At 40.6% G+C, this 288,294-nt stretch overlaps 2 protein-coding genes across 2 annotated transcripts in view; one reads left to right on the forward strand and one right to left on the reverse strand.

The window, feature by feature from the left end:
* LOC126481418 (uncharacterized protein C1orf112-like) overlaps positions 1 to 30,191 on the forward strand; it is a 130,068-nt gene extending 99,877 nt beyond the window's left edge. Inside the window, exons 11-13 of the mRNA XM_050105159.1 lie at positions 4,736 to 5,057; positions 13,635 to 13,862; positions 28,160 to 30,191. Of these exons, the coding sequence (XP_049961116.1) occupies positions 4,736 to 5,057; positions 13,635 to 13,862; positions 28,160 to 28,768 (1,159 nt within the window). The 3' untranslated portion in view covers positions 28,769 to 30,191. The remainder of the gene's footprint in view (positions 1 to 4,735; positions 5,058 to 13,634; positions 13,863 to 28,159) is intronic.
* Positions 30,192 to 69,711: 39,520 nt separating this feature from the next.
* On the reverse strand, positions 69,712 to 242,932 carry LOC126481005 (structural maintenance of chromosomes protein 5). Its single transcript, XM_050104459.1, has 20 exons — positions 242,788 to 242,932; positions 226,856 to 226,997; positions 217,307 to 217,459; positions 217,022 to 217,151; positions 213,667 to 213,793; positions 178,678 to 178,795; positions 172,064 to 172,192; positions 147,717 to 147,918; positions 147,496 to 147,627; positions 144,521 to 144,675; positions 142,203 to 142,417; positions 114,869 to 115,032; positions 105,202 to 105,331; positions 95,804 to 96,050; positions 88,275 to 88,451; positions 86,168 to 86,371; positions 85,742 to 85,969; positions 85,481 to 85,660; positions 85,253 to 85,348; positions 69,712 to 70,006 (listed from the first exon to the last, which is right to left on the reverse strand). Exons 1-20 carry the CDS (start codon positions 242,829 to 242,831, stop codon positions 69,878 to 69,880), a joined length of 3,102 nt encoding a protein of 1,033 aa, XP_049960416.1. The 5' UTR covers positions 242,832 to 242,932; the 3' UTR covers positions 69,712 to 69,877.
* Positions 242,933 to 288,294: the final 45,362 nt, after the last annotated feature.

Raw genomic sequence — 288,294 nt, forward strand, 5'->3', positions numbered from 1 at the left:
CCAGTAGCAAAAATCTGCAACAAGTAATTAATACACAAACGAAAGTTCACTCAAACAGCAATACAATTAAAGACAAACAAAAGTTAACAGTGTTTCATCAGAACATAAGAGGCCTATACTGCAAGCTGAATCAGTTCACAGCAAATATAGAAGAGACAGAAGGTATAAACAGTGCCCACATTCTGTGTCTAACAGAACACCACATCACTGCTGGTATTGAAGTGGTCCCTATTCCCAACTATGTTTTGGCAACGTCTTATTGGAGGAACTATATGGACAAAGGAGGAGTAGCTGTATACGTAAAAAACAATGTCTTGTTCACGGCAATAGATGTACAAAGATTCTGCTTTGAGATACATTTTGAAGTATGTGCTATAGAGGTGCCAGACACTGTCTCCAGATTAACAGTTGTGGCAGTTTACAGGGCACCATCTGGTAATTTTAAAGTGTTTGTTAAACAATTAGATACTCTTTTGTTGTACTTAAGTAGAAAAAATAGGGGCATGGTAGTTGTTGGGGATTTTAACATAGATTTATTGGTTAATTCTCCCTGCAAGGTGGAGTTTGAAAATCTCATGGGCACATACGACCTTGTTCCCGTGGTTAGCTCGCCCACCAGAACCACAACCTCTTCCAGTACTCTCATTGATAACGTTTTTGTTGATCAGAGTAAAGTCAACCATATTAATATTGAAATGGTTATAAATGGTCTGTCTGACCATGACGGACAATGAGTTACTTTCAACAGCTTGGGAATTCCTCTGAGTGACACCTCACTTAGATGGAAAACGGTAAGGAAAATAAGTGAGGAAGCTATTCAAACGTTCAGATCATGTCTTCAGCATACTGACTGGACACCTGTTTATCTAGCAGAAACTGCTAATTCAAAATACAATTTATTCACAAATGAGATAGCAGGTACCTTTGAAAGTGTATTTCCAAAAAAAGTCATACAGAGTCCAACCTGCTAGGTCTGCAAAAAAACCATGGCTCACTAAGGGCATCATAGCTTCCTGTCAGAGAAAAAGACAACTCTACATAGCATCAAAGACTTCTAACAACCCTGCTCAGCTAAAACATTATAAACTCTACTGTAAAATTCTTGCCAAAGTAATTAAAAACTCTAAAAGTGTGTGTATAGCATCTGAAATTACTAATTCTGAAAATAAAATTAAAACAATCTGGAATGTGATAAAGAGAGAAACAGGGACTGTAAACTACACCAAAGACAAAAATATTGTTTTAACTGTTGACAACTCAGAGATAACTGATAGTGAAGAAATTGCTGAAATCTTTAACCAACATTTTTTAACTGTCCCAACACAGGTAGGTTGCCATGGTTCTGTAGATAAAGCTGCCTGTATAATGAAAAATAATTTTCCAGAACCTTTCAGTCAAATAAGTGTGCTTCCCATTACTGCCAATGAAATCAAAAAAATCATACAGTCTTTGAAAAATAAACATTCTGATGGTATCGACGATATTTCAAGCAAGCTGTTGAAGGCTCGTTGTAGTGAAGTGGCCGAAGTTTTGTCTCACATCTGCAACACATCCATGCAACAAGGAGTGTTTCCAGACAGAATGAAATACTCTGTTGTCAGGCCCCTGTACAAAGCAGGGGATGCTACAAATGTGTCAAACTATCGCCCTATCTCTCTATTAACAACATTTTCAAAAGTCCTAGGAAAAGCTCTGTACAACAGGATTGTGGCACACCTTGGTGACCTGAACATCATTAACAGTCAGCAGTTTGGTTTTCAAAAGGGAGTTTCAATAGATAACGCAATTTTCTCATTCACAAATGATGTTCTAGAGTCTATAAACAGCAAGAGGCTGCCAATTGGTGTCTTATGCGACCTATCAAAGGCGTTCGACTGTGTAGATCACCAGATACTCTTCAAGAAGGCCTGTCATTATGGAATTACAGGACCTGTAGGGAACTGGTTAAAATCGTACCTCGAAAATAGGAAGCAGAAGATTATTCTAGATGTTTCAGATAGTGTATCACAATATATAGTGGACTCTGAGTGGGGAATTGTGCAGCATGGAGTGCCACAGGGATCAGTGCTTGGGCCCTTGCTGTTCCTCATATATGTTAATGACCTGCCTTTATCCATCAATAAGCAGTGTAAATTTACAATGTTCGCTGATGATACGAGCATTGTGGTGGATAATGTGTCAACTACTGACTTAGAATCCGAGGTCAATGATATCCTTAAGGAAGTTCTGGGTTGGTTTAGTATTAACTCCCTTTCAATAAACCTGAAAAAAACCAATTTTATCCAGTTCCAGACAACCCACAAAAACCCAAAAGAAATAGTTATCACACAGAATGATCAGATGATAAAGCAAGTGTACTTATCAAAATTCCTAGGCGTATACGTGGACAGTAGGCTGAACTGGGAACATCACGTTCTACAAACACTAAAACGGCTGACGTCGGCAACATTTGCTTTACGAATTTTGTCACGCTTCAATGACATTACCAGCTCAAAGTCAGCTTACTTTAGCTATTTTCATTCAGTCATGTGTTATGGCATCATCTTCTGGGGCAATACACCTGCCGCAGCTCAAAAAAGAGCAATAAGAATCATTTGTAGTGTACCCCCACGAACCTCATGTCGAAATCTTTTTAAACGACTTGAAATACTGACAGCAACATCTCAGTACATATATTCACTGATGTGCTTCATAATAAATAACCCCACTCTGTATGAAACGAATTGCCTACATCATGAACACCAGAAGAAAAGAGGATTTCCACTGTGAGTTAAAGAACTTGACACTTTTTCAGAAAGGGGTAAAGTACGCTGGAACGAAAATTTTCAATTCCCTACCCAACAGCATCAAAAGTATAAGGAGTAGTACATCAGTATTTAAATGTACCTTGAAAAATTATTTACTTGAGACCTCACTTTATTCACTAGAGAATTCTTTCAGAGAAATAAGTAAAACCCAGATTGGAAAGATGTTTTTAAATTTTTTGACACTGTTTACTGTTAAACTAATGTAATAATGCCCTAATGTAAAAATTCCTGTTTTTCTCATTTCCATTTTTGGGTCACTTTTAAACCCAAAGTGGGAAGTTTTGATTACTGTTCAAGGTTAAAATAAATGCAATAATGCCCTAAATATGAAACGGCTATCTTCACATTTATATTGACTGGTTTTTAAGCTAATAAGTATGACTTTTGTGCACTGTTATTAATACTATAACAATGTCTTTATTCTATGTATTTTATTATGTGTTTGTTGGTAATGAGGATCACCCTGTGGCTAAACATGCCTTGGTGCACGGCCAGCACATCCTGGCACAGTGTTACACCGTCCGGGTTATCTGGATACTTCCCACTAACACCAACCTATCCGAACTCCGGAGATGGGAACTTGCTCTTCAATATATCCTCTCTTCCCGTTATCCACCAGGCCTCAATCTCCGCTAATTTCAAGTTGCCGCCACTCATACCTCACCTGTCATTCAACAACATCTTTGCCTCTGCACTTCCGCCTCGACTGACATCTCTGCCCAAACTCTTTGTCTTTAAATATGTCTGCTTGCGTCTGTATATGTGTGGATGGATATGTGTGTGTGTGCGCGAGGGTATACCCGTCCTTTTTTCCCCCTAAGGTAAGTCTTTCCGCTCCCGGGATTGGAATGACTCCTTACCCTCTCCCTTAAAACCCACATCCTTTCGTCTTTCCCTCTCCTTCCCTCTTTCCTGATGAGGCAACAGTTTGTTGCGAAAGCTTGAATTTTGTGTGTTTGTTTGTGTGTCTATCAACGTGCCAGCTCTTTCGTTTGGTAAGTCACATCATCTTTGTTTGTAGATATATTTTTCCCACGTGGAATGTTTCCCTATTAATTTATTATGTATATTGACACGTTCCACATCTGAGTGACTTGCTCACATGTACAGATCTATGGAACAAGCATATAAATAAATAAATAAATAAATCACCTACAAACAAATCTGCAGTACAGCAGTGGGCACTCACATAGCACCATTCTTTAAAAACAACATTGTTACAAGCTCTCAAATGAAAGCAACAGCACCATAGTAAACTTGTGACAACATTCCGTGGCATGCAGCATTATATTCAAATGCTAGATGCTACAGAATGTTGTTAAAAATTTACTGTTGTGATGTGCCTTTTATTTCACAACTGATGATTATGTTCTTTTTAAAGAGTTGTTACTTTTCAAGACTTGTGAGTAACCAGATCTGAAGATGATTACCAAATTGTTAGAAACTAATGATGAAGTGTAGCTAATTGAAACAGAGACTGGTACAATAAATATTTTAGAACATATGTTAGAAAATAGTTCTCCTACTCTTTTGCAACTACTGTTTCCTTATTCATGGAGGAGAGAGGATTGTTCGCAAAAGGCTGAAATAGAGGCAAGTCACTCTGAGACTGGGTGAGAGGGACCATTCTCTACTTCAAGTGTATGTTTTGATAGTGCTAGGAATTGCACCTTGTGGAGGTAAATATTGAACAGCAGTACTGTCCTCATTTTAATTTTGATTTTAGATATGTGTCTCTTGATTTGCCCCATCAGTGTGTGCACATATTACATACTATCACTTATTTAGAGAGTAAATTGTGAATTCTCTCAAGTTGGAGTACTCCGTAGTCATTTTTGTATTGTTCTTAACACATTTGGGGATACAAGATTATTATAATTGTCCTTCCGAATGATATCACTAAATATCTGTGAATGTTAATATTTCAGGTATGGCAGTCCAGACTTGTGTCTACATCACTTAATGTTATTAGTGGACATGTTAAAATTACTGGATTGGAGTTCTGGATACAGGCCAGAGGTGGTGCAAATAATGTCACTAATCAAGCGATTGTACCCACTTTTACCAGAAAAACATAAAGCACAAATGATACAAAGTTATCCTCTTCCAGAGAACATTGTGTTGTGGTGTGTTCTGCAACCTTCATCAGCTGTTACTGATGCTTCTACTATGGATGTTGCTAAAGAGACAATGCAGCTGATTGAAGAGTTCAAGCAAGGATCATTGTCTTCTGATAAATACAAAAAAATGGTATGTATTTCTATATTAATATTTTAAGTAGATGTAGGCAGAATCAGACACTGGAAAATCTGGGCTGGAATAACAACAATATGAAAAGGATAGATTGCTACTCAGACAATGGAAACTCCCTGTTGGAATACCAACAATATTAGGAAAGGAATAGATTGCTTCTAACAGGAAAGATGACCCATTGTGTTTCAAACAGGCACAACAAAAAGGCTGTTACAGATGATGGCTTTTGGCCAAAGCCTTCTTCAGCAAAGAAAACAAAAAACACACACATTCACACAAGCAAGCACACCACATGAGCTCTACCATCGGTACTCCGACCGGATCGAAATGCGACCGTCATTTGAATAGTAGTCTGGAGTAGGGAGAGGAAACTGGGGGGGGGGGGGGGGGGGGGGGGGGTATGGGTGTGGAGAGAGAAGAGCACTGTGGGTTATGCAGGGTCCAGATGGTGGCCTGACAAGACTGCCAGGCACAGTGTCAGGAGGGGGAATGGGGAGTAGAAATGGAGAAGAGCAAAGGAAGGGAAAGTAGGGGGCATTCACAGAGGGCGACACATAATGAGGGTGAGGGGATGTGAAGAGGGAGAACGTGACAGGACAGAGGGGGCAGAAACTGTTGGGTGGAGGGTGTGAGGGCAGTAGGTTACCACAGGTTGAGGCTGGGATAATATGCTGTAAGTTAACTCCCATCTGTGCAGTTCAGAAAGGCTGGTGGTAGAGAGGAGGATCCAAAAAGCTGGTGGTAGAGAGGAGGATCCAGATGACCCAGGGTGTGTAGCAGCCATTGAAATCAAGCATGTTACATTCAGCTGCATGTCGTGCCACAGGGTGTCTACTTTGCTCTTGGTCACAGTTTGGCAGTGACCACTAATCCTAGTGGACAGATGGTTCATAGTCATACCAATATAAAAAGTTTTGCGCAATGATTGCAGCAGAGCTAGCATACAACATGACTGCTTTCACTGGTGGCCTTTGATGGAATAAGATAAGCCTGCAATGGATCTTAAATAGGAAGTGCTGGGTGGGAAGATTGGGCAAGTCTTGTACCTGGATCTTCCACAGGGATATGATCCCTGTGGTAAGAGGTTGGGATTGGGAGTGGGATAGGGATGGACTAGGATGTTGTGGAGGTTGGGTGAGCAACAGAACACCAGTTTAGGAGGGATGAGTAGGATATCACTCATTTCAGGGCATGATGATTGATGATCAAAGTCATAATGATGGATGTGGTTGAGTTGTTACAAGCCAGGGTGGTACTGGGTGACTAATGTGGTACTCCTTTGTAGTTGGCCTTGATGGAACTTTCAGCAGGTTTCCATGGCTGTGCTGTGAATTTATTTGTATACCTTCCCTTCAAAGAAAAACTAGTGCTGTGTTAGGATAAAGTTAGTTAGGTATATGAGCAATAAGGTAGCGGGTGTGGAGTCCATAGGACATTGAGGAATGCAGTGTGCAGTTGCGACAAGACCATGGGCATGAGGGATTCTGGTGTATAGGCAACTGGCAGCGATAGTGATTAGTAGGGAACCGGGAGGTAAAGGGGAGGGGGTGGTGGAGAGTCATTGAAGAAAGTGGCTGGTATCTTTGACATGGGGGGGCTAGATTACCAGCAATTGGGTGGAGGTGTTGTTCAGTGATTGCCAAAATCTTTTCAGTGGGGGCACAATAACAAGCTACAGTGGGGTGTCCAGGATTGTTGGGTTTGTGAATTTTGGGAAGCATGTAGAAGGTGGGCATATGAGATGTCACAGGGGTGAGGAAGGAAATGGATTCCGGGGAGAGGTTCTGGGAAGGGCCTAAGACTTTAAGTGGGGATTGGAGATTGTTGGAGTTCTGGGATGGAATCACTCTGGCAGAGTTTATAGGTGGATGAGTCAGACAATTGACAGACACCTTCTGCAAGATATTCACTATGACTCATCATGGCAGTGGTGGAGCCTATGTTAGCAGGGAGGTTGATTAGATCTTTCTTCTACTGAATACTTGGTGTTCTTAGGAAGGAACCTGGGAAAGGGTGGTGAGCCCAAGTTGGAGGTAAGGAATGCTTGGAAGGTGACTAGGGAGCAGTTGGGTGGAAGAATCATGGTTGGATGGTGGTATGAACTGGGAGAGGCAGGATTCAGTGTTGGAATTAGGTTGGCTTTGATTGGAGGGATTGGTGGCAGAGAAGTGTTTCAATTGCAGGGATCAGGGTAGGGAGAGTAAGTCTTTGACGACTCCAATATGGTTAAATTTGGATGTAGGGCTAACGGTGAGGCCTTTGGATAGGTCTGAAACTTCTTCGGGGCTGAGAATTTTGGTGGAAAGTTTAATAACAGTGTTCCAGGATTGTTTAGACCCTGGATTTGGAGTGTTGATAGGAAGTTTTGGGGAATGAGGCAAGTTGAAAAGATCTTCTAGGCAGGGTCTGAGTGCTATGAAGGTTGACGAGGAGCAACACATTGGGTAGGATAGGAATTGGATAGTGGTGCTCTTCACCACTTAGAAGAGATATTGAGTGACAGACAGGCACATTAGAAAAAGACTGCTACATATTATTAGCCAAACACACACACACACACACACACACACACACACACACACACACACACACAGACACACAGCCATGGTGGGCATGTTATTACTGAATTGGTGTTCTGGTCATCATCACGTGGTAAGGCCTGACTCTGACTGTGTATTAGGTGAGCAGTGATCTTTGCCGGAGTGGGTAGTGTGCTTGCAGAAGAGGTGTAGAGCATGGAAGGAAAATTTAGCAGGGGAATGCTCTGTTCAAGAATTACAAGAGGAGGAAGTGTACATGGAAAAGGCCGGGGGATAAGGGAAGATTTCTGTTAAATTACATCATGGTCAGTCAGAGATTCTGAAATCAGAAGTTCAGTTGTAAGGCATACTCAGTAGTAGATATAGACTCAGATCACAAGTCAGTAATGAACAGTAGGCTGAAATTCAAGGGACTAACCAGGGAGAATCAGTGCAATAAAAATTGGAATACAGAAATCCTAAGGAATGAAGATATGTGCTTGAAGTTCTCTGAAGCTTTATAGATACAGTGACAGTGAATAGCTCAGTTGGAAGGAATGGACATATCTAAAAAGGTCAGTCACAGAAGTTGGAGAGAAAAACGTAAGAACAAGGAAGGTAATTGTGAAGAACCGTGGGTAATACAAGAAATACTTCAGCTGATCGTTGAAAGAAGGAAGTACAAAAACGTTCAGGGAAATTGAGGAATAGACAAATACAATTCACTAAGGAATGAAATGAACAGGAATTGTAAGGAAGTTAAGGCAAAATGGCCGCATAAAAAATGTAAAAAGCTTGAAAAGAAGTGACTGTCGGAAGGACTGGCTACACCTTTACCCTCAGTGAAATTAAAAGCAAAGATAGTAAGATTAAGAGTGCAATGGGAATTCCGCTGTTAAATGCAGAGGAGAGAGCAGATAGGTGGAACGTGTACAGTGAAGGCCTCTGTGAAGTGGAAGTCTTGTCTGATGACATAGTAGAAGAAACAGGTGGTGATACAGAAGAGCTAGGGGAACCAGTATTAGAATCAGAATTTAAATGAACTTGGAAGACAAATAAGGCAGAAGGGATAGATAACATTGTGATTGGAATTTCTAAAATCATTGGGGAAAGTTCAAGAAAATTACTTTTCATGTTGGTGTGTAGAATGTATGAAATTGGCAATATACCATCAGAATTTAGGAAAAACATCATCCACACAATTCAAAAGATTGAAAGAGCAGACAACTGCAAGAATTATCGCACAATCAGCTAAGCAGTTCATGCTTCCTAATTGCTAACAAGAATAATATGAAGTAGTATGGGAAAGAAACTGGAAAATCTGTTAGGTGATGGTAGGTTTGACTTTAGGAAAGATAAAGGCAACAGGGGGGCAGTTCTGACATTGCGGCTGATAATGGAAGCAAGACTGAAGAAAAAATCAAAACACATTCATAGGATTTGTTGACCTAGAAAAAGCATTTGTCAGTGTAAAATGGTGCAAGATATTGGAAATACTGAGAAAAATAGGGTTAAGCTGTAGGTGAAGAAAGGTAGTATACAATATGTACAAGAACCAAGAGGAAACAGTAGGACAGGAAGGCCAAGAATGAAGTGCTCGAATTAAAAAGATAGTAAGACAGCCCTCTCCTACCCCATCGAACCCTGGGTCACCTGAGAGACAGGTGTGTGATCTACCAACTTTGCTGCAACCACTGAGCCTCACTCTATGTGGACATATCCACTAACAAGCTGTCTGTTCATATGAATGGCCACTGTCAGACTGTGGCCAAGAGACAGCAAGACGACCCGCCTGCTGAGCATGGCACCCAACACAATGTGCTTGAATGACTGCTGCACAGCCTATGCCATCTGGATTCTTCCCATAAATACCAGCTTTTCTGAATTGTGCAGGTGGGAACTTTTCCTGCAACATATCCTTCATTTCTGTAACTTCCCTGGCCTCAACTTTCACTAGTCTATGTCCTCCAACTTCCTAGACCCGTTCCTGCTTCCTACATACACCTTCTATACCACCAATGCACATGCATAGTCCCTTTAACCTTCGCTATTTCCTCACCTCTCCTCTCCCCTTTGTCGTCATCCCCCCACCCCCCCCCCTTCTACACAGCTTCCCAATGCTGCGTCAAACAGCCCATTATCGTGTCCCCACCACATTCCTTCACACACCCAGAAACAGCACTAGCTTCTTCCCCTACCCATTTCCTGCTATTCCACCCCTATCCCACAACTTTTCTGTACCCCCCACTATCAACCCCAACAAAGATTGTTAATCACATCAAGCACTGACGCAGTTGGAACTTTAGGGCCCAGAGACAATAATCAGCATCAGTTCATGAGCTACGCTTGTGTGAATGTGTGTGTGTGTGTGTGTGTGTGTGTGTGTTTGTGTGTGTGTCATGACTGACAGCTGATAGCTTGTGGTCTGTGTCTGCCTGTCACCCAACACCTTCTGTATGTACTGAGTAGCAATCTATCCTTTTCAAATTGCTGTTAAGTAGATTTAGTTAATTTTAAAGCTAATACAATATTGTCTCTTACAGAAAGGATACTGAACAGTACCAGCATAAGCTTTGGGAACAACCCAAGATTAAAGTAAAAACAAATTATACCTTGAAAACCAAAAAAATTAATTACTTTCTATGTTATTGGAAAGTCATCTTTCTATTTGCTTTCGGAAGCTGTGAGCAAAGAAAGCTTATGCAATACTAATCTCATATGTTTTTATATGAATATTGTGGATAGAACTCCATGTTGAACGTGTTAGGAAGCAATTTCTCTAGTAGTCTGAAGTAGATAACATTTCATAATTGTGCCCACAAGAAAGATGTACCTTTTCAATATAATTTCATATTAATGATTGTGATTCTGCATGGTTGAATGATTACCTGTAGAGCTGACTTTCACAGTTGTGGAGTCTTTTACTAAAAAGACAATAAATCTTCAGTTTTTTGAAGTTTGTATTTTTGTGGTTGCAAATCAAGCTTGTTGCCATGTATGACTTATTGAAACACTTTGGTCAAAATCTAGTACTTTCTGTTGTTATAAGGTTTTGAAAACTTTGAGTTTTTACAGAACTTGGTATTTGCTCTCAGCCAGTTAAAGCAAAAGTTGATAAATGCAAACTGTGCTTTGCTTGTGAGAAACCTGAAGGGGGGATAAAAATGTAGGGCATCATTGTTGATGATGATGTGAGAGAGTTTCGTGTAGAAACCTGTTGAAACAGATCGGCCACCAGGCATACCAGTGAACCTGAAAGCCTTAGGAAGAAAATAATGCAGAGCAGCTGATCTCAGTTATGATGATATGACAGTTTTTATTGTCATGTAAATAACTTAAACAAAACTGACCAGGATAAATTATTACTAAATTCTGTGGTAATCACATCACCAAAACAAAGGAACACCAAGAAAGAAGCAAAAAGCAAGAATACTGTTTCGATAAAGTATAGCAAAAGGGAAAAAAATATGACCAGGCAGTACCATGTGTGTCGCAACATTTCAGGCAACATCAGAGATGTCCAAAGACAGACTCTCAAATTTGACTTGTAAATTTCATGTAACGGGAAGCTACTGAGGGAGGGACTGCAGCACTATTAAAAATATGGAAGTTACATGAGCTGTAAAGAATGATATCAAAACATATAGCTGTAGAGATAACCACTATTCAAGGAAAAAGGCCAAAAGAGGAAGTTTACCATCCGAGTTGAATAGAGTCAAAATGTGGAAACATTTCTGTTCAAAAAGGGAAGCATCAGGTCTTTATCAAAGTACAGTTTAGTCATTTAAAACTCCCTTAAATATACATGCCCAACATGCAAGATTGGTATACTGAAATTTAAAAAAAAGAACAAGATCTGGGAACAAAGGATCAATTAATAATAAACCACAGGTTTCACAAACTCTGTGCAAAAACATTCTATGCATTAATGTGGTTAAAGTAGTTTTAATATACCACAGAACCAGCCAGTAACAGAGTTCTCTGTAGGGGAAGTATTCTGTTAAAGACAGGTTTGGCTATACGGTTTGTGCATTAAGATTCATTCCCCAGCACAGAGAAAGATTGCATTTTATACTTGGCTTGAAACAGAAGGATTGAAAGGATGCAGCCAAGCAGCCTCTGCTCTGTTGGATCTTCTTAGCAACCTTGAGGCATCCCAGCCAGATAAGGGCCCAAATGAAGTTCATTTATTTTCTGAACACTGTACCAGTCAAAATAAAAATGCACTAATGATGTGCACGCTAGTGGCCTTCACGGAAGAAAGCAGAAAAATTCATTAATTGGTACATTACTGCCCTATTTGTAGCCACAGTTATATGCTTCCTGACAATGTGTTTGGTAGAGTGGAAAATGACTACCAGATATTCTTGCACCAACTGAATACTATGAAGTGGTGGAACAACATGGCATCACTAAGATACTCAATAAAGATTGGGAAACAAAGGATCTCAAGTCAGTGTACTAAAAGGCCTCTGACCTAAGATGTTGTTCAGAATAACTGTTCAGTGAGTGATGGCTTATGAAAAGTCTAAGAAGAAGGTATTGTCAGTATTGGTCTCTTAACAATGGAAGTATTGTAGAGGTTGAGGTATGGAAATCCAGAAACCGCAACTAGAACTTGAGGAAAGCAGCAGTCTTGGAAAAGGAGGACATGGTCAGCATGGAAACCAAAAAGGATAACTTAAAACTTATGAGGCATTTTAATGTATCAGAAGAGTTTTATAATGCCATTGTTGAAAGTGATCAATAGATTTCCAGTTTAGTATTCTTGCAGCCAGTATTTTGTGTTGTCTTTCAGTAAAGTTTGTTTCTCTTTTGCACTTCTGCTTATAAACCATTTATGGAAAAGTGTGACACAAAAATTTTACATTGTAGTGCATTATTTCTATGCAAAATGAACCATTAAGTATCTTTCAGTATAACGAATGTCAAAGGTAAAAAAGATACAAGAACAAATCACTTCAAATGTTGATATTAACAAAACTTTTAACTTCCATCTTTGCATTAATTGCCTTTTGAAAAAAACCTGGAAACTTTGTCCCTCTACTCTCATATAAACAATGAAAATTTTAGAAAAATCAAACAAACAGTCGGAATCAGGCCTACAAATTCAGTATAAATGTTAAATGGTATTATTTGTATAATTAGTATTTCAGTATGTTTAGAAAATGCATTTCTTCAAAAATTTACATTTTTGCATTTATCTACTTTTGAACAAATGCTCTTCAGTTTCTAATGAATGACAGAGAGTTGCAGTCAAAGCAAATGCAGAGCTAATGGCACTTGGTGTGGATGAAATATCATTCCTTCTCAGGGGTTGGACTTGTCACTGAATCTGGCTGATATAAGTGATCAGTATCATTTGAAAATTAACAGAGTATAAGAGAGACACTGATTTGCTAAAGAGGGGGGGGGGGGAATGTGACTATTCTATGGCTTGCCTTAATCTGTCTTCAAGATGCACTTACCAAGTGAATTCACTGTGTATGATGTGCAGAGGTACAGTGCTGTGCCTGTTATGTATAACTGATAATAAATGACATTTTAGTTGAATGTACTTTATTTGCTGATAATGTGGATAATGCTGTGTGAATGAGTGCAGCACAGATGTTAAAATGCTTTGAGGCAACAAGACTGTTCTCTAAATTAGTAGATATAGATTTTAACTGATATCAGAGTGATATAGATATCTGGTGTCATTCAGCCACGTCCTGTGACAATTAATGTTGTTTTAGCATATAGATAAGAAAGAATTTATTAGTTTTAAGCTTGCTTCTTCTTCCCATGAACCATGAATCTTTCATAGATGGATGGCTTGTGTCTCACTGTTGCAGGTAACTGTATTATAGGTGCAGCCACATTGGCGGAGTATCAGTGGAGATGCCAGACATGATCATTAGATGCACCACTTATTGAATATGTACTGGTTTATGTTATGTACACCAAATTCCAGTTAGTAATAGGATGTTAAATGTTAGCCTTCGTACCTTCCTTTGAGCTAATGTAAAAAAATCAAATCCATTTTCTTTGAAACTGTATGCTTCTGCTTTTTCAGCTGTATTTGCTGTCAGCTGCTCCGCATCTTCTTGATGACCAGATAAGCAAAAGTTCTAATATTCCACTCATCATAAAAATGACTGAATTATGGAAGTGTACAACATCGTTAGATGATGATGATAAAATGAATAATACTAAATCATTCTCAATAATGAAACTGCTTAAAGCTTTGGTCATTGCAACAAGTAAATTAATAGTTAATGCGAACAATGCACACGTCTTACTGGTAAGTTATTTCCTCCTTGTGTATATGTAGCAGAGAAGTAGCCTTAGCAAAATGATAATGGACATAAATGAGCATCATGTCTTGCATACATAAAAAAATATTTTCATGTAATTAATGACAGCAAAGGTCTGTCGCTATAAGTGCTATTATCCAGGTGTACAGTTTTTTTATTTCCTCTTCTTTGGTTGTAACTACAAATAATTTAATACAGTAGAAGTAATAGTATTTCAGAGTCAACAGGTTCACTATTATTTTTAGTTATTTGTCTGTTGATGGCCAAAAGAAGTACCTGCTTGACACGATATTCTGAATCCATTTAAAAATATTTCATTTTGTTTTTAGGTTGTAGATAAAAGATTTCATTTGAGGGTAAAAGCAAAAAGTTTTGAGTACTATCCAAGTATATAACAAAGTATATTAAAATTGTTTATTTAAAAAAAGGAATGCAAGATTTATTGTCAGTTTGCACTTAATAAACCAGACTGATAGTGTTATATAGATAATGAGTTCCTGTACGATTGCTGCTCTTCTGAAGTGTAGTAAAATAAATAACTGTGCTGCAGAGTGCCTAAAATTTGTTATTAAATTGTGATGTGTGTTGTGTTATATTCAGTAAACTATAAAATTAATAATGAAACAAGTTAAATATTTATAAATCTTCATGTTGTTCAATTCACTATTATTACCTTAAAAGAATGCTGCTATGTTTTATAAGCTTTGCTCTTTCACACTTAATAGTGTCAGGGTATTTAAATGATTTTCCCTTAGTTAGAATGTTTTGCCTCAAATATATTCAAACCGCTTGCCGGAAATGTGATTTGACTGCAAGGAAATAGAACATCGTAATCATTTCTGTGAGGCTGCTACTGTCACTGATCTAGATTAGAAAACATTAATTCTTTACAAGAGAGGAAGGCTTTAGAGTTAAATGTCATGAAGTTCAGGCTAGCAGCAAATGTATAAAAGTCTTCAAAGACATACGACCTCCAACTTGGACAGCAGTATATGACCGCTGAAGCGAGTTCCCCTTCATGAGAAAGGTAAAAACATAAAATGAGTACCAAACTGGCTCCTGATGACAATTTCAACTAACACTGAGGAAATGTCTTTAGTTGAGGAAGTTTTACTACATTAGATGTCCAAAGAACACAAATATGGCCTCTTTCTTGTACAAGAGTTACACAAGGGCCACAACTTGGCAGGACTTACTATACATGTCATGAAACTGGTCGTGGAGGAGCCACATGGCTGATACAACAGTACTGCAGATGTAGAAATATTTGCTTTGGGTACTTCCCCTGAAATATTCTTGTTTTTCTGTTTGAATGCAAAGGTTAATAGGACATGATATTTGTTGGCAGGAAGTGTTGTTCAAGTAGATATTTGAAATTGGATGAATGACTAGTGAGTGGAAATATCTATTGAACAAGAAATTCAAAAAATGTGATTAGATGTTGCAAGTGTTCTTCTGAACTAGATACCATCAATATGTCATGTATGTAAATGAAAAAAATGGAAATGCCGTGTGGCTAGGGCCTCCCGTCGGGTAGACCGCTCGCCTGGTGCAAGTCTTTCGAGTTGACGCCACTTCGGTGACTTGCGTGTCGATGGGGATGAAATGATGATGAGAGACACAAAACACCCAGTCATCACGAGGCAGAGAAAATCCCTGGCCCTGCCGGGAATTGAACCCGGGACCCCGTGCGCAGGAAGCGAGAATGCTACCGCAAGACCACGAGCTGCGGACTATGTAAATGAAACAGGTAGCCTTGCAGCACTTCGATAATAAATCCTTAAAAAAGTAATAAGTACATTCCTGAATCCAAGTGGTATGAAATTCTTAGGGGCCAATGTAGTCAGTATTGCCATTTTATGCTTATCTTCTTCCACAAGCAGGATTTTATAGTATGCTTTTAACAGACATATTCTCAAAAATATAGAAAGTATAGAAAAATAAAATAATTTAAAAAAGAGCAGGTACAATATATTAAATGGAGTACAAAACCCATAGCTTCCATACTTACACTATAGCAATGCAAAATATCCTTTAACATGTGAGGCATAGATTTTAAATTCCCATGTTAACATTATCATGGAACTGGTTAGCAGTCTTAGAGGGTGCAGCATGTAGAAGGCAGTAATTTGATCAGACACAATTGACATCTGGTTTTATAATCATAAGTTGAGGATTAGCCCATTGCTATTTAGATGGCTGAATAATGTTGTGGTTTAACATGCACTGGAATTCTTGCTACGCAATTTGCAGTTTGTGTAGGTCTAGTCTATGAGGCACACAGTAGACTGGAGAGACGTTAGATGCTTTCCTTCTTTTAACATTTTATTGGAGTTTTATTAACTACGGAAATTTCAGAAAATTTGCGGTAGGTGCGATAGAAATTAACTGTTTCAGTTGCATCAGTACATGCTAAGTCCCCTTTAAATTTCAACCAAGAGTTGTTATAAATTGGTCTTTTGTTCTTGAGGTCAAACAGAAGTCAAGGATGACAAAGAAATTTGGTACCTAATGTGCCTTTTGTAATATATGTGGCATTTTAATCCTTCTTCAACATTCTATAAGAATGTTGTCATATTCCCATTTTCTCTGAGCTGGCTTTCTAGTTTGTCAGTTTGTGCACATAATTTATGTGACCAGAATTCACTATTTACATACAGTGTCAATTTCTGTGTTGGAGCTGACTAAAATTCATTATGTGGACATTTCCATCGTTTCATCTGTCATGAGACTTACTTCAGAAATAGTCAAACTATTTGCAGTATGGCGAGGAAGTTTATCTAACGTGACGTTGAGAAATAGTCAAACTTTTTAGAGTGAGGCCAGGGAGTTTATCTAACATGAAGTTTGAAGGAACACTTTACTCGTGGTTTTTCCCTGCATAACCTTTCATTTTGAACAAATGCCGGTTTAGGTCAACTGACTCCTGCTCATGAACTAATCTTTTTATTTGATGTTCTTAACTCTCTTTGAACAATGTTAACAGTCTTGCTTTAGCTAATGAATATTTATTATTCTTCAAACTGACAAACAAATCTGAGCTGTTTTTGACAAATAGTGCCGGCCGAAGTGGCCGTGCGGTTAAAGGCGCTGCAGTCTGGAACCGCAAGACCACTACGGTCGCAGGTTCGAATCCTGCCTCGGGCATGGATGTTTGTGATGTCCTTAGGTTAGTTAGGTTTAACTAGTTCTAAGTTCTAAGGGACTAATGACCTCAGCAGTTGAGTCCCATAGTGCTCAGAGCCATTTGAACCATTTTGACAAATAGTGTCTCCAGTTGCATTAATAAATGATTAAATTTTGTTGTTTCAAGTGCTGTGCCAGGGCTATGAAATTATTCCATTTTTATGCCCAAAATCACAATAATTTAACATTTCTGTATCTACTTCAGCTTTACGTGAATTGAAAGCTTTTTTGTTGACAGCATTTGTTGTCTTTTATTTTTCTGTTTCCCTTCATTACCACATCATCAGTCTCTCCATGGGGGGATTTTATTGTTCACCTTTCACTAGCTATGAGTTTAATAAATGAAACACAGTTTTCTTTGAAGCACTTTTTTATTTCTCACTAACATGATTTCTGTGAAAACAAAACATAGTTTACATGACATGCATTTTGCAAAGATATTTATGAAAACAGAAACACATTCTGTTGTGAGTTGCTTGAAAGAAATAATTTATCTTTTAGGCGCTGTTTTCAGTTTTGTATCCTGACACTTCAACATCACATCAATTCACTAACCACTATATGCTGATTTCATTTTCTTAGTACCTTCAAATTTTAAATACTAATTACTAGAATATTAAAAAATACAATAATACACATTTGTACTTCGGTTTATTGAATCATTTCAATACAGATGAAGCCAACTTACAAGCATACTTCCATTGCTGCAAAGATCTCTGTCAGGGCATTCAAACCTTCAGTGTCAACTAGACATTATCTGTTTCAAATTTAAGAAAAAAAGTGAGGATTCTATTTCTCTGTTTCGTCCAAATGTAAAACATGGATGTTAAGTCAGGGGAATATGAAAAAAATGAATTACTTCTTTTCGTGTGCCTTTGTCCTGCATCTGCACAGGGTTAGCAAGGATATTAATGCATTTCGTATGTTTAACTTAAGGGGTGGCTGGATGCCCTTCCTGTCGCTACTCCGATACCTCCTGGGACAGACTGTGTGTATCCCAAACTGTCTGCTTATTGGGTCACTCATGTGGAAGTGAGCAAAAGTTTTCTAAGTGCTTGTGAATTGTGTAATTGAGGGGGAACATTGGTACCAACCCATTATTCACCAAGTGCCAATGTGTGCAAGTTGGGGGCCACGTGGTTTTTATACAACACTCCAAGACAGTCATAATTTTTATGTAAAAATTTATACCTTTTCTGAAATGCAAAGTTAACTAACGCATGCAATCGTTTTAAAAGATGTGGTTCTTCGCTAACTTCTGCTTTCATAAAGTGGCCCTCGAGCCAAAACAATTGCCCATGCCTGGCCTAGTGGAATGTGGGAAACCACCTAAAAACCACAACCAGGCTCTCCAGCTTACCAACCTCAGACATTAAACCAGCGAGCAGATTTGACCCAGGTGGTACAGTAGTTAGCGCACTGGACTCACATTCAGGAGGATGTTTGTTCTAATCCACCTCTGGCCTTCTAGATTTAGGTTTTCCATGATTTCTCTAAATCGCTGCAGGCAAATGCCAGGATGGTTCCTTTGAAAGGGCCTGGCCAATTTCCTTTTTGATCCTTAACAAAACAATCTGAGCTTGTGCACCATCTCTAATGACCTCATTGTTGATGGGACGTTAAATCCTAATCTTCCTTCCCTTCATACAAGGCCAGCACTCCTCCCCATCCTGGAAGCAGCACTTTACTGCGCACAGCTGTCTGGGCACGTAATATGGAAAAATGAACATTCTCTGGAAATCTGTGCTCCATATGGCAATAGTGACTTCAGGAACTTGATGCGTGGTCATGACATCAGTATGCTGGAGGATAAATCGATATGTATGGAATACAGTACTGTGGAAATCCACTTTGTTGGTGGAATCATTTCAACAACAAAAATCACTAGTTTCTCAGGCTGGCATAGAAATGGAATAAGGTGAAAACAGAATTGAGAAAGAGGTTTATGGTAAAAGAAGTATGAACAATGCAAGTTATGAGGGTGGCAAAGAACACTTTGATCAGTAATTTGAGTGTTCAAGTTGACTTTGCAAAGTTTGTGTTTCTTGTATCAGAGTATCTTTCCCAAATCTGTTTTGATCACAAGAAATCACTAAGTACAACCACGTGCAGTGGAGGCAAAAGTAAACTTGTATTGTCAGGGTAGTTTAGTAGCATGCACTTTTTTCTAGTTGTGAACAGTACAGTGCAGCTTGTATACACCTTTCAGTCAGTCCAGATGCTTCAAATGATCATTTCAAGCTAATACCGTGCATGTTTTGTCACTTTCTGCTGAGAATGATTGTTGACATGGGAAGCTGTCTGCCGAATTGGTGTACGCCATATCTGTGTCACTGGGACATATATTTATTATCATAAGATACAAAACATTGAAGATCTGTTTCTCAGTGCTCACCCATGGTCGACAATCCCGGCAGATGAGTGCTACTTACAAATTACAGGTCAGACATACACTAAGGAGAATGCAACAGAATTGCATGCTGCCTTTGTGGAGGAAATGTGAGGGCATGGTCAATCCAGGTAGCATACAACTATGTTTTCATGATTAATTTTGCCTCTAGCTGATCGTTATGACCAGCAGCTACCCCCACCCCCCAGCAATGTGGCATACTAAAAGATGGGCAGGGGAACTACTGGCATGGAACCTGCATCACTGGCATTAGGTTCTCTTCACTGGTGAGTCAAGGATTTGTCTGATGACATGACGGGTGACTGTCAGAACAGTGTGGCGGCAACAAGACACATCTCAGGAGCTGTGTAGTGAGATGTTGCACACCTCTACATCACTATCAATGACTGGATTGTTAACCTATTATCCTGCCCTACTGTCAACATTTCAGCAACAGGTTAGTGTCTCAAGATGACAGTACAAAACTACAGCAGACCCATCTTGTAAACACCATCTTCCACAAATCAACAGAACAGAATAGCCTGCAGTATCTGCTGACATGAGCCCAACTGAGCATGCTTGAGACCATTTGAAACTTTCGGTGTATCATCATAGGAACACTTCTTACACACTGGATAAAGCCAGGAGGATTACTGTTGAAGCATGTGACAGACAACCCTGAGCAGGGATATCTCTACTGCCTTGTATACAGCATGCCAAGGAGTATCTAGTCAAACTGATTGGCTGTACTGATCTGGTGTTGTGGATGAGTCTAGAATTCATTATTTTATGCCAGAAAAGAATCAGGAGTCAGTGCAATTTGTTGAGGCCAGTGTTCCTGTATCAAAGATATATTAAACTTGATTTCCTCTGCCAAAAGGGACACAAAAGGGCAATGCAATAATTGCTGAATGTTTTGTCAGTTGTAAGATTACTGACCTGTTTTTACAGCACACAGCTGCTGCTCTTGTTGCTTTCATTCTTCCTGTAATTATTTGGTTTAGTAATCTGATAGTTAAATATTGAACATAATACTGTAGAGGTTAACTTTAAATCTTTTCACATTTATTGATACCCAAAACAAGATAATGCTGATCAACTTTATGTGTGGATGTAAATGAGATCATTCAAAAAATTCTGAAACATTCGAAGTGCACACGACTGTGTTTAATGTGTAACTGTCGGAAGTTTCATTGTTGTGTGTCTGTTAGTTATTGTTCAGTGCTGTTTTGAGTTGAACATTGTTTTGCACAGTTTGTGAATTTTGAGATGGCAGAGTTAGAGGAATAACACGTCTGCATTAAATTTTGCTTGAAACTCAAGAAAACCTTTACAGAGACACACCAAATGATGCAGGAAGCCTACAGTCGTGAGTGCTTAAGCTGCACTCGGTCTTACAAATGGTTCACACTGTTTAAAAATGGCTGGACAGAAGTCACAGACGACACTCGTTCAGGACACCCTTTCTACTGGCGATGCTCATGTCGGGAATGTCAATGAAACTGTATGCCAATCAAAGAATGACTGCCCAGAGGTTGCAGAAGAATGTAAGATTTCAATTAGATCATGTCATGAAATCCTAATACAGCATCTTGGAATTTATCTTGTTGCTGCCAAGTTAGTCCTGCGGTTCATGAGTAGAGACCAGAATCTGTGTAGAGCTTCTGGATCTCACAAATGAGAACAAGATGTTTCTTAAGAGAATCACAGCTGGTGATGAGATATGGGTCTATGTTTATGATGTTGGTCACAAAAGTTCAGTGGGTCGGGAAAAGTTCTACAAAACCAAAAAAAGCTCACCACATCAGGTCAAATGTCAAAGCCATGCTGATACTTTTCTTTGACTTTGGAGGATTAGTTTATCATGAATTTGTGCCACAGGGACAAACTGTTAATCGATGTTACAATTAGGATTTATTGCAACGCTTGAGAGAAAATGTGGGAAGGAAACTGCCTGAAGTGTGGCGATACAATTCATGGCTCCTGCATCACAATAACACACCCACACATTCATCCCTGTTGGAGCGTGACTGTTGCACAAACACCTCATCATCCATACCCTCCAGACCTGGCCCTTTTGGACTTTACTTTATTTCCAAAATGAAAAACCCTGTTGAAAGGACGAAGATTTGTAACAATAGATGAGATAAAAGTAAATTTTCAGATGGTGCTTTGCACAATGCAGCAAGAGGTGTATCAAGACTGCTTCTGGAAGTGGAAATGCTCTTGGGAGCAGTGTATCAGTTGTGGGGGAGATTATTTGGAAGGAGACCATGCACAATAAGTAAAAGGTAACCACAGAAAAATTTTATGGAGAAAGTTCCAGAATTTTTTGAACAGTTCCTTTATAATTCTCGTATCATAGGCCTGTATGATATGTGGAAGATCAGTTTGGATCCCTTAGAAATGTTGGAACATGTGAGGCAATACTGACCCTACAACTTATCTTAGAAGGTAGATTAAGGAAAGACTTAGAGAAAGCTTTTGACAATGTTGAGTGGAATACTCTTTCAAATTCTAAAGATGGCAGGGATCAAATACAGGGAGCGAAAGACTATTTACAATTTGTACAGAAACCAAATGGCAGTTACAAGGCGAGGGACACAAAAGGGAAACTTTGGTTGAGAAGGGAGTGAGACAACGTTGTAGCCTTTCTCTGATGTTATTCAATCTGTATATTGAGCAAGTAGTACAGTAAACAAAAGAAACATTTGTAGTAGGAATTAAAATCCATGGAGAAGAAATAAAATCTTTGATGTTTGCTGATGACATTGTAATTCTGTCAGAGACTGCAAAGGACCTGGAAGAGCAGTTGAATGGAATGGACAGTGTCTTGAAAGGAGGATATAAGATGAACATCAACAAAAGCAAAACGAAGATAATGGAATGTAGTCGAATTAAATCAGGTGATGCTGAGGGAATTAGTAGTAGATGGGGAGCAAAATAACTGATGATGGTCAAAGTAGAGAGGATATAAAATGTAATGGCAATGGCAAGGAAAGTGTTTCTGAAGAAGAGACTTTTTTAACATCGAGTATACATTTAAGTGTCAGGAAGTCTTTCTGAAAGTATTTGTATGGGGTGTAGCCATGTATGGAAGTGAAGCACATACGATAAATAGTTTAGACAAGAAGCAAACAAATGCTTTCAAAAAGTGGTGCTACAGAAGAATGCTGAAGATTAGAATGGTAGATCATGCAACTAATGACTAAGTACTGAAAGGAATTGGGGAGAAGAGGAATTTGTGGCACAACTAGCAAGAAGAAGGGATCAGTTGATAGGACACAATCTGAGGCATCAAAGGATCATCAGTTTAGTATTGGGGGGAAGTGTGGAGCGTAAAACTTGTAGAGGAGACCAAGGCATGAATGCACTAAACAGATTCAGAAGGATGTAGGTTGCAATAGTTACTCAGAGATGAAGCAGCTTGCACAGCATAGAGTAACATGGAGAGTTGCATCAAACCAGTCTCTGGACTGAAGACAACAACAACAACAACAACTACTACTGCCAGTATCTACACTTTATGCCTTAACAATGGCAATGTTTACTGAACAATTTTGTCTTTAAATCTGATAACATAGCCGCTCAATATAATGCACATTCACACAAATAATTTATATGATGATTGCTAATTTATAATTAACCACAGAGTGAATTGCAGCATAATTGCGCACTTTGGCTGTAATCGTATGACTGGCTGTAATAACATCACAGAGATGTTAGTGAAATGAATGACAAACCATGGACTGATTGACATAGTGGCTACATGCTGTTATTCTTGTGAAGATGAACTAAGGACTGAGTGCCACCAGCTAGCAACTGCTAGGTGCTCATAATTGAGCTATTAGGCACCGACTGACTGAGGTACTGTGCTCCGTGTGTGTGCAGGAACAAGAATTTAAATTTGTTATTGCATTTTGATTTATAGTAGGAAAGTAAGCAAAATTAGTGGGCATGAAATTATTATGAGTAAAGGGGTAAACCTTTTTATGTGTTGGTTGGATAGTTGGGAAATTGACAGTATTTTACAGACTATAAGATGCTATGGACTATAAGATGAACTTTAAATTTTAAGGAATTTTTTTTTTAAATATTATTTTTATTATTAGATTGCAAGGCCAGACAAAAAAAATTGTTAGTTTATAAAATTGTACTGACCTTTAAAACCCCTAAAAATCGTCATGTGGACTTCCTTCTCCTTCTTATTGTTGTATTCTTCATATATAAGATGGTCTTCAGTGCATGAGAGCATTGCTTAGGTCACACTTCTTAAAAGATTTAACAATTATGTCTTCTCTCGCTCTAGACCATGGCTGTTTTATCCACTGACACATTTGTTTGACTGTAGGTCATTTTGAATTGCACTTCAGCATGAATTCATGTTAGGTTTCATCTATCCATTTGTTCCATTCCTCTCTTATATGCACTTTAAATGGTTTATTTATCGAGACTTCGAGAGGCTGCAATTGTGAAGTAAGTCCTCCAATAACAGCAAGCTCTGTATTTCCCTGTCTCAATTTCACTTTCACAAAATTGTTCAAATGACTGCTAAACTGATCTAGCACAAGAACTCAACTATTCTTCACTAAAGTACCTTTCCTTTTCCCCAACACTCTGTTAATCCGTAATTTCATACCAATCTCATCCATCCACACCTGGTCACGTATGTGAACAGCACCACCTGGCAGTATTTCAGAAGATTTAGCCATTGTTTTGTGCTTGAAAGTGATCATTGGATTAAATTTAGTATCGTCAGATAAACATGAAAAGATAACAGTGTAGTGCATTTTTTTCACGTCCCCTTTTTTACAGTGACAGTTTTTTTAGCACCTTCATGGCAACAGTTCTGTTACTCTGCACATAAAATGTCAGAGGAGTTTTGTCCATATTCACTTTTCGGCTTAGTTTCATACTAGTTTTCTTTCTATGTTGAATAATAAAACGATGAAAAGATAATATTTTCTGAAATATTTTGGTTTTAGTTCTCATGCTAAGTCCATGATGCTCCATAAATCTATAGCATCAATCAAATCCACCCTTAAAGTCTGTTACGTTCAACTGTAGCGCTAGCTTACAAGCGTATAATGGAATCATTTTTGTATTAATTCTAATACCATTTTGACTGTGTCCTTGAATCCATTTCATTATGCCATCTTCTAGTTTTGGCCATTTTTCATTCAGTTCTCTATTTGCCCATTTACTTTTCCATATTTTTTCAGTTTTTTTTTTTTTTACCATCCCACCAATCGTGAATGTTTTTTTCTGTTGTTGGAGGGCCAAAATGCCATTCATCTGCTCTTGTTTACATGTTCTTCTGCATGTACTACTACTTTCAGTTTATAGCCCACATCTTATAAATACCTTTTATTTTTTTCCATTACAAAACTATCTACTAACAAAAATATTGTTCTGTTACTGCTAACACAAATCACTTTCATTTCCAGTTCACTGACACTGTAGATGCATGATGCATGAGTCGCATCGAATGCTTGTCGAGGCATATGGTGGTCATGCTCTATCAGAAGCAACATGCAACAGATGGTTTCAACGGTTCAGAAATAATGATTTTGATGTAAGAAATGAAGAACGTGCAAGACCACCAAAAAAGTTCGAAGACGCCGAATTGCAAGCAATATTGGATGTAGATAATACTTTGAGTCAGAAGCAAATGGCAGCAATGCTAGATGTTGCACAACAAACAATTTCTGGCCATTTGAAAGCTATGGGAAAGATCCAAAAGTGTGGAAAATGGGTGCCACATGAATTGAATGAAAGACAGATGGAAAACCGAAAAACCATTTGTCAAATTTTGCTTCAAAGACATGAAAGAAAATCAATTTTGCATCGAATTGTTTCTGGCAATGAAAAATGGATTTATTTTAAGAATCCTAAACGGGAAAAATCATGGGTTAATCTAGGACAACCATCAACATTGACTGCAAAACCAGATCGATTCAGCAAGAAGAATTTGAACTATGCATTGATAAAAAAAGACCAGAATGGACCAGAAGACATGGCAAAGTAATTTTTTTACACAACAGTGCACCTGCACACAAAGCAAAACTGATTCAGGATACAATCAAAACACTTGGCTGGGAGCTGCTACCCCACCCGCCGTATTCACCAGACTTGTCCCCTTCCGACTACCATTTGTTTTCATCAGTGGGTCTATAAAAGCATTGTATTACCATTTTTGACAGACCTTTGATGCTCGACTTCACCCAGATTAATTCACATTTGGAATGTGTGATAATCTCACTAGATATTATTGATATCTTTACTAAAATAAATACATGGGCACTACTGGCAATTATGATAAATATTTCAATATGAATTTAGAATTTGGTTGCTATCCACCTGCTCGCAGACCTAAAATTTTTGAAGATTGTTTTCCTCAGTATAGAGGTTCTGTCAGCTGCTGGTGGTTGTTTTGAATAATTTGTAGAACCACTTTGCAGGACTGAATCTACTCACTGGAGAAACATCAGAGACTTGCAGTTTTCCACGAAAATTCATTCTTCCTTCATATGTTTTGTTATTGAAAATGTCCCTAGTAAAGTTATTGTTGGATCCTAATACATATCTTTCGAATGTACTGAATTTACACACTTTTAATGCTGTGCCTTGACTACCAGAAAATTTAATGAGGTAGGCAAGTGACAACAATATGCTGAATGTATGGCTCTTTCAGTCAGATTGCTTTTATTTACCAAATAAGTATAAGCAATACAGACATAAACTGTCTATTGGTATTCTAATTATTATTATTATTTTGGTGTGGTTCACACACTGGTGCAGTCTTTCAAGTTAACCGTGGTGGCTTGCATAATTGGTGATGGCTTATGATGGAAAAGGGTAAGGGTGAAAAATAATGACTGTATGTAGGTTGCCCTCACCCCCCCCCTCTCTCTCTCTCTCTCTCTCTCTCTCTCTCTCTCTCTCTTTCTCTCTAGCACTGAGAGTGGAGCAGTGTACAGCTCCCCAACTGACAGGTCACAGGTCACAATTTACGGTGTCACATGTCATAGAATGAAACACTTGAAGGGTTTCCAATTTATCTTCAAAAATTAGTATATACCCAAGTGATGACGAATTGTACACCACTATCTTCCCTCTTGACATCGAAAGATTGGAGACATAAATTTTGGATTCAAGGGTAACTGTAAAAACATGTAGGTGACTTCAGCAGAAGAACTGTTTGAAGGTTTATGTAGACATTACTGACCCTTAGTAGTTGTTCCCCCTTTGTATGTGTTCTTTCCTTCGTACAGATTGAAAGCCAGTTCATCCACGCAGTTAAAAGTGGGATGCACAATTTAACATATAGTCTCAATCATAATGTACTTTTCATATTTCACATAAACAACTGATTTTTGGAGATTACACCTTTGGATGTATATTGTGGGATCTTTAGAGGCAAGAGGCATGGTTTGCAAACTGCCAAACGCAGATTAATCTCTCTATGGCAACAAGTTAGTTTTGATAAATTATTTCTTGCTGCAGCTGCTGTTGTGTTTAGTCTTTCCATGCGGTCTAACCTGTGGAAGTCTGTTTATCTCTGTATAACTGCTGCAACCTACATGCATTTGAACATGCATACTGTATTCGATTACTCCTCTCCCACTACATCTTGTACCTCTCACGCTTGCCTCTATTATGGTTGTGATGGTCTAACGGGTAGAGCAGACTGCAGCCCTAGAGATTCTAGGTAAAAATAAAGATTTGTCCTTGTTCCAGTCCGTCCAGGGCAGCCCTGGATCCACTCAGCCTTCTATAAAATTGAATACTGGGGATCTTTCCTGGTGTAAAAGTTGGCAAGGCAGTGAACTAGCACCCTCCTCCTCCTCCTCCTCCTCCTCCTCCTAGTGCCACAGTAAGTGAAGGGCTGCACTATCTGCGGTCAGGCAAGAAGGCTATTCACATGTTTGGTGCCACAGACTTGACTTGTTCACACTTACCTCTATTACTAAATTGAAAATTCTCTGGTGCTTCAAGAAGTGTCCAAACAATTGATTCTTTCTTTTAATCAAGTTGTGCCACAAATTTCTTTTTTCCCGATTTCAGTTCAGTATCTCTCCATTAGATATACAATCTACCCATCAAAATTTCAACATTCTTCTGTAGCACATTTCAAAAACTTCTATTCCCTTCTTGTCTGAACTGCCATTCACATTTCACTCCTTACAAGGCTACGCTCACAACAAATATCTTAAAAAGGACTTCCCAACACAAATTTATATTAACAGTTTTAGGAATGAAGGAGACCACCACCAAATAACAAAAGGACCGAGTCCTCGTCAGGAACAGCAAAAGAGGGAGGAAACTTGCTAGCTTTCTGAATCAGTCCATCCCGGAATTAGAGGATGACACACACTATTAAATTTCTTTAATATTTTTGTTATTCAATTAATATCTATTTGCTTTGTAAATAAATGGAATTTTCTTAGGACACTTTGGTTCCATTAGCAAGACAATTAGTTTTTATTTTGTAGCATAAGCCAGTTGAAGTACCACTGTTTTCATGTGGTTCCATCTGAGATTCTTGATCTTCATATGTTCTCCTTTTTTATGATGAATGATAAACCAAAAACTTTTTGTAAAAAAATATATCCTGTACTTTGTAAAATGAGACATTTTGTAAATAATGCCATGTAAAAACTTCAGCAGCACTAATTGTATTCATGATCTTCAATTATTTTTTTACAGATTCTCAATGGTTTGAAGGAAGTAGCTGAGAAAGGTTCATCAGCTATGAAATTGCAAATATTACCTGTACTCCGAGCATTGGCATCAAAAACTCTTGACTGTGATGTTAATCAACCGAAGGTCTGCTTCGATATTGGAGTTTTATTTGGCACTTTGATGCAAGATGAAAGCTCAATAGTTCGTCAGGCATCACTAGATGTTTTTGCTTACTTTGCATATGTTACAAAGCATGAACAAATAGTGATAAATTCTGTAAGCCGAAGTAATGTACTACAGAGTCATGTAGCAATGTTCCTTAAAAAACAATTTGCGAAAGTCAATAAATTAAATGCAAAAGATATAAATGAGTATCTAAATAGCCAGAAAAATGTGCAATTCTGCCACAAGTGCAAAAAAACTGAACTTTTTGAGGATGTAGCAGAGGAAAAAACTGAGCAAAAAGCCAAGAAACCAAAAATTGATCAGTGTTCCCAGAATGTCTCTGAAGTTCTTGACAGGATTGAGGCAGATACAGCTTTAATAGTTAATATGCTTGATGAAGATAGCTTGCCAGAAATTGCCAGGACAAAGGTAGTATCCATTATGGCACAATTGGAGGGACTCCTGTGACGCATTACATTATGAAAATTTTATTAGTAAAATAAGCCCATGTGTTATAAATTTCCCCAAACCAGTTCACATAAATCTCATTTATACTTTCTTACACCCACCTATAAGCCCAAGCCCAAACTCCGCCCTACCCACACTCTCTCTCTCTCTCTCTCTCTCTCTCTCTCTCTCTCTCTCTCTCACACACACTCACACACACACACACACACACACACACACACACACACATCACTGCTGCAAAGTCTCAACCTATTTCATATTTAATTAAATCTCTATTATTATTACTACTACTACTACTACTACTACTACTACTACTACTACTAGTATAACAACGTTTCAATATACTGGATTATCATTGTACTTCAGTTACTGTAAAATCAGTAAATGGAAATAAGACTGATGTAGATTAGTGTTGTAGGAATTCATTATGTTTCAAAATGTAAGTAATTCATTACATTTGTGAGTAATGAGTAATATAATGATCCAAATTATGTACAAGCTAACAATTTGTTTGAAGATACCGCAGTTTTGATTTTTGTTGTCCAGATGTTAAACCATGCTTCCTCCTTTTGACTTAACTATACAAAGGAAAAAGTACCGTAGAAAGAAAGAAAGGAAAGCAGTTATATAAGTCCCTTTGGATGGCATTATTTCTCGAGTGCTTACCTATAACACAAGCCAATTTAAGTACCAGGTTTGTGTGAATACTGCACAGAAAACTGTGTGGTTATATTGTAATGAAGGTTGTATGTAGTGAATAATTTAAATCTCAGGTACATACAAAAATTTTCTATTAATTTGTAAGCAAAAGAGGTAATTATTTTTTTAAAAAAAGTCATACAAAAACTTTAAATTTGTTAATGTGATGTATGTTATGTTTTATATTGTACTCTATGAACTGAGTAAATGTTGTAGATCTGGAGAAAACTGCAACTCTGCCCTGCCCTGTGGTGCAAGTACAGAATAAAGTTTTTAATGAAAAAGAAAACAATGTGTTAGTTGTAAACTAACAAAAGCCAGCCCTTTCAAAGAACTACATCTGATTACTTATTTAATTATGATAATCTACCTCATCTTTGTAAATTATAAATAATTCCAGACCTGCTTTAATAATTCCTGTAATCAGTGCAATGTATTTCTTTTGCAAACAGAATATCAAGAAGATTCATTGCAAGAGTAGAACTATAATGCGGAACTGGCTATTCCAAAAGAGTTTGTGTCAGAAAGTCAACAAGGGGAAAACAACAGCACCATGTAAAATGAAAGTAAACAAGGAGATTCCATTAACTGAGGGGATTCAAAAACTTAATAAAACAAAAGTGCAAAAGGCATATAAGTGTACAACAAATTATTAAAAGAAATATAGAGACACTCACAAGTTGTGACTCATACACAGATAGCTCGAGTTTGAGTCATCATCAAGGCGTCATAATCTGATATCTAGACTTCACAAAAAACATCATAGGCAACATGCTGTAAATTACATTATCTTTACTTATAGGTGAATGCCCTGCAAAAACATTGTGTCCAACATTGTCATATTCAACAAACAATCAGCTCCAGAAAAAACTTCGTATTAGATTTCCATTGTATGACGTGAATAAAACAGTGTTCGTGTTGGCAACATTTCGTTCCACCAAAATCTTTCCAACTTCATTCTGTGTGTATGTAAGTGATTACAAAGGACTATTTTTAAGGTAAGAGTTCACATAAGAGGTACACAGATTTTATGTGATGTACTGTAGAGGAAATGATGAAAATGAGTGAAGATTAGGAGTGATTTCATTCTCCAAAAATAGTTCTCTTAGTAAGAAAAGGGTAGCTACCGCACTTCCCTGACAGTTTTCAAATTACATAAAACTCAAACACAAGCTCAGTGTATTTTATAATTCCATGTGTTTCGATTTTAGGAATCGCTAACCTTCTCTGTAGTGCAACTGGAAACAGTTTAGTTTGTAAGTGGAAATATGATTTAGACTCCCACTTTCCCATAGAACATATGATCTAAATAGCCACATATTTGGCTTTGCTATGGGACTGTATTCGCAATAGTAAGTAAAATCTTTCCTATTTGTAATTATTAAGAGGTTCAAATAAATGAAGTGTCACACAAACAGTAACTTCTTTGAATAAACTTACTGTAATCATAATAGGACTAAAACCAAATTTAATTGACTTCTTATCTGTTGATATCATCTAGAATGTTGAAGGGAATAGTATAGAATCTTTGTCATATAACATGTCTTATACAGTCATTTGATTAAAATATTGATAACTTGTCAATGAATACAGATGTATGCCTACAAAGTTATTTATAAAAATCACACACACATACAGTATGCATCCACAAGCAAGCATGTTACAACATAAAAATCTAAATGGCTAAATGGGTGTTTAATTTCTTCCTTGTTCTTAAATTGTTCCACATTATTATAACAATTTCTTTTAAGTATTTATAGTGTTTGTTTCTACAGTTTATAAATTTGGGCATGTATAAAAAGAACGCATCTCCATTAAAAGAGAACACACACACACACACACACACACACACACACACACACACACACACACAGATTGTATGTGTGTTTTAGTTTGTGTTTGTATTCGTTCAATGCCCCAAAAAATTATTGTGTATCTTACAATTGATATAAAATATGGATGATAAACAATTTTCTTAACAGCTAAGTCAGTTACTTTATTTAAAATACTAGTTGCATAAACAAAACTGTTCAATCATTTCACTGAGCAGCCCACATTATCAGTACATGACAAGTTTGTTTATAGTAATAGTAACTCCAAGAAATTTAATAGTCTCTGCCCTCATAATTTAACTATAATATGTATTCAGCAGTATGTCTAGACCTGAAGTGTACAATTTGTGTTTGTGTAAGGTTCAGTTTCAAAGTCCGCCTGCTTAACTGCGTGGTAACATGCTTGCCTCCCATGCTCTGGGCCCGATATCGATTCCCGGCTGTGTCTGAGATTTTCTCTGCTCAGGGATTGGGTGTTGCGTTGTTGTCATCATCATCATTTCATCCTCATCATTGGCCACAGGTCGCCCAATCTGGCGTCGACTGAAATAAGACTTGCACTTGGCGGCTGAATCCGACTGGGACATCCCAGCCAACAATGCCATATGATCATTTCATTTTTTCAGTTTCAAAGCATCATTATTTATCCAATTTTCAAGTTGTTTGTACAGCAAACTACTACTTTTGAGTCATCTGCATACAGAACTGTTTCTGAAGTTACCTCAAATGACATGTCATTTATTTAATACAGGAACAGTAATGGACCTAGTATGGACTGCTGGAGTATGCCTGCATGTATTTTCTTCCAGCTAGAACAGGCTTTCTCACCCACTGTTTTCCATTTTTGAGACAGGGTGATTTAAGCTCAAAGATTTTTCCATGGGAGCCATAAGGAGCCATTTTGTGAAGTAGCAGCTTATGGTTTACTGTATCAGCTGGTTTAGTGAGGTCACAAAAGGTATCAGATATGAACTACTTTTTATCAAGGCATTTGCTTATTTTAGTGATTGGTTCATTAATAATGTGCATAATGCTTCTTGCTGTACTTTTCTTCTTGATTTCCCACTATTGACTCAGACTTTTTTTAATCTCACCCTGTCTGCCCTTTTTTGGATAGGTTGAGCTTCTGCATATTTCAGCCTGGAAGGAAAGCAGCCTTCATTAGATGACAGATTTATTATCTGGCAGAGTTGGGGGGATATTATGACATCCTACTTTTATTATTTTTATCAAAATTTCATGTCCGCCAACAGATTTAAGATTTTTGTAAAGGTTTTTATAATGCTAGCCACTTCATGGCAGGATACATGAAACTGATGTGTTATTGACTTTAATTATCAGCCTATTTCTGTTGGAAAAATATGGGGAAAGGAGGAGTTTAAAAATAAGATAAAGTTCAACTCTGTTCACCCCAGTAATTTCTGCATGTATCTACAACAGAAAGCCTGTGCTTATGAACTGCTGCTACCAGAAAAGTTATCTATAATTATTTCCTACTGGGAAACTTTCAAATATTCTTTCAAAAATTTCAGTCATTATTATATCACCTAGCAAACCAAACAAAACAAATAATAGTTATGGAGATTTTAATATTAAATTTTCTGAAAGATTTAGATAAAACATTAGAAAACATTACTTAACACTCATGAGTTCTGTTGTATATTTTTCCACCAGAGTTACACAGGAAAGCAGTGCACTAACAGACAAAATGTTTGTAGGTGAATGAATTATTAATCAGTGACAAAGGTGTGTCCAGTAATGAATTGCCTCCATGGCCATGACACGTAAAGATCCATACTAAATAACATAACTGACTGCAGTGAAATGTCTTCATGGGAAATGGAGAAATTAGTAACAGACAATAGAAAATTTCAAAGCAGCCTTACAGGAGGTTGACTTGAAGGATGGGGGCATATCAATTCCAACTGTATTTATGAGTGGATTGATATCAATCTGTAACAGGTGCTTACACAAGAAAACAGTAAAGTATGGCATTAAATAAAGGCATAAAAAAATCTTTGGCTTATAAAATGAAATTTTATTGATTTTTTTAGGCCAAACAAGGAAGTTGGTCTGATTTCATGTTACAAGAAATACTGTACTGTCTTAAGGACAGTGATTTATTATATCAAAAACCTCTGTATAATGTTTGAAATTAATCATTCAGATAATGAAATTAAATCTGTTTGGCAATTGTTAAAACCAAAACCCATTAAGGAATGTTGGGACTTTCTTATTAAAGAGACCAGACAAATAAGAGGTAAGTCAGGTAACCAGCATATTTAATAATAACTCCCTAGAAGTATAGTAGCTCAGAAGATTGACATGGACAGTTCAAGGGATAAAGTAATAGAATACATCAGCAAAGTAATGATACATATGTTCAGCCAAATCACAATAAATTTATTGCTGTATGAAAGAATTTAAGTATGTGAAGGGTCTCTGCATGAGGCTCTTCATGATTGTGCCATACCACACAGCTTCATTTGTTTGCCTTAGGTACCTCAATTGTTGGTGAAAATGGTCTATTACCCTAGATGTAAAGAAAAAAAGGGAAAAGACTGAGCAGCTGAGAGTGTTTGTGGTGGCCACAGTACATTATCCATATTTAATTTTAACACTTCATTAGGTTATTGGTACTTGTCGGAGCCCCACATGCATGTTTGATACCTTTAAGTGCCATATTTCAATGTATCTGTTCTTTCCTCTTCTTGTCTGAACAGTTGAATGTATGAATGAGAGTGTGCAAGGATTTCAGTGTGTAGATCCATGAGAGTGTAGTAGTCTGCCACTGTATCAGAATAGTCAACTGTAGGAAATACATACCAGGTAGCAAAGAGGTTTCTGTTTGCCTTGTATGAACCTTTTGTATAGGTTGGCACCACAATAGGGGTTCCTCTGGCCACTTCCATAGGTCCAGGGACAGTTTTACTTGGAGAGTGAATGCTTGTGGAGTGTTCCGTGGGGCGCGAGACAGGTGAGACCTTCTGGCGGTAAGTGTGTCTTTTCGAGGAGAAGTTAATGTATTTTATGTAAGTTTTTCAAAGCTAGTCAAAGTAAATGATTCCTTTCTTCATTCATAGTTTATTATCATGTGTGACAAATTTTAGTTGCTAATTCATGAGTGTTAAAAGCATTAAAATCCATGGACGGTGTAGGCTATTGTTCGACTGAACTGTTAATCAAACACATGGAGCTGTGCTGAGTTTACTGTGATTCAGTTCATTTTGTTTAGTATCCCTTTTGCGAGAGCAGGTATATTGTGCATGGTTTCTGTGATTTTATGACTGAATTTTGTGCAATTCATCTCACTTGATAACTTTCTTTGTGCACCCTTTTGTTTGTGATGACCACGTGGTCGTGATCTAATGAGAAAGTTTACAGTGCCAAGGCCACAATGATCTTCTGCTGTAGAGCATCTGAATTAATTGTGAATCTTTATTATGCGTCATTTTTATAGCAATTCACTTCAATACAAATTTTATTCATTTATCCTGCATGTTAAAATCAAGGGAACACCAATGTGTGCTGTGGTGGAGGTTTTGATTTCTTTTCCTTCTTCTTAGTCTCTCACGTGCATGTGAATGTAAGTGTTCATGATTAAACCATTCTTTGATCATTCCTCTTCCATAGATCATAGACCTTGCAGCGGACTCCGAAGTAAAGTTCTAGGGTTAATTAATACACGACGTAATAGTTTGCAGGCAACAGCAACCATCATCTTATTCACTATACACTTATAATTAAATTTATGGATCTAATAAAAGTTCTTTTGCCAGAATTTTTGTTTACGCTCTCACTGCTAAAACTCCATTCCATGCTTCATCCAGCTGTGATGTACAGTGCATCCTACATCATTGTATTTGTGCAACAGTTGTATTGAGGCCACAATTTACCCCCATATTGAGATTAATTGTAAAGATACCCCTTAATAGTAAAGATACCTTTCATATGGCGACCCTGATCTCTGAGTATGCTCTTCCTAGGAATTTTCTGCGAAAAAGTCAGGTTCCGTAGAATGTATCAATGCACTAACTATTCAAAATTTTATCCCTTTAGCACTTGTACAATTTCTGCATTGTTTCAAGTATCAGCGTGGAAACAGCGTTTGTGATCTATACGGCATTGTTCTTTCGTTTTATTTCTGATTTTGTGTGTGTATTTTTGGTGTGTTAATTCATAGCCCGATAGTAGGATCGTGTGACAATATCAATTTCCAGGGACGTATTTTAAGTACGTACAGGTAATTTGTCATTGTTTTGCATGCGAAAGATGTTACTTGTGTGAGGCTGTTGCAATCTCGTTCTCGTCTACGTACAGTAATTTTGGTGCTAGGATCTTATGAGAATTTTTGCGTGCCAAGCAGTATTCTTGTAGTAAGTGACTGGTGCAAAGTTAGTCAGCTATAAATAATAGACACGCGTAGCCACTCTAAGAGCAACTCGAGATGCGACGAAACAGAAAATACCGTGCCTTTCAGAGAAATTTCACATAGGGAACTGGAAAACATCGCAAATGAACTAAACAATATTCCCGCTTCCCAAAAGTGTTAGCGAATTAAACGACTCATTCTTTGCACCAGACTTCAGTAGTGCCACTGGAAATATATCCTCACAAAGTGCACAACAATGTGCCACACAGAGTTCCCAGAGTGCAGACAACATATTTGCTGGATCCGCCAACTGTATAGCAACGAACCATGTGCCATGTTTACATGAATGGGCACAGTTCATGGCACAATTTGATGTGCTAATGATCGCGACCAATGCGCACATGGTTGAAAATTTAGGGGCACAGATGACTGCGAATAATAGCCGATTAGAGGTTTGGATCTCCACTATCAAAGAAGACTTTGGAGCGCACATGACGGCGAATTCCAAGCAAGTGGCTAATGTACGAGGCAAATTACGAGATGTAACAACAAACATTAACACGTAGCGTGCGGCCGATGTAATATTATGTCTTCAGAAGGAAACAGAATTGTGTAGCCGACATAATATTACATCTCAGCAGTTACAATGTTTCTCTGTGGTGTCAAACATATATTTACGACTCCTATGAAGTCTGAGTGGTCTACAGGCTTCATAGTTTCAACTGCGAGTGCTAGATGGCAGCAGTGCACTCAGTGGAATACTTTGTGTTTATGAAAGACTTTGTCATTGTAGCTTACTTTGTAGACATTGTCTGGAGTTGGCATCTTCTCAGTTTCGTTCATTTTGAGTGTTTTCGTGTTGATTTTCATTTTGATATGTGCAGTGAACAGGATAAACGTTTGGAGCAAATGATTTATGAAGTCCTTGATGAGTTTTCAGGTGGTGAAATAGGGCTTTCTGATGACGATTCGGATTGTATGTCATCTGAAAATTGTGGTAAGTGTTTCAGATTTAGTCACTGCAAATGGTGTTTTTTTTTTTTTTTTTTAGCTTCCCAGAATTTTATATTATGAATTATGCTCCTGCAGGTACTTCAGGAAATGAATCAGGTCATGTTTTGCCTTCTACATCTATGAATCCTCAAAGTAGAAAAAGAAGTCGAAGTTACTTTGATGGTGACTGGACAGATGATCACGAAATTCCTGACGTAGCTGTATACACAGGACCTCATAGATTGGTACAGAATGTATCTATTGATGAATCAAGTGATACTTTAGATATATTCTACGTTAAAACAGTGGAAAACTGTAACAAATGCAGATATGAAAAAATTCCTTGCTGCATCTGGCAATAAGTGAGAGGCCAAACATGAAGAGCCACTGAAGTACTGATCCTGTCGTAAGCTGTAATTTTTGTCCCAGTGATTTGTCAAGAGATATACAGAGGGGTCCAAAAAAATGTATCCACTGTTTAAAAGTCCATAACTTGCAAACTAAGTGACGGAGTTGTCTCATTTTTGGTGAAAGTGTAGCTTAAAGTCCAACTTAAAGATATCACTGTAGGTGTTTGAAATGGTCACCATTAACATCCACACACAAACGCTGCCGCTGCACTGCAGCACGAACTACTGACTGCAACGTGTTCAGTTGGTTATTTGCACATGAATGTACGATGGATTCTCGAAGTTCATCCAATGTGCGTGGTTTTTGTCAATAAACGACATCCTTTAGTGTTCCCCACAGGTAAAAGTCCAGAGGAGTTAGGTCTGGGGAATGTGGTGGATACTCCACAGCACCTCTACGGCCTATCCATCTTCCTGGTAGATTTTCGTTGAGATACGTCCTAACATGATTTTGGTAGTGGGCTGGGACACCATCTTGTTGAAAGTAAACTCTTCCGTCTCCATACAAGCCTCCGATTGCAGGTAAAATGGATGTCTGAAGCTTCTGAAGGTATACCTCACCGGTAACTGTGTCGTCAAAGAAGAATGGCCCAATCAAGCCCCGGTAAGACAACCGACACCACACATTTACTACTGACAAAAATCACGGCTTTGTCTACATGGACGTTTGGATTTTCGGTGGCCCAGTAGATGCAATTGTGGTGATTTACTGTACCATTGAGTTTGAACTGTGCCTCATCAGACCACACAATCATCTCTGCAAACTCTTCATCATTGCGCACCATGTTAGTAAACCACTCGCAGTACTCCATTCTACAATCTGTGTCGTCCTTGTTCATTGCATGTAGCAATCATGAGATGTAGCACTTCCACTTTGCTGCCTGCAAAATTCGCCAAACACTTGAGCGACTCACTCCAGTTTCATGGGCACACTGTCTCGCAGACTTCTGTGGTGAGCGAGTGAAATTGTTGTAACACACAATGGGAGTTAGCTGGACTTGTTACTGTTACAGGTCGTCCAGATCGTTGTTTGTGTACTTCTGTAACTCAGCCTTCGGCTTCAAATTTGTCTCGAATGCGACGAATCGTTAAACGTGTCGGTGGCTCTGTTTGATACTCATTTCGCCATTGCCGTTGAACCTCATTAATGTTTACGTACTTAAAATACCACTTCCAAACTGACCTCTTTTCATCGAATGTAAGCCTTGTGCCAGCTAAGTTTACTCGAGCAACTAGGTGCAACTAAGAACAAAACACTGACTATCTGGTGACTGTCATCTGACAAAACAAAATGCAATACAACACTTGTGTGGCGATTGCCGGCACTACAAACTATTACACTACCAAAGATGAGACAACTCCGTCAACTAGTTTGCCAGTTATGGACTTTTAAACAGTGGATAAATTTTTTTGGGCCCCTCTGTATTTATGAACATTTTATCTATATTTCACCTCAATGATAAAAAAGTCAAAAAAGAAAGGTGAACCAGGTTTTGATGCACTTTATAAAATTAGACCTCTCCTCAATTCATTGAGAGAGAATTTCCAAAATACTTATTATCCAGAGAAAACAGCAACAGTCGATGACGGAATTTGTCCCTACAGAAGAAGAGTAGGCTTCAAGGTTTATATGACCAATAAGCCAAACAATTATGGTTTGAAGCTGCATGTTTTGGCTGAATCCAGAACAGGATACATCTGGAATTTTGAGGAATGCCATGGAAGAGATGAGATTGTAGACAACAGTGCTTCTAGTGTCGTGAAGCGTTTGGCCAATAAACTTCTGGGTAAAGGGTACACTGTATGTTGGTTGTTTCTACACAAGTGTTCAGTTAGCTGATGATAATGCTGGTCTTATTGGGAAGTGATGAAAAACAGGTCCGTCGCAAAGGGAATGTACTCGCCTTGCACTCATCTCGTCTGGATGGTCAGCACAAGGCACACAGCTACAATGCAGAGTATCAGAACAAGAAGAGCAACAGAGAAACTGAAACCTGCAGCAGTTGTTGACTATAATAAAAACAAAGCTGGGGCAGACCTATTTGACCAGTGACTATTGTATGGGGCTCTGGATCACAATACTGTGAAGTGAAGTGGTGGAGGAAACTAGCTGTACACTGCATAATAATGGTAGTATCAAATGCCTGCATACTACATAACATAATCAAAAAGAAAAAACTTGCCACCTCTCAGTTTATTCAAGAAGTATGTGCATGATTGATGTTGTCTGCTGGGGATTCAATAAGAGAGCTTTCCATGTGGATCATCAAAATTAGCATGAGTCTCAGAAAAACACTTACCTAATTGTGTCAACATTCCAGAAGGAAAGAAAAAAGGACAAGGGAGGTGTGTGTCCTGTAGCGAAAAGGAGAAATGTTCAACAGGGAAGGCTGGAAGAAAGGACACCTCATATGAGTGCACTGAATGTAATGTCAGGTTGTGTATCTCCCCCTGCTTCAAAGTTTATCACACTGTTGTCCACTATGAACACTAAACTGTGTACTGAACTTACGCTTATTGTTATTTTTCTGTATTTCAAATGTTTTGTAAATATTTTAGAGGATAATAACATGTTTCGTTGTATATAACAGTACTGTAATTCTTTTTCAATTTTTTTTTTTTTTCCGGTAATAAATATCACTGTCTTGAAATTTCATTGGTGCCTTCAAACTTTAAATTATTGACCCCAAAATTTGAGTACTTAATGTAAAAAGTCCAATAAACATAAAAATGTTTTAGAATTCCAATAACAGTGAGCTGTGCAGTAGTAAGAAATTACAGAAAAACACTGATTTTACCCAGTCCACAGGTGACAGCAACTACAAACTACATCAGCACTGTAAATGTTAAAGAACTTGGGCCAAGGTTTGAATGCATTGAACAGCATCTCCACACAATAGAGGCGACTCAGGAATGCCTGACAAAGGTGAGCGAACAATGCAGCAACCGAATAGAGCAGGATTTCCAGGCTCTTAAGGAACAGTGTCAACGTGAACGCAAAGAAGTGTTAGCATTGCTGGAAAGCTCGAGGGTGATAGGTCCGCTAATGCTAAGATAGATAACAACATTGCGGCTATCTCTACGCTCAAAAATCATTGCCTACAACTCAAACTAAATTGCGAGGAGGAAATCTCCAAGATGAAGCACAACCTAGGAAAACTTACAGAGAACACAAGTCACATAAGTGCATCTGCAGGTAGAGAACAAACCTTGCCAACACCAGAAAATGAGACAGAGGAAGTGCGGTCCCTGTTAAGATTAGAACTAGGGCAGTGTGAAGTCAACAGGAGACAAAGAGGGGCTACTGAGGATTAAATGAGCGCATATCTTTACTAGAGAATCAGCTCGAAGGTAATGAAGCAAGGGAAAATAACAATAAAAAAGACAAGCGATACAATGAGGACAGAGACTCGGGCCATGAGGACGACTTTTACCTCGGGAACGAAAGCGAAGTGGAGCGTGGACAAATGCAATATGGTAATTTTTGCTGAGAGAGGAAATGTACGTTTTCAACCATAAACATTTCCTCACTGTCAGGTGATTTGAAGTGTTCAGAGATGATAAGAACGGAATTCGTCTCAAAGCCTGGGCTGATCAATTCTGGTTTTTGTTGCCTACCACGGATCACTCCACGAGCATTCACTCTCCAGCTGAAACCAACCCCAAACCAACGGAAGTGGCCAGAGGAACCCATATTGTGGTAGCAACCTATACAAAAGGTTCATCCAAGGCAAACAGAAACCTCTTTGCTACCTGGTACGTGTTTCCTACAGTTGGCTATTCTGATACAGTGGCAGACTACTACACTCCCATGGATCTACACACTGAAATCCTTGCACACTCTCATTCATACATTCAACTGATCAGACATGAAGAGGAAAGAATAGATACACTGAAATGTGGCAATTAAATGTATCAAACATGCATGTGGGGCTCCGACAAGTACCAATAACCTAATGAATGTTAAAATTAAATATGGATAATGTACTGTGGCCATAACAAACACACTCAGCTGCTCAGTCTTTTCTCTTTTCTTCTTTACATCTACGGTAGTAGGCCATTTTCACCAACAATTGAGGTGCCAGAGGCAAACAAATGAAGCTGTGTGGTATGGCACAATCATGAAGAGCCTCATGCTGAGACCCTTCAAATGTAATTAATTTTCTCAAAACCAAAATGTCTCGCAGGGTTGATAATATCTCAAGTAAAGTTCTAAAATCTTGTTCTTCACTTCTATGCAGTGTACTCAGTCACATAAGTAGTACATCACTGTCAGAGAGAATATTTTCGTACAAACTGAAATATGCTATTCTCAGACCCATTTACAAATAATTGGCCAGGTGCGAGTAGGACTCGTGCACTGAGTGTTCCATATAAACTTAATCATGCATATAGAATCCATTCCGGGAATTGAGAATCTCAATGATTTTTACCTGTTATTGACATTGGTACTGGCAAGATATCAGTCCCAGGTATTCCAATATTTTTGAGAATGTTTTTATTTTCAATAATATAAATGTGACAAAGTCATGCAGGAGAGAGGCAACAACTATTAAAATAATTTGTAGTTCTTCATTCAGACTGACTGGTTCACAATGATAGAAGTCAAACATCCGGCAAGGAATGAGTTTATTACTAATATGATGCATTTCAGAATTTATCTGTCATCAGATATCCAGCAGCAATTACCACATGTAGATATGACATTTCATGTTATATATGAAACAAACATTCACAGACTAGTCATATAACAAATGACAAAAGCATTTTTTTCTCTGTGATATAGTTACAAATTCATAGTTTTCGGATTTTTCCCTTTGGTTGTTCTGTGTAACCTTCCTTTTTGCCAAACTTCATTATTCTAAGTGAATGGGAAGTACTCTATAGCTTTTGATGAGTGAGTTCGTGAATATTGAAATATGCGAAAGGAATGGCTGTATCTTTTAATTGCATTGAGTTAGAAGTTTCTACTTTTTACACCACCAAGAGGCCATAGACTTCAGTATGTGACAAATGTCAGTTTGATACTCCTACTCCTTTCTGAGAAAAAAGGTTTTTAACGGTTGGACAGACAAACAGACGGACAATAGGGTGATCCTATAAGGGTTCTGTTTTTACCAACTGAGGCACAGAACCCTAAAAGAAGGTATATTAATAACTACCAGAGAGCCTCATTAATTACTTCCTCCTTGAAGGAGACTGTGTGCAAGGGTCATAACGCACCTGACATTCTCAGGCATCAGAAGAGTTAGTTGATGCTCATAAGTAAGTGGAAATCACCCATACTACTGTCCTGCAATTGGAAGTTGTTGCAAATGGGTGTATTTGATAGGCCACTAAGAGTTTTGTACCATACAGACCAAAAGTACCTCAAGTACTACCATGACCTGCGGATACTGCCTCCTCTGCTGGAAGCACAGGATCTGTCACTACTCATCAATTTGATTATGAGTGGCTTGTTAATGCAGGTCTAGATGCCTGGTATAGGGGACACAGGTACAGGGAGCACTCAAGAAATTGTACCCAGCCCCCAAACCAACAAGTCTGAGGGGCTTTCTTCCACTGAATCTGAAACTAAGCCAGTGAAATACAATTCACCTGTTGGGAAACCTGCTGTGTCCAGTGTCAAGACAAGAGGCAAGCACAAAAGGATAGTTGTCAATTAATCATCTGCAGTTCCATCATACCCCTTAGGGAAATTACAGCAAGGGATGGAAAGAATACCAAGTGCACTCAGCATATGAGCCTGGGGGCCACATTTCAACATCCTGAAGAGGCTGTTCTGGCAGTCATTGAGGGAACAAATTGTAACCAGGTGCAGACTGTGATGCTTGTTAGAATATCCAATGCCTGTTGTCCGGGCTCTGACAACATATATTTGTATCATTCTAGCAACTGGCAGAGAGGGTTGAGAAGACCAGCCTTGCTCACAGAATTTCTACAAAACTCACTATGGCCCCTAGTTCTGAGTCAAGTGGAAGGTCTGAACCAGAGACTTCAAAGGTTCTGCGTCAAGCTGGGCAGTGACTTCTTAGAGTTGCAGCAGAAAACTGGTGATGAGAAGACTGTACATCATTGGCTGCTGCCCAGATGTGTGGGGTGCTCACAAGGCATTCTTCAGCACAGATGACTCTCCATCCAGTAGGATGTAGATGTAGGAGACCTACTAGTACCAGTGTAAGATTAAAAGAGATAACCCACCACCCACAGGCAAGAGTATTAATATCTCAATGATTAACTGCTGAAGCATTTGTAACAGAGCCACAGAGTTTGAAATGCTCCTAGACAGCAGTAGAGCTCACTTAATACTAGGTACAGGAAACTGGTTAAATTGACAACAGTGAGCATTTGGGGGAAATTAAAGTATATATCTAAAGCATGGATAATGGGAAATTGAGGTGGTGTCACAGTAGGCAAGAAATTAAAGTCCACTGAGATAGAAATTGAAGCTACATACAAGACTCTTTGGCCAAGGCTTAGTGACAAGTGTGGGCATAAACATATATAACTGAATCTATCGATCCCCAGACTCATCCAATCCCCAGTTGTAACCAAAAGTTGAAGAGAAAACTGAAGTTTACTAGTACATTAAGTTCCCCAATCATACTGTTACACTGGAGAAGACTTTAATCATCCAACAATCAATTGGGACAATTATAGTTCTGTTAGCAGAGTGTGTGACAACATTCCTGTGAAATATTACTGAATGCCTTCTCTGAAAACTATTTATAACAAATAGATTCAAGTCCACTCATGTTAGAAATGTATTGGATCAAATAGCAAAACATATACCTCACCTCTATGAGAATGTCCACGTTGAAACTCATATAAGTGATAGTAAGGCTGTTATAACAACAATGATTATCACAGTACAGAGCACAGATAAAGCAAGTAGAAAGATTTATATTTTCTGCAAACCACATAAAGAGGCAGTAGTGTTGTATCTCAATGAGGAGCATGAAACATTCAGTTCTGGACAGAAGCATGTAGAAGAACTACGGCTCAAGTTTAAAAGAATAGTTGACCAAGCATTTGCTAGATGTGTACCCAGTTCAACAGTTCATGATGGGAGGGACCCTCCATTGTATATAGTCACCATAAACAAACACCGACTACTGTGTAATGGATGTAAAATAAAGCACAAGGTGAAGATAAAGATCTGAATGAAATGCATTTGGCTATCAAGAGGGCAATTTGTAAAGCCTTCAGCCACCACTGTTGAAGAATATTACCAAAAGACGTATCAAAAAAACCGAAGAAATTCCGGTTATTTGTAAAGGCTGCTAGAGGCACATAAGTTGGTGCCAAATACTCCTGGACTAGATAGGATCTCAAACTGAAGGTAGCAAAACTACTGAACCCTGTTTTCAAATTTTCCAAAAATGCAGGAGTATTGCCACAATTTAATTCTTGCACCATTGCAAAGATGAGTGAATTATATATCAGTATCTACATTTATACACCACAAGCCACCCAACGGTGTGTGGCGGAGGGCACTTTACATGCCACTGTCATTACCTCCCTCTCCTGTTGCAGTCGCGTATGGTTCGCGGGAAGAACAACTGCCGGTAAGCCTCCGTGCGTGCTTGAATCTCTCTAATTTTACATTCGTGATCTCCTCGGAAGGTATAAGTAGGGGGAAGCAATGTATTCAATACCTCATCCAGAAACACACCCTCTCAAAACCTGGACAGCAAGCTACACCGCGATGCAGAGCGTCTCTCTTGCCGAGTCTGCCACTTGAGTTTGCTAAACATCTCCATAACGCTTACCAGATAACCCTGTGACGAAACGCGCCACTCTTCTTTGGATCTTCTCTATCTCCTCTGTCAACCCGACCTGGTACGGATCCCACACTGATGAGTAATACTCAAGTACAGGTCAAACGAGTGTTTTGTAAGCCACCTCCTTTGTTGATGGACTACATTTTCTAAGGACTCTCCCAATGACTCTCAACTTGGCACCTGCATTGCCAACAATTAATTTTATATGATCATTCCACTTCAAATCGTTCCGCACGCATACTCCCAGATATTTTACAGAAGCAACTGCTACCAGTGTTTGTTCCGCTATCATATAATCATACAATAAAGGATCCTTCTTTCTATGTATTCGCAATACATTACATGGGTAGCATGTGTGACTGCTGTGTACGGACGCAGGAGGAGCTGGCCACTGTTCGCGAACAGCTGAGCGTGTTGACGGCCACAGTCAGCCGTCTTCAGGCTGCTGCCTCGGAGTGTTGCGGCAGTGGGGAGTCTGGTGCGTCGCATGGTACACCCCAGGTGTTACATGCTTCACCCACTGTCCCTGCTGTCGAGACATATTCGCGGGTACCGGGCGCGGTTGGGCCACCCTCTCCCCAAGGGGAGTGGCGGGTTCAGAGGCGTACACGGCGCATGAGACGGAGGGTAAATGTGGAGGCTGGCCGTGTGGCATCGCCCGCTCTGCCTGTGAGTGGACATGTGGTTGCTCCTTCAGCAAGGTCTGAGCAGGCACACGGGGGGAGGGGTTTATTAGTTATTGGGCGCTCCAACGTTAGGCGGGTGATGGAGCCCCTTAGGGAAATAGCGGAAAGGTCGGGGAAGAAGGCCAGTGTTCACTCTGTCTGCTTGCCGGGGGGTCTCATCCGAGATATGGAGGAGGCCCTGCCGGCGGCGATAGAGAGCACTGGGTGCACCCGACTGCAAATTGTTGCTCATGTCGGCACCAGTGACTCCTGCTGTCTGGGTTCAGAGGTCATAATCAGTTCGTACAGGCGGTTGGCGGAATTGGTGAAGGCGGAAAGCCTCGCTCGCGGGGTGGAATCAGAGATAACTATTTGTAGTATCGTTCCCAGAACCGATTGCGGTCCTCTGGTTTGGAACCGAGCGGAAGGCTTAAACCAGAGGCTCAGACGATTCTGCGGAGATCTGGGGCGCAAATTTCTCGACCTCCGCTATCAGGTGGAGAAATGTAGGGTCCCCCTGAATAGGTCAGGCGAGCACTACACGCCGGAAGCGGCTACAAGGGTAGCGGAGTACGTGTGGAGTGCACATGGGGGTTTTTTAGGTTAGAGAATCCCCTCCCTAGGCCCGACAAGACACCTCCTGAGGCGCGGCAAGGTAGGAGTAGGCAAAATGCAACAGGGAATAACAATATTAATGTGCTAATAGAAAACTGCAGGAGCGTCTATAGAAAGGTCCCAGAACTGCTCTCATTAATAAACGGTCACAACGCCCATATTGTACTAGGGACAGAAAGTTGGCTGAAACCAGACGTAAACAGTAATGAAATCCTAAACTCAGATTGGAATGTTTACCGCAGAGACAGGCTGGACAGTGAAGGGGGAGGCGTGTTTATAGCGATAACAAGTGTAATAGTATCGTACGAAATTGACGGAGATCCGAAATGTGAAATGATTTGGGTGAAGGTCACGGTTAAAGCAGGCTCAGACATGGTAATTGGATGTCTCAATAGGCCCCCTGGCTCAGCAGCTGTTGTGGCTGAGCACCTGAAGGATAATTTGGAAAATATTTCGAGTAGATTTCCCCACCATGTTATAGTTCTGGGTGGAGATTTTAATTTTCCTGATATAGACTGGGAGACTCAAACGTTCATAACGGGTGGTAGGGACAAAGAATCCAGTGAATTTTTTTTAAGTGCTTTATCTGAAAACTACTTTGAGCAGTTAAACAGAGAACCGACTCGTGGCGATAACATATTAGACCTTCTGGTGACAAACAGACCCGAACTATTTGAAACAGTTAACGCAGAACATGGAATCAGCGATCATAAAGCGGTTACGGCATCGATGATTTCAGCTGTAAATAGAAATATTAAAAAAGGTAGGAAGATTTTTCTGTTTAACAAAAGTGACAAAAAGCAGATTACAAAGTACCTGACGGCTCAACACAAAAAAAGTCTCAAGTACAGATAGTGTTGAGGATCAGTGGACAAAGTTCAAAACCATCATACAATATGTGTTAGATGAGTATGTGCCAAGCAAGATCGTAAGAGATGGAAAAGAGCCACCGTGGTACAACAACCAAGTTAGAAAACTGCTGCGGAAGCAAAGGGAACTTCACAGCAAACATAAACATAGCCAAAGCCTTGCAGACAAACAAAAATTACGCGAAGCAAAATGTAGTGTGAGGAGGGCTATGCAAGAGGCATTCAATGAATTCGAAAGTAAAGTTCTATGTACTGACTTGGCAGAAAATCCTAAGAAATTTTGGTCTTATGTCAAAGCGGTAGGTGGATCAAAACAAAATGTCCAGACACTCTGTGACCAAAATGGTACTGAAACAGAGGATGACAGACTAAAGGCCGAAATACTAAATGTCTTTTTCTAAAGCTGTTTCACAGAGGATGACTGCATTGTAGTTCCTTCTCTAGATTGTCGTACAGATGACAAAATGGTAGGTATTGAAATAGATGACAGAGGGATAGAAAAACAATTAAAATCGCTCAAAAGAGGAAAGGCCGCTGGACCTGATGGGATACCAGTTCGATTTTACACAGAGTATGCGAAGGAACTTGCCCCCCCTTCTTGCAGCGATGTACCGTAGGTCTCTAGAAGAGCGTAGCATTCCAAAGGATTGGAAAAGGGCACAGGTCATCCCCGTTTTCAAGAAGGGATGTCGAACAGATGTGCAGAACTATAGACCTATATCTTTAATGTCGATCAGTTGTAGAATTTTGGAACACGTATTATGTTCGAGTATAATGACTTTTCTGGAGACTAGAAATCTACTCTGTAGGAATCAGCATGGGTTTCGAAAAAGACAGTCGTGTGAAACCCAGCTCGCGCTATTCGTCCACGAGACTGAGAGGGCCATAGACACGGGTTCACAGGTAGATGCCGTGTTTCTTGACTTCCGCAAGGCATTCAATACAGTTCCCCACAGTCGTTTAATGAACAAAGTAAGAGCATAAGGATTATCAGACCAATTGTGTGATTGGATTGAAGAGTTCCTAGATAACAGAACGCAGCATGTCATTCTCAATGGAGAGAAGTCTTCCGAAGTAAGAGTGATTTCAGGTGTGCCGCAGGGGAGTGTCATAGGACCGTTGCTATTCACAATATACATAAATGACCTTGTCAATGACATTGGAAGTTCACCGAGGCTTTTTGCAGATGATGGTGTGGTGTATCGAGAGGTTGTAACAATGGAAAATTGTACTGAATTGCAGGAGGATCTGCAGCTAATTGACGCATGGTGCAGGGAATGGCAATTGAATCTCAATGTAGACAAGTGTAATGTGCTGCGAATACATAGAAAGATAGATCCCGTATCATTTAGCTAAAAAATAGCAGGTCAGCAACTGGAAGCAGTTAACTCCATAAATTATCTGCGAGTACGCATTAGGAGTGATTTAAAATGGAATGATCATATAAAGTTGATCGTCGGTAAAGCAGATTCCAGACAGATTCATTGGAAGAATCCTAAGGAAATGCAATCCGAAAACAAAGGAAGTAGGTTACAGTACGCTTGTTCGCCCACTGCTTGAATACTGCTCAGCAGTGTGGGATCCGTACCAGATAGGGTTGATAGGAGAGATAGAGAAGATCCAACGGAGAGCAGCGCGCTTCGTTACAGGATCATTTAGTAATTGCGAAAGCGTTACGGAGATGATAGATTAACTCCATTGGAAGACTCTGCAGGAGAGACACTCAGTAGCTCGGTACGGGCTTTTGTTAAAGTTTCGAGAACATACTTTCACCGAAGAGTCAAGCAATATATTGCTCCCTCCTACGTATATCTCACGAAGAGACCATGAGGATAAAATCAGAGAGATTAGAGCCCACACAGAAGCATACTGACAATCCTTCTTTCCACTACGAGACTGGAATAGAAGGGAGAACCGATAGAGGTACTCAGTGTACCCTCCGCCACACACCGTCAGGTGGCTTGCGGAGTATGGATGTGGATGTAGATGTTAAGGGTCAGTTGCCACTCGGTGCACCAAGTGCCTATCTGCTGCAGGTCTTCCTGCATTTCGCTGCAATTTTCCAATGCTGCAACTTCTCTGTACACTACAGCATCATCCACAAAAAGCCGCATGGAACCTCCGACACTATCTACTAGGTCATTTATATATATTGTGAAAAGCAATGGTCCCATAACACTCCCCTGTGGCACGCCAGAGGTTACTTTAACGTCTGTAGATGTCTCTCCATTGAGAACAACATGCTGTGTTCTGTTTGCTAAAAACTCTTCAATCCAGCCACACAGCTGGTCTGATATTCCGTAGGCTCTTACTTTGTTTATCAGGCGACGGTGCGGAACTGTATGGAACGCCTCCCGGAAGTCAAAGAAAATGGCATCTACCTGGGAGCCTGTATCTAATATTTTCTGGGTCTCATGAACAAATAAAGCGAGTTTTTAGTATCAGTTCCATTGGGTAACCACTGAAACTCCTAAAACTGAACAAAGCCCATGGGCCAGGATCCCTATCAGATTCTATACTGAATTTGCAACTCAGTTAAAAAGAATGAGACACACCGTTTCACAAGGAGGATAGCATACGTGGTCCAGAAAACTACTGTCCCATATGCTGAGCTCAAATGCAATGAGGTATCCCAAACAGAATGACCTCCTGCATGCCACCCTACAAAGGTTCTGAAAACATCAGTCTTGTGAAACCGAACTCGCACTTTTCTTACACAACATCCTGAAAGCCATGGATCAAGGCAGCCAGGAAAGTACAGGATTTCTTGACTTCCAAATAGCATTTGACTCATTTCCTCCCCTGTGCTCAGTATCAAAAGTACTATTGTTGGGGTATCAAGTAATTTGTGACTGGATTAAGGATTTCTTAGTAGGTGAGACCAGTATGTCGTCTTGGATGGTGAGTCATCAATAGAAGTAGAATAAACTTCAGTTGTGCCTGGAGAAGTGCGAAAGGACACTTGATCTTGTTGTATATTAATTAACTTGCAGACCGTATTAACTTTAGATTTCTCGCAGATGATGCAGTTACCTCTAATGAAGTACTGTCTATAAAAAGGTGCAAAAATATTCAGTCAAATCTTGATAAAATTTCAAAGAGGTGCTAAGACTGAAAACTTGCTTTAGATGTTAAGAAATGTAAAATTTTGCAATACATGCAACAAAGAGAGGTACAATACTATTACTAAAATACCAGTGAGTCACAACTGGAAAGTATCAACTCATACAAACACCTGGATACAACAACTTGTAGCGACATGAAATGGAGTGATCATGTAGGTTCAGCTGTAGGATAATCAAGTTGCAAACTTCAATTCATTGGTAAAAAACTAGCGAAATGCAGTCAGTCAACAAAGGAGATTGATTACAAAACACTCGTGACCCATCCTAGAATAATGCTCAAGTGTGTGGGACCTATACTGGGATATTGAATGTATGCAAAGAGTGGCAACCTATGTGGGAATCGCATAGAAATGCTGAAAAAAGTGAACTGTCAGACATTTGAAGATAGGTGCAAACTACCTTGTGAAAAGCTAATTACAAAACTATAAATGAACAGCATAATAATGTGTATGCTCTTCAGAATATACAATATTGTGCTTTTATTTATAATTATGTAGTTGTTTTACCAAGAAGCAACGTAACAATCAGTTAGCCTACTTCCAAAGTTTCAAGAACCATCTTGAATTTGGGAATATACCACAACTCCCCACATATTGTTCTCATAGGGACTGCAAAGATAAGGTTAGATTAATTACAGTATATACAGAGGCATTCAAGCACACATTCCTCCAGTGCTCAGAATGTGAATGAAACAGGAAGCAGCCGTAACAACTGGTAAATGGGAAGTATCCTCTGCCATGCACTTCAGTGTTTTGCAGAGTACAGATATAGATGCAGGTACTGTCCATCACTCAGTCTAAGTGAGGCACAAAAAGTCATAAAAATCTTTTACCACCATTCCAGTGATACAAAGAATTTAATAGGTAATAAAATTAAATTTAAATTGTATCTGCTTTAACAACTCCTGGTTGATAGAATAATTTCTGAATGTATAATAGATTGTGTGTGTGTGTGTGTGTGTGTGTTTTTTTTGTTAATGAAACTAATAAAAAATTATCTGAATGGTCACCATTTTGCCATATTTTTCACCAAGAATTGTAAAAAATGCCGGTACAAAGGGCAAGATGAGTACTTACCACTTCAGTACATTTGTATTAAATTGGGAACTGCCCATTAATCCGGTTTAATTGCCGTAGCTATGTTTCCTTCACTTTTTGTTGAAGGGGTGGCAGCATCCAAAAACAAAGTTAAAAATAGCTACTGCAACAAGTATGAAAATTCAGATTCAGTATGAGTACCATACTTCACAGACTATAAGCCGCACCTTAATTTTTAAGCAGTTTTTTAAAGAACATTTTTATTATTAGATTGCAAAGCCAGACTGAAAAATTTTCTTAGTTTATAAAACTGAATTGGCGTTTAAAATCCCTGAGAATCGGCGTCATATAGTTTTGGCCATTTTGCATTCAGTCCTCTATTTGCACATTTACTCTTCCTAATTTTTTTCAGTTCTTCCTTGCAAGCCCACCAATTGTGAATGGTTTTTTTCTGTTAGCGAAAGGCCAGCTACTCTGTTTCATGTTATTCTGCATATGCTGTTACTTCCAATTTATAGCCCACACCTTTTGTTTTTTTCCATTATGAAACTAGCTACTAACAAAAATACCTTGCTGTTTCCAAAAACACAAACAACTTTAAGCTCAAGTTCACTGGCACTGTAGATTGTAATTATGCGTGATAGGCTAGACAGTGCTCGGGTTTGTGTTGGCGGGGCAGGAGTGAGACAGTGTTAGCAAGCTTGTGAATCCTCACAACTCATGTTCATCACATCAGTATACTGCTGTTGCCAATTGAAACCAATGTTGCTAGATAGAGAGAGGTTTCGCACAGCATCAAATATATGGCCATTTTTAAGATTGGCAGGAATTTCAAATCAGACATTGGACATTTTTATATTAATTTTTAGTATAAGATGCACCTGAATTTTGGAGGCAATTTTTCAAAGAAAAAAAGTGCATCTCTGAGTTAGTAAAATACAGTAGGAAGAATGTATTATGTACTTCTAAAGCTTTCATGTTTGTAATGGAACTAATTGTCTTGCCCGACTATTGAGCTATGATAAATACAGAAATAAAAGAACATAATTATACTTTTTTAGTTAGTTGTAGTAACTTACAAATTACTTTGCTAAATTTTGTTCAAGTAAAAGTCAGACTATAAAACTGTATACAATAAGGCTCAGTTTAATGGTAAACGATGTCAACTGTGTGTGAAGACTATTGATACCTTTGAAAATTTCCCCAGAATGAACACTTTAGAGTCTGGAGTATTCTGTGTTCAGTTTCACTAAAAACTTGCAAGTCTGTCGGAAGTTCACTTTTTTCCTATGGTCGTATATGACAAAGGCAGCTAACAAACGTGTGTTCGACAGACAGCGCTCCTCAGAGCAAGTCTGGATGCAGGTTGGTATACTTACAGGAAGGTAGTGTACTACTGTCAGATTATAGTAGACATCACCAGAGTGTCTGCTGCTGGAATGTACCAACCCCAAAGCAATCTTTTAGAAGGACTGCAGGTAAACTGAAGGTTACTGTGAGTCGATTTCTCTGGATGAGTGACTGTTGCATGGCTGTGTGTGGAATGAGGGAGCCTATACAGTGGAACTCAGAGGTCTAATAAAGCTACACAATAAGCAATATCACCATATGAAAGAAAAAACCAAGGCAAGGAAGCAAGCGCATTTAAAGACCTACTTTGTAAATTGGAATAGTTAGCCAGTTAGAAGATGTAGGTGTAGGTGTACCTGGTATATTTAAAAATAAATAGCTTCAAAACACTTTAAGTGAGAAAAAGGAACAAAATATCCACTGATAGTGCTTCAACAACACTATCAAAAGTCAGTATTAGATTTTATATGAAAGCGTGTAACTTAAATAATGAGTAGAAATGTTGATTCCAACAATTAAAATTGCATTCAAGTATAAAATAATATGCGAAACAATAACTGTAGTTGCCTTATAAATTAGAGCTGCTATCTCTGTGTGTATAGCTCTTCTTAGGTTTAAATAGTTTGACGGCGAACAGTGGTAATTTTAGCCACTGTATCGAGCGAGGTGCAAGTAACTTGTAAACTAAGTGAAAACTGAAAAAAAGTTGAAATCCTAGTTCTATTTTATGTACAGGGTGATTACAATTTAAGTTAAACTTTCAAAACTCTGTAGAAATAACACCACTGGTCAGAAGGACATCAAAGTGCAACGGAATATTATCCAGAAAGGGGGAAAATGTATGGCAGAAGAAAAAAAAATAGTGTGAAAATTGATTGATAGATGGCGCTGTATGTATTGAATATGTAAATGAACACACCTGTCATGCACACGACCCATTGAAGTTGGTACAAACAAGTCAGGTACATGGCTTTTCCTCCTTTCGCATCTGCGACGTTCGCCATGACTGTCTCAATGCAGGATTGTGCTCCACTTGTAAAGCCGTATTACAAGAATGACGACTGTGCACATGTTGCTCTGCAGAAGTTCCAGACATTGAAGGATTTGAAAAAAAGACATTGGTCCGATGACTGCCGTGGTCTCAAGAAAATGATTTGAAAATTTGATTTCTTTTGGTGTGCAACCTGGTGGGAGGAGGAAACAAACTGATTCCATGTCAGTGGAAGCAGTGGCCACAGCAATGCAGGAGGAGACGAGTTGTGGTGTGCAAATGTATAGTGCACGGAGAATTGCCCGAACACTGGACATACCCATGAGTATGGTGCGTAAAATCCTACGAAACATCCTTCTTTGCTATCTTCTCAAAATTACCTATATGTGCAAGTTGCTTCTATTGACCTGCCAACAAGAGAGACCTTTGCTTTAGAATTTCTTGCTCGCACGGAAGTGGGCAATGATTGACCGTGGAAGATTTTGTGGCCAGATGAAGCCTACTTCCATTTGACAGGATACGTCAATACACAGAATTGTCAAATATGGGCAACGGAAAATCCACACGCAAATCAACCAGTACCACTTCATTCTGAGAAGGTCACTGTGTGGTGTGGGTTTACAGCATTATTTATCATAGGGCCATATTTTTTCGAAGAGAGACGTGCTTCCGATCCTGTTACCTTTACCGGCACCAGTAAGAGCTATAAGTGCTTTTGCACAACCACGTCATTCCAGCTCTCCAACAACGTGGATGTGTGAATGGGATGATTCTTATGCAAGATGGCGCACCGCCGCACATTGCAAATCCAGTTAAGCAGCTGCTGAAGTGCCATTTCAGAAATGCTAGAATTATCAGCCGCCATTTTCCTACAGCATGGCCGTCCTGATCACCTGATCTTAATCCATGTGACTTCTGATCTATGGGTCTATCTGAAAGAGGTTGCAAACTTAGCTGCATTCTTGGCACACATTGTGCAACACATTCTGAACGTGATCCCAGAAACACTTCGATCAGTTGTGGAATATGCTGTTTCTCGATTTCAACTTGTTGCAAAAAAAGGGTGGACAGCATGTTGAACATATTTTGCGCCAGTCACACGGAAATTAATAATTTGATTTGATTCTGACTGATGCTTTTCATGTGGTTTTTGCCTCAGGACAATTAAAAACTAATGTGAATGATGCTTTTTATGCAGTTTTTGGCCTCAGGACAATTAAAAACCGATTTTTCCCATCCAGTGTGTTATGACCTCACCATGGTGGATGGGCTTACGTAACTAATGGTATCACACCTGTACACCCATGCACACTGAGTAGTACAGTGTGTTTAACATCAAATGTACACCATAGGCATTGATGTGTGATTCATTTGTCATTTGTAGTGACCACCATTAAATGATGATGCTTACAGTGCCATCTGTTGCTACATTTTGTAACTATTTATTTTCCTTCTGCCATATGTTTTCCCCCTTCTCCGATAATATTCCATTCCAATTTGACGTCATTCTAATCAGTGGTGTTATTTCTACACTGGCCACTGTGACCGAGCAGTTCTAGGTGCTTCAGTCTGGAACCGTGCAACCGCTAGGGATGTGTGTGATATCCTTAGGTTAGTTAGGTTTAAGTAGTTCTAAGTTCTAGGGGACTGATGACCTCAGATGTTAAGTCCCATAGTGCTCAGAATCATTTGAACCATTTGTTATTTCTACAGCAGTTTGAAAGTTTAACTTTAATTATAATCACCCTGTATAATACTTGTGATAGCGGTAAGGTTAAATTTTTTTATTCATTCAAAAGACAACATGTAAACAATGAGAAAACAGTACACTAGATTTACGTATGAAATACTGTCCAATGTGCATATTTCAACATTATCTGTAGTTTTAGCAGTCAAATGTGTAATAAATGATTTTTGTAAGTTTTGCAACAACAGATATAAGTCGAAGAGCACCATCCATACTGACCACTGTCAGTAGGTTAAACAAGCTTGTCAAGGCAAGACCTATCAGGTTGTCTGAAGTGCCAGTCACACATGAACTTGTAAAACTTCTGAATAGGTTTCTGGCCTTAGAACAGTTCTCCAAAGTACTTTTTTTTGGGCTTCAACTCTGAACAGAAGCGTGTTGCTGAGGAACCAGTGATTTCTTGAGCAAGCTCACAGATCAGAAATTAACCTGTGGATTTCATAGGGGGTAACATTTTGGGTACTGCACAAAATTTAAAATACACTAAACTCTCAGTAATCCGGCTCCCATCCAAAATGGCACTCAACAATGGATTATCATGCACAACAACATTATTAGTGAATTACAATGTTAAATAATGTTATACATATTTGAAATTGTGGCATTCTTTACGGTTCAGTGTCATGTCTTCTAAAGTGAAACACATTACAGTAGGCCTCAAGTATAAACCCAAAATTTTAGAGAAGTTGAAACAAGCTTCTTCGCAAAAAGCCTATGCTGCTGAGTACGATGTTGGACGAGCACCTATTTATGACATCAACAAGAAAGATGACGTTATTAGGCACAACACAACACAAATGAATTGTGTGTTGGGAAAACAGAAGTTTATGCAAAAGAGTGAGCGTGAAGAACTGGATGTAGCTGTTTATAGGTGGTTCAGACAAAAACACAATAAAGGAATACCATGGCCCAATGGTAAAGGAAAAGGCAGTTGCACTTGAAAAACTTGGTGGTAGTTAACTTGCAACAACTGTCAGTGAGGGAAGTCGTTCAGCTAAAAGAAAAGATGCAGATCACTTTATAAGCAAAATACAGAAGATAATAGAGAAAGCAGAAGTACCTCCTGATGCCTTGTATAATGCTGATGAAACAGGACTCTTTTTACATCAGGTTTTCTTCCAAAATTTTAGCAACTATGAACAAGAAGGAAGCTCATAGGCAAAAGTGGCAGACAGAGTGCGTAACATTAATGGTGTGTTGTAACGCAAATGGGTGTCATGAACTACCACTTATGGTGATTGGGAAATCCCAACATCCACAAATTTTTCTACACAGGGACACAATACCAGTGCAATATTGAACTTGGAAGGAAGCTTGGATGTACAGAGAAATATTCTCTCGGTGGTTCCACTTATTATCAACAATGCTCCAAGTCATCCTTCGAATGAGATTCTAATTCTGATTGTGTGCGACCGCTCTCTCTTCCACTCAATGCGACAGCCCTGCTTCAGCCCATGGAGCACAGAATTTTGAAATCAATTAAATGTCATCATCAATGTGCACTTCTCGCCTGCTTGTTGAATGAATGTGAAGACAACTGTGCTATAGGTATGGAAAGCAATCAACTTATGTGATGTTATTTTCCTAGCAGCCAGAGCACAGGATAAGATGTAGTGTGCTACCATAATGAAGAGTTGGAAAAAAGTGTGGCCATCCATTGATTCAGAGATGGATCCAGTACTGAGTGACAGTGATGAGCCAGTCAATTCGAAATCATCAGTTGTTGAAACTTTGTACACTGATGTGTTCTACAAGAAATTGATGAAGATGATGTTGCTAAGTGGCTGGATGCGGAAAACTGTGAGACAGACCAAACTTTAACTAACGAAGAAATAATCAAAAACTTGCAGGAAAGTATTGACGGAAGTGATGAAGAGGATATATGCAGAGGGAGCATGATGATTTCTCATATTGCTGATGCTGAATCTGCAGACCTCTTTGTGGAGCACATTATGCAACAACTGGATACATGCAGTACTAATGTAATGCTTGTAAAGCTGTTTCATGATGAATTAAACTGCCATCGCATATCATCGTTGCTACAGTCAAAAATTGGGACATGTTTCAAAGTGAGTGATACTATCTTCATCTTTTCCTCAGGTTGGTTGGTTGTTTGGGGAAGGAGACCAGACAGCGTGGTCATCGGTCTCATCGGATTAGGGAAGGATGGGGAAGGACGTCGACTGTGCCCTTTCAGAGGAACCATCCCGGCATTTGCCTGGAGTGATTTAGGGAAATCATGGAAAACCCAAATCAGGATGGCCGGACGCAGGATGGAACCGTCGTCCTCCCGAATGCGAGTCCAGTGTCTAACCACTGCGCCACCTCGCTCGGTTTCTCCTCAGGTATTATGCAGGAATTGCCTGTTACCTTACTCATCTCTGTCACGGTCTTTCTCTGTCTCTTCTCCCCTTGCACTTATAATTTCTTGGCCTTTAAGGGACGTCTCTCACTCTCCATTCTTTGTAAATGTTCATTCCATTTTCTTCTGTAATCTCAAGTTTTATTATTGAGGCTAAAGGTTTGCAGTTCTTCTCTAATATCTTGATTTCTTATCCTGTCTTCTCTTGTGCAACCTTTAACACTTCCAAGGAATTTCATTCCTTTGCCTGAATCCGGCCAGCTTTCTTGCTTCTTGGTAATCACCCATGTCTTACTTCCATAGAGCAGTGTGGGAACTGCAACAGTTTTGTAAAATTTAATTGGAGTGTCTTTCCTGGTTTTGTGTTTTAGGTTCCTGTTGATTGTTCCACATACCTGACTGAATTTACTAAGCTTAATTTCAATATCTCTGCTGTAGCCGTATGTCATTTCACATCCGAGGTAACTGAAATGGTTTACTTGCTCTAAAATCTTCTGATCTATCTCTATTTTGGTTCTTTCCCCATGAAGGCCATTGTCTTAGTTTTTTCTTTCGAAGTTTCCATGTTAAATTTTGCTCTTATTTGTTTTATCAAGTAGATTCCTTTTTGAAGGTCATCCTCTTTATCTGCTAGGATCACTCCTAGGTAGATGCCTTTCTGAAATTCTGATTTCCATATATCTATTATTTCATTAATGTAGATGTTAAACAAAGTTGGAGAGATGCAGCAGCCTTGTCATACCCCCTTTGTTAGTTGGTACCTGAGTGATACTACTGCATAATTATATACGCACTCAAGGACAAAGTATTCTTTGAAAATGAATGCATCATTGGATTTAATGAAGTATATCCACTACGTTTTTAAAATTGAATCTTTGGATTTAATAAAGAATATCCTTTGAGCTTTTAAAATAAATTTTAGATAATCTCAATTATCTGGCACTTCTGTCAGTCCAGCACCTGTATGTGCAAGGAATGACCAGATTGGCGGGAGTCTAGTGTAAATTAATAACTGTGGCAACTAGTGTTTATGGTGCAAGGTTCTCTTTTTAATACTGAACTGTAGTCCACAAGGTTATTGTTGAAGGTATAGCTGGTGAAATGCACATCTCCATCATTAACATAACAATTTGTGATGTTTGTTGTAATTCATAACAATGCATTCAGCAAATTAGCTAACTCATTCTTCACCTTGGCTCTCTATTGTTTACAGACACTCTACTGACACATTGTGTGATGCTGCTCAAACTCTATTATATCCCCAGTTTGAAACTGCACAGCAGGTTTAAAACTTGAATGATATAGTGCATGCACAGCTAATGCAATATGTCTTGACAAAATTCAAAAGCCTCCATTTCCAAACAAACTTAAATGCAAAAACTGAAACATTTGCTGGTAAATACAAAAAGAGAGAAAGTGAGAGAAAGAGATGACGAAGTTTGTAAATGGTGAAAGCAGGGTTTCATTTTGCAAAGCATCTAAAAGGTTCTTTGGACATTGTAATGCCAGTTTACATGCAGTGGTTGGATGAAAGTGTGTTAAGTTGCTAAAGTACTTATTGCATGAAGTTCACTTCATACAGTGCACTTTCTGTAGATTTAGGCTGAGGTGTCAAACCTTTTTGCAGTTTGAAAATTTTGTTGGCAGCACTGAAATAAATTGTTCTTTCTGCTGTCTTTTTATTGCACTTGAATTTATGACTGGAAGTTTGTGATTTTTACATCTGTGGGATTTGGTTTAAAATGTATTTACAACATGCAGTACTCTAATATCTTGTTAGTGGAAATGAAAAAAGGTCTTTGAAGTATGATGAGAAAGGTAATAAACGAAGGTGAGAAGGAAAGCTTTACTTAGATTTTATTATGGTCTTCACTCTGAAGACTGGTTCAAAGTGGCTCCCCACACTAGTCTCATGGGCAAGCCTCTTCATTTCTGCATAATTACTGCAATGTGAATCCATTTGTACTTGGGTACTGTATTTGAGTACAGGGTTCCTTCTACATTTTTATCCTCAACATTCCCTCCATTACCATATTGACGACTCCCTGGTGCCTCAGGAAATGTCCTATCAGTTTAACCCTTCTTTTGGTTGAACTTATGCTATAAATTTCTTTTCTCCCCAGATTGATTTGGTACCTCCTCATTAATTATTTAGTCTAGACCTTTCATCTGCAATACTCTTCTGCATACCAAGTTTCAAACTTGCTATTCTTTCCATGTCTGGCCCAATTATTGTCAGCATTTCATTTCCACACAAAGTTACGCTCTAGACAATTCTATTTAGCAAATATTTTACAACACACAATGTTGCCCATCACCAAACTTCTCTTTTTTAAAAAAATTCTTTTGTCATTGCCAGTCCTCTATTCTGATAATTGTCATTTATTTTGCTGTGTAAATAACAAATCTCATCTACTGCTTTTAGTGTCTCATTTCCTGATAAACTTCGTCAGCATCTAACTAGACTACATTGCATTACCCTTGTTTTAGTTTTGATAATGTTCATCATATAACCTCTTTTTAAGACACAATCTATTCAATTCAACTGCTCTTCCAAATCCTTTGCCATTTCTGGCAGAATTACAGTGTCATCAGCAAACACCAGAGCTTCTATTTCTTCTCCTTGGTTCCCTTCACAGCTTGCTCTATGTACAAGCTGAATAATATCAGGAATAGGCTTGAATCCTGTTTCACACCCTTCTGAATGACTGCTTCCCTTTCAAATTCTTCTACCCTTGTAACTGCAGTCTGGTTTCTGTGTACACTGTATGTGATCTCTTGCTCCCTGAATTTTATCCCTGCTACCTTCAGAATTTCACTGTGTAGTCCAGTCAACATTGTCAATAGCTTTCTCTAAACCTACAAATTTTATAATGTTGCCTTTCTTCAACCCACCTACTATTGCGTCTCACTGTTTAGAGGCACAAAACATGGGTGTTTTCAGCTCGTTACTAAATGTAAATAAGTAGGAGGCTGAGTTGATAGGAGCTGAAGGAGTCCAGGTTGCAATAATATGCGGTACGGCACACTGTTAGAGAGAAGGATTATTATTCAAGAAACACATAGTACAATGAAATTACTTATCTTCAGTAGTTTGTAGGACTACAGCTGTGGCTATGAACTGACAATCTCATAACATGGAAAACCATGAACTAATACTACATGTTCTCAGGGACTAAGCCTGATGGGCCCTCCTCAGAGAATCAATGCAAACATTACAGAACTGGCTGAGGGCCGATTATGAAAGTGCATCTGCCTAGATTGAAATCTAGCTAAGAAGTGAACGAGGCACACTCCAGTTGCGTTGAGCTGCACAGCCCACTAGAGTGCGCTGTGCTCGGCAGACGATGGGCTGCCAACCTTGTGTTGGCGTGGCGTTGTAGTAGTATCTGTGGCAATGATACTACACCTACTACTAAAAGTCGCAAGGTCAGCATGGCCTAGCATATTCCTAGATTTCTCCTTGGAACCCAAACTGACCTCCCCCAGGTCAGCTTCTAACAGTTTTTCCATTCTTCTGCAAATAATTAATAACAATATTTTGCAAGCATGACTTAGGAAAGTGATGGTTATGTAATATTCACATCTGTCTTCTGTGCTGTTGGAATTATTACACACCTCTTAACATTATAACACAGGACCACGCAGATATTAAAATTAACAATCAGCAAACTGAATTAGTTACAAACTTCGTCTTCTTTAGCTCTGATATGTCTAAAGAGAAATGCAGACTTTAAATCAAGCAACAATTCTCCCTTGGAAGGAATGTGACCATCATTTTGAAAAAAAGATGGTCCCTGCTGAATGCCAATATGAACTATATTGCTACATGCTGATGATGGATGCTGAAAACATTACAGACAGCTAGAAGCAGCAACAAGCTTGCATTAGAGCAGATCAGAGAAAAAGTATTCTTTGAAGATAAATTAATGAGACTTGGGTTAGCCCAATGGCAATTTAGTAAACATGTAATACAAGGAATGATGAGCAGTGAAAAAATAGGCAGTATGTGCATATCATGCTACGCTTGACACCAAAACAGAAATTGGTGAACTGAAGGAAGCTGTCTGAAACAATGACAGAGATGCATAATCTGTAAATAACATAGCTATTACCTATATCTATCCACATTTACACTCTGGATGTCACAGTAAGATGAGTGACTTGAGATACATGATGCACCAGAATCACTTTCCGCCACGTCTTGTTCCATTTGTGGATTGTGAGTGTGGAATAAATATTGTTACCATCTCTCAGTAATAATCTGGTACGAGAACGAGCACTGAGAAAATTAATGAGCATAGATAGAAGGATCAAGACCCTGGCCCAAGCGAATGATGTACTTTTAATGGCACAGAATGAGCAAGGTCTGCTTCGGTTAGAGTGTTAATGGAAGAGGCAATGAGGGCAGGCTGAATATGAATATACAGCATAGTAAGCAGCAAGAATGGTGACACCTTTAGAGTTAGTTACATATTCGATAGATCATATGGATGATTCTTTTATCAAAATGATGTGGAACAAGTCAGTTTACAAGGTATGTGTATATGCTTAGTGTTCACATTAATGAACACATTTTTTAGTCCTGTTCATGCAACTAAACTTAAAAGCATTTTTTTCAGTTACACTTAAAAACAACAGTTGTCCAGGAGAAATGATTTTAGATTAGATTTAAAACTGCTTTGCAACCCATTAGACATTTTGTCTTATTGGGAAAATGACCAAAGATTTTTGTTGCTGCATGTTGAACTCCTTTTTGAGCCACAGTTAGGTTTAATAATGGGTAATATAGGTCTTTCTCCATCTACTGTTGTAGGTGTAGACCACACTGTTCTACTCAAATTGAGATGGATTATTTAAAATGTATAGCTGCTTGAAGAGGTACCTACTTGATGTGTGTGGGTGTACACCACATATTATTATTATTATTATTATTACTGATTGCTTTTAGCATTGAGTATACAAGGTCGTCAATTACCCCAGCAAATTATTTCCTTAGACATTATTGAGTGGAAATATGCAAAATATGTTGGGAGGTTAATTCATTTGTGTGCTAGATTAGAAATTATGCGAAGAGCAAAAGTAGCTGAACTTAATTGTTTTGAGTAGCTCAGTAATATGCTTCATCCAGGTGCAGTTTTCATCAATATGTACACCCAAAAATTTAAGACCATTGTATCCTATTTACTGACTCATGTGCTACATCAGTTGTTGGTATGACTATCTGTTGTAAGGGACTGAATATACTTTTTTTAGGGTGGATCTATTTTCTGAGAACTACTTAAATACTAGTATTACTGCGTGAGAGACCCGTGTGACCAGAGCTCTCAACTTATTGAAAATCCTGAAGAGTGTGAGTGGTTCTGAAGGTATAATTGTGATACTGCTGCCACAGAACTCAGTAGGAAACTAGGGGTTAAATTGAACAGAGCTTGCACTGGGCATGGATGCTGCACTGACTCCCTTTACAAATGGGGAGCTATGGAGTCTCAGGTTTGTGACTGTGGGGCTCCAATCAGGCACATTAGAGAAGACTGTCTCTTGTGTTCCTACCAGATGAGTTGGAGCACCCTCATGGAAGCTGCTGATATGGCTTTTATGTGGATTAGAAACCTAAGTTCTGTTTGTTTAGTGTAAGGTGCAATTTCACTCACATATATAAGGAACAGAGTGGGCCAAAAATTAAATTCTGTGGTACTTTCTTTATGATTTTTTTCCCAGTCATTAAAATTATCTATCCTTCCAACATTGTTTGAATTGAAACTTCCTGGCAGATTAAAACTGTGTGCCGGACCGAGACTCGAACTTGGGACCTTTGCCTTTCGCGGGCAAGTGCAGGAGAGCTTCTGTGAAGTTCGGAAAGTAGGAGATGAGGTACTGGCGGAAGTAAAGCTGTGAGGATGGGGCGTGAGTTGTGCTTGGGTAGCTCAGCTGGTAGAGCACTTGCCCGCGAAAGGCAAAGGTCCCGAGTTCAAGTCTTGTTCCGGCACACAATTTTAATCTGCCTGGAAGTTTCATATCGGCGCACACTTCGATGCAGAGTGAAAATCTCATTCTGGAAACATCCCCAAGGCTGTGGAAAAGCCATGTCTTTGCAATATCCTTTCTTGCAGGAGTGCTAGTTGTGCAAGGTTAGTAGGAGATGTACTGGCAGAAGTAAAGCTGTGAGGACGGGGCGTGGGTTGTGCTTGGGTAGCTCAGTTGGTAGAGCACTTGCCCGCGAAAGGCAAAAGTCCTGAGTTGCATTCTATTTATTAAGTATGATTCAAACCAACTGTGTATAAGGCCATGAATTCAAAAAAAACTTGAGTTTTTCTAAAAGTGTAACAGGGTCAACACAATCAAATGCCTTGTAAAACCAAAAAAAAAAAAAAAAAAAAAAAAAAAAAAAAAAAAAAAAAAAAAAAAAAAAAAAAAAAACTGGCAATATTTTATTATTTAAGGCTTGTACCATTTGATGAGTGAATGTATAAATAGCATTCTCAGTCGACCAACCCTTCTGGAATTCAAACTGTGATGTGCTAAGTACATTGTTTCTACTTAAGTGCAAGTCTACTACTGAGTGCATTACTTTTTCGAATATTTTGGAAAAAGATGTCAGTGCTATGCTTGGCAATAGGTAACACAATGCTTGTGACCTGGTATTCTGCACTTCATGTTTCCTGCAGTATTTGCCCTACACCTCTCCCATGGCTGCTACCGAGCAGCAGGACTCCTCTCTACGTGACTTTTCTACAGACTTAGCCTTACGGTCACTCATATGAGTCTGCTGCAATGTGCTCAAAAACTGGTTGAGGCTCTTCTACTGTTTCAGGTAACAATTCAAACTGATTGCTAACTGGAATTTGAAATGTGTTTTCTCCTTTTGCCTATTACTTGTCACCGTTTCCCAGCTTCCATTGTCTTGTTGGTTCCTATAACAAGATTTTTTATACTTCCAACATTCATTCAAAGAACACAGCATACAGAAAAATGTGAGAGAGTGATGTCTTTGGAAACACATAGCAACAAGGAAAAGCGAAGAATAAACAACAGTAGCGGCCATGCAAACAACAAATATCATGCATTACTCATCTCTGACTTAGAACATTTCGCATTTTCACCACTGGCAATTGACACTACAGTACACTGTAGTGGACCAGTTCTGTCATGCCAGAGAAAGCTTCTCACTAAAGAACGTTAATGGCTCCCAGCCGATTCTTCTGCTGTTGTAGCATTCCACCCACTGCTGCCGTGGAAGTGTTGACTATGAGGGCAAGAGGTGCTTGCAGACCTGGATGTGCCAGAAATGTGGCGTCTGTTATAGTGCTTCTTCATTCCACTCAACGTCATTACTGGATTTATGCTTCTCTCATAGGAACTCATTTAGTGGTGCCACTAAGAGGCCATGGTTCCGAATGAAGCAACAATAATAATTAGTGACTCCCAAAAGCCAATGTAACTCGCATATTATTGTCAGCTTTGGCTAATTGACTATTGCATTGATCCATTCCTGTGGAGGCTGTATTCCATGGCCATTAATGGTGTGAGCCAGAAACTGCACTTCTGTTGTTCTGAAAACACACTTTGCCATATAAATGAGCAAACTGTGTGCACAAAGGTGATTTAAAAGCTGTTCTAGATGTTCTCCATCTGAAATGGGTGTTATTAACACATCATCAATGTAAATGAAGCAGAATTTAAAATTAAGAGCCACTTTGTCCATAAATCTTTAAAAAGTCTGTGCAGCATTACACACATCAAACCGCATATATCGCCGCAGGGGTGACATCCATTAGTTTTCTCTGGCACCACATGGAGCGGCAAAGCCCAGCTGCTACTAGATGATTGGTGGAGTCCCTGCGCCAGAAAGAAGGCAGCTCCTTGCTTCGCTGCTTTGAACTTTTTGGGTGTCAAATGTCATGGTAATGCATGAATCAGCAGGCCTGGCACTGTCAGTATGTGGTGCACTGTATTATGTTGCACTGGTTCAAGTGAGAGTGATTGTCGCATAATGTCTGGAAACTGCCTACGATGTGTAATATATGGTGAATCTCCTGTTATCATTCATGCTCCAGTGCAGTCACTTAAACAAAATTGACCCTGGCCGCTTAGGCTGATTGTCGTGTCCGGATGGTGGTGGTGTCGAAGATTTGGGAGCAGTCTGAAAAATGACAGTAAGTCTGCTCCTAGTGTCACATGCACCACTTCAGTGACTATGAACTGCTATTCAAATCTATGCTAGAGACCAGGTTGATGGCTGCATCACCTATCCACACATCTGAATGATGGAGCCATTGACAGCAGGCCAATGGTAATCATCATGACTATGGCAAACAGATGGGTGGCCAGGTAAACTGACAAGCCCATTACTGTGCCCACCAAGAACGGTTGTTTCATGTACTACCACTAACAGAAGGTCATTACTGACTTACCATTACTTTCCTATTTCCCACGGTGGGCTGCACTTCCTTGCATCGGTACTGAACCATCTATGATACCAGCACAATTTTGTAGCTGATAGCAAGCAACTGCGACTCCTTGCTGAGTGATAGCACCATTGTTGGCTGGTACTCAACTGCAAAGTTGCAACTTGTGCAGTAAGTTCCACCAGATATGCTTGAAGCAATGCAAATATCAGCACAATGGTATTATCTGGTTGCAGGCCGACAGCTGCCACATTCGCACATGGATACATTTCAACAATGTGGTCAGCCGTCTGTGCAAGTGTGTCCAATCTCCCTCACACACTTGGTATCTTTTGTGCATATGGTGGCAAGTGCAACAACCAAATATTTTGCATAATGTCAATGCTGACTGCTTTGTTTGCCAGTGTTCACGATCAGCGTAGCAATTGCAATGGTGTGCGATCACCTAGTCCTTCCATCCCTAATGACGTCTCTAATCTCTTAGTTTCTGTGAAATGCACTCGATCAGCACATTTTTAAGCACTATATACCACTCTGTAGCTGTAGGTAGGATGTCCTACACTTCAGTGGCCACCTCTCCATTTAGTGCTGTGATGACATAATTGTACTCTTGGTCTCGTCGACAGTACCTGGCTCCCCAGCTGAGCAAACCAAAGCACTGGACTGTGTTGCCAGAATGGAGGTGCCTTCACTGCAATGCAGCTGGCTACCGTGCTCGCTGGCACCTCATCTGAAGTTATTGGTGCTGCCACTAGTAAAGTCCAGTATTTTATGTACATCAAGCAGAAAATAAATGGCACAGCTGTTATATGTTTACAATGTGGCACAGTTGAGCCATAGGAACAAGTAAAAAAAGAATAAACAACACTAGCAGTCACACACACACACACACACACACACACACACACACACACACCAAATAACATGCATTACACATCTCTGACTTGGAACACTTTGCTTCACAATAATTATTTTCACTTTGTCCACTTACTACAATCTCTCTCCTCCTCAAATCTGTGTCATTCAAAGTAAGTCATTTCTAATTCTGCCACAACAGAACAAATCTTTCTTCCTGTTCTACAATTTTCTTGTCTTGACTATATAATCTAGAACTCCATGTTAGAGCCTCATCTGACACTATTTCCTTCCCTACTACAATCACCCAAGTGAAACACCAACCCACAGTCCTGAAATTACTTTTACAGTAAACTAAAAAGTTCTACAACACACTTAAACTGCAATAAAGTAATAATTAATAAAAACTTATCTTTTAGCGAGTTGTGCAGCTAACTTCTAAGCAATAAGAAGTTGTAGTAGGAGTAGACACGAAGTGAATGAAAATTAAAAATCACGATATTTTCTAGCAACAGTCTTAAACTTAGACTATCAGGAAGTTGTGAAAAGCACTAGGTGATGGACCACACCACTGATACTCACCGAACATAATATTTAAATCACAGATGACATGAAACAAATGAATACTCACCGACACTATCTGGAAATTAGGGAAAACACTGCAGTGTATCCAAAACAACATGGAAAGTTCCGCTACTGCTGGTGTTTATGCCAGAGCTCTTTGAGTGCGACCTTCCAATCACTGGCAACTAAATGGTTTTGGATGTGCATGGTAAAATCTTTGAAAGGGTAAAGAGAGTTCAAATATCTTGGGGCAGTGCTCAGTGAAAGAAATGACACAGACTAGGAAGTAATGCCAAGAACTAAAGCAGGGAAAAGGTCAAGGTTTCCACTTGGAAAACTGTTCAAGTCCTGGCTTCTATCTAGATCTAGAGGAGTGTAGTGCAATCCATGGTCCTATACAGAGCAGGGACATGTACTCTAACCCAAAAATAGGAAGAAAGCTCCTGAAATTGAAGATGCTTTTCTGATATGGATTTCTGGACCAGTGAAAGATAGAGATGACTGGAGAAAAAGGAGAACTACATGAACAGCAGGAGCTGTACAAATTGCTGGACACTGCAGCAGTAGCTAAAATGTATCATTAAGGCCAAATCACTAGACAGGTGGTGGAAGAAGACAATAGAGGTAACTGACCAAAGGGAAAATCACAGCTGAGATGGACTGACAGAATCAGAGGAGAAGTACAGTGGGACTAGCTGAAGCGTACATGGGTCGAAAAATGTGGAGCAGGCTGATTTGTGAGGCTAAAGACTGACTGCAGTTTGCCTGGCCAACCTAGTAAGTAATATTTTCATTGGCCCAATATTGGAATACTGAAAATATTGACTGCAAGGCTCTCCACAATGCACCGAGCCTCTCTTGTAACACAGACCATGTTACTTTGTTGAGTATATATCTGACACTATTGTGTTAACTTAGGAAACATGACAAAGAATGTAATGCTTCTTATGTTAATCCTAGTTGATAAAGATTGAGGACTGATGAATATTGTTCAAGAATGGGTCAAAGTAAGGTTTTGTAAACATTTCATCTACATGGATGGATTACACATCTTATGGTTCTACTTGTAAATCATAGTCTGGAATCTGTCTTCCACATGGCTAAATTTACGTGGTTGCTCCACCTTAAATCACACTGGGCAGATATTCTGCGATACTTGATATTTGTCACTGATTGCTGATCATGTAGTCAGCAGTGTCTTATCTCCTAATCTATTCATGCACATCATATTAGAGTTATTTATGCCGAGTATCAGCTGTATGTCTTTGTTCAAACACCAATGAACCTCTAGTCTTCCTTCATTTTGTAAAAGTATCCTTATGACATGACCTCCCTTTATGCAATTGCAATATCTGAATACATCATGAACACTACCTGTCCTGTCACATCGGTGACTTCTGTGGATGTATCCAACAAGAATGGCATGCTCAGTTCTGCTAGCTAATAAGTCTTAAATCTAATCACTTGACTGTTCCAGCAAATAATTCACTAGGCAACAGAGTGGAGCACTATTGAAAGCCTTTTTGGAAGTCAAGAAACAACACATGAACTTGTGGCTCTGTTGTCATCAGCCTTTTGGATCTTGTGACCAGACAAAGTCTGAGGTTCACATTACTGGTGCAGAATTCACATTGATTCCTATAGAATAATTTTTCAGTCTCCACAAAACACTTCGTTTGCTACAAAATTCTACAGCAAATTCATGACCGCAAGATAGATCTGTATTTCTGTGTACCTATCATCCTATGAGCTTTCTTAAAGACTGGAACAACTTGCACTTTTTATCCAACCATGTCAGGTGGTCCTATACCAATAGCATAGACTGTTGTAAGAAGAGGAGCCAGTTCCTCCACATAATCAATATATACTCTAATGCGTCAAGCAACCATTCAATTTTTTCTGTATTTGCCATTGTGTTTACACAGTCAAACATCTAATTTTTGTTGTGATGTCTTCAATAAAATAATTTTGAGAGATATAATTCAGAATTTGAGCGATAGTTTAAGCATTCTCTGCTTTGGTGGCATCATAATGAAACTTCAGTAGGCGAAGACCTCATCTTCATACTTACTGAATGCCTCTTGCGTATCTGTCCTACACACACACACACACACACACACACACACACACACACACACACACACACACACACACCTGAACAAATACTAGGGTCTGCTAAACACAAATGTTTTATCATAAATGCCTTTTATAACAAAGAGTGAAAGTGCTAGAGAGAAAAAAATTACTAGACACCAAGACACTACATAGCTTTATAATTAAAGCCAAATTTTATTCATAAGTTTTAAATACATAACACTGAAATGCCACGGCAGCAAACATACACAGTGGCAAGTTTTTCATATGAAGTATTACATAAAACATGATAAAAAATTATAAAAATAAATATAACTTATTTAAATACATTTAACAGTTACACTCTTCTTCTTTTGTCAGGATTGCGGAAGTCCTTACATCTCCACAGCTGGTAGTTATTTGCTATGTTTCCATTATTGACAATAATAATTTTTATATTGTCATGGTACTCCAAGTCTGGCAGCAACTAAATACAAAGAAACAAAAGCCATTAACTATCTCAATCACATTACAACATTAAAATGCTACTGTGGAGAGAGACAGAGAGAGAGAGAGAGAGAGAGAGAGAGAGAGAGAGAGAGAGAACAGATGAAGAATTTAGATTTCCTGGGACACCTTATGGGATAAAAACTGACAAGTACAAATCAGTTGGGGTCTTCAAAAGCCTCAGTCATGGAGGGTGAGTAGAACGTGATGACACCAGGTAGTGTCATATGCCTTAGGCAGGTACAAAAAGAATGCAACACGGTGTTGCTGTTTACAAAAAGCCTGTCAGACTGCTGTTTCCAACCTAAGCAAGTGGTCACTTCTGCACAAGGTTTACACTTCACACAAATACCTTCAAGGCTTCCTCACTCTCTACTTCAGCCATCATCCGTAATTTTACTGTGCAAACGGCAAACCTCATCTACTACTTCTGCGTCTCATTTTCTAATCTAATTTCCCCAGTATTGCCCGATTTAATTCGGCTACATTCAATTACCTTTTTCTTTCCATCTTACATCCTCATTTCAACACACTGTCCATTCTATTCTACAACTCTACCAAGTAATTTGCTGTATAACAGATTATAACTTCATCAGTAAACATCAAGTTTTTCATTTCTCCCCCTAAACTTTAATTCATTCACCAAACTCTCCTTTTGTTCTCTTTACAGCTTGCTCCATGTACAGATTGAGTAACATTGGGGATAGGCTACAACCATATCACTTCCTTCTCAATCACTACTTCCCTTTCATGCTCTATGGTTCCTGGACAAGGTGTACATAACGTTTTGCTCCCTGTATGTTACCCTGCTAACTTCAGAATTTTGAAGAGTGTATTCGAATCAACATTGTCAACAAATGTCTAGTTTCCAAATGCTGTAAACATAGGTTTGCCTTTCTTTAACCTATTTTCAAAGTCGTAGGACCAGTACTGCCTCACGTGTACTTTTATCACTCTGCAACCCAAACTGATCTTCCCTCATGTCAGCTTCTATCACGTTTTCCATTCTTCTGCATATAATTCATGTTGGTATTTTGCACCAAGAATTATTGAACTTATAGTTTGGTAATATTCACATCTGTCAGCATCTGGTTTATTTGAAGTTGGAACAGTTATTTTTTGAAGTCTGACGGTATTCCCATTTCATATCTTGTGCAGCATGTGGAATAGTTCTGTCGTGGTTGCCTCTTCCAAATATAGCAGTAGTTCTGAGGGAGTGTCATCTACTCAAAGAGGCTTGTTCTCACTTACATCTTTCAGTGCTCTGTCAGATTCTTGTTACTGTGTCATATCTCTCATGTCATTTTCATCTGCTTCCTCTTCCCTTTCTAAAATAGCACCTTCCAGTTCATTTCCCTTGTGTAGACTCTTTATATGCAGGGCGAGTCAAAAAGGACTTAACAACTTTGGAATGATGCAGAAATTTATTGAGATAACTAACAGAATTAGTAGATGTATCATTTTGTAGCAAATAACCTCACGTTTTAATCACATAGTGCATCAGTACCCCATTCCGCCACCACGAGTGCGAGGGTAACACAGTTAAAATGTCTACTTTCACTGAAGCATTTTGGTTTCATGAAAAACTCTGCCAGAACTGTTCGGCATAAATTTTCACCAAATATGCAAAAGAACCTCCAAGCAGGCCTAGAATTTAGCATAAGAACATAGTTGAGACAGGTCATTTTCTGCAATATGATACATCACCATGTTGCCTGTGTGTTGTTGATTATGCCCCCCTCACTTCTCAGACTTGACACCACTGGATTTCTTTCTCGAGGGTTTTGTTGAAGACCATGTGTATGTTCCTCCCCTATCAAACAATTTAGCCAACCTGAAAAATTAAATCTATGCTGCCACTGTACAAGTTATGCCTGATTTGCTTCAACAAGTGTGGGAAGAAATTGATTACCAGTGTGGTGTTTCCCACATCACAAACAGCAGTCACATCAAAAGAAAACGACACTTGACACTTTTATATGAAACTTGAGACTGTTTACTACAAAATGACTTATCTAACAATTCTGTAGTTATCCAAATCAATTTCTATATCATTCCAAAGTTGTAAAGTACTTTTTGATTCACCTTGTATTTCCTTCACCTTTCCTCTCTTTACTTGGTGCTAGTTTTCAACCTGAGCTCTTGGTGTTCATACAGCTGCAAATATTTTCCCCAAAAGTCTCTTTAGTTTTGCTACAGGTCCATGAGCCATGGAATTTGCCTTCAGTGGGGAGGCTTGGGTGCCTCAGCGATACAGATACCCGAACCGTAGGTGCAACCACAATGGAGGGTTATCTGTTGAGAGGCCGGACAAATGTGTGGTTCCTGAAGGGGGGGCAGCAGCCTTTTCAGTAGTTGCAGGGTCAACAGTCTGGACGATTGACTGATCTGGCCTTGTAACATCGACCAAAACGGCCTTGCTGTGCTGGTACTGTGAACAGCTCAAAGCAAGGGGAAATTACAGCCATAATTTTTCTCGAGGGCATGCAGCTTTATTGTATGGTTAAATGATGATGGCGTCCTCTTGGATAAAATATACCAGAGTTAAAGTAGTCCCCCATTCGGATCACTCGGTGCAGACTACTCAGGAGGATGTTATCAGGAGAAACAAAACTGGTGTTCTACGGATCAGAGTGTGGAATGACAGACCCCTTAATTGGGCAGGTAGGTTAGAAAATTTGAAAAGGGAAATGGAAAGGTTAAAGTTAGATATAGTGAGAATTAGTGAAGTTTGGTGGCAGGAGGAACAAGACTTCTGGTCAGGCGAGTACAGGGTTTTACAAATACAAAGTCAAATAACAGTAATGCACAAGTAGGTTTAGTAATGAAGAAAAAAAGCAGATAAGCTACTACGAACAGCATAGTGAACGCATTATTGTAGCCAAGATAAACACAAAGCCCACACCTACCACATTAGCGCAAGTTTATGTGCCAACTAGCCCCACAGATGATGAAAAAATTGAAGAAATGTATGATTTGATAAAAGAATTTATTCAGATAGTTAAGGGAGACGAAAATTTAATAGCCTTGGGGGACTGGAATTCGATAGTAGGAAAAGGAAGAGAAGGAAAAGTAGTAGGTGAATATGGACTGGGAGTAAGGAATGAATAAGGAAGCCAACGGGTAGAATTTTGCACAAACCATAACTTAATCATAGCTAACACTTGGTTTAAGATTCATAGAAAGTTGTATATGTGAAAGAGGCCTGGAGATACTGGAAGGTTTCAGGTAGATTATATAATAAGACAATGATTTAGGAACAAAGTTTTAAATTGAAAGACATTTCCAGGGGCAGATGTGGACTCTGACCACAATTTATTGGTTATGGACTGTAGATTAAAACTGGAGAAACTGTACAAAGGTAGGAATTTAACGAGATTGGACCTGGATACACTGAAAGAACCAGAGGTTGTAGCGAGTTTCAGAGAGAGCATTAGGGAATGACTGACAAGAACAGGGGGAAGAAATATAGTAGAAGAAGAATGTGTAGCTTTGAGAGATGCAATAACGACAAGGGCTAGTAGAAATCCTTGGGTAACAGAAGAGAGATTGGATTTAATTAACAAAGGGAGAAAATATTAAAAATGCAGTAAATGAAGAAGGCAAAAAGTAACACAAACGTCTCAAAAATGTGATCGACAGGAAGTGCAAAATGGCTAAGCAGGGATGGCTTGAGGTCAGATGTAAGGATGTAGAAGCAAGTAGGGGCAAGATAGATAACTGCCTACAGGGAAGTTAATGAGACCTTTGGAGGAAAGAGAACCACTTGTATGAATATCAAGAGCTCATATGGAAAAACAATCCTAAGCAAAGAATGGAAAGCAGAAAGGTGGAAGTAGTATACAGAGGGTTTATACAAGGGCGATGGACTTGAGGGCAATATTATGGAAATGGAAGAGGATGTAGATGAAGATGAAATGGGAGCTATGATATGGCATGAAGAATTTGACAGAGTACTGAAAGACCTAAGTCAAAACAAGGCCCCAGGACTAGACAACTGATAGCCTTGGGAGAACCAGCCACAACAAGGCTCTTCCATCTAGGGAGCAAGATGTGTGAGACAAGCAAAATACCTTCAGACTTCAAGAAGAATATGGTAATTCCAATCCCAAAGAACGCAGGTGTTGACAGGTGTGAAAATTACCAAACTATCAGTTTAAAAAGTCATGGTTGCAAATACTAACACGAATTCTTTACAAACGAATGGAGAAACTGGTAGAAGCAGACCTCGGGGAAGATCAGTTTGGATTTTTACCTATTTGATCCTCTGCTGCCTTCACTATATCATCTCTAAAGCTACCAATTTGTCTTCTACAGTATTCCTTTCTGCTATTTCACTCAATTCTTGCCCAATGCTCCTTTTGTAACTCTTAGCAACCTCTTGTTCTTTCAACTTACCCATGTCCCAACTACTTAATTTCCTATCCTTTTGCAATTTATTCAGTTTTAATCTACAGTTCATAACCAATAAATTACAGTTAAAGAACCATGTCTGCCCCAGAAATATTTTTCAGTTTAAAATGCGGTTTTGAAATCTCTGTCTTGTTAATGTGTAATGTATTTGAAACCTGGTGCCTCCATGCCTCATCTTTCTTTCACAGTTCTTAAACCAAGTACAGTATTAGCAATGATTAATTGTGCTCAGTGCAAAATTCTACCAGGCAGCATTCATTCCTCTTACAATACATATTTTCTTACTATTTTTCTGTCTCTTCCTACTATCAAATTCCAGTCTCCAATCACATTAAAATTTTACTCTCCCTTAGCTATCTGAATAACTTCTCTTATCTGATCATACATTCTTTCAATCTCTTCATCATCTGCAGAGCTAGTTAGCATATAAACTTGTGCTACTGTGGCGAGTGTTGATTTCAGACCTATGTTGGCTACAATAATGTGTTCACTGAGCTATTCACAGTAGGTTGCCTGCATTCCAATTTTGTTATTCATTATGAGACCTCCGCTCCTGCATTTCCCCTATTTGATTTTGTATTTATAAGCTTATACTCACCTGACCAAAAGTCCTGCTCATCCTGCCTACAAACTTCACAATTCCCACTATATCTGACATCAACCTGCCCATTTCCCTTTCTAAATACGTATCCAATTAAGAGCTCTAATATTCCAATGACAAAAATTCCCCTGAGTAGTTCCAGTCCAGAGATCTGGAGGGGGGACTATTTTACCTACAGAATATTTTACCCATGAGGGCCAGCCATCATTTAACCAAACAGCTCTCAGGGCACCCATGGAAAAAATGACTGTAGTTTCCCATTGCTTTCAGCCATTCTCAGTACCAGCACAACTATGCCATTTTGGCTGATGTAACAAGGCCATAACTCAAGCATCCATACAGTTACCCCTGCAACTACTGAAAAGGCTTTTGCCCCTCTTCAGGAGCAACATCCTTCTCTGCCCTATCCAAAGAAACTACTCCACTTTGGTTGCAACAACAGTACAGCTATCTGTATCGTTGAGTCTACCTCAGCAAGGTCTGTGGTTTGTGAGGGGTATTATTATTGGGGGTATATACACAAACCTTCCTTGTGTTTCAGCCTATCTATCAGTGAAGATCATATAAAATCCCAACACTAGTTCACATACAGACAGAAAAATGTGGCAGGAGACTTTATCACATTTACCCAAATTTACAAAGATTTTATCATAACAGAAAAAAGGTGAATACATTCTGGGCAGGCGGGGATGCAAAAGAAGGGAACTACCCCTTCAACTTATGTGATGGCTTCAAAGACATTTAAATCAAAACGTTCTGATATATTCACGCTTTTTTACTTGTTAGTATTAGTACCTATGTAACGTGATACTTGACGTCATGATTTTTAACATGACAGATTCCATCATGTCACCCAACTTGGCATTTGTCATGTCATCCAATGTGACACAAGGTGTCATTAAAGTTTGGGAGGTAAGCACCCTCACTCTGGGATACTTCCTATTCTACATGCTTCCCACTCTATAGAAGCACATACATGTGTCTATTTGTTCTTACACCCCTCAAGATATGTATAACATCTCTTGTGGTTGGGGGAGAAATTGTGCCCCCCCCCCCCCCTATTCCAGTCCTGTCACAGGTTCATCCTACCCCCTATCAGAGGGTAGTACACCTGCGAAAGCAGCCGTGTCCTATACCAGCTCTGCTCCAGCTGTCCACCAGGATGAATGGTCACTGCCAAACTGGGGCCAAGAGCAAAGTAGACCACCCTGTGGCACAACATGAAGCTAAACACAACATGCTTGATTTCAATAGCTTCTCTGCTACCTGAGACATCTGGATCCAGCTTTCTGAATTGCACATATTGAAGTTATCCTTACAACACATTCTCCGCTCCCATAACTGTCTGGCCTCAAACTACAGTAACATACTGTCCCCACACCTTCCAGCCAACAGTTTCCACCCCTTCTGTCATAACACGTCCTCCCCATTCTCATCTCCCATCCTCTGCCATTGCACCCGCCCACCTTTCCCCGCACCTCACCTTTTTCACTCTGTTTTCCCTACCTTCCTGCCCCATAATCTCCTGACACTGCACCTGTTGGCACTCAAGTCCTTGCACACTCCATCAGATAATGATCCCCTCTTCCCTTCCACCCATACACTGCTATCCCTTCCCTCTCCCTGATTGCTGCTTCCATTCCATGTGAAGTTGCTTTCTGGTCCGAGCTGCCGAAGTTTGCAGTCATGCGCGTGTGGCATGTGCTTGCTTTTGTAAATGAACTGTATGTGTTTCCCTTTATTTTTCTGATGAAGGCTGTGGCCAAAAGGCTATGTGTAAGTGTCTTTTAATTTATGCCTGTCAATAACTTATTGTGTCACCTTTACAGTAAGTAGGAATCTATCTTTTCCTACATAGTTAAGTTTGATTAAAGGTGAGAGGAGGATTTCCTCTGTCTCACTATTAAGCTGTCACAACATCTTATATAACATCTGGTCAGAACCAGAAGCAGAGTGCAGAGCTTTGGATAATGCATGCACCACCTCCCACTGTAGTGATTCGAGAATTTCTGTGTAAACTCTAGAACCACTCAGACTTCTACCGTCTCAAACACACGATATTCTAGATACGAGTGTGGGATGGTAAAATCCTACCTACTGCACGTCACGTTTGTGTGTGCAGGTTTAAAATCAGTCACGAGAAGAAAGAAGACGCAGTGGTCAAACGGCATCGACAAACCTGTCGGGCAATCCATGGAGTTTTTATACCGCTCTGTGCTTATTGTGTCATTGACTATTGTTATGTGAAACAAGAACAGTTGAAAAAGTACTCTTGTAGACTCTTGACTCAACTTTGGTAGAGGCAAGATGTATTTTCGGATTCATTTCAAGAAAGTCATGGCAGTCAAGCCAACTTTCTTTTAACTGTAACTCATTTTGTTTCTAATGTTCGGCGGTACAAGATACTTACAGAAAGTTGCGTATGTATGTTGAAAGTGTGAATTATGTTGCGCATGAAAGTCAAATATACTGTTAACTGATGAAAAGTAAAGTTTGTATGTCTGCTTTCACACTTTAAGACATCACAGAACATTATAACTTGGCAACCTGTGTGAAAGGACTGAGAAAACAGGAATTTTAAGTCAAAAATGAGGAAAGAAGCTGTTGTGTGTTGCCATAGCAACCAAACATAATAAGACAAGGAAATTACTCCGAGACATTGGGATATGTTTAAGTAATCAAATGGCGAAAAATTTGAAGCGAAAGACTGAAGAAATGAAAAACTCACAACAATAAAAATAGTAAAAAAGATTTCAACGTATTTGTCCAAGAAGAAGTATGCAAAGAACACTTCAACCAAGAAGATCCAGTGTGGGGAGTTATACAGCTCTCACAAACATCGTGGGGTCGCAGACACAGAAACCAACCTACATCCTCCACCACCGGCACCAGCTGCTGTTCACTGGTGCTGACCTGCCTCCACATCCGCTTACCTACGCTACGAGAATTCTACGCCAGGTGAGCGTGAAACAAAACTTCATTACTTTAGTACAAAGTGGTACAAGGTACTGTTGAGTGAGCTTTTATTGCATCATTACCATATTTAAAGTTAGTTTTAAATGCTTACTAGGGCTAAAGCATATAAAAGTATGGAGAATATACAACAAGTTGGGGACATTCAAGAACTGGCTATGGCCATGAAAGGTAGTGAAGAAGTGCCTGACTGGGCTGCGTTGATAAAATTAATCAGAGCTCAGAGTGCGACTCTAGGGTTGGTAAATTCTCAATTAAATACTCAAAGTCTTAAGTTAAACTCTTTGGATTCACAATTAAATTCTCAGAGGGAAACTAAATATTCAAACAACAAATTTAAGTTTGTTAAGTGCCAAGGTCAACTCTCAAAGCGAAGAATTTAGTAATCTGCGTGAAGGCATGGGTGCGTTGAAGACTGAGTTTGATGCTATAAGTATCAAAGTAGAGAATTTAAAAATAGATCTAAAATGAGTTGACAATTTAAAAATAGATCTAAAAAATGAGTTGACAAACTCTGACTGCTCATATAAATTATGTGTTTACTGACCTTAGTCAGAAACAGAACGATACCTTTCAGGATTTGTCAAAAAGGTTAGAATTTAACATTGAGTACAAATGAGATAATGTAGAATCCAAACTTACTGAAAAGTTAGGCTCTTTTGAAAATGTGTACAATATTAAGTATAATGATGTAAGATGTGCTGTACACTTTGCAAGAGAGTGTAGATAAGCATAATGAGTTAATGCTAATCATTCAATCACAAATTACAGGTGTCAGTACATGGGTAGACAATGTAGAAAGGAATTTCCAAGAGAAAATAGCCAACTCTGATATTATAAATGCAATTAGTTTGGAGGAACAATTTGGGGAAATTATAGATCAAAAGGTTATCGAGAGAATAACATCTGGGAATGTATCACCTATTCCTTCTTCCGAACTCTTTGATGCCAGGAAGGGTACAGAAGACCTGTGGAGAGAATTTAAGATTATTCAAGACAAAGTAGAAAAAAACGGTAACTTTAACTAATGTGGTATTAACTAGTGAAACGGTTAATGACTTACAATGGGGAGCTAATTCAGGGTTATCTAGACAATTCCCTAAATTTAAGCCGGACGGAGATGTACTTCCGACCCATTTCTTAAAAAGGTTTAACCAAGCATTACCAAAAAATTTAGAAGAGTTGTTGGCTTTTGTTGATGCACCTAATGCAATAAGTAAGGACTGCAACAAAACTTTACACCAAAGTGAAAGTTCGAACTATAAAAAGAATAGCAGAAATAATTTTAAAAGGCATGAGGCAAACTTAGCACAAGTACACCAGTGCAATAAGAAAGGTTGTAATGGTAATTATGAAAAGAAGCATCCACATTCAAATTTAGATCCAGTAAATTCTCAAGAATTTGTACCGAATAACCAAAAAACACAAAACAGGAATGTAGTACCTCGTTACAGTAACCAACCTGTAATTAGTAGTAACATTGTTCGACCTGGATCCAGGGCCAGGGCCCAGGTCGTGGAAACACATTAGAAGGCCGTTTTCCATATAAGTATCTTAACTTTACGCACAAAATACCCACAATGGAATGGTTGTTGCTTGAAGAGACAACCTCAGCTACTAATAACTCACAGGGACATTAACATTCTGAGTTAACGGGCGGAGTGATGACCATCGGATCCCGAGTTGTTTTTGGTTTTTCTTCCGAATAGTTTCCTGCACCGAATTCCTTTAGAATCTAGAACTATACTGCAATCTTATTGCTTAAAAAACTGGACATGACCATAAAATAGAGACAAACTGAAGAGAATCACAAAAAAAAAGAGAGATGTCTAGACGAAATAAATTGAATGGAGCATTATATTTGTGGAAAATGTAATATGATATGACTAACGGAACAACTGTTGTACCGAAGTGTATGGCCTTTCTATTTTGTATAGAGTATTTTATACCTTTTGTGAGATATGATATAGATGGGAGGGTTTGTATAAATTTTGAAATGGGTGGGTATTATAGCTAAAGGTTGATTTACAAGAACAGATAAATCATGACTAACACAAAACACACATCACATCTTTCAAACAACACTCACAAACAAGTGTGCCTGATTCTTCTTCATTTGCCGTTTCCATAGGGTTGCTTGGATTTCCTTCGGGGGACCTCAAATGGAAAAAGTTGGACAAGTCCGTTCTGTAGGAGACGATTTAACACCAAACCTGGCATCTCACTGAATTACCTGAGAGGTAGGGATCCTGGGGAAGTGGGGTGGGAAGTGTTTCCTGTCTTTGGGGATGTCTTCTTTCTCTTATTCGATCCTAGCAACCACACCTATATTTTTTCTTTCTTACTTCTCATCTTGAGGACCTATCTATCTTTTCCCTCTTTCCATATTCATAAACTTCTATCGCTGAAGTCCTTCCTTATTTCCGAGGTTACTAATAACCTACACCTTATCTTTAGATAAGGCGGCCGAAGAATTAGACTACACGAACACACATCCACATATACACAAATATACATTTCTATGCAAACATTAAATTATATAAGACAAAGCCTATCATGATGTGAGATCTGCCAGGTGTTGTAGGGGAAAAGGTGTATACACAGGGAATTATGTGAACATACATGGGGAGTTATCACGGTTCTACATCGCATGTACATAAGAAGAGGTGCACATACATAACGAACAACCATAAAGTAGTAATGAGTAATGGATAAATAAGAGAGAGCCATGAGCAAAGAAATAAAACGAAAGTAGGAGAAGAATACGTCAGGTTGATCACTAAGTAATGTCAGTGCAATAAAAACTCTGATGAATGAAGGATAATGGGATGTAAGTACTATATATAGACATAATATCTATTGAAAGTGTAGAAATTGATAAGTAGGGAAGGATTCTAGGGAGTGAATGATATATTAAAGAATGAATGCGAAGTTTAAAATAGATTTATATCTTTACCAGAAGATACTTAATTATGGTATACACAGAAATTTATATTAGGGTAATGAACCGTGAGGCCTACTCAGACAGGATAAGAGGGGCGTATCTGGCAATCACTAAGTATAAAGAGCAGGCGTACCTAGATAGGACAATCCGTGGCCTATAAAATAGTGATGTTTGTAAGGGGTGTACCTATGAGAATGGAAAGAGGAAGTGCTCTCATAAGGTCAACCCACAAGCAAGGAATAGGTGCTGATCCTAGGAGAAGGGGACTGTATCGTGACAAAAGTCACAAATTTTATAGGAATTATTCTGGAAAGTGTAAATTCTATAAACGACTAGCACAGGGCTTAACAACTGGCCGGTTTTGAGCGCGAGTACTCGCGTCTGCTCAGGCACGTGCTCGCGAGCAGGTGCAAGGTCGCGGAGTAGGGAGGGAGGGGAAATGCGCGCGCACGTTTGGATAGGGCCGCAGCGTGCCTATTGGATTCGCGCCGACTTTGTAACGTTTAAAGTACTATGATCAGCTCTAACAGTCACTTCGCCGGTTAAGAATCATGTCAAGTCGCCGTTGTGTAACCCCAACCATGCTTTCACAGTTCAACTCCCATTGGGAGGAATTGTATCTGTTTACAGAAAAAGATGGTGTTGCAAAATGTTTAGTATGTCACAAAACGCTGAATTCTTTTAGGAAATTTAATTTGCAGCGACATTATATGTCGTACCACGCGAAAGACTAGGGAAGTGGAAAATGTAATGGACCAGATCATGCACAGGAAGTTATTAAACTTAAAAGGAAGCTATCCGAAGAAGATCTGGACGACGAAGAAAAATCAACTGAGGCAGCTCTCGGAGTGAGTTACAAAATTGCTTTGCTTTTAGCAAAATCCCTGCTCCCCATCACTGATGGCGATTTAATAAAAGAATGTTTGGTAGTTGCCACGGAACATTTGTGTCCATCTCAAGTTGAACAGTTTCGGATTGTGCCATTATCTAACATGACCATTATGCGTCGCACACAGGACATGGCAGACGATGTCCAGAGCCAGCTTGCAAATATCCTTAAAGATTTTATGGCGTATTCTCTATCTCTGGACGAAAGTGTTGATATCACAGGAACAGCACAGAAGTGTTAATAGAGATCTTCAGGTGAGGGAGGAGCTCCTTGATGTAGTAGCCATGAAGAACACTACAACCAGAGGCGATATTTTAAGTAGTGTTGAAGAAAGTATTGAAAATATAGGATTGTCGTGGAATTCTTTAGTTTCAGTGTCTACAGGCGGTGCACCAGCGATGACAGGGAAAAAATCAGGTTTCGTCGCGCTGTTGAAGGAGAAAATGCAAAAACTGACCGTGCCGAATGAAACAAGGGACGTTCACTGGCTGATCCACCAGGAAAACTTATGTGCAAAGAGTATCACTCTAAAAAATGTGATGAGTGTTGTTTTTTGTACAACCAATTATATAAGGAAGCATGGGCTACAACACAGGCAATTTAAAAGCTTTCTTGAGTATGTAGAAAGCCAGTATGGTAGCCTGCCTTATTACAGCGAGGTCCGCTGGCTTAGTCGTGGCGAATTATTAAATCGATTTTTTTGCCTATTAGATGAGATAAATATGTTCATGGAAATAAATAAAATGCGTGTTCCTGAATTGAAAGAGCCTTCGTGGAAATGTGATCTCGCGTTCTTAGCAGATTTAATTAGCCATCTGAATGCTTTGAACATTTCACTACAAGGTAAAGATCTGCTAATTACCCATTTCATAGATCGAATACGAGCTTTTAAAATGAAATTGACACTTTGGCTGAGTCAGCTGGAAACAGGAAATCTAGCTCATTTTCCTACATTATCATCCATGCAAGATGTTCACAAAGACTGAACGTTATTCACATGCCCTTAAGGAAGAATTTGATCAACACTTTAAAGATCTGACAGCATTAGACAGTGATTTTGATCTGTTCTCCTCTCCATATTCAGCGAATATTGAAGAGATTCGTCCTGAGCTGCAACTAGAAATTATTGACCTGCAGTGTGACAGAATACAGAGACAAATTTCAGAACAAGAAAAACATTTTGGAATTCTACAGAGTCTTCCCTCAGGATAGATTTCCTCATTTGCACAAACTGGCGGCTACAATAATATCAATGATCGGTTCCACGTATGTTTGTGAACAACTGTTCTCTGCAATGAAATGTAACAAGACGCGCCTGAGAAACGCATTGTCTGATCGAAATTTAAACGGGACGCTGCGCCTACAATGCACAAGAACAATTACTCCGAACATAGACGCAATTGTAAAGGACAAAAAATACAAGATAACCGAGAACCCCACACTTCAGTGACACCTTTTATTGTGCAACAGTTCACAAATTAATACGAATGTAGAGGCATACACTAAGCTAATAAAATTATGTGGCATGTGTACATTCTCCTTTATTTGTTTCATTTGTCGCAGTAATAATTCGTGACTGATATCCCTGCAGGTGGCCGCGGATTTACATTGACTGGCGGCAGCTGTTGTGTGCCCCACGTGACTCTCCCCACTCTCCGCTCTGGTCCGGTAGTGGGGGTAGCGTGCTCGCGCTGCTCCGTGCTCGGGCCTTGCTGCTCACAGCTTGCTCCGCGAGCACATATGTTGTGAAGCCCTGGACTAGCATTATTATGTTTTGTGGAATTAAATGAGTCTCAAACGAACACTTTCATTTTGCCCAGAGTTCCTCCATGCTACAACTAATGATAATAGTACATACTAGGAAAAAGGTAATACAAAAAGATAAGAATAGAAAATAGATTACTCATGTGTCGAACACCTGATGTTTTCGATTGCAAAAGGAAATAAAGAAAAGAAAGAGTCCTCACAATTCCTAAATATTGGTAAAGCTGACTAAAACCACAAGTAAATGCTCATGTCTTACTAACAAAGTACAATAAGAAAAGAACAGAAAGACAATAAGCGAAAGATTGTTCCAGAGAGGACAGAACTGTTATGGAAAGGAGAGAGATGTATATTAACATATGAAAAAATTGTATACTGTTAAGGTATGAAATGTTATTATGAGTTATATTACTTGCATAATCATTACGTATAAATTATTGCGTGTTCGATCTGGAGGGGGATATGTAGTGATCCGAGAATTTCTGTGTAAATTCTAGAACCACTCAGCCTTCTACCGTCTCGAACACAAGGTATTCTAGGTATGAGTGTGGGATGGTCAATCCATATAGGTTTCAGTGCGTGTGTAACCAAGAACCATGGAGTTTTTATACCGCTCTGTGCTTATTGTGTCATTGACTATTGTTATGTGGAACAAGAACAGTTGAATAAGTACTCTTGTAGACTCTTGACTCAGCTTTGATAAAGGCAAAACGTATTTTCGGATTCATTTTATGAAAGTCATGGTAGTCAAACCAACTTTCTTTTAACTGTAACTCATTTTGTTTCTAATGTTCGATGGTACGAGGTACTTACAGAAAGTTGCATATGTATGTTGAACGTGTGAATTATGTTGTGCATGAAAGTCAAATACATCATTAACCGATGAAAAGGAAAGTTTGTATGTCTACTCACTTTATAAGTAGAAAAAGGCTTAAAAGTTTCTGAACCTAGCTCTATTCGACGAAGAAGAAGTAAAGAGATTTTCCAGCAGCCGACTATCCTGCAAAGAAGAGGGGCTGCAAAATTCCAAGTAAGTCTCCTTGTAAATGTGGTTTGGGGAAATAAATCAATATAACCCACACCCACATTCACACTAAGTCATCAGAACATTAGACCACATGGAGAAACGGTAGCTGTGCTCTTTTCCTAGTTGAAAATTAAAAAACTCCACTCCCCCCCCCATAATGCTAACTATGACTGTCATGCTAGCATAATGCAATGTGACTGCCTAGGGAATGTCTGCAACAATACTGCGCAGTCTCCATTGTGTCAAACAGCAAATATTGCTGACCTGTATTGTATGTTAGAATTTCCCCAAGAACTTCCCATACTTCAGTGGAACTTCTCATTAGCTCAAGTGACTACAAAAACATTGCAATGCCTCTTCTTTCTCTTCTTCGTCATTCACCTTGCTTTTGTCCTGCAACTGCAGTTGTGAGGAACTCTGTGGCAGGTCTAAAACTGAACTTTCACAGTGGTGCCCACTGGTTACTCATTTCTGATGGGCAATCACCATATTCCATGAAAGAATATGGTTGATTGAGTTCTAAAGATAGATTACATGACGGTTCAGAGTGTCAGGTGAAAACATTCTATTAACAAAAAATTCAATACACAAATTCATGAATATAGAAATACCTACCTTAGGTGTCAATAAAAAATACTGTGATGTATCTGGGCGCGTTGCAGCCTTAACCAGAAAGTTGAACACTGCACGTTCATTTCGAGGATCCATGCCCTGAAATCAGATAAAATCAAGTATAACATATTTCAGATCTTTAGCTCATCAACACTATTAAACCAGGTAACTGCAACGAAGTCCAGATATAACTGTGAAAAATACGGTGAAAAATAATTCAGACTAACTCACTTGGTTTATTTCATCTACACAACGAAATGGCACGAATGTCAATTCTTGCAGCGCTATCATGTAAATTGCTGTTGCAACTGATCGTTCACCTCCACTTTGCAAGTTTTGGCTTAACTCACGCAGCTGCTCTCCATCTCTGTATTTTACTCTTATATGAAGACCATACTGATCGTAATCATTCTGAAACAATAACACAAAAAATTGCAACTACTAAAATATTTCATACATCCAGGAATCAACATTACATGTCAATATGCTAACCTGGTCTTCTCCCATACTCAAAAGCACTTCACCAGCACATCCCATTTCTTCAAAGCACCTTCCAAAATTATTATTTATTTTTGCAACTAATTCTTGCAGTGGTGTCAGCCAGTCGTTTCTACACCGCTCGAGGCCAGCTTGAAGCCTTTGAAGATTATCACGCATAGTACTGACTTTTGATTTACCTTCTATAATCTTTTTTCCTCTTGCTTCAAATTCTGCAATAACCTGAAATAATTCATAAATTCTACATATACAACCTAAAACACAGAAGTATCTTGTAGGCAACTTTTCACATTTTTCTTTACATACTGTGTAAATGTTTAATTCAAGTTTGCTTTCATCTTATTCGGATACATTTAATATTGTAATTTCTCATTTGTGAAGTCACTATTTCTGTCAAGTTAAGTATGGAAAATTTCTCACCCCAGTGTCAACATCACCGATGAAATCTGCCTTTGCTTGTTCTGTTTGTATCTTCTTATCCAAATCTTGAACTGTTTGTTGCACATTTCTGAATGTATCTTTATTACCTTTCACATCTGCAATTGCCTTTTCTGCATCTCTGAGTAACTGTTTCTGCTGTGTTTGCAGTTCTGACAACTCTCCTTTCAACTTTCGAACTGTGTTCTAGAATGAGGAAAAAAAAAAGGATTTTTTTTCCATTCAAATTACACACAATTGCTAGCTTAGCAATATTTGGAAGGCAAACGCCACTTCTTAAGCACGTGATACGAGCTGAAACAGTGACGAAGAACAAGGAGGTGGAGAAGGAGAAGAAATACAACACTGCTAATAGTAATTAAGAATGAGTGTCGTGTTGTGTCATTTCATGCACAATGACAAGTTTCTTACAACACACACACACACACACACACACACACACACACACACACACACACACAACTGCAGTCTCTGGCAACTGAAACCTACTGCACTATGGTTTCAGTTGCTTGAGACTGTTGTCGTGTGTGGGAGTTGCGTTTGCATTTGTGTGTGTGTGTGTGTGTGTGTGTGTGTGTGTGTGTGTGTGTGTGTGTGTGTGTGTCTTGACGAAGGCCTTACTGGCCAAAAGCTTTGTTTGTGACAGTCTTTTTGTTGCGCCTATGTGTTACTCTCCATCTCTGTTGTATGGCGAGTAGCAACTCTACTATATGGTGAGTAGTAACTTTTCATAATATTGTTACATTCCATCTTGGATTTTCCGTTGTTTGATTTTTACAACAATTTCAAGTACGACAAAATGATTGCACAAGAGAAAAACTAATTGAGCTTGTGAATCTGGAAGTAAACAATGTTTACAAAAATTGCAATATCTGGAAGGAATCGATACACTGTTTTAATAAACTAAAAGAAAAGGAGATGAAAGTTGAGTTTTCCTTCAACACACACAAAAAAAAAATGTGTTTTACCTCTGATCAGTTCTATAAATGATAACCAAGTTGGGGAAACCATCAAAAACCTAAATATGTATGATCAATAGGAGATTTCAATCACTATCCTAACAGGAGCCCCGAGTCTTAACTGTGTCACCCTAGCTGTATTTTCTCCATATAATATTTATGAAAATAAGATTTTCTGGACAATATAATATTAGCCATACAAAACATTACAACCCTCCCTCTTCCGTATGAATGAGTGCACCAGTGTTATCACACACAGTATGTGATGCAGTGGAGGGCGGCTATTCAAACTTGAAAGAGAGACTTCCAGATAAGATACGGTTGATACTGTCAAAAGAAGCTCCTGATAAATTAATGGGGTGAGAGGGGTGGGGGGGGGGGGGGGGGGTCAAATTACAATAATGCCTTTTCTTTCCTAACCAGAAGTTTAACCATGGTTTTTAAAAACTGATAATTTATATAGAATAATATTCATGTAATTTACAGAATTTGAAATATTAAGCATTTTAAAACTTGTGATTTATAAAGCTCAACAAAAATGCAGAATTTTCAGAGATTTAATGAAATTGCCTGAGATTTCCTTCATTTTTCCAGGTAAAATGTAATTCCCTTAGATCTCCAGGTTTTCCAGCAAGGGTGTATGACCCCCTAACACACAGTATTGAGAAAGCTGTTAATTTCACCAACTTTGAGCATGGCTAAATTCTGATGGACCGGTAGATTTGAAAGTGAGTTCCACTATCATTAATCTCTATTTAAAACAGTCAATTCATAGTGAATCAGCACTGGATAACAAACCTTCAGATGTTCGTGGTACTTCAGCCTTCTCTTGAGCAGACCAACTCCTGATTACAGGCAAGGCAAGTGCCAGGTTAACAGTGTCTTGTAGTTTTTATATTAACCTCTACAAGTGAGGTAATAGGAACAGCATGTAGTTAATAATAAAAAGAATGACCACTCCTCACCAAACAATAAAGTACTGAATGCTGTTGCTGAGCAAACTGCAAGTCTCAGTACAATTCTTGTGCAAAATTTGCCACGCATTCACAAGAACAAAGAAGAAAAGTAAACAAAGTAACTTGTAAATATGTAATAGAAGTACAGCAAACTTAGTATAGCTTAACAAATACCTCAAGTTCTAAACATTTCTGCTTTATTTCCTGAGCATCATGCTGATACCTTTCCACTTCAGCTGCAGTGTCTTCTGTCTCATACTGAAGCAGCCTTAAGTTGTTCATCAATTCCACATATTCTTTTAGAGTTTCGTGGGATTTACTTTCACTGTCGAAAGCATCTAAAATTATTTTCTGAAAAAAGAATTCAACTTTTATTCCGGTGCCACAAATGAATACTAATAGAAATACAATTTTATTTGCTAGAAAAGTTAACCTCCTTGTGAAATAATGAGTATTACCAACCAAATGTTCCAAGAAGGTTGAGGAGATTAAGCTATAAAGAAAAACCAAAAGAAAAAATAGAGTTCATAAATTAGAAGCTTTAATTTTTGCTCCCATTAGTTTAAACATCCCTGATAATTGCCAAGAGTGGGTGACAATTGCAAGAAAGATTAATAATGCTAATAATAACATGACAGAATAGTTAGGAAGAATAATAATCTTAATAATTATTATTATTACATAATTTTTTATTTTCTGTTACCCACTGCAGTATTCCTGGGTGGAATAACATGGTACTGCTGTTACTGGTTCTCATCCGGATAAATGGGGAGGACTGGTATCAAGAAGTCATTAATACAGATGGCAAAATCAGAGTCCTTCACGAGTGATAATCCTGGTTTTATTAGGAAACAGTAATTACTCCAAAGCAAACTTACACTGTACAGTGTGGTGGCGCAAAGAAAACAAATAAGTAACACATGAGGTAACTCTTTAAAGGAATCCACCGTCACCAAAATACAATGCAAGCAGCCAATTGGATTCTAAGGGGGCAGGGAGTCTCATGCAAAAGGTGAGTTAGTGTGTCTTGGAAATCTTTAAGTGTACAACAATCTTACAGTTATATTTATAACTTTCTTGGCAACCATTTTTTATGAAGCAGCTGACTAAAGAGCTCTTAATAGAACTGCAACAAAACTGCTTTATGAATGAAGAAATTTCCTTAAAAGCAGAGCCCAAAGAAGAGTGATAATGAACATCCATAGGCCTGTCTCAAACTTTGAACCTAGAAGTGATGGATACTGTTTGCTAAGAATGTGCAGTGAAAACAAAACATACATTTATTAATTCCCATGCCCAAACAAATAATAAAAATTAGAAGCATTTCTAAGAATAAGACAAATGCTGGAAAATGGTTGAGAATGGAAAAAATTCCGGGACACCAAGTAAAGAACTTATAAGGTGATTTCAATGTACAAGTTGTTCAATGTACAAGTTGTTAGGTACATAAAAAAGACCAAAAATTATGACAACTATAATTTTAAACTAACACATTTTAAACAGCTGCTTAGAAACCAAACAATGGCAATGACTCATGACAGCAATAGGAGAGTTCCAAATAAACCTTGTAGTTGTATCTTTAAGGTATAGTTGAGAAATAATGAATGTCTAAACCAAATGGTGATAAATATAAACTCACATCATTATTTTCAATAATAAAGTTCAGATTCATTTTTCTTAACTAAAAGAGCAACACAACAGCTGTATCCTGATTCAACAGCAAGAAACTAAAAGAAAATGCACATGAATTTAAAAAGCCAGCTTGACTAGTACATAAAGACTGAAAATACGAAAGTTCAGTTGGCACAGACAACAAAAGATATGGAAGGCCTCAAGAAGAAAACACACAAAGTAATTTGATAACAGCACACAGGCACTGAAGGGTCATTTCTTTTCTTGGAGAAAATACCACACATGCAAAAAAATTGAGCCTAGGTCATTTTTCAAATCCAACAAAAAAGCAAATATGAAACGAGAAGATAAGGATGAAAGGGGGAATTACCCAACACAATAGAACAAAACTGTTAACAAAATGAGTCATGAATTTTATAAAAAATTTAAAAAGATAATACAATCCCCATCTCCTCTCTGTAATCAAAGGAAAGGTGAAACTTTAGTAAAATCAAATGACAAAAACTATTAAATACTTGCTAAATAGTTTAAGAAATTTCTAAGCTATAAAAACTAATTAAACCAAGAGATAAGAATGGACTCTCCCCTCTCCTCGACTGCAATGAGATAAAATACAATACCAAGAGGCTAAAAAACAACAAAGCTATTGATGGAAATTACATTACAGCAGAAGTACGGATGCTCGCACCTAAAAAAGGAATACATGTATCGTACAAAACAACAGTAAACATATGAAAGAAAGAAGAACTAAAGGATGGCTGGAAGTTAGACTTGATTCATCATCTTCGTAAGAGAAGAAACACTAAAGAGGTGAAAAATTATTGTGGCATTTCGTTACTCCCACTAACATACAAATCCTGTCACCATCCATTTAAAGCAACTGTAACAACAAACTAAGCATAAACTCAGATAATATCAAGATGGATTGCAAAAAAGGTTTATTGACAGCAGAAATAATACTGATCTGAAAACATTAATAAGATACTATATGCTGACAGGAAGACAATATGCTTCTGCCTTCATACATTTTAAAAAGCCGTATGACTATCTACCCCCTCCCCATGAACCATGGACCTTGCCGTTGGTGGGGAGGCTTGCGTGCTTCAGCAATACAGATAGCCGTACCGTAGGTGCAACCACAATGGAGGGGTATCTGTTGAGAGGCCAGACAAACGCGTGGTTCCTGAAGAGGGGCAGCAGCCTTTTCAGTAGTTGCAGGGTCAACAGTCTGGATGATTGGTTGATCTGGCCTTGTAACACTAACCAAAACACGGCCTTGCTGTGCTGGTACTGTGAAAGGCTGAAAGCAAGGGGAAACTACAGCCGTAATTTTTCCCGAGGACATGCAGCTTTACTGTATGATTAAATGATGATGGCGTCCTCTTGGGTAAAATATTCCGGAGGTAAAATAGTCGCCCATTCGGATCTCTGAGCGGGGACTACTCAGAAGGACGTTGTTATCAGGAGAAAAAAAATTTGCGTTCTACGGCTCAGAGCATGAATGTCAGATCCCTTAAGCCGCAGGTAGGTTAGAAAATTTGAAAAGAAAAATGAAAAGGTTAAAGTTAGATATAGTGGGAATTAGCGAAGATCGGTGGCAGGAGGAACAAGACTTCTGGTCACGTGAATACAGGGTTATAAATACAAAATCAAATAGGGGTAATGCAGGAGTAGGTTTAATAACGAATAGGAAAATAGGAATGCAGGTAAACTACTACAAACAGCATAGTGAATGCATTATAGTGGCCAAGATAGATACGAAGCCCACGCCTACCACAGTAGTACAAGTTTATATGCCAACTAGCTCTGCAGATGAAGAAATTGAAGAAATGTATGATGAGATAAAAGAAATTATTCAGGTGGTGAAGGGAGACGAAAATTTAATAGTCATGGGTGACTGGAATTCGAGAGTAGGAAAAGGGAGAGAAGGAAACATAGTAGGTGAATATGGATTGGGGCTAAGAAATGAAAGAGGAAGTCGCCTAGTAGAGTTTTGCACAGAGCATAACTTAATCATAGCTAACACTTGGTTCAAGAATCATGAAAGAAGGTTGTATACATGGAAGAATCCTGGAAATACTAGAAGGTATCTGATAGATTATATAATGGTAAGACAGAGATTTAGGAACCAGGTTTAAAATTGTAAGACATTTCCAGGGGCAGATGTGGACTCTGACCACAATCTATTGGTTATGACCTGTAGATTAAAACTGAAGAAACTGCGAAAAGGTGGGAATTTAAGGAGATGGAACCTGGATAAACTGAAAGAACCAGAGGTTGTACAGAGTTTCAGGGAGAGCATAAGAGAACAATTGACAGGAATGGGGGAAGGAAGTACAGTAGAAGAAGAATGGGTAGCTCTCAGGGATGAAGTAGTGAAGGCAGCAGAGGATCAAGTAGGTAAAAAGACGAGGGCTAGTAGAACTCCTTGGGTAACAGAAGAAATATTGAATTTAATTGATGAAAGGAGAAAATATAAAAATGCAGTAAATGAAGCAGGCAAAAACAAATTCAAACTTCTCAAAAACGAGATCAACAGGAAGTGCAAAATGGCTAAGCAGGCATGGCTAGAGGACAAATGAAAGGATGTAGAGGTGCATATCACTATGGGTAAGATAGATACCACCTACAGGAAAATTAAAGAGACCGTTGCAGAAAAGAGAACCACTTGCATGAATATCAAGAGCTCAGATGGAAACCCAGTTCAAAACAAAGAAAGGAAAGCAGAAAGGTGGAAGGAGTATATAGAGGGTCTATACAAGGGCGACGTTCTTGAGAACAATATTATAGAAATGGAAGAAAATGTACATCAAGATGAAATAGGAGATAATAATAGGAGATAAGATACTGAAACCCAAGTCGAAACAAGGCCCCGGGAGTAGACAACATTCCATTAGAAACACAGACATCCTGTGGAGAGCCAGGCCTAACAAAACTCTACCCTCTAGGGAGTAGGATGTATGAGATAGGCGAAATACCCTCAGACGTCAAGAAGAATACAGGGTGATTCAAAAGGAATACCACAACTTTAAAAATGTGTATTTAATGAAAGAAACATAATATAACCTTCTGTTATACATCATTACAAAGAGTATTTAAAAAGGTTTTTTTTTCACTCAAAAGCAAGTTCAGAGATGTTCAATATGCCCCCTCCAGACACACGAGCAATATCAACCCGATACTCCAACTCGTTCCACACTCTCTGTAGCATATCAGGCTTAACAGTTTGGATAGCTGCTGTTATTTCTCGTTTCAAATCATCAATGGTGGCTGGGAAAGGTGGCCGAAACACCATATCCTTAACATACCCCCATAAGAAAAAATCGCAGGGGGTAAGATCAGGGCTTCTTGGAGGCCAGTGATGAAGTGCTCTGTCACGGGCTGCCTGGCGGCCGATCCATCGCCTCGGGTAGTTGACGTTCAATTCAGACGATAAGGTTTCATAACTAACCTTTTTCGTAGGACTCTCCATACAGTTGATTGTGGAATTTGCAGCTCTCTGCTAGCTCTGCGAATCGATTTTCCTGGGCTGCAAACAAATGCTTGCTGGATGCGTGCTACATTTTCATCACTCGTTCTCGGCCGTCCAGAACTTTTCCCTTTGCACAAACACCCATTCTCTGTAAACTGTTTATACCAACGTTTAATACACCACCTATCAGGAGGTTTAACACCATACTTCGTTCGAAATGCACGCTGAACAACTGTCGTCGATTCACTTCTGCCGTACTCAATAACACAAAAAGCTCTCTGTTGAGCGGTCGCCATCTTAGCATCAACTGACGCTGACGCCTAGTCAACAGCGCCTCAAGCGAACAAATGTACAACTAAATGAAACTTTATAGCTCCCTTAATTCGCCGACAGATAGTGCTTAGCTCTGCCTTTTGTCGTTGCAGAGTTTTAAATTCCTGAAGTTGTGGTATTCTTTTTGAATCACCCTGTATAATAATTCCAATCCCAAAGAAAGCAAGAGTTGACAGATGTGAAAATTACTGAACTATCAGTTTAATACGCCACAGCTGCAAAATACTAACACGAATTCTTTACAGACGAATGGAAAAACTGGTAGAAGCTGACCTCGGGGAAGATCAGTTTGGATTCTGTAGAAATGTTGGAACACTTGAGGCAATACTGACCCTACTACTTATCTTAGAAAATAGATTAAGGAAAGACAAACCTTCATTTCTAGTATTTGTAGACCTACAGAAAGGTTTTGACAAGGTTGACTGAAATTCTGAAGGTGGCAGGGGTCAAATACAGGGAGCGAAAGGCTATTTACAATTTGTACAGAAACCAGATGGCAGTTATAAGAGTTGAGGGGGCATGAATGGGAAGCAGTGGTTGGGAAGGGAGTGACACAGGGTTGTAGCCTATCCCCAATGTTATTCAATCTGTATATTAGTCAAGCAGTAAAGGAAACAAAAGAAAAATTCGAAGTAGGAATTAAAATCCATGGAGAAGAAATAAAAACTTTGAGGTTCGCCGATGACATTGTAATTCTGTCACAGACAGCAAAGGACCTGGAAGAGCAGCTGAATGGCATGGACAGTGTCTTGAAAGTAGGAGATAAGATGAACATCAACAAAAGCAAAACAAGTATAATGGAATGCAGCCGAATTAAATCAGGTGATACTGCGGGAATTAGATTAGGAAATGAATTGCTTAAAGTAGTAAAGGAGTTTTGCTATTTGTGGAGCAAAATAACTGATGATGGTCGAAGTAGTGAGGATATAAAATGTAGACTGGCAATGGCAAGGAAAGTGTTTCTGAAGAAGAGAAATTTGTTAACATCGAGTATAGATTTAAGTGTCACAAAGTCATTTCTGAAAGTATTTGTATGCTGTGTAGACTTGTATGGAAGTGAAACGTGGACGATAAATAGTTTAGACAAGAAGAGAATAGAAGCTTTCAAAATTGGTGCTACAGAAGAATGCTGAAGATTAGATGGGTAGATCACATAACTAATGAGGAGGTATTGAATAGAATTGGAGAGAAGAGAAATTTGTGGCACAACATGACTAGAAGAAGGGATGGGTTGGTAGGACATTCTGAGGCATCAAAGGATCACCAATTTAGTATTGGATGGCAGTGTGGAGGGTAAAAATCTTAGAGGGAGACCAAGAGATGAATACACTGAACAGATTCAGCAGGATGTAGGTTGCAGTAGGTACTGGGAGATGAAGAAGCTGGAACAGGACAGAGTAGCATGGAGAGCTGCATCAAACCTGTCTCTGGACTGAAGACCTCAACAACGAATATCGACCATTATGCACTACTTAACATAATGGCTGAAATGGGACTTAATGAAAAACTACTATGAAGTAACATTAGCACAGAGACCAAAATAAAATTTCTACAAAGTTTCTCTAAACCCTTTGTAATCGGAACAAGGGTTCAACAGGAAGATGGATTACCACTACTCATCTTCATTACATGATAAAATAGTACAAGAATGGTGAGAGGAATCTGTTTAAACATTTAAGGATTGGGGCTAAGAAGAATGGCCTGGAAGAAGACTATACAAGTTTTGCAGACGATATACGTATAATGACAGAATATTTAGAAATGGCAGCAAAACAAATTAATATTCTGAAGTAAGTGGCAGAACAAATCGCCTGCAAGTATCTTTTGAAAGAACAGAAATAAAGTCACATATCAAAGTCAATGAAACTTAGTTTAACACCATATACGGAACAACAGAACTTATCGATGGCTTTAAATACTTGTGTAAATGGGTTACAGCAAATAGGGTACATAAAGAAGCCTTGGAAGTATGAGCGGGAGAAATGGAAACAACATTTCAAATCATGAAAAAACATTTACAGCAAAAAGTGCTTACCTGTAATTACCTAAATTTACCATTACAACTCTGTCATTGAACTAGTGTGTTTATATGAGAATTTCGGCTCAAAAATTAATGTATCATATCAAAATGTCAAAATTATTCTGAAAACTATACAAGGCTACATATGTCTCTCAATACATCTCAAAATCATCATAACCTGAAACAGAAAATCAAACCAGAAAGATCATAGAAATCCATTATCACAAAGGTCTGAATAACACTCACCTTAACAGTCTTTTTGAACTTTTCTTCTTCCTCTTTAATATTAATCTTATTCTTTTCAAGTGAATTTATGTGATTTTGCTTAATCTTAATGCGTGCACCGAGTGCCTGCCGATTCTGCACAATTTCTTGTATTTGTTTTCTCTTATTAACAAGCTCTTTCAATTTGCTCTCTTGATGCATTAATTGCTGTACCACTGTGTGATGATCATGTGAAATTTGCTGCTTCTCCTGTAATAATTTTTCTTTCCTATGAAGAAAGAAACAGCCAAATACTGAATTAGGTCTTCTTTCATGTAATGGGAACTTATTGGTAGTGAAAACTTTGGCATGATCCATATACAGGGTGTACATTAAGTCCAGGAACAATTTCAATTATTTATTGCACAAGAACCAAATATTGTACAGATATCATACGTATGTCATTTTAAAGAGAAACCCTGAAAGTTTTTTTTCATGTACACCACCACAGCGTAGTTTGGTGAGCTTTGTGTGTGTTGGAGTTGGACAAAAACAAGTGTGCTACAGCTGTTCAACATATGTTTCGAACCCAGTACGGTAAGAACCCACCAACAAGGAAGGTCACTTACCACTGGCACAACAAATTTGTTACGACAGGTTGCTTGTGCCCGGCAAAGAGAAGCGGACGTCCCAGTGTGAGTGAAGTGAATGTGGAGCATGTACGAGACACACTCATTAGGAGTCCAAAGAAATCAGTGCGTTGTGCATCCCATGAACTCTAAATGGCTCCAATAAAAGTGCGGAAAGTCCTGCGGCAGAAGCTCAATGACAATAAAAAAGGCAAGCGTTTTCAGTTTTGTTCGCAGTTACAAAAACTGAATGAGAATGGGACGGCATTGTTGATTGCTTAATTTTTAGTGATGAAGCCACTTTTCACACCAATAGGAAAGTGAACAGGCATAATTGTTGAATCTGGGGTACAAAGCATTCACACGAATGCATTGAACTTGAGCTAAATGTTTTTTGTGCCTTGTCAAGTTGAAAACTGAACGGGCCATTCTTCTTCACAGAGAGCCTACATGGACATGATGCAGCAATGGCTGATGCCTCAAATGCAATCAGAATCTCCATTCATCTTTCAGCAGGATGGGGCTCCACCTCATTTTCATCATGAAATTCGTGGGCACCTGAACACAGAGCTGCCGCATTGAAGGATCACCCGTGCCACAGAAGGGGACAGCTGTTTCATGAAAAGGCCTCCTGACTACCAGATCTCATTTCATTTGACTTTTTTCCATGGGGACACATTAAAGATATGGTGAATGTACCGCCTCTAACATGTGATGTAGCAGAGCTCCGGGAGGGAACACGGGAAGCGACTGCCATAGTTGATGATGTCATGCTGGGACGGGTATGGCAAGAATTCGATTACCGTATTGATATCTGCCAGGTCAATCATGGTTGGTTGGTTGGCTTAAAAGAGGGGGGAAGTGACCAAACAGCTAGGTCATCGGCCCCTTGTTCCGAATAAAACAATGCCACAAGGTTGAGAATAAAACAAGCAAGACTGACAACACAAAATGGAGAGAAAGGAAAAACCACAAGAACGACAAAAGGGCAACACACACTTAAATGGAAAAAAGGGGAGATGAAAAGCACAGAAATGCAAGAAATAGGTAAAAGAGATTAAAACGACAATGCTGACTGACAATGAGAATAAATAGGAGACGCCAGCCCACTCTGCACCACAGTAAAACTCCACCCTAAAAGCACAAGGGTGGAGGACACAGAGGGACAAAGGACATGCGCTAAAATTTAGATCAAATGATAAAACCCACTCTCACGAATCAAACGTAAAACTGTCAGTTAAATTAGCAGCACCAAATCTGGTAACCAAAGATTTCGTCGCAGGGCAGTCAAATTGGGACAGTGCACCAGAATACGGGCCACTGTCAACTGGGTACTGCATTGACACTCAGGCGATCTTCATGGCACAGGAGGTAACCATGGGTCACCCAAGTGTGAACAATGCGGACCTGCAGAGAACCACAGAGTCCCGAAGAGAGGCCTGCATGGAGACTGCCATACATTCATAATATCTGTAATGGCACACAGTTTGTTGTGCATACTGAGACTACGCCATTACGTCGCCCAAGGATGAAAAACCTGGTGACATAAAAACGAACACAGGTCAGTTTTGGAATGGCAATCTTCATAAGCGGTTTCCGTGTAGCCTGTCTGGCCAGTCTGTTAGCAAGTTCATTGCCTGGGATTCCGATATGTCCTGGGGTCCACACAAACACCACTGAACGACCGGATCGTTCCAGGGCATAGATGGACTCCTGGATGGTCGCTACCAAAGGATGACGAGGGTAGCACTGGTCGATAGCTTGTAGGCTGCTCATAGAGTCAGAACACAGAAGAAACGACTCCCTAGGGCATGAATGGATGTGCTCAAGAGCACGAAATAAAGCCAGCAGCTCTGCAGTGAAAACACTGTGCCGGCCGGGCAGGCCGAGCGGTTCTAGGCGCTACAGTCTGGAACCGTGCAACTGCTACGGTTGCAGGTTCGAATCCTGCCTCGGGCATGGATGTGTGTAATGTCCTTAGGTTAGTTAGGTTTAAGTAGTTCTAAGTTCTAGGGGACTGATGCCCTCAGAAGTTAAGTCCCATAGTGCTCGGAGCCATCTGAAAACACTGCAGCCATAGGGCAAGGAATGCTGTTCAATATGTCCTCCATGGACATACACGAAGCCTACATGACCATCAGCCATTGGTGTAAACCACTTCATGGCCTCGGTACGTGTCAAGAGTTGAGATGAAGTGACAGCGGAGAGCCGTGGGATGAATTGAGCCTTTAGGCCATGTGAAAGATACAGGCATAGCTGCGGCCTAGGTATAAAGACAAAGGGATCACGTTTTCTGCCATAGAAATGATCATTGTAGTTACCTGTTCAACCACAACATCGACGTTCCCATGTGGGGGAGATTCAACGGTGACAGCAGAGGTGAAGGCTTCCCAGTCTGTCTTGTTTAAAGCCCAACTGGATAGGTATCTGTGGGCCTGACGCTGTGGCAGTGACAAGAAGATGGGGAAGTGATCACTACCACACAGGTCGTCATGTGCTCTTCAGGGGATAGATAGGAGAAGGCCAGGACTGCAAACCGAGAGATCAATAGCCGAATATGTTCCATGTGCCACACTGAAATGTGTGGCAGCCCAATATTTAAGAAGTAGAGGTCAAGTTGTGAAAGTAAATTTTTGACATCTCTGCCTCGGCCAGTAAGAACTGTGCCACACCACAAGGGGTTATGAGCTTTGAAATCTCCCAAAAGAAGGAAAAGTTTAGGGAGTTGATCAATCAGTGCAGCTAATACATTCAGGGGTACTGCACCATCTGGAGGAAGATACACATTGCAGACAGTTATTTCCTGTGTCCTTATACTGACAGCCACAGCTTCAAGAGGGGTTTGAAGGGGCAAAGGCTCACTGCATACTTAGTTCAGGACAGACGAATACTCCACCTGACACACTATTATAGTCCCTACAGTTCCTGATATATCCCTTATTGCCACGGAGGACAGGGGTCTGCATTGCCGGGAACCTGGTTTCCTGGAGGGCAATGCAGAATGCAGAAGTAAAGTTTAACAGTTGCCGTAGCTCAGCCAGGTGGCAGACAAAAGGGCCGCAATTCCACAGGAGGATGACGTTATTGTGAGGCTGGGAAGGCATGAAGCGCACAAGGAGGCAGGTTATGCCTCAGGGCACTGGCTGCCTCCAACTGCATCAGTGAGATCCAGGTCCGCAGTGGACACCAAGATCTCCACTGCTTCCTCAGATACTGAATTGACAGGGAGTGGTGGTGTTGGGGTTACCAGAGGGTCCTGTTCCTTAGCAGACTACTTCTTAGTTTGCTTGCTCTCTCGCTTCTCTTTAGGGGCTTGCTGGGAAGATTTCTACGAAGCAGCTTCAGGCACGGAGGAAGACCGTGAAGCTCTTCATCCAGCAGCTTTTGGCTCCTTGAGCCATTGGCGAGTGTCCACCATGGCATAAGTGGAGACTTTGGGAAAGAGGGCCCCAAGGGACCCCTTTCGCATGAGAGGAGCTGGAGGAGGCTGTTGCTTCTCTGGCAGGGGAGGGGACTTTGGGGGGGGGGGGGGGGGACTTGCTCCTGAAGTAGGTGCTTTAGGAGCAACGGAGGAAGATTGGACCCCTACCACCAAGGGGGTGGATGTATTCTGGTGACCCAGAGGGCCCACTGTTCGTGGCACAGAGTGAGGAACCACTGGCACTTGGGACGATGATGGTGATGTAGCTGCAGCAATGTTGACGTCAACCGAAAAATGGTTCAAATGGCTCTGAGCACTATGGGACTTAACCTCTGAGGTCATCAGTCCCCTAGAACTTAGAATTACTTAAACCTCACAACCTAAGGAAATCACACACATACATGCCCGAGGCAGGATTCGAACCTGCGATCGTAGTGGTCGCGTGGTTCCAGACTGTAGCGCCTAGAACCACTTGGCCACTCTGGCCGGCGACGTCAACCGAATGGGGTGTAATCTTTTGAATTTACATTTAGCCTCTGTGTAAGTCAACCGGTCCAGGGTCTTGTACTCCATGATTTTCCACTACTTTTGGAGTACTGGGCAGTCTGGCGAGCACGGGGGACGGTGCTCTCCACAGCTGATGCAAGTGGGAGGTGGTGCACATGGAGGATCTGGGTGCAGTGGACATCCGCAGTCTCGACATGTGGCGCTGGAAGTGCAGCGGAAAGACATGTGCCCGAACCTCCAGCACTTAAAGCACCGCATAGGGGGAGGGACATATGGTTTAACTTCACAGCGGTAAACTATCACCTTGACCTTTTCAGGCAATGAATCACCCTTAAAGGCCAAGATGAAGGCACCAGTAGCAACCCTGTTGTCTTTGGGTCCCCCGTAAATGCGCTAGATGAAATGAACAACCCACCACTCTAAATTGGCGTGGAGCTCGTCGTCAGATTGCAAGAGAAGGTCATGATGGAAAATAAACCCCTGGACCATGTTGAGGCTTTTATGGAGAGTGACAGAAACAGGAATATCACCCAGGTTGTCACAGGCGAGTAACGCTCGGGATTGGGCTGGGGATGTTATCTGAATCAAGACTGCGCTATTTTGCATCTTGGACAGCACTGTCACTTCTCCAAACTTATTATCAAGGTGTTCAATGAAAAATTTAGGCGTAGTAGGTAGACAGAGAGTCCCTATCGGTTCTGCTACAGACTAAAAATCAAGGCGAATATGGCTCTCTCCATTCTGTAGCTCTACGTTCCCCCCATGGTGTAGTGAGGGAGGGAAACAATTTAGGGTCATACCTGTAGGCATTGTATTCTATATTGCCCTTCTTAGAGACTGCTGGTGCCATATGGCCACCAGCACGAGATGACTTAGTCCTTTTCGTTGTGTGTTATCCACTATGATGCCACCCCCTCCGATCAGGGGCTCTCCCCACAGGTGCAACCCAGCCACAGCAAAGGCCAACTGGCATGATGGTCATTGCCGGGAGTCCTGATGCCCCAGGAAGACAGGCATCTACTCCTCAGTATATGTGGGGAGTTTACAGCTCAGGCATCAGCAGTGCGATCCCTGTGTTGTCAGGGGGCTACCACCAAATGGGTACATGATGGCCCCACCACAATGGACTGGCTACCATGCTGGATACTGGGTGCAGAGAAATCCGATATTGTCACTGAGGTGAAAGAGGACAGGAGACAACAGAAGAAGATGACATACCCCGGAAAGTGTCCTCGCCCAAATAGATGAATCGCAGGTGGAGATGTAAAGCCATGACAAGATTCAGGAGAATGAATCTAAAGGCACTTGTGCACCACATTAGGAGTCCTTCCCCATATGGCCTGCACTTCTGCAGAATTTTGAAAGTGGCAGGTCAAACCATAGAATGGTACCTGAACTCATAGGGCCGAAAAGTGTGAGACTCCTTTTAGTCGCCTCTTACAACAGGCAGGAATACCTTGGGCCTATTCTAGCCCCCGGACCCGCAGGGTGAGTCGCTCATGGTGCACATATCAAATGTTTGTATAAGAAAAAACAACTTTCAGAGTTTCTCTTCAAAATGCTATGTGTATGGCATCTGTACAATGTATATTTCTTGTGCAATAAATAATTGAAAGTGTTCCCGGACTTTATGTACACACTGTATTACATGCAACAACTGATACTCAAATTTTGTCTGCCCACAGAAATCCACTATTTTAACCAGTATAAGAGACAGAGAAATTAGTTGACATTTACAAAGTTTTTTTCATGCCTGTTCAGGTGCCATGTTGTGTTCATATATGAGGTGTGTTGAGAAAGTACCAAATATTGTTCAACATGAAATATATTTTCATTTGCAAATGTGGACAACCATCAGCTGTATAATGGGATGACGTCAATAAAAATTTGGGCAGAACCAAGACTTGAACAGCCTACAAGTGAGGACATGCAATGAGTGCTCATCAGATTCCAACAAGTTGTGAAATTATGGAATGAATTGAGTAGTGATATTGTTACAGATTTTGCCAAAAGCTTGATGATATCCAAGTTGAAACCATTCACAGATTCAATAGGCTTTCAGGAGCAATCCACAGATAAATAAATGGTACAACTGCTTCAAAAATGCCAGCACATCAGTGGACAGCAATCCGAGTTCAGGCAGACCTTCAACAAGCTGAAAGACAATGTCATTAAGAACATGCAGACTTTGTTTGTGGACTACCGTCATATCACAATACAAAAACTTGCGAACATGGAAAGGGTGAACATTGAACGGGTACATTCAGTTTTGGCCAATGATTTGTACATAAGTAGAGTTTCTGCAAAATTCATACCAAAACAGCTGGCAATGGATGAGAAGTAATGCAGTCTGGAAATTGTGCAGCATGTGCTGGACAATGCAAAATGTAACTCCAATTTTCTGAACATCATTATTATAGTGGAAACATGCGGCATCATTGAGACGAAAGCAGCACAGCAGGACCACAGCAATGTCAAGGTCACATTGACCATCTTCTTCAACTTTCACGGGGTGTTGCGTCATCAACCACAAGACCAAACCACTGCAAAGGAGAATGACCAGGAGGACTTTTGGCCACCTCGTGATATGATGTGATGTTGCATAAATGATCAGATCTGTGGGCACCAAAACTTGGCAGCCCCATCATAATAGTGCACACTCTCAAATTCTGTTCATCTGATTTGGACTCTCCTCATCAAACACAACATTCCTACGGTAGTTAGGCTTCTGGCTCCCCCAACACGACTCTGTGTAACAACGTTTAACTGTTTCCAAAGCTGAAAATGACCCTGAAAGGAACCCAGTTTGATTCAAGACATCTCACAGAATGTAACAGCCCAGCTGATCACCATTTGTAAAAGCACAACAATCACAGAAGTGCTGGGAGAAGTGTGTGCATTACCAAGGAGACTACTTTGTAGAGGACTGATGATGATCTTTTTCTTGTGCCTCTGTGTCACATCAGCGCAGGATTACTGTAAATTTATTTTAATAATTAATTACCATTTATAGGATCCTTGTATTCTATTTTCTTATACTGTCACCACAGACTTGCTAAAATGTCAAAATTGTGCATATGTCAACATAATTATTAGATATTCTTGGAACAGATATCAAATATCAAAATAACTTTATAGCAGTCTTGGAAATAGTTTTATACGTGTACATACATACTGTCACTAAACTCCCCCCCCCCCTCCCCACACACACACAGATGCACACTCAGATGGTAGAGCACTTGCCCGCAAAAGGCAAAGGTCCCAATTTCGAGTCTCAGTCTGGCACACAGTTTTAATCTGCCAGGAAGTTTCATGTCTCCCTACATTGTGCTCAGTCAGCTGCCAGCTATTTCCTGGCCCATGGTGAGTGTACTGGGCTGAGATGGAGTGTGGGGTGGGGGTGAGGGATGAAGAGAGGTGGGAGGAAGTGTCTAGCAGCTTGTAGGAGGGTGGGGAGTCGTCTGTGGGCTAGCTAAAGGTGCAGGTAGGGGGTATGTGGCAGACAGCTGGGCATGCAATTTCACACCTACTAAAGACGGCTCCCCACTCTCCTACGAGCCACTAGATACTTCCCACAACCCCCTGCCTGCCTCCCACCTCTCTCCATCCCTCACCTCACCCCACCCCACCCCACCCCACCCCAGGTGGTTGGGCAAAGTGTATGAAGAGATTTCTAACATACCACTTGTAAGGTCTTGCAAATTCTTTTAGAACATGAAGGTGAACATTTTAACTTTGAATCCATGTCTGAAACTGAGGTCAGAGATGGAAACAATGATATTGTTTCATTGTTCAAAAATGTACCACACTATGAGGATGTCGATGCAGAGGACATCACAGAATGGACTGCAATTGATGAACTAAGTGACTACAATACCGTAAAAAGGGTGACACAGGGGGAAGTAACACAGGGGAAGGAATGCAAGAAGAGGAGGCAAACTTACATGACAGGAAAAATCTCGTGGCGCATTTGGAAGGGTTCAAGATGATTGAGGCAGCACTGCAGTACATTAGTGAGCAGGAGGAAGTGATGCCAGCTGATATTATCTGTTTGCGTAAGTGGAGGGATATTGCAGCATGGAAGAGCGTTAAAGGAGAGAAATAGTTATCTATCAAAGACTTTTTTAAAACCACAAACCCGTTAAGTTTCATCTTTTTTGTTAGGCCTGATTTTTTCACAAGTGTGTAAAGATACATTCATACTTCACAACACAGATCATTTTATGTTTCCTGTAATAATTTATGATGGGTGCAGTTAGTACATACCAGACACTTATAACCAGTGTACATTACATAAGGAATCAGAAAATGTTTTTAAAATTGTGTTTTGATATAAAAAAGGGCATTCTGAAATGTACAGCTGATGATGGAAAGGAGAATTTATTCAAAACATGTCTACAAATCGCCTTGCACAACTGGAAAAATAAATTCAGTAGAATGGGAATTCAGTTAGAAGACTACAGTGTGCATACACTTCCCTTCACAGGTGGCAGCTGTGACCAATGAAGAGGAAATTAATAGAACTCCTCAGTAATGGTGACTGAAGTTAACCATCAAAAAGACAGAATACTTCAACATGGGAATGGAATCAGTGCATCAGATAATGTAACCATCAAAAATTGTGAATGTTATAAATAATTTGGGGGGAGAAATATGTAACAGAGTTGGAACATGTGAAGATGACCTGAGAAAGAGATTGAGCCCAGGAAGAAGAGTGATATCGAAATTGGACTCCCTTTTGTGGCCCACTAAAATCAGTTTAAAAATGAAACTTCTGTTGTTATATTCGTAGATAATTTATGTGATAAATAAAAGCACAGTATTGTAACATTCCACAATACCAATCAAGCATAAGCACAAATGTTAACATCTACATGTCTTACCTCTCTTCTATTACTTGTATTTCTTTAATACTAATGGATCGTGTGAAATAATTTGCTTCTGTCACACGACTATTCTCCGTAAGCTTTTCTCCGGAATATATTGAGTGAGAGGCAGAATATCTGCTGCTTTCTGAGGAAAGTAAAATTAATATTTAAGGACAAGTTTTAATGTAGTTGTGACAACACCAAAAAATACTGTACAGAATGCTATATTTAGGTTTATTATTATTACATTATTTAAATGTATCAATGTGTGTGTGTGTGTGTGTGTGTGTGTGTGTGTGTGTGGGGGGGGGGGGGGGGGGGGGGGGGCAAAACACTATCACTGCTCAAAACTGTGTGACTTGGAATGTGTGTAGTTTAAAGCAACACAATGGTCATTTGTGATTACAATACAAACAAGAGGAAAGATAAATTTATGCATACATCCTGGAAAGAGAGCGAAAAAATTTCTTAAGAATTTACTCATGTAGTACTTCATAACAAACCATTGTTACAGGTATTAATGAGGACTAACAAAAAGCAACAGGAAAACGATTTTACACAGGACTGTGCATGCTAATATGGTAGCTGAAAAAATAAATTTGACAACAGAGGAGGTTGAAAACTAAAAATTTGCAAGATCAACTCTCATACAAAATAATGATAAACAGATTCTCAGAGTTGTCTGAAGGCTTCTCTAAACTTCAAATTGCCAGAAGCATATATTGAATACTACACTTCGAAAAATGAAAACTTCATTATGGGGATAAAGAGAGCTGAGAGACAGAACGAATTTCATACAGGGTGTTTCAGGATCATACCAATAAATTTTGGAGGAATGAATGCTCACAATGTTTTACCATCAAGCAACATATTCTTTTTAGTGTGTCATTCGTAAGATATGTGCAGTTGTAGTAATATGTGCATGAATAAACTACTACTACTACTACTACTACTACTATTACTACTAGCATCATTACTGTACAGATATCACAACTCCTCCCATCCCTGGGGATTAGTCAGTAATCAATTTATTTATTTGTTTTGATATTTATTTATGCAATCTCTTTAGCATGAGTGGGATGAAAGTTACTAAGTATCAATACTCAAGTGCAGCAGATTAAAATATTTAAATTTGTGATGTCAAGGGGACATGTAGTTGATTTAAATCTAAAAGTTGCATTTTGTCTTGGTGAACCTCTTTGGAGAGCTAACTACAGCGGAGACATTTTGAACCAGGGGAGCGTTGAAAAAGCAAGATCATTGGGTAGTCATACGGACAATGAAATAAATGATCAGACATTGGGGTTGTTTGTTTGAAAATTTGACAAGATATGGTTTGTCTGGGGCCCTATTCTGTATCTTTCCCCAATTTTGCCGATCAGTTCGGCACGCTAGTTCACCATACGGTCTTGTTTTCGAAGGAGAGCCCCAACATTATTCTGCAAGCATTTCAGAAATGATGCCAAAAGGTCCTAGAAAACCGAAATGCAGTTGTCAGTTCTCCTTGCACCAACCAATCAAAAGCAATCTGCCTAAGATCCGCAGATGCGCATGCAGCGCCACGAACCCGAAGCGGCTAGCAGCCAACACAGGCACGCTACTCTTTACAGTACCGAAAAGTGTGGTTAGAGTACGTAATACTGTTCAAATTTCGCTGACCATGTGCTTCCGTGAATGCATGACAACAATAGAATATTGACTGTGTTCTGGAAACTGTCATAAATGTGATGTTATGTCATTTTATTCTCATTCAAATCAATGCCTTGTTTTAGAATAGGATTTAGGAATGGAGTGTAGTACCACAGTGTACAAATACATGTATAGAAACACCAGAAAAATTTATCATTTTTTTATGTTTTCCATCATTCCTTATTTGATTTGCTTCAAAACTCATGGAGGTACGTTCAGTCTATAAAACTAATTTGAAGCAACTAATTTGTGAAGCATCTTCACAAATAAGAGATGTGAAACGCATATGGCAATAAATAAACTGCCTTCAGTTAGTTGCATAGACAGAACACATCTCCACGAACCCAAAAAATTGTTTAAGAGTGTGTCAAAGAATAAGAACACGCATAGAATATGGTTGTAACTCACTCTTAGAGAAACAAATGATGAAATAGCCTACTTCCCTATATGATGCATCAACAATTTGGTTCATAAAAACAAAATTAAAAAAAAAAAAAAAAAAGTCTTTTCGAGAGTGCATGGCGAGAGCAACTACAGAGGTTTGTTGTTGTCTATAACATGCATCCGATGAATCAACATGCTTCATATATGAAGGTATAGCCTAAAAACATTGTGGCGGGAATCTTTGATCTCTGTCTACTTTTGTTAAGGATTTCATCGCAGATACATACTTGTGACAAGCTGAAGTATAAATACAATTGCTGCTAGTTTCATTCGCAGTAATTTAAGTTGTGCTGTTAGATTCCTGTCTGACCACACACTCGGAAATCACTACGTATTCAGAAAAAAATGGTGAATTATTTGTGACAAGAAAAAGTATAAATTTCACCGTCAGTTGTTTCACGCAGAGCAATTTCATCTTTCATTTCTTAAACATATTGAAGTCACGAAATCGAAGATACTCAGTAATGAGAAAGTGCGCTCTTACATGTAAACAACCACGAATACTTCAAAAATATGCTTACCTATGACGATTAACAAAGTCTCAGAATGTGTTACAAACGGAAAGGGGAGAAAAATAATGTTGATACCCAGTGGTATGCAAACCTATGACCTTTGACACGGCACTTCGTTGCCTTATCCACTGTGCTATTACAACATGCTTGACTGCAGCACTTTATTCCACATAATTCCAGGCGAGAAAACGCAGGCTGAATTCGTTGCCGAATGATGTGGGCATAAGCCATAAATGCATGACATTTTGGAAGGTTTCCTCTATCAGGCTTCACAAAATTCCTTTGCATTGTTAATTAAAAGTTTTAAACACATTTTGACAATTAATAAGTAAACCATTTGCAGAAAAAAGTAAGCAAAGTCACTAGTAATTTAAGCTAGCACTCATGTAATATACATAAGCAGAGCTGACCTTTGGAAATTTAATGATTTTTTAAACTCTTAATTACGTAAAAATAACAGGTATTTTGTGAGAATATTGACCGAAACTGTTTTTTTTTTCTTTTTTTTTTATGGTATAATCATTCACAGTAACAACAATACAAACCATATTTCTAACAAAGGAAAGTAGTCTATGAACTCACTTTCCACCTGGATGGGTTCCGGTGATTCTTCAGTAACACAATCACTAAATCCGAAGCTAAAACCACTCAATACGTTTAAAATAACAAATTCTAGGTGCAAATAAACCACACCGAACCGAATGAGAGTGCCATACCAAAATCCAAAACTTCTCGGTACAGCTATAGAAAAATAGGCAGGAGGACCGATCGGTAACAGGTCCCAGCAGCTTACTAAATAGGAACTTCGGATAAAGAACCGAAAATGATGTCACTACTGAGGCTAACCCACTGTACCGATCTACATGAACAATACAGGATTTGACCCCTGGCAAGAGATTGCATAGAGCACTGCTGGCTATACACACAGGTGAGTGGAGGAAGAGTAACAGCCACATTGATGAAATGTAGGCACAAAAGACTGGTCACAATCACATGGTGTCATCACAGGAGAACACCTGCAATCAAAATCAGCACATATTTACAATAATGGTGTTTATGAGATCGCAAACAGCAGGTTAAAAATCTAAGTGACAGAGACATGTCATCAGTCAAAAAATATTCCATAGGTGAATGTAAAATTCAGTACTTATAAAGTTGTTAATCTTAATAAGCACATAAATGGACCTTAATTTTGGCGCAAGTACAGATCTGTGATAAAAATTGAATTATAACAACAAAATCTGGAGTTACTTCATACTGCAATTAACCAGTTAAGTGTAACACGAAGTGAAGGGGTGTGACATTACGAGAGGCCAGCTCACAGAGTGGGAAGCAGTGGTGAGTGTTTTGACAGATCACGGTGGCTAGCCGATCGACTGAGGTACACAGGTAAGCAGATGGCTGACCACTGATGCAGAGTTTTTTCCATAGGCCAGGGCATGTGTGCTTGGTTGAACCACCAAAGCAATATGATCAACACACACACACACACACACACACACACACACACACACACACACACAAGTGTCTCCCCACATTGTGCTCATTCGTCTGCCCTAGAATGAGCACAATGTAGGAAGACAGGTAGGTGTGTGTGTGTGTGTGTGTGTGTGTGTGTGTGTGTGTGTGTGTGTGGGTTTTTTTTTTTTTCTCCTACAGCTTCAGAAAGGAATTCCATTCCGAAGCAAAGTAAAGCTCTGTACCTTTTGTGTGTGCATCTGTCGACGACTCTTTAGGTGAGTCATCTCCTTTATAACAAGGTATGACACATTGTTACTTTAATGTTAAGGACTTTTCATATTAATAATTATTTAGGGTAAAATGACCAAGTGTTTTTTTTTTTTTTTTTGTTTTTTGTTTTACTTTTTGCAAGACCATCACCGTAAGCATGCAAGAAATAATGGCTGTTCTTCGAGCGGCACAAAAAATTCAAGTCACCACATTCAAATTTCACCTGTTCATCAGTTGGCCACTGCAAGAAGCAGCCCAAGGCTGCACAAAATCTCCTGCAGCAATTATTAATAAATGAATTATGTATAAATGTTTGTATGACGATGTTGTAATCAGTGTTTGTTCTGGCTATGATCAAGTCACTACTATGTATGTTATGGTTGAAAAGTCTTAATATGTGGTACTGGATGGCATTCTTCAGTGTTTAATAAACCAAGCTGAAGTGATTTTTGGAGGCGAAAATTAACAATTGAGTTTTGCATATTTCCTGAAATATTTATGAAAAAATTCATCCTCAGGTGTGTCTTGATGGAAGTTTAAATCAATTGTTCACATAAACTGAAAAAAGTATTAACACTAAAACTGCGGAGTTTCTGGTATTCCTGAAACTGTGGAAAGGGGTCATTTTGAGCCCGCATAAATTTTTTTCATATATGACTGAAAGAAGTATTTATTTTAGTGTAAGTTAATCACTAACATTTTGCAAGTAATAACCATAATGATTTAAAACAATCATTAATACAGTACTCACTTTTTTTTATTAAAGTCTTACCAATTTATAGTTGCTCATGGTAACAAGTTTCCTAAATTGTAAACTTACTGTTATCAATTATTTTTAGAACCTTCTAAACACATTTAACACATACTGTATGATTTATGTTATATTCATATGTGTTCTACGCATGGTTTTGTCGTAGTTTTTACTCAGATCAATGGAATCTGCACTTAGCGTGGGAGATTTCTGATTTACAAGTACATTTTCCACACATGACTTCGTGACACTTTACACTGTTGTTGCCGGTCTTGTTGCTTATGCTGGATTTGGTACTATTTCTGCTTACTACATTATTTTGGTCCCATGCCCTCTTATTTTGTCTGTCCCCACTCTTTCGTTCCCTTGACTTTGTTCACCAGCTGAAGTATGAACTACTTCCTCCCCATTTTCTTGCTCTTTACTACTTTGTAGGCGACTCATGGATTTATTCCCACCATGTTCAAGTTGTAGTTGAAGACATTCACCAAGCATCTCCCACACACAACCTTAGTGGTTTTTAGAGGTCATTTGATCCACTAAATTCACCTCAAAATTTGTTGCAATCTAGAATGTTATGGTTCCAGGTTTCTTTTTTCATTCTACCCTTCTTTACTTATTGCTACTTCAGCTTGTAGTGTACTCAAAGGAAAGTCATTTTTATTCTTTTTCCCTTTGTATACAGTGAGGGTTCAGTCTGTGTCGTCAGTCTGACGCTGAATGGTGATGGAGAGTATTTCAGCATCAGGCTCCTCTAATTAATTAGGAAGTTCACAACGGAACATGTTCACTGTACCAACTATTAAAGTTTTTTTGAGGGTCTTAGCAAGTTAAGGAGACATGAAGACGTTATCTGTCATCATATTTCTTCCTTGATTAGAAAATGCTCCGTGAAGTGAAAAACAATGTATTCTCTGTGTTGTTGCTTCTCTCTATGCATGCTTTTTTTCTGAGGTATGGGAAAGCATTATATATTTTGTCATTACATTGGCAACAATCTAGAATTTGAGACCACATTTGTCAGGTTTGTTGGGCATGAGCTGACTGAACATGCATATTGTTTTGCTTGGTAGTAGTTGCTCGTTTTTGGTTATATTTTCTCAAGGGTGTGTGAATGAACACTATTTTCCCAAATTTCACATATAAGAGTAAATTACAAAATTTGTTGGCTGGCAGGCATTCACTTAGCATTGATTTTTCAACAAAACTACTGAAATCCCTTGGAAAACATCGTTGACGAATGTAACATTTCTGTTGCATGTTTCTATGTGTCACATATCTGTTAATAACAGGTGAGTTCTTGTCTTCCCTTATTTCATGAAAATTAAGAAGTTTTTAGCACTGTTTTCGAAATAGTTCACTGTGATATATATGTGTAACAGGTGTTTAAACAGATCGAACCATTAACCAAATATGCATGAGAAAATGTAAGGGGCAATCAAAAAGTTTCCATCTGAAGGCTGTACAGTTGAGAATTATTACGCCAATCAGGCAGAACTGCCATGAGGACTGAGGCAATCATCTCACCAACACACCAAGTTGAAGATACCCTGTTTGGTAAAACACACTGCATGACGAAGTCCGTAACTATATGCCACACATCCTGCTCCGACTGGTATCATCGACCCTTCAAAGCCTTTTTTAAGAGATCGAAGGTGCAATTAATGGCATGAAGGGAGATCAGGACTGTAGGGTGGGTGCTGAAGTGCTTTCCACATGAGTTGGCATAACTTCTGTGTTATGACTTATGCGATGTGGGGACATGTTATCATAAAGCAGCACAAAACGGCGTGCCCACTCGAGAGTTAATAAGAATTCACCACTGTAATTTTATGTTTTCTAGTATCTTATACATACATACATACAATTAGCTTTAAATTTGAATGGTAGTCAGTAGTTAAGTTCCAAACTTGGATTCAGCGGTATGCGTCGGTACAGAAATTCTTTAGTGGCAAGTGGCAATGCATTCATTGTCTTCAGTTGGTTGGTTATCTTTGTTCTTTCCTTCGTGGGGGACCACAGTCGTATAGATGTTTTGGAAGCAATTTCCACCATGTGACTGTTAATTGTCCATTTATTGCACGCAATCGTGATTTCAGCTCTGTAGCCATTCTCAAGTGCATGTTGAAATGTTAAAAAGCATCTGACCTATCTGAGACAGGTCATCATCGAAAATACATATTTCTGGTCTTATAGACCAGTTGTCATATCACAAGATATGAGTACATATCCAAAATACAAAATATAGCTGACATTGTGCACCATGCGAAACCATTAACATGCAGTGTGGGGTACTTAACAGCTAACATATTTCTGTGACATGCATTCATCACTTCTTTTCATCAACTGTTGATGAACAGAAGTGATGAATTCAAAAATGGTTTGAGGATCAATTCTGTATTAAATGTATGGGCGTCAAAGTGATAGTGCAGGACTGATCCCTCTAACAATAATGAGTCAAGACAACAAATTAGGTAGTGCATTCTCTGCACCAATAGTAGCCAATAAAATTGCCAGTATGCTTGTACTACCTTGAGCAGTGCTCGCTCACTGAATCATTGATCTAATTCACTGGAGAAAATAACCTAAAACCCACATACAAGGCAGCCAGTATGGCAAATCTGCATTTGTTACCTACTTCCATGCTTTATGATTCACTAGTCAGTGCCAAGTTGAATGCCACAGACAACTCATTTATTGCTTTATACTAAGCCAGACTATTTACAATTTGTACAGAAACCAGATGGCAGTTATAAGAGTCGAGGGACATGAAAGGGAAGCAGTGGTTGGGAAGGGCGTAAGACAGGGTTGTAGCCTCTCCCCGATGTTGTTCAATCTGTATATTGAGCAAGCAGTAAAGGAAACAAAAGAAAAATTCGGAGTAGGTATTAAAATTCATGGAGAAGAAATAAAAACTTTGAGGTTCGCCGATGACATTGTAATTCTGTCAGAGACAGCAAAGGACTTGGAAGAGCAGTTGAATGGAATGGACAGTGTCTTGAAAGGAGGATATAAGATGAACATCAACAAAAGCAAAACAAGGATAATGGAATGTAGTCTAATTAAGTCGGGTGATGCTGAGGGAATTAGATTAGGAAATGAGGCACTTAAAGTAGTAAAGGAGTTTTGCTATTTGGGGAGCAAAATAACTGATGATGGTCGAAGTAGAGAGGATATAAAATGTAGGCTGGCAATGGCAAGGAAAGCGTTTCTGAAGAAGAGAAATTTGTTAACATCCAGTATTGATTTAAGTGTCAGGAAGTCATTTCTGAAAGTATTCGTATGGAGTGTAGCCATGTATGGAAGTGAAACATGGACGATAAATAGTTTGGACAAGAAGAGAATAGAAGCTTTCGAAATGTGGTGCTACAGAAGAATGCTGAAGATTAGATGGGTAGATCACATAACTAATGAGGAAGTATTGAATAGGATTGGGGAGAAGAGAAGTTTGTGGCACAACTTGACCAGAAGAAGGGATCGGTTGGTAGGACATGTTCTGAGGCATCAAGGGATCACCAATTTTGTATTGGAGGGCAGCGTGGAGGGTAAAAATCGTAGAGGGAGACCAAGAGATGAATACACTAAGCAGATTCAGAAGGATGTAGGTTGCAGTAGGTACTGGGAGATGAAAAAGCTTGCACAGGATAGAGTAGCATGGAGAGCTGCATCAAACCAGTCTCAGGACTGAAGACCACAACAACAACAACAACAAGCCAGACTTTAATTCCTATGATTAAGTTGTACGTTTTCCATATGTGATGTCTCCAATGGGTCACACACATTCTAACATGACATGTGTTACCTCCTAGTAGGTATATTCTTCTTTATATCCCACAATGCGAAGTTCATGATGGACTTAGTGCCCAGTGACAATAATGACGTGTGCGTGAGTTATTGTTGTGTGAATGTGTGCGAGTTTTCTATTTCTGAAGAAGTACTTCGTCGGAAAGCTCACTGTATTTCAATGTGCCTGTATGCAACTTTGTGTCACTCCTATGCCGTGAGTAGTTATTTTACATTCTTCTCTTTTATTTCTAAGGCAGGTAGCTTTAACTCTAAATGTCAACCACAGACACATTTCAGTTTTTTATTCTGTAACACAGGTCTTTACTTGAAACTGCAGTAATCTCAGTAAATAGAAAATAGTTTTCATTTGATGAAAATCATCTCATCACAAAAGGTATTACGTGTAAGACTTAACTTCAGTGGTATGCGACAGCCTACAAACTATGGCAGCTGAAGTATGGTAAAGATCTTACACTTAAGATGTCACTTGGTATCATATAGCTACATCACAACATAAGAAGAAAGGCAGTGAATGAGATATAATTCGAGGTCGACAAAATCTAACAGAACGAGAGATCCAGATGATGTGCATATTGATAATCTACTGTTACCTTGAAATACACTATTTATATGGCCACTGTCATATGAACATTGTATGGTATCTATCAAATTCTATAATTTGTAACCAAACAAGTGCATAAAACAAATGCTGGCAGAAGATACCAACAGTCAATTATGTGATCTTCCAATTGCAGTATGCCACACTCACCTGAGAAAAACAATCTTATACTTGCAGGCACCTTCTCAAATGTTGCATCAGTTTGTTTCGTTCCAACTGGGATATTATGTAGGCCATATGTTCTTAGAAGGTATTTAAGGATGGCTTCTGGTGCTTCAATTACATCAGAAATGTAAGTTTTGAAGCCAAACTCCCTAAAGCATATATAAGGAAATGGTTTTCACTGAATGTAGTTAGATAAACAAAAAATTAGTGAAAGTGTAAAATTAACACACATCAATAAATACAAGAAAATAAATTTCATGTTTTAAAACATGAAAACCAAAAGCAAAATAAACTTAACTGTCATACTGAAGACAAGCAATGATTACCTACCACAAACATGAATGTCTAAAAACAATGTCATAATAGAGGGAAACATTCCACGTAGGAAATATATATCTAAAAACAAAGATGATTTGACTTGCCAAATGAAAGTGCTGGCAGGTCGACAGACACACAAACAACCACAAACATACACACAAAATTCAAGCTTTCGCAACAAACTGTTGCCTCATCAGGAAAGAGGGAAGGAGAGGGAAAGACGAAAGGAAGTGGGTTTTAAGGGAGAGGGGAGTCTTTCCGCTCCCAGGATTGGAATGACTCCTTACCCTCTCCCTTAAAACCCACTTCCTTTCGTCTTTCCCTCTCCTTCCCTCTTTCCTGATGAGGCAACAGTTTGTTGCGAAAGCTTGAATTTTGTGTGTATGTTTGTGGTTGTTTGTGTGTCTGTCGACCTGCCAGCACTTTCATTTGGTAAGTCAAATCATCTTTGTTTTTAGATATAAAAACAATGTCATATTTGCATGCTCTTCGATTCCATAGTTTTGTTTTAAAATGCAAACTGGAATTAATAACACATGCATACAGTTTACATCTACGTACATACTCCACAAGCCACCATACTGCATAAGAAATCATGTATCACTAGTAGTCATTTCCTTTCCTACTCTACCTGCAAATGAAACAAGGAAAAAATAACAGTCTATATGCCCCCGTAAGAGCCCAAATTTTTCCTATCTTCTCTTTGTGATCCTTAAGCAAATGTATTTTGGTGGCAGCAGAATCATTCTGCAGTCTAATGCAAATGCCTATTCTCCAAACTTTCTCCACAGTGTTTTGCGGATAGATCATCATCATACTTCCAGGGATTCTCATCTGAGTTCACAAAGCAACTTTTAACACTCACTTGCTGATCACATTTACTGATAACGAATCTAGCAGCATATTTCTGATCTGCTTTGATGCTTTACTTTACTCTGACCTTGAACAGCACCCAGGGAAGGGACACACAGGTGTTCTATAAGCAGTCTCCTTTGCAGGTGAGTTGCAATTTCCTGAAACTTTTCCAGTAACCCAAAGTCAACCAAACAGCTTCCCTACTACAGTTCTTGCCTCCTAGTTCCATTTTATATCTATTTGCAACATAGGCCCAGACATTTAGTCAATGTGTCTTTGTCGAGTAGCCAAAATACTAATACTGTATTCATACATTTCCTACTTAATTCCGTTAACTTACATTTAGAGTGAGCTGCCATTCATCACACCAAACAGAAATTCTGTCTAAGTCAACCTGTATGCTTCTACAGTCACTCAACAATGATATTTTCCACCATATTGCAGTGTCATCAGCAAACAGTCAGAGATTGCTGCTCACACTATCCGTCAGATCATGTCTGTATACAGAGAACAAGATCAGTTCTCTGGGGAACTGATGATACCTGCTGTTTCTGATGAACAATCACCATCAACAACAATGTACTGGGTTCTATTACTTGAAAGTCTTTGAGCCACTTGCATGTTTGGGAACCTATGCTGAGACCTCTTAACAGTGTGCACCATGTCTAACACTTTCGAAAAATGTAGGTTGGTTTGTGGGATTAAAGGGACCAGACTGCTATGGTCATCGGTCCCTTTTTCCAAGTACTAAAAACACCCACAGAGAATAAAAACGATTAACAGAATAAAGCACAGACGACACAGAACAAGAAAAACTGAGACAAAGACCAGGCAAAACGAACTAAAATCACACAGAGTGTGACGGTGGTTGGCCGACCATAGAAATAAAAAAAGGAAAAGCCAACCACTTAAAACACATTACAAAAATCAGTTTAAAACCGGAGGCCAGAGGCGAGAATCAACACAAAACATTAAAAGAACACAGAAACACTCAGATTAAAGAATAAAAACCCCCTGCCCTAATAAAACGTAAAACTAAGGCAGCCATAACAGGGTCATCAGATAAAATGGCAGGGAGCGTATCAGGCAGCGCAAATGTCTGCCTGACCACAGCTAAAAGGGGGCAGGCCAACAAAATGTGGGCCACTGTCAAAGCCGCCCCGCAGTGAAATACAGGAGGGTCCTCCCGGCGCAGTAAGTAACCGTGTGTCAGCCGGGAGTGGCCAATGCGGAGCCGACAAAGGATGACTGAGTCCCTGCGGTTGGCTCGCATGGATGACCGCCACACAGTCGTTGTCTCCTTAATGGCACGAAGTTTATTGGGCGTGATCTGATCGCGCCATTCAGCGTCCCAAAGCGCCAAAACATTTCGGCGGAGGACTGCCCGCAATTCAGCCTCTGGGAGGCCAACATCCAGAGACAGTTGTCTCTTGGCCTCTTTCGCCAGGCGGTCAACATGTTCATTGCCCGGGATACCGACATGACCGGGGGTCCACACAAAGACCACAGAGCGGCCGCAACGCGCAAGAGTATGCAGGGACTCGTGGATAGCCATCACCAGATGAGAACGAGGAAAACACTGGTCGAGAGCTCGTAAACCGCTCAGGGAATCGCTACAGATAACGAAGGACTCACCTGAGCAGGAGCGGATATACTCTAGTGCTCGAAAGATGGCGACCAGCTCAGCAGTGTAAATGCTGCAGCCAGCCGCCAAGGACCGTTGTTCGAAATGGTCCCCTAGAGTTAGCGCATACCCGACACGACCAGCAACCATCGAACCGTCGGTGTAAACAATTCCAGAGCCCTGATACGTGGCCAGGATGGAATAAAAGCGGCGGCGGAAGGCCTCTGGAGGGACCGAGACCTTCGAGCCCTGTGCCAAGTCGAGCCGAAGGCAAGGGCGAGGAACACACCACGGGGGTGTACGCAGAGGCACCTCGAAAGGAGGTTGAACAGGGAAAAACCCAAGCCCGCAGAGAAGCTCATTGACGCATACGGCGATCGGACAACCCGACCGGGGCCGACGGTCCGGCAGATGGACGACCGACTGCAGGAACAGGACACGGTAATTTGGATGCCCGGGCAAGCTAAAAACATGGGCAGCATAAGCAGCCAGTAATTGTTGGCGTCGTAACCGCAGTGGAGGCACACCTGCCTCAACAAGGATGCTGTCCACAGGGCTGGTGCGGAAGGCAGCAGTGGCAAGTCGGATCCCGCTGTGTAGTATTGGGTCCAGCACCCGCAACGCAGAAGGGGATGCTGAGCCATAAGCCAGGCTCCCATAATCCAGACGGGATTGGATTAACGCCTGGTAGAGCTGCAACAGGGTAAATCGGTCGGCGCCCCAGCGGGTGTGGCTCAAGCATCTCAGAGCGTTTAGATGCCGCCAACACGCCTGTTTAAGCTGCCGGATATGAGGCAGCCAAGTCAACCGGGCATCGAAAACCACCCCCAAAAACCTGTGTGATTCCACCACTGAAAGAAGTTCGCCGGCAAGATAAAGCCGCGGCTCCGGGTGGACAGTGCGTCGCCGGCAGAAATGCATTACGCAGGTCTTGGCTGCCAAAAACTGGAACCCATGAGCTACAGCCCAAGACTGCGCCTTGCGGATAGCACCCTGTAGCTGACATTCAACAGCTGCAATGCCAGTAGAGCTGTAATAAAGGCAGAAGTCGTCAGCATACAGGGAAGCAGAGACAGAATTTCCCACGGCCGCAGCGAGCCCGTTAATGGCTATTAAAAACAGGCAGACACTTAAAACAGAACCCCGTGGCACACCGTTCTCCTGGACGTGGGTGGAACTATATGAGGCTGCGACTTGCACGCGGAAGGTACGATACGACAGAAAATTTCTGATAAAGAGCGGCAGAGGGCCCCGAAGACCCCATCCATGAAGCGTAGAAAGGATGTGATCACGCCATGTCGTATCGTACGCCTTCCGCATGTCGAAAAAGACAGCGACCAGGTGCTGACGGCGGGCAAAGGCAGTACAGATGGCCGACTCCAGGCTCACCAGATTGTCGGCGGCGGAGCGGCCTTTACGGAACCCACCCTGAGATGGAGCCAGAAGGCCCCGAGACTCCAGTACCCAAGTCAAGCGCCGGCTCACCATCCGTTCGAGAAGCTTGCAAAGAACGTTGGTGAGGCTAATGGGGCGGTAGCTGTCCACCTCCAAAGGGTTCTTGCCTGGTTTCAGAATGGGGATAACGATACTTGCCCGCCACTGCGACGGAAACTCACCCTCGACCCAAATACGGTTGTAAAGGTCGAGGAGCCGTCGCTGGCAGTCCACTGAGAGGTGTTTCAGCATCTGGCAGTGGATGCTATCTGGTCCAGGAGCGGTATCAGGACAAGCGGCAAGGGCACTGCGGAATTCCCACTCACTGAATGGAACATTGTACGATTCTGGATGGTGGGTGTGAAACGAAAGGCTCCGACGTTCCATCCGCTCCTTAATGGAGCGGAAGGCCTTAGGGTAATTCGCAGAAGCGGAACTCATAGCAAAATGCTCTGCTAAGTGGTTTGCAATGACGTCGGAGTCAGTACAAACTGCTCCATTCAGTGAGAGCGCAGGGACGCTGACAGGTGGCCGATAGCCGTAGACGCGTCGAATCTTGGCCCAGACCTGCGATGGAGTGACATGGAGGCCAATGGTGGACACATACCGCTCCCAGCACTCCTGCTTGCTTTGGCGGATAAGGCGGCGGGCCCGCGCACGCAGCCGTTTGAAGGTGATTAGGTGTTCAATGCAGGGATGTCGCTTGTGACGCTGTAGCACCCGCCGGCGATCTGTAATCGCTGCAGCGATCTCAGGCGACCACCAAGGCACAGTCCGCCGCCGAGGGGACCCAGAGGAGCGGGGAATGGCAGATTCGGCGGCAGTAACGATGCCGGTAGTGACCGATTGAACCACCGCATCAATGTCGTCATTAGAGAGAGGCTCAAGAGCGGCAGTGGAGGAGAACAAGTCCCAGTCAGCCTTATTCATAGCCCATCTGCTAGGGCGCCCAGAAGAGTGACGCTGTGGTAGTGACAGAAAGATCGGAAAGTGGTCACTACCACACAGGTCGTCATGCACACTCCATTGGACAGACGGTAAGAGGCTAGGGCTACAGATTGAAAGGTCAATAGCGGAGTATGTGCCATGCGCCACACTGAAGTGTGTGAAGGCACCATCATTTAAAATCAAGAGATCGAGCTGCGACAATAAATGCTCAACGATGGCGCCTCGACCTGTTGCCACTGACCCACCCCACAGAGGGTTATGGGCGTTGAAGTCGCCCAATAGCAAGAAAGGTGGCGGCAATTGGGCTATCAGCGCAGCCAGGACATGCTGCGAGACATCACCATCCGGTGGAAGGTAAAGACTGCAGACGGTAACAGCCTGTGGCGTCCACACCCGAACAGCGACAGCCTCTAAAGGTGTTTGGAGAGGGACAGACTCGCTGTGCAGAGTGTCAAGGACATAGAGGCAGACGCCACCAGACACCCTTTCATAAGCAGCCCGGTTCTTATAATAACCCCGATAGCCACGGAGGGTGGGGGTTCGCATTGCTGGAAACCAAGTTTCCTGAAGAGCAATGCAGAAGAAAGGGTGAAGGCTGATAAGTTGTTGGAGCTCAGCTAGATGGTGGAAAAAACAGCCGCAGTTCCACTGGAGGATGATATTGTCCATGGCTGAGAAAGGCGTGAAAGGACTGGGAAGGCAATTTACGCCGCTTGTTCACTCACTGCCACCGATTCAGTACCCGTACGAGAGGCATCCATGGCGTCTGAGGGACCAGCGAGATCAAGGTCCTCAGCGGACGCTAGAATCTCGACTTCATCCTCAGACGCAGAGCGCGAAAGGTGCGGTGGGGTTGGTGCCACCGCAAGTTCTTTGGCCCTAGATGTCTTTCTCTTGCACTTCTCTCGCTGAACCTTGGGTTTCACCGGCTGGGAAGGCTTCACCGGTTCAGTCTCCGGGACAGAGGAGGATCGTGAAGCCCTACGCCCGGCCGCTGGTGAGGACTTATGCCACTGGCGGCCGTCATCCTTCCCGCTGGTGGAACCCTGGGAAGGGAGGGTCCCAAGGGGACTCTTACGGGCGAGAGTAGCCAAAGAAGTTAGACGCTTCTCCGGCTGAGAAGCGGGGACGGACGTCCCCAACGGGTGGGAGGAGGTTGCTCCTGAGGTAGGTGGTGCAGGAGCAACAGGTTGGGTAGAGCCCCCCACGGGCAAGGGGGCAGGGGGAGTCTTACTGCTTATCGAGCTGGCTGGAAGTCTCGAGACTGATGGGGCTAGCACAGTTGTTGTAGCAGCTGCATAAGAAGATGTCATTCTCACAGGATGGAGTCTGTCATATTTCCTTTTGGCCTCAGTATAGGTCAGCCGGTCCAGGGTCTTATATTCCATGATTTTGCACTCTTTCTGAAAGACTTTGCAGTCAGGCGAGCAAGGTGAATGGTGCTCCCCGCAGTTGACGCAGATGGGAGGCGGGGCACATGGAGTATCGGGATGAGATGGGCGTCCGCAATCTCGACATGTGAGGCTGGAAGTGCAGCGGGAAGACATATGGCCGAACTTCCAGCACTTGAAGCACCGCATCGGGGGAGGGATATAGGGCTTGACGTCACATCGGTAGACCATCACCTTGACCTTTTCCAGTAACGTATCACCCTCGAAGGCCAAGATGAAGGCACCGGTAGCAACCTGATTGTCCCTCGGACCCCGATGAACACGCCAGACGAAATGAACACCTCTACATTCTAAGTTGGCGCGCAGCTCGTCATCAGACTACAAAAGGAGGTCCCTATGGAAAATAACACCCTGGACCATATTTAAACTCTTATGTGGTGTAATAGTAACGTTAACATCCCCCAACTTGTCACAAGCAAGTAACCTGCGTGACTGGGCAGAGGATGCCGTTTGTATCAGTACTGACCCAGAGCGCATTTTAGACAAGCCCTCCACCTCCCCAAACTTGTCCTCTAAATGCTCGACGAAGAACTGAGGCTTTGTGGAGAGAAAAGACTCCCCATCAGCTCTCGTGCAAACTAAGAATCGGGGCGAATAACTGTTACCTCCATCCTGAGACTTACGCTCTTCCCACGGCGTGGCCAGGGAGGGGAATGTTTTCGGATCGTACTTCTGAGCATTAAATTGAGCCCGAGAACGCTTAGAGACTGCTGGCGGCTGGCTGCCAGTGACCAAGAGGGTACATGGCGGCCCCACCACAACGGACTGGCTACCGTGCTGGATCTTAGGTGCAAAAATGTCCAAGGTCGTCATCGCAGTTAAAAGAAACACTGCAGAGTGCAGCGTGGTAATCGCACCCAGGGACGTATCCTCGCCCAAGAGATCGAAAACGAGCGGGACACCATTGCAACGACGAGAAATCCGGCTAAAGGTCTAATTGCACGACGGATACAGTGCACCATGTAAGGCGCCCTTCCCCAATTGGCTCGCTCTTCGGATAAATTTAGAAAGATGGAGGTCAAACCCAAGAGGGGACCATCACATAAGGCCGAAACATGTGAGACTCCTTTTAGTCGCCTCTTACGACAGGCAGGAATACCGCGGGCCTATTCTAACCCCCGAACCCGCAGGGGGGGCGAAAAATGTAGGGATATGGAATCTACTTGTTGCCCTTCATCCACAGTTGAACAGATATCATGTGAAAGAAGGGCAGCTGAGTTTCGGACAGGTAATGCTTTCTAATCCATGTTGATTTGTCAACAGAATCTCTTCTGTCACAAGGAAATTTATAATATTCAAACTTAAGACATGTTCAAGAATTCTGCTGCATGCCAAAGTCAAGGGTGTGGGTCTATAATTTTCAGGTCTGTTCTCTTACCCTTCTGCACTTTTTCCCAGTCACTTGGGATTTTGCACTGGGCTACAGATTTGTGGTAAATCCAAGCTAAGTAAGGGACCAATGCCCTATTAGAGTATACTCAAATCAGGATTCCTCTTGGACGTAGCAATTTATTTGATTTCAACTCTCAATTGTTTCACAATGCCTGGGATGCCTATTTCTATGTCCTCTATATGGGAGTCTGTGCAACGCTGAAACAATAGTATCTCTGTACAGTCCTCCCGCATGAACAATTTTTTAAATGTGAAATTTCTATTGCCACACCAGACTGGTTGATGAGTGACTGGGTAGAAGCATTTGACCCATTTAGTGATTTTACACTGGACCAGACTCTATACACGACCATCAATCTTTCTATGGATGTGCAAATTTCTACTAACTTTTGCTTCTTCACATTTTTACATGCTCTTTTGATCCAAGGGTGCAACAATCTCTGCTTCTTCAGCAATTTCTAAATTTTGTTATCAAACCACAGTAAGCTTTTTTCCACTCTTAGTCTAGTTGCTCGGAACATATTTATTCAAAACGCGATTTACAATCAGTTTAAAGTTTGTCCACAATTCCTCTATGTCCAGTCAGTGTCTACATAGGATGCTAACAACTGCTTGTCCATTCTTGTCTACTTAGGATTCTAACAACTGCTTATCTGTCCTTTCCAGCAAAAATACTCTTCTAAACTTCTTGATAGATTCATTAACTTTTGTAACCATCATCACAATGATAATTAATCCCTGTCCCTACAATGGCATTGTCAATAAAGTCACACTTGTTCATAGCAACAAAGTCTAAAATATTTTCACACTCTTTTGGTTGTCAATCTTGCTGCTCAAGACAAGTGTTCAGAAGTACTTCACAAGACTGTTTGTCTGTATCACTTGCAATAACTTCATAATCACAGTTTATACTTAGTAGGTTCAAGTTGTCTCCAATTAATACTGCATGATTAGGGTATTTCCACACTACTGAGCACAGACCTCCTCCGAACAATTCTGCAACTTTTATGGTGGAATAGGGTGACTGGTGAAAACATCTGATGACTGATTTGAGTTCATTCTAGCCGGTTACGAAGGTCCAGTTTACTTCACAGCTGGGCTCAATTTCAACCTCAACGGCGATAATGTTTTTGTCATCTGCAATGAACACTCCATCTCCTAGGGCACCCAACCTGTCTTTCTGATATATATTCCATGCCGCATTAAATATTTGAAAACTTCTGACTTCGAGTTACATCCAGTTCTCGGTTCCCAGAGAATAATTTGAGCTCAACAGTTTTCCTGCAGGGCAGTAAATTCATGATTTTATAACGAATGCTTCAGTAACTTACTGTTAAAATTTTTATAACTGGAGTGCCTCTACTTTGTTTCCAATTTGATTTTGTTCTCTGTGTACTGACACAAGCATTCATCAAAAGATCTAACCTATCACCTATCCTAAAAAAAAAAAACATGCACTCCACAAGTACTCTGCTACCCCAGTAGTTGCTTCCTGCATGTAGGCGTGTAGTGAACTTCTGATCTATAATGGAGAAGTCCGTGAGTTCCACGGTGCGCCCCATTCTGCTCTCTCACAATGTCTAATGACTACTGAGGTCACTGATATGGAGTACCTGGCAGTATATAGCAGCACAATGCACCTATGGAGTACCTGGCAGTAAGTGGCAGCACAATGCACTTAATATGAAAAACGTATGTTGTATCACATAGTGTAGTTTGATGGCAAAAGCTTCATTATTATATAAGCCACACTACCTGTACACATACTGGTTATTATGGGATAATAGTGTGAATTAAGTTGATATCAAGTGACTAACACATAGAAGGATCAACCAAAACATTATGACCACCTGACTAACAGCCGGTAAATCCACCTTTGCCAGTGGCAACAGCGTCGTCGTATGGAAGCAATGAGGGCTTGGTAGATTATTAGAGTAAGTTGGCACCACATCTGCAAATGTAAGTCACCTAGTGCCCATAAATTCTGGGGAGGAGGGACAACAAGCTCTGATATCATGTTCTATCACATCCCAGATGCATTCAATCACGTTCAGATCTGCTGAATGGAGGGCCAGCACATCAATTGGAACTTGACACTGTGTTTCTCGAACCACTCCACGACACTCCTGGCACTGGTCCTGGCCCTGGCCCTGAGACACGGCACATTATCTTGTCGAAAAATGCCACTGCCATCAGGAAACATGATCGTCTTGAAGAGGTCACGTGGTTTGCAACCAGTGTAAATTACTCCTTGGCCATCATGGTGCCTTATACGAGCAACACTGGACTGCATTGCCAGCTTGTCTCCGACCCACAGTACACATGTCAAGTTGGTGTTCCCCTGGAAGATATCAGATTCACACCTTCCCATCAGCATGATGAAGAAGGTATCTGAATTCATCAAAACATGCAACACTCTACCACTGCACCTACATCCAGTGTCGATGTTCACGTGCCAATTTCAGTCATAGGTGCCAACGTCATGGTGTCAACATTGGCACATGCATGTGTCGTCAGCTGTGGAGGTCCATCATTAGGTGTGTTCAGTGCACTGTGTGATCGCACGCACGCACGCACACACACACACACACACACACACACACACACACACACACACACACACACACACACACACTTGTAGTCTGCCCAGCATTAAAGTCTGATGTTAGCTCTGCCACAGTCCATCGCCTGTAATGTTTTAGCACTCTGCCCAACATACAACATCCAGTAATCTGTAATCCAACCCCATGACATACGAACATGGTTTCACCTTGGTTTTGCCATGTGTTGAAGACACTCGTCACAGCACTCCTCGAACACTCGACAAGTCATGCAGTTTTCGAAAATGTTGTGCCCAGGCTCCAGGCCATCACAATCTGCCCTCAGTAGACTCATATAGATTCTGCGCATCCGCCATTCTACAGACGGACAGCATGCTCACTAATACTACGTGCCCCATGCGCATGTCTGACTAGCAGTCATTCCTCGCCAACTGATGCCACTATCACCTGGACAGGTTTATGTCGACAGTAGGTCAGTGGTGATAATGTTCTGGCTTATCAGCATCTTAGACAGTGTATGAACTTGTCATTATGTACATACGAGTAACATGCTCCAACAACAACTGTCGACTTACTTCTTGCCCTGTCCTATTGAACTGCTATTTCCTCAGAAAGACTTTCCTGCTTCATTCCTCAGTAGCCAATTTCCTTCAGATCTTAATTCTTTTACTGAATAAAGGAATTCTTATTTATGAATGCTAGCATTAATAGCCTTTTTGCATGTGCTTCTATCTGTTGCTGCCAATGTTACTGGTGTTGACAATGCTGATGCTAATGCTTATTGATAAGTGGAAGTCTTTGTTTAACTGATTGTGAAAAAGCTTTTGGTTTTTCCCACAGCGAAGTGCCCAATGAGAACAGATGATCATAGTGTAACAGGAGTTGACAACTTCGTCTAAAACAATGCTGGGTTTCTTATAGGTGCTGTACTAATTTGGTTTAATAGACGTTAACATAAATAATATCATCAATTAATAACTGGTGTGGTTTTTAATGACTATCCTCAATTCTGAAAAAAAAGCTACACCATTTACTGTACTGCAGTAACAATCAATATGACCATCCTGTGTTCCGCACTGAAAATTCACCTGATGATATATTATACCAATTCTTAAATGTGTCTTAATGCTTTTAACAGAAAATACAAAGTGAAAATATTAATTTCCTATGACCTGTGTCTTTAGGTTCCTTGTAATTTACTAGACAGCCATTGTCATATCTCTACATGCCAGCTATGAATTAATGGCTGAAATAAAATTGAATTATTCCTAGGTTCAACAAGCCTATGGTCTCTTTTAGAAGGGTGATAGTATAGTATTGCATCATGGGTGCCATGTGAGTTGTTCAATAGTGTCATCAAGTGAATAGAAAAAATCAACAATAATCCATAAAAATCCCAAAGTACATAAAGTGTAATGATACTATTCCATGGTCTACAAGCAGTGTTATTTCCAACTGCTTTCTAGCACCTCCAAACTCTTCTCCTTTCCTATTTCCCTCAGCTTCTTTTCTCCACATACATGGTTATTACAAAAGATTGAAGCGATTTCACAGCTCTACAATAACTTTATTATTTGAGATATTTTCACAATGCTTTGCACACACATACAAAAACTCAAAAAGTTTTTTTTGGCATTCACAAATGTTCGATATGTGCCCCTTTAGTGATTCGGCAGACATCAAGCCGATAATCAAGTTCCTCCCACACTCGGCGCAGCATGTCCCCATCAATGAGTTCGAAAGCATCGTTGATGCGAGCTCGCAGTTCTGGTATGTTTCTTGGTAGAGGAGGTTTAAACACTGAATCTTTCACATAACCCCACAGAAATAAATCGCATGGGGTTAAGTCGGGAGAGCGTGGGGGCCATGACATGAATTGCTGATCATGATCTCCACCATGACCGATCCATCGGTTTTCCAATCTCCTGTTTAAGAAATGCCGAACATCATGATGGAAGTGCGGTGGAGCACCATCCTGTTGAAAGATGAAGTTGGCGCTGTCGGTCTCCAGCTGTGGCATGGGCCAATTTTCCAGCATGTCCAGATACACGTGTCCTGTAACGTTTCTTTCGCAGAAGAAAAAGGGGCCGTAAACTTTAAACCGTGAGATTGCACAAAACACGTTAACTTTTGGTGAATTGCGAATTTGCTACAGGAATGCATGAGGATTCTCTACCATCCAGATTCGCACATTGTGTCTGTTCACTTCATCATTAAGAAAAAATGTTGCTTCATCACTTAAAACAAGTTTCGCACTGAACGCATCCTCTTCCATGAGGTGTTGCAACTGCGCCGAAAATTCAAAGCGTTTGACTTTGTCATCGGGTGTCAGGGCTTGTAGCAATTGTAAATGGTGAGGCTTCTGCTTTAGCCTTTTCCGTAAGATTTTCCAAACTGTCGGCTGTGGTACGTTTAGCTCCCTGCTTGCTTTATTCGTCGACTTCCGCGGGCTACGCGTGAAACTTGCCCGCACGCGTTCAACCGTTTCTTCGCTCACTGCACGCCGACCCGTTGATTTCCCCTTACAGAGGCATCCAGAAGCTTTAAACTGCGCATACCATCGCCGAATGGAGTTAGCAGTTGGCGGATCTGAACTTCGTCCTGAAGTGTTGTTGCACTGTTATGACTGATGTGAGTGCATTTCAAGCACGACATACGCTTTCTCGGCTCCTGTCGCCATTTTGTCTCACTGCGCTCTCGAGCGTTCTGGCGGCAGAAACCTGAAGTGCGGCTTCAGCCGAACAAAACTTTATGAGTTTTTCTACGTATCTGTAGTGTGTCGTGACCATATGTCAATGAATGGATCTACAGTGAATTTATGAAATCGCTTCAATCATTTGTAATAGTCCTGTACTTAATTTTGTTGCCTCCTTTGTGCCCTACATTATGCTTGTGTATACTTAAGTTACATAACCCAAATTCATGTCATTCTCAGTCTACATGTGCCACTTCCATAATAATTAGGTCTCACATTATTCTATGTAAAGAGAGCACTTATACACTGAGGTGGCAATTCATGGGATAGTGAAATGCACATATACAGATGGCAGTACTAACGCATATATGAAGTATAAAAGGTCAGTGCATTGCTGGATCTGTCATTGGTACTCAAGTGATTCATGCGAAGAGATTTCCAATGAGTGGAATTAATAGACTTTGAATGCGAAGTGATAGTTGGAGTTAGTTATTGCATTTCAGGTGTCATTAAGGAATTCAATGTTCCGAGATCTGTAGTGTCAAGAGCGTGCTGAGAATACCATTGCATGCATTACCTCTAATCACAGAAAATGAAGGGTCAGCCTTCACTTAGTGACAGAGTAACAGTGTTTGCATAGAGTTTTCAGTGCTAACAGCCAAGCAACACTGCACGAAATAACCACAGAAATCAATGTGGGACATATGTCAATCATCTCTGTTAGGACAGAGCAGCAAAATTTGGCGTTAATGGACTATGGCAGCAGATGACCAATGTGAGTGGCTCTGCTAACAGCACATTCTCTGCAGTGCATCATCTGGCCTCATGACCATACCAGTTGGACCCCTGATGACTGAAAAACTGTGGGCTGGTCATGTGAATCTTCAATTTCAGTTGGTAAAAGCTGATGGTAGGATTCAAGTGTGGCACAGACCCCATGAAGCCACAGACCCAAATTGTCAACAAAGCACTGTGCAAGCTTTCGGTGGCTCCATAATGGTGTGGGCTGCGTTTACATGGAATGGACTGTGTCCTCTGATCCAACCGAATTGATCATTGGCTGGAAATGACTTTGTTCAGCTACTTGGAGACCATTTGTAGCCATTCATTCATGGACTTCACAATCCCTAACAAAAATGAAATTTTTATGGATGACAATGTGCCATGCCAGAACAATGTGGACAATATGAGCAAATTATTTGGTAACCCATGTTGCCAGACATGAAACCCATCCAACATTTATAGGACATAATCTAGAGATCAATGCATGCACAAAATGCTGCACCAGCAATACTTTCGCAATTACAGATGGCTATAGAAGCAGCATGGCACAATATTTCTGAAGGGGACTTCCAATGACTAGTTGAGTTGCTGTGCATTTGTCATTTCTAAATGTACTTTTATAACATTTGGTGACCTTAATCCACATTTTTGAAACACTTGCGATAAGTTCTGTACTTCATTTGTATTCAATGAGCAAATGTGTGATAGTAAAATGAACTAAGGAAACCTACACTTTTATTCTACCAATATTAGTAAAAATTTCGAACATCATGATTAATCTGTGGGAATGTGAACATACATTCCTTGTTGAAACTTTGGCCTTTAAAAATTTGAGTATTTCTGTATAAACAGATATTGCAGATCACTTGACATTCTACACTGTAAGGGGAAAAAATGCAAAACCCTCAACCCTGCGTTCAGTGGCAGCAGGTTATAATATGAGCGTACTGACAGGTTGTAGTGTAGTGATTCATTTCTAACAGTCATCAGTGATCATGTGGTGCTCAGGAGGCCTGTCTGTGCACCCTCTGTTCTGACTCTGCAGGCACTACCTTGCTGAGTTTAGAAGCCAACAGATTTTGCAACATTCATTTTAGGATACAACCGTGCCCCACTGACGAGTACATATTCTTGTTGAACAGCTTCAGTAACTAGAAGGGGGTCACAATGTGGGCCTGTGGGAATCAGGATGGATGTAATGACGAATTGCTGCACATGTTGGCTGCAAGGTATTATTGGTGTGTTGCTGTTTTCCAACAGTGGTATGTGGAACATTCCCAGAACTGTAGAATAGGTTGTGGACATCTACATAGTACAGACGCATGTCAAGATCAATGCATTGTGCAAGCAGGGATGAAATCCAGCCACATGCTGAACCTCCTGTGTCATCAGGGACCATTGGGAACAGTCTGCTTGGAGCAGGGTTAAAGATACGGATGCCTCTGGATAGGGTACCACTGACACCATGATACCGCCAAGTATGGCTAACCCGCTGTTGTGAAAGAGTTGCCTGGAGAGTGGAATGGCACTCTCTTGTTTTCAGTGATGAGAGTAGGTTCTGTGCGTATGCCAGTGATGGATGTACACGTGTATGGTGTAGACCTTGTGGGCTGCCTATTCCAGGGTACACTCAGCCACAATACACATACCACTCCACGATTAATGGTGTGGGGAGCCCTCAGTTACAACTATAAATCACATTTGGTGCTTCTGCAGGCTAAAGTAGCCAGTGCCCACTACACTGCACTGACTTTAAACCTGTGCTACTGCATTTCTTCAACAGAAACGGTGATGTGATTTTTCAGCAGACAATGCACATTCACATACGACTGCTGCAAAGCAACATGCTCTTCATGGTGTACAACTGTTCTGGCCAGGAAAATCACCAGACATCTCACCAATTTAACAAATGAATACATTTGGGACATGATAAAGCGTAAAATTATTTGTTTTCTAGAACCTGCATGAACCAATGCCAAACTGCAACAAACGGCACAAGATGGTTGGGACAATCTATTACAGGTAACCATTCAGCATCTTTATGATCATTTGCATTCGAGAAGAACATCTGTTTTGACACTATACGTATACTTAGGCGACTGTTTGGGCACCATTTACCGACATGTTTCATTTGGTCTGAATGTATTATCATATACTCCTATGACGATTGACTTTGTGTCACCTCACATGCCAATAAAATGACCTTGTCTTTGGAGGACTTTGCCAATCCCTTCCATTGACAGCAACAACAGACTTCTGCCAGTTGATGAAAAACATACATGCTTTGTGTTTATCTCTATCATCATCACAGAGTCCCCCTTGTTCCCTTTCTGTTAATAAATTCCAACAGATCTCCTACCATCATGTCATCTAGAAGTCCTATACCACATCTTCTAGATCTCATATAATCACATTTTCTATCTTATTTTTGTAACTTTCAGAAATTATATGTGCCATAATCTTTCTGGGATGTGAAATAATTCTGATGGTCCTGTAATCATCACACTTCTTCATCCGGGAAGTGTAGACAAAGCATTAAATCCACTGGCTATTAATTCTGTCAACAGTACCAGCAGCCACTTTTCAATTTTTTTAATGGCTTTTATCACTTCCTTCCATTACATTTCATGTCATTTACTGTCATCATTTATTGACTCTCTTACTTCTATTAACTTCCCATGTAGCTTATTCTTCTCGTTATGAAGATCAATGATGTATTTTACCCAGATTTTTAGAGCCATTTGCCTATCAGTAACTAACTGGCCTTGTAAATTTGTGACGCTATAACTACATGTTATTTTCTCTGGTACATCAGGTCATAAAAGCACTCCGTCTTCAGGCCACAAGTGGCCTACCGGGACCATCCGACCGCCGTGTCATCCTCGGTGGAGGATGCGGATAGGAGGGGCTTACTTTTCGTATTTCTGAAGTTTTATTATTTCTTCTGATACTTAATGTACGTACTGTCTCCTCACTCTGTCAGTTTTCCTTTTCAGTTCATTATTTGACCTCCTGTATTCCTTATATCCCTGTTCTTTAACTTCTTGCCACCTTCTGAAGCATTACTTGTATTACCTATGGTTGCTTGCTATCACATTTAACCTTTCCAGTATCATTGGCAAGTGTATCTAATAGAACTTTCTTCATTCTTCTACAAAAGATTTCTTCAGTACCCTCTAGTCTGCTTATTTCCTTAAACCTGGTTTCTAGCCTTTCCTACACTTCCTTGTATTTCTTGGTTTCCTTAAATGTTGTTGTGGCTTCTTTCCACCCAGTTTGTGGCTGCATTAATTCCTTATGCTGATATGATATTGTGGTTTGATATAATATCTATTCCTGCTTCACATACTGTATGCTATTCCTGATATTGTTGAATCACTATTTAATTAATCAGGTAGCTCCTACAAACACCAGGCATTTTTCCATGCATAGAGTTTTGTTTCTCTCTTTCTGAACCAAGTACTCATCATCACAGATCATTTTTTCTACATATACAGGGTGGTCCATTGATAGTGACCAGGCCAAATATCTCACAAAATAAGCATCAAACTAAAAAACTACAAAGAACGAAACTCGTCTAGCTTGATGCGGGAAACCAGATGGCGCTATGGTTGGCCCGCTAGATGGTGATGCCATAGGTCAATCGGATATCAACTGCGTTTTATTAAATAGGAACCCCCATTTTTTATTACATATTCATGTAGTACGTAAAGAAATGTAAATGTTTTAGTTGGACCACTTTTTTCGCTTTGTGATAGATGGCACTGTTATAGCCACAGACATGTAAGTACATGGTATCACGTAACATTCCGCCAGTGCGCACGGTATTTGCTTCATGATACATTACCTGTGATAAAATGGACCGTTTACCAATTGCAGAAAAGGTCGATATCATGTTGATGTATGGCTATTGTGATCAAAATGCCCAACGGGCGTGTGCTATGTATGCTGCTCGGTGTCCTGGACGACATCATCCAAGTGTCCAGACCATTCGCCGGATAGTTACATTATTTAAGGAAACAGGAAATGTTCAGTCATATGTGAAACGTCAACCACGACATGCAACAAATGATGATGCCCAAGTAGGTGTTTTAGCTGCTGTCGCGGCTAATCCGCACATTAGTAGCAGACAAATTGCGCAAGAATCAGGAATCTCAAAAACATCAGTGTTGAGAATGCTACATCAACATCGATTGCATCCGTACCGTATTTCTATGCACCAGAAATTGCATGGTGACAACTTTGAACGTCGTGTACAGTTCTGCCACTGGGCACGAGAAATTACGGGACAACGACAGATTTTTTGCACGCGTTCTATTTAGCGACGAAACGTCATTCACCAACAGCGGTAACATAAACCAGCATAATATGCACTATTGGGCAAAGGAAAACCCACGATGGCTGCGACAAGCGGTACATCAGTGACCTTCGGGATTAATGTATGGTGCAGGGTTAATGGGAGGAAGGAGAATTGGTCCCCTTTTTATCGATGGCAATCTAAATGGTGCAATGTATGCTGATTTCCTACGTAATGTTCTACCGATGTTATTACAAGACATTTCCTGCATGACAGAATGGTGATGTACTTCCAACATGATGGATGTCCGGCACATAGTTCGTGTGCGGTTGAAGCGGTACTGAATAGCATATTTACATGGCCCGCACGTTCACCGGATCTGACGTCCCTGGATTTCTTTCTGTGGGGAAAGTTGAAGCATATTTGCTATCATGATCCACCGACAATGCCTGAATACATGCGTCAGCGCATCGTCAACGCATGTGCGAACATTATGGAAGGCGAACTACTCGCTGTTGAGAGGAATGTCATTACACGTATTGCCAAATGCATTGAGGTTGGCGGACATCATTTTGAGCATTTATTGCATTAATTTGTTTTTACAGGTAATCACGCTGTAACATTCTCAGAAATGATAAGTTTACAAAGGTACATGTATGACATTGGAACAACCGAAATAAAATGTTCAAACATACCTATGTTCTGTATTTTAATTTAGAAAACGTACCTGTTACCAACTGTTCGTCTAAAACTGTGAGCCATATGTTTGTGACTATTACTGCGCCACCTAACACAAAGCAAAAAAAGTGGGTCAACTAAAATAATTCATAATTTTTTTACGCACTACGCAAATATGTAATAAAAAATGGGGGTTCCTATTTTAAAAAACGCAGTTGATATCCATTTAACCTATAGCAGCACCATCTAGCGGGCCAAGCATAGCGCCCTCTGGTTTCCCCCTTCAAGTTAGATAAGTTTCGTTCTTTGTAGTGTTTTCGTTTGACGCTTATTTCTTGGGATATTTGGCCCGGTCACAAACAATGGACTACCCTGTATCTATGAGAATTCTACCTTTTCAACTTCTTTTGCATAATCCAAGTGTACCATAATTTTCTTTACCATTCCTTCCCCTGCCCATAGTTGAAATGTCCCACCATCACTGTAGCGCTGACTGCACCTTCTGCTTGTTGGAAATGAATGTCACTTGTTTCTCCTTATATTGCCTCCATTACATGGTGTTTTTGATTTTCCTCACCATCATGACAACTACTCTTTCAGCTGTCGGATATCCTGAGTAGTAAAACACTGAGTACTTTCCTGCTGTCATTTCTCCCTGTTCTTATCTAATATATTTCACTCAGACTAATTACAATTGGATCATATTTTCACATAACCACTTTTAACATTTCTAATTATCCTGCTTGTTACAAATAGCCTTACATTCACGTCCATGTGTTAAAATTAAAATTACATTTTTATTCTTTCTGGTGAACCTGTCAGAACTTTGGAGATGGGAACTTGCCCTTCAGTATATCCTCTCTTCTCGTTACCCACCAGGCCTCAACCTCCGCTAATTTCAAGTTGCCGCCACTCATACCTCACCTGTCACTCAACAACATCTTTGCCTCTGTACTTCCGCCTCGACTGACATCTCTGCCCAAACTCTTTGCCTTCACAAATGTCTGCTTGTGTCTGTGTATGTGCGGATGGATATGTGTGTGTGTGTGTGTGTGTGTGTGTGTGTATACCTGTCCTTTTTTCCCCCTAAGGTAAGTCTTTCTGCTCCCAGGATTGGATTGACTCCTTACCCTCTCCCTTAAAACCCACATCATTTCGTCTTTCCCTCTTTCCTGATGAAGCAATCGGTTGCGAAAGCTTGATTTTTTGTGTGTATGTTTGTGTGTCTATCGACGTGCCAGCGCTTTCGTTTGGTAAGTCACATCTTTGTGTATAATAGAGGGAAACATTCCACGTGGGAAAAATTTATCAAAAAACAAAGATGATGTGACTTACCATACGAAAGTGCTGGCAGGTCGAAAGACACAAACAAACACAAACATACACACAAAATTCAAGCTGTCACAACAAACTGTTGCCTCATCAGGAAAGAGGGAAGGAGAGGGAAAGACGAAAGGATGTCGGTTTTAAGGGAGAGGGTAAGGAGTCATTCCAATCCCGGGAGCGGAAAGACTTACCTTAGGGGGAAAAAAGGACGGGTATACACTGGCGCGCGCGCGTGCCCCCCCCCCCCCCCCCCCCCCCACACACACACACACACACACACACACACACATCCATCCACACATATACAGACACAAGCAGACATATTTAAAGACAAAGAGTTTGGGCAGAGATGTCAGTCGAGGCGGAAGTGCAGAGGCAAAGATGATGATGGATGACAGGTGAGGTATGAGTGGCGGCAACTTGAAATTAGCGGAGATTGAGGCCTGGTGGGTAATGGGAAGAGAGGATATATTGAAGAGCAAGTTCCCATCTCCGGAGTTCGGATAGGTTGGTGTTGGTGGGAAGTATCCAGATAACCCGGACCGTGTAACACTGTGCCAAGATGTGTTGGCCGTGCACCAAGGCATGTTTAGCCACAGGGTGATCCTCATTACCAACAAACACCATCTGCCTGTGTCCATTCATGCGAATGGACAGTTTGTTGCTGGTCATTCCCACATAGAATGCATCACAGTGTAGGCACGTCAGTTGGTAAATCACGTGGGTGCTTTCACACGTGGCTCTGCCTTTGATCGTGTCCTTTTTTCCTTCCCACTCCACCAAGAGTGTCTTTCCGCCGTCCACCTAACCTTCGTAACCTGTTAGTTCATCCCTATGAAATCCCCAAACCACCTTCCCTACCCTCTGGCTCCTATCCTTGTAACCGCCCCCGGTGTAGAACCTGTCCCATGCACCCTCCCACCACCACCTACTCCAGTCCTGTAACCTGGAAGGTGTACACGATCAAAGGCAGAGCCATGTGTGAAAGCACCCATGTGATTTACCAACTGACGTGCCTACACTGTGATGCATTCTATGTGGGAATGACCAGCAACAAACTGTCCATTCGCATGAATGGACACAGGCAGACAGTGTTTGTTGGTAATGAGGATCACCCTGTGGCTAAACATGCCTCGGTGCACGGCCAGCACATCTTGGCACAGTGTTACACCGTCCGGGTTATCTGGATACTTCCCATCAACACCAACCTATACGAACTCCGGAGATGGGAACTTGCCCTTCAATATATCCTCTCTTCCCGTTACCCACCAGGCCTCAATCTCCGCTAATTTCAAGTTGCCGCCACTCATACCTCACCTGTCATTCAACAACATCTTTGCCTCTGCACTTCCGCCTTGACTGACATCTCTGCCCAAACTCTTTGTGTGTGTGTGTGTGTGTGTGTGTGTGTGTGTGTGTGTGTGTGTGTGTGTGGGCGCGCGCGCGAGTGTATACCCGTCCTTTTTTCCCCCCTAAGGTAAGTCTTTCCGCTCCCGGGATTGGAATGACTCCTTACCCTCTCCCTTAAAACCGACATCCTTTCGTCTTTCCCTCTCCTTCCCTCTTTCCTGATGAGGCAACAGTTTGTTGCGAAAGCTTGAATTTTGTGTGTATGTTTGTGTGTCTTTCGACCTGCCAGCGCTTTCGACATTCCACGCGGGAAAAATATATTTAAAAACAAAGATGATGTGACTTACCATACGAAAGCGCTGGCAGGTCGATAAAAACACAAATAGACACATACATACACACAAAATTCTAACTTTCGCAACCAATGGTTGCTTCGTCAGGAAAGAGGGAAGGAGATGGAAAGACGAAAGGATGTGGGTTTTAAGGGAGAGGGTAAGGAGTCATTCCAATCCCGGGAGCGGAAAGACTTACCTTAGGGGGGAAAAAAGGACAGGTATACACTCGCACACACACACATATCCATTCGCACATACACAGGCACAAGCAGACATTTGTAAAGGCCTTTACAAATGTCTGCTTGTGTCTGTGTATGTGCGGATGTGTGTGTGTGTGTGTGTGTGTGTGTGTGTGTGTGTGTGTGGGCGCGCGCGCGAGCGCGAGAGTGTATACCTGTCCTTTTTCCCCCTAAGGTAAGTCTTTCCGCTCCCGGGATTGGAATGATTATATACTTACTTATCGCGAATGGACCCAGAAGGATCACGCAAAGCTTTCTGACGTCGTTTCTTCCATACTTCTTTCATTCGTTCTCCATGTTTTCTTTTTCTTTCTTCTGTCCATTTTGTTCCTGGTCTCTTTAGTGCTTCCTTCTCCGACAATACAATCCACTTTTCCACCTTATTTCTAAAAGTTTTTCTATCTTTGACATCTTTAAGTTCAATATTTGCTTTTTGTAAATCTAATTTTGCTTGGCTAATCCATGGTGTTGTTGATTTGACTTTTTCTATGTAAGTGAGAATTCTGTTGGTGAGTCGTGTGGGGGGAAGTCTAGTGACATGTCCATAAAATTTTAATCTTCGCCTTCTTATGTCTGCTGCCAGGTTTGATATAGTTTCTGTGGTTCTTCTTGATTGTATCCGGTATCCTCCTCCTGTTAATTTTGGACCTAAAATCTTTCTCATAATTTTGCGTTCTTCTTTTAGTATTTTTTCTAAATCACATTTTGTGTGGAGTGTGAGCATTTCACTAGCATATAGTGCTGCTGGCTTAATTACTGCGCAGTAGTGTCTGATTTTTGTGTTCGAGGAGATGCATTTTTTATTGTATATTTCATGTGTCATACCATATGCTCTCTTCATTTTCTGTTGTCTGATCTTCTGTGCAACTTTCTCTCCTCCGGTTGGCTCCAAAATTTCACCTAGGTATTTAAAATGTTTTACTCTATTTATTTTTCCATATTTTGTGTTCAAACTGTGTATATGGAATTTCGTACAGAAAAATTCTGTCTTTTGAAACGAAATTTGTAAACCTACTTTATCCGCGCATTCCTTAAGGATCTCTATTTGTTTGGTGGCGATTTCTTCATCATCTGCAAGTATGGCCAAGTCGTCCACGAATGCTAAACAAGATATCTCCACGTTGTCTTTGGTTCTACCAAGATGGATTGGTTTCCAGTAGGATTGATTTTTTAATTCTTTTTCCCATTCCTTAATGACTTTATCCAGGACTATATTAAACAGAAGTGGAGATAGCCCGTCACCTTGACGTACTCCAGTTTTTATGAGAAAAGGCTCAGAGATTTCTCCCCTGAATTTAACTTTAGATACAGTGTCTGTCAGTGATTCTTTGATAAGCCTTAGTGTTTTGGAGTCAAGTCCAAGTTCCTCTAAAATGTTAAACAAAGATTGCCGGTCAAATGAGTCATAGGCTTTCTTAAAATCTACAAATGTACAAATTATGGGGGCATTTCTAATTGCTTTGTGTTTTAATATTGTCTTTAAATTAAATATTTGTTCTATGCATGAGCGACCGGGGCGGAAGCCTGCTTGATAATCACCAATTTGGCGTTCCAGCTGCTCTTGTGTTCTTTTCAGCAGGCATGTTGAGAGAATTTTGTAGGTGACTTGTAAAAGTGAGATTCCCCTGTAGTTATTGACATTTGTTCTGTCTCCTTTTTTATGTAACGGGTGAATAAGGGCACATTTCCAATCCTCTGGTAATTTTTCTGTTTCCCATATTTTTGTTATTATTTTTGTGAGCTCTTGCAACGTCTTTGGTCCTAGGTTTTTTAATAGCTCTGCAACAATGCCATCTTCGCCAGATGTTCTATTATTTTTTAAGTTTTTAATGTGACATTTGATTTCTTCCTGTGTTGGTGGTAATGAATCCGGTTGAGCGTTGGCACTGATTTCTTTGGGAAACCTTAAACTAGGTTCTGGGCAATTTAGTAGGTTAGAAAAATATTGAGCCAATACTTGACAGTTTTCCTGGTTTGTTAGGGCTAATTTACCATCTGGTTTTCTGAAACATAAATTTTGAGGGATATATCCTCGTATTTTATCTGCGAAAGTTCTGTAGAAGTCTCTTGTATTATAGTTTTGGAAATTTTCTTCTATGGCATCCAGTTGTGCCTTTGTGTACTTCCTTTTTGCTTGCCTAATAGATTTTGAAACCTGTTTTCTAACCTCGTTAAATAAATGTAGACTTTCTTGTGATTTTTTACTGTTATATTCTTGAAATGCCTTTTTTCTCCTTTCCAATGCATTTTCACAGTCTGAATCCCACCAAGGGTGTTTGAATATCTTTTTCAAGGGAATAGTTTCCTTAGCTATTTGCGTGATTTTAGAATGAAATTCTTCCCATGTGTTTGCCTTTTCCTTCTCCCATTCTTCTTTTACTTTAGATTCTTTAATCTTCTTGGTGTCATATTTCTGTATTTCTGTTTTCTTCTGATGACTTCTTCGTGCTGTAAACTTGATTTTAATTCTAGTTAGGTAATGGTCTGAATCAATGTTTGCTCCTCTGCGTACTTGGACGTCGTAAATTTCTTTTTGTACTGGGTATGAAATCGCCACATGATCTATTTGAAACTCGCCAATTTGTTGTATAGGAGATCTCCATGTCTTTTGTTTTCTTGGACATTTTCTTAGAGATGTTGACATTATCTTCAGGTTGTTCTGCTTACATAGTTCGACGAGCCTTGTACCATTTTTATTGGTAAATTTATGTGCAGGATATTTGCCGACGGTTTTTTGGTGGATTTTCTCTCTACCAATTTGGGCATTAAAATCGCCGAGTAGAACTTTTGTATCATTTTTTGGAATCTTGGCCATTATATTCTCCAAATTTTCCCAGAACTTTTCTGTTTCTATGGGGTTTTTCTTGTTGTCTCCGTTTGTGGGAGCATGAACATTAACCATTGTGTATGTTTTGTTGGCACATTGTAAGCGCATCATCATTATCCTATTATTTACGGGAGTAACTTCCTTGATGGAGCTGAGCACGCTCTTGTGTATGATAAACGCCATCCCGAGATGGGGGGCTCCTCTTCCGATTCGTTTATCCGTCTTGCTCTTAAAGATGCGATAGTTGCCATAATCTGATGTTTCTTCATCTGTAAAACGTGTTTCCTGTAAAGCTAGTATTACTATCTTTTGCTTTTCAAGTTCTGTTGTAAGGTTTAGAAGTTTTCCTGGTTGGATTAATGTATTTATGTTAAAGGTTCCAATGTATGTAGGTGTTTTAAGTGGAAGTTTGCCAGAGAGCTCCGACTTTCTCTGATGTAATCGTGTAAGTCCAGGTTCCCCAGAATCCGAATTCCTGGTTGCCATCTGTTGATGGGTGGATTGGTTACCACCTGGGGTAATGTTGTGATTACTTGCACGAGTCATACTTGCTTGTAATCAAGTTGGTCCAGTGTTTCCACTGGGCGTTTAGAACCAGGGATTGTTAGTTCCTGGCGCATTATGACCAGCCGCACATTGTGTGAACAGATGCTGACCAGGATGCCGATGGTTCCCACTTCAGACGCGTCCTGGATTTGGGTGTTGACAGTGCTTATTGTAATGGCGGCACTTACTCGCCATGACACAGCAACGTCTTCGGGTTCTGTGGTTTTTGAATGAGTGTGACCCTTGCCAAAAGTCACCCTCCCACACCCTCGTGATGCTGCCGCCTCGGTCCGGGACTGCTTATTTGGGTTTCCCCTTATTCGCAGCTGTCCACCATATCTGATGGATCGTTCGCTATCCGCCACCTGCGACCCGCCCTGTACCTGAGGCTCGGTATGTGTGTGTGTCTATATATATATATATATATATATATATATATATATATATATATATATATATATATATATGGTTATAATAGTGGGAAACATTCCACGTAGATATATATATATATATAATTTTTTTTTTTTTTAAAGCGAGAAAGTGCTGGTAGAGAGACACAATAAAAAAACACACACACACACACAGAAATTTCAAGCTTTCGCAACCCATGGTTGCTTCATCAGGAAAGAGAGGGAAAGACAAAAGGATGTGGGTTTTAAGGGAGAGGGTAAGGAGTCATTCCAATCCCAGGAGTGGAAAGACTTACCTTAGGGGGAAAAAGGGACAGGTTATATATACGAAAGTGCTGGCAGGTCGATAGACACACAAACATACACACAAAATTCAAGCTTACGCAACAAATGGTTGCTTCATCAGGAAAGAGGGAAGGAGAGGGAAAGACGAAAGGATGTGGGTTTTAAGGGAGAGGGTAAGGAGTCATTCCAATCCCGCGTGCGGAAAGACTTACCTTAGGGGGGAAAAAAGGACAGGTATACACTCGTGCACACACCCATATCCAACCGCACATACACAGACACAAGCAGACATTTGTAAAGGAAACATTCCACATGGGGAAAATATATCTAAAAACAAAGATGATGTAACTTACCAAATGAAAGCGTTGGTACGTTGATAGAGACAATAACAAACACAAACATAAACATACACACACAAATTTCAAGCTTTCGCAACCCATGGTTGCTTCTTCAGGAAAGAGGGAAGGAGAGGGAAAGATGAAAGGATGTGGGTTTTAAGGGAGAGGGTAAGGAGTCATTCCAAGGTAAGTCTTTCCGCTCCCAGGATTAACTGACTGATTCAATTTATGTGAATTTTATCTCATCGGGATACATATTATTTCTCCTGCATCTCATCTCAAAAGACACCTATCTTATCCTGGTAACACCACTGACATAACATGTTAGTCTCCATTATTTCTTGCACTTTCCAGTCACTTGAAATGTATGCCTTCTTGTCTCCTCATGCCTATTAACTTCTAGAGTTTGAAACAAACATTAATTTCACTTTATACATAACAAGTTCCTCTATTTCCCTGTTTCCTTATAATGTCTTCCAGTTGTGTGGGAAAATAAACAAGTTCCTCTATTTCCCTGTTTCCTTATAATGTCTTCCAGTTGTGTGGGAAAATAAACAATCTCAAATGCTCCGAAAATTCTGAAAGACAGAAGGGCACAAAAAAGGTATAAATTATTCAGGAACTTACCTCAAGTGCTTGATTGGTATGGTTGATTTATAGTGTGAAGATGGTTGATGCATTTCACCAGAATGTAAAAAATTTAGCCTCAAGTTCATTTCATCTCTTAGTATCCTCATTGCATTGTTCATATCATCTTTGTCCTCAAATGTAAAGGCTAGTAAGTCCCTGTTTGAAATGACAGCTTCCACATACTTCGCATAACTTGGATCTTTCAAATTGGTCTGGAAAAAAAAGGGATTATATGATTAACAAAGAGGTAAAATAGCATACAAGAACACCCTGAAAAATTCAAAAAATAAACCCTATAGTGTAACTTATCACTCCAGTTGAGTGACGCGTTACCCAACATCCACCTAGCCAATGAATGATGTTCACAATAGTTGGATCTGTTTATTAGTTAAGCAGTTTGGAATCAAAAGCTGTTTGGAGGTTTTTATCACTGATTTTCCATGTGAATGGATATGGATGTACACCTTATCTCTTCAATGTGAGACAGCAATTACAGTGTTACCACAAGCTGCAGTACCCGCTGGGCATGGCACTTGTTCTGTGCTTTGAAGTGCCAGGTAGAAGAAGCAGGGTACACCACACAGGAAAGAGCATGTGTGCTTTGCCCATGTTGATGGCTTCACAGCAAACAAAAGATGCATAAAGGAATGTGTGGAAAACTGATTATTCTGTTGTATTTCAATCTGTCACCTTTGCATTTACGTTAAGACTGAGATTAAAGTAATTATTGTAATGTTCCTAGAGTAAGTACTGTTCATCACAAAGAAAGCTGTATACATATTACAAGACTGTATGTCACAGTGACTGGACAAGTATCGTATTTATTTATGCAATGCATATTATGATAATTTCTATACTTCCAGGACCTATTGCATAATCTGAAGAATTAGTCCCAAGCATTTTAGTATCTACAGTCATGGAGAAATAAAAATATGAACTGAATAATATCAAATAATTAAAGCTCAACAACAAAATACTTATCAACATCAGTGAACGTTACATTCTTGTGCCCTAATGAAAGCATACCAAATAATTATTGCTGGAAGTTAATTAAATTGATTAATAAAAGTAATAATAAACAGAAAACAGAATTATTAAAGATGATTTGCATTTTTTAACTGAAGATTTACTGAAAATTATCACAGTTCTCATTGACAACTGAGTCCAAAGCTGAATATTATGATGAAGTGCACACTTACAAGCACAACAGCTAAAGAAATCTGAGAAGAAATAGTTTGTCAACGAACACTAATTAAATTAGTCAACAATATATACAATGCATGAGAATTTCATTAAGTCCACGAGTGGAATATCAATGGCTGAGGCTAAGGAGGGCTACTACGTCTGGTTAACAATTACAATCCAGCAACTAGTAAAATCAATGTCAGCTAATTACCTGCCAACGGCAGCGCAATTCACCAAGTACAGTGACATGGTTCATCATCATTGTCACAACACTGCAGGACACACACACACACACACACACACACACACACACACACACACACACACAAAGAAAACCACTGTCTCTGGGGTTTGCAAGTATAAGAGGGATAATTATTGGTGGTATATGATATCCTCCATCACACAACATACAGTGACTTGAGCAGTACATACGTAGATGTAGATATCTTCTCATACAGGCATACTCAGAATTTTCTACACAAATAATCGAGTAAGTGCTTCCATGATGTATGAAAACGTTATGAGTAATTATAGCATTAGAGCTGTGACAAAGAGAAAAATTTTATTTCAACTAAATTTAGCCCAAAATTTGTGGAAGTAAGAAGAAAATTAAACCACACTTAATGTCATTGTGAGATTTTCAGTTGCCCCAATGAGCTTCTTGAACTGATTATTTGAGATTTTATATATCAGGTTCCATAACTCACAAAACAAGCAAACTGCCAGCCATTTAAGGTGAAAGAAAGTAGTAATTCTGCATTGTCATTTAGAAGCTGCCAGATAATCAAAGACCTTCACCATCATGTACCAAAAAAATACTAGCAATCTTTTTCACACACACACACACACACACACACACACACACACACACACACACACACACACGTGAACAGCAGGAGCCTTTCAATAGTTACCATATGATAGCTTGTGCAATAAGAATATAGAAGAAGAAAGCAAAAGAACAGAACATAAAAACAGCAATGATGGTGATAACGTAGTAGTAGTAGTAGTAGTAGTGTAATAATATAAATGGTACTCAGTAGAAAAACTGCATAAATGTTCTGTCAAAACGAAGTAACACTATGATTATTGCATTTGGTATGGCTATATATATATATTGAAACCGGTACCTCTAAGACAATAGGGTCATAAACATTTCCAGAGAAACGATGTTTATTTTCACGTAGCCACATAGTTCCTCTGTAGACATCAGGATGCCTGTGCTGCAGCAGCGAGAGTCGTTGATTTGCTACATTTCTGAGTCTTTGCAACTCTGAGTCCTGTGCTGAAAAAGCAGTGTAACTTCAGTGGACACCTTAATGTTCCAAACGTAGCATACTCCTTAACCCTTTGACTACTCCAGGTGTGTTAATATGTGCCGATGTGCCGCTGCTACAGTCCCCTGGTGCTCTGAATGAGTTTATGCACACCTTTAATCCTTCAGTCAGGTGCTACAAACACACACAAGTGCACTCCCTTGCTGCCACCTTTGTGCTCCCAATGTGTTAACACAGCTAGCCACTCAGGTCTCTGTGTGCTTCAGACTCACTGACACGCAGAGCACTTAGTGGTCAGGTAGAACAGCCAAATAGCTGCATTTCTGCACTTAGCGCTCAGCAGCTTTCCATTTTCAGCCCATACGTGTTTGCTGCTGTGCTCCTATTGGTGTTGTTGTTTTCATCTCATTTTTGACCGAGAAAATGGTAGCCCATTATGGTTGTACAGAGGAAGATATCATGAAGGTGGTGACAATCAGCTACACCTAGTACTTGGTATCACAGGATAAAAGAAACTGGGAGTAGAGTATCAAACACCTCTCTATAAAGACCACTGCAATAGTGTTGCTGGAGGAACTAGATGGCAACTCAATATCATTACACGTAGCTAAAGTGCATTCTGTAAGTTGTAAATAAACAAAAGATTTCATGGAATACAAAATAACTGAACATTTAGTTACTAAGCAATTATATCTTATGGCATAACAACAAACAGGTTTCAATTAATGCTGAGTATCCCACACAGAATATCACGAATATCATTGTCTGCAATATTGCAATATTTATTTTTGATGAGATATTCAATGATATTGAAAGAAGTATATCTTTCCAGAATGTTACGTCTGTATCTCAACAGATAAAGTTCTTAGTATTAATCAAAAGGCAATATACACACCTCTTTGCATGCTATCATTTGCAATAAACCTCATTTCAATATCTTGAGCAGTTTATGAAATATGACGTGTTATGACCACATAGTTCACACTGCGCATCGCCAGAATATTGGGCACAAGACACCAACCCTCCCATAGATATAAAACCCCAATATCTTGAGAATACTGATACAAATGACTCTGCTCTCACTTTTAAATGCAATTTTGAAATATTAGCTTAATTTCTTACACAGCAATCACTGTCCTAAAATGAACCATACACAAAGTATATGCAATGTGTTTTTACCTCTGCAAAAATCTAAAAATTTTGATCGGTGTTTTATTTAACTGGATGCAGCACAGCAGCTATCACAAATAATACAAGAAATTCAGTTCTTTATTGAACATAGCTATCATACTGTAAGGTGTGAAACAATCAAATTTTTTTGCCAAACAGTGTTCTTAAAATCAGATACAAGTAGTAGCAGCCCACATGGCCACTCAACTATGTCACTGACAATTCGGTAACAGAATAAACAAATGTTGAGTGAAAAAGTTATTACTGTGGTTCTCAATGACGTCCATGTGTTAAAGCAACGATCCTGATAGATTCATATTTTACTTGAGTTATTACAGTTATGAATGTATGTAGGACAGCAGGTTTAAGAAAGAGCGACAACTCACTTAAAAGAATCAAAAGCAATACTCTGCTTCTGCCGCAGGCTTCTAACATGCAACTAAAAATGCCAGGAAAGATGTAAATCAACTCCAGGAAAGATGTAAATCTTAAGTGTGAAACTATACTGACTTTACTGTGTGTTTGTCTATGCAGTGATCATTTGTAGCAGAGTTTTACAGTGATAAAACTTAAGTTGTTACAGTAACTGTACTTATTTTCCATCGGGAGCGGCAACACCCAGAGTGGCAGATGAAATTGTCACCTCCAGCATTCCAAGAATATTCAGCACAGGGGATCTGGTCCATGCAGGAAAACCAGTATACAGGTAGCAGCCAGGAGGAGGTCTCCCAATGTGGGCAGCGATACAGGGCGACAACAAAGCTGCACTTTCCACTGAGTGCAGCGAGCACGTTTGTAGCAGTCAAAGGGTTAATATTTACATATTGAAATTCTACATCAGCAGCTGATTTATAATTTTTTCATTCATTTACCAGAATATATCTCAATTTAACTATTATTCTTTAATCTGTTTATTTTCCTCATTTGGTAAAACTACAAAAAATTTAAATTTCTGACTTATGGTGTATCAACAAGTTTAATTATAATGTATCATCTGGCTTGCAGAAAATGCACTAGGTGTGTAAATATATGAAAATTGAGAATCAGAATACAGTATGGGTTAGAATTTACTGTGCGTCTGTAAAATACAAGAATAGTAGAGAGTTATCTGGACTTTCTGCAATTTACGTTCTCAAAATTAAGCACAAGAAATGTAGTATGGTATTAAGTGCCAGCCGTAGTATATTTTTAAAATGTCATGAACAATCTCAAAAATGTAACTCAATTATCATTGTTTTGTTACATGATTTCATAAATATAATTCCTTTACAAATTATATGTACCAATGTTAGGCCATAATTGATTTTAAAATAGGATTACAGTTCATGAGTATATAATGTATTTAAACACAAAAACGAGTGGTGTCACATTTACATTGGTATCAAGAAGTTTTATCCACTGCTATTTGCTATAGTAGTGGAATGTTGCAAAGATCATCTTCAAACACAGTTTTTTATCAACAGCTGATGGTTCCAAAAAAATAGGTTGCAGTGATCTACCAGAATAATGCAATCATAACATAACGTGGAGAAAGAAGGCAATGCACTCAGATCTTGCAAAATGTTGATTCATAGCATTATTATTCTTTAGTTACTGTAATTTTAAAAATGAAAGGATTCCTCTGTTGTGATTTCCTGTTTGAATGCTCACATACATACCTCTTATTTCATGGTCTATATACGACACCTTGCTTTTATAGTCTTCACACTTGTGACGAAAGATGTTGCAGGAATCACTGACTTTTGAGACCTGTTCTTGAACTTCCTTCAGCTGAGTGTGTGTAGAGTCATCTGTGTAAAAGGTTTTATACCGTAAGCTATTTAGTGAACACAAATAAAGATAAAAACTTATTCATTATCAATTTCATTGCATATCTTACCAGACTGTTTACTGAGCTCACGCAAATCATTCTGCATTTTGTTCAACTGTAACTGCAATGCAGCCAATTCTGACTCTCGAGATTTCTCTGCTTCAATTTTCTTTTTATATTCCTGATTAACATATTCTATTCTCTCAGATACAGGTTCTCTAGAAACAGATTCATTTTTCAGGGTGTTTATTTTGTCCCTTGTTCTTATTTTCTGTAAAATAAAAAATCCAATTACTTACAATCATACAAAATATTTAAAAAATTCAACTACCACTGGACATGACCAATAATATATAAATACTGATAGCTCTTTTTGCAATTTTGCAGCAGTGACACACCATGTTGGCACTGTAATCAAAACAATTCAAATTTCAAACATATATTGTAGTGAACAAGCACAGTGCAAAACGTTTACTACCTATGCCAAATAGGATAGGAAAACGATGCTATGTCAAAGTAAGTATACCTCAGTATTATACTCAAACAGCATACTATCATAAGGACATATGTGAAAGTAATCTCATTACTGAAAAGGAGAGATCAAATGGCTGGTTTACTAGTTTATCATAACATGTTCTTGATAACAGAAATTCAAGAATGGAAATTACTCAGAAAAAAGAAAAAGAGAAGCCTACAGACAAAACCATATGTTTCTCTCTGTGGCTATAATAACAAAAACTGCTGATGAGTGGTTGTCAATTGACATGCATAGAGGAGAAAAATGAAATGCACACAAAGAAGGGAGAGTAAAGCCAAAATAATGGGGAGGGGAAGGGAGGGGGGAGGGGGAGAGGGAGGGGGGAAAGGGAGGGGAGGGGGGATCAGCTCTCTGCAGTAGTAGCAAAATTTTGGATTAATAGAGGTATTCATACCAAGGAGTGGTATCCTATTACCCACCCAATCTACGTAATAACCCAATATGTCACTGTGTCAATTCTGCTTCTAACTCCATGGGTAATACCTGTGAACTACTCAGATGCATCACCTGTCATTTAACAAACCAATCACCTGCAAATGAAATCCTGTCAAAGGGTGAAAGCATCCACTTCATCTACTGGCTGTGCTACTACTTGTGCAAAATTTATGTGACTGACAGAACAGCTAAATATCTTTTAACCTGTTAACCCACTGTGGTCAACTGCAAGCTCAAGCAACCTGAACATGATCACAACACTTCCTTGTCAGATTCCCTTCCTGCACACAATGACCTCTGATACTATGACTGTACTCCCCTTTACCCTTTCACACATCCTGGTTCCACACTTCAATTTTTGTTACCACTATGAATCTACAGGTTTATTACAGACATTGAGAGCCACACCTGGTCTCTCAACACATACCTATTCCTCCCAAGCTATTTATGTCTTACAGTGTCACTGCTACTACTACACATCTTCAGCACCATGATTTCCCTCCCCCCCCCCCCCCCCCCCCCTCCCAAACTGCTTATCCTAATGACCATTCATTAATGGTTAAAGTTGCCATGGCCAAGGAAATGATCTGACTGTCTTTGTGTGTGTAATATGTTAAAGATGGAACAAGAATAGAAGTTTGAAAGCTACAAGCAATTATATCTTTTTTGTGTGACTATGCATAAAATTTTCAAATCATATGGTTTGATGTATAGGAGAAATGTAAAGATTTACAACAACAACACTCTTAAGAGAAATTCAAAGGTTACATTATTTTATAAACATTTCTGATTTACTTACCAGACTGCAAGATTTCTTCCCAAATTTGTCATTCAAAAAATACAGGGTAATCTTATGTATGAACTATTGTTGGTGAGGTGAACATTTTTACTTTTGTGATAGATTAATATAGGGACTGTCTTACATTTACAGATGAAGCTTTGTCAAAAATTCAGAAGGGTTGGAAGGGGAACAATGACAAACATCTTGTCTGAGAACTAGGGCAAATGTTGGGAGGGGAATGTGGAGCAAGCATCAAATTTTGTCGTGCTGCCAACTGAGGGACTGTATACCATGAACCTTACCTTTCAATGAACATTTACTGTGTTTAAACTGCAATTTTTATGAATCCATTTGTAGTCAGAACTGAAATGACTTTCACATTGAACAACTACTTAAGAATAGTAAACCTTTCTGTAGAATACAGAAAAGTCTTGATAGGAGTCAGAGGCACACTTGTGTGTTTCATGCAGCAATGTTGTCAATGCTCACTGTCAGGTATCTTGAGAATGAAAGAAGGTTTGTCAGCTGCTGTTTTCATCAATGGACAGATGACATGTTTGGAAGCAAGAGACGATGGAATATTGTTATATTCTCATGTTATTATACATGCAAAATCTGTAACGTGTTTGGAAAAGAACAGGTGTTTTCTCAGGTTCCACCATAAGCACATGTTCAGAAACAACATACTCAAACGAAAAAAATTAAATATTTGTGAGAAGTGAGATCAAAATTTTCAATGACCATTTCCTTTGCAGCAATTAAAGATGTGCTATTAGGTTCCACACTAACCTTCAACTAGGAAAGCATAACACATTGGGAAGTGAGAAATATTTGTGACAAGCAAGATTATAAATTTTATTGCTGCTTATATGTAGGATGTAGTGAAGGGAGACGAAAATTTAATAGTCATGGGTGACTAGAATTCAAGAGTAGGAAAAGGGAGAGAAGGATACATAGTAGGTGAATATGGATTGGGGCTAAGAAATGAAAGAGGAAGCCGTCTGGTAGAATTTTGCACAGAGCATAACTTAATCATAGCTAACACTTGGTTTAAGAATCATGAAAGAAAGTTGTATACATGGAAGAACCCTGGAGATACTGACAGGTTTCAGATAGATTATCTAATGGTAAGACAGAGATTTAGGAAACAGGTTTTAAATTGTAAGACATTTCCAGGGGCAGATGTGGACTCTGACCACAATCTATTGGTTATGAACTGTAGATTAAAACTGAAGAAACTGCAAAAAGGTGGGAATTTAGGGAGATTGGACCTGGATAAACTGAAAGAACCAGAGGCAGTACAGAGTTTCAGGGAGAGCATAAGGGAACAATTGACAGGAACGGGGGAAAGAAATACAGTTGAAGAAGAATGGGTAGCTTTGAGGGATGAAGTAGTGAGGGCAGCAGAGGATCAAGTAGGTAAAAAGACGAGGGCTAGTAGAAATCCTTGGGTGACAGAAGAAATATTGAATTTAATTGATGAAAGGAGAAAATATAAAAATGCAGTAAATGAAGCAGGCAAAAAGAAATACAAACTTCTCAAAAATGAGATCGACAGGAAGTGCAAAATGGCTAAGCAGGGATGGCTAGAGGACAAGTGTAAAGATGTAGAGGTGCATATCACTAGGGGTAAGATAGATACCACCTACAGGAAAATTAAAGAGACCGTTGGAGAAAAGAGAACCACTTGCATGAATATCAAGAGCTCAAATGGAAACCCAGTTCTAAGCAAAGAAGGGAAAGCAGAAAGGTGGAAGGAGTATATAGAGGGTCTATACAAGGGCAATTTACTTGAAGGCAATGTTATAAAAATGGAAGAGGACGTAGATGAAGGTGAAATGGGAGATATGATACTGCATGAAGAGTTTGATAAAGCACTGAAAGACCTAAGTCGAAACAAGGCCCCGGGAGTAGACAACATTCCATTGAAACTACTGACAGCCTTGGATGAGCCAGTTCTGACAAAACTCTATCATCTGGTGAGCAAGATGTATGAGACAGGCGAAATACCCTCAGACTTCAAGAAGAATATAGTAATTCCAATCCCAAAGAAAGCAGGCGTTGGCAGATGTGAAAATTACCGAACTATCAGTTTAATAAGTCACGGCTCCAAAATATTAACACGAATTCTTTACAGACGAATGGAAAAACTGGTGGAAGCTGACCTCGGGGAAGATCAGTTTGGATTCCGTAGAAATATGGGAACACGTGAGGCAATACTGACCCTACGACTTATTTTAGAAGCTAGATTAAGAAAAGGCAAACCTACATTTCTAGCATTTGTAGACTTAGAGAAAGCTTTTGAAAATGTTGACTGGAATACTCTCTTTCACATTCCAAAGGTGGCAGGGGTAAAATACAGGGAGCGAAAGGCTATTTACAATTTGTACAGAAAGCAGATGGCAGTTATAAGGGTCGAGGGACATGAAGGGGAAGCAGTGGTTGGGAAGGGAGTGAGACAGGGTTGTAGCCTCTCCCCGATGTTGTTCAATCTGTATATTGAGCAAGCAGTAAAGGAAACAAAAGAAAAATTTGGAGTCGGTATTAAAATCCATGGAGAAGAAATAAAAACTTTAAGGTTCGCCGATGATGGTGGTGGTTGTTGGGATGTTTAAGGGGCACTAAACAGCGAAGGTCATCAGTCCCCCATTCCAAAATCAGGCGAGCCGAAAATCTACGGAGCAGGTAAAAACCAAAGGGGAAGGAGACGTCCCGCCAGGCACTAAAAGAACACAAATGCAGCAACAAACACTACAGACAAGAACAGGACAGAGGAACACCAGACAGAAATAAACAGAAGAAAGGAGGATGGCCGGAGACTGGTTGACTGACCACGAGAGAGAAAAAAAGGGCAAGAGTCAACCATCTGACGGCACACCAGAACAGCAACAGACACAAGGACAAAAGACACAGAAAGGGAAAGGCGCAGGACCTCCCTAAATCGAACCATAAAAAGGACTACTACGGATAAAATGCAAAACATTGTCAGCCATGGAGGCATCGTCGGATAAAACCAAAGCCAAAGTGCCCGGGAGATTAAAAGATTGCCGGAGTGTGCACAGTCGAGGACACTCCAGCAAAATGTGGCCGACCGTCAGCCGGGACCCACACCGACACAAGGGGGGATCCTCCTGACGCAACAGATGGCCGTGCGTCAGGTATGTATGGCCGATGCGCAGCCGACACAGGACTACCGAGTCCCTGCGAGAAGCCCGCAGGGAGGAACGCCACACATCGGTCGTCCCCTTGACAGCCCGCAGTTTATTCGGGGCTGTCATGCCACACCACTCAGCAGCCCACATCCCAATCAGCTTACGGCGCAACACCAGCTGCTGATCGCGAGCCGTAAGGCCGATCTCCAAAGCCGGGGCGTCGATCGCCCCTTTGGCCAGCCTGTCTACACATTCGTTCCCTGGGATGCCAACATGACTGGGCGTCCAAACCAAGACCACTGAACGACCAGAACGGGCAATGGCGGAAACAGACTCCTGAATGGAGGACACCAGAGGAGAGGAGGGATAGCAGCGGTCAATGGCCTGAAGGCTGCTCAGGGAGTCACTGCAGATCACGATGGACCTACCCGAGCAGAAACGCATATGCTCAAGAGCGCGCAATATGGCCACCAGCTCTGCAGTAAAAATACTGCAGCCAGCCGGCAAGGAGCACTGCTCAACATGGGCAGCATGAGCAAAAGAGTAGGCAGTGCGACCATCAACCATGGAACCATCAGTGTAGACAGTCTCTCAGACCGAAAATGAGGCGAGGAGCGCAAGAAAACGGCGACGGAGGGCCACAGGCGGAACCGAGTCCTTGGGTCCCTGTGCCAAGTCCAGACGGACGGACGGCCGGACAAACCCCAGGCAGGCGTAGGTGCACGGACCTGGAAGGGAGGCGGAAGAGGAATGAACCCAATTCCGACAGCAGGGACTGAACGCGGAAAGCGACGGAAAGCCCAGACCTAGGTCGCCGTTCGGGCAGATGGAGGACCATGGCAGGTAAAAGCAGGCGACGATTGGGATGGCCTGGCGAGCAATGCACGTGGACAGCATAGTCGGCGAGCAGTCGATGGCGGCGAATCAGCAGCGGGGGAACCCTGGCCTCCACCAGTAGACTATCCATGGGGCTCATAAGAAAAGCGCCAGTTGCAAGCCGGACCCCACAGTGGTGTATGGGGTCTAACAACTTCAACACTGAGGGTGATGCGGACCCATAGGCCAGGCTCCCATAATCAAGCCGAGACTGCACAAGGGCTCTGTACAATCGCAGCAGCGTGCAGCGTTCCGCACCCCAAGACGTGTGGCTAAGGCAGCGGAGGGCGTTGAGGTGCCGCCAGCATTTTTGCTTCAGCTGAGTAATATGAGGAACCCATGTGAGCCGGGCATCAAACACGAGTCCCAAGAAGCGGCAAGTGTCCACCACTTCAAGCAGGTGGCAGTCGAGGTAAAGTTCAGGATGAGGGTGGACCGTCCGACGCCTACAGAAGTGCATAACTCGAGTCTTGGCTGCAGAGAACTGAAAACCGTGAGTCAGAGCCCATGATGCTGCCTTCCGAATGGCTACCTGCAGCCTGCGTTCGGCGACTAACGTAGTCGTGGAGCTAAATGAGATGCAGAAGTCGTCGGCATACAAAGAAGGAGACACCGACGACCCCACGGCTGCAGCCAGACCATTAATGGCCACTAGAAATAAAGACACACTCAACACCGAGCCCTGCGGGACCCCATTTTCCTGTGTATAAGAAGAACTAGAGGCGGCACCGACTTGCACCCGGAAAGAGCGGTGCAATAGAAAGGTTTGAAGAAAAGCCGGGAGCCGACCACGAAAACCCCACTCATACAACGTGGCGAGGATGTGATGCCTCCATGTGGTGTCATACGCCTTCCGCAGATCGAAAAATACATCAACGAGATGCTGACGTCGGGCAAAGGCCGTACGAATAGCAGATTCCAGCCGCACCAAATTGTCCGTGGCAGACCGGCCCTGACGGAAGCCACCCTGGGATGGAGCGAGGAGACCGCGTGACTCAAGGACCCAACACAAACGCCGCCCCACCATACGTTCGAGCAATTTGCACAAAACGGTGGTGAGGGTAATGGGACGATAGCTGTCCATTGCCAGTGGGTCCGCACCGGGCTTCAAGATGGGGACAATAACACACTCTCGCCATTGCGACGGGAACACGCCTTCGCTCCAAATGCGGTTAAATACCGCGAGAATGTGTGTCTGGCAGTCCCGGGAGAGATGCTTCAGCATCTGCGCGTGGATGCAGTCCGGTCCTGGTGCTGTATCAGGGCAATCGGCGAGGGCAGCGAGGAATTCCCTCTCGCTGAAAGGAGCATTGTATTTTTCAGAACGACGCGTGTGAAATGAGAACTGCGTCCGCTCAGCTCGCTCCTTTAGAGAGCGAAAGGCGGGGGGATAAGATGCAGTCGCCGAGCTCTTCGCAAAGTGCGCGGCAAGCTGTTCAGCAATGGCGGCAGCGTCCATGCAGACAGCGCCGTCCAAGGAGAGCCCAGGTACACCCATAGGGGTCTGGTATCCATAAATCCGCCGGATCCGGGACCACACGAGCGAGGGGGAGACACGGGAGCCCAAGGAGGAGACATACCGCTCCCAGCACTCCTGCTTACGCCGTGCAATAAGACGGCGGGCCAAGGCACGGAGCCTCTTAAAGGCGATGAGAGTCTCCAGAGACGGGTGCCGCCTATGACGCTGGAGAGCCCGCCGACGGTCGCGAATAGCCTCGGCAATCTCCGGCGACCACCAAGGTACAGCCTTCCTCCGAGGGAGTCCAGAAGAGCGGGGGATGGCAGCCTCGGCCGCCGAAATGATGGATGTGGTTAAGACACGGACCACCCCGTCAATGTCACCTTGGGGGGGAGACTCAATGGTTGCAGCAAAAGTAAAAGCCGGCCAGTCAGCCCTGTGGAGAGCCCAGCGGGGCAGGCGCCCAAAAGAATGACACTGGGGCAGTGACAAATAGATGGGAAAATGGTCACTACCACAGAGGTCAGGATGCACTCGCCAGTGGAGGGATGGGACAAGTCCGGGGCTGCAAAGAGAGAGATCGATGGCCGAGGAAGAGCCATGGGCCACACTGAAATGCGTGGGAGCACCGGTATTCAAGAGGCTAAGGTCGAGCTGAGCCAACACATGCTCCACTGCCCGACCGCGGTCATCGGAGACAGTCCCACCCCATGGAGGGTTGTGGGCATTGAAATCGCCTAGAAGCAGCAAAGGTGGCGGAAGTTGAGCCAGCAGTGCAGCCAAGACATGTCAGGGGAGCTCCCCATCCGGAGGAATGTAAACAGAGCAAACAGTAATAGCCGGCGAGAGCTCAACCCTGACAGCGATTGCCTCTAAAGGCGTCTGAAGGGGTACTGGCGAGCTACAGACAGAGTGGTGAACAAAAAGACAAACCCCACCTGACGTTCGTTGACAGGCAGTGCGGTTCTTATAGTATCCCCGATAACCGCGAAGGGCGGGGGTCCGCAGTGCAGGAAACCAAGTTTCTTGCAGAGCAATGCAGAGAACAGGGGAATCACTCAGAAGCATCCGGAGCTCAGGCAGGTGGCGGAAATAACCACCGCAGTTCCATTGGAGAATGGAAGCAGGAAGGGACTGGGAGGGCGTGAATGCGACTAAGAGGCAGACAGCGCCTCAGAGCCAACTGCCGCCACCGGGGGAGAGTCAGCTGAGTCCATAGGAGAGGCCCCCAAGGGTTCCGTGAGGGCAAGATCCGCGGCAGAGGCGAGGATCTCCACCTCATCCCCGGAGCCAGGACTAGGTACAGCAGGCGGTGCTGAAACCGCCGAAACGTCCTTCTTCTTGGACACATGCCGTTCCTTTTTCTCACGTCGGCCCTTAGAGTGAGAGGGCTGGGAGAGCTTCTCTGAAGGAGCGTCGGAGGCTGACGACGACGCAGAAGCCCTACGACCAGCAGGCGGCGGAACCTTCAGCCACTGGCTGACATCCGGCTGGGGAGGAGAAGAAACGGAGGAAGGGAGAGCCCCGAGGGACCCCTTCCGCGAGAGATGAACCGGCGGAGGCAACGCCGGCGGAGAAGGAGGGGGAGGGATCGAGCCTCCCGGTTGTGGAGCAGATGTCACTCCCGAAGTAAGCGTGGGGGGAGCGACAGAAGAGGGTTTGCCCCCAACTGCTAAGGGGGCAACAGAGGAAGGCTTGCCCCCAGGCACGAGGGGGGCAGACAGAGATACACGGCCCCGAGGGCCCACTGAAGGCGGCACAGATGAGGCGACAACCGTCGCTCGCGTGGGCGACGATAACGTGGCTGCAGCATAAGATGTTCGAATGGAAGCAGGATACAACCTTTCATATTTCTGTTTAGCCTCTCGATAAGTAAGCCGGTCCAGGGTCTTAAATTCCATTATCTTCCGCTCCTTATGAAGAACGGGGCAATCCGGCGAGCATGGAGAGTGGTGCTCCCCACAGTTGACACATACAGGCGGAGGTGCACATGGAGAATCAGGATGAGAGGGGCGTCCGCAATCTCGACATGTAGCGCTGGATGGGCAACGGGAGGACATATGCCCAAACTTCCAGCACTGGAAGCACCGCATCGGTGGAGGCACGTATGGCTTGACGTCGCAACGGTAAACCATCACCTTGACCTTCTCGGGCAAGACATCACCCTCGAAGGCCAAGATAAAGGCACCGGTGGCCACCCTGTTTGTCTTGGGTCCTCTATGTACACGACGGACAAAATGCACACCACGTCGTTCCAAGTCGGCTCTCAGCTCGTCATCGGATTGCAACAAGAGGTCACGATGGTAAATAATCCCCTGGACCATATTTAAGCTACTGTGGGGAGTGACGGTAACAGGGACGTCACCCAGCTTATCACACAAGAGCAACGCTCGTGACTGGGCTGGGGAGGACGTCTTGAGGAGGATGGACCCATTCCTCATTTTTGACAACCCCGCCACTTCCCCAAACTTATCCTCCAGGTGTTCCACAAAAAACATAGGCTTCGTCGTAAGAAAGGAGTCACCATCAGTCCTGCTGCAGACAAGGTATTGCGGTACTTAAGGCTCCCGCTTGGCACTAGATCGGCGTCCCTCCCATGGCGCAGCCAACGAGGGGAACGTCTGAGGGTCATATTGCGCAGCATCAAAGTCGACTCTACCTCGCTTAGAGACGCTGGTGGCCGTGCGACCACCAGCTTGGTGTGATTTATTGCGCTTCATTGCGCCACATCCGCCCAGATGCCACCTACTCCGAACGAGGGCTCTCCCCAAGGGCGCCACCCAGCCAAAGCAACGGGTACCTGGCCGATATCCCATTGCCCGGAGTCCCCGTGCCCCAGACAAGATGGGCACATACTCCTTGGCATGCATGGGGAGGAAACAGCTCTGGCATCTGTAGTGCGATCCCTGCGTGGTCAGGGGGCTACCACCAAGAGGGTACATGACGACCCCACCACAACGGACTGGCTACTGTGCTGGATTTTAGGTGTTGAAAGGGTCCACAGTGGTCGTAGGCGCTAAGAAGAAGAGTGCGCACAAGGCGAGAAGGAGACAACCCAGAAGATGTTGGGCGTAGTCCCCCCCACACGACAATAGGTAACATGCAAGATGGTGGAGCATGATGGACCAATAGAAAAACACCACGTAAGGTGTCCTTCCCCAAATGGCACGCACTGACAACGGAAATTTGGAAAAAAAAAAAGGAGGTCAAACCCAAGAGGGGACCATCACAGAAGGCCGAAACGTTTGAGACTCCTTTTAGTCGCCTCTTACGACAGGCAGGAATACCGCGGGCCTATTCTAACCCCCGAACCCGCAGGGGGGGTTCGCCGATGACATTGTAATTCTGTTGGAGACAGCAAAGGACTTGGAAGAGCAGTTGAAGGGAATGGACAGTGTCTTGAAAGGAGGAGATAAGATGAACATCAACAAAAGCAAAACGAGGATAATGGAATGTATTCAAATTAAATCATGTGATGATGAGGGAATTAGATTAGGAAATGAGACACTTAAAGTAGTAAAGGAGTTTTCCTATTTGGGGAGCAAAATAACTGATGATGGTTGAAGTAGAGAGGATATCAAATGTAGACTGGCAATGGCAAGGAAAGCGTTTCTGAAGAAGAGAAATTTGTTAACATCGAGCATAGATTTAAGTGTCAGGAAGTCGTTTCTGAAAGTTTTTGTATGGAATGTGGTCTTGTATGGAAGTGGGATGATAAATAGTTTGGACAAGAAGAGAATAGAAGCTTTCGAAATGTGGTGCTACAGAAGAATGCCGAAGATTACGTGGGTAGACCACATAACTAATGAGGAGGTACTGAATAGGATTGTGGAGAAGAGGAGTTTGTGGCACAACTTGACTAGAAGAAGGGATCGGTTGGTAGGACTTGTTTTGAGGCATCAAGGGATCACCAATTTAGTATTGGAGGGTAGCGTGGAGGGTAAAAATCGTAGAGGGAGACCAAGAGATGAATACACTAAACAGATTCAGAAGGATGTAGGCTGCAGTAGGTACTGGGAGATGAAGAACCTTGCAGAGGATAGAGTAGCATGGAGAGCTGCATCAAACCAGTCTCAGGACTGAAGACCACAACAACAACAACAACAACAACATGTAGCAATAGATTGACTCTTTTCTCACGTCTCATTGGTTAGGTGAAATTATCATCCCAGACAATGATAACAGTGATGATGGTGAAAAATAATGATATCACAGACTGGCTTAAACAGTAGCAAAAAAGGAAGTTAGAATAAACATTAATGTAAACCATTTACTTTTGTTTATTTTAATTCTCCTTCTACCATCAAAATGTAGGCAATCTGAAAATAGTGTACATTTAAACTTTTTTAGGCAGATAATATATCAATAACACAGTTTTAATTTTGAAACTATAATGAAAAGGACAGATTGCTACTCACTATATAGAGGTGATGTTCAGTCGCACACAGGCACAACAAAAAGACAGCTACACATGTGATCGTGCAGCCAAAAGGGCTGCTTCTGACATAGAAAGCACGTACACATTCATGCAAGCACAACTGCACACATGTGACAACTGCCCCTGGCCACTAAGGCCAACTACGGTGGCCACAGACAGTGGTTGTGTGCATGTGCAAGTTGTGCTTGCATGAATGTGTGTGTATTTTCTACGTTAGGAGAAGGCATTTTGGCCAAAAGCTTATGCGTGAAGCAGTCTTTTTGTTGCACCTGTCTGCAACTCAACATCTCCTCCATACAGATATTAGCGATCTAACGCTTCTCCACCAAAAGAGTACAGGACAATCTTTCCAGTGAAACAAGCTCTAAGTTAAATATACATGGTGTCCCAGGCGGAATGTTCAATTTTCAGGAATATGACAGGAATGACCATTCAGAGCAAACATAATCTACAAAATGTGGACTCAAAGATGCATATCTTAAGAGTTATGAGTACTACTTCATCTTTGATATAGCAAAAGAAATCTGTTGTATTGGAAACTCTTTGCTTTCCATATTTCTGAGAGTTCGGTATGGGTCAAAACAAGGAAAAAAGTCTAGCGAAAATGTCCTTCAAAATGCACACCTTAAAAATTATCCGCACCTATTCAGTAGTGAAGATGAGCAAGTGCTCATAGCTCTTGCGGAACGCATTTTCTACTAGATTTTTTTGCTTCGAATGACTGTTCCTGTCATATCAATGAGTACTGACCATCCCACCTGCAACACCCCTTTTATTTTTCGACCACTGATTAATGTATTACCATTCACAGAAGTCCATCTGACCATTCTAATCTGCGTATTAAGCTCCTCAAACTAATATATGGAAAGATAAGTTCTGCAGGGTTAGATTCATTCTTCCTCTGAGTGTTCAATGCTATGATCCAAGATGTCATCCCTTGAACTCTGAGCAATCATGGTCCCCTAAGAATCATGGTCCTGGGCAATGGTACACAAACAAGTGTCTGAACTGTATTATCTTTCGTGATATGGAATACTTGGTTAAGGAGATCTTTCTTATCTCCAGATCAGTGAATATTATCACTATCACTGCTATAGACATGCTCTATACATTTCACGCTGACTGTGGCGTTGCTGTGGCGGTACTGCTCACCAAATGTTGAAACTTGTGCTTGGAGACAGAGTTCTGGCCACTATGGAATACTTATCACTCAATTTGATTTTTGCACATCTTACAGTCTGATATCTTTGCTTGATAAAGGGCTGATTTTCTTTTCATTATTGATCATAGTAACTGTGGTACATGAAATAAAGTAATACAGTTCAAGTATTTTAAAGAGTTTGCAGAGGCAAACACACTGCATAAACTTTCATTAGGTCTGATTTTAGCTCCGTATTGTGGTATATGAAATGTATTTGGTTGGTGCACAAGTTGTAGTGTTTTTGTTTTGCATGTTGGTATTCCAGTTGCTATGGGTTTATTTACTGATTGTCATTTTTCATTTGTGTTTCACTGTTGTTGTTTGAGTTTACATATTGTCATTGGAACATTTCTGACATTTTCTTCTGTTTGAGTTCAACAGACAGGTGACAGCAGTGGAGGAAACTAAAAACATTTGCACTGTGTATGGGAATAATGCCATTGGACAGAGCATGCCAAGAAAATGTTCTCATTTTTAAGGAGGATCATTCTGACGTTAGTGACTCTCCACATACAGAAAGACTTTTGGGGTTTGATGAAGATCGTTTAAACACATTAATCCACAATGATCCACATGAGTGTACTTAAGAACTGGGAAATGTGATGAGCTGTGATCATTCCACCACCATATGACATTTGTATGTAATGGGGAAGGCTTTAAAAAATAAATAAAATAAAATAAAAATCAGGCTTATGGGTAATGCGTGCTCTAAGCCAAAATCACAAAAATCAGCCAGGAGGTCATATGTGTGTCTCTGCTTGCTCATCACCAACTGGCTCGAGAACACCACCAACCGTTCCTATTCTGTGTCTTTACTAACCGTGAGAAATGGTGTCTTTGTGCTAACATAAGGAAAAGATAGGAACCGTTGAGCCCAAACAGAGCAAGAACTCCCCATACACAGACCTGTGTGCATCCACAAAAGATAAAGTTGTGCATCTGGTGGAACAGCAACAGTGTGGCGTGCTACGAGTTGCTTCCCAGAGGTGTAACCATTACTGCTAACCCGTAACATCAACATGTGAGACATCTTGCAGAGACAAACAAAGAACAACATCAGGAAGTCTGTGGGAAGTGATGCTACTTCACGATAGCACCCACCCGTATTCTGACTTAACTGACGAAAAACACTAGCCAGTAGTTTGGTTAGGAAGTCATTCCATATCCACGTTATTTACCTGATCTTTGGCCTTCAGATTTCAACTTTTCTAATCTCTATCGAACAACCTTCAAGGAACTTCCTTTCTGATAAAAATGCATGCTGATCATGGCTCAACATGTTCTTTGCATCAAAACCACATAATTTCTACAGTCTCGGAATCCGAGAGTTACTCCAGTGCTGGCAGACTACTGTAAACAGTGAAGGAGAATGTCTCACTAAAGTCTCTGTTGTGTGTGTCTGTTGTGTTTATTAAACTTACAGAAAACTGTTACGAACTTAAGCACCACCCCAATAGATAAGATATCAAAGTTCTATTTAAAATTTGAAGTAGAAGGATACCTCATATCGTTCTCGAGTTACTGTTTTTATATCCTACAGATGGTCACGCGCAGTGTGCCCCATTGTGTCCATGAAGATCTGCAGGCTGCTATGAAATAACTTATTACTTAATTTCAACAAAATTCATGAAGTGTTTATTAGCAAATCTGTCACAGATGCAGTACACATGTTTAGCAACTAGTTTCTAATCAACAGTGCTTGCTTAGCATAGTTTGATTCTGGTTTGTTAAGTAGGCATATGCTGATTGTGACAGTCATTTGAGGTCACTTTTACAGCATGTATTGCCATTTTGAAGTTTGTTATTAAGATCAGGGACCTCCAGTGCAGTCTCAATAAGTCAGGCTTGAGAATGGACCAGCTGATTCGAAATCAATCGCCAAACATATGTACTAGAACTCTGACAGATTTGTTAATAACTGTTTCGTGAAACATTAAAAAGGTTGCTGGTCCTCTATCAATAAAATTTTGAAACTAATTTTTTTCCCCACATCTTACAGTCTGATACCTTAGCTCAAGAAAGGACTGAATTTCTTTTCATTATATGTCACAGTTACCTCACTGCATCAAATGAAGTAAAACATTGCATGAAATTTTAAAGAGTTTGCAGAGGTAAAAACATAGTGCATAAACTTTGTGTATGGTTGATTTTAGCTCACACATTGCAGTATATGAAATGTAGATATGATATTGAAATTTTATTTTGAATTCAGAGCAGAATGATATCTCCTTTTGTTCTCAAGTTATTGATTTTTATATCCAACGGGTGGTCTCGTGCCATGTACCCATTTCGATCCCTGCGAATCGGGAATTATGTGGTCACAACCATTGTCATATTTCATACACAGTTCAAGAAATCGAAATAAGGATTTTTGCAAATGATATCCCGCAAAGAGGCACATACGTTGTATGACAAATACTTGAAACGTTTTTATTCACCGACATATGGAAGTAACCCATCTATGGCAATGAGAGATTAGCAGCTCAGTACACGTACAGAGGTCAAGAGCACTGTAGGAAAACCCAAGCAGCACGCGTATACACACCTAAAGCACTACAGCACGTGGGGCATTGCAGAGCAGGAGAGGTATACACATCTGCAGCAGTAAAGGGGTTAAGAAACATTTCCTGAGGAATACTACTAACAACGTACGAGTGGTACTTATATTGTATCTTACTGTAACTGCTCTTTTCCAACAATCAATATAAATTTATTACATGAGACATCAATACCCAATATTAAAGAAGTACCCTTAAAAATAGTTTTGTGAACCATTCTGCAATCAACAAATATGCTTCTACAGCCTGCAGATTACCAAATGATCAACAATGAGTCACTTTACACCATCAGTTTTTTTTTTTATAGCTGCCCCTAAAACAGATTCTGCAGCTTCATCCTTTCAATAAAATCTTCAGCCAAACATTACCTACTAAGCTCATAACACATTACCACATACAAATACACTAAAATGTGTGACTTTACATCGACATGTGCACTAATACAATGATTCAGTAAAACTAATATTCTGAGATGTGCGGTTGAGAAATGCCATCTACAATGACTACCTCAGCAGCTCTCAAAATGTGTTAATTATATCAGTAATTAATCTGCTATTTTTCATGGTTCTTCAGTTCTGGCAAACTTACTGATTTTTTGGTTTTGCTTCACAAACTGCAATTAACATTTACAACAATATTATGAGAAGGATAGATGCCTGCAGTCGCCAGAGACAGTGGTTTGTGTGTGTGTGTGTGTGTGTGTGTGTGTGTGTGTGTGTGTGTGTGTGTGTGTTGGCGCGCGCGCGTTTTGTTGTGCCTGCCTGTGATTCAATGTCTCCCCCCTACAGTGAGTAGCAATCTATTCTTCTCATAAAATAGTACTGTTGTTACATCATCATAGACTTCCCATTATTTGCAATTAAAATTTATTAAGAAATAAATAACATCTTCAAATTACTTCCAAGAAAACATTTACAAAATGATAGCCCATAAAAAAAACTTTAATGAGAAAAGACATACCTGAATAATGAGTACCACACATGGCAACCAGGATATACAATTAGGGAATGAAGAAAACATTGTTTGTGTGGCCCCTAAAGGGGAAGTAATTGGGAAATAGAAAACATCTTTAACATTTATTCACCTAATTCAAAAAATTTGCAAAAATACTTCTTAGAAGGACAATCAGTTCTTCGTTGGCATATCATCATCATCATCATCATCATCAAAGTTACTCTTTCTCCAGGTTATAATATTCAGGAGGTAAAATAGCCCCCATTCAGCTCCCCAGGCAGAGACTATTACAGATGTTGTCATCAGAAGGAACAAAACTGCTATCGTATGGGTTAGGGTGTGGAACGTTAGATCCTCAATTGGGTGGACAAGGTTGAGAATTTAAAAATGGAAATGGATAGGCAGAAGATATAAAGTGAGAATTGGTGAAATGTGGAGACAGAAAGAATAGAATTTTTTGTTAGGTGAATACAAGTTTATCAACACAAAATCGAATAGGAGTAAAGTAGAAATAGGTTTAATAATGAAAGTTCGTAGCAGACTAAAACTGTGTGCTGGATCAAGACTCAAACTTGGGACTTATGCCTTTCACAGGCAAGTGTCCTACTGACTGAGCTACCCAAGCACAACTAAGGCCCTGTATTCACCACTTTACTTCCATCAGTACCTCATCTCCGACCTTCCAAACCTCATAGAAGCTCTGCTGTGGAACTTGCAAGACTTCCTTTCTACCACGAGTGCTGGTTATGCAAGTTTCACAGGAGAGCTTCTGTGAAGTTTGGGAAGTAGCAGATGAAGTACTGGCTGAAGTAAAGCTGTGATGACAGGATGTGAGTTGTAATCACGTAGCTCAGTCTGTAGAGTACTTGCCTGCAAAAGGCGAAGGTCCCAAGTTCGAATCTCGATCCAGCAAACAGTTTTAATCTGCCAGGAAGTTTCATATCAGCGCATGCTTTGATCTTTGCTGCTGAGTTTAAATCTCATTCAGGTTTAATAATGACTCTGAAAATATGAAAAGAGGTATGTTACTATGAACAGCATAGCCAAAGTATTATAGAAGGCAAGATAAAAAAGTACCTAACATCCATCACAGCAGTACATGTTTATATATAGGCTTACTAACTCCATAGACGATGAAGAGATTGAAAAAACATAAGATAAGCCAAAATAAATTATTCAAACAGCTAACAAAGGTGAAAAATTTAATTTTGATGAGGTCTGGAATTCAATAGCAGGAAAAGAGAAGGAAAAATAGTAGAACAAGGACTGGGAGAGAGGAATTAAATGGGAAGCTGCCTGGTAGAACTTTGCATTGAGCACAATTCGACGCTGAGGTCGATGGGGAAGGTAACATTCATTGCAGCATACCAGCCGTCAAGAGGGACACAACCTGCAAACTTCGAGACACTGTTGGCAATACACGGCAACGTCTACATGCAGCAACTTTAACGCAAAACATATGGAGTGGAAATCCAACGTAACAAACAACAGCAGACGGCAGCTACTCCGAGAGGCCAGAAACCACAATGCGATCGTAGTAGGGCCCTACAACCCTACTGTATACTGTCAACATGGCCTCCCTGGTGTCCTCGCTATCACCATCATCTACGGGGCTACCCATAACGCAGTTGCATCTACCCACTGTGTCCTGTCGTCACACCAATTGCCAGTGATATTCGACCTGGACACAGACAAGGTAGCACCACCGGAGAGCCGCAAGACACTGCAATGTTAACTGAAAGCACTTCCGGGTGCACCTGGCACAGACAGTTGCCACCATACCCAACCCGGACGTCATGGAGCAGACGCAGCCATTGTGGCCCTAACATATTACACACTGGATGCAGCATACATAGCCACACCACAAGGACCAAGGAAACCATGGGACCATTCCTGCCAGCTGCCTATTAACATCATAAGATGCCATCCAGGAGAAGAACTGGCTCTTTCGTGACTGGTAGGTCATGAGAGGCCCCTCCACAAAATGAGCTCAACTGACGTCGGCACCACATCACGGCCACAGTAGTTGACCACCAGAACCAAGACTGAGCTGGCCTGATCGCAGCACTCAGGACTGACAAAGGCAGCGCATGGAAGACCGTCAAGAAATTCCCGAGATGTTGCCAACGCATTCTGCCGTTGTAGGTGGGGTGTGACATCTTCACAGAGCCTGACACCAAAGTCAGCGTGTTAGTAGACGTGTTCATGACTAAATTCACACCAGTGGACGATGTCCCTGATGAAGGCCCCATCTGCCTGATTGGGGAGTGGCTGCCTGCCTTCCTGGCCATCAGAGCTGAAGACGATGTGACTGAAAAAATCACACAAGAAGTAGTTCAACAACAGCTCATCCTCCTGCCAACCAGGAAGACAGGTGGTTGCAACAACGTCAACAACGCGCTGTTGAAACAACTGCTGCCTGAAGCAGTGTGCATCCTGATGACAATTTTCAATGTCATTCTGAAGAGCTGCAGCTACCCCTCAGTGTGGAAGCATACTGAGGTGGTGGCCATTCCAAAGGCAGCGAAGGATACCAGGCTGGCCCAGAACTACAGATCAATCAGCCTACTGCCATCCACATCACAGATCTTCAAGCATCTCTGTGAGAGAAGATTGCGCCGCCACATCAGGGAAAACGGCCTGCTTCCTGACAAGCAGTTCAGGTTCCGCAGAAGGCATTTGATGCAACAGCAACTAATGCAACTCATGGAGCAGGCAATAGGGCTGCTGGAGTCTTAAGTACCTATAGGGGCGGTGCTTCTGGACATCACCAGTGCCTTTGACTGTGTGTGGCACAACAGCCTTCTGTACAAGGTGCTTGTGCATGGGGTGCCAGTCTCATGTTCACCTGCTCCATTCGTATCAACAAGAACGCACCTTCCACAAGCAAACCGACGATGGTACATCAACAGCATGTTCAATCTGACTGACTACCACAGGAGTGTGTCCTCAGCCCCCTACTGTACTGCCTCTCCACAGCCGACATCCCAAAAACACCGTGGGTACAACAGGTGCTTTACGCAGATGACACCATGCTGTTCACAAAAAGAGTATGAATGCACAACTGCGGTGTCGTCACCTGCAGCTCACCTGCAACGAGCTTGGAGCTTAGGCCAGCAAAAGGCAGCTCAAATTCAATGTAGGCAAGAGCCACGTGGCGATATTCACATGAAAGAAGGTGTCAGCAGACATCCGGCCATTGCAGATCATGCGTGGCCCCATCCCGTGGTCACACACTGATCGGTACCTCAGCATGACACTGGACAGGTGCCTGACATGGGAAGTACACAAGGATGTGTCTTCGCTACCCACTGCTCAATTCAGAGATGACTACTCCCAGACTGTAGCAGGACGCTGTACCTAACACTTATCAGACCAGTGTTAAAATACACCGGCATGGGGTAACGCAGTTGACACATCGCTGAAGCTACTCCAAACTGCGCGGAACAAAGCCCTCAGGCTTGCACTGCATCTGCCACGAGACTTCCCCACAAGGGAACTGCACCAAATTGCCGGAATATTTCTATTCCGTTCCGAGAGCTTTTCAAACAACCCTCATAATACTTGGCTTAAGAACCATGAAAGAAGGTTGTACAGATGAAAGAGACATGGAGACACCAGGAAAGTTTCAAAGAAATTATGTAATAATAAGACAATGGAAAATCCAGCAATATTTTCAAAAAGAATGTAATAATTCCACAGAAGACAGGTGCTGACAGGTGTGTGAATACTGCCGATCTGTTAGCCTAATAAGTGACACATGCAAAATAAAGACAAAATATTTTAGACAAATGTAAAAACTGATACAAGCTGACTCCAGGAAAGATCAGTATGGGTTGTGGAGAAATGTAGGAACACATGAGGCCACAATGACCCTACAACTTACTCATATCTTAGAAGATGGACTAAAGGAAGGTAAACACACATCCACAGCATTTGTAGAGCTAGAAAAGCTTTCAACAACATTGACTGGAATCCACTCACTGAAATTCTGAAAGTGGTGGGGGTTAAGTAGAGAGAATGAACAGTAATCTACAACATCTAAGGAAACCAAGCAGCAGTTGTAAGACCTGAAGGACATGAATGGCAAGCAGTTGTGAAAAGAGGAGGACAACACTGTAATCTCTACCCACTGTTGTTCAATCTGTACATTAAGCAGGCAGTTAAGGAAATGGAGAAATTCACAAAGAGAGAAGAAATTAAAACTTTTGGGTTAGCTGATAACATTGCAGTTCTATCAAATACAGCAAATGACTTGCAAGAGCAGATGAACGGAATGGATAATGTCTTGAAAAGGAGGTTATAAGATGAATATGAACAACAGTAAAATATGGGTCACAGAAAGTAGTCAAATTAAATTAGATGATGCTGATAGAATTAAATTAAGAAATGAGACACTAAAATTACAAGATGAGTTTTGTTATTGGGGCAGCAAGATAACTGATGATGGAAAAAAGAGAGAGGATATAAAATGCAGACTGGTAATAGCAAGAAAATAATTTCTGGAAGCTGTTCCTTTCTATGAGCTACAGTACAAACAAATAAGCCTCAATGTCTGCCTTAAGGACAATCAAATTTGGTTCATGGCAACAAAAATGTGTAACCTATAGGTAAAATGATTCTCTTCCTCCTCCTTTTCCATCAACGTTTGTCCCACCCGTGGCTTGCTTTGCTAATGACTGTTAGTGCCCAACCACTGTTTATCAATTATTTCCATTTTATTTTTGCAGTCCATGCCTTCCTGCCAGCGCCATTTTTGTCGTCACAGTTTAACAAAACGACATACAGGCGTTGGACAAAAATATGCAAACACTACAACAAACGTATGCTAGAACATAAATGCTGATGCTAACCAAGCCTGGAGGTGGCGGTGTTGTATTTGACCATAAACGGCACCTGTGCAATGCCTTCAATACACTGCAACTGTCAGTCATGTTTGGAACAGTGTTCTGTGTAGTTATGATTGCATTGTCACAGCTAAGCAAATTCAAATGTGGACCAATTGTTGGTGTTCTTACGGTTGCTGCTTCCATAACCAAGGTAGCAAAAGTGTGTGTTATTCCAAGAGTCACCATATTAAATATTTATACTGCATATGGGAAAAAGAAAAATGTCGCAACACGTACAAAAGTGTGTGTTGAGTATTCGTGAAAGACATTCACTGAAGAGGATTGTGATGAAAAATTAGAGAATGATAGCTGCAAAAGTCACTGCAGGAGAGAATGTTGCACTTATGAACCCTGTCAGCATCAAAATAACATGAATGGAGCTTCATAAGCTGGAAGCTGCACGGCGAGCTGAAATTTCCAATGCAAAAGCCCATAACTGGTAAACATGGTCCCAAAACCATAAAACTTGCTCTATAGAGCAATGGAAGAAAGTCATTTAGTCAGATGAATAATTTCACACTGTTTCCAACCCCCGTCTACATTAAGATCTGGTGTCCACTGTCACAAGCCTACAATTCAGACTGCTTGCAGCCATGTCTGAAATATAGTGGGAGTTCCGTGTTGATTTGGGCACCCATATTGTGATATTCCATGGGCCCATGATTACTCAGTGAGGTCAATTCACTGCCACAGATTATGGGATCATTTTGGTTGATCAGGTCCATCATATGGTGCAATGTGTGTTCCCCAATAGTGATTCTGTGTCCCAAAATGACAGGACCCCTGAGCTTACATCATCCCAGACAGGTTTTGTGTGCACAATGATGAATTGTTGCATCTGCACTGGCCACCACAGTCACCAGGTCTCAATATTATTGAGCCTGTGTGTTCTACTTTGGAGGGAAGGGTGTGTAATTGCTATCTGCCAACATCATAGTTATCTGAACTTGCCACTATTTTACAGGAAGAATGTTATAAGATTTGTTTGAAAACCATACAGGACCTGTGTTTATCCATTCCAAGATGAGCGGAAGCTGTTTTGAATGTCAATGAGTTTCCTCATTTCACATGATTTGTTCGTTATTGGAACACTGAACATTGCAGTTACTAACACCCACACATAATTGTTATTCATCAAATGATTTAAAATTTGTATTAAAAAACCTTTGAAATAACAACAAGTAATGAGAGAAATATGCTATCAGACTAGTATCCAATAGCACCATAAAAACATTTAAAATTGTGACCATTAGCACAAAAATATGCTAGAGATCTAGTCATTTTGATGCATGTTACAATCTGCCTGGCATGTTTATTTTACTCACATGAACACACAAAATTACTTCGTTAGCCAGTAGTAGTCATGATATAAAACAACAAATTTAAGTGTGGCAGTTTTTGTGTCAAAATTTACACTCACCACTCATCACCTAATATGTACGGCATTCCTCAAGGCAAGTCATTCAATGGCCTCTTCTTCAGTGCACATACCACATTCAGTTAAAATAAGGCACCCTACCACAGCAACACCTCATGTATCACATTCTAAAGGTTCTTTATGACTCGGTAGAAAGCCACATAGTAAAGGGCAATATCCATTATGTTTAACATTTCACTCAGAACTCACTGAAGCTAGAAAGTTTGTACACGGCCTCATAATTACTGTATTTATTTATTTACTCAGTTATTTCACTTATCCCTCATTTTATTTTTCCCATTTTTGTCCTCCACTCCTCACTCCTTGGTTTTCCCCTCTCATTTTTGTCGTAGTTCTTGATAGCACTATTTACTTCAGTTTTCTTTTAATCATCTTTTACTTCTCACCTGTCTTCCTATCATCTCTGGGCTGAAACTAGCACACTCCTTATGAATGTAATGTCTTTGACTTGCTACTCTTTGACACCATCCCCTTCATCTAGTTTCCCCTTGTCCTCACACCACAGGAGACCCTCTCATCCTGGGTATCCGAGTGATCTGTTCCTCCTCTTTCTAAACTTCCCTAACCCATCCATCTTTCCTCCCTGAGGAGGGAACTAATAGTTTCGAAAGCAAGGATAGTTTCTTGTACTTTTGTTTATGTCTATTGGCTGTACTATGAATTTTGCGTCTTGAAAGTAAGTACTGGTTAGCCATTTATGTCTCATGATGTTATAGGTTTCTCAAGTGAATTTTCTTTTTAATATAATTACTAAACTTCTTCCTTTAGAATAAATCCACGTGGTAAACAAAGTTATTGTTTTAACTTGCCACAGACGTTTGAAGTAGTATATAAACCACTACAGATTAAGAATGCATTACGCATTTTAGAAGTGTTGTAGAGACCTGTTCAAAGCAAACAAATTCTGCAAACAATAATGTTCATTTGCATCAAATTTTATGTAACAGAGGACTCTGTTGCTCATCAGCCTGGCAGTGTTTGAACTACAGGCAAATAAAGATAATTTGTCGCAAATAAAGATAATTTGTCGCAACAAAATAGAAATGAGTTCTTTCAATTACACTGGTTTCCAGTTTTTTACAGTAACCTAATACGGTGAACGTAGTGCCAGCAAAACTACTACTCTTCAGCACAGTATTGTGGTGTCATATATCAACACAATCTCAAAGGCAACACAAAGCTGACAACGGACTGGGATGTTTCTGTCTGACACTGAGATGGCTGAACTCTGTTTCTAGCTGAATTATTTGTAATGAGTCTTCTTATGCTTGGAGAAACACAGTTCACTAATCATTTCTGCTCCTGTCCCACTTTCCTATGAGAGTCATAACACCACTCCATAGCCCAACTCTGGTTACCTAATACGGTGAACGTAGTGCCAGCAAAACTACTACTCTTCAGCACAGTATTGTGGTGTCACATATCAACACAATCTCAAAGGCAACACAAAGCTGACAACGGACTGGGATGTTTCTGTCTGACACTGAGATGGCTGAACTCTGTTTCTAGCTGAATTATTTGTAATGAGTCTTCTTATGCTTGGAGAAACACAGTTCACTAATCATTTCTGCTCCTGTCCCACTTTCCTATGAGAGTCATAACACCACTCCATAGCCCAACTCTGGTTACCGTTGGATACAAAGTTGTGCACAATAATTGTATGTCTAAAAGCAAATCACAATGAAAGGCAAACTTACACATGTATTTAATTTACTCTGGGCTGTCTGCAATCTCTTGTTCGCACCATCCAGTAGAGACTCAAATGGTTCAAATTCCTTTTTACATCTCTGCAAGTCAGCAACAGCTTCTGCCATTTCCTTTTGTTTCTGTAAACACAAATGTAACGGTTTTTAAAAATGTATAAAGAAGTAAAACCCGTGTCATTTTAACCTCTGAGAGGACAACAAGGCAAACATGAATTTTACACAAAATTAATAGAATGCACATTTTTAAATAGGTACAAATTCAAAGGAATTAAAAAATCATTGTAATCAGTGCAAATGAAAACAAGTTACTAGCTTTTAGTTGCATCAAAATGAAGAGGTAAAGTATCAGGCATCTGTTTACAAAAGTATCACTTCTTACTCGTCTATTTGCACATACTGACGATGCTTATGACTGCTCAACATTGCTTGAAGTATAACACCTTCTGTGATGTTCTATGTTTATTCATGGCAAAGTAATTTCTGCTTCAAAAACTGTCATGGACAACGACATTTTGATATATGTATACAACCCTAAGGAGATGCAATATGTGAAGTGGAATAAAGTGTTATGACAAGAAAAAAAAAATGCCAGAATAAAAACAATCAAAGACTTATTTTTCTTCTCATGGAATCATACATCAATAACAGGTTCCCAACATGCAGATGGTCAAATTCTGTTTACCAGCTACAGGTAACGAAACATTTTTGTAAACAACTTTGTTAAAAGATGTCTGATTTCTGGTAAGACAAGTCATGGGTGATTTGCCACAATAATGCACCCATTCACATGTCCAACATTGTCAAAAAAGGTTAAGAGTAAACTGGAACTACAGTTCTCAAACACTGCCCTTCTCCCCAGATTTCATCCTCAAAAACATTTCTTTTAATACAAGAACTTAGGGGAAACATGGAAGGGCACATTTGAGGTACCTTGAGGCCATTTAGAAGACAAGGATGTTGTGAAAAGAACAATTTTGCTTTTGCTTTGAAGTCTGGAATGAGGAAATAGAGTGATGCTCTAGTTTTCAGTAAAGTGTTATACCTTGTTCACATGACTCAATCATAATGAAACATCTATTCTAATCAGAGTTTCTTGCGCAATAGATTCTTACATATGTTACTGACCCTGTTATAAAACCTGCCCATTACCACAGACTCATACCTCACATTGTCATTTCTCTTAAGAATAGCTCTCATGCTTGACCCTAATGATTTCCCTCTCTGAAACCAAGCAAGCAGTAATTTTTCTCGACTCTGTTTACCCATCACTTTTATTAAATAATTCCTCTGCCAGGGGAAGAGGTTCCAGAAGCTACAGATTCAATCAGGCTTTTTAAATTGTTTACCTGTCAACTGTTATTGTTTTAGCTGCTGGCATACTAGTGAAGACCTTGCATGGTCATGGTAAGAGGGACAGGAGAGGAGTGGTATCTGTCGTCAATGAAAACAGCCACTCCACCTTCAGCCCTGTTCCCAATAGTATCGTCCTTCCTGTAGGGTTGGTAACCCGGTAATGCACATGTGTCAGTGACTTTAAGATGCGTTTCTTGTAAGCAGATGCAAAATGGTTTCTCCTGGACCAGAGGCTGTAATTCTTCCAAATGTGAACAATGCCCATTTAAATTCCACAGCAACACAGAAGTCCCTGTGGAAGCCATTAGCAAAGGTAGTTCTTGTGTTTCTCCCTCAGAGATGATGATTTACTGGGGAGATCAGGGTTCCTGACTCTCTGGATCCTGAGATTAGAAGACCAAATACTAAAGATCATAGCACCCTCAGAGAGGGAGAGAGTTCGCAGATCCGAAGATTTAACTACTGCTTTCTTGGACTTAGAACTGCTTTTCGAAGGACGTTTTTCTTAACTGATGGGAAGATGGCTCAGTTGGCTTCTGATGGTGAGTAGTGGTACATGGCTTAGGTGCCAAGTCCATTGCTGATGGCTTTCAAATGACTTAAGTTTCAAGTTGAGCATTGCCCCCCTAAGGTACACCGACAAGTGCATGTGCTTGTACTTGAATCTGTGGTCTGATTTTGTATGGAGGCATCACATTTAGTGATTGGTGTCATCAGGGCCAATGCAAAAGAAGTAGCAAAAACCGGAGGCTGCATAGCTTTGAAAGCTTTCTTAGCTTCACCATAGGGTACGCGTCTCTTGCCTTTCACCTCTCAAATTTTCCTTTCCTCGTTATCAACCTAACTCTTTCTGGTCCACAATGGGTGATCCCTGGAGCAGTTTACACATTTCGGAGGAAATGTACACGAACTGCCTGATTTGTGAGCTGAGCCTCCACAATTGCCACATGTAGCCCTCCCATTACATCCCTTAGTGGTATGGCCAAGTCTTTGACATTTGTATTATCGCACTGGGTTTAGAACAAACAGGTGAACCTAAGACAGATATAGCCTGCAAGGATATGTTCAGGTAATTCCGGAGTACTAAACGTTAGGATAAATGTAGCCGATTTTTCCAATTTGCCACTGACTCTCCTCATATAGAACTGCACTTCCACGACAGCTATATTTTTCCATTCCTCACGTAACTCCGCAGGGTCCACCTCAATTATGTCAGAGCAGGTAACCACACCCTTACTAAAGTTAAGGGTGTTATGCAACTCTATCTCGACTGCGTATTCAGCTAAGGCCTGACATCCCATGAGCTTGGTTATTTGGACTGAATTAGCAGTTTCAACTAGGAGAGTTCCATTATGAAATCGTTTGACACTTTGTAGAGGCCCAGCTAAACCTTTCCAATGCCTTGCAAATACAGAAAGGTGAGATCTTCTCAAAGGTTCCTCCTATTCACCTGATAACAATGAAAGTGTTATGGCACAGTAATGCCCTTTTTTCTATGATTCTGAGACTTCTTTTTGGGAGGACTGACCAACTGAGCTCTCTTTGAAGAGTGGATGCAGGTACTACCTGACGGAACACCTGCAGTGCATTCCACTGCTGTGCTGCACAGTGGTCGCAGAGCTTACAGTGACCAGTCCCCAGCTCAGGAATCCTGGGGTCACCAAGCCCGTACTCAGCAAATGAATGCTGAGCCCCTGAGGGGAAGGAAAAGGACTAGAGAGATCTAGGAGGAGGGGTAAATTTCGGAAAATTCACCCAGAACCGCAGGTAGGGGAGATTTATTGGACACAATAAGAAGAGTCTTTTCTTCTCATCCTGTCTGGTAAGCCTCCCCTGACCCACGATGAATTTTCCAAAATCTACCCCCTTTCCTAGACCTCTCCAGTTCTTTTCCTTCCCCCTCTTCCTACCCCTTCAACCCTTCTACCTGAAGGAGAAGCCACTGGCTCCGAAAGCTTGCCTAATTACTACCTTCTTTTGTGTGTGTTCTGATGTGCCACTTGGTGAACACATTTTTTTATCTATCCAGTCACATTATATTGTCGAAAATTGATAGTTTTCATTGTGAAACAAATCATAAAGTATAAACTCTATACTTTTCTGCTGTTCATTGCTCCTAAAGATGTTCTTCATTTGTTACAACAATGATATAATCTGAATCCCAATGCCCTGCCTATTATCAGCAATGGTAACTTTTGTTTTTCAAGAATAAAAATTTAGCAGAAGTGTTAACAGATCATGACATCCTGATTGAATTCTCAGGGTGCTGCAGGAAGTGGAGGAAGCAAGGTCCATCAACTGAAACCCAACACAAATGATAATTGCAGGGAGACTAGAGCAAGAGGGGAACATGCTGCTCTCTCCTTATACAATGCTGGCACTGTACACATGCTAACTGCTTCAGCACAGAACAGCACAACAATCATTTTGTAATGTCCACTATACATAAAGGTATTGCATTTTTAGATATCCAATGTTAGAAGTGGCAAAAAACTAGTCACTTCTGGCTCAAACTAAACTGACTTGTGCAGCCATCAGCTGATCCAGAACAAGGGAACCCTCATTCACAATACTGTGAGCAAATCATACTTTTACTGTGCTTAAAATACCAATATTGTATACCTACAGTATCACATTTCAAGTTTGTTTTCAAATTCAAGCTGCATTTGTTTAATTTAAATAGAACTTACTGAATTCTTCAATGACTTTCATCCAAAAGAAAATTAGAGACCATAATGCATTACATAGGTCCCTTACTAAGAAGAAGAAACACATTGCACTGATAAAGTGAGAACCATATAAGTAAAGTGTGTGAGTGAAACAACAATAAATCTTAACTCTGCACTAAGTAAAAATTTATCCTTTTCAGAATGAAATTTTCACTCTGCAGCAGAGTGTGCACTCGCAGGAGAGCTTCTGTGAAGTTTGGAAGGTAGGAGATAAGAAACTGGTAGAAGTAGAGCTGTGAGGACGGGTCCTGAGTCATGCTTGGACAGATCAGTGGTAGAGCACATGCCCGTGAAAGGCAAAGGTCCCATTCGAGCCTCGGTTTCGGCACACAATTTTAATTTGCCAGGAAGTTTCACTTATCCTTTTGGCTGCATAATGACATTAAGTAGAAAAAAAACTTTTCACTGTCAATTTATTTTTCTGTAAGTCGTTCATGTATCCTTTCAATTAACTTTGATTCCACTGTTGTGCACAGCGACCAAAGACTATAAGGAAGAAGAGGCACACAGCAATCAGTGGCAATCTCATTAATTTTTATTACTCTTGCATATCCCGATTTAGGCTATAAATAGCCATCTTCAGTGCATTTGAGTTACAATCCAACAAACTCGTGGCAGTAAATGTAACCGTATGATCTTATTGGTGTATAGGCAGAAGGAAACTCCTGCCTATACACCATTAAGATCGTATAGTGACATGTACTGCTATAAATTGGTTGAATTGTGAGTCAAATACACTGAGGATGGCTAGTCACAGCAGAAATCTAGATATGCAAGAGTAATAAAAACTAATCGAATTACCACTGATTGTTATGTGGCTTTCCTTCCTTTCAGTTATTCAATATCTCAAAGTAAAAGGAATAACATCACACTGAGACTTGCTTCCCATAATATGTGTGATTTTCCTTAACTACCTCTATTCAACCTACACTGCCTTAAGTTTCTTAGCTAACACTGTTTTAATGCCTCTCTCATTTTACTCCCAACCACAGAATTTTTCATCACAACAACCACAGGAGTATGAGTGCATCACATCATTTCTATTATTCTATTCTGTTTCTCCTCAGTTTTCATCCTCTGAATTTCACCTTGCTTATTTAACTTCTTCATTTTACTACAAACAATCCTGTCGGAAGAACATCCACAACTGAGCATTATACTACAGGTTGAAAATACCGCTTCAGCTGTAAATTTCTTATCATTCCAGTTTCGGGCTCTCATAAGCCCATCCTCAGGTGTCGCACTGGAAACAGCAGGAGGCGGGAAATAATTTTCACATGCCACAACACATATCAAAAATATAAAAAAAATTATAAAAAAGTTTAAAAAAGTATTTCGAAACTGCTGGTCAGGCTAGGTGCTGTGAAACCTATGTCACTGCAAAAGTGACACCAGACAGTACTACGGACGACTGCCTGGGTAGGGAAATATACAAATAATACCAAGATACTTACACTGTGCTGTGGCCCCTAACTGCTATGGTGGACGTGCACTAGGCGCGGTGTGATACCTATGAGTGAACAGGGAGTAGTGGATGTGAGCAAGGAAGCAAATTGGTAAACCATAGTGGCGAAGTGCTACCATCTATTGACAGAGAGAAGAATGCAGGGCCACCAGCCCGGCCGTTCACAATTTGAATTAGTGGTTTTCATTTTAAATTTAAACCATTAATTCTTTAAAACAGGCATCCATGACACAAACAAACTCGAAGTATTAGGACTGTACATGAACAATAACAGACATTAGAAAAATCAAAAATTTTGAAAAAATAAATGTAATTTGGGGGGGGGGGGGGATGGAACTACAGACAGAAAACATGCTCTCATTTCAAAGCGACCATGTTTAGTGGATGATCAGCCATCAAAAACATTATATCATCTTTTCGTAAATATTTTAGTCATACTTTTGGTCTTTTTTTTTTTAACATAGCTGCGCAACAGCAACGGTTCCACGTAAAGAGATTAAAAAACAGCCGACCAGTTGCAAAGGATAAAGTAATCTTTACCTAGGTTTCGATAGATTTAAATCTATCTTCTTCAGAAGGCGGCAGTATTACATTAACATGGAGTGATATGTCATTGCCGTTTTTACAAACATCTGCATAGCTCCATTAGTCCAAATAAAATATAGCCCTGAGAATAGGGTTTGTCAGACAAATAAAAATAAGTACATGGAAGTTAGAGAGCGCATAAGCGACTTCTGAAGAAGATAGATTTAAATCTATCGAAACCTAGGTAAAGATTACTTTATCCTTTGCAACTGGTTGGCTGTTTTTTTAATCTCTATACTTTTGGTCCCTAATTTAATTATGATTAGTGTCTTTGTACCTAAGGGCCAGACATTAGAGACTAAAAACTTGACAGCTGTTACAAAGACCACCTTACCAAAAACTTGACAGCTGTTACAGAAACTATCACCAGAGACACAACAGTTAATACCAAAATGCTTTCCATTCTGACTCACCAAAGAGATAACGTCTAATCCCAGGCAATGTATATTCACAGTACACTCAATCTTTCCTACCTGTTCAGTGTGCACTTTGTGTGCTTTGTATACAGCCCATACTCTCTTCTTCTTTAATAATTTCACAGCTTCTATGCAGGCCATCCTCTCCTTAATGTTGTTTACTGTCACTGCCAACCTGAAATGATTAAAAATGTAATGTGGGCTACGAATCACCAACACTGTAATTACTATTAAAGTTTTGCTAATTATTTCAATTTAAAGTAGCTACAGCAACAATTGAATTTCTCCTCAGCAGGTGGTTTCTGGTGTAGAAGAATATTTCCTGAAAAGTATGGAAGAAAGATTAGAGAATAGCATCGTGTCGATAAGATCTTCAGAAATTGAGCATCTGCTCAGATGAAAGATATCAGCTATGTCCTTTTAAAAGGAACCATCCAAGAACTTGCCTTAAGCAATTTGGGGAAACCATGGAAGACCTAAATCTGTATGGCCACACAGGAATCTTCCCACAACTGCATCTCCTCATTCTGCATTGTTCCCTGATGGTACTTTCATCACTCCTTCAATATCATACTGGCTCCTCTTGCTTGCTTCATACATACAGCTTGTTCAAACACAATACAGTCATTTAACAGAACACACTAATTCAATGTAGTCTCTGGATGCTTCTATATCAATGGAAGTGAAGATAATAGTACCATGAGTGTGACAAAATTCTAGAAACAGATGTTGCTCCCTTTACCAACGATTTGTGTAGAACTGTTATCAACGATTTGTGTAGAACTACTGTTAATGTGAGCTATTCTCCATCATCTCAATTAAAAATGAGAGCATCAAGCTTCATAAATTTATTTTTTAGTTAATTTATGCAAATATGTCATTTATTACTTAAAATGTTTATCCTTTCTTTACCAAAGTCTTCTGGCTTTGTGATGCACCAATGTTTCAAAGAATAAATCAGGCTGTCATTCAGCGTAGACCAAACTTTTTCAAGTTTTCTTCCTGACCTGCAAGAAAGCACAACACAAAACAAAATGTGCCTGGATACTGAACAGTGGTGAGAGATCTATGTTTGTCATGTTGCGACACAGTAAGGTGCATGAACCACGTTTCATCCACAATCACTACATCGTCCTGATACATACACACTTCGTGGTCCTCCAGTTAGTCACGGATTATTTTGTATGCAGCTCTGAATATGAAAATCTTCTGGGCCACATCAACTGCACACAACTGACTTGCAGCATGTTCTTCCCTGGTGACCATGTGGGACTTCAGGATGCAGCTCGATTGTGGGGAGGGGGGGATCATGGGGAAGTTTTTGGGGTCAGTAAATTATATTCTGATTAACTTCTGGACTCCAAATCAATCTATAAATGCCAACAGATAAAGCAAAACCCTCAAGGGACTTTGCTGAACCATTCAGAACAGCCGCTGAAGGGAGTGTGTGTATCTTGCACAGTAATGCTTGGTTGCACACTGTAAACACAGTCAAGTTTGTCATCAGTTTTTGCTTATTATGTTTAGTTTGCCCATAATCCTGACCTGAACTTCAATTGAGCACACACCTAGCCAATGTTTTTTATCAGACCACGAAGTGAATGACAATGTATGAGCGGACCAGAGTTGGCAGCAGAGGCATCTGCCGCCACCGTCATTTTCCTCATTAAATTCTTGGCCTGTAGTGGCAGTTATGTATAAAAGTAATGGTACAACTGTGTAATATACGTGAAGTATCACAAACACATGAGCATCTACTTAGACATGAATTATTAACATCACTTTCCATTTCAGTATTTTATATACATACAGACACACAGAGGCACACACGTGCGGCACACACACACACACACACACACACACTTTGTCTACAGGAGGATTCGAAAGAAAGACAGATATTACATTTACCCCCTTGTGAGACGAGATGGTCAATGTCTTCATGAAAAAATGTTTTCAGTTGCCTATGGTATCATGATTGTCCCCAGCCAATATCTAAGCCATTTATGTCTAAGCTAACTAAAACAAAGACAGGAATAAACCCACTGACAGGTGATGAATGTATCACTAATAAACACTTAATGACGACCCAGTGACAGGTGGTAAAAGTCACCAATTGTACTGATATAAACAAAAGATTTGAAATGTGGTCATATTAGCTTGAATTCAACTGCAAAAATATTATCTCTATACACACTGACAACTACCTCACACAACATTTACCCTAGTGCAATACTTGCTATCAACAATTAGTCACAATACAGTAACTGTAACGTTCATAACATGATACTAGAAGGAGAGGTGACACATATCCATTACTCTGCCTTTGTGCAGCACAGGACGAAGTAAGGTAGTTAACCATTAACAAGGTTGCTTACCAGTAATGTAAAAGATAATAATCATAAAGATCAATATATCATAATTTGTAATAGGAAGGTGTATTACACAGTAAACTAACTGAAATATTTCACATTATAATAAGAAATTGCAATTATGGTTCTCACAATGTGCAGGTAATTAATGTAATTCATAAATTAGACACACCTACACCAAAATATACGGAATGTACACTGACGAGCCAAAACATTATGACCACCTGCTTAATAACTTGCTGGTTCATCTTTGGAATGCAGTATGTCGCCGATTTTGCGTATCATGGATTTGACAGTTTGTTGGTAGGTTCATGGAGGTATGTCACATCAGATGTCCATGTACAAGTAATGTAATTTGCTTACACAGTGGGCTACTGATTTGTGTATGCGGTGATGGAGCATATAGCAACCCAAATGGATTCCACGGGATTCACATCAATTGAATTTCGTGGCCAAGTCATCAACGTGAGTACACTATCCTGCTCCTCAGACCACTGCAGAATGGTTCTGGCTTTGAGACACAGACAATTATTCTGCTGGAAAATACCATCACTAGGGGGGAAGACATACATCATGGAGGGATGCAGGTGGCTCACAGCTGTCAGCATGTCTTCGATTACTGCCAGGTTCCATGCAAGTGCGGCAAAATGTCTACCATAGCATAATACTACTCCCATTCGCCTTCATCCTTGGCGTTGTGCACATTTCGAACCACCGTTCACATGGATGACAAAGTTTGAGGAGCTGACCCATCAACCTGGCATAGCAAAAATGTGATTCATCTGATGAGCCACAGTCCAATCTTGATGATCCTGTTACCACTGCAATCATAATTTACAATGTTTTTGGGCCAACATGTGAACACTTAGGGATCGTCTGCTGCAGAACCCCATGTACAATGTATGATGAGTAGTGTGTTCTGAAATACTTGTGTGTGCACCAGCATTGAGCTCTTGTGGCAGAGATGCCACAGATCAGCACCTATCCTGCTTTACAGAGCAAGCAAGCCTCCAAACCCCAAGTTCTGAGAAGAGCCGTGGACATCCAACCAATTATTGCACAATGGTAGTTTCACTGTCGTTCTACCTCTTTCCATAGATGCTCAATAGAGTAGCACATGAATATTCAAACAGCTATGCTATTTTTGAGATATCATTCCCAGGCTCTGGGTAATAATAACACCACCTTCATCAAAGTCCCTTATATCCCTAGATTTTCCCATTTGTGGCCCATGTCATCGCTAGAATGATTCCCAATCTGTCTTCTATCCACGTATACGCTTTCCTTACAGCACCACATTCCTGCAACAGCACCAGGCCACATCCAACCTCATGGCATAATGTTCTGGTTTATCAGCGTACGGCATAATGTTCTGGTTTATCAGCGTAGAAGCATCAGATTCACTTTGTGCTAGATGAGTGCCTGAAGCTCAAAGAAATACTTATGTACTCCGCAAACAACTGTAAAGTGAATGGCAGAGGGCATTTCCCATTGTATCTAATATCCAGGTTTCTTCTCAGAACCATTCGCTTGTGGAGAGAGCGAGAAGGAATAAAAAATTCATATGCCTCTTGAGCACTACAATTAATTTACTTTTTCTTTGCAGTCTGTATGTGAGTGACACATTGAGGGTGTAGTATTTTCCTAGATTCCTTATTTAATGCTGGCTCTTGAAACTTTCTAATTGGGCTTCTTTTGGCATTTAGCAACGATGTTCAAAATCCAGCCAATTTTTTTTTTTTTTTTTTTTTTTTTTTTTTTTTTTTTTTTTTTACCTTCATGAGAAATGTCAGCACTGTTGATAAAGCAGATATAAACGTACATACGCTATTTTAACTTTCGCATCCAACAACTCTTAATTCAGGGAGTCTTGGGGCCTGAGTGACTTGCCCTTTGTTCGTAACTTCCCTCATTCTATTCTCTCTTCTCCCCAAAGAAGGAAATGTTAGTCCCAAACACTAGGATAGTACACATACAGAGGGTGGACAAAAATATGGAAACACGAAAAACGCAACATATTACCATGCTTAATACGGCGTAGGAAAACCATCGGCTTTCGAAACAGCTTCTAGTCATCTCAGAATTGATAAAAACAGCTCTTGTGTAGTTTTCAATGGAATCTTATAGCATTCTTCCTGCAAAATATTGTCAAGTTCATGGAACAATGATGGAGGTGGAAACTGCATACATACCCTTCTCTCCAAAGTAGACTGAAAGGTTGATTAATACTGAGATGTGGTGACTGTGGTGGGCAATCCATCCTTGTGCTTACAAAACCAGTCCTGGATGATGAGAGTTGTGTGAAAAAGGCGGAACACAGCATCACCATTGGAGAATAAACTCTGTGCCAAGAGATTAACCTGATTTGCCAAAATGCTCACATAACCCTTGGCAGTAATGTGACCTTCCAGAGCAATCATGGGGCCCATGGCATACAACAATATGGCTGCCAAAATCATCACTGAACCCACACCATGTATCTCCCTTGGGATGTAAACTCGCCCAGAAGTTAGAAACAGTGTGAAACAAGACACATCTGAACAAATAAGTTTCTTCCATTGCTCCATAGTGCATGTTTTATGGCTTCGGCACCACGTTCTCGTGTTACAGGCATTTGCATCACTGACAAGTGGTTTTGCAGTTTTCAGCTCGCCTTGCAATTCCCTGCTTATGGAGCTTCAAAAATAGGGACCAATACTGCAGGAAATTCTGTACATTAGCTCAAAGGTATTTCATTGGGGCATGGAGCACTGTTTAATTTCAGCAGTTTCAGCTATTTTTCAATGTCAATGGCAATAATAACAACAGCACATGTAATGACAAGTGCAATGGTTTCAGTTTACAATGCATGCAACACAGTCTCAAACTTAATAAAGAAGAATTAAAAAATATAAGAGCTCTGAATATCAAGGGGAATGGAGCACAAGAACTTCATCCTAAAGTGTTCATATTTCAACAGAAAACAAATAGTAATAGCAAACTGCAGCACATAAACACAAAGAATGCAGTTTTATGTTGCAGCAGTGAAATGTGTTGTTAAAGAAGAGAGTATATCCTTTTTTTCTTTCTTCTTTGAGGTTATACATCCAACAGAGTAGTGTTTGATAAACAGCTTTATGTACATTTTATTTTCAGGAAAACTTCTTAAAATTTTATCTATAGTAGGAAGTTGTACAGCCTGTTTGAATCCTGTTGCTGTAAGAAATTTTCATAGATATTATTTGGCCAGCAAGGTGAGAAGATGTGCTGTCATTAAGTTTCTGAAAATCAGAGTTTGTGCCAATATTCTGAGTTAAATTCCACATCTCTCCACAGTGTCACATTGAGTGAGGGTCTGTCCATCGGATGGATGCATTACTACTCAAGAGGAGGAGTAGGATGTATGCCAACACCTGTGTTTTGCCAGTCCCTCCCCTTTATCCACAACACAACATTGTGCAAGCACAATCAGCAGTAAGTCACAGATACACACTTGATACTTTATAATTGGTCAGAGGAACATAATGGCAAACCACCAGGATCTTGCCCAGGAGGGCAATGCAGGATTTCGGCATCTGCTCCATATGCTCATTTCCAGAATATGGGGCCGACTTTTTGATTTACTAAGTTATGTCCAATATTACTTGCCCAAATTCACTTTTTCTTCAACTGTGTGATGTCCTTCAATTGCCCATTTAACTTCCTTCAAGATGTCCATATGTATTCCAAAAGTCATCACAAGACTTTTGGAAGAGGATATATAGTGTAACAGTATTATTTTGCCTCCTCGTATAGCTCACATGGCTGGTGCATTGGAAGATCAACTGTTGCCAGGTCTTCATTTAGGACTGAATTTATTTCTTGTTATTGTCATGGTGCATGATAGAAAGTAATATTTTCTTTATTCTTCTTGGAACAGTGCCTGTCAGAGTTTTGAGCGTAAGTCTTTATACGATATATAACTTTACTGTAGCATCTTCCAGAACATATTGAGTATTTCTGATGGCTAACGAAGCCCGTGATAAATCATGCAGTTCTATGTATATTCTCCTCATATTCTATCATTCTGTGTCTCTTAAATTAATCTATACTTGTAAGGGTGCCAGGCCAACATGCAGCACTCATGAGTTAGTTACATAGGAGTTTTGTAACAGAGCTCAAACTGTTCTTCTACCCACCAATACCAGTTATTCTGGATTGCCCAGGTGGCAACTGTCTTTACAACATATGCTTAGTTCTCATAACAATCTGGCTGCAGCCTTCACTAGTCTCTGGCCCCACCTGTCTCTATATGATTTATCCACTTCCACCCCAACCTTACACACGCCCACTATCGTTCCTGTGCACCTATGTAATCCTTGCCCCTTCTCTGCTACTCCCTTCTCCTCTTCCCCCCCCCCCCCTCCTCCCCCCATCAAAGCATGCCAACGCTGCACGGTTGCAGCCCACCATCCCGCCCTAGTCACATCCCTGCACACTTCCACAGGAAACACTACAGTACATTTCCTGACTACTACTCCGCTATTCCCCAACTCTTCCCACCACACATCTCTTCTGTATCTCACTACCTATACCAGTTGAGATCACTGCTCACTGCATTCGTGCCTCAGCACCCTTACATAACAGTGACTTCTGATGCTTCTTTTCATGCTTTTGCATTATTTTAGGTAAGTAGTCTGCAGCCCAATAAAATACTTTGTTGTCTAATCCCTCTGGCATATGTAGCAGCTTTGTTTCGGAACTGCCTTACTGTTATCTATTCCTTGACAAACTGAACCAAAGATTGACCCACAGCAAGAACTAGGTTGGTCGCATGACCGCTCTGAAGTAACGCATGCACAAGTACAGAGAGTAATTGCAGAAAAAGCCTTTGCAGGTATCTGCAGCAACTTGCTGTTAAGGACATTAAATTTACTGTAGATGACATTAAATTTACTGCTGAATGAAGTAGGATACAAGTATATACCCCCAAATAAGCAGAAGGAAATTTCACAGAATAAAAATACTACTGACAATATGGATAAATGTGTTATTTGGCAGCTATTTTTGCAATACTACAAACTACATAAAGCTTTTCTTTGTTAAAACTTCACGGGTTTTGTCACAAGAAACTGGCCTTCAATGCCACCAAGGAAATATTGAAAACATTTTTGTCTGTAAGACTTTGTTTTAAAAGATGTGAGAATAAATGAGTCACCACGAGTGAACTGGGTGACATAGTTTCAACAAAAGCCACATCAAATTAAATTTTATATAAAAAAAGGAAGTTTCAGAATAAAAGCAGCCAGTGATTTAATCAGATAAAACTTTGATTCAGACACATTAAACCGTGAATGAAGGTTGTGTGCAGCACAGGGTATCCAGATAAGAGTATGTGACAGCCCATAATAAGTTATAACACCAGCGTGTACTCTATTCCTATCCCCCTTTCTTGTGTGTTGAGTGTAAACTTAACTGTATTGCCATCCTTCTAAGGTCTTGAGTTTGCTTTGCCAGGTAATATAATGGTCATCCAGAAAGTAAAGAACAATTGTGCATGGAGCCTCACACTGATCCCCACCCCTCCTTCCTCTGTCTCAGTGAGAGTCAAGGTTTGCCGAGTGGGGATGCCTCTTTGTTCTATAACCTTTTGTAATGGCGGCATTCCTCAAAAATCCCACAAAATGTAAAGCTTGTTGTGTCATTTTCATACTGCACAAAATATTTGGCCTATCAAAATATAATGGCAAATGAAGAATTTTTATGGTGGCAATGCAATGAACTAGTCTTCAGTGAGGGAATGGTGCATTATGATTAATGAAGGAAAAACCAATGTGCACACTTAAGATTGCATTAGGAGGCCATCAGTCATTACAGATGACTTGAAGGCAAAATTCATGAAAACCAGCATTTCACTTCAAGCACATTATACGACTCTCCACAAATTTCATGATTGCTCATACATGAAATAGTGACATAGCATCTTGGATAGAAAAAAATGTGTGTTCAGTTGGGGGCAGACACTGAATTTCCTTCCAAATAAGACAATTCTGGTGACAAATTTCTCTACCGCATTATAACAGGAGATGAAACTTGGGTTTCGTACTATACTCCATAGTAAGCATCAATCTATGGAGGCACATCACTCAAATTCCGCCACAAAATCCAGGAAAGAAAACTCAAATCTAAAACCCAGTAAATTGAGAGCACCAGATCCAAGTGGAGTACATATCAATAGGAGAAACAATGAATTCTGAGTCCTATTGTGGAACTCTTTAACAAGTTTTGTACACCACCCAAAATGAGAACTAGAATGTTGTTGGCAGTGTGTGTTTCTGATTCATGACAATGCATGATGTCATGCAACAACATGAACACAGCAAGAACGTCAACATCTTAAGTGGGGCAGTTTTGGACATTCTCCTTACTGCACTGACTTGGCACTAAGTGATTTTCACTTATTCCCAAAACTAAAGGAATTTTTCGGTGGAAAACAGTTTGCAAACATTGAAGACTTCAAAAAAGCAGTGACAGAAGGCTCAAATCTTTGGGAGTAGACGAGTACAACATGGGAATTTAAATAAAACGTTCCACATTACAATAACTGCCTCAACAGCTACGCCAACTACACTGAAAAACAGAGTAAGGTGCTTTAACTTCATAAATAAATTTTTATATTGTCATCTTTCATTATTATCTAATTTTGCCAAAATGTTCTATACTTTCCGAATGACCCTCCCACATCCACTATAGAAATGAATTTTAAGGGCAAAGTGCTGGGATCATCATGCAAAGCCCTCTTCATCCAGCTGTTATCAACTTGTATATGGAAATTTTTTAGCTCTGGGGCCTCAGACAATCTATAGGTATGTGGTACTGCCATGAGAGTGACAGTTTTGCTGTATGGATTTAAGGGGAAGAGCAATTGGAATTTGTACCATTCTGCCAAAACTGAATAAAATGAAAAAAAAAAAAAAACATTATATTTGAACTGTCACACACGATATCATATGTATTTGCTCAATTGTTAGGTTGGTGGGCAGCATGTTTCATCCTCTGTTTATCGCAGGCATTATTTTCAGAGCCAGCTTTTTAACTTACGCGTACATGAATTCCTGTTTTAGGTGGTAACAAAAGTTGTTCATGGTCATCCTTTCCTTCTCTTTGCCTCTATTTTCCTTCCAACAGGTAAGTGAAGCATGCTGCATGCCTTTCACATGTCATTCGTCTACTACTTCTGTGCTCTAACATTTCATTGAATTACTTCATTTCTTTTGCTCTTCTTGAGGCATCTTCATGCATTACTTTTTCAAACAACAATTCATTTTATTAGAAAAGGTTCTAACAGAATCCATATTTCAGACACATACATTGTGTTAATGGAATCTTTTGTCACTCCTTAGTAGAACAACTTCATAATTGTAAACACATAGCACAATGTTGTGAATGTTCTACAGTAATTATTTATTTTGTTAATTCGCTTTGGCTTACAAAGCCATCATAAGACTGACTGACTACTGTCATCAAAGAGGGTAAATATTCATGAATAACACTAAAGAAGACTTTACACAGAGTACTTTACTCAGCACAGAGTAAATGTCACCTTTGGGAGTGTGTAACACAGCCGGTGGATCATATATATCTGTTATGTTTTTCTTCCTCCCAAAATTAGTACTAATTTTTTCCAGATTTGGTAATGTCTTCAATATGATCATTTATATGGAATGCAAACAATACATAAAAATCTTGAATATTGAATCATGGCTTATCCAAAATAACTATTATCTATGACATTCTTTTGGTTACTTAAAATTCATTAGTGCAGTTAACTTACCTGAAAACTGAGTTAATTATAAAATACCAGCAATACAAAACTTCATCATCATTGTTCATACGAAAACACACTCTCAATTACTAACTTTCAGACAAAGTAGATGAAAAAGACATGTAAATAACTATAGCACTTACCTACAGCTAATGTTGGAAACATGTTAGCGAGATTTGACCTTTGAGTTTCAGAGTAATAGAGCAGAAATTATTGTTGTATCTAGAAGTCCCCAGTCAGAAAAATCTCCTTCTACTATTCAGTTAGTCAGAAATGTAAATCTTCAATTTGAATTTGTAAAAAGCCAGTAAATCAACAATAGCTAAATTTAGTCAAATTATTGTCAACTTACAAGAGAGTAGTAATGGAAGCCATTTGAGACCAGTCTGCGGAAGGTTATGATATGAGCAAGATGTGAGCCTAAAATTTTGGCACAAATATCACAGATGATTTAGTACAGATCACAAGTCAGGAAACGTACTGCAATTTATCTAGATTTCAAGTCTGGGCCTTCACTCCTTGGTCCAGTGACCTTTTTTAAAAATTTACTGTTATCTGGTAATTATTCCCAACAACAGTATTAATCTTTACTAATGATCATCATCTACTGTGACAATTTTATCAAACTGTGAACTATGTTGCTACCTATAATAGTTACTTAATGTGCACATCATTTCGTGTTGACATGACCATTCAACTTCAACACTAGAGATTCAAAACAACTGTGTTAGTTATTCGTTTGTCGCACACAAACTTTTGTCTCACTTCAGTGTAAGATTACAGCATTCAAACAAACACTTTATAGATCAAATGTAGTATGTGGCTAGCCAATTTACTGAGCATAATTTTAGTGAGACAGAATCTGGCCATAAACCGTAGGTTATTCACCATCTAAGTGCCAGTAAAGTTTTTGAACTGCAAACCAGGTGTAGACTGCATCATTTAAAGTAGCCTACTTTCAACAACACTTTTCAGCCAGATTTGACAAAGGCATAGCTACTGAGGACGTATACATACATACATACAGATAAATATGGTTACGCTACAAGTGCAGTGGCAACATAATGAAATGTGTTAAAGTTACAGAGAAAAAAATTAAGAAAGAAAGAAAAGAAAAAACACCCCTAAGTGAACACACCATAAAGAAAAACAGTGTAGGGAAAGATCGATTGCTACTCACCATAAAGAAGACATGTCAAATTGCAGACAGGCATGATTAAAAGACACTCACATGACGTTTTTGGCCACAGTCCTCGTAAGTAAACACACACACACACACACACACACACACACACACACACACACACACACACAAAGATGACCAACTCCAGCATCTTCGGCCGGACTGCAACATCACATGGAATGCAAGCAGCAATTTGTAGGAGACAGGGAAGGGGAAGGAATAGTAGTGTAGTGGTGGTGGGAATTGCTGATGGTGGAGTGCACAGGGATTACCCTTCAAAAGGCGCAGCATGGAGATTGTGGGGCAGGGAAGTGGGGGAAAAAGGAGAAGAGAAGGGAAAGACAGGCAGATTCATTGGCAGAGGGCTGCAAATAAACAGGGTGGGAGACGAGAATGGGGAAGAGATGACAGGACATAGGGGGTGGAAACTGTTGGGTGGAGGGTGAGGGGAAAGTGGGTTACCATAGGTTGAGGCCAGGATAATTATGGGATCGGAGAATGTGTTGTAAGGATAACTCCAATCTGCACAGTTCAGAAAAGCTGGTAGTGGAGGGAAGGGTCCAGATGGTTCTGGTAGTGAAGCAGCCATTGAAATCAAGTGTGTTACGTTCAGCAGCATGTTGTGCCACAGGATGGTCTACTTTGCCCATGGCCACAGTTTGGTAGTGGCCATTCATCCTAGTGGGCAGCTGTTTGGTGGTCATACCAATATAAAAAGCTGTGCAATGGTTGCAGCAGAGCTGGTAAATGACATGGCTGCTTTCACAGGTGACCCGACGTCTGATGGGGTAGGATAAACCTGTGACAAGAGTGGAATAGGAGCAGCAGTGTGGGTGGATGAGGCAGGTTTTGAGTCTTCCTGGGGTTGGGACTGGGAGTGTGTGACGAAGCAAGCCGGGATATTTTTACTTCCACTCTTGTTTTGCCATCTGCCTCCCTAATATTCATTTGTTCATTTTAGAATTAATTACCATTAACATACATGAGTATAATCTGCATTTTCATAAAAGAGAAAGGTTGGCCCTCACTTTTAAAGAATGTGACACCAGATCTAGTTTCGTGCATACTTTTAGGTATGCAACTGATTTTCTAATTTATTTAGACTATTCCTAGTTAGTATCTTTCATTATAGGGCAAAATCAGTAAACGTTTCATAACTTAAATTCTATGGTTGCCATATAAACAAATATAAATTCTGTACTAATTATAAACATTAGGAGGAACAACTAATAGTATTCTTAAAGGATCTATTTGGATCTATTCAAAAACACGTTAGCAAAGCTAGCCCTTAATTATTCCAAAGTAATTAACAGTTTTGTCAAAAGTATTGTTTGTGAAATGATATCTGTTAATTTCATCATTTAAGCAAATAATTCGGCCCAACTCTGGTAGCAGAAGAAACTGTTAAAAAGGTCCAATTTTTCGATGTATTCAGTTAATTTAATGAGTTAAGTTTTCATTGTAATTTCTGTAAATTTAACTTCGAACAATGTTTAGTTTCGGCTCCTATTATTGTGACAATATAAAAGGGCCCGATTTTTGGTCACGAAACAGTCGGTCCATGGCTGAGTTTCACATGAGAAACAAACCTGTGTTGGTTAGATCAACAACAATGCACCCGTGAAAGAAATATAACACAATTAGGCCGTGTGTTAAAAAATTACAGTGTCCATTTCCATAAGTACCTTTCTATTCTTCAAGAACTGTGTGAATAGGCTTTTACTGCTCAAAGGTATTGAACAGTAAACTATTGTAGCAGTATCTGGATGTGTGCCTGAAAACTATTAATGAGGTTTATCGAAAGTTAAACAATAGTACACTGGCCATATTAAATGTGTATATGGGGGGTTGTGAAAAGTGAAAGTAAACAACTGTGAAGTGCAAATGTGTACCTATCATCTACATTATTTGCAGTAGACAGTACTGCACTTTGATCCCCTAAGTTTTCATCCAGTATGTCGACACCGAGGACAACAAACAAAGAAATAAAGCAGGGAGCTTTGCCACAAGTGCCACTCCCAATTTTACCACATCAGGGGCTGGCCCACCTGTGAAAGCAGCCATGTCATTTACCAGCTTTGCTGCAATCATTGCACAGCAGTTTATATTGGTATAACTACCAACCAGCTGTCCACCAAAATGAATGGCCACTGTGTAACTGTGACCAAGAGCAAAGTAGACCACCCTGTGGCACAACATACAGCTGACCCCAACACTTTATTTCAATGGTTGCTTCACTACCCCAGCCATGTGGATCCTTCCCTCTACCACCAGTTTTTCTGAACTGTGCAGATTGGAGTTATCCTTACAACACGTTCTCCACTCCCTTAATTATCCTGGCCTCAACCTATAGTAAAATACTGTCCCCACATCCTCCACCCAACAGTTTCCACCTCCTACGTTCTATCATCTCCTTTCCATTCTCACCTCCCACCCTGTTTATTTGCAGCCCTCGGCCAATACAACTGCTCATCTTTCCTTACTCCTCTCCTTTTTTGTTCCTTTTTTTCTCCAACTCCCTGCTCCACAATCTCCTGATGCTGCACCTGTTAAAGTCTAATCCCTGCACACTCCACCAGATGACATTCGTCTCTCTTCCCACCCACACACTACTATCCCTTCCTCTTCCCCTTTCCTTCCCCACCCCCTCCAGACTGATGATGTTGCATTCTGGCCTGAGATGTTGGAGTTGGCAGTCATGTGTGGGTGAGGTGCGCTCTCTCTCTCTCTCTCTCTCTCTCCCCCGATGAAGACTGTGATTGAAAGATTCATGTGAGTGTTTTTCAATCATGCCTGTCTGCAACTTGACATGTCTTCTTTATGGTGTCTGCAACTTGACATGTCTTCTTTATGGTAAGTAGCAATCTATCTTCTTTCCCTACTTGTTGACATTCCTACCTGGAGTTTCCATTGTTTGAATGAAAGCAGAAAAAAAATTAACATTAAACTTTGCCCGGTGTGTATATAACAATTTAAATTTACATAATTAAATTTTCACTCAGCAGCGCAGTGTGCATGGACATGAAACTTCCGGGCAGATTAAAACTGTGTGCTGGACCAAGACTTGAACTCGCTGCACGAAAATTTCATTCTGGAAACATCCCCCAGGCCATGGCTATGCCATGTCTCCACAATATCATTTCTTCCAGCGGTGCTATTCCTGCAAGATTTGCGGGAGAACTTCTGTGAAGTTTGCAAGGTAGGAGACGAGGTACTGGTGGAAGTAAAATTGTGAGGACAGGCCATGAGTCGTGCTTGGGTAGCTCAGTTGGTAGAGTACTTGCCAGCAAAAGGCAAAGTTCCAGAGTTCGAGTCTCGGTCTAGCACACAGTTTTAAACTGCCAGAAAGTTCAATTTAAATTTAATTGATGATAACAATGCAGTGAAATTAATATGAGATAAGAGTATTGAATACCTGGTTGAAGAGGTATTACATATGGAAGATGAAACAAACAGAATAAAAGATAGAACTGACAATTGTAAAACAAAATACTGAACCTAAATTATAAATCAGTCCTATGAAAAAATTTTCTTACAGTGGGGAAGATGTTCATATTACAAAACAACTGAATGTATTAGTACAGGAAAAATAGAGGTATAGAGTGGAACTGTGTGGGAAGTATTGGACAACTGTGAGGATTAATCTTTCCCATTCTAATGTTGGATCCCATATAACAAAGATTTTCTGCTTCACTACAGTGCCAAACATTCAATTTCTGTATGTTTATTTTTTTACTCTGGCCATCAGAATAGTGGAAGCTGACCACCGTATTTCACAGCAGAACACAAGCTTCGACATGTGCAAATGACTGTGCGCTTTCATACAATATATGCTTGTACAAAGATGGGAGGCAGAAGCTATGCAAGTGACGACGGTATCTTGAGGTGACTTTTGCAAGATACTAAAGACGAAGCACAGTTCTGTGATGAGAGTGAACTAGAAGAATCTTTTTCTTTGTATAGAGATGTAAGTGACAGTGAATCTGAAGGTAACAATGAAAAAGAAAGTGGTAAGTGACAAAATGTGCAATCCATCACAAGTGACTGGCATGTGTATCATTACAGTGATATTGGCAAGTCCCTGGACTATCTTAGGCCATGTCCTACGTAAGTGTCAGAAGAGACTGACAGCGAGCAATGCCTGGAGATACAACACTCCAGCAACAAGAGAGTGTGCGACTATTGAAAAACTTGCTCAATGTGCATGCGCTGTAGCTTACGTAGCTTTTGTAGACCAATTTCAGGTAGTTTTCCGACTTTTCAGACCACAAATGTCCCATATCAAACTGTTCGTCTCAACTTGCTCTACACTACTGTGGTTGGTTGGTTGGTATGTGGGATTGAAGGGACCAGACTACAAGGGCCATCTGTCTCTCTTTCCACGAACTGTAAACACCCACAAAGAATAAAAACAAACAACGCAGATGACAAGGGATGACACAAGAAAAGAAAGATACAGACACAGACTAAACAAAAGGAATTAAAATCACAGAGAGTGTGACAGTGGTTGGCTGACCATGAAAACAAAAAAGAAAAAGCCAACCACCAAGAAACACACTAAAAACCACAATCTAAAACCATAGGCCAAAGGCCAGACTCAACACAAACCATTAGATTTAACGATAAAAGCCCCCTGCATGAATAAAACTCAAAACGAGATCTGCCATTGCAGCGTCATCTGATAAAAGTGCAGGGCGCGTATCAGGCAGCGCAAACGTCTGCCTGAGTGGAGTTAAAAACGGACAGGCCAACAAGATGTGGACCACTGTCAACACTGACCCACAGCGACAGAGAGGTGGATCCTCACAGTGAAAGAGATGACCATGCGTCAGCCATGTGTGGCCAATGCGGAGCCGGCAGAGAACAACTGAGTCCTTGTAGAAGGTGCGCAAGGAGGAGCGCCACACACCAGTAGTCTCCTTGACGGCCCGAAGTTTGTTGGGTGAAGGCAGGGTGCGCGATTCTTCACCCCAGGTGCCAAGTACCTTCTGCTGCAAAACCGACCTGAGGTCACTCTCCGAACAGCCAATCTCCAAGGCTTGTGCACCGACAGCCTGTTTGGCCAGCGTGTCAACATGTTCATTTCCCGGGATGCCTACAAGACCCGGGGTCCACACAAAGACCATTGTGGCCGCAATGGGCAAAAGTATGGAGGGACTCCTGGATAGCCATCACCAGATGAGAGCGAGGGAAACACTGGTAGATAGCTCGTAAACTGCTCAGGGGTTCACTACAGATAACAAAGGACTCACCTGAGCAGGAGCAGATATACTCTAGGGCGCGAGAGATGGCATCCAGCTCAGCAATGAAAACACTGCAGCCAGTCGGCAATGAGTGTTGTTCATAATGATCCCCTACAGTAAGAGCATAACCAACATGACCAACAACCATCGAACCATCAGTATAGACAATGTCAGAGCCTTGAAACGCGGCAACGACTGAAAGAAAGCGGCAGCAGAGGGCCTCAGGAGGGACTGAGTCCTTTGAGCCCTGAGCCAAATCCACCCGAAGGCATGAGCAGGGCACACATTATGGGGGTATACGCACAGGGGCCTGGAAAAAAGGTGGAAGAGGGAAAACCTCAAGCCCAGAGAGAAGAGCTCTGACACAAACTGCGATCGTTCACCCTGACAGGGCCACCATTCCGGAAGATGGACTGATTGAGGGAAAAGGAAACGATAATTGGGATGCCCGGGCAAGCTACAAATGTGTGTAGCATAAGCGGCCAGTAATCACTGGCCCTGGTACCACAATGGAGGGACACGTGCCTCCACGAGTATGCTGTTGACAGGGTGTAGAAAGGTCCAGTGGCGAGTCAGATCCCGCTGTGAAGTATGAGGTCCAGCAACCCCAATGAGGACGGGGATGCCGAACCATAAGCCAGGCTCTGTAATCTAGACGGGACTGAATTAACGCCTGGTACAGCCGTAGAAGGGTAGACTGATCGGCACCCCAGCTGGTGTGACTCAAGCAGCGAAGAGCAATAAGATGCCGCCAGCACATCTGTTTAAGGTGCGTCTCCACCACAGCAAGAGGTTCACTGTCACAATTAAGCAATGGGTCTGAGTGATAAGACCATGGCTCAGAGTGAACAGTGCATCGCCGGCAGAAATGCATAACCCAAGTCTTGGCAGCCGAAAACTAAAAGCCATGCACTACTGCCCAAGACTGCGCCTTGTGGCGCCGTTCAGCAGCTGCAATGCCAGTGGAGCTAAAGTATAGGCAGAAGTCATCAGCATACAAGGAAGCTGAGACAGACGTTCCCACTGCCGCAGTGAGCCCATTAATTTCAATTAAAAAGAAGAAGACACTTAAGACAGATCCTTGTGGTACCCTATTCTCCTGAACTCTGAAGGAACTATGGGAGGCCGCAACTTGCACGCGGAGGGATCGAAGTGAAAGAAAATTTTGTATGAAAATCGGGAGCGGACCGCGAAGACCCCAATCATGAAGCATAGAGAGGATGTGATTTCGCCATGTTGTATCGTATGTCAAAAAAAGACAGCGACCAGATGCTGAAGGCGGGCAAAGGCCGTACGGATGGCAGACTCCAGGCACACCAGATTATTGGCAGCAGAGTGGCCCTTACAGAACCCACCCTGAGATGGAGCCGGAAGGCCCCGAGACTCAAGTAACCAAATCAACCTCCGGCTCACCATGCGTTCAAGAAACTTGCAAAGAACATTGGTGAAGCTAATGGGGTAGTAGCTGTCCACCTCCAGTGGATTCTTGCCAGGTTTCAACAGGGGGATTATGATGCTTTCCCACCATTGGGACGGGAACTCATCCTCAACCCAGATACGGTTGAAAAGGTCTAGGAGGCGTCGCTGGCAGTCCACCGAGAGGTGTTTGAGCTTCTGACAGTGGATGTGATTTGGCCCGGGAGCCATATCAGGGCAAGCGGCTAGGGCACTTTGGAATTCCCACTCACTGAACGGAGCATTGTACGATTCAGGGTGGCGCATGTGAAATGAAAGGCTCCGACGTTCCAACCGTTCTTTCAGGGAGCAGAAGGCCAGTGGGTAATTTGCAGAAGCGGAACTCTGAGCAAAATGCTCCACTAGGCGGTTTGCAATTGTGTCGGAGTCAGTACAGACTGATCCATTCAGTGAAAGCGTCGGTATACTGACGGCGGTCCGATAGCCAAAGAGTCGCCTAATCTTGGCCCAAACCTGCGTTGGGGAGGTTCGGAGGCCAATGGTGGAGACGTATCTTTCCCAGCACTCCCACTTGCATTGGCGAATGAGGCAGCGGGCTTGGGCACGGAGCCGTTTAAAGGCAATGAGGTGTTCCAATGAGGGATGCTGCTTTCAACATTGGAGTGCTTGCCTGCAATCTTTAATCACCTCAGCGATCTTGGGCGACCACCAAGGCACAGTCCTCCACCGAGGGGACCCAGAAGAAGAGGAATGGCAGATTCTGCGGCAGTAACGATGCCAGTGGTGACCGAGTGAATCACCACATCAATGGCATCATTGAAAAGAGGCTCAATAGCAGCAATGTAGGTGAACAAGTCCCAGTCAGCCTTATTCATAGCCCATCTGCGAGGGCACCCAGAAGAGTGATGCTGTGGCAGAGACAGAAAGATCGTAAAGTGATCACTACCACAAAAGTCGCCATGCGCACTCCATTGGACAGATGGTAACAGGCTAGGGCTGCAGATCGAAAGGTCAATGACGGAGTACATACAATGCACCATACTGAAATGTGCGAAGGCACCATTATTTGAAAGAGAAAGGGCGAGCTGTGCCAACACTTGCTCAACGATGCTGCCTCAGCCTGTTGCCACTGATCCACCCCACAGAGGGTTATGGGTGTTGAAGTCGCCCAGTAACAGAAAAGGTAGTGGCAATTGGGCTATCAGTGCAGCCAGGACATGCTGCATTACATCACCATCCAGTGGAAGATAGGGACTGCAGACAGTTACAGCCTGAGGCATCCACACCCGAATGGCCTCTAAAGGTGTTTGTACAGGGACAGACTCGCTGTAAAGAGAGTGAAAGACGTAGATGCAGACACCATCAGATACCCTCTCATAAGCTGCCCAGTTCTTATAATAACCCTGATAATCACAGAGGGCGGGGGTTCGCATAGATGGAAACCAAGTTTCCTAAAGAGCAATGCAGAGGAAGGGGTGAAGGCTGAGGCTGAAGGCTGAGAAGTTGTCAAAGCTCAGGTTGATGGTGGAAAAACTGTTGCAGTTCCACTGGAGGATGACATTGTCCATGGCCGAGAAAGGCGTGAAGGGACCGAGGATCACCTGCTGCCACCAATTGAGTACCTGTGCGACTGACATCCATTGTGTCTGAGAGTCCAGAGAGATCTAGGTCCTCAGCGGACACCAGAATCTCTACCTCGCCCTCAGACGCAGAGCTTGTAGGTTGCGGTGGGGTGCGTGCCACCACAAGTTCCTTCGTCTTAGAAGTCTTCTTCTTGGACTTTTCTCGCTGCTGCTTGGGTCTCACTGGTTGGGAGAGCTTTACTGATTCAGTCTCCAGCACGGAGGAGGATCGCGAAGCCCTACGACCAGCTGCTTGTGGGCACTTATGCCAATGCCAGATGTCATCCTTCCCACTTGTGGAAACCTGGGAAGGGAGGGACCCAAGTGACCCCTTGCGAGCGAGAGGAGCCGAAAAAGTTGGACGCTTCTCTGACTTAGAAGCAGGGTCAGACGGCCCCGATGGGTGGGGGTTTTGCTCCCGAGGTAGGTGGCGCAGGAGCAACAGGGTGGGTAGTGCCCCCCATGGGCAAGGGGGCATGTGGAGTTGTACGGCTCGGTGAGCTGACTGGAATTCACTGAACTGATGGGGCTATCACAGTTGTCATAGCGGCAGCATATGAGGAAGTCATACGCACAGGATGGAGTCATTCATATTTCCTCTTAGCCTCAGTGTAGTTCAGTCAGTCCAGGGTCTTACATTCCATGATTTTCCGCTCTTTCTGTAAGATCCTGCAGTCTGGCGAGCAAGGTGAATGATGCTCTCCGTAGTTGACATAGATGGGGGCCAGGGCACATGGAGTGTTGGGATGTGATGCGCATCCACAATCTCGACATGTGAGACCAGAAGTACAGTGGGAAGACATATGGCCAAACTTCCAGCACTTAAAGCACTGCATCGGGGGAGGGATATAGGGCTTGACATCACAGCGGTAGACCATTACCTTCACCTTCTCCGGTAATGTATCACCCGTGAAGGCCAAGATGAAGGCATTAGTAGCAATCTGATTATCCTTCGGACCCCGATGAACGCGCCGGATGAAATGAACACCTCGACACACTAAATTGGCATGCAGCTCGTCGTCAGACTGCAAAAGAAGATCCCTATGGAAAATAATACCCTGGACCATGTTTAAACTCTTATGGGGCGTGATGGTAACTGAAACATCCCCCAACTTGTCACAAACAAGTAACCTTCGTGACTGGGCAGAGGATGCCATTTTCATCAATACTGACCCAGAGCATATTTTGGACAAGCCCTCCACCTCCCCAAACTTGTCCTCTAAATGCTCTACAAAGAACTGAGGCTTCGTTGACATGAAAGACTTGCCATCAGCTCTCGTACAAACTATGAACCGGGGTAAATAAGTGTCACTGCCATCCCGAGCCTTATGCTCCTCCAACGATGTGGTCAGGGAGGGGATCGATTTGGGATCGTATTTCTGAGCGTTGAATTGAGCTCGAGAACGCTTGGGGACTGCCAGCGGCTGGCCACCAACAAGAGATGATGTACCACGCTTCATTGCGAGTCATCCGCCCTGATGCCACCCACTCTGACCAAGGGCCCTCCCCACGGGCACCGCCCAGCCTCAGCAAGGGCCACCTGGCAGGGTGGCCATTGCCGGGAGTCCCAATGCCCCAGGGAGATAGGCATCTACACATTGGCATACGTGGGGAGTTAATGGCGCAGGCATCAGCAGAGCGATCCCTGTGTTGTCAGGGGGCTACAACCAACAGGGTACATGGCAGGCCTACCACAACGGACTGGCTACCGTGCTGGATATTAGGTGCAAGGAGTCCACGGTTGTCGTATCCGCAAAAAGCAACACTGCACAGTGCATGGCGGAAATCGCACCCAGGAATGTATCCTCCCCCAGGAGATGGAGAACGAGCGGGATGGCTAAAGGTCTCAATGCACGATGGACACAATGCACCATGTAAGGTGCTCTTCCCCAATTGGCTCGCTCTTCGGAAGAATAAAGAAATATGGAGGTCAAACCCAAGAGGAGATCATCACATACAGGCCGAAACGTTTGAGACTCCTTTTAGTTGCCTCTTATAACAGGCAGGAATACCGCTGGCCTATTCTAACCCCCGAACTTGCAGAGGGACTGCTGTGGTACATTGTAAACAGTGACAATGTTTGATAGTACTATTTTCTGTACTATCACACATTGTCACTGTTTACATTGTACCACAGTCATGTAGAGCAAGTTCAGGCGAACAGTTTAATACAGGACACTTGTGGTTTATCAAGTCAGGAAACTACCTCAAATTGGCCTACAAAAACTACGTACGCTACAGCGCGTGCACGTCGAGCGAGTTTTTCAACAACCTCGCGCTCTCTTCGCACAAACCATTAGCTCTAGAGAAAAAAACGAATAGGACCTTTTTTGTAGGAAATTTAATATTGTTTAATTTTGTACTGCGACAACACATTTTGACTGGAGGATGCAGTTTTCGAGTTATTCAAGAAAAAATGTACAGAAGTTATTTTAAATGTGTTTTTTCTCGGAAACCATTCGGAATAGGGCATACGTCCATATGAAGTTTTTTGTTCAGAATTACTAATACTATCACCCCTCAAAGCATGTACCTTTCCTCCTGACTCACCCTGTATATACTGTCTACTGCATCTCAAAGTATAATTTTAAGATCGTGTTACAGTGCATGATCTTTACATGGATACACACCTATCCCAGAATATCGCACACATTAAATTTGTAACGAAACACAATTAACAACCACGAAATTTTACTGATATTTGATTGATTGGAATGTAATTCATCAGCAATCAATGTAAAGGCCCAGCATTTTAGTTCATCTAAATAGTCTGTGAACAAAAGTTTTGTGAAATGATTTGTCTAAAAGTATGAAATAAAACATATTAGAGAAACATTTGATGCACCTCATTTACTGTCAATAATTTCTAACATCATTCAGATGCATGTCGAATGTTTCTCTGACCTATTTTATTTCCTTTAGACAGATCCGTTTCACAAAATATTTGACTACTTTCTTTTTTTATTTTCAAGTTTTATACAGATAGCAGTATCTTATTGATACCTCATTTGCCTCCCTAGTGTCTACTGTTCTCAAAATTCCTAAACTGAATATTTGATTCAAAGGAAGCCTTTTTGGCAGTTTAAATATCACATCAACATATTTTTTTATGCGCAAGACATCTAGGCTTCAAAGAGATGAACTTTTCGGTACTTCACGTACATAGCTATATAGCAACAAGTGTTCATGAAATATTTCAATTTTTCTTATCAGTAATTAAGTTTTCCTTAATTACCCTGATTACTTTCAAGCAATTAAATATTTTCTTGCAATACTAGATCTCATGCTGGCCACTTTGATGCCCCATTTGCCTGTTTCTTACTATTTGTTTGGCTATGAAAATTTGTACAAAGCTCATTAATTTATAGGGAATCTTGTTTTAGCTCTGTTCAAACATTTGACCAAAACACTTCAAGTGCTAATCATATGATAAAATACATCATTTCTGCACACTGTCATTTCCAAAAAACCTCATTTTGACATCCTCAACCGTTTATGATATAAGATGATTTGTATGACTACCTGATTCCCAATGCATGGGAACAATTTGGACATGACGCAAGCAAACTATCCGCAGATAGAATAAGCAATATTTGGGAGTGAAAAAGAATATCATTCCACTCTCAACTTTAAATACAACTTCAGTATGTTGGCTACATTTCATATGCAATAACGTATGGCTTAAAATCAACTATACGCAGAGTCTACACAATGCGATTTTACTTCTACAAACTCTGAAAAATTTCATGCAGTTGTTTACTTGTTCCATGCAGCACAGTAACTATGATGAATAACGAACATAAACTCAGTTCTTTATCAAGTGAAGACATCAAGCTGTAAAATGAGAAAGAATCAAATCTTTTAGCTGATAGTTTTCTTAAAATCGGATGATAAGTTTTTCATAGCAGCCGGTACGTCTGCTCCAGTGCTTTGCTGAGAAGACTTGTAGCTGTTGCTCTCATTGTCATGTGTGCTGCAGCGACAAGATTCAAACAGGTTTGAATTCAAAGACTGTACGTTATAGCAGATGGACATTGCTGACTTAGGACACTTCTGTAACTATATTTGCAGTTCTGTTTTGTCATCTGTAGCTGATGCACGCTGTTGGTCGCTTCTGTCACTTGCACAAAACACGGCCTTAGACAACAGGGATTGACTTTTCCTCTAAATGTGCACCCAAGAATAGAACTTACCAAATACCACTCTTCAAAAATGTTTTCCCTCACCTCTGATTGTTCCAGATATTTTGGACACTGCATTTAGTTTTTCCTGTCGCAGCTCAAATGAATGTGAATACTAGAAAGGGCAAAAATGAAGTTCGTGAGCAAATATATTGCTAATAAATGTAAGGAACTTTATGTAACAGAAAGAAATGTATCTACAGATGAGCATACAGTTGGCTTCAAAGGCAGGGTTCAGTTCAAGTACTATAATCCAAAGCAACCTACAAAGTGGGGCATTCAAATTTTTTGTCTTTGTGACTCGAAATATAGTTAAGTGTTTTCTCACATTCCATATTATGGCAAGGCAATGACTGACGAGTCTTATTCACCCTGATTTGCCATTTACCTCTTGAATAGGATTCATTTGGCAGAAGATTTGTATGTATGAGAGCACAAAGGACTAATATATAATAGAAAGCATCATGTAAGGTGTTGATACCTACACATACCATATGAAACTATGACACACACAATATGTAATATTATGTAATTGGATAGACAAAAAAAAATCTACTTACCAAGCAGTGGCAGAACACACACTGTTGTAAACAAATGGATTAGCACATAAGCTAGAAAACAGACGACAGTTTCAACAAGTCAGATGATAACAGTGACTGACAAGAGAGGTAAATAAGAAGGAATGATGGCCACATGGGCTAATATGAGAATGAAAACAATCAGTTATTGATAAAATTATTTAATTGAATATAATAGAAGGAAACATTCCACGTGGGAAAAAATATATCTAAAAACAAAGATGATGTGACTTACCAAATGAAAGCGCTGGCACGTCGATAGACACACAAACAAACACAAACATACACGCAAAATTCTAGCTTTCGCAACCAATGGTTGCCTCGCCAGGAAAGAGGGAAGGAGAGGGAAAGACGAAAGGATTTGGTTTTTAAGGGAGAGGGTAAGGAGTCATTCCAATCCCGGGAGTGGAAAGACTTACCTTAGGGGGGAAAAAGGACGGGTATACAATCACGCGCGCGCGCGCACACACACACACACACACACACACACACACACACACACACACACATTAACTCGCGAGCGAGCGAGCGAGTGTATACCCGTCCTTTCTTCCCCCTAACTTAAGTCTTTCCGCTCCCAGGATTGAAATGACTCCTAACCCTCTCCCTTAAAACCCAAATCCTTTCGTCTTTCCCTCCCCTCCCCTTTTCCTGACGAGGCAACCGTTGGTTGCGAAAGCTAGAATTTTGTGTGTATGTTTGTGTTTGTTTGTGTGTCTATCGACGCACCAGCGCTTTCATTTGGTAAGTCACATCATCTTTGTTTTTAGATATAAATTATTTAATTGGTTACATAAAAAATCTACTCACCAAGCGGCAGCACAACACACACATAAAAGACTGTTGTAAATGAATGGATTAGCACATAAGGTGGAAAACATATGCCAGTTTGAACAAGACAGATGACAAGAAAGACTAAGACTGACAAGAGGGTTCAATAAGAAGGAATGATGACCATGTGGGCTAATATAACAACAAAAACAATCAATTATTGATAAAATTATCTGTCTTGTTCAAACTGTCATCTGTTTTATACCTTATGTGCTAATACATTTGCTTACAAGTCTTATGCGTGTTTTCTGCCACCACTTTGTGAGTAGATTTTTTGATCTATCCAATTAAATAATTTTACCATGATTGATTTTTTTTGTTACAATATGTAGTATTACCAGCATAAATGTTAAATAAATAAGAAACTTGAGTGAGCAGTTAAATTTGTAACATAGGAATGTATTAAGTGAATACAATGGCGGGGAAAAAAATTAGTACAGCATTTTAGAGATCTCCAATTAACTCAAGAGTTATTGTTGCAACAATGCATATGGAGTACATGAAATGATTACATTTAAAGATCAATAGCACTTGCAGTTCTGAGGTACCATGTATGGACCCATGCTGAAACACCCACATTAGTACATGGTGTAGCCTCCACGGGCAGCAATGCAGGTGCTGACTCTGGCATCCAGTCGATCATGCAGATGGTGAATACTGTCCTGGAATATGCAATTCCATACCTGCTCAACCTGTTCATGTAGTTCCGTAATTGTTGGCTGATGAGTCGCACGGGACACTTCTCATCCCTTCATATCCCAAACGTTCTTGATTTGAGGCAAGACCAAAGATTGTGTTGGCCAGGGAAGTTGCTACTTCTGTTGGAAGAACACATCCCCTTCCTGCTGCAATAACAGCGAAAGAACAGGTCTTAACAACATTCTGCATATACCAAGTACTGGTTAGCGTCCCCGCCAGAAACACCGAAGGTGTAAGAGTTGTAGCTTATCGTATCCCAGACCATATGGCCTGGCGTGGAGCCAGTGTGTCTTGGACGAATGCATTCTTTGAGACAGTGATTATCATCTCTACACTGTAACTGCAAACGACCATCATTTGTGTGCCGGCAGAATCCACTTTCATCGCTGAAGACCACAGCGCACCATTCCATCTTCCAGAGTGATCCTCTGATGTTAGTCAACCAGGCAAGTCATGCTTTGGTGTGAGTGGAAGATGGGCTATAGGTGTACGTGCCCATAGCCCCACAGCTATTAACCAGTTCGCAACAATTCATGTTGACATGTCTGGTCTCACAAGTCCTCTTACTTGTGCTGCGATAGCTGTACGATCTGCCACCACTGCCTTTACAATACAATAACCCTGGCAGACATCTGGGTCTGTGTGGATGTCCAGAACCTCATCTACACGTGTAAGGATGTTCACGTGACCACTGATACAAGCACCATTGCACAGCTGAAGCAGCACATCCAACTTTTGCAGCAGTTCTTCAAAGGGACATTCCACCACTTGGAAATTCACAATTTGAACCCTTTCAAACTCGCTCAGTTGGCTCTAGGACACAAATGCATCTCCATGGTATGGTTGCCTGCTTGCTTCTTACGTTTGCAACACATTGAACCTTCTAGCTGTGACCATTCCCTATTAAAGGAGAGACACAGATGGCACTCTGGTAACTATGCCACAATGCTATGCTATCAATTGACAGACAACAATGAAATCATCAGTACATCTACCATCCCTCAGGTGGCATATGCCATCATAGCATCAAAATCTACGTCATCTTTCCCGTTGTATTAATTTTTTCTTCATTTTCCGGCAGTGTGTATAAAATATTTAAGAGTAAAAAGGGCACCAAAAATCCTTTACAATGAAACACAATGTACAACTGACTTAAAAATCTTTGTAATAAATAACATGCTGTCTGTGTATAATGAAAGAGAAAGAAAATTAGATTGTTGGGAGCAAGAACAACCATTCCACCTTATTCTTTCTAAAAATTTGAGACAGTGATTATCATCTCTACACTGTAACTGCAAACGACCATCATTTGTGTGCCGGCAGAATCCACTTTCATCGCTGAAGACCACAGCGCACCATTCCATCTTCCAGAGTGATCCTCTGATGTTAGTCAACCAGGCAAGTCATGCTTTGGTGTGAGTGGAAGATGGGCTATAGGTGTACGTGCCCATAGCCCCACAGCTATTAACCAGTTCGCAACAATTCATGTTGACATGTCTGGTCTCACAAGTCCTCTTACTTGTGCTGTGATAGCTGTACGATCTGCCACCACTGCCTTTACAATACAATAACCCTGGCAGACATCTGGGTCTGTGTGGATGTCCAGAACCTCATCTACACGTGTAAGGATGTTCACGTGACCACTGATACAAGCACCATTGCACAGCTGAAGCAGCACATCCAACTTTTGCAGCAGTTCTTCAAAGGGACATTCCACCACTTGGAAATTCACAATTTGAACCCTTTCAAACTCGCTCAGTTGGCTCTAGGACACAAATGCATCTCCATGGTATGGTTGCCTGCTTGCTTCTTACGTTTGCAACACATTGAACCTTCTAGCTGTGACCATTCCCTATTAAAGGAGAGACACAGATGGCACTCTGGTAACTATGCCACAATGCTATGCTATCAATTGACAGACAACAATTGAATCATCAGTACATCTACCATCCCTCAGGTGGCATATGCCATCATAGCATCAAAATCTACGTCATCTTTCCCGTTGTATTAATTTTTTCTTCATTTTTCCGGCAGTGTGTATAAAATATTTAAGAGTAAAAAGGGCACCAAAAATCCTTTACAATGAAACACAATGTACAACTGACTTAAAAATCTTTGTAATAAATAACATGCTGTCTGTGTATAATGAAAGAGAAAGAAAATTAGATTGTTGGGAGCAAGAACAACCATTCCACCTTATTCTTTCTAAAAATTTGAGACAGTGATTATCATCTCTACACTGTAACTGCAAACGACCATCATTTGTGTGCCGGCAGAATCCACTTTCATCGCTGAAGACCACAGCGCACCATTCCATCTTCCAGAGTGATCCTCTGATGTTAGTCAACCAGGCAAGTCATGCTTTGGTGTGAGTGGAAGATGGGCTATAGGTGTACGTGCCCATAGCCCCACAGCTATTAACCAGTTCGCAACAATTCTAGTGACATGTCTGGTCTCACAAGTCCTCTTACTTGTGCTGTGATAGCTGTACGATCTGCCACCACTGCCTTTACAATACAATAACCCTGGCAGACATCTGGGTCTGTGTGGATGTCCAGAACCTCATCTACACGTGTAAGGATGTTCACGTGACCACTGATACAAGCACCATTGCACAGCTGAAGCAGCACATCCAACTTTTGCAGCAGTTCTTCAAAGGGACATTCCACCACTTGGAAATTCACAATTTGAACCCTTTCAAACTCGCTCAGTTGGCTCTAGGACACAAATGCATCTCCATGGTATGGTTGCCTGCTTGCTTCTTACGTTTGCAACACATTGAACCTTCTAGCTGTGACCATTCCCTATTAAAGGAGAGACACAGATGGCACTCTGGTAACTATGCCACAATGCTATGCTATCAATTGACAGACAACAATGAAATCATCAGTACATCTACCATCCCTCAGGTGGCATATGCCATCATAGCATCAAAATCTACGTCATCTTTCCCGTTGTATTAATTTTTTCTTCATTTTTCCGGCAGTGTGTATAAAATATTTAAGAGTAAAAAGGGCACCAAAAATCCTTTACAATGAAACACAATGTACAACTGACTTAAAAATCTTTGTAATAAATAACATGCTGTCTGTGTATAATGAAAGAGAAAGAAAATTAGATTGTTGGGAGCAAGAACAACCATTCCACCTTATTCTTTCTAAAAATTTTCATAATGTTATGTAAATGGAAAAGTTTATAGCAGAGCAGGTGTCTTTTTCCGTTATGGAACAGTCAACTATTTGACACACATTTGCTATAAGGAGTAGGCTAATACAACATAAAGTTAAAAAAAAGTTAAAGCTTGGGGGTTTGTATGTGTAAGTGGGGAGTGACATCTTACCTTATTAAACTGAATTAAGAGGCAAGGTTGCTAACAGTGTTACTCCGAATAAAATCTGATACATTAATGTGAAATAGAAAAAGTACTTTCCAGGATTCTACTATTAAGTTCCCTGACATGAAAATAGTGATGCAAATGTTACACGATTAGTACATTGCATTTCCTTATGTATACTTTTCACTGAGGAAGTGGTTTGTCTTGTGTTCTGATACATGATTTGAGAGAAGTTACAGTAAACGTACTGGAAAAAACAACATCTAGGTATCTACACAGACTTCGCTTTAAATGGGAATGTAGGTTTTGAACAGTTTTCCATTTTTGAGGCAAATGCTAGATGCTTACTATGGTGTCACTGTCCTAGACTGATGTCATTTCTTAATCATCATAATTACAGAATATTTTCACAGTACTGAAGTTCCATTCAAATGTGCCACCCCGGTTGAATATTTCGTGAGACATTTAGTTACATGATATAACTGCAACACTGAGACACCATTTAGGTCTCCTATATACGTACATAAGTTGAATGCAAACATACTGTCATTATGCTCTCATATTACTTACCTGATGCAAATATTTTTGTTCTGCAAAGTAAGTACTGAAATAATCTTTGGTAAGAAAACTGAATATTATCTACTACGCGATTATGATGAAGAAAGATTATGGTGAAAGGTCAACTATTTTCTGTAAGGTATTAGCCAATCAAATCATTAAAAAATAATATGAGAGAGGTAACGGATTGCTATTAACTCCCTGTTGACACAATCATTGGGTTTAGTTCTGAAAAAGTAATGGGTATCGCAAACTGCAAGCTTTCACACCAATATCAGCAGATTCCACACCATCTCTAAACCTGCTTAGGAAGTACATAAAATGAAAATGTATATGACAGGAATAAACATGCCATCTAGGAAAGATGTTTCACCTATTGTCAAAAAGAAGCAGCTTCAGAAATGTGATCTGTGTGCCGATCAATATGTGTCTCTTTCCACAACAGAAAGTTAGCAACAATGTTGAATACATTCTCTAGTCCTGAAACAGAGTTGATAACTGGTTACAGAAAGAAACAGCCTGCCTAGTTTGAGAAACTTACAGTTATTTTAGAACACACAAAGTTTATGGGAGGGGTGGACAGCACTTATCAGTACTGTGGGTGTTATGGATTTATAAGGATATCGTACAAATGATGGAAAAATTTTTCTTCTTGTTTGTAGAAGTTGCAACTGTAAACATCAACACCCTTTACTCAACAAATGATGAGGAGAGAGGAAAGAGGAGTAAGGAGAGAAGGGGTAGACAGATCTTTCCTATATCAGAAATCTCATCACACAGCTTGTGGGCACTCTTAGGAATAGAATTTCAAAGACGAGAAGAAACTGTGGGTCAGGTGTTAGTTGATTACCAGGGCTCCCAAAAGTTTTAATTGTTTTACACTGTTTGTCAAGTGAGGAGATGTAGGACTATGCTTGGTAATTGTTACCCTCACTCAGTACATGCTCAGCAAATGTAGAGTCATAATGCTGCAACCTCCAGCTGTGTTCAGGTTCAGCCAACCTAATTGCTATGTGTCTCCTAACAGACAAACATACAACTTATCACAATCAAGACACGTAATTTTGCATAACTACTATAGGCTAGTAGTTGGGTCTTATCTTTGTTATTGAAAACACACTGGACTGCGGTGTTCCTCACATAGTATGAAATCCTATAGTTGCAATATTTCAGCATTTTGGTTACACTCTGTGATACCTGTCCTAGGTATAGGATAGTACAGCAGAGAGAGTATAGAGCATACTTTTCAATTTTTGTGTTCTGTGCAATATGTAGTCAATCAGGTCGGGATTGTAGCCATTGGTTGAGGCAATACATTTTATTGTGACTAACTCTGTTTTGAAATCTCCTTTAAATGTGAGAACAGGTGGAAAGCTGCATGTTTTTTGTGCTAGTGGGTGTTGTGAGCAAGGGTCTACTGCTGTGTCTGTAGTTGCAGTTTTTCTATAAACCTTGAAACAGTGTGTGTTTGTGTATTGATATCAATGGTTAGTATTAAGAACTTTATATTTACATTTGTTGCCAAACTTCATTGTGAACTGAATGTTTTTATGTTGGCTGTTAAAGCAATGAAGAAAAGAAAAAAAGAAAAAACACGCGTTCAGTTGTCTTGTAGTGTCTGTCCACATAGACAGTACATCATCTACATATCTGAACCAGTACTTAAATTATGCACCCAAAGGTTCTTTATTCAAGAAATAGTGTTCAAAATGGTCTATGAATATTTCTTCCAGAAGTGGGCTAAGAGGTGACTACATACCAAAGCCAACCTACTGTTTGTACAAAGTACCTTGGAACTGGAATTGTGCTAAGCATGCTTGAGTGGCCAGACCCAAGTCATCCACTTCCACAGGGTTGAAACTAGATCTGTACATTAGCTCTGTCAGTATATTAACATATTAACCTACTTTTGTGTTGGAAAACAAACTGTGGCACCAAACGATGCTACTTTAATACTGAGTGAGGTGGATAAGTCTTATTTTATTTACAAGGTTAACTGAGTTTGAAATACCATGCTTTGGTTTGAATTTTTTTCTTACTTTTAATTTATGTGGCCAATTTGCTCACAAGTTTAGCTGACAGATCTGTGAATGAAGAGACAACTGGACATATCATTACATCATATATGCACAGTTTTGGAAGCCTTTACGATACAGGAGAAACTGGGTTCATGTTAACTGGTAGCTTTGCTTCAACATCATAAAATATACTTTTGCAATAATTAGTTATACATTTAACCTCATCTTTGAATAACTTAGTATGGGCTTTGGGAGGGACTAGGAAGCATGCAGCAGTCAGGAAATCACTGACTTTTCTCAAATGATCACACTTCTTCAGGAGCACAATAGTGTTGCTTTAATCTAAATTATGGTTGTGATGTCTTGCTGACGTAATGTCCATTTAAAGATCCTAAGGGTGTGAAAATCTACAACCTGTGGGGCATTATACCCAAATATTGTACCTTTCTTTAGTGCAACTTCTGTTTTGCAGTAGTGTCTCTAAATAAAGCATAATCAATATCTACCTCCAACACTACTGATTGTTTTTCTGATAGAAGATGGGAAAGAACATATTTGAAACATTTCTCAATTTTATTTTGTCCATTTGTAGGAAAGACTCAGACTAACAGGTTAATGACACATGTGAAAAAAATACATTAACACTGTAGAACATACACAACATTGTGCTTTCCATTTATGTTAACACATGTTACTATTGTAATCCTGCTGAATATTCCAACTGATCAACCAATATAAACATGCTTATATCTGGTGAGGTCAATAGGTGTAGTGTGGAAAGATACAACTGGTGGTGCCAGATCATGTGACGAAATACCTGTGACAGATTATAAAGGGCATCCATGGGCCGCCATGGTCTCACTAATCTACTGACAAATGACCCTGCGCAACATGGTTTCTCCCAGACTGTGATTTGGATTGTTACCTACTGTCGGTGTTTGACTAGCAAACAGACTTGCCTGCACGCCTAATGCCGTAGTGTCTTCGCTCATTATTCAACGTGAACACAACGATGGCAATTGGGTGCACAGAGAGTGCAGATTGTATTCGAGTGCTTCCCATTTGCACCTAAAAACAGTGTTCTCCTGCACTAAGATGTGGGTTTTTTTAAACAAATTTCCAGAGTGCTGTATTGGCCAAGAGGTATCCACCTTTAGAAGTTTTCTTGTTTGTGTATATCAGAAGAGCTGGAAACTCTTACTTTCTGTGATTTATTTGTACACAATTTGTGCTTAATAAAATCTGTTTGGTTGAAGCAGCAGACATACAACAATCTCTGTAGTCCAAATGGAGAATTGGTTAAGTACTTTTTTGTTTCCATTAAAATACTTTTTGATGTTAATACAGGGTGTACATAAAGTCCGGGAACACTTTCAATTATTTATTGCACAAGAACGAAACATCGTACAGATATCATACATATGTCATTTTGAAGAAAAACCCTGAAAGTTTCCTCCCCCCCCCATTTGTGTATCACCACAGCACAGTTTGGTAATTTGCCAATAGTCAGCGCTAGTCACAAACATAATGAGTTCAGGTGCGAAGCGAGCTTTCTGCTACAGAAGGGGACAGCTGTTTCATGAAATGGCCTCCCCAATCACCAGATCTCACTCCGTGTGACTTTTTTCTGTAGGTACACACCACATGATGTAACAGAGCTCCGGGTGAGAATATGGGAAGTGACTGCCACAGTCAATGGTGCCATGCTGAGATGGGTATGGCAAGAATTCGATTACCATATTGACGTCTGCTGGGTCACATATTGAATGTTTGTAAAAAAAAAAAAAAAAAAAAAAAAGGAGTCTCTCTTCAAAATTCAATATGTATGACATCTGTGCAATGTTTAGTTATTGTGCAATAAATAATTTAAAGTATTCCCGGACTTTATGTACACCCTATATATGTATCTTCTTAGCAAAAACAACTCATTGGCTTGTGCTAACCTTGTTCTATTACCATTCACTCTCTTCTCATTTGACACAATGAAACTTCTTAAGATGACAGAATTCTTTTACAACAGTCAGCCTTCCTCCTCCCAACCGAGCATACACATCTTTTTCATCTGCAAAGCATTTTATGATTTAAGTTTACTATTTTTATTTTCATTTTACATCTCTCAAAATTACATGTGGTTCAAAAGTTCTAACACCTACTCCACAACTTTTCATTTTTTGTCACCAGGGCAATGTTATCTGGAAACTGTATTCCATTAACTTTGACCCCCTTTACAATCTTCACTTTAAATACTTTAACAGTTTTCTCAGTGGATATACCAGAAAAAGTGATGATAATACACAGCTTTGTCCCAGTTCTGTGGAAAGTTTTGTTTCTAGTCTTCATTATCCTAATTTTGTTCCTTCTTTAATAAAGCATGGAAATTATTCTATGGTCTCAATAATCTACTCTGAGATTTCTGGGAGTTTTGAACAGTACTTCCGAACATTCCTCCATAATAGCCCCAATGTTCCTCCATAAAAGCTCCAATGTTCCTCCATAAAAGCTTTCTCAGTGTCTATGAATGAATTATCAGTGAATCACTCATTGCTAAAACTTTCTCCATTGTTAGTCTATGGCTTAATATGACTTCCTAGGTGCCCAAAACATCAAACCCAGCACCAGCATTTTGTCTACTGCATTAGATCCATTTAAAGAAGTCCCATGTACGGAGTACTCCATCAATTTTCAGCTTGAAGTTATTTTTTAGCTGGGGCTCTTCTGTTTACCTCAAATCCAATTCATAAAAGTCAAGTGGGGAGCAGTTAAGTTAATGTGGAGATTAGCAGCACATGGCTCTAACTAGATATCAAAAAAGGTATAAAAGTATAAGCAGCTTACTAAAAGTGCCTTTAACTAACTCAAAATGGGGGGACGAGCGAGCACAAATTTGTATTTGCTGGCATGCCCACATAAGCCTACATAAATGACACCCAAAGAACTCCTCAAAGTTTTGTTAACCTCCCACAATGCTCCTAAGAGAAACTACTTAGAAAAAAAACATACGCACGCACGCACACACCATCATTGTCAACAACTGTATAAACTGTTCTGTGCAAGACTGCAATTCAGGGAGCTGTGTAAGTGTTCCTACAATGTGTAAATCCAATTCACACCACAAGGTGGTGAGCAGATGAATGAAGATACAGTAAATGGAACTAATGTAAATCAATATCCTGACAAAAAATTATACACACTGAAGCTTGGAATTGGACTTCATAAAACATTCTTACATACCTGGAATTTGTTTGTTCATCATTCTCCACTGCTGCTTGATATTCATTTATTTTCTTTTCATATTCCTTTATTTCTTTAGTCAAACATTTCAGCTGTTCATGCATTTGGGCCAATTTCTTTTCACCTCCTTGAACAATAAAACATGTCACCTATCAGTAAAAAAAATAACCATTTGAAAGTTCCTGGCAGATTAAAGCTGTGTGCCACACCAGGACCTGAAACTGGGACCTAGGTCTTCCACAGACTAGTTACCTATCAACTGAGCTATCCAAGCACAGCCCATGACCTGCCTGCACATCTCCACTTCTGCCAGTATCTCCTCTACTGTCTTCCAAACTTTACAGATGCTTTCGTATACATTGTCGGTATGTCGAAGAACTTCTGTGATGTATAAAACGTAATAGAAGCATAATGGTGGAAGTACAGCTGTGAGAGCATGTCGCAAGTTGTGCTTAGATTTCTCAGTCAGTAAAGCGTTTGTCCATGAAAGGCAAAGGTCTCATGTTCAAGTCTTGATCAGGCCCAGAAAAGTTTGAATATTCCTTATATTTTCCTTAACCAAAGCATTAAAACTACTAATTTGAAAACACACAAAAAAAATTAGAAAGATTTTAAGTCCATCAATGAATTATTGTGAGAGGATTTGCTTCTCTTCAATATAAAGAAAAGGAACATTGTGCATGCATGTATATGAACCTGAACACAGACACAATCATGATGGTGAACTTAGAAAATATTCCCTACCTGAAATACAAGAGGAAATTCCTACAGAGACATCTGTTCAGCTGCAGATACCACCTCATTTTAAAGATTTCCTTAGTGAGGTACTCCAAAGTTCTTTGTGCTAAATTACGGGAAAAAAACAAAAATACATTTTTTCTGCTTCCATTTGATCAGTGCTTTGATCAGTGTTACTGCTCAACGGACTTCCTGTAATTATTGCATGATAACTTTCCACTCTGTGCATCAGGGGAGCCATCATAAAAAGTTCTGAAAGGCCAGTGCAAACTGAAATTTTTAAAGGAACTTACAATTTCAAATTCCATTGAATACTGAATACCTTGCTTAGGTGAAAATCAACAACAGGCAAAAACTTCAAAAAATGCATTCACTGCGCAGTCTGTAATAATGTTTATTTGGAATCATTTTTAGTTTTAAACCATGATTTAAAACTGAAACAGAGTTAAAATAAATATTATTATAGGCAGTAGTGTGTCACGCATTTTTTGAAGACCATTGCATACCACACACACATATGAATCTTGCATGGATGTACTATAAAGCAACACTGGGGTGTCAGATATTTGCACCAAAATTCCTGTCTCATTCATTGCCAACATGAAAAGAGGAAGTCTCTGCTGTTATCACAACGTGATCAGTGGCTTCATTTGCAATCTTGGCAATAAGGAAATAACATGTGGCCCTACTCTGGACGACAGAACTTTTTACACTGCTCCTATGCTGTGTTTTCACTGTACACTCATCTCACTTCCTTAAATCCCCATGCACAAAACAGCAAGCAAGCACTTACACGTATACTTGACAAGCCTTCTGCCAAAAAGAGCTCTTGTACAAAACTAGCTAACTCAAAGTACTTTAACTCCAAAAGAGAAATATATTTTTGGCATTAGAATATCTTATTGTGGTCTGCAAACAAGAATATCCTTAATGTGAATAAAAATGAATTCTCATACAGAGACCAAATTGTTATCATGCATTACAGTACTGTATGTTCTTGTAAAAAAAAAATTTAAAAAAAACTACAATTTTTTGGCATATATTTTCATAACGTCAAGAGGGAGGGAGGGAGGGAGGGAGGGAGGGAGGGAGGGAAGGAATACCAGGGTTTAAGTCTCATTGACAATCAGGTTGTTAAGTGACAGACATGCTCAGCTCATTTTTATTTTTAAGGATGGGGAGGAAACTGCCCACACCCTTTCAAAGGAACCACCCAAGCATTTGTCTGGAACCATTTAAGGAAATCATGGAAAACCTAACTCAGGATGCCAAATGGAGATTTGAACCATCGTCGTCCTGAATGTGCATCCAGAGTGCTAACAACTGCATCACTTCGCTTAGTCATAATGTCCAGAATTCATCACACTGCTGCAGAATGACAACAATGGATTTTACAGAATGATAACTGCTGCACAGAGACAATAATGGGATTACATTTCTGTTTCAGTATGCATATCAGTAAAGAAAGAAAGGAGGTAGTAGGACTCTCATGTCCACGGCACATTTCTGGCAGAGGGGTGGGGAGGATTGGGGGGGGGGGGGGGGGGGGGGGGAGCAGAGGGTAGACGAGGAGTGGGAGGGAAGGAGAAGACATGGAGAAATGAGAGGGTGAACACAAAATAGGTGCAAGAAAATTATGTAGCAAATCAAGCTTCTTGCCATACAAAAAAAATCTAAAATGACTGGCAGCTCTTTCCTGGCCCACAGTGAGTGTAATGGGGGTGAGTTGGAGTGCAGAATGAGGTGGGTTGAGGGATGGAAAGAGGTAGGAGGCAAGGAGGGGGGTTGGGGGGAAGCTTGTGGAAGAGTGTGCAGCCATCTGTGGGCTAGCTAGAGGTGCAGGTAGAGTGGGCTGGTGGCAGACAGCAGGGCATGCAATTTCACGGATTAGGATGAGAGATAGCAGCACACGACTAGCTGATACAAATTGGGCGGTGGTATCTGGGCCAGGGGATGGTGTGTAGACACACACACACACACACACACACACACACACACTAAAAAATTGGTGAGGGGACAAGTTACCTTTGGTTTACGCCAGAGAGGTTATGGGAGCGAAGGATGTGCTGTAAGGATAGTTCCCATCTGCTAAGCTCAGAAAATCAGGCTCCATCAATACTTCCCCCCCCCCCCCCCCCAATAATAGTTGTGTACTGCTATCTCATAGCCTAGTCTATGAAATCACGTGCGCAGCCATCTGCCACCTGCCCCTCTACCTGCACCCCTAGCTAGCTTACAGATGGCTCCCCACTCTCCCACCTGCACCCCTAGCTAGCTTACAGATGGCTCCCCACTCTCCCACAAGCCACTGGACACTTCCCCCCAACCCTCTCCCTGCCCCTCACCTCTCTCCATCCCTCGCCCCACATGTCCTGGACCCCCTCCTCACCCCAGTACACTCACCACAGACCAGGAAGAGCTGGCAGTCAACTGAGCACAATGTAGGGAGACAGGAACATTGTCTGCACAATTTTCATACAAGCTTGAAAAAAGAAGTTCATGCCAAAATCTGCCTTTCAGTGAGTCGCCTGCTTTATTCCTAAATATTTCATAATTCTCAACCAGAACTTTCGATACATTAAAAAAATGCTGTCAACTGGATATAAAAGAAACTCACCCACAGACTTTTCTGTGTTCTCCAGTAACACCTGGGGGTTCATCTTTGCAAAATCAGTAACCTTTTCTTGTGGAAGAAACTGGCACAAATTACCAATTTGTATGTTATACTCTGCAACCTTATCATCAACCTGCATAAGAAATAACACTTTATGGTAAAAGTCCCCTTCTTCTCATTATATCTATTAGTGCAACACGCAAAGTATCACACTCATGCTGGATGTTATTCTCAAATGACAGTGATGGTCTCACCAAACAAACAAAATTACTGGATATGAAAGTATACCTGTTTAGAGCTCGCAACTTTGCCATCAATTCTCCACACACATTTGTTATCTAGGTTAAACATACGGGAGATCACTGTTGTTGAGGTTGTACCAGTTCTTAACTCTATTTCAATTTTTGCTTCTTTACAGCCAATTTTAATATATGACGCAAGCTGTAAAAATAAAGAATGATGCAAATACAAACATGCAACAGAATACCAAAACACATCAAGGTACTAAAAGCTTACATTAAGGGGCAGAAGGTCAATCATTCTGAACTATTCTAAAGCTGTACACCAACAGCAGTAGATAAGAGTACATACAACAAATTATTTACTAATGAAGGACATCCCATGTTCTCAAAAAGAATAGGGAGGAAACAAACTGTAATGCAACAAATCTATTTCACAGACACCTTTGTTCAACAGTAGACCATGACACCTATCTTGAGTGACAAAATTTGCAATTCCATGCTTTCTTCTGAAATGTTTTACCTAAAATTGCAAATCTGATATTCTAAAAGGGAGCCTATGGGGTTGATGTACTGCGTGGGAAAATGTATTTAAATTTATTTATTTCCCATAGTTTCTGTAATATTTTGGAACACCATTTTTATCACTGAATTTAAAAAATTAATTACCCTATAAATTCAATTTTTTTCATTTAGACATGAGTCACATATATTTTGCATTCTGCAACATTTGGTAACGAAAATTCCTTTTCAAAATTATACCCGATAATATGAAGTAATTTTATTTCTATAAATCTTGTTTATATCCAGAATCACTTTTTTTATTAATGTTAACTCAAGCAAGCAGAAAAAAATGAACAAAATTTTGCTTATTTGCTGGCTTTGGAAAGATCAAGATTTTCATGCAGTAAAATATATTGTTGGTGCTTCCCACCAAAGCATTAAACAGTTTTCAATTCCCTTTCACATTAGGCATATTGGTTTAGAAATAGAGTGAGCAAGTGTTGATTTGGAACTAGGGTAAGCAAATCTTTATTTGAAACAGACAGATGAGGCTATGTTTTAGTCATGTAGAGTACTGTGAATAAAATGCACTCCATGAATGTCTTTCCAATTTAAAATAGTGACATTTAAGTGAATACACGTATGAAACAATTTATAATCTTGTCATGTGAAAGACACTCTTTAGGAAAGTGCAAAGAGTAAAAATTTGGAAGTTAATTGTTTGCAGTGCACCACTTAATACACCATGATGCCTTATAATTGTGTATAAGTGTTTTCAGTAACATTCCAAATCCGGGACCTGAAAATTATACCCTAGAGGCCTGCAGATATTACAAGGAAAGATGAGGATGAGTATTAAACCATTTTTCTACTCAATTGTAAGAACAGTTCTTGAACTGGTATTCTTTACTGCTGTTTCCTGATTGATTCATCAACATATTTGCATGTCAGTTTGATCCGATGAAGAAACAGTAATACATCATCAGTAATATCGTACCAATGATTTTTTAATTGGACTTAGGAATAAACAGTGTTCGAAATGAGATATACACCATAAAAATGTAGAGGTCAAATGAAGACTATCATACATAACTTCTTGTGGTATTTGATTATGCAGTTAGTGTGTACTCCTTCCTTTATAGTGTATTCTACTAGGACATGCTCCATCAGATTCTTCCCATTCACACAACAGATACAATGAAGGACAAGTAATTTATGAGTGTGGACACTTCACTCAACTCATGAATCTTGTGGCATGCACTTGCCATGGTTTGCAAAGCATGAAAGCACGAAGTCACTAAAAAAACAATACTGTGTAACTGACTGTGTTGATTCTCAACATGTAAATGCAAAGGCACACACAACCACAACACATTGTTATCGCCTATTACTTAACACTTCACATTAGAAAGCGGTTCTTGTGTAAAGGCCCTAGTTAATGGTAATGGACAGCATTTCACATGATGATCTTTTTGACTGGACACAAACTGTTGCTCACAAGAAAGAAGCAAATGAAATTGGAAACTGCTGTCAGCCACCGCACCAACTGTCAAGGCTGTGCACGCCTTCCTGCATTTTGCTACAGTTCTGTGGAATTGCTATCTCCCTATAGACAACAGCACTTTTGGAACACAGTGACATGGTATTTGAAAAGGTTAGTGGTAGAAAGCAATAACCCTTAATTTAGTGAAAATTAATCCGATCACTTTATCTGTAGTGTTTCCGAATGCACTACATGTTGGTAACAAGCAGCTCCAAATGTACCACTAGAAATTGCCATCTACAATATAAATCACTTTGTCTCTTTGTATTTATGTTCTTTTTTTTTTTTTTTACCAAATGTCTTATTACATTTATGTTCTCTTCTTTGAAGCTAACCAGACATACAACATTCAGCAAGCTCTTGTGGGTTAGCACTTCCTTCTGCAGATCCTTTCATTTCATTCTTTTGCAGCTGTGCAGAATTTACACTTTTTTTAGCTTTGTTTAACTTAAACAGTATTCTTCTGGCCTCATTTTCACTGTAAAGAGTGGATAATTTGTCACTCCTACAGTAACAGCATCTACGCAGACAGTTGTGCCAATGAAACCAGTAAAATCATAAAAGCCAGTTGTTTCTTGAACAACAGGAAGCAGATTCAGCAATTCTTTAACAACAGGAAGCAGATTCAGCAATGTAAAATGCACTATCTTTTAATTACACTGAGAAACATATGAAGCCATCAATTAATAGTTTCCAACATATGAGAAGGTGGATGGTCAGTAAAGGAAACACAAAAAATTAGATTGATTGACTGAGAAAGTATGGGACCAAATGGCAAGGTCATCAGTCCCGCAATTCCAAAGTGGATTACATAAGAAAGAGGGTCTGCTAAAAGCGGACAGAGTCAGTCAGAGGAGTCAAATTATAAAAGAAAGAACATTAAACACACATAGGAAAAGCATAAAAGGTGAGACCAAATTTAGAAACTAGAAGAAAGGGAGTTGGTCATGGGGTCACAGACCGTGAAGACTGCAAATGGAGTCCCAACCAACCAGCCCCTGCTCCAAGACTGAAGAAGAACCTTATATCTGGAAATAAAAACCACTTTCATGGAGGAAACTGAGGACCAGGTCACCCATCCGTGGATCGTCTGCTAACATTAAATTTAAGTGAGCAGGAAGACTATACTTAGCACAAAGGGTTGAAAGAAGGGGACATGCTACCAATATGTGAGATATCGTCACTCTGGCGCCACAACCATATTGTGGGGATGGGTCATTACGTAGGAGGAAACAATGGGTGAGCCAGGTATGGCCAATGCATAAACTGCATAAAGCAGTGGACTCCTTCCAAGAGGGGTGGAAAGAAGTGCCCAAAACTGCAGTAGACTCCTTGATTGTGCGGAGTTTATTACTATGAGCAGTAGCACTCCAGATAGCATTCCACTGTTGGGCAAAGAGAGATTTGACGTAGATCCGCATATCCGCAGCTGGAATCGTGAAAGGAAATGGGGGATAAGTGTCTGCTTCTCTAGCCAAACGGTCAGCCAATTCATTCCCTGGGATTCCCACATGAGTTGGGACCCAAAGGAAAATGACTGAACAGGTAGCATGCTCAAGGGCAGAGAGAAGGTCATGCATGGCAGAGACCAAGGGGTGATGAGAGTAGCATTGATCGATAGCCTGCAGGCTGCTCATGGAGCCGGAACAAATTAAAACACTATAGAGGGAGGCCTGAGAAACATAAAGGAGGGCCCTGTGAATGGCTAGAAACTCTGCCATAAATACACTACATGAACCTGGCAACAAATGGTGCTTGAAGCCGGTAGGAGACGTGAAAGCGTATCCCACCTTATCAGTAGTGTTGGAACAATCAGTGTAAAAGATGGTGGCACCCTGGAACTCTGCAAGGATGACACATACAAGACACTGGTAAACCATTGCAGCAACAGAGACCTTAGGACCCCTAAAGATATCGATCCTAATCCATCCTCTAGGCACCATCCAAGGGGGGATATGGGAGGAAAGACACGGGGTGCAGTCCAGTGAGTGCAGATGGAGATCCTGGCAGAGGGTAGTGGGACGCATGCCAGCCGGCAATCCTACCTGTGGGCGGGTGTTAGGAGGGAGACATTTCTCATTGGTGAAGAGCACAGGGTACACAGGATGATCAGGGAATTGGTGAATGGCGACTGCATAACAAACAAGGAGTTGGCTCCGTCGAATGTGTACAGGGGGAGTCCCTGCTTCTGTGAGGAGACTATCAACAGAACTAGTGCGAAAGGCACCAATAGCCAGATGCACCCCACAATGATGGACAGGGTCAAGGAATTTCCAAGTGGAAGGAGCTGCTGAGCCATCCTGACTAACATAATTGAGTCTGGACAAGACCAGAGCATGGTAAAGATGGAGGAGAGTGGAATTGTCTGCACCCCGAGATGTGTGGGCCAGGAGGCAGAGAGCATTAAGCTTCCGCATGCATGTAGTCTTTAGGTGGCGTATGTGGGGCAGCCAAGTCAGCTTGTTATCAAAAATAAGGCCCAAGAAACGGGACTGCACTACAACATCGAGGAGCTGGTTGCCCAAATAAATTTCTGGATCAGGGTGTACTGAGGATCGGTAACAAAAATGCATAACCCCCATTTTGGAGGGGTAAAACATGAAGCTGTGGGCAGTGGCCCACGCAGAGGCCCATTGGATGGCACCTTGGAACTGGCACTCAGCAGATGCCACCGAGTGGGAGCTGCACCAGATGCAAAAATCGTCAACATACAATGGTGGGGTAACCAGAGGCCCAACAGAGGTCACAAGCCCATTTATGGCAATGAGGAAGAGTGTGACACTTAGCACATAACCCTGTGGGATAACATTCTCCTGAATCTGAGAGGAGCTGAGTGAAGTGCCAACTCGAACCTGGAAGAGCCAGTAAGATAGAACCTCACGGATAAAAATGGGAAGGGGACCACAGAAGCCCCACTCATGGAGGGTAACTAAAATGTGATGGTGCCACGTCATGTCATACGCCTTATGTACTTCAAAGAAACCGGCAACAAGGTGCCGGTGGTGAGTAAAAGCCTGTCGGATGGCGGATTCCAATCGGAGTAAATGGTCAGTTGGAAATCGCCCTGCCCAGAAGCCACACGATATGGTGACAAAAGGCCTCAAGATTCGACTACCCAACATAACCTGGAGTTCACCATTCTTTTGAGCAGTTTACAAAGCACATTCATAAGGCTAATGGGGTGGTAGCTGTCGAGAGATGTTGGGTTTTTCCCAACAGAGGTCACAAGCCCATTTATGGCAATGAGGAAGAGTGTGACACTTAGCACATAACCCTGTGGGATACCATTCTCCTGAATCTGAGAGGAGCTGAGTGAAGTGCCAACCCGAACCTGGAAGAACCAGTAAGATGGGTCATTACGTAGGAGGAAACAATGGGTGAGCCAGGTATGGCCAATGCATAAACTGCATAAAGCAGTGGACTCCTTCCAAGAGGGGTGGAAAGAAGTGCCCAAAACTGCAGTAGACTCCTTGATTGTGCGGATAACTATACTGTCTCGCCATTGTGATGAAAAAGCACCCGTGAGCCAGATGTGATAGAAGACCCTGAGGAGCTGTTGCCTCTAGGGAACATCCAAGTGTTGAATCTTCTGATTACGTATGTTATCCGGCCCTGTGGCTGTGTTTCGTGAAGAGCTAAGAGCCTGCACCAATTCCCATTCAGCGAAAGGTGTATTATAGGGCTCATCGTGGTGCAGGATGAAATGGAGGGGGTTTGTTCAACTCTGTGCTTGTGCTGGAGAAAAGTAGGAGGGTAGGAAGCGGACGACGATGCCACCACAGTGTGTCGCTAGGACCAATGGACCAGTGCCTAGAGCTCCTTGGAGGTTCAGATCCTCGACCCAACGTGGGGGCCTTTCTGCCTGGTGGCAGCAGGTGAACAACAGTGTCACTGGAAAGTGGTCACTGTCACAAAGGTCATCATGGGACGACAATGTAGGGAAGCCATGATGGTAGGGGAGAAGATTGTGAGACTGATAGCAGAGAAGGTGCCACGAGCGGCACTGAAGTGGGTAGGGGAACCATTGTTGAGGATACACAAATCGAAGTATGTGAGAAGTTGGCCGATTAGGATACCCCGACCCGTTGAAGTGATACTACCCCACAGTGAATGGTGGACACTGAAATCCCCAAGGTGGAGAAACGGGGGCAGGAGTTTCTGGATTAAGGGCAATAGCGCAACACAGGTAAGTGGCTGACCTGGAGGGAGGTAGACATTGCAAAGGGTGAGTGCCAGAGTCATTTGCACCCTAACTTCTATCACTTCCAAGGTGGTACATAGGGGGATCCAGTCACTATAGACATCGGAGCGAACCAGAGTGCAGACCCCACCAGATGCTACCCCAGGGCCAGCACGGTTCCAACAGAATGCCCAATAACCAGGAATAGTTGGCGTGGTCATCACGAAAATGAGTTGCATGGAGAACAAGACAGAACGCAGAATAAGAGGAGACAAGACGTTGCATTTCCAGTAGTTGACAATAGTAACCATTGCAGTTCCACTGGATGATCGTGTGGCAGGAGTCCAAGGTAGGCACGAAGGAGCCGAGGAGGAGGTCAGGTCACTTTATCAGTAGTTGTCACCGACAAGGATGGCGTGACATCCATACATAAGACATCAGACTGAGGTTGCGTGAGAGGAGTTGGCACCTCCGGGAGCACCGGGTGCACCTTGTCGTGAAATTTATGTTTTTTCCTTTTCTTCTTCTTCTCTTTCTCAGGTGGAGGAGGGCAGGACACAGGGGGAGTACAGGTGTCTGTAAGATTGGGGACCGAAAGAGAGTAGGCGACCCTGGGGCACACAGATGGTGCGCCTCGTGGCCGAGTGGTGGTAGCAGTCTTCTGGCCTGAGAGACGCTGAGGAGCGGGTTCCTGGGAGGGAGCCCAATCACCAGTAGATGCTGAAGAAGTGGGGCACTTCTTTGGCCAGCGAGGGGGAGCGACTCCCTGATGGGAGGTCGTGGGAGATGGAGGGGAGAGTGGAACGGGGCTGGGGTACGGACAAGGGAGGAAAAGGAAAGGAAGTAACAGAGGCAAAAGTTGAAGATATTGACACTGGGTGGAGTCCCTCATGCTTTTGGCACGCCTCAGTGTAAGACAGGTGATCCAGGGACTTATCTTCTTGTATGTTCTTTCCTCTCTTGGAAGCCAGGCAATCCGGTGAGTGATGGGAGTGGCAGTCAGCACCGTTGACACACACAGGCGACGGAGCATAAGGGCTTCCCTCATGGACTGTGTGGCCAGTCAACACACAAAGGATCCGCCATACAGCGGGAAGACATGTGTCCAAAATGCAAGAAACGAAAGCACCGCATAGGTGGAGGGATGTACGGCTTCACGTCACATCTGTAGCACATAACCTTGGCCTTCTCTGGGAGGGTATCTCCCTCAAAAGCTAGAATGAAGGCACCAGTATTAGTGCAGTTGTCTTTGGGACCCTTCTGCACACGGTGAACAAAATGAAAGCCACACTGTTCCAAATTAGCCCGGAGTTCCTCAGCAGTTTGCAGGATGAGGTCCCTATGAAAAATGACGCATTGGACCATATTCAGAGATTGGTGAGGAGTGATAGACACTGGGATGTTGCCAACACGGACAGAGGGAAGAAAAGCTGCGGACTGGGTGGCAGAAGAACCTTTGATCAACAGGGAGCCCAACCGCATCTTACTAATAGACTCCACTTCACCAAACTTGTCCTAGATATTTTCCACAAAAAACAATGGCTTTGTGGCAGTGAAAGTGTCCCCATCCGTGCTAGTACAGACGAGGTAACGGGGAAAGCCTGGTCTCCTCCCATGGGGTAGCCAGGTATGGGGAGGCTACCAGATCATACGAGGCAGCATTTAAGGATCCTTCATCATTCCAAGAGACGATTGTGTGAGAATGGCCAGATTTTTGCAACTTTATACGCTTCATGCGCCAAGCGGCCACTCTGATACCACCCACTCCAACCAGGGGTCCTCCCCATGGGCGCCATCCAGCCACAGCAACGGCTGTCTGGCACTGTGGCCATTGCCTGGAGTTCCGATGCTCCAAGAAGACAAGCAAGCACTCCTTGGCATACACAGGGAGGGGACAGCTCAAGTATCAGTAGTATGATCCCTGTGTTGTCAGGACGCTCAACCATATGGGTACATAACAGCCCCACCACACAGACTGGATACACGTGCTGGTGACCTAGTAGGGTGAAAGGGGGTATAGTGGGGAAGGAGAGGGGAAGGGAGGGGGGAGAGGAATCCACACCATAGATGCTAGGGAGGGAGTTCTTCCCAATATGGCTCACACTAAAAACAGGAAATTTTGGGGCTGAAATGCCAAAAATGGGGGGGGAGGGGGGGGGGGAACAATCAAAAGGAACAAAATTATGACCAATACAGGAAACCAGGGGAATAGCCAGGTTGACATAAATCAGATCACCAACAGAGGGGAAGCATGTGGCAATGGGGAAGGAGTGGGGATAGGGATGGAGGGGGCAGGGAGAAGGAAATGCAGCTTAAGGAATGAAGAATGAGCTACAATAGCTCGGGGCCCTGTGTGCGCCATGCACGAACTCACGAAAGAACTGTGAGCCCCCAGGAGGGCAAAAAATTAGATTTGGAACGGTGCCCTCAAATTTTTCTTATCCTGTGCAAATCTCTACCCTCACCTCCACCTGTCCCTCATAATACATTTATTATGACAGTCTTGATAAAGCTAATGAGTATTACAACGTATCTGTCCCTTTAACTTCCACAAACAGTTGTTATGCTATCCACCAACACATTCCTCTTACTGGTCAGTGTTTTTCATAGCCTTCATATCTTTTCCCATTCTTTTAACATTTATTAATTCCATGCTGTAACAGGATACTTAATTTACAACATTATTCTGTAACATTTTTCAAATACTTGCAGTTTCTTCATTTTCCACATCAACAGTTCACATCCATAACACAGTTGTGCTTCGTACACACAATTTCAAGCATTTCATCCAAAAGTCTGGGCCTTTGTTTGACACCAAGTCTTTTGATTAATATAGTGTTTCACACCTTAACATTTTTCCATTTTAGCTACTTTTCATCCCCTTGCGTTTTCACAGTCACTTCTGTCATTGTTTACCTTTAACACACACATCATGCTGAATTCTATTTCATTCAACAATTTTAAGTCATCCTTACATTCACCAGACAGGACTACATCATCTGCAAATTTGTACACACTGCCTTGTTTCAGTAAGTCCATCTTCTTATTTTTCAACACAATTCAACACGTAAAAGAACACATCACCAATCTGAGGAAATTGACGGAACGAAAAACAGAAGAAAACTATTCGCAGATAAAACAAGAGAAGGTAAAGATGGTAGCTATTCATGCAGTAGCTCACTTGCACACAAAGCATTTAACAAGTTGCATGTTATATTTCATGAGCTATATCGAAATATTTTAAATCTGTGAATTCAAAATATTTAAACAAATGGCTCACATTATCTTTTATTTTTAGTTCACTTTTGTACATACTTTTTAAAAAATGCACAGCTTTATAAAAGGAAATGCTCAGTCTGGGTTATACTCACAGAGGATCCACGGTCTGCAAGTTTTAGTTTCCCACCAAGTCCCAAAATTATAGCCGATACAATGGTTGATTTACCACTTCCATTTGGGCCAATAATTACATTCAGATTCTTGTGTGGCTTTACTTCAACATCTTCAAAAGTCCTATTAATAAGAGCATAAGAATTATCGAGTTGCTCTTCTATCATTTAATTTACACAAACATAAAGCAACACTAGTCATAAATGCATTATAATACACTCTAAAACTAAACACTGTGTGGTAGGAGAGAACTGATTCTAAGGAGAAGTAGTCATATACAGTAAACTCGACATAAAATGCAACGTAATTCCACTCTAATGATGCCTGCAACATACTTATGAAAGCTAAATCAGTTTCTAACTTTAGCCCTGTGAACAGCTGTTAATGGTCGCCTCTTTGCCGTTTTCAGTCAGTCTTGAGGCTGCAAATGCACATAGTCCACTGCAGTAGGCACTCTGTACTGATGATGTGCCATTCATGTATTTGTAGCCTCATAACTGACTGAAAATGCCAGAGAAGTGGCCATTAGAAGCTGTCCACTGCAGTGAAAATCATGTACCACAGGGGTAAGTTTGAAGGGTTCCAAACAAAACCTACTACCTAATATAGGAGTGCATAGTTTCATGGCAATATGTAGTAATAAAAGTTTCTCGGGCTTCCAGCCGCGTCAAGTGGTTTAAAATCCACGAGCTTTCAGCCGAGTACTCCTCGGCCATTGTCAAGAAACCTACTACAAATTGCAGAGGTAAATGAAAACTGCTGAAAATTATACCTTGCATCAAATAACTAACAGTTCTTGGCAGAGTTAATGTAAAAGTGTGTTAAGGCAGTCACTGAAAAATATAAACTAATAACTGAATAATCCTCTTCTGAAGAACACATTTAGTAACATATGGCCATAGGCTTCCACAGCCAGTGCAAATTTGGTGAATAGCTTTGAAGTGTATTGCTCAAAAAGAAATAGATATTTACTGGTAGTCCACCTGATTAGCATTAATCTTCTTCATGCCATTTAAATTTTTGGTACCCCCAAGGAAAGACATTATATTTATCATGCCTCACTTTAGTTTTCATGTAGCAACTAATGCTCCAAGACATTAAACATAGGTGAGAAAATTTGTTCAACAACTTCAGAGAGGACGCAAACCAGTACACTCAAAGACTGAAGAAAGTTTAACACCAAGGCTGCTGTTTATTTGCTGAATGACTAGTTTCAGGCTTTGCTCCTTTTCACAAGCCGTGTATTTTATTTCAGATATGTCTCGTGCGGACAGTTCTGTTAATGTCCTCACACTTAAATGTATCTCATATCTTCATTATCCAGCATGGAGTGATCCAGGTGACAACATTTTATATACAATGGAGAATTCGGTCGTACTGGATTACACTGGGTGTCATGCTGGCTTACTCAAGATAAATGTTTTTGTAATTTTGACAGTCGTTTGGTGTTAAAAATATCTTTTTTTCAGTATCTGAGAGTTGGAAATGCTTACTGATGGATAAACAATACAGGGAAAATTTAGTGGAACGGAAATCTCTCAGACATCTCTTTCTAAGACATGGAAAATCACACTGATTCTGACAAGTAAAAGTTTGTATAGAGTTGGAGATATAACTAACCAGGCACTAAAAAGGTGAAGCCCTATAATATGTAATGTTCTTAATCACATGTGTAATACATCAATAGTTCAAGATATTTTTCCCTAGCAAGATTCAAATATGCAACTGCTACTCCCCTTTACAGGAAACATGATTTCACATATGTCACTAACTACTGGCCAGTCTCACTCCTAAATCATTTTTCAAAGTTATGAGAATGTAATGTTTTAGTGGAGAGTCAAGGAAGTGTATGAGTCAAGTGACAGAGAATCCCTGTTATCAGTCATAGATGAACTAGGTTTGGATAGAAAGAAACTAAAATAATAAGTGCTGATAGTACAAGTATGTTCTCAAAAGTTAAATTCGTGGTTGAAGTATCATATCCATTTGAAGCAAAAATACAACTAAGCCAACAGGATGAGCTTTCCTTCTTGTTGAATTTTGCACAACAGAAAGTAATCACAGAATGCAACACAAATATAAAGAATGGAATAAGACTGGGTTGCAAAAAAAAAAAAAAAAGAAAAATACAAAAATGCCTTTGCAGATGATCTGTCTGTCTGCCGAAACAATGGAGGAGGCAAAGGAACAAACACTTGAACCAGCAAAATAAGCAGCTAAAATAGATCTTAACATTTCCTTTGGAAAAACTAAAATCATGGCAAACAACAAGCACCCAAATAAATACCTAAAAGTCCAAGAACAGAAAATGAAAACAGTGAAACATTTTAAATATCTGGGCAAATGGATTAGTTGGAACACATCAGAAAGTAAGGCAATAGAATCCAGGAAAAACAAAATTGAAGTGCCCTTCCAATTGAAACACCAGACAAATAACAAGAAATCCCTTTCATCGGAGCCCAAAATTAAGCAGTACAAAACAGTGACCACACCAGAAGCATTGTATGCAGCAGAAACCCTAACCATGAATCACATAAGGCAGATAGAACAATTTGAACTAAAAGAAAGGAAAATAGTAGGGAAAAATTTCAGGATAATTTTGACAGCCACTTGGTGTTAAAAATATCTTTTTTCAGTAGACCTTCTAACACTTTAGACGATAGAATCGACGTGGAGCTGATTTGACAACTTCACACCTCTCTCACAACAGTTGACTTACTTGGCACGTACAGCCGATCTTCCTCTCTGGATAGTCGGCCACATCGATCTCCAAAAACTACTATTCCGAAGAATAAAGCTGGTTAAGGGAATTTACCAGACACACACACTCTCTCTCTCTCTCTCTCTCTCTCTCTCTCTCTCTCTCTCTCTCTACTCATGAAATAATGCTCTAACACTTTTTGACGATAGAACGTGAGGAGTAAATATACAAACTTTGTTTTCACCAATTAACGACGTATTGGATAATGCAGAATAACATTCTTGCATTTCACATGTAAATATCTCCGTCTTCTCATATTTCACTCATATTTTGAGCTTTCAAACACACTAAATTAACATTCATAAGCGAGTTGGTTTAAGAACCACTCGTAATTTATTAACATGTCAAGTCCAACACATGAATTACTTGAAAGTCTAATTTCTTTTTTTCATTTGTCATTAATCATCACAGTCAATAAAGCACAGAATAATACATAAACACTCCTTGTTCTTCTTTACATATACATTGAAACTCTATGGATCGTACAGCAGGTACTTGTAGGCCACCATTCAGCCGCCACGTCCACAATTTGCTCGTGACTGTTTTTAGACCTCCACACACAAACCTGCAATGCGCAGTAGGTCGGATTTGCCTCTCTCGTACTTCTATTTAAAATATTGTATTTTTGAGATGGAGGAAGGCCAAATGGTTCTATAATTGACGCCAAAATTCTCAAAGCACTACATATTCCCCCCCCCCCAGATCGAACATGAGATATTTTATATACAATTATTATGCACATTTATATCACATATAATAACAATTCCTATTTCAACAGTATACCTTGTTCATTTCATAAGCGTGAATAGAACATTTCAATCAATGCTGGAGTTCGATTTCTTATATCTAGGAATTGTGAGGACTAAACCTTTACTTTTTAATTTTCAGCTCCAGGTGTTCGTGACACTTGAATACTTTATTCTTAATTCTAATCCCTTGTATTATTTTTTCCTTAGTATGTACTAGTATTATCATTTGCAGTAGTTTGTAGTCTGGAGGAGCTCTGGGCGACTGAAAGTGTTCTTTTCGTGACTTGTAAATACACATAAAACATAATAAAGCTAGTGATATATAGAATTCAAACTTACCAGAATAATCCCTATTAAACGTGTGGCTTCTGTCACGATACTGTCCTTTTCCCCTAGGATCAGTACCTATACCTTACATGTGAGTTGACCCTATGAGTGCACTTTCTCCTTCCAATCTGGTATGTACACCGCTTAATACAACATCCCTAATCATCAGGCCACAGGTCTTCCTATATCTATGTAGGTATGCCTGCCCTATATCCTCAGCAAATGGCGGGCATGGCCGCCCTTATCCTTTATGAGTATGCCTCATGGTCCATTGCCCTAGTATACACCTATATGTACACTATAATTAATATTTCCTGGTAAAATAAAAATTATTCTACACTTCACTCTAACTTCTTGGTACCACATTTAATACCCGAGAGTCCTCCTCTACTTTTCAACTTCTATAATCTTAGTAGATACTATGTCTACACATATTATTCAACTCATGGTAGATACTGTCTACCTATTTTGTTCAAGCCCCACTACCCTACTATTCATCAATTGATCCGAGTATTCGCTACACTAACTTTTCTTAAATAAGCATCAAAATTTACTCCAATCTAGCTTGCATTCTCCTTCATTACTCATGCTTCCTACTTATGTATACTCGTTGTAAGATCATAGTTTTTCTATACTGGTAAGGACTTCTGCGATAGAAGTATATGAATATGGAAAGAGGGAAAAAAGGGTTAAGTTCTCAAAAGAAAAGTAAGAAAGGAAAAATAGAAATGGTTGCTAAGATCGAAGAAGAGAAAGAAGACAGCCCCAAAGATAGGAAACCTTTCCCACCCCCCTACCCTAGGATCTCTACCCCGCTGGTAGTTGAGTGAGAAGCCAGAGGAGGTGTGGTGTTAAATCATCTCCTACAGAACGGACATTCCCACCTTCACCCTTGGGGTCCCCAAAGGGAATCTTAGCAACCCTATGGAAACGGCAAACGGTGAAGAACCAGTCACACCTGTTTGCGACGGTTTTTTGAAAGGTGTGATGTGTGTTCTGTGTTAGCCATGATTTATCTGTTGGTGTAGATCATGCTCTTATTTACACTACCCCTTTCAAAATCAATACAAACCCTCCTGTCTACATCACGTCTCATAAAAGGTATCAAATACTCTATACAAAATATAAAATCCCTACACTACAGTATAAAGGTTGTTCAATTAGTTACATGATACTACCTTTTTCCACAAATATAGTATTCTATTCTCTTCATTTCTTCTAGAGATCACCCAGTTTTCTCAGTACTAAAATTATAGGATAGTTTAAGAATTCAAGAATAGATTACAAAATAGTTTAAGATTTGAAGGGAATTCGGTACATGAAACACTTTTGGAAGAACAGAAAACAACTCGAGGTCCGGCGGTCGTCACTCCGCCTGTTAACACAAAACGTTAATGTTCCTAGGAGATACATGAGTCCGCCTGGGTCCCATGGATCTGATATTAACTTCACTTGAGCAAGTGAGGACCTGTACTTATTAAATTTTTTGTTTGAAAGTCTCCTCATTGCAAAACAATCACCACTGCCCTAGGTAACACAACATTAGGTGACAATACATTTTTTTTCTACTTTGTTTTGGATAAGCTTGAATTCTTTCCACATGGCATCTATAACCTTGCTAGTATCATTAAGTTTGGAAGAAGCAATAGTTGAAACGTTTCTCAGTAACATTTTGATCTATAATTCCTTCAAATTGTTCCTCCAGACTACTTATATTTACTATATCAGAGTTAGCTATTCTCTCTATGAAACTTCATTCTACACTTTCTACTCATGTATTAACACCCATAATTCGCGATTGGATTATTGGTATTAATTTATCCTGCTTTTCAACAGTTCCTTTCAAAGTATGCAATCTCTGCTTTACAGCATCAAATGTAACATTACATACATTTTGAAATGATCCTAACTTCTCACTAAGTTCAGATTCTACAGTATTACATTTACCTTCAATACCAAATTCTAACTTCTTTGTCAAATCCTGAAGTTGATCATTTTGTCTCTGATTAAAGTCAGTGAAAAGTTGATTTACGTGACTTCTAAAGGACTAGTTAGTTCACCTTTCAAATCCGTCTTCAGATCTTCTACTTTAGCAGTTAAAGCATCGAATTCAGTCTTCAAATTTCCCATTACTTCACATAAATTACTAAAGTCTTTACTTTGTGAATCTACCTTAGCACTTAACAAGCCTAAAGTTTCATCATGAACATCGAATTTATGATTTAATTGAGTAGTCACTGAATCTAACTTAAGACTTTGAGCATTTAAAGCTGCATTTACTTCCTTTCTTAAAGCCGCTGAATCTGCACTTTGGGCTTTGAATAAATTTACTAATTCAGACCAGTCTGGCACATCTTTACTCACTTTCATAGACATGGCCGGTTCTGAAGTTTCCCCAATTCTCTGTGTATTATCCACATTCTTATTAGTCTTAGATCTAGTAGTCATTTAATGCATTAACTCTAAGTATGACAACTACACCAATAAAAGTCACTCTACTGTTTGTATCCTTTCTTGCTAAGGTACGAAAGTTCTATTTTGCGCTCACCCGGCGTAGAATTCTCGCAATGTAGGTGAGTGGGTGTGACGTCAAGTCAGCACCGGTGAACAGCAAGCCGGCGGCATCAGACGTTGGTGTCGACGTTGGCGTTGGTAGGCAGCTGTGGAAGCAGATCAGCACCAGTGAACCGCAACTAGCGCTGGTGGCGTTGGATGTTGTTTTCGCGTTCGCATCGCCACGATGTGTGTGAGAGTTGTATACTCCCCCCACTTGATCTTCTTGAATTATTCTCGTCGTATGTCTTCTTAGTCTAATACGGCGAGGTCTTCTTTCCGTTCTTTTAATGTTATTACTTCCTTACGTCTTCCCTTTTGTTGCACCCACAAAATTTTCCACTTGAATTTTGGACTTAATCCAATTACATGAAACAGTTCTCTTGTCTTGTTATATCTGGTTGTTATGACAACACATCATATCTTCTTCGATTTCTTTTCAAATTCCCCATTTTTTTCGAGTCCTTTTCACTGGTCCCCACGTTCTAATGCTTTAGACGATTGAATCGATGTGGAGCTGATCTGCCAACTTGGAGCTGATCTGCCAACTTCACACCTCTCTAACATCAGTTGAATTACTTGGTACGCACAGTCGATCTTCCTCTCTGGATAGTCGGCCAGGTCGATCTCCAAAAACTACTACTCTGAAGAATAAAGCTGGTTAAGGGAATTTACAGTCAGTCAGTCAGTCTCTCTCTCTCTCTCTCTCTCTCTCTCTCTCTCTCTCTCTCTCTCTCTCTCTCTCTCTCTCCCCCCCCATGAAATAATGCTCTAATGCTTTCTGACGATAGAACGTGTGTAGTAAATATACAAACTTTATGTTTTCACCAATTAACGATGTATTGGATAATGCAGAATAACATTCTTGCATTTCACATGTAAATATCTCCGTCTTCTCATATTCCACTCATATTTTGAGCTATAGAAACACATTAAATTAACATTTAGAATTTATTAACATGTCTTGCTTCTAGAAAGTCCAACACATGAATTACTTGAAAGTCTAATTTCATTTTTTCATTTGTCTTGAACAATCATAATAGTCCCTAAAAGCACAGAATAATACATAAACACTCCTTGTTCTTCTCTACACATACACTAAGACTCTATGGATTGTACAGCAGGTACTTGTAGGCCGCCGTTCAGCCGCCACGACCCCAATTTGCTCGTGACTGTTTTCAGACCTGCATACACCTGCAAACATGCAATACGCAGTACGTCGGATTCGTCTCTCTCACACTTCTATTGAAAATATTGCGTGTTTGAGATGGAGGAAGGCTAAGTGGTTCTAGAATTTATGCAGAAATTCTCAAAGCACTACAACCTCTCAGAGAAAATGTGAAAAAAAAAAGACTAAATTTTTACGGATATCTTCTCAGAATGAACTCTAATAGATTAACTAAACAAATTTTGGATATCATCCATAACCGCATAATGAAATTTAATTGGTTTGTGAAAACTGAAAGAAACCTAAGAGAACTAAAAATTAAAGAGAAGTCATTACTCGACAGAACAGCTCAGATAAGAAATAAAGACAAAAAATAAGGTTCCACAACAAATTTAAAATAAAGTCAAAATTTATTATCTTGAAAGAGGACAGGAAATCAGTGAGAATGAACAAATACTGACCACAAAAGATGGAACACCACACAAAGAAATGACTGATTCATCATACTCCATAGAGGCTGAAATTAAAGAATCAGAGGGGAGTCATCCACCTTCGCAATAATGTCAAAACCATGTTTTGGATTTTAAAATATCAACTCTGCTGAGGCAGCTATGTATACTTAAGCCTTAATCTGCCTAACAGAATGAGCCCTCTTACACAGTGTGTTGGCTTCATCCTGTACTAACATGATGATGATGTGGCACCATTCATGTGCAAACTGAAAGAGAACAGAACACCAATAATGCTTCTTTTGTAGAGCTGCTACTCAGCCATTAGACAAGAAATTATAAGTGTTCAGCAAAAGTAAGGAAAAGTAGTATGGAAGCTGCCATAGAGCATTGTGTTAATAGTCGCAGGTCAGTCACCGACAGTGCAGTGGCATGTGAATCACAATAACGAGACACACCAATGCATTGCAAAGTGAGTACGGCCGAGCTCAGCAGTAAATGGCACCGCACAGCGGTAATCAGCTGCCACACGGGGCAGTGTGACCACACCAGGATAGTCTCTTGTTGTGGCAATGTGACTAGGCCCCAGCGTTTAGTGAAATAAATGGGCACTAGAGGCATATGAATAAGTCTGGATTTTAAGGCAGGGATCACTTATCATTGGAAACCAGCAGCAGCAGCACCACACCAACACCACCACCACCACCACCACCACCACCACCACCACCACAATATCAGAGCTATGCCATAGAGTGAGACGAATGGCCACTGCCAATAGCAGCCCATGAGTTCAGGACCACACTGCACCTGCCACCAGCACTGAGTCCTTCACGAAACTAGGTACCACAGCTACATTGACCTACCAAAGGAGACTGCTGCCTCCAACACCAAGCTGCTAGTGGGACTTGGTACCATGGTGCCATCCATTTCCAAGGACAACAGGTTGAAACCCATACACAGCAGATTCCACATGCAGCCATCACTGCCTCACACGGAGTGAAGAGGCCATTTTCCAAGGGGAATGCAAGTTGCAGCACAATGCATAGAGCCACTGATGCCAATGGCTGTAGCATCCGAAGGCCAACAGCCAGCTAGGGGGTGTTCCACAAGCAATGCAGATCACTGGCTCAGCAGCTAAAGGTGGAAGCCGCCATCCATTCGACACCAGCCAGAGGCAATGAGGAGAAGTGTGCCTGCCTCACGTCATGTACTGAAGTCAATAAAAGTTTTTTGTAACTGTTGACAATGTTGGCTCTGGCTGTCACCACCACTAGCTTGCCGCCCCCCCCCCCCCCCAACATGCTACACTTTTGTATAGCTACTCAATACAAGAATAGAAAAAGCTTTAAAAATATGTGAGAGCACAAAAACAATTTTTCTGTTGATGCTGAGCATTCCTTTTTTGCTACTAGCCAGGTTTGGGAGGAACTACAAAATGTATAATGAGGAGAGCTGGTCTTCAACTAGTGGATGATGCACAAATAACAACTGCATCTGGTGTTTACGATTTCTGCAAAGCTAATATTGACAATTCCCCCCCCCCCCCCCCCCCCTGTGCAAGAACCTGAAGAAGAGATTTTCGAAAACCCATACAATACCTGGTACCAGGAATTTTCCCCACTGCAATCCACTTTCTGTGATTCTTTAGACATTAGAACAAGAGTGTCATTCTTTTGGACTGAGAAGGAATACTTGTTTTGTGCCTTTGGAAAACATTTTAGGTGCTGTTGGCGTACCTAAATCAACATCATTAGGCAGAATGTATTACTTTAATGAAAAAGGTATGAAGTTAACAGAATATAATTTGTCACAGTGGATTAAAAACAGAGATGCTCTTAAGAAGTTTTATTGATAGTTTCAGGGATCACCAGTCCTTAACATGTACATTTTAAATAAACATTAGTGTGGCTGGAATAATTGTTGTTTAAAGATGCTAATTTGACACCGTAAATAATGTTAACCCATGTAATGAAAATGTTTCAATTAAATTCATAACTTTCGGTTCTTTATTTTCATGAGGCAGCGTTACTATAGGTTGTCAGTTTACATAATCTGATATGAATGATCTTCTGAACAATGATGTGATATACGTTAAACGAATATCCAATATCTATCAAAACTCAGGGTGCTGCTTCTTTTTCTTTTTTTTATAAATAGTATCACAGAGTTTCAATAAAAATAAATCTTGTATCGGCTGTCGGAAAGTGGTTCACATATTTAAAAACCATTATTTGAACCACAACAGCTTACGCTGATTTTCTACATTCCCATAAGTCAAGAATAGTTACTACCCTTTTTTCCAATAAAAATACATCCATTCAGTGACATCTGGGGAAATATGACAGTGATGTGTTGAAACTAAGATACTTTCTGTTATTATTATAATTGTTGTTATTTCTGTCTGAAGTAATGCAATCGAAATGCCAAACTTCAGTTGCGGCATTTACGTTTATAAAAAATTTCCATTTTCCCCTCTTACTAAATGAAGCATGTTGAGAAATTTTTCATTGACTATTGTCACACAGAGAGTAACAAGTAGAAAATGTTTCATGAAAATTTGAAGCCGTGGGTGTCAGATATGGATGATCTTACGTATAATTATTTTTTTCCCACCAGAACACAGAGTATTGTGATTTCAGATTTATTTCATCTACATCTACATTTATACTCTGCAAGCCACCCAACGGTGTGTGGCAGAGGGCACTTTACGTGCCACTGTCATTACCTCCCTTTCCTGTTCCAGTCGCGTATGGTTCGCGGGAAGAACGACTGTCTGAAAGCCTCCATGCGCGCTCTAATCTCTCTAATTTTACATTCGTGATCTCCTCGGGAGGTATAAGTAGGGGGAAGCAATATATTCGATACCTCATCCAGAAACGCACCCTCTCAAAACCTGGCGAGCAAGCTACACCGCGATGCAGAGCGCCTCTCTTGCAGAGTCTGCCACTTGAGTTTATTAAACATCTCCGTAACGCTATCACGGTTACCAAATAACCCTGTGACGAAATGCGCCGCTCTTCTTTGGATCTTCTCTATCTCCTCCGTCAGACCGATCTGATACGGATCCCACACTGATGAGTAATACTCAAGTATAGGTCGAACGAGTGTTTTGTAAGCCGCCTCCTTTGTTGATGGACTACATTTTCTAAGCACTCTCCCAATGAATCTCAACCTGGTACCCACCTTACCAATAATTAATTTTATATGATCATTCCACTTCAAATCGTTCCGCACGCATACTCCCAGATATTTTACAGAAGTAACTGCTACCAGTGTTTGTTCCGCTATCATATAATCATACAATAAAGGATCCTTCTTTCTATGTATTCGCAATACATTACATTTGTCTATGTTAAGGGTCAGTTGCCACTCCCTGCACCAAGTGCCTATCCGCTGCAGATCTTCCTGTGTATCTATTCATAGAAAACCCATTAATAATTTTACTTTATTACAATTTGTACTGTCTTGGGAATTATTTAAGACTAATCATTAAGTTCCCACCACGTTGGAGAAATGTGATATGCGCAATTTTCAATGTGTGTGTACTTTTTCTGGAAATTGGAAAGTGACACCTATTAATTTCTTTTGTATTCTTCTTTGTAACCTTACAGCTTAAATAATTACATGCCCATTAAGTATGTGCTTCTCTTAACTTATAAAAAAAAAAAAAATTCCAAATCAAAAGCTTCATAAGCACCTGAGTTACAGGCATTTATGCAGATAAGTACCATCTTGCATTGACATTCTTGCAGGGCCCAGTTTCAGAACATCACTACATTTAAAATTCGATATAAAAAAAAGTTTTAGTCAGAGAGCAAAAAGAGTTTGCCCAAGTTCTTATGTTATAAGTATATGCAAATTTGCTAAGTTTCAAGAAAATCTGACTTGATGTGTGACAACCTGCATGATTTGATGTGGAATGACCCCATACAAAATCACTAGGAATCATGAACTTCACTGAAATTTCTCCAGTGCTCCCATTACAGTATTTACTCGAATCCAAGCCACACTCAGTTATAAGCCGCACCTGAAAAATGAGACTCGAAATCAAGGAAAAAAATTCTTCCCGAATCTAAGCCGCACCTGAAATTTGAGACTCAAAATTCCAGGGAGAGAAAAGTTTTAGGCTGCACCTCCAAATCAAAACAAAGTTGGTCCATTGTAATATGAGACACAATTTAGGTCGAATGAATGACGATACAGCTACAGTAGTTTGGTTCGAGTCGTAAGCTTCGCAGTTAAGCTTTACCAGGTAACCGTTGCCATGCGTCAGGCGCTCTGTCCGTATTTATACGGGTACCCTTCCTTTTTCATGTGCTTCATCTGGTTTGAATCGATTGCTTATTTTTCTTTGATCTGATAAGTGCCGTTCTCTTTGATATAGGTGTTTATGTCACTCTAAGCCGAAAATGCATTATTGTACTGTGTCATGCATTCACATTCTGATAATGTGTGTTTACGACCTGTCACCACTCGCGGCATGGCTTGCTTTTGTGCGCGCTACCGCCGCTTACGAAAAAAAAAGAAAAAAAAAAGAGAGAGAGAGAGAGAGAGAGAGAGAGAGAGAGAGAAATTGTCTCATTAGTGAAACAATGGCAAGAGACTGCTATTTGTTGTTACTTACACTACTGGATTCTTTGATAATGATCAACAAGTACCAAATAATAGACTGCGTATGATAGAAGATGTTCTGAACGAGAGTTTAGCTAAAATTTTTCGCCGTTTGAAAATCTTTGCAGACGCCTCTTTTGTACATTACATTCTGCACAGAAATTAGAGTCATCTTGATTTAAAAATCTAGTCAATTGCCGTGCTTCATTTCTGACTGTATCACTATTATGCATAAGAATAATACGAATACAAACATGACATGATATGTATATTCTTCCGCGTTTGTTGTTGTCTCACACCAGTTTCCTAGTTTATTAGGCAGACAGGATTTAAATGAGATAGCAGCAAACACGAAAGAATACATGGCAAAATGTTTATATTCGTATTATTCTTATGGTGAAGAGAATACTGCATGTGATTCACAATTCATTAAAGTCCTATTAGCAACCATCTCTTCTCACAGGTAGGAAAAAATTCAAAACGTAGAGTTGGCCATATTGACAAACATCCCAAACAGTCTTGCCAGTTGGATTTTCATAGTACATTGAAATGCTGCTACATTTGAAGATGAACAATACGGAATTTGTATTTACTTCGTTGGATAATGTATGAAAATGCAGTGGTCGAAACTCGGGGCGGATAAAAAAGCTGGTCTTCCACCTTTTTTTTTTTTAATTTATTTACTGACTCAGAGGTTTTGGCACTAGTATTTATCTTTGAGCCTGCAAAGCATGCCTGTGTAGGGCTGCATATATTCGTCGGCAGAAGTTAGTTGTGGCGGCACCTACCAACATTTTTCAGAACTTCCGCTTACTTTGCACTCGATTCTAAGCCGCAGGCATTTTTTTGGATTACAAAAACCGGAAAAAAAGTGCGGTTTAGATTCGAGTAAATATGGTACTTTGGCATTATTAGTGTTTCAGACTGAGTGACAAATAGTTGAGAATGAGTGGACACCTCCCTCGGGATGAATTACCCTTCTTGAGGACTACACTAATATGAATCTTAGTCTGGGCTCTGCTTTTTTCATAATTAATTCATAAATGAGTCAGGCCTCAGTGCCTGGAGACAACAGTGGCTTACATGTCTAAGTTTTGCTCATGTGAATTTGTGATAGTTTTCTACATCTGATGAAAGACTCAGTCTGAAAGCTGGATACTTCTAGCATTCATTTACATTGCACCTGTCTGCGAACCAATGCCTGTTCTATGTGGTGAGTACCAATGTATCCCTCCCATACTGTCGTTTCGCATAGTTAACTTTTTTCTGTAATTGTTTCTCCTTAACTGAATTGCTCCAGATGGATATGTCTACAGTAGAGACAGCTCACAGCACTGTTGCCAGCTTTGAACTGCGAAGGGCTAATGGCTGCAGGCAGAAACAGTAGCTACCTACAGAACTGACAACACTGAGGCATTGCCATAGAGGCAATTACAAAAGTGCATTAAGTTACTGGTTTAGGCAAGTGAACAACTGCAACTGTCAGGTAGAAACTTATGCTGACTCAATTATAGTTCTTAGGCTATGGGCTATGCCACAGACCAGCATGTCACCACAACTTATATTCTAAAAATAATATGCATACAAAGAAAAGTTCAGTTTTCATCACCACAGCCTAAATTCTAACAAATAATCTGGACAAAAGGAAAAATTATCAATTTTCTGCCCATGTATGACATCACACATTACATCACCATTAAATCACAATGTGAAGCCAACATCCAGTATCAGTAGATTTATTTGATTCATGTGTTCTGCCTATTCTATTTTGGTCTGAATTCCAAATTAAACTTTAGATCCCTGTATGGCAGTTTGGGGAAAATACTGAAACTGGTAATATCACCCACCTGCTTAGGCCAATTGTCATCAAAATGGAGGAAATAACTTGTCAAATGCCAATACGAGTATAATATGCATCAATAACAGTTAATCTCATAACATCTTCATTGGCTTCACCACTGAGAATCAAAATCTGTTACATTGCAACTTATCCAAGATCTTTGATATCCTCAACTAGGGACGATCTCCTTAACTCACCTTTCAATTGGATGATGCTCCTAGAACTAGGCCTACCCACAAAAATTTTGTAGTAACACCCAAATGCCACCACAATAGTGCTTCTGGTGGAAAGGACGGAAATTACATAGATGTTATAGTGAAAGACAACACACATACTAAAGTCATCCAGAACTTTATATCACGGTAGATTACGCATGTCATTACAACAGAGCCAAGCTAACATTCACTTCTGAACCATTCTTTCTGAATAATCCCATACTACTATAGAACTATTGTTTGGTCACCAAATTTCCTAAAGATTCTCAACTCCCAGACTGAACATCAGTTCTAGACTGTAACAATGGCAAAAATAGTACAAAATTCGTAGGACCATTCCCCAATTTTGTCTTCCGAGATCTGGGAAAAGCTATCAATAATCACAGGTCACTTTATGTGCATTCCATCCCTATCAGTAATATCTCAATCTTAGACTAGCAGCAATGCTTCAGAAAATAGCAATAAATAGGTTTGAGCGTCTTTACATCCGAGATAAATTGAATCCTTAGAATGTTTATTATCAGCCATTCAATATTTCTTGTTACAACTGGCATTGATACCCACTACACTGAATCTGTATATTACCTTCTTATAACAGGCAGTGAACCAATTGGTTTACCATTATCACATTTTTCCCAACATTTAATGTAATACACTGACGATGACATAAATTATTTTTGTGGGAATTAACTATCTAGAATTAATTTGGTCATATTGAACTCATAAATGAGATATGTAATATAATGTGTATCTATACTAAACGGGCTGTGTTACCTTCCTAACTTATATTTTCGTAGAAACTTCTACAATAATGTTAGTGTCACTTTTTATTGAAGAATATGTAGGGCAGCGTAAATTTCACATGAGGCAGATAAGGTTTACTATACTAACATTGGTTTCACCTAAATAATTTTTCAGGTGACACGCAAATGCTACTTTCTGAAGCGTTAGCAAAACTTCAAATCTAAAATCTAACTAAGTTCTACATATGAATACAATACAAAGTTCCTGTGACGAGAAACAGATCTTTCTAGTGGCTTTGTTTATTTTATGATATTCACTATAACTTTGTCACTGTCGTAGTCAGTTTTAGCCATTCTTATTGTGAACGAATATTATTGTACAATAAACACATTAATTATGCTTGTTTTTGTAGAATAAGGCATAATCAACCACGACATATATGTTGAATAAATTACGTTTACGGCGACTGACACACAGTAATATATATAATACTTACATAAAATTTTTCAATGTGATTCTTTCAATAATGCCCTTCATCATTGGTAAATGAATTACTTCAACAGGCGTACACAAACCTTGGGAGGTTCGAAACACCCTCCCATTCAAAACACATAACCTACAACAGAATAACAACTTTGACAAGACCCGCCAATACGAGAAGCACCTTTGCCGCGCATCCTGTTCTGCGATTTGCATTGAAGGTAATTTCATTTTTATTAACTTTGGCATTTCGTAAATAATACCATAGAGGCACTCATATTACATATATGATACATCGTAAATAGTAATGACAAAATAATATGTTTTTTAATATTCCTTTCCTGAACATCTAAGCAGGTCAGATTTAATCTATACTGTCATTGGAGCTGATGTCACAAATTTAAACAGAATTCCCACGAAGGATACAAGGACAGCCACAAAGTAGCTAGACGTCTGCTTTCTTTAAGTCTTCCACAAAGACTTGTCTATGTATACTGTGTTTCGGACAAGCGAAAAAAATATGGTTTTCATCTGCATAGAAGACATTGTCACTGTCAAAATGAAGAGAACTGGAGATTCCTATTCGGTGAAGATGGACTGTAAAACACCCATAATTTAAATGCATATGAATTATACTAGTTATTAATTTCCCTGAAAACTTTTTGTCTTGGAACCAAGGTTTATATGGGACAGATTCTTGAATCGATGCATAGGCCCTACCATCTGCACAGGTAGCTTCCTATATTCATGCTAATTAATATTAATTTTCTCCTTGATCCTTGAATTGATTTGATTTGGGAACTCTTGAATAATATATTCCTGCTGTAACTGGTGCCTTCACATCCTGATCTGACTGTTCATTCTAAATGATGCCTGAATGAGCAGCAATCCAAAGGAAAGAAGATTCCTTTGTCGGTGCTTTCCATCATCACGTGAATAATGTCCGCTACGTACACATATTTGCATCACAATTCCATTTTCGATTTTTGATATACTGAATAGTACTTTTCGGATCTGAATTAATTTCAATGTTGCGAAATGCTGCAGTGCCTCAACTATGGCTATTGTTTCCGCTGAGTAGATGGAAACGTGTGATAGAAGGATAAACTATTCGCACTGCCCTAGCCGTGGGCATAAAAAAGCACAGCCAGTCGAACCATTGGATCCCTTTTTGACCAAGCTGTAGATATCAAGAGTGCCTTAGAAGAAACTTCAAAAATCCAATCCATAACATTCTTATGCAAACTATAGAAAGATTGCCTTGTCAGGTTATAATAATGAGTCATGGCATTCCTTAAGTGGCAACCTAATGGAAATTTAAATGGAATACCCACATCATTTATAGTGGTATGACATTAAACCACTTGAATGGTGTCTGCCGCTAATAACAGGAGAGACCGTGAGCGAGACTGTTTCGAATTTAAACTACTAACAAGATCCATTGATTGTAATTGATGCAGGAGACCACGTAAAGTATGACTTGAGTCTTTTATCAACCATAATAGGAACTTCTTTGTTAAACGACCTCTTCTCACTGAAGGAGTCTTTCCCACTACTTCGACCATCAATGCTTTTAAAGGTGTGGATCGCATTCCTCCCATATGTACCCTGAGGCAACGATACTGAAGACAATAAAGTTTAGGTGCAGCTTCTTCTGAACCATTACCAAGAAGAAATCTTCCATACTCTAGTACTTAACTTATTAGTGCCAGCAGAACAGAGAAATGTGTGTCAACTACGAGCCTTACAACGTTAATAGATTTTCCAGTTTTATTCATAATACAGTCTACATGGTTAATCCATGTGAAATGCATGTCTAAAATCATGTCCATAAATTTCACAGATGATTTTACTGGAAATTCTCTTTCATTGAACTGAAAGCTATCTTCACTGTATTGAATTCGTTGCTTTCTAGAATATACAACAGAAAATTTGTTTACAGGTATTGAAAGACCATGTTCATCAAGCCAATGAATTAATGCTGTGACTGTCTGATCTAATAAATATCCCAGTTTTCGTAGCCCTTTGTCTACAGCATATATGCATATATCATCAGTATATTGCAGAATTTTGATTGATGGAACAAAAATAGTTTATAGATCTGAGGTGTAGATTAAGTAAAGCAAAGGACTTAATACAGCCCCTTGGGATAAACTTTTATATCTAGTTCCTGACCATGTAGTTCGTTACTGTGCCAAATGAATATTGTATGTTCAAGCAAAAAGATTTGATGCCTGACACAAAGTTAGAAAGTGTCTATGACTTTTACAGTAGAACTACCATTGCACCACTCTACAGCCAGAACGGAATTCAACTGCAGTTATTCATATAAACGCCAAATATTCCAGAAAACTAGTAATTATTCACCCATCGAATATTCCTGTTATACATTACGAACATGAGCTATTTCAAGAAGCTTCCAGAATTGATAAATACGAAATAACAAATAATATCTTATGATCAGGTTAGAACTGGTGACCCACAGCACACCACCCAGCGATGCTAACCACTACAACACAGTGAAGGCACCACAGCTTCCACAAATAGTTTAAGAAATTGTGTGTTTGAAAAATGTATATAAATGTTGAAACTTCCTGGCGGATTAAAACCAATGCCTGACCACGACTCGAACTCAGGAACTTTGCATTTCATGGGCAAGTGCTCTACAAACTGACCTACCAAAGGACAACTCGTGATGCCTCTTCGCAGCCTAACTTCCGCCAGTACCTCGTCTCTTATTTTTCAAACCAAATAGAAGCTCTCCTGTTGCACTTGCAAAACTATCACTCCTAGAAGAATGGATGGCTCACTCTATAGACTGCGCAAAGGTTCCTAGTTCGAGTCTTGGTCTGGCACACAGTTTTAATCTGGAAAGAAGTTTTATACCAGCACCCACTCCACTGCAAAATGAAAATTTCATACTGGTATGTAATACTTACTTAGATCTAGCAATCTCTACCCATGTTGTTTTGTGTACCGAACTGAGAAAAATAAAATGTAATACCTCAGTTTTAAAACTACTTGAAAAACAACTTTAACGAACAAAATTTAATCGTATTGAATGATCTTTATAAGGGGATAAAAGAGCAGAATGGCAACAGTATTTCATATAGTGCTAATTTTGATAAGTTAGTAAGCAATTTTCCAGATGTGTTCAACAAAAATGTTTCACGTAGACCTTGTTCTAGGAAAGTAAATTGAAGTGGATAACTCAGGGTATAATAATCTCTGTTGCTGGAAAATACTTCTTCTGTCTAATATGTTAAGAGCTATAAAGTTACGTTTAGGAATCGACATTTAGATCCATATTTTGCAAACCACTGTGAAGTGCGTGGCAGAGGGTACTTTCCAACCTACCAGTTATTAGGACATCTTTCTGTTCCATTCAAATATGAAGTGTGGGTAAAGTGATTGCTTGAACCCCTCTGTGCATTCTGTAACTAGCCTAATCTTGTTTTTGTGACCCCTATGGTAGTGTAGCGTATCAACTGTATTCGCTCAAAAAAAATGTCAGAGCGGAATTGAGTTGCAACAGAGCCTGCCACAAGCAGACGAGAGCTATGCACTGCAAAGCAAAACACGGCAAAATGGCATTGCAAAGCAGAGCCAACTGGGTGCGGCAATACTCTAGTGGAAGGATGAAAGCCTTTCCTCACTTGCCGCCACAGAAGTGTTTAATAATCTGCACCGTCATGCTGTCATCATGGACACAGCCAGAGATGTCGCTGCCAGCAGCATTCTAGTGGTGCCATGCTCAGCATAAGCATCATAAGCAAATGCTGGATGTCTGTTGTTTCACATGAGAGGCAACTGAACCCCTCCACCAACCTGTTCCTGATATACTATGGCTGAGGTCTGGAATAAAGAAATTAATTGAACGAATCTGCTGTCATCCTGACATCTTACATTCTCCATGGGCGACAGTCTCAGGATCACTCAGCACCGGCATCAGAACATTGATGTCACATTCTTAGAGCAATGTCTGAACATACAATGTATGTTATGGTGGGTCAAAAAAATTATTGTATTTTGATCATGGAGAAGAAGTTTGACAGTCATGCATTTTGATAGAAGATTTTATTGCAAATAGAAAATCAGCGCATTTGTCTGGTTTTAGAGGTAACGGAAGTCACTGCTGGTTAATGCCTGTTAGGTACTGCTGGTTAGTTCCTGTTAGGTGTGAAAAGTGTAACCTTAAGGGTCACTCAGCGCCATGTACAAAATCAGTTCCAATATAATGTTATGCATGCAACTGTTGAGGGCGCATGGCTAGACAAAGTTAGGAGTCAAGAAGGCTCACAATGAGGTGGAAGAATTAAGTTAATGTATTTTATTTTCTTGTCTTGTGCATGTTAGTTGTCAAAGCTGATGTTATCAAGGATAAAGCTTCGATAAAACTAGAGATTCAAGGTGTGTCAGGACTGGAAGCAGTACACATATTATTAGAAAAGGTAACACAATCAGCAGCCAATAATACAGAACTGCATGGGTTGGTAGAATCATGATCGTCACAGTGGGGTGTAAATTTGTCAGTCTTAAGTTTGATTGCTCCTTTATTTGGTAAGGTAACTGACGATATGCAGGCCTTTGTTGGAGGCCTTTGAAATTTGGCTGACATGGAAGGTTGATCTGATAAGGAATTACTGAGTGTTGCAAAATTGAGGCCAACAGGGGAAGCAAAAACTTATGTAGGGTATACAGACGCTCTTAAGGGAGCCACATCATATGAAGAATTTAAAGAAGGGTTAATTCAGGGACATACGAAACAAAATAGTGCTAGACACTACAGGGAACAATTAAGGGTAATAATTAAGAAAACCATGTAAACTGCAGAACAGTTTGCATATAGGATAAGGAAAATTAATGGATTTACCTATGAAGTGCGACGGGATGCTGCAGTCAATGAAATTGTTTTGCAAGAAGCTGAGCAGAGCACACTCGATGCTTTTTTAAGAGGGTTCTTGTGGAAATGTAAAGACTTGTGCAGACAGGGTGTCCAGTAGATCTGTACATTGCAATGGCGTTAGCTATAGTGTGTGAAGAGATCGATTTGTCGACTGTAATGCAGGGTTAACGGTCAGTGTTTGCAGCTAACATAAATTGTTTCAGGTGTGGACGAACTGGGCAGGCAGGGGGACAGTGTCCCCAACCTCAGGGTGATGTAAATAAAGTAAGAGGAAAGAGTAATTTTAGAAGTAGAGGATCAAATAAGAATAAGGTGTTAAACACCAAAGGGAACACCAGGTCCACCTACGGCCATTCCCAGTACTGTTACGAAACCTTATACAGAGGTGGATTGTGTTATAAGAGGAATATTAGGAAAAAAATAGTTGCAGGATATTATTGGACACAAGGGCGAACGTGTCGATCGCCAGTAGTGATTCGGTGCAGACTGTGTAGAGTGGGGGATAAAGATGTCACACACTAGGATTGGTGGACACAAACTTTTGCCTTGATATGGTTCAGTTTGTAGAGATTGTGCCACACGTGAGTGAGGGCTACAACATGATTCTGGGATTAGATTTCTTATATCAGCATTGTGCCATAACCGATCTTTGGCAACATAGGGTAGAACTTGAAGGAAAAATATTTGAGTTAGGTGAAGCCATTGCCAATGTAGCGATGTCACGAGGGGAGTCTGTCAAGAAAGACGAACTGATTAAACTTCTAATACCATACTAAGACTTGATTCGCGCGATTATGTACCTAAGAGTACTGCAAAATCACTTTGGGTCAATGTAAGTCTAGCTTGCTGGTATGAATTTTTTTGTGGTGGAATGAAGTTTTAGATTAGTTGGGTTGCTTAGTTAAAAGAGGTATCATACACATACAATAAATAAAGGTTGGATGAAGGTACCTGTGTTATAGATCATTTTAGTGCAGAAGACGTAGGATTAACAAAGAGGTCGTTAATCGCTAATATCGATATCTTGGAGTAAGAAGAATGGGACATGAAGTGTGTTAGTGATGGGCATTTGCTAGACGCCATTGAAACTGCTTTATGAGAAAAAGTGAAGCACCTACAGTGAAGCAATAGGGAATGGATATAAAAATTAGTTCTGAAATTTAAGGATTTATTTTTTCCAAAAGGGCCATTACCAGCTATGCATATTACACAGCATGGGGTACAATGGGAAATGAGTTACCAGTCTACTGCAAACTACAGAAATACCTAGGTACTTGCACAAATTTTGAAGAAATTTATGGATCAACAGATGAAAGATGGAATAACTGAGGCAAGCAACAATTCATGGGGGACAGGAATAGTTATCATGCCAAAAAAAATCAATGGATGGAACATGAAGTTATAGGTTTTATTGTGATTACAGGTATGTAACTGCAAAAACCACAACATTGCCGAACATCACAGAAAACTTGGATCATTTAGGGCAATGCAAATATTTTTCAACAGTGGATTTGAAGATTGCTTATCAAAACATAGAGGCTGAATCACAGGATAGACACAAACAGCGTTTTTTGCAGCCTGGAGCCACTACTAATTCAGAAGAATGCCATTCGGATTAAAAACTGCACCTACGGCGTTTCAGAGATTGTTGGATGGAGAACTCAAAGGTTTGAAACCACAGCAATGCTTACTGTCTCTCGATGATATAATCGTCTATGGGAGTGATATGGAAGACCATATACAGGTATTAAGGGAAGTATTCCTTAGGTTAAAAGCAGAGAAGTTAACACTGAGTATGGAAAAGTGTAATTTTGTGATGGAAAAGATAACACACTTAGGTCATATCATAAGTAAAGATGAGGTTAAGGCAGATCCAAGATTAATTAGAGCTGTACGTGAATTTCCTGTACCAGAATCTGTAAAGGAGTTGCAGTATTTCTTAGGACTTGCAAGCTATTACCACTGGATAGTAAAACGATTTGCAGATATTGCCAGACCACTGACACAATTGTTAAAAAAGGATACTAAATTGCGTGGTCAGAAGAGCAGCAGTATGCTTTTGAGAAGCTAAAAGAAGTTTTAACATTGAGTCCAATACTGGTATTTCCGGATTTTAACAGAGAATTCGTTTTACCATGCAATGTATCAAACTATGCATTTGGCTGTGTGTTGTTGCAATATATAGAAGGCACAGAACATCTAGTAGGCAACTAAATTCTGCAAGACAACTAAAATCTGCAGAAAGAAATTATTTAACAACAGAGAAAGAGATGTTAAGCCTTATTTATGGACTCACATATTTCAAATGTTATCTGTCAGGTAAAAAGATTAGAGTGATAACGGATCATGCGGCATTAAGATGGTTTTTGGTTGTTAAAGTAGCCTTCCAGTAGGTAGACACGATGGGCAGTAAGACTAAGTCAATTTGATTTTGAAGTTACGCATAAAACTGGGAAGAAGCTCGGAAATTCGGATGGATTAAGTAGAAAAGTAGCAGCATTACATTTTGGGGATAATGAGCATCAGGAATGACAAGCTACACAAAGAGAGAATGACGAATTTAAGCAGTATTATAAGCAGTCACAGTTTTGAATGCATGTTGGGTAACTTCACAGAGAAACCAAGATGGGACCAGAGTAGTGGTACCAGCGAAGAATAGAGTCCTACATGAAGCACTCGATTGCATATTAGCAGGTCATGAAGGTTGCAGATCAAACACAAGAAAAGAGGTGCGAAGGTATTGTTGGAGGAATGGGCAGACAGGTGTAAACCAGTTTGTGCGGAATTACATATAGTGCACACAGAGAGCGGATTTTTATCGAACAAGAGAACGTTTACAGAGGGAACCTGAAGCATTAGAACCATTTAAATTTCTGGTGATTGATGTTTTAGGTCCGTTCAATAAAACATTAGCAGGGAATCAGTGCATACTCACAATCATAGATCATTTTTCACGATATATAGAAATGGTCGCAATGCCAAACCAGTAGGCAGCAACAGTGGCACAAGCAATTGTGAACAATTGGATATAGAAGTTTGGAATTCCTAAAACAATACTAACAGACCAGGGAACAAACTTCATGTCAGATCTATACAAGCAATTGTGTAAGTTACTGAATGTGAAGAAGTTAGGGACGAGTTGAACTGAAAGAGTGCATAGACCATCTGGAAGGTGCTTGTATACTAAATTGACTCACATCATAGCAACTGGGATGTCTATTTGAAGTATGTCATCTCCACCTACAGCTCAAAGCAGCATATGAATTCAGGATTATCATCATGTGAAGTAGTGTATGGTCGTAAAATGACAGTAGAGAAGGAGCTACCACCAGAGTTGAGGTTGGTTTTAGAACTCAAGCACAAAAACGTACCTTTTTATTTAAAGGTAAGCACATTATTGGTGAGAACTGATGAAGCGAAAGTTTAAATTTCAGTTTCTATACCAGTAGCGGGGAAACAAGCACATTATGAATGCTACAAAGTTCATGTGTATCCTGTCAAGTGGAGGATATTAAATAAATTTGTGAGAGTAAAAATGGAGCGACTGTTATTAACTGTAAAAGACAAGGGAAGATATATAGAAATGTAGGACGCAAAGTTACAAAATTGCCACCGAGGGGAAATCGCAGTCTGTCCAAATATGGTAATAAGAGAGGGGGCAGGATTCCTGTGAAGTGAAATTGCTAATGAGACAAATGAAGGTAAGAAAGCGCAATAAAGACGTGATCGAGCAGGGATGGTACTTTCAGCAGGTTGAGGCGCATTGGTTGTACTCTATCTTTGACAAGATGGTAGTAGTGGGTAGTTTTTTTGAGCAGTGGAAGCTTACCTCACTGGAGAGGCTAGAATTAAATGGGAGTGATTTGTTATTAAATGGAACAGCGTGGGAGATAATGTCGCCTACCTTCCAACTGCCCGCCATGATTTCAAGGATAACGCAACTGAAAATTTTGCAGCCTCGTTTGCATTGTCCAGAGGAACCCTTGGAAGTGCCACCTACCAGAAATCTAACCAGCTTAAATCAAACCCTATGGTCGGAATTAATGCCGTCTATAAACACACTTCTGAACTAGCAGAAGGGAAATGTCTCCCTAGAAACTTTATTGCAGTATGTAAATTCATATAGGAAAAATCAGCACTGGAAAGGGACAACATTGGCTGTTGTCATGCCAGTCACTGCAGTGGCACTTGTTCTGCTGAGTGTAGTCTGTGTTTTGATATGTAGAAGATGAACCACAACACTGAGCTTGGAACCAGCCATTGGTCAGATTCCCCTGGATTGAATTCCCTGAGCATGAAACCAGCAGAAGGAAGCTGAATGCACAAGGGGGCAGCATTAAGAATTATTGATTTACTTCAGCTTGTGAGTTGGGAATAGGGAATTAGAAGTGATTGTGCAAGAACCAAGAATAAAATAAGTTCCATGTTGTTTGAGTTAAGGAGCAGGGCAAGGTATCCTATGAAAATGTGTAAGATTAAGTGATAGGGTTAAGGAAACCAATTATAGAATAATGCTTAAGAGTCAATACAGGCCAGAAGGACTGGTCGCCAGGAAATCTAGTATAAAGGATAGTCTAGTTTGGTCGATCTGGGGGACAAGGTCTTGATAAAAAAGAGGGCAATGTGGCATATTGACAGTATTCGACCAAAAAATACGTCAGAGCGGAAGTGAGTTGCAACAGAGCCAGCCCCATGTGGGCGAGAGTGTTATGTATTGCAAAGCAAAACATGGAGAACTGGTGCTGTGAAGTAGTCCCACCTGGGTGCAGTATAGCAATACGGTAGCGGAAGGCTGGAAGCCTTTCCCCACTCGCCATGACGGAAGTGTTAAGAGTTCATGCTTTAACTGTTCCTGATATACTATGGCTGAAGGTCAGAATAAAGAAATTAACTGATCAAATCTACTGTCGTCCTGACATCTTGTTTCACTCTTCATGGGTGACAATCCAAGGGTCATTTAACAGTAGCGACACATAGGGGGTTCAAGTTTATTCCCAGATTCATCACTTAACGTTTCAAATAATCCATAGCGTGACTCGATTTTGGTAATGTCAGATACCACTCATTATTTCAGTCTGCAGGTAATACTCTGAAGTCACCCTTTAGTGAAACCACTGTAAAACTACATGCAACAGAGATCTAGCTTTAACTAATCGATATTTTGGACCTGTTCATGAAGCTGAACTGGATATAATGTAATAGATTATCCATTACTTCAACTATCATCAACTTTAAAAAGGGTTGTGGGCTCTGATCTCTGCTGAATAGATACTGAGTGTGTAATGAAAATTGCTGCAGTGCAGTTGAAAAAGTCAGGAACTGGTGGAGCTCTACACCTCTGTTCCCACTTGGAATGCATGTAACACAGTTTGACTATAATTCACTATACTGACAGAAATTGTGGATAGTAAACTACATGCTAACGCACAGTATATACATTGAGTTACGACTGCTGCTGTTTGCAGGGGCAAACGCCAGATGCAGTGAGCTATTCTCCTCCAATATTCCTACCAAGCCAGAGCAACATAATGCTTACCATGCATTGTCAGGAGACTGCAATGCAGTGAACAGCGACCCACAGTGATGACTCGAATAAAGTACCCCAGTCTCTGTTGCTCGATTCTGGACCCGAAGCTGCGCCTCCAAACCGAAAATGAAGTTGTAATGCCCTGCGAGAAAATTCGCTCAGATTTGTCTCACAGCAACAAACCAAAATTCGACTTAAGATGCCTTGCACCTTACCCTGAGTGTATGTGTGCCTTGCTGCTGCCACACAACACAATTCCAACAGTCTGATTATGACTCCTCTCTAGTTGTCTCATCACAACCCTCAGCCTCTTCTCCCCACATCCTCCAAAATTCGAATCAGCCTAGTCTGCATTGTTAAGTGTCTTTCAGAATCACGTGTTCAACACGGAGCTGCTTGAGAAAGCAGAATCCACCAATGACGGGCTGTGGATGGTCTTTTTCGCCATTCGCGTATTTTTAGATGTCTGGTACTGCCTCCCTCCAACAGACAGGCAGATCCTCTTTGACCAATCCTCTTTTTATCGCAACATCGAACATGTGCCCTCTAGTGTGCACGTCATCGTCACTGTCAGGATTCCAATCAAATCATTGCTTCTCAGTTCTCCTGGGAACACTGGTGTGAGAGCCAGAGTGCCCCTCAAAGAAAAAAATGCAGGAATTTTTGGAACACCTGGGCGGCAGACGTCAGGCTGCGCCGATCTGTTATGGTGACCGAAGTGAAAATGTTTCCTTTCACGTGGCAAAAAGGCGTTCTCCGGAAGGTTAAGGGATAATAGCATTTCTGGGGCCACCTGTGTAAGCTGAGGCGCACTCTCCCCTCTGCTGGGATCAATTACTAGCCCGCTGTGCTGAAGCCATTGTGTGAAAATGTCAAAAAAATTTTAACACGACCTCTGCACCGAACTGCCTTGTGTCCACTAAGTGCATGTCGCCACACTGTGTCAACCCTTCTGCTGAGGCCCATCCCCAATTGTTCCAGCTGCAGGAGAAAGCAGTAACTGAGACTCATGGCCTGTCGCCCAGCATACCTTAGTTCAATCCTACAAATTTTCTAAATTGTCTGCCAAAAAGCGGCTGACTTGCTATCCACGCCAGCAGTGGCTGCTGCATCCAAAAGCAGCCTTAGCTGGTCACGAGGAAAACGTGTTTCCAACATGAACACAATTCCTTCATCTCAAAATGCAGGATGAAAAACTACATTATATTCAACACCAAGCCTAATCATTGTCAATCCTCTATACTGTTCACTGAGTTAATCAGTATATCTCCTTAACATAACATGAGTGCTCTAATCTGCATGTGGACTATAACTGGGATCGGGGACTGATCACCTCAGATGTTAAGTCCCACAGTACTCATAGCTACTATAACTGGGATCAGTTAGGTGAAAGGTGAAACCAGGAAAGCAGGAAACCGATCTTACCGTGGCCTAGCACAACTACTTCTGTCCAGATATCTCTCCAGGTTGTTCAAGATTCGACTGTACAGACCCCTGATCCAGCCTGTTGTTCTATATGGATGTGAGACATAAGTGTCCGGAAACAGGACTTCCATAAGCTCCTTGTTTTTGAGAGAAAAGTGCTTCAGAAGATCTTTGGTCTAGTTCTGGATGCAGACGCAGGGGAATGGAGGATCAGACACAACCAAGAGCTTGAGGAACTATACCAGCATCCCAACATAGCAGGAACTCTCAAAGCGAAACGAATGCTGTGGGCTGGCGATGTGGCCCAGATGGAAGATCACAGTTGGCCTCAGAAGATCCAGGATTTCACACCTACAGGAAAGAGACTCCCAGAGAGACTCAAGAAGCGTTGGAGGGCTGGTCTCCATGAAGATTTAAGCTAAGCATCAATAGATGTGGACGGATGGCGGATAGCAGCTACTTACAGAATACTTGTAGCAGCATGTGATCCACTGGGCCCGATCACGCAGAAGAAGAAGAGAAGAAGAAAGAGGAGAGAACCCAAATGACTAACCACCTTTCAAAGTTGACTCTTGAAACTTTGTAAGTAGGCTGTCACAAGGTACTTTGTGACTATCTTAAAGTGTTTGCCAATTCAGTATTAACCAAAGTTCGCCTACTTATTTCCCTATGGACGATCATTTGTGATGGTTCCATTTCATATACCCGCAAATTGTTGCTTCCAGGTATTTCTATGAATTAACCGATTCCAGTTGGGACTCATTGATATTGTAGTCACAGGACACTGCATTTTTCGCTAAGTGAGGTGCACAACTTTATATATCTACACATTTAAGTGAAGCTGCCAATTTTTGCATCACTTTGAAATCTTATACAGGTCTGACTGACTATTTTTGCAGCTTTTTTCAGGCAGCGCTTCATTATAGATAACTGCATCATCTTCAAAAACTCTGAGGCTACAATTAATCTGTCCACATGGTCATCAGTATACGATGTGAACACTAAAGACCCTAACACACTTTCCTGCGGCACACCCAAAATTACTTCTACGTCTACTGATGACCCTCCATCCATGATGATGTGCTGCATCTTCCCTACCAAGAAATCTACATCTACAAGTACATCTACATTTATACTCCGCAAGCCACCAAACGGTGTGTGGCGGAGGGCACTTTATGTGTCACTGTCATTACCTCCATTTCCTGTTCCAGTCAAGTATGGTTCGCGGGAAGAAAGTCTGTCTGAAATCCTCCGTGCACGCTCGAATCTCTCTAATTTTACATTCGTGATCTCCTCGGGAGGTATAAGTAGGGGGAAGCAATATATTCGATACCTCATCCAGAAACGCACCCTCTCGAAACCTGGACAGCAAGCTACACTGCGATGCAGAGTGCCTCTCTTGCAGAGTCTGCCACTTGAGTCTGCTAAACATCTCGGTAAGGCTAGCACGGTTACCAAATAACCCTGTGACGAAACGCGCCACTCCTCTTTGGATCTTCTCTATCTCCTCCGTCAACCCGATCTGGTACGGATCCCACACTGATGAGCAATACTCAAGTATAGGTCGAACGAGTGTTTTGTAAGCCACCTCCTTTTTTGATAGACTACATTTTCTAAGGACTCTCCCAATGAATCTCAACCTGGTACCCGCCTTACCAACAATTAATTTTATATGATCATTCCACTTCAAATCGTTCCGTACACATACTACCAGATTTACAGAAGTAACTCCTACCAGTTTTTGTTCTGCTATCATATAATCATACAATAAAGGATCCTTCTTTCTATGTATTCGCAATACATTACATTTGTCTATGTTAAGGGTCAGATGCCACTCCCTGCACCAAGTGCCTATCCGCTGCAGATCTTCCTGCATTTCGCTGCAATTTTCTAATGCTGCAACTTCTCTGTATGCTACAACATCATCCACAAAAAGCCGCATGGAACTTCCGACACTATCTACTAGGTCATTTACATATATTGTGAAAAGCAATGGTCCCATAACAGTCCCCTGTGGCATGCCAGAGGTTACTTTAACGTCTGTAGACGTCTCTCCATTGATAACAACATGCTGTGTTCTGTTTGCTAAAAACTCTTCAATCCAGCCACACAGCTGGTCTGATATTCTGTAGGCTCTTACTTTGTTTATCAGGCGACAGTGCGGAACTGTATGGAACGCCTTCCGGAAGTCAAGGAAAATAGCACCTACCTGGGAGCCTGTATCTAATATTTTCTGGGTCTCATGAATAAATAAAGTGAGTTGGGTCTCACACGATCGCTGTTTCTGGAATCCATGTTGATTCCTACAGAGTAGATTCTGGGTTTCCAAAAACGACATGATACGCGAGCAAAAAACATGTTCTACAATTCTACAACAGATCGACGTCAGAGATATACGTCTATAGTTTTGCGCATCTGCTCGACGACCCTTCTTGAAGACTGGGACTACCTGTGCTCTTTTCCAATCATTTGGAACCTTCCGTTCCTCTAGAGACTTGCGGTACACCTGTTAAAAGGGGGGCAAGTTCTTTCGCGTACTCTGTGTAGAATCGAATTGGTATCCCGTCAGGTCCAGTGGACTTTCCTCTGTTGAGTGATGCCAGTTGATTTTCTATTCCTTGGACACTTATTTCGATGTCAGCCGTTTTTTCGTTTGTGCGAGGATTTAGAGAAGCAGCTGCAGTGCGGTCTTCCTCTGTGAAACAGCTTTGGAAAAAGGTGCTTAGTATTTCAGCTTTACAAGTGTCATCCTCTGTTTCAATGCCATCATCATCCCGGAGTGCCTGGATATGCTGTTTCGAACCACTTACTGATTTAACGTAAGACCAGAACTTCCTGGGATTTTCTGTCACGTCGGTACATAGAATTTTACTTTCGAATTCACTGAACGCTTCACGCATAGCCCTCCTTATGCTAACTTTGACATCGTTTAGTTTCTGTTTGTCTGAGAGGTTTTGGCTGCGTTTAAACTTGGAGTTAAGCTCTCTTTGCTTTCGCAGTAGTTTCCTAACTTTGTTGTTGAACCACAGTGGGTTTTTCTTGTCCCTCACAGTTTTATACGGCACGTACCTGTCTAAAATGCATTTTACGATTGCCTTGAACTTTTTCCATAAACACTAAACATTGTCAGTGTCGGAACAGAATTTTTCGTTTTGATCTGTTAGGTAGTCTGAAATCTGCCTTCTATTACTCTTGCTAAACAGATAAACCTTCCTCCCTTTTTTTTATATTCCTATAAACTTCCATATTCAGGGATGCTGAAACGGCCTTATGATCACTGATTCCCTGTTCTGCACTTACAGAGTCGAAAAGTTCGGGTCTGTTTGTTATCAGTAGGTCGAAGATGTTATCTCCACGAGTCGGTTCTCTGTTTAATTGATCGAAGTTATTTTCGGATAGTGCACTCAGTATAATGTCACTCGATGCTCTGTCCCTACCACCCGTCCTAAACATCTGAGTGTCCCAGTCTATATCTGGTAAATTGAAATCTCCACCTAACACTATAACATGCTGAGAAAATTTATGTGAAATGTATTCCAAATTTTCTCTCAGTTGTTCTGCCACTAATGCTGCTGAGTCGGGAGGTCGGTAAAAGGAGCCAATTATTAACCTAGCTCGGTTGTTGAGTGTAACCTCCACCTATAATAATTCACAGGAACTATCCACTTCTACTTCACTACAGGATAAACTACTACTAACAGCGACAAACACGCCACCACCGGTTGCATGCAATCTATCCTTTCTAAACACCGTCTGTGCCTTTGTAAAAATTTCGGCAGAACGTATCTCTGGCTTCAGCCAGCTTTCTGTACCTATAACGATTTCAGCTTCGGTGCTTTCTATCAGCGCTTGAAGTTCTGGTACTTTCCCAATGCAGCTTCGACAGTTTACAATTACAATACCGATTGCTGCTTGGTCCCCGCATGTCCTGACTTTGCCCTGCACCCGTTGAGGCTGTTGCCCTTTCTGTACTTGCCCGAGGCCATCTAACCTAACAAACCGCCCAGTCCACGCCACACAACCCCTGCTACCCGTGTAGCCGCTTGCTGTGTGTAGTGGACTCCTGACCTATCCAGCTGAACCCGAAACCCCACCGCCCTATGGCGCAAGTCGAGGAATCTGCAGCCCACACGGTCGCAGAACCGTCTCAGCCTCTGATTCAGACCCTCCACTCAGCTCTATACCAAAGGTCCGCAGTCAGTCCTGTCGACGATGCTGCAGATGGTGAGCTCTGCTTTCATCCTACCAGCAAGACTGGCAGTCTTCACCAAATCAGATAGCCACCGGAAGCCAGAGAGGATTTCCTCCAATCCATAGCGACACACATCATTGGTGCCGACATGAGCGACCAACTGCAGATGGGTGCAGCCTGTACCCTTCATGGCATCCGGAAGGACCCTTTCCACATCTGGAATGACTCCCCCCGGTATGCACATGGAGTGCACATTGGTTTTCTTCCCCTCTCTTGCTGCCATATCCTTAAGGGGCCCCATTACGCGCCTGACGTTGGAGCTCCCAACTACCAGTAAGCCCACCCTCTGCGACCGCCTGGATCTTGCAGACTAAGGGGCAACCTCTGGAACAGGACAAGCAGCCATGTCCGGCCGAAGATGAGTATCAGCCTGAGACAGAGCCTGAAACCGGTTCGTCAAACAAACTGGAGAGGCCTTCCGTTCAGCCCTCCGGAATGTCTTTTACCCCCTGCCACACCTCGAGACGACCTCCCACTCTACCACAGGTGAGGGGTCAGCCTCAATGTGGGCTGTATCCCGGGCAGCCACAGTCGTAGTCCGATCGGGGGATGCGTGGGACGAGCTGGCCGTCTCCGACAAACCCCCATCCGGACCCCCACAGTGATGCCCACTGGCAACAGCCTCAAGCTGTGTGACCGAAGCCAACACTGCCTGAAGCTGGGAGCGAAGGGATGCCAACTCAGCCTGCATCCGAACACAGCAGTTGCTGTCCCTACCCATGCTAAAAACTGTTGTGCAAAGAACGCCTGAACTAATCTACAGAGAGCACAAACAATTCGACACAAAATTTAAACGGGTATTAAAATACAAGATTGTCTAGTAAATGCAGTAATGCTGCTACTTGCGCACTGCTGACTCATTGCTCGGCGGCGGAAGGAGACTACGCGACTTTACACTATTCAAGTACTAAAACGCGATGCTACAACTCTCAAATACGATAATACGCCCGAAATTTATGAATTAAACGATGCAAGTACAAAAAACACGCAAAGAAATTAAGAATTAAACTATGTAACAAATAAGTGAGCTAGGAGTATACGACTTGCTGCTGGCAGCTGCTTATTCAACGGCGGCAGGGAGCACTCACTCACAAATTTCCCTTAATACCCCACATGATCATACTTTCAATAATAAGAACAGGTGTGGAATTGAATCAAAAACTTTTTTGGAACTGGAGAAATACTGTATCTACCTGGCTACCTAGATACATGGCTTTCTGTAGATCACAGGAGAAAAGCATGTGATAGCTTTCACATAATCAAAATTTTCTGAATTTGTGCACACAGTTGTTCATTCTGTTAGAGATGCTTCATTACGTTTGGGCTCAAAATATGTTCTAAGATTCAACAAGAAATGGGTGTCAAAGACATCAGGATCAGTCCTTTACCCTTCTTGTAGACAGGAATACCTTTACTTTTTTCAATCACTAGGTACATTTCTCTCTCTCTCACTCTCTCTCTCTCTCTCTCTCTCTCTCTCTCTGTCCTTTTTTCCAAGGGCTCTACATTATATTATTGTTAAAATAGCATCTAACTAAGTCGTAAATTCCTTACAGACACAAACTTTACAGAGATTTGAACAACATCTTTATTTGTTTTGTCCTTGTGATTAAGGTACCTTTGAGGTTATTGTTGCTTAAAAAGGCATGCATGGTTGTTTACATCTTTGGGCGGGTTTATTAACATCTCTGAACAGTCAAAGGGACTGTGTCTGTGATACAATATCCACAGTCAACATCTGTCTTCAGGAGTCTGGGAACAGGGATGATTCAAAACTTTTTTTGATGTGGGTATATTCTACTGCAACAGTTGATATGGACCCAGGAGTACTAGTAAAAGATAGAAAACTGCGTTAATGTCAATCAGTCGATCTAGAACTCGTATGTGGGGCAAAGACGAAACATTTGCCATTACCAAACGACAGTGTTTCTGTGATGCATTTGGAAAACGTTACTAGACGCTGAGCTGTGTAGGTGAATCTCACAGGAAAGCAAACGTGTTTTTAAGAACGTTAAGACGAATATGAATTATACAGAGATGTCTGGGAAAAGAGACAGTATTGACAAACTAAATGTAGTAAATTACTTTATGGCTTCTCATTGTACGAAATGAAAATGATTCTAATAGATTCGGATTTGTGGACTATTATTGAGCCTGGCGAGACGGAACCTGGTGACAGTGTATCATTTTGTGTTAAAAAAGTCATGCTTATCACATCAAGTTAAGATGCTAGTAAAATTTGCACTTTCCATATATGATGAGAAACTGGAGAGGCCTTCCGTTCAGCCCTCCGGAATGTCTTTTACCCCCTGCCACACCTCGAGACGACCTCCCACTCTACCACAGGTGAGGGGTCAGCCTCAATGTGGGCAGTATCCCGGGCAGCCACAGTCGTAGTCCGATCGGGGGATGCATGGAACGAGCTGGCCGTCCCCGACATTACTGGAAAATTTCAAAAGTGATACACCCAAACGATATCATGTATCACACTGTGCAACTGCGACGGAAATTATATTTTGAAACTTCCCCTTTGAACAATTCTACATGACTGTGCTTAAACTGACACACAATATTTTGTTAGCGCAACGCAATCTGACTTTCAAAATTCCCTACAAAAGAATGGCCCTGACTAACATTAAACTATACCTTTCACAAATCACTTACCTCACAAAAATCTTCGCTGCTCAAGCTACTGCAATACAGCAAGCGCCACTACTGCCAGCTAAATAAAAGATTCAAACTATGGAAGGCACTAACTACTGATAGGGATAGTTAGCAAATCAAAGATATTAATAGAGAACAAACAATGTATTTACCTTGATATCATCATATATAAATATAGCAGTTCATGACAAATTTCAAAACTCCGCCATCTCTCTCCCCACATCCACCACTGCTGGCGGCTCACCTCCAACTGCGCAACGCTACGCGCTGTTCACATCCAGCTGCCGCTGCCCAACACTACAATGGCGAGTATTACAACAATGCAAAGCAGCCACAGACTGCACACAGCACAGCCAGTGACTTTCATACAGAGGTGGCGTTACCAATAAAAAAACCTAAACAGCCTACTTACATAGCCCCCATGCTCCCCACAAAAAATTTTACAAATTGGATTGGGCAGTGGCCAATACAGATTTGAAAAAATTTTTCATAATTACAATAGCAAAGAAATCAAATGCACACACTTACTGATACAATGTTGGTCAAAAGCTAAAATTTTCTCACCGTCCATAGAGACAGTCCTGATTGTTTATCACAGTAAAATAGCAGTGTTTTTCTCAAAGTCTGAGGAGTAAAAGAAAATGCACACGGAAGTAGTGGATTTCCATGCAGTCTTGAAGAAGTAGCGTTGTCCTTCCAACGGAAAGACAGTGCTGACTCTTGACATGCTGACAGATAATGGCCACAACAGAGCAAACCCACAGCAGAGTCAGTCGTAGTTTGGAAGGATATTGGTAGGTAGGTCATCACAGAGCAGACCCACTGTAGTCCTGGTAGAGATTACGGTATTGGTGGGCCACCAGAGGTGCAGACCCACTGCAGTCCTTGTAGAAATAATGGTATTGGTGGGTCATCAAAGGTGTAGACTCACTGTAGTCCTTCCAGAAATAATGGTATTGGTGGGTCATCAAAGGTGCAGACCCACTGTAGTCCTTGTAGAGACGGCCAGCAGCCATCTATTGCGACTGTGCAGGTGCACAATCACCATCGAAGAGTCTTGCGGATAATATAGCAAGTCCATAAACCACCACTTGTGCACTCACAAAGTTTTTGGAACTGTCCTTAGAACCAACAATGCTGTTATCCAGTCCCTTGCTGAATTATTAACACACGTGCAAACACTATCAGTCCCTATTTCTCACATATTGTCCATATATTACGACCAACAGAAACATGTGCAGTGAAATGTAACTTACAAGTTAATAATATGATGAACTGGTGTCAATTACAATTTTATAACATAAGAATACAATAACAAAGGTACAAAATACATCATTAAAAACGTAACAATACAGATAACATTTGTAGTACAGGCTTTACAAAAGAATCGAACTAACATATACATCAGTGGAATTATGACATGAGTACATACATAAAAGATCACAATAACTTTTGAAACATCAACTTCACACATGAGCATTAAACAGAACAGAATTAATAATGTCTAACATCTTTACAAAGTAAATAACATATTATTAATGCCAATTATATTCGAGGATAACAGTATTCCTCGTCATAGTGAATGTAGCTTAATATTAAAAGAAGAAAAAATTCTATGAAACTACACAGAGACAGGAAGAAAACAAATACACAAGGGTACACAAAAACATAGTGGGATAACACCAATAGGAAAGGACAGGGTTCGTTTTCAGTGTAACATGTGGTACTGCAGTCCAACCCAAAACTTCATATATCTTTCCTCTTATTTCATCCTTTGTTTCCACCAAAAAAATTCTATCTAAGCATGCTTTCTGTATTTATATGTTCACACATTTCTTACCTCAACATTTATTTCCAAGAAAATCCTACCTAAACCTGTTTTCTGTACTTTTTTTCGTATAACTTCTCAATGCATTTCTTCCAATTCATCGCAACTCATTCTCTTAGAGGCTACCCCCTCTTAAGCTAACTTAAATCTACTGAGCTCAGATGCTAAACTAAGGGACAAGGCAGTGCAGCAGCACAAAATAAGTAACACAAACAGCAATGACCAAAAAAATGGAAAATTGCAAAGCAAGCTACAGTAAATCTAAATTACCAAGCAATGCAACATTACAACTAATATGAGCCAATGTGCAGCAAACAAGAAAAATAAATCGTTAGTAAAACTGGCTTAACAGAATAATGTAAAGTCAAATTCAATAACACTATGCCTGGCAAACAGCAGCAACTTATACCTAAACATGACATAGCTCAAGCAGAAAAAATATTACAGTAAAAACAACAATGCAGATAAGGGAAATATATATTCACATCTTAATGTCTATGTAATTAAAGTGGTACACCACAACAACTTATTGTAAAAAAAATATTACCATGTACTTGAAAAGAAAATTATGTGTCCAGTTACTGTTACTAGTCCCTTCTTATTGTTCTTTCCTTTCCAAGTGCTCCTTTTTTTAAAGAATGTGGATTACAAAATAATCATTTAATAGATCTGTTGACAGAAAGTGTTCACATTAGCAAATGCATTTAATTTTATCTTATGAAACCAATGCTGCAACACAACTGGAAACCAGATATTAAACAAAATGAGCAATCTCTTAACTACAAAGACAATAGATGTAAAATGTTTCTAATCATTTCATTAGGCATTTTAGGAAATATCATAAATTCGAGCTCCACAGTATGCTTTCAACAAGGAAATGTCAATAGCGAGGACAATGGCCTCCCCTTTCTTTTTTTCTACCTGTGCCGCTGAAAGGCTAATGGCGTTTTTTCGGGCGGCTGTCGCCCAGGTGGGTGCCCGCGACGCATTACGTGCAGGTGGTCACTTAACTTTCTTACGGAAATATTTACGACAGCAGTTTCCGCTACAGTGACAGTCTCACATAAAAATATTTCACAGGTCAAGAATTAGCATTGCAAATCTGTAGAAAGAAAATCCTATAAATATAAGTGTACAAATAAAATATTCGTCAGCATTGTGATACAGTCACGCATTTATGCACATTTCATAACTCTTAAAGTACGATTCTTGGTTTCCAACATACTTCTTATTCCTCATATACGGTAGCATCACCTTATTGATCATAAACATAACTCAACAGCATAGTACACATCGTCGTCGTAATAATAACATCATAACACCTCAGTCAAATCTCCTTATTGTAAAAGAAATATTACCATGTACTTGAAAAGAATATTATGTATGCAGTTACTGTTACTAGTCCCTTCTTATTGTTCTTTCCTTTCCAAGTGCTCCTTTTTTGAAGAATGTGGATCACAAAATTATTATTTAATAGATCTGTTGACAGAAAGTGTTCACATTAGCAAATGCATTTAATTTTATTTTATGAAACCAATGCTGCAACACAGCTGGAAAACAGATGTCAAATGAAATAAGCAATTACGCAAACCAAAGCATAAAAACATCATTCAATAGCTATGTGGCATTTCGTAAGTCAGTAGCTCTCAACTCTCATAGAAAGACACTTGTCATTATCGTGTCGTTTTTGCGATGCTTTCTACAAAGGAACGTCAATAGCGAGGATATTGGCCTCCCCTTTTTTTTCTACCTGTTTCACTGTCTACACCATTGTTTGCAGCCCGCTCCATTTCCCTATGCACAATTACCAAATTACTACTTTGAACATCAGTTAATTCATTACTCGGTGGCGCTAACACACTGCTTTCGTCTTCACTGTCATTTCTCAGTTTACTTTGGAGCCTAGTATTACGTTTTTCACACGCCATAATTGTCACAGTATTTCACACGACAACACAGAAAAACACAATTTGAAGATCAAAAATAAGAGAACACATTAACATAGCACTGAAAATAATATCTAGTTAATTGCAGCTGCGAAATACTTGGTGCAAATCTACATGCATGCCACAACTGTTTTACTGTACAACAATGAAAGACTGCAACTACAAAGGAGATTTTCTCTACAATTACGCGCTAGCAATAAACAATAGCTACACTAATTACACAAACTACAAGAAAAAATCAGAAGTTTCCAGTGAGGTATCCTCGGCTAAGGGTCGACATATGAAACTTCCCCTTTGAACAATTCTACATGACTGTGCTTAAACTGACACACAATATTTTGTTAGCACAACGCAATCTGACTTTCAAAATTCCCTACAAAAGAATGGCCCTGACTAACATTAAACTATACCTTTCACAAATCACTTACCTCACAAAAATCTTCGCTGCTCAAGCTACTGCAATACAGCAAGCGCCACTACTGCCAGCTAAATAAAAGATTCAAACTATGGAAGGCACTAACTACTGATAGGGATAGTTAGCAAATCAAAGATATTAATAGAGAACAAACAATGTATTTACCTTGATATCATCATATATAAATATAGCAGTTCATGACAAATTTCAAAACTCCGCCATCTCTCTCCCCGCATCCACCACTGCTGGCGGCTCACCTCCAACTGCGCAACGCTACGCGCTGTTCACATCCAGCTGCCGCTGCCCAACACTACAATGGCGAGTATTACAACAATGCAAAGCAGCCACAGACTGCACACAGCACAGCCAGTGACTTTCATACAGAGGTGGCGTTACCAATAAAAAAACCTAAACAGCCTACTTACAATTTGCTAAAAATGAAGAAATGTGAGTCAAAGGAAAGTTATCGAAGATTGATAAATAAATTGAAGATGAAGATCTAGCAAGGACTATTCTACGTGGACTTCAGATGAATAGGATGCAGTAGTTACAGCTTTAAGCAGTTTGCCACATAATGATACTACATGAGCTACAATTAAAAGACATCTGCTTCCAGAAGACGCTAAACGTAATGAATATAATGAAAATGAAACTTCCTGGCAGATTAAAACTGTGTGCACGACCGAGACTCGAACTCGTGACCTTTGCCTTTCGTGGGCAAGTGCTCTATCATCTGAGCTACTGAAGCACGACTCACGCCCGGTCCTCACAGCTTTACTTCTGTCAGTATCTCGTCTCCTACCTTCCAAACTTTATAGAAGCTCTCCTGCGAACCTTGCAGAACTAGCACTCCTGAAAGAAAGGATACTGCAGAGACATGGCTTAGCCACAGCCTGGGGGATGTTTCCAGAATGAGATTCTCACTCTGCAGTGGAGTGTGCGCTGATATGAAACTTCCTGGCAGATTAAAACTGTGCCCAACCAAGACTTAGATCATTGCAATATCTACAGTTCACTATCTCTACTTCGATTTTTATACCTGATTGCTGCCTAAATAATTCATTCTGTAACACTAACGGTTTTTCGTGTAATATTAAGCATGTTTCAATAAATAAACTGTAGATTTTAACTTTCTGATTAGTATATCTGCATTGTGCAATAACATTCTTTCAAATAAACTGTTGAATATCTGTAGCTGGAAATAAGTCTGTATTTTTATTGCACAGAGAAACATATATATTATAGTTGTCAGTGTGGTCATACATACATTAAGCTGTTAGTGGGAGTAACTGTTTAATATAAATAAGGAAGCACCAGCTTTTATCCAAAATAGTGGTATTCTATTAACTTTGCTGCTTTAATATTAGCCTGAGTAAACCTGAATAGTTAACAGCATTTCAACAAAGCTTATAATTAATTCAGCTTCTTATCACTGCTTCACATTATTAATGTATACTTAGTCACACTGCATATGCTTGAAGTTCATCTTCTTCATAGGAGCTACAGAATTTGATGAGTGAAGGAACTCATGAGCTTAGAAAATATTTCTGTGGAGTGCAAAATTCCCAACACTTCTACATTGACCTATTGCTTCTATTGTGTTTGTAACATTTATTTTCCGCATCTTTTAAATATGTTGACAATGATACTCAAATTTTCTACTCTTTTTTAATAACTTGCTTTATATTAAAATTAATTTTTGTTGCAACTCTGTCATTAATTTCCGAATACTAATAAATGTTAAGCATTTTTGTGTTAACATAGAGTTTTAGTACATTCTTTTGAAAAATAACACTGAGAATGCAGTGTATTAAGTTGTATATGTTTCACCATTCGATTTTCATTTTGAAAATGCTTTTGGCAGTTTTAAAAACTTATGGCAATATACACTAATTAGTATGCTGATTTATAGCTCATTGGTTGTACAGGGGTGAAATTTATGCCACTTAACATTTTGCTATTAATGTAGTGATAAGTTGTCAATTGCAATGAGAAATTATTTATATTGTAATCAGGAACATAAATATTCAGTTATGTAGATAATATTGTTTTGTGGTAAAGGGTTTGCTGAAAGATCTACATTCACTCTCTGGGTGCATCTAGGACCAGAACAGGGAGGTACACTGAATGGAATTCAAAGAGCAACTTGGGAAATATGGATGCCAGGTTTATGCTGTTTCCTTTGACCAGCGTTTTCACTAGTACTGAATTCTGCTATGTGTCTCATTTGGTTGTTCCTTCTCAGTCAATTGTTGTTGACATTGTACCTGTGCCATTAGCTACTACTAGTGCTGAACACCAGGCATATACAAATGTCAACAGACTCCTGTGAGCCAGTTGTGCAGCTTGGTTACAGGGTGCGACGGAGGGCCGCTAAAATCCACGATGCTTATGAGATTCATAAGCAATACGTGTACGTGGCATTAAGGCCAGATTAAGACATAATTAATGGTCACTTTTATGCGTGGATAGAGAATACTTGTCTCGCAACATAGAAATTGTTTGTGGCTGCAGATTCCTGGTGTCTCCATCATACCTGATAGTGCTGTTAGAGTAACCTGTACATAACTGTGGACTATTCTCTCATCTCTAGCTATAAACTTCGTCATCGATTTAAGATTATTCAGAGCGGAGTACTTTCAGACAAGCACAAAATTTCTGTACTTCATTAAATGGCACCCACGTAATAAGAGTAATTTTTCCTTCACATAAGCTATAAATTTTACTGTCGCCCTTGTGTTTTTTTCCTGTCCATGGCTGCATAAAATTATTAATTTCTTAAACTGAAATTATGAAGACACATGTGCTATGCATACTCCATAAGAAGTTGATAATTGATTGCAGCTCTATTCGTGAGATTCATTATGTCACATTGTCCAGGAAAAGTAGGGCAGTTAGGCAGCTTTATTTCAAGTGAGGATATTGGCAGCAATCGACGTCAGAGAATGACTGGGAGAGGGAGAGACAGGGTACACTGATAAGGCATAACTAATGAATAGAAAGAGAAGAGGAAACCTAAAAGAGAAAGAAAAATAACTGACAGGTGATGGGAGAATTTACTTTGCACTTTGAAAGAGAGAACCAGCTATATATGTTACTTTGTATAGGGAAGAGTTATGAGAGTAACAAAAGAATGTGCTTCAGGATTTTATTAAATGCAATAATGCGTTGAATTAAACACGAGAGTGCAGGGTAACTAGACCCAGAGGCAGGAAGCACCAACATAGTAGGAGTTTGCAAATATCTTTGTATTGTGGATGGGACAGGTAAGATATTAGATTAGTGAGGCACTGTGCTGCAATTATGTCAGAACGACATTTACTAGATTTCTGATGTGATGTAGTGGGGGCTCATGTGCATTGGGGAGCTGACAGCACAGGCCTTGCATATGCTAGTTACATAACTTGTCTGAACACAAACCTCCTAAATGGGTGTTGAATCACTGACATGGAAGTCTTCCTGCATGTGGCAAGAGTATTTTTTGCCCTGATGATGTGCTCATCCAGAGTTCATCCATTCTTTACCATTTTCTGATATGGTTGTGTAAGTTCACCCTACATGCTGCTAGGGTTACATGTGTGATCCTTTATTGAATAGCGACGGACTGTCAATGATTTAGGTTAAATCCAGTGGTGACTTGTGCAAAATTTTACCAATGTGCTACAGTTTGGCGCCCTATAGTGCCCTGACTTACAAGGCTAGTAATCATAACTAAATAGTTTATATAAAATGAGCTGTTTAAAAATAAATTTTATAATTGATTGGTTAACATTTTGAGGAATACAATAAAATGAAAAAAGGCAGTGAGTGCACTTGCCCATCGGTTGCTGCTCAAGTAGGTGAATTGCTGCTCAAAAATCCCTCATACACTACATGTTAATCTTGAGAGAGAATCCTACCTTTTCGTACAATAACGGGAAATATTCTAGGAACTTGAAAGGAGCATCTTTCCGTTTCTACTTACATTTTCTGAGCCAAATTTGTGAGCCTTGTTACATATCCTCTTGTTGTTAGATTTACATTTAGGGTGGATTTACCTGATTCTTTAAATCTCATTTTATATTCAAAAGATCTACTTTGAAAGGACCACCCTAGACGATCATCTACAGAAAACACTTTCATACGAAATTTCCTCATATACTCGCTTTTTTTCCACCATCTACATTATTTTGTAGTAATTGTGATTAAATTGAGTATATTAATTTCACATATATAAATTGAACTGTTAAATATATTTAAAATTCATAATTAATAGTTTAACATTACGAGGAATAATATAAAATGTAAAAAGAAATGATGGTAGCACTGGGAACCAAACCTTAGCCAACGAATTGCCAGTCAATGTGCTTAACGACCTTTTTTTACTTGTTTATTAATTTTCGAGTGCACCCTTCGCTCGCTAAAATCGCCTTCATCACCTTTCTTGCAATTCTATGCATTTCATTGTTATCCTATGAAGGTGGTTGAAAAGTACATATGCCATCTGCCTGAATAGGATTCCAACTGTTTTAACAGGAGTCCTTGTCAGCAGGATTTGCGATTGTTGAACTGAAAGGAATCTCCTCATAAAATGAAATAAAATTGCACTTATATATCTTATTAAGTTGAATTATTAAATATGCATAGCACTCCTATCACTGCCTGAGTCATTGGTCTTTCACAGGCCAAAAGCATAATATAACGAAACGAATGATAACACAGAACGTTGAAGTCGCTAATTTTCTTCTGTATTTCGTAAAAAAAGGGTGTGGGGAATTGGGGCTGGGGAAGGGACTGAGATGGGAGTGGTTTGGTCCAGGGTTAAGGTGTGGTCATTATAATGGTGATTAATTTATGAAAAATAGGCTTTAATCTCGCTCGTACATGTTTCATTATATGCTAGTGATGATTATCAAGGTGCGCTCTGAAGTCTTCACGATCTGGAAGTGCAGTCTGTAGAACAAAGTACACAAACTGCCCAGCAAGTCACACATAGCTATAATGATGAAAGGTGGGAAAAATTCGCAGTTTGATGTAAAAAAATGTGGTATTATGATTGTGTGAGGTGCCATTGTGGTGATAACGGCCAGTTTCTTTCGTGTCCAACAGCAAATGACGTTTTGATCCCTCTGGCCCCAACACAAGGATCAATATTCAACGTATCAGGAACGTAACTGTGCATCTAAATTGAAGGAGAAGGGGGGAAGAAAGGAAAGGGAAGGGATTACTGATGTCAGTCGCATCGGGACATTATACGGAAACAGCGATGATGAGTGAAAATGCCCATTTAAAACGAACATTTTCCAGTCTAATTCTGAATCGCAAATGTAAACTCCGTCTTCAGGCCACAAGTGGCCTACCGGGACCATCCGACCGCCGTGTCATCCTTAGAGGAGGATGTGGATAGGAGGGGCGTGGGGTCAGCACACCACTCTCCCAGTCATTATGATTGTATTCTTCACCGAATCCGCTACTATTCGGTCGAGTAGCTCCTCAATTGGCATCATGAGGCTGAGTGCACACAGCAAATGTAAATAAAATATGTAATTCGTCTAAAAAATTATTGTTACTAAACTTATTATTACAACCCAGTTACCTTAAAGTATAGAAGCTCTGTAAATGAAGGGAACATTTTCCATGAAGGGAACCACTAGTAATTAATAAAATACGAAAGTAGATTATTGTTATTTCTTATTCGAGAAGCTATACTCGAATAAAATAACAGACACAAACTAATATAGAATTGTACTTGCTGTTCTGGAGCAAACATAAGTTTATGTATATATTTTCAGTTTTTATATGTTAATTTTAATTGTTACTTAGTTAAAAAATCATTTTAAACAATGCCGAGGTTTGTTCGGGATTGTTAAAAATGTATAAATAGTTACTGCCATATTAGCATAATCAGTCAGTCTGGTTTTGGTTTTTGAGCAGTGAGCATGTAGCTGATCCTTTTGTATTGTAAGTATTGTAGGCTAATGTTACTTTGATTTGGTTTTGAAAGTATAATAAAAATGATGAAACTTAACACAAGATTAAACTAAATTAACTCTCCAGTAGTTAAATTACACTGACCTCTAATGGATTCAGCGCCATCTATGACAAAGCGAAAAAAGTGGTCTAACTAAAACATTCATATTTCTTTACATACTACACGAATATGTAATTAAAAATGGGGGTTCCTATTTTAAAAAAAAAACGCAGTTGATATCCGTTTGACCTATGGCAGCGCCATCTAGTGGGCCAACCACAGCGCCATCTGGTTTCCCCCTTCAAGCTAGATGAGTTTCGTTCTTTGTAGTTTTTTCTTTTAATGCTTATTTCGTGAGATATTTGGCCCAGTTACTATCAATGGACCACCCTGTATATGTAGTATCTGTTCTTTTGGACATGTCTGAAAGAACAGACACTCTTTTGACCCTGCATCCTCTGTGAATCAAGACACAAAGGACATAATGATATTAACTCCCAGTGGGCACTGGTTTAATTCAATGGAGAAAGTTGAAAACTTGTGCTGAATCTGGGTACTCCACTTACTAGGCAGACACACTGACCATTGTGCTATCTGGACACTGTGGTCATCACAACTGCACAGACTACTCTAGCACACCTCCCGTCAGACCCAAATTCTCAAAATATCGTCACACTACTGATGTAGTACCCATTGCCCATTATCTCATTACTGCTGGCTTGGCCAATCCCCACAAGAATTCGAGCATGATGTGCATCTGCGCTGGAGTGATCAATTGGACTATCTTGCCTTAATTATATATGTGGTATGTATTCTTTCAGACATCGTCCTCATAAGCAATCAGAGCCTTGTAACTATATACAATCAAGTAGGAGGGTATATGCTCCTTCATATCTATTTGCTCAGCTCAAACACCATCATATACATTGGAATGTTTATTTGTGGTCCATTTCTCCTGCTGTATTTGCAGAACAGTTCCAAAGGGTGCTAGAGCTTGTTTTATAGCCTTGTACACTATTCGAGTGAGACATGTTATACATTTCTCCTGTGGAAATCGGAAAATCAATGGTTCCCTTAAAGTGGCTTACCACTCTTGTACATACATCGTCGTTGACTGCCTTCATGTAAATAGCGTTGCCGAGTAAGAATCTTACTGCAAGCTACTCATTTTATGTACAAAGAAACTGATCATTTCAACTAACCAGCTGTAAACTATATCGATACAGAAACACTCTTCTCCATACAGAAATCCAAATCGCATAGTGGCTTCCCTGAGGTCGGTTTGCAAGTTGTCATGAACGTTACTCATTGTCTGTAGAAGAAAGACGTTTGGCAAGGGCTGTGCTGAACTCCGGCTCGACGCTGTATACCCCAAAACAGCGAGAGAAATCAAACATTCGACTCCGTCTGTGGCCAGCATTTGATCGTTTGACCATTTGGCCACAGTGCATTAGATAAACTGCTCTTCAAAAAATCCCTGATACTCCACAGTTGTACAATATGTGAAACACCCTTTCGAAGAGAAATACTCACTTGGTTCTGTGAGCAAAGTCCCATTAATAGTTTTGGTAGGGATGACATCACATCAGAGTATGCGTAGTCGAGAACAGTCAGCTGCATCCCTTCTCTGAGTTTCTGGGATGACTATCATTTCAGCACTCCACACTGGTTTCTAGTTGCCATAGAGAGAGCACCACAAGACATGTTTTCGTCCATTTTATTTGCATGCCAGCAGACTTTCGAAGAGAAATGGCACAATTTTAGTACAATATTTACAGTGTGCTGTAGCACATTATCACATGATAACTGTCTGTCACTGATCAAATCACATACACTGACATTTATTTCTCTTCTCACCAGTAGATCGATATAGTATGCTAATGAATGTACTTGTTTCATGAAAACTGTAATAGAAACTGTCCACCACTCATATCCACAGGTGGTACTGTGTCCCACACAGCAGCCTTTCTTGTGAATGTGACATATGAAAATATAAATAACTAACTGAATAGCTTGACTGAATGATGTAATTTATCCAATACCTTTAAGGTTGTATCCAATACTGGCCAAGTAAATGTTCTTAATTAGACCCATTTTCAAGTCCTGAGATTCACGTAGTATGCAAGTTAATGTATTTGTTTAGTGTGAACTATACTAAATATAATCTTTAACTTGTACACACAGATGACACAATGTCCCACTCAGATAGCATTCATTATAAGTAAGATCTATGAAACATGTAACGTACTAGCTGAATGGCTTAACAAATTGATTTAATTTATCCACCAGTTTTAAGATTGTAAACAACACTGGCCTAAATGTTCTTAATTATACCCTATGGCAATTGCTCAGGTAGCAGTATGAGCTGTTTATATCAAGTCATGATGAACAAAATTATTCTAAATTACCAGCAGATAGCAGTTTCGTAACACTGTATAAACTTTCAGGTATAGTCATGGAGCTGAGCTTAATTTATAGTATTATCAAATTTGTATGCATGTGTTCATATAGTGCAGTATACTCATGCTTGCACCAAAACAGCCATGTTATCATTAACTGCAGAGTTATCTTGATACATGCATTGTTTAAATATTGCACAGAACTAAAAGAAGAAAAATGCCATACAACTTTAGAGATTGTTGGCTACATAGAGGCAATCTCTAATAAACCTTTCAGAATTTTGGAATTGTGGTTTATTCATCTCATGACATGCATTTTCAATCCTTTTGGTTTGAGTACAGGCGACATGACAAAAATTTATAGTACAGTTACAGAGATTTTTCCATTAATAAACAGTAGCACTTAAATAAGTAATAACACTATAATGATACTTCTTGAGATATGGAGCACATTGTATCCAGCTCAAATTTCCTGCATGAATACATCCACTGAGTAATAACATTTCAGATCCAGTGCCTCAAACAGCTTCCTTTTAAGTGGACCTAAATTCGTCTGCATTAACTTGCTCCCTTTTAATTTATTATAAATTTTCATTCCCATGTTTTGAGGTCCCTGAGCATACAGTTTGAAGTGATGGGTGGGGAGCATAATGTTTTTTTAGTTTTTTCTTGTATCATATGAATGAACAAAATGATTTCTCTCAAATAATACGTAACTTGTGTACAGAAGATAATAATCTCATATCCATATAGGAGTGGCAGAGTTATTATTTTACGTTTCCTAAATAATGGATGATATTGTTCTTCAAGATTTACTTTACACATATTTCGAATGATTTGTTCTGTATTTTAAGTACGCACACTAAGTTTGCTGAGTTATTCCAAAAACAATACTATACTTAATAGTGGATTCAAAGTAGATTATATATGATACTTTCATGTGTCCATGTCAGTTACAGTTGAGAATATTTGCACTGCAAATGCAAAGTTGCTCAGTTTGTTTGCTAGGTACTCAATACATGCCTGCCAAATCAAATTTTTATCCACATTTCATCCTAAGGATTTGACTGAGTCAACTTCTACTATTGCTGTTGTGAACAATCTTTGTCTGGTCAGATTTTGACTGTTTGGTTTTGCATTGCGTCCTGTTATTCTTAAATATGTTTAGATTCAATCCACGTAGCTGAAACCAACTTTCTAGGTTACTAGGGGTTCTGATTACAAATTTGGGAATTTTTTCTGAATGCTGATTTTCAACTAAGACAGAAGTATCATCTACAAATAGAACTGTTTAATGGTAAATTATTAATGTAGAAGAGAAATAGGACTGGGCCTAATATGAAGCCTTGTCGAACACAATGAGATTTTTTTCCAGTTAGAATAATAATATGTTGCATCCCAAGAGATGCTAACTGTTTACTTTCTGTTTGATAAGTAGTATTTATGCCATTGTAGGGCACTGCTGCTAATACCATTTTTTTTTCAAGTTTGTATACAAGCACTGCATGATTTACAGAATCAAACACCTTAGTGATGTCGCAGAAAATTCCTGTCACCCTACTGCTCTTGTCTAATGATGTACTTATTTTCTCCATGAAAGTGTTCATTGCACCTATGGTGTTTTTCTCTTGTTCAAAACCAAACTGATTGTTTAGAATAACAGAATATTTTGCAACATAGTTTTGGATTTGGGTAACAGCAACTTTTTCAAATATTTTAAATATGGCTGCGAAAATTGGGACAGGACGATAATTTCTCATCATCTCTCTTGATCCATTTTTGAAGAGTGGTTTGACTTCAGCATATTTCAGTACCTCTAGGAAACAACCTTGGTCCAGTAACCACATAAATTGTTCCAAATTTAAGTGTGTCACCCTTAAAAATTATGGAGTAGACCTACCTAGCAATTCACACAAAAACTGAGTTTCGCTGCCTACATAATACTGAAAGTTTATGAAGTCTTAAGGCACCGTAAATCTTTCAAAAACACACATGACAACGAAAATGTACTCTGCTGATTAAAATGATATGTCCTTGATGACCTCAATGCTGAGTGCCTGTATGCACCAACGCCAACCAAAATCGCATGTCATTTTGAAGTTACTTTTTATACACTTTTTATTGTTGATAACGAATTTCAAAATTTCATGCCATTTTTGCATTTCAGTATTTAATCACCATATCAGTAAAATGGCACTTTTACCATAAAATCCGTCTTATATCTACAATCTTTATTAAAATGAGGTAGTGTGGGAAATTGGGTCCTATACTCGCCGGAGAACAGAATTTTTCACTACTTCATTTTAAGATTGAGATTTTATTATATGATAAACTGAGGCAACAGACATAAACAACAGTATGCAACAACAAGATGGAGCTGACAAGCGTACAGTCTAAGAGCTGTGGCTAAAGGTACAGGGACTATTCGTGGTGTGACTATCGACAGCCGCCACAGAGACACCCCCCCCCCCAAAAAAAAATCAGTGCAGAGCATGAGGCAGGATGAGAAGCGTTGGTGCAGTATACAGCAGGGAGAGGTGGCGACAAGCTGGAGTCCTGAACATCTGTGTGATCAGTCAACTCCTGGCTGGGCCTGGGGGGAGACATAACTGAACTGTTTCTTGTGGAGCATAGCAGCAACTCGATGATGAAGCTGAGACAATGTGGATGTTTCAGACAGTCTGCACAAGGAAGTGGAATCAATTGGCCCGTAGAGGAGTGGTGTGAGATGAGGGGTATGATGGCTGTAAGGTGGTCATTTGCGTCAATCAGAGCCAAAAGGTTCTTGGCGTTGATATCTGCTGGAAACGGATAAAAATGGAGGAGTGTGATGTGGCTGGTGGTTGGGTCATTGAATGAGCACAGGGGCTCATGGAGGATGACAGGAATGTGCTCATATAATAACTGAATGGAGAGGTCCTCAATGAATTATGATGAAATGTCGATTTGATGCAAAAGTTGACCAAATTGAATGGAGGGGGGCACATCGATGTTGAAAAAGGCACTTCACATGCAGCATGTCTATTTGTGGGTTCACATTGTGGGAGGGTCAGGGGAATCTCTAGACTGGGACACTCAGAAGGAAGGGCACTAGGGCGGGACACAACACTTAAAGTTGAGGACACACTTGATGAGTTGTGCATTGGTGATCCAGAATGAGTTACTCAGAGGAGAAGGCATTAGGTACAAGATCATCTGAATATGAGGCTTGAGGGGGGGGGTTCTTGTTGAGCATTCACTCCAGTTTGGCTTTGTTGAGTGATACAGTTTGGCACTTGCCATTCAGGCAAATGCCTGTGGTATTGTCAGTATGACGAAGTACTCTGTGCAGTCCCGAGCACAGGGCTACAAAGCACCCAAACTGAGTCATCACAGACCATACCAAAATTGCACTGGTCGAGTTCCTTGTGGACGAAAACATGAGGAGCAGAATGAGTGCTTGGAGGTGGGTGCGTATGTGGGTAATGTAACAGAAGACTCTCTCAAGTAGTGTTAAAAGCTTGGATGGAGAAAGTGGAGCAGAGTCCTCCACAAACTCAGCTGAAAGTGCAAGAGGTTCGCCATACTGGAGCTCGACCAAAGAGGAGTTGAGACCATCCTTGAAAGTGGTACGTACACTGAGTACCACCCAAGGTAACACTTCAGACTAGGATCTGCAGTGACATTTCAGTGCGGCTTTCAAAGTGTGGTGCCAATGCTCGCCAACTCTTTTGTTCTGAGTGTGGAATGTGATCATGTGGAATTTGTCAGCACTGCACAAGTCACACAGCCTGGGAAAAAGTAGTGACTCAAATTACCTCCCCTGCTCGCTCATGATAGAGGAGGATCGAGCCATGTGTTGACAAAAGCTCACACAACTGAGTCGGCCAAAAGTCTGTCAGGGACACTGCTTCATCCCTCTGCTGGCGCGGTCGGAGAGTATATATGTAAAACCATAAGAAGGGGGAGTAGGCCAAAGAGGTGGAGATTTACGTGACGAAAGCGACCTTTAGGGATCTCAAAATGTCGCAGAGGAGGTTGGGCATGTCAACCAACTTGCTGCATTGGGAGGCTAAATATGCGTTAGCCAAATCGTGCCAGTCACTTCTAATTCATGCCCACACGAAAAATTCGGTCAAAAGGCATTTGACAGCCTTGATGCTGGGATAGGCCAACTCATTTAAGGCAGAGAAAACCTTATGCCAAAGAGATATCAGGACTACAGACCTAGGCGTACCCATAGATGTGTCGCACAAAACTGACAACGAAGAACCGGGAAGGTAATGTGATTGCACACTCAAAGAGGATGAAGTGTCATGTAACAAGCCGTGGAACTTGGATACTGGGGTCTTGCACTTGCGTGCAATCTAGTTCATTAAAGTCGAATGGGAAGGAAGCAGCGTACACACGCAGCACATAGTCAGTCATGACATTTCAGCTCCTTTAACATAATGGACATCTATGGTGTATTGGCTTGTAAGGCCCATGTGCTGGAAATGGCATGGTAGGAGGTCAGCTACGGGGCTATCGAGCACATCTGCAAGTGGTTGGTTGTCAGTGAAAACTGTACCCTCTCCCCCTTTTATGTCCACACAGAAGTAATCGAGAGCTTCGTAGATTGCTAACAATTCTATATCAAAAGCCTACCATTTGCGTTGTGAGGAGGGAAGTTTCTTGGAAAAGATATGTGGTGGCTGTGAGGTGTCACCAAAATATTGTTGCAAAACAATGCTGATCGAAGATTTGCTCTCATCCATAGTGATGGATATGTGAGGGTCAGCAACTGAGTGCATGGGAGTAATGGCATTCGTAAGAGTTGTCTTGAGGCCATTGAATGCGTGTATCATACATTCAGACCATTGGAACTTGCGTGCACCAGAAGGCCTGAAGGAAAGCAGCACGAGAAATATGAAGCCAAGAAACTGTCTGAGATCATGACAGATTTTGGATAGAGGCAGTTCATTAATGACAACTATGCAATCAGATGTCACATGGACTACTTCAGAAGTGACAGTGTGGCCAAGGAAGGTAATGTTATGATGTCGAAGTTGTGATTTGTCATGGGTGGTCTCTAAGTAGTTGTCCAAGAGAATTTTGAACAACTGAGATAAGTGCTGCATGTGTTCTTGAGCATAGAAGAGGATATCATCTAGGTAAGTGTAGCCTAAAGGTAAAGAAAACGGTACAGAGTCGATCAAACATGCCGTGTTTAGACGATAAGGCATTAAGCAATACTCAAATAGCTCGAATGGTGTGATGATGGCTGTTTTTCGAATATCGTCCTTGTACATCAATATCTGGTGGTAAGCTTTCCGACAGTCAGTAGCACTAAAGAACTGGGTGCCATGAAGCTGATGCACAAAGTCCTGAATGTGAGGGATTGGGTAGTTATCCCTAATGGTATGTGCACTGAGCTTCCTACAATCTCTGTACAACCTAAAGGTACCATCTTTCTTAGGAACCAGGTGGATGGGTGACGACCAGTTGCTACCAGACGGGTGTAAGATACCTGCATCTGAGAATTCTTGCATGGCAGTGTTCATAGGATGGAGGTTTTTTCCTGTAAGATGCATTGCTTTGTAACAGATGGGAGGACCTCCAGTTGTGGATAACCTACGGCGGGTTCCATTAGAAATTGCGCCAAAGGGAGTCTTTGCACTACTTGGCAGCTCTGTACCAATAGCTATGGGAGGTGGGAGGAAATTTTAACATGAAGCATTGGTAGTTTGTGAGTCACTTACTTGTGTCTGCAGCGAAGGTGGTGGTGAGGGAGCAGCAGATGAGCAGTTTCAACCCTTGACAGGATGTGACCACACAGTGGTGAGGTCATTCAGCAAGTGGAGAACACATGTCAGGTTGGCTGACATCATGTCAGCAGGCAGGTGATAGAGGATGTTGTTGTTGACACACAAAACGTCGATTTCTCGATGCAGAGTCACGAGCTCTGCCAGTGAGCTGACAAAGTTAGCTGTCTGGTGGGAGCACACAGAGGTAGTGTGAACGAGGGGTTTGCACTGAACCACAGATGAAGGAGGGGAATGGGCGAAGGAGCCGAGAATGTGTGTGCCTGATGTGAGGTGGAGTAAGGCAGCAAGGTCAGGAATCGATTCCGAGGATAGGGGCCTTCACATTAGCCACATGCAAGGTCCAAGAGCATTGAAGGTCGAGCATGAGCTGAAACCGAAAATCAACAATTTGTTGTGCTATGGATAATGAAATCCGAGCTGTTAGCCACTCGAAGAACTGTCGACGTTGGGAGAAGGCACAAAGGAGCAAAGGAGGGTGGGATGACTGTCGAAGCTGCTCCCATATCAAGAGCAACTCGATCAAGCATCTAAAGTCTGCTGGTGGAAGGAGACACAGAGGATGATGACTGACTCTGGGGAAGGCAGCCTGTTTTAGCAATGGGGGATGAGGCACCTAAACAGCCCACATGGCGAGTTTAGTTGCTGCATGCAGAAGGGCCAACTGTTTCTTGTAGCATCACTGAACATCGCGTGAAATCAACGTATGTGATAGAAGGGGTGTGGGACAAAGTGGATGTTACCCACGCCGTCTGTTGGGCTGCGCTGGTGAGTAGCAGTGACATAGTGTGTGTTGGTGGCTGGAGTGGAGAGGGAAGCATGAGCTGGTAATGCCAATGGCTCGCCCCCCAGGTGGCAGCATAAGTTCTCAGGTATTGCATGAGATCTCAGACGACGTCTGCCATACAAGCATGGAGAGGAGGCGACGGTTGAAGCGTGACGGATTGCCGTCCTACGGGTCCGGGTTCGATTTCCGGCTGGGTCGGAGATTTTCTCCGCTCAGGGATTGGGTGTTGTGTTGTCTTCATCATCATTTCATCCCCACTGCACCAAGGCGGCCGGTAATGTCCCATAAGGTGTCTCCGGGCAAATGACGCCAAACGCTCATTTCCATTTACCTACCTTGTCTGTCTGAGAGCGACTTGTTGCAGGCAGAGCTGACAATGGCAAATGATGTGTTAAGCACGATCAGCATGCTGAAGTCAAGCATCTAACAGCTCTGTGGCTTATAGCAACAGCTGCAGCTTGAGATCATGAAACAGTTTGCTCAACTATAATGTCCGTAGAACAACAACAGTCATCACCTCTGGATCCATAAGAAGCATGTAACCCCTGCCAGAGCTGTGCAGGTGATTTGTCTCTGAGGTGTTTGTCATGGTTGAGTCACAACAATGCATCTTTGGAGGAATGAGATAAGCATTTGATGATAACCATATGCATATTAGCATTTTTTAAGGGGACAGAAGGGTCAATATCAAGTCGCTGCTCAAGTCTGTATGTTCATGTAGCTGGATTATTAGGCACACGAATGTGGCGTCACCATTGTGGATGCCGTGCATGTATAGAATATTGTTGACTAACGCGAACCATATTTCCGGATTGTCTTTAAGCAGCTGAGGTGGCTTGGGTAAATGTTCGACATGAACTAGTTGACTACTGAGCGGGAGCCCAATGGAGAACAGGGCAGGGGTGGAGTGGTTGCCCATTGAACTGATGTGTCGGACGTGTGCAGAACTTTTCTGAAGTGCAGCAGCAGTGTCTAGGGTGAAGCATTGCCTAAGGCCTCCAGTCCAGGACGGGACATGGCTGTGTGGTATACATGGCGCAGCAGGCGCAGTTGAATACACAATCCTCGTAGATATAACAGTTGTAAGCACTGGGAAGCAGGTCGAATTGCAAGGCTGCAGCCACTCTTAAAATGAAACAAAGTGACATGATTTCTATATGAAACAAACGTCTCTCGCCTGTTATGACAGGATAACTAAGGGTGGGGAACGAAGTACCAGTGCAGCTAAAAGCGCACTATGTTCATGTTTAAACAGCACTTGTCCCTATGGGGAAATGGATCATAGCTAATGACAGAAACCGAGGCGTGTGGTGGTGGAATGGTGTGTTGTTCCCACTGTGGCGGCTTTGTCCTCCTCAAGTTATGAACGTGTGCCAACATGTCTTGCGACAGGGATGACATTGCTGAGTCGGTAATTGCACAGGCGAATATGGCTGTGAAATGCTGCTGATGTCCAGCGTAAAAGACGGCAAAGGAACACTCACAGAAAGTCGATCCACTGTTTGGCACTGTTTATCGCTACCACATGTAAAACTAATTGCGCGAGGTGTCACCACCGTATTAAATAGGGTCCTATTTCGCCGGACAATAGAATGGGTCACCACTTGATTGGAAAAGTGAGGTTTTATCACGACACACTGACACAACAAACATAAACAACAGTATACGAGAAAAAGATGGAGCCAACTAGCATTCAGTCAAAGAGCTTCAGCTAATGCTCCTGAGACTGTCGATGGTGTAGCTGTCGATAGTAACTGTGATAGAATCGAATAGTTCCTAAAATATATTGATTTAAATCTTTATGCTATAGCAAGGAAAGCGTTTCTGAAGAAGAGAAGTTTGTTCACATCGAATATAGATTTAAGAATTAGACAGTCTTTTCTGAGAGTATTTGTATGGAATATAGCCATTTTTGGAAGTGGAACATGGACAACAACATTTTAGATAAGAAGAGCATAGAAGCGTTTGAAAAATGGTTCTAAAGGAGATTGCTGAAGGTTAGATAGGTAGATCACATAGTTGATGAATAGATGCTAAATGGAAATGAAGAGCAAAGAAATTTGTTGCACAATCTGAGTAGAAGAAGGGATTGGTTGATAGGACGCATTCTGAGACATGAAGGGATCACCAGTTTAGTATTGCGGGACACTGTGGTGGTCGGGAGGTAAAAGGGAGACCAAGAAAAGAGTACAATAAGCAGATCAGAAGAACATAAGTTGTAGTAGTTATTTAGAGGTGAAGAGGCTTGCACAGGATAGAGTAGGATAGAGAGCTGCATCAAACCAGCCTTCAGACTGAAGACCACAACAACAACAACATATCATACCTCGAATCTATTCTGCACCATCGTATTCAAAGTAATTCCCTTGGGTGGGAACACACTGATCTCAAAGTTTTGCCCTCTATTGAAGCACATGCTTTTTTGTTAGGGTATTTAGCACCCCCTATTATTTCATGTAAAGCTCCCCGATGTATCAAATGTTTGCCCTTCAATTTGATTTTAATCCTGAAGAAGAAGAACATGGTACACAGAGATACACCTGGTGAATGTTTCAGGTGAGAAACTACTTTCATGTTTTTTTAATCAAAAATTTGTGAATAATATAGTGGTATACTATTGTGCATTGTCATAGTGAGAATCCAGTCGTTTGTACCACACTTTGGTGGACGTTTTCTCTTCCTGTTCTCCCCCAAACGTATTAGAACATTCTAACTGACCATCTGACCAGGACTAATGAATTTTATATGAACATCCTCATCACTATAAAGAAAAAGCAAATCGATAAGTAGTTATCGTTACTCTCGACTTGTCGATCTTGTTTATGTGACTGAAGTAAAGAACTCTTTTATTGGAATGATTAATGCTTAGTTTCAGGGCCATAGCCATAAACACCACTTTCGCCACCAATGACAACCTTTGAATGAAAGTATAAATCGTCTCGAAGAAGCTGTGCTGTAAGTTCACTACCGACTTCAACGTGGTGTTACCTATTATAGCCTCTACCCAGTCGTCACGTGAACTTTGCTGCAATTCTTCTTTTGTTCAATTCTTCTGTGAGAATATTTTGAAACATAACTTACTACCAAGGTATTGCAGAGGTTTTGAATGGACCGCCTGCGATCTTACAGAATCAGATCCCTCACTTTCTGAACATTTTCTGATGTGATACCGATTATCATCGAGCAGAATGGTCTTCATCATTAGTCGATAGTCGCCCGTTTTTCACATTCTGATGCCACTCATAAGCCCATCCTGACCTAAATTATTGTCTCTAAATGCTTCCTTCAACATTGAGTAAGTTTCTGCAACGGCTTTACCAAGTTTAAAGCACAACTTCATGCAGATGCGCTGCTCTTTCAGGTCAGCTATCACAAAAATTTAAACTGACAGAAACACGACAACGGAAATATCCTCACAAATAACTAATCAGTCCACTGCTCTCACAGTCACTCGCCATACTGATTCAAGGTGGATGTATGGGGAGACACCTACTGGTATTTCAACAGAATTGGATCCATTTGCGCGAAAAATTCTGATTTTGAGGATTTTTGATACCACTTCATAGACAGACAGGCAATGTGTATGTTTACGTTTATTCGTCATCCTACTTCAAGTATATGTCTGACGCTTTGGTTGAATGTGCATATTGCATACTTTGAACTCGTATGGTACCGCCTAAACCACTAATGAATTGCTGGGTTTTTGGTCGATGTAGCTATCCTTTGATGTGGTATACATTTCCGTAGATATACAGTCGAGACAATAATTAAAGTTTTATTTGTTAGTGTATTGATGTATTTGGTAAATATTCTGTATCTTTGCCAGTTTTCATTGCACAGACTGTTATGAAGTTTAGACGTGCTTATTCCATTGACATGAATGAAAATGCCTGCTCATGTACATAAATGGAGCATATACACTAAGGTGACAAAAGTCATGGAATACCTCCTAATACTATGTCGGACGTCCTTTTGCAATGCATAGCGCAGCAGATCGACATAGCATGGACTCAACAAGACGTTGGAAGTTCCCTTCAGAAATACTGAGCTATGCTACCACTACAGCTGTCCACAATTACAAAAGTGTTGGGGGTACAGGATTTTGTGCGTGAACTGATCTCTCGATTATGTCCCTTAAATGTTCAGTGGGATGCATGACAGGTGATCTGGGTAGCCAAATAATTAGCTCGAACTGACCAGAATGACCTTCAGACAAATTACCCAGTGACATGGCGCATTCTCATTCACAAAAATTCCATTGTGGTTTGGGAATTTGAAGTCCACGAATAGCTGCAAATGTTCTCTAAGTAGCCGAACATAATCATTTCCTTTCAGTGGTTGGTTTAGATGGACCAGGATACCCAGTCCATAGAAAGCAAACACAGCCTACACCAATGTGGAGCCAGCACCAGCTTGCACAGTGCCTTGTTGACAATTTGGGTCCATGACTTTTTAGCGTCTACGACTTACTCGAACCCTACCATCAGCTCTTAACAACTGAAATCGGGACTCATCTGGGCAGCCCGACCGTTTTCCAGTCGTCTACTGTATGTTCACTAACCCACAAGAAGCGCTGCAGGCGATGCCATGCTGATAGCAATGGCACTCGCTTCGGTCGTCTGCTGCCATAGCCCAATAACGCCAAATTTAACACACTGTCCTAATGGATATGTTTGTCGTACGTCCTAGGTTGATTTCCGCAGTTATTTCACTCAATGTTGCTTGTCTTCTAGCACTGACAACTCTATGCTAACGATTCTCCTCTCGGTCATTAAGTGACGGCTGTTGGTCACTGTGGCTACTCTTTTGTCACATTGAGCAGTACATTCACTGGGCTCTTCCTTCTGGCATCATGTGCTTCTATAGCCACCTCAGGGTGTCGCTTTGCCTGTCACCCATCACACCACATGGTATTGGTATACAATCGAGAATAGGAAGCAACTGTTCTAATTAATTTATAGTGGTATGTTAAACTTCCTGGAACCTTTTCACTGTCAGTAGAGGTTCCAGGTTTTGTACCTATTTGAACGCAGAAGACAGAATGTCATTCATCCGGATGATGACATTACTGATATCTTTAGGTCTGACACTGGAACTACGGCATAGAAATGTTATTAACAGGAGCACAGAGCCGATACGTTGTCTCTTTCATGCAAGAAGAACAAGACCGGGCCCAGGACTGACTCCTCTGGGACCCCTGAGACAACATGCTTCCGTGACGACTTGTCGTTGCTTTGTATTTCTCAACTAGCTTTAAATCTCTTTCTCTACACTGCATGAAGATTTAAGTTGTTGCGTTTTTCGCAGAAGTATGTCAAAGCCGGAGATAAAACGCTTTGCTGAAGTGTAGTGGGGCAATGTTGTGGCCTTGTAGTTGTCCATGATATATTTCAGGTCATAATTAGTACAGTGTTTACGAAAACAAGTTTGGCATTTGTCATGTAAATTAAATTTGTGTCAGATGATCGTGAATAACATATTTCAGGGATTTGGATAATGTTAATAAGATGCTAACTGATCAGTAATTAAAAGGAAATTGCAGTGCAGGTTTCCATTCCTAGAAATAGGCCTTTTCTCTTCCATTGGCAGCCAAGTGTGTCAGTGATGCGACAGTCAGTAGTGCTGCCTAGAAATGAACCTGGGACCGTTAGCTGTGGTATTGCATTAGACAACGCTGGGTCCAAGCATCATGGAGCTGGGTGCTCCTCAGGTTGCGCCTTAAACAATGAGGCAGCACAGATTCCCGACGATGTAGACCCACAGTGGTAGCAGAGCGCAGAGCTGCCAAGTGCCCTAGCGGTCTGGCAGCAGTCAGTGGTTTTAGGCACAGTAACAGTGTTGGTGGGTGTATCGTCCTTATGGTATTGACTTCACAGCAGCGACTAGCAAAGTTTGGAAATCACAACATAAAAATCTGTCAGCATTACGACTGTCTGGCGTCCAGGGTATAAAAAGGCTGTCTGATGGCTGACCGTGTGGAAGGAATACCACTGCCACAGTTCTCCACGTCATCCAATTATCTTGTTAGTACGGAAGCTTCGTGAAAGGTGTTCAATGTCCTGGGCCTCAGTCGTTGCCTTAAGGAAGGAGGTCGATGCAGAAGCTGACAATGACGAGAGGTGATTGCGTCAGAATAAGTCACTGACTCTTGCTGTCTGTGCCCGAAACTTGGTGCTTTGCTTCCAGCACTGCTTGGTTCAGTATATATGCAACAGATTGGGAGCTTGAACTAAGAAATACCGTGCTCTGTGTGTGGGTTGAAGTATTTAGTCGTAACCAGTATCTCAACTAACATGTACTTGAAGAAAAACTCATTCAGCTGTCATGAACAACAGAAAATGTGGCCTCATAGTGTAGCATGAACCTTCAAAAATCCATGAGTTTTTGTTACTCAACTTTCATTAAGTGCAGTGTGAAATGACAAAGAGTTCTTAAAATTTTGGTCGTCTCCTGTTCATTCGCCGCGCGTGGTAGCCATGTGGTCTCGGACGTCTTGTCATGGTCTGCGTGGCTCCCTCAGGCATGAGTGTGTTTGTTGTCCTTAGCGTAGGTTAGTTAAAGTTAGATTAAGTTGTGCTTAAGCTTAGGGACCGATCACCTCAGCAGTTTGGTCCCATAAGACCATACCACAAATTTGCACATTTTTTTTTCCTGTTCATTCAATTATTTCCCAAACTAGCTTATTCCTTTTTCATATCAATCATAAACGGAAAGCACACGTAATCCTGAAATGATAGGGACCAGTGACAGTTTGTATCATTGCTCGATACAGCTTCGAAGCGAGAAACAGGTTAATTTAACCACTTTCAAGTCTATCGTGTAGTGGGCGGGATTTTAATGCCACGTCCACGAGCTAAGTTCGGGGTGTGGCTCGGGCGATGGTTATTGATTCAACATGTGATTATGTAATAACACATTTATTCACAAACGCTGGAACACTAACAAACCTGCAAGTACTGTCTGAAAGCTCACACCCTGCGATCACCTGACTGCAGTAAATAGCTAGTCCACTGATCTGGGTAGGTGCACACCCCTCAGTGATCGAGCTTGTGGTATGATCTCATTGGTCACGGAGAGACGTAGAGGGTGTGTCCGTGCGAACGCGTAAATTATCTCTTGTTTCGTGGAGCGCCGTTTAATTCGCGAATGTAACGGTACGGAGCAAACGATCGGTACCTGTTCAGATTCGTGAATGCTTCGATGGGGAGTGCGTGCTGTACTCAACCCACGTGATCCACAGCTTATGGCATCTGATGGCAGTGTAAACATCCACACAACATGGAGGTCTAGCTCACATTGGCTTTTGCTCTGTCACTTCCGCGCCCGTGGACGGTGTACAGTTGCGAAAGTTTGGTATAAGGTAAAATCTGTGCTCACAGGCGAATGCTGGTGTGCTGCCTTTGCAAATAGAATTGTGGGTTCTGGGTCCTTGTGGCTGATGGAGCTGTTAACCAGAACCTACAAATTCTATCACATGCCTTAATATCTGGGTCACTTTTTTTCAAATGAAAATGGGCCAAGCTAGCCTGAACTTACAAATTGTATCTACTACCACATTCCTTAACTTCTGGGTCACTTTTTTCAGATAAAAATTATACAAAAATATAAATTTTGCTATAAAATACTTGGAAAATGAAGAGA

Source organism: Schistocerca serialis, chromosome 5, assembly GCF_023864345.2.
Source record: "Schistocerca serialis cubense isolate TAMUIC-IGC-003099 chromosome 5, iqSchSeri2.2, whole genome shotgun sequence".
Classification (NCBI taxonomy): domain Eukaryota; kingdom Metazoa; phylum Arthropoda; class Insecta; order Orthoptera; family Acrididae; genus Schistocerca; species Schistocerca serialis.

What these genes read in the sequence shown, in the direction of transcription:
- LOC126481005 (XM_050104459.1), bottom strand. Translation starts at nt 242,831, where the DNA reads ATGATGAAGGGCATTATTGAAAGAATCACATTGAAAAATTTTAT. An exon ending in GATGAACAAACAAATTCCAG is followed by an intron (nt 178,796 to 213,666) that starts GTATGTAAGAAT and finishes TAATCATTTCAG; the next exon opens with GTTGGCAGTGACAGTAAACA. An exon ending in TATAAGATTGTTTTTCTCAG is followed by an intron (nt 105,332 to 114,868) that starts GTGAGTGTGGCA and finishes TACTTTCCTCAG; the next exon opens with AAAGCAGCAGATATTCTGCC.